A 261,958-nucleotide genomic window follows, 5' to 3' on the forward strand; every position below is an offset into this window, starting at 1 on the left:
ATATGTATATGTACATATATCCTTTCCTCTAGCATATAATAAGAAGGGTTCATAGGAAAGGAAAGAAGTTTTTGCAAGTTACTCTTACTTTGGAAGAGATTTGTGACCAGTGAGTTTATCTACATGTTGGCCTGCTTAAAATTTCAAGAGTTAAACTGTAAAAGAAAAGCAAATATTGACTGTTGATGAAAATGTTCCCATTTGCCCCAATCTGCTGGTTAAGCAAACTGAAATAGCAATTATTGATTTTAAAAAAATTATGTGGGCAATCCTATTATTAAATCCAGGCATGGTAGGTGTAGTCAGCAGATGGATATTTTATATAAAAATTTGAGAAACATAAGCAATCTTCCTTGCCCTTCTCTATGATGTTGGTTATCATGTTGAAGCAGAAAAGATTATGAGGCTTCAAGACATGAAAAAAATGTCCCAATAAAGGGAGAAGCAGAAAAAAAGGAGTTTGCTGTTCTTAATTCTGCAGAAAAGGAATAGAAGTAATGATATCCCCTGTGTAGTGCAGACCTGAATTTGGGAGCTTTAAGTCTCTAATCCATAATAACACATACCAGATGAAGCAATTGTCTACTTGAAATAAAAGTTTGACTGTTCTTTGTATCTATTAAGACAAAGAATGTAGATATAATCGTGCAGATAAGGAGTTTAAGATGGATTATTTGCATTGTTCAAAGGTTTTACCTCAGGAACAGGAAAAGTAACCAGCTTTTTACCACTCTTATCACCCTTAGTATATGCATTGGCACCTAGCTAGGGACATTTTGCAGTATTATCAAAAGTACTTGTGTCATATTTACTCACAATTTGAAAGTATAAGCACATAATTCAGAAGCAGGTGGCTATTTAAGGTTAAAAATTCCAGTCGCCAAAGAAACGCTCTTTTTTTGAGTGCATATATGACCAAAGTAAACCACCTCTACTCCATTTCAGGCACCAATACAAGAATGAGCCAGTATATAGTTATATACTGATGTAATTAATATAGTAATATAATTCATTTACTTGTATACCGGTCGCTTAGATTTTGCAATTTACAAACAAATTTGTTTCAGCAAATTTCAGCAAACAAGTCTTTCAGCATTTTTTTTTTCGCTGCTGAAGCAAGCTCTGCCTCAGAAACTCCGTAAGTAGGTGCAGCTTTCACGATGGCGAACCTGTAACTTTTTCTGTCACTGAATAACGCCTCCACCACCAACAGTTTTAGAAACCTGGGGCGTCTCAACAATGCGATTACAGCCGAAAATCCATTTGCAGCTCCATATTGGTGAATTTCCTTCCAATTTCAAATGAACCCGACAGCGCCGCCGGCCCCTGCCTCACACCGTGAGGAGTGGGCGGACCCTCTCCGCGCATAATTGACGTGCCTTTAGACCAATCAGACCTTGCGATGGCTGCTGGCCGCTGTTCTATTGGCCGAGGAGGTAGCGGGGGCGGGCGCAGGCGGGAGCGGAGCTGTATTGACGGTGCCTCCCGCTACCCGCGGCTGCTGCGGGCTGGACTCGGTGGCGGCGCAGGGTCCCCGCGGGCTGACAGCGTGACCGGGCCACGGTCTGAGCTCCCCGCTGCTGCTTCCTCCTCGCCAGGAGCGAACGCAGCCCCGCCAGCTCACCTCCGCGCCGCCCTTGCTGCCTCGGGGGTCGCCGGAGACCGCAAAATGGCCGACGGGCGGGACGACGCCGCGAACCAGCTGAAGCAGTGGAAGAACCAGCGGGGCTCGCAGGTACCCGCCGGGCACCGCCGCTCCCCGGTACTCCCGTTCCTCGCATCCCTCGAGCAGCCGCGGCGCCGGCGGGCGCACGGCCCCGCGGGTTGCGGCGCTCCGAGTGCCCGGGCGTCCCCGGGGCAGCGGCGGAGGGCGAGGCGCCCTCGCCCCGTCCCGGCCTCGTCCGCACGGCTTGGAGCCGTGCCCGGGAACAGCGAGGCGCGGAGGGGTGGAGGCTGCCGGCTGGCCCCGAGCGACAAGGGCGGTCAGCGCTGCCTGGCCCCGGCCGCTCCTTCCAGGCAGCGCCGGGGCCGCGCTGCGCCCCCGCCGGGGCCCGCGCGCAGGGATGGGGGCGATTTTTTTCTGTCTGAAGTCCGAGGTTTGCGTTTCGGTTTGCTGTCATGGCGGTAGAGGCCGGTGCAACTGTGACTAGGGAGTAATAAAAAGGATAAAGCACGTTCAGCAGTGTGTGCAGGGCCAGGAGTTGGACTTGGTGATCCTTGTGGCTCCCTTCCAGCTCAGCGTATTCTTTGTGACCAGACCGAAGTGAATTTTTTAGGAAGAAGTTCTTCCCTGTGAGAGTGGTGGGACCCTGGCACAGGTTTCCCAGAGGAACCGTGGCTGCCCCATCCATGGAAGTGATCAAGGCCAGGTTGGACGGGGCTTGGAGCAGCCTGGGATTGTGGAAGGTGTCCTGTGTCCCTGCCCGTGGCAGGGGATGGAATTCAATGACCTTGAAGATCCCTTCCAACCCAGACCATTCTCTGGTCCTATGAAGTGGACTGGGACAAATGGCTGACTGAAATCATAAGGGCATGTAATCAACAGCACTCAGTCATCTGAAGATGTAGAATAGACTGCACATATTTAGATTGAGGTGGAAATGTTGCAAGAGTTCACTTCTCTTCATCAAATCACTGTGACAGTTTCCACGTGTTGTTTCTGACAGAAATGTGTATTTGCTACTAAGTACACTTTGTGCTGGTTTTAACTGGCAATCTTGCAAGATGCAGGTGGATGTCTCAGTTCCCAGTGGAGCTGTTAAGTCGTCTTAATTTTATTTTTTCTCTCGGTTCTCAAAGGTACAGTGTGAAAACTACCTGATGACTTGTGACTCCATCATAACCTAGCATGTGTCATAATAGTTCCTTTTTTATCCGTGAGTAATTCTTTTTGTAGGGATGTTGGCTTTTCTGTAGCAAAGCAGCGTTTGAAAAGAGGCCAAGGTTAATTTGGAGATTGGGAGGCAACCCAAAGTCTGTGTTGCATAAGGAGTCATGAGACTTGAAGATAGAAAGTAGGGAGGACTTATTGGAATTTTAAAGTGAGTTGTATGAGGTGCAAAGTATCAGTAACGCCTGGAAGTGTGTACTTTGATGTGTGCTGTTTACCACAGCAGCGACTAAAATTCTCCTGGCTTTCCTTCCCTTCTTTTTGTCATGGCAGGTTAGTGCTGTAATGAAATACAGATTTGAAAGTTCTTACCTATCAAGGTTTGGGCTGTGTGCAGCTCTCTACCAGATGAAAACACAGGCATCAAACATACTCAGGTCCAAAAGTCGTACGAGAGTTCTTCTTTAAAAATATAGTGTGGTTTTTTTTCCTCTCTGGAATTTACTTTGTGTGCCCCACATAACGTTATCTTGAAGCTAAACTGAATATCTCCATCCACTAAGTAAATGAATATTCTTTACTTCTAATGTACACACTAGAAAGTCTGCCTACACAAAGGAGACTGTACAGCCACAAAGCTGCTAATTTTTTTTATAGCCTTAATGTCAACGAGTGGTGGTTTTAGCAATTACTTCTGGTGGCCTTAAATATTGGCATTCTAGCATAGTCTTGTCTGTAATAAATAAGCAGTGGAAAATATACTGAGAACAATTTCTACTCTTGCATATTTCCCATGAGAAGCTCTAGATAATCTTTTGATTTAAGCAGATGTTTGTTTCTTTGACTTGAAATACAAATTTGGCTTTATTTAACTTTCCTGTAAGTTTCTGAATGTCATGTTTATGTTTGTAACCAGTTACTTATTGTCTTTTAAAATGTTTGTGCAGAGTTCAGTGTAGGTGAGGGTTCCAGTCATCCCAGGGGAATTGGATTTATGCTTAAAGCTTTATGCTAATGCAGTGGTGAAGGAGGAATAAAGAAGGTGGATATTTTGGGAATTCAAGCCAGCTGGAGTAGTGTGTGTTGCACCTTAGTAGGAGCACAGTGGAAATGCACTTATCCTGTCAAATGTCTTTTATGTGGTTATTCATGGACCTGAGTGAAACAAGGGTGTCTGGAACTCCCTATGTTCTCTGTCTCATCCAGAGTTCTGGGTGTGGATGTGAATAATTGTTCTTTCCTTGCCTTTGTGGGTTGCCTTTTGGGGGGAATAAAGTCTTCTATCAGATGGAAATTTTGTCTGTTTGCAGTAATTAACCCCCTTAAAGCAGAACTTAGGGTATGAATTGGAACCCCATGCAGTCACTGTTAGAATCATGAATGGTTTTCTCATCATGAATTGCTTCTTCCTTCCCTCCACCATCCCTTTTCATTCATAGAACCTGAAAGGAGAACTAGTCAGGAAGGGCTGAAGGTGTTTATGCTGATGTGGTTCAGGTGTGTGGATGCTTCAGATAGGATGGTGTGGATAGAGAGCCCATATGGAATTATGTCAGTTTAGTGCAAGCTGTGATTTATTGTTAGCTGGAATTTGTCACTCTGTTTGAGCTTGCCACGCTGCAAATTGTGTTTATTTTCTTTATTTTTTCCTTTATCCTTATTTGTTTCTGTGTTCTTCTAAGTCCTTTACAAGGCTCCTAACAATAAATGTACTCCAGGAAAAACTGAGAACTGAGGCACATCAGCTCCAGAGACCTGATGGTCATTCTCACTACATTTTTCACAGCACCCAGTAAAACAGGAGTATTGCCATAGAGGAGCATACAACCCCACATGTGATGCAGATGAAGTCTTTTCTACTGGAAGCTTTTTATGAGAAAGTAGGAGTGCACTCAGTTCTAGTGCAGGTGTTTCTTGAAGTTGTAGGATATTTCCTGGCAGTAGAGCTTCGTAGGGCTTGTGTTAATCTTCATCCTTGCATGGTGCAGGAGTCTAAAATGATGATTCCTCGGGTGTTCCTACTTCTGTTATTTTCCATAACTCTTCCAGACAAGCGCTAATTAAGGAAACCCCATTTTAGTCTGGCTGTAGCTCTTTCCTTATGTCTCTACCCCTGTACTGACATTACCTTCTTCCTCTCCTTTCTCCCTTATTTTCCAACAGCTTCTCCTCTTTTAGTGTTTTTTCCCCATCACATATTTTTCTTGAAGCGAGATCAGTAGTCTTGAGAAGAAACATTTCTGAACCACAGAAAACATTTCTGGATTTTACATTACTTCAGCTCCCCTTCTTAAATTGTCCTAAAACATAGCTCTGTAATTTAGGTAAACATCTGTATGTTCTGTGACTTCCCCCAAAATCTGAAGTCATTTTGCCACTTATTGTTGATATGTTCTGTGACATGTAATGGTTGAGCAGTCATGCACGTTGTGTGGCTCAGATCCAGAGGGTTTTTAATTTCTGGTGTTGACTGTGACCTTCTCTTGCTTCCAGAAACCAGATGTCCTGACCACGGGTGCTGGGAACCCCATTGGGGATAAGCTGAATATCCTTACAGTGGGGCCCCGTGGACCTCTTCTTGTCCAAGATGTTGTTTTCACTGATGAGATGGCTCACTTTGACAGAGAGAGGATTCCTGAAAGAGTTGTGCATGCAAAAGGAGGAGGTATGTTTAAAATCACACATTTTCTCTGTGTAGAATTAAAGAGCTTTTGAGTAAACATGTAGATTGTGATGCATTGTTATTTATGATTTAGTGTTACTAGCTATAATAAATCTGTATAATCAACAGTGTTAAGTCCTGGTTTAAAAGAACTCAAAACTTGAAGCACTGAAAAATTGTTTACAAAAATGAGAGAAAATGTGGTTATAGCCCTTCAATTTTTACTGTATCTGCTGTTGTCTCTGCTTCTTCTGTCTGTTCCTCCCCATCTCTATTTAATGTTTTTTGCCTATTACTTAATAGAGTTTGGCTTTGTCTTCTAATGGATGTCTGCCAAAGCAAGCTGATAATCTAATTTTTAAATTAAAAAAGCCTAGACCTTTAAAAAATTATTATTGATCTTAGTAAGGTAGAATTAGTACCTTGAATTTTGTCATGCATTGCCCTAGAATGAGCAAATGTGGGGCTGTATTTAAAATGTGAATGTACATGGGAAAAGTTCCTCTGTGGGGGTGGAATGGGTTGTGTTGCTTCACCCGGCTTACAGGTGCACCAAAAGTTCTGCAACTCATAGCAGGATTAAAGAAATACCTGCTTTGCTCCCAGATGAATACACAGATCTTGGCAGAAGAGCATCTTCTGTGCTGCTGCTGGTGGGAGCTGCTAACAGTCAGTTAAGGAGGAGAGAATGAGCAAATAGTTTGTGTTTAATCAGTTTCGTTTGGTGAAAGTAAATGGAGTGTTTAGAGCGTGTTTTAAACTGGTGTACTTCCCTTGGACTTTAAGTTTTATGTTAACAACAGACAAGCTGGGAGTGGGAGGAAGGAACCTAGATCTGATATTTTGAACTTGCTGTTCTTCAGGAGCCTTTGGCTATTTTGAAGTCACTCATGATATCACCCAGTACTGTAAGGCAAAAGTGTTTGAGCACATTGGGAAAAGAACTCCGCTTGCCATCCGCTTCTCCACTGTTGGTAAGGCTCTAAATTCACTTTGTGTCTTCTGCATGTGTGCCCTGAGAGCACTGTTTGCTTTGTGGGGCACTTAAGGGTGTCTGCAGTGCTTGCTTCATCTTCTCTGAAATTCACTTATGTGGAAGACCTTAAGCAGCTTTTGCCCCTTTCTGGCAGAGCTCTCTGGAGACACTTTTCTGTCTGAAATGTGAGAGGGAGGGCAGCCCCAGCTGTTTTTTTCTGACAGAAAGCTTGCTTTGTTTCTGGTTGGATCACAAGCAACACTATGATCTCTTATGCTGCAGGGATGTTTTGGGGATGAATGATGTAAACTAAATACTGGGCAAATAAAAACAAATTATCTTCCATAAATAAGCTCTGATTTCTTAAAGACTGGAATGCACAAACTAGCAAAATCTTAAATCCTATTAGTAAAGCTGATTGTGATCAGTAGCTTGTCTGATAGAAAAATTATAATTCATGATGTGGATGTATTTAAAAGAAAAGAAATCCTAATGAGAATTCAATTCTGGAAGTATTAGAAAGAAAAAAGTAGTCCAGCAAGGCTCAGGGAGCTGCTGGCTTTGGCCCACTGGTTGTTTCCAGTCTTAAATCCCTTAGGATTTAAATTGTACTGAGTGTTGTACGGGGTAAGAACATGGGGTTGAGTTTGAAATGTGGACTGCTGCTGGAGCAGCTTGTTGCATCCTTCCCTTCCCTTTGCCTGCCCTGTTTGGACACGTTCCCTCCTTGCTCTTTTGGAATACACAAGGTTTTTAACGAGAGAATGAGTGTCCTACTGATTTCATCACAATTCAGCATTAGCTGTTCTGAGCACTTGTGCATCACTTCTGCTCAGGTGTTGTGCTAGGCACTTGTGCTCTGGGTAAATTCCCATTGAAAGTCCCATTCTGGGTGAAGCAGGAGGAATTAAAAGGATTACAGCTCTTCCATAGTGTTTTATTTGGAATGCTGGTTGGATTGCTACCTTTCAGATGAGAGCTTTCCCACTGGGATTTGGTGCACAGAAACAAATGTGGATTTAGATGATTCAGCCTTAAAATCTGATGATGTCTCTCTTAGCTATAATGCAAATTCCACTCTTAATTGGTTCAAGTGGATATACTGGCTTTTTTCCTTTTTTTGACTGTGGCCTGGGTGTTTGGCTGGCTTTACACTTTGAAAACTCGCAGTGCCTCAAGTATTGTTGAAAATATTCCTACAATTCCTTGGTGTAGAAAAGACTGCAATAAGCCTTGCTTTTTTAGGATTTTATCGCCTATTTTCAGGTCGTATTTATATGCATTTCCTATCCTGACACTTCTGTGTATTCATGTGTTTCTTCAAGCTGGAGAATCTGGCTCAGCTGACACAGTTCGTGACCCCCGAGGCTTTGCCATGAAGTTCTACACGGAGGACGGGAATTGGGATCTTGTGGGAAACAACACTCCCATCTTCTTTATTCGGGATGCAATGTTGGTGAGTAAGCACAAAAGGTGAGGGTACTTTGTGAGGAAGCCCAAAAGTTCATTCACATGTTGTTTTGGCTTCCCTCAGAAGCAAAAACTTGGTTGTTGGTCAGATTGTTGGAACGTTTTTTTTTACTTGGAAAGATGTCCTCAAACAAAAGTAAATAAAGAACTAAAGCTTGATAACTTCCGTGGTCTCATACTTTTCACTTGAACTTTTCACTTCAAAGGCTTCTTGCCAGTTCTTTTTATTAAATCTGGAGTTTTTGGTCTTTTGGCAGAAGTTTGACAGCAGCTAGCAGAGGGGCTTTCCTTGAGTGCAGGAGTTCTGCACAGATATTTCATAGTATCTCTGTATTAATTTATGAGTCACATAAACACAGGTATACAAATCTGAACAGTTTTATCTCTCACCTTATCAACCACAAAATGAAAGCATTCTTTATCTCTGTTTATTCTAATTGTGAATGCTTGACATTACCCTAATTTTACTGACTGGTCTGAATTAATGTGTTTGGCAGGAAGGGTATGGCAGTATAAGATTTTTTTTTTCAGTGATCTTACAGCTTTGTCTTTCTTTCTTTTTTTTTTTTTTTTTTTCTCCTCTCTTTTTCCTTTTCCACTTCTGGACAAATTAGTTTCCATCCTTCATCCATAGCCAAAAGAGGAATCCTCAGACTCACCTGAAGGATCCAGACATGGTGTGGGACTTCTGGAGTCTTCGCCCTGAGTCTTTGCATCAAGTAAGCTTCTCCCGTGACTTTATTTTGTATGATTATCATAATCATGTTATGATAGCAGGTTCTTAACTCTCTCTTTTCCATGTTTAATTTAGAAGTCTACATAGGTTTTTTTATATTTTATTTAAATATTATTTTCAATTATTCATACTTACCTATGCTTACAGGGGAGTCAGTTTTATTTCATTAACACTTAAAGTATAAATTCCTCAAGGAATTCCTGACAACATTAACATAGCTCCCAGTGATGCATATTAACACAATAAACAAACTTAGTCCAGTGTGGAGACTTTCTCCTTGATATGCTGAGCCCATTCATTGTGTTTGATCCCTCTCTTCAGGTGTCTTTCCTGTTCAGTGACCGTGGCATTCCCGATGGCTTTCGCCACATGAATGGATATGGATCACACACCTTCAAACTGGTTAATGCTGATGGAAGAGCAGTTTACTGCAAATTCCATGCCAAGGTATTGATTTTTTTTTTAAATTGGAACTGTACATAATATTGGATAAAAACCATAAAGATCTGTGACTTTTCAAGTTTAATTCAGGCTAAAAGGTGTGTGGAGTCCTTGCTGAGTATCAGTTTCATACCTTTAACCAGTAGGAGAGGTATCTCTCTTCTTCTATTCATTTACTAGACTGTAAGAAACTATTCTTTGGGCATCTGTCTCTTGTTAATGGAGCACTATCAGTAAACTGATTTTTATCTGGAAGGCAGCTGTTGAATGTACTATAAATCTAAATTCAAGTTACTGGAAGTTAGAACTTGGACAATCTCATTCTTGAATTATAAATCTTGTGAAAATCCATTCTTGATGAATCATCTCTGCAGTACTTTCTGCATGCTGTAACTGGTGCTTTCATTGCTTTTAGACTGACCAGGGAATCAAAAACCTTTCTGTGGAGGAAGCAGGAAGATTGGCTTCTACTGATCCTGACTATGCCATACGGGATCTTTACAATGCCATTGCCAAGGGGAACTATCCTTCATGGTCCTTCTACATTCAGGTTATGACCTTTGAAGAAGCAGAGAAGTTCCCATTTAATCCTTTTGATGTGACTAAGGTATGTCTGATAATTCTGGGAATACTTAAGTTTCAGGTAGTTTTTTAAGTGTATTCTTTGTTGTAGAGCCAGGAATTCTGGAGATGAAGCTGTAGTTGTGTTATATCTGATGTTACTCTTCCTCAGGGAAGTACAGGTAGGGCTTGATTCCAGGCCTGTAGATCCCATGGCACTTCAGAAGTGTGAACTCAGATCAGAGTCACACCCTGAGCCTTGCTGGTCTCATTTTGTCCCACTTCCAATAGCTGCTCCTAGAAGTGCCTCATTGAAAGATGCCGACATAAACTAGCGTTGCATTAACTCTTTTTTACCTCTAACACTGTTCTACCCAAGTGGCTAAAGACCTTTGAACTTAAAAGTGCAGCTCAGATGGCAAAGAAAAGGCAAGTTCAGCCAGTTAAACATTTTGAAGGAGCTGAAAACATTTGTGCCACCAGTTCCACCCATGCCCTGCTTCCCTAGGCAGCTTTACAAAGGCCTTCAGGTATTTCGTTCAAGTACTCAAGAGCTGAGATTATGCTGGGATGATGAAATAAGTTGCATTAATAATCTGCGTTAATTGCAAAAGGCTTCTTAAAATAAGACATTCCTCAATGTTTGTTAAGAGAAAAGAAACTCAGTAATGTGTTTTCTTAACCTAGACTGAAATGGGGTGAATTCTGCCCTGGCAGTTAAGCTGCATAATACTGTAATAATGTTAATTTTACTGGATGTGTGTTGTGTCTTACAGGTTTGGCCTCATGGTGACTACCCTCTCATCCCTGTGGGAAAGCTGGTCTTGAACAGGAATCCCATCAACTACTTTGCAGAGGTGGAACAGATGGCTTATGACCCTAGCAACATGCCTCCTGGAATTGAGCCCAGCCCTGACAAAATGCTGCAGGTAAACAGGAGGTGTGACCTGAGGAGCATTGGTTACTTTGCTGCTTATGAAAGCTTTGAGTTGACATGCCCCACTGTTTTACAACTGGTGGTTCATGTTTGTGCTCAATGTTTTAGGGACGTCTCTTCTCGTATCCTGACACCCACAGACACCGCCTGGGCCCCAACTATCTGCAGATCCCTGTCAACTGTCCCTTCAGAGCCAGGGTGGCCAACTACCAGAGGGATGGGCCAATGACTGTGTCTGACAACCAAGGTAGCCAGGAAAACAGCTTTCAATATAGTGATGCTTAGGCATGGGCTGCAGCGTTCTCTTCAGTTCACAGGGGGCTTAAGATCCATGTTTATTATCTTGTGTAGAATGCTTGTGTATCTTCTCTGTTAATCCAATAAAAGGAGACTTGGGATATTTGGATACAAGATGAGGAATTTGTTTAAAAGTATAAAAAGCAAGTGAAGCTTAGGATGTATTTAAAACTTAATAAAAAGGCCTTTAACAGGAAATCAGTTTGTGGGAGAATACCCGCAGTCAGGTTTTAGAGACTGACTTGGCTCAGTCCACTTCACTAAACTGCTTTGCTTTCAGATTACTGAGAGATTGTGAAAGACAAAAGTGAAAATGATGACAAGAGTAGAGCTGTCACTTCCCCTCTATTGAGCAGCTTCTGTTCTGTCAGGGTTTGCCCAATAGTGGCTTTTTTCCACCTGAGAGTAAACAAGGATGTACTTAAGCTGTGGCTCATGCCAAAATATGTGTTCCTCTGGGCTATGAATTCAGGCACTCACTGAGGGAGGAGAGGGAAATATTTGAAAAGCAGGAACTTGAGAACAGCTGCTCTAGTCCCAGAACAGATAATGAATTTATTTTTATGCAGTTCTCTTAGTTCATTAGGTGTTTAAAATACACCCCCTACACAGGGAAGCATTGTAGTATTTCAGATATGTAAATGACTGTATTTTTATGCTGCTTTAAACTTCAACCATGACTTTCTATTATTATTGAGAAATATTGTTGTGAGAGTGGCCAGGTTTTCTTATTTTTTGAATCTATCAATATTCCCTGAAAAAAGCGGTGGAAATGCTCTTTGTAGTAGGTGCTGTTAAGTACTGGCTTGAAGGTGTTGACAGAAAAATGCTGTCAGCTGTTTTTAATAAAACTAACTGAGTAATTGATTTAGATTCCTCCAAGCAAATTCCTCCTCTGCCTTCTGATTTACTTGAAAGTGCTGCCATCTGATTGATTTGGTTTGGGGATTATTTTTTCCCAGGTGGTGCCCCAAATTATTACCCAAACAGCTTCACTGGTCCTGAGGATCAGCCCCGGCTCAAGGAGAGCCGCACGTTTGCTTCAGGGGACGTGCAGCGCTTCAACAGTGCCAATGAGGACAACGTGACCCAGGTGGGGCTGTGGAAAGGCTTTGTGCTGCTTGGCACACAATGAGGAGTGTGTAGGGTGTGTGTTAGTGTGAGTTCTCACAGAATCTGAAATTCAGATTTTGGGCATTTTTAGGTAGAGGCTCTGACTTGTTTTCTTGCCATTAGTGTCTGGAGAAGGAGTTGTTGACAAGTTTGCCAAAGAAAAACCCTGACAGATTGGCTGCCTTTTAAATGTTTTAAGTGTTACTTGATTAGGAAGTGAAAGCTATTCTTAATCCACTTTTGGGACTATCAAAATAAACCTTTATTTCCAATGGCCAGGTGCGAGAATTCTACCTCAAAGTGCTGAATGAGGAAGAACGCCAGAGGCTGTGTAAAAACATTGCAGATCATCTGAAGGATGCCCAGCTCTTCATTCAGAAACGAGCTGTAAGTGCCTTCTTTAGGGTTTATTCCAGGCTTTCTACCAGCCTGGTAACATTGTCATAACGGTTTCTGTAAAGGAAGATCAGGAATTCTCCGAAAAGGCTGGATTTTTTTTCTTATTCAGGAATTCTCATACTTAAATATTTGCCTATTTACACAATATAACATCAATCTATAATATGTTAAAGTAACTTTCTCCTAGGGGGGAAGAATGGGATAGATGTTGAACATGTGTTTAGCTTGGTGTTCCAAAAGTCAGATGATTGCCAGAGTAAGGTTTTGCTCTAAACAGGGAGAAGGCAGTGAGAGCCAAGGAGGGATTGGATCCTTATCCTTATCAGGGCAACTTTGTTTAAAATTGGGAATGAGCTCTGTGTGGCATAATAGAAATTGTGTTTGAGGATGTTCATATCTTGTTTATAACTGATCAGAATTAAACTTTTCTTCCTTATGATACCTACTGCTTGTATCCCAGGAAGTGTGGTAAAGAACCCTCTTGAAATAGAGGAAAAAAATTCTTGTTGCCTTTTCTGTTTTGTCTTCCTGTGCAGGTGAAAAACTTCACTGATGTTCATCCTAATTATGGAGCCTGTATCCAGGCTTTGCTGGACAAATACAATGCTGAGGGTGGGAAAAAGGTACAGTAATGCTTTTGTAGCTGCATTTTGACTGGCTGTGAGTTATTTTGGCTTCTCTTGTAAATCCAATGACATGAGAAATTCGTCTTGATCCCCATTTGAGGTAAAGGCCAGAAGTCAATGCTTGTAGAATTGCAAAATAAGAAAACATCACTCTAATAACAATTAAATGTTTATTAACTGGTGATGTACAAAGACTTTGTTTCAGTTGAGGTTTGTGGGGTTTCTGGAAGGTCGCTGTACATGATAGAAAATGTGTTCAGGTTGGTTACCCATCCTTTGAGATGGTAATGAAACATTGCCATAAGCCTTTCCTGGGCTCAGTGCTTGCTCCAAAGAACAACTCAGTTGATTCAATTTTTTCCTGCAGTTCTTTACTTTAAATGGCTCTTGCACTGAGTTTTTCTGTTGCTTTATTTTCAGGATGTAATTAGAACATACACACAGTCTACAACTCGTATGTCTGTCAAGGAAAGATCCAACCTGTAAATCTGCAGAGATCTGCTCTGAATTTTGCATCCTTCCAGCTGCACAAGAACCTGTCCAACACTTTAATGAATGTAGCAGACTTGGGCCCAAGCACAGGAGTGTTTTACAGGTGTGATTTACTGAGAGCTCAATGCTGTCTGTACTGGAAACCAGGTAACACAAGCTCCAATCCTAGTGCCTTTCAACACTAGTGCTTTACTGCTTGATAACAACTTAGAGGATTTTTAAACAATTCACGGTTAAGAAATTGTCTTGATTTCTAGGTGCAAACAGAAATTTAATCAAAATACTGCTTCTTTTTTTTTTGTTGTTGTACAACTTTCTTGGCTAAATCACACAACAGAATTTCTATAAGGGCACTGTGATTGCCCTCATGGAGAAACTGCTTGAAAACTCGATGCTGTTCAGTATTTCTAATAAAATAACTGTCTGTATTTGTAAACACATCTTTGGAATTTCATTTTTGGCCTTCCAGAAGTAAAATGATGCCCAGTACCTTGAGTAAAATGTTGGTATGTCTCCTTCTTTATGATAGAGACAAAGCTAACTACAAAACTTAATCTAAATACAGTTCAATTTTGTTCCCAATATATATTTTAAGATAATCTTTGCTTACTAATGCTGTGTTGGGATATAACTGACATAAGGGAGATAGCAAAGATCTTTTCATATTCCATGCACTGTTCAACTGAATTGATTACACCTTACAGCCCTTTAGGAGAGTAAATTGTTCTTTCTAATCTGTAAGAATTTAAATAGAAAAATATTAACATGCCAAATGTTTGAGAAATAAACCACCTAATGCATTAATATTGAAATTCAAGATCAAGAACTTTCAAAACCATTTCCAGTGGTTGCTGAAATTCTTATTTTACTGCAATAATCTGCTGTTGCTATTTCTTGATCAAGCCAGGGCTAATTTTCAGGGTCTTCTTTTAATTAAGGCATCATGTTTGTATGAATGTAAATATCTAGCAAATATGTCTAAAACCTGAATTGAGGCATGCTGTAATATTAGCCAGCATCTGCAGTTTAGTTAAATTGTGCAAAAAAACTTGGGACCCCAGTTATGTGATAATTATTGTCCAAGCTAAATGCAAAGCATTTCAGAGCTCAGCTATTGCTCTTAACTCAGGCAAATGTAAAAAATTCAAATCATAGCAGTTTGGGGGTGATTTGTCAATAATCACTGCATTTCTGGGTCTGCCTTGAGTTGTATTTTGATTAGGATTACTTCCTGATTTAAGTGTGAATTCCCAGGAATGGTGGCAGGTAAAGAAGTGTAGATACTAAATGTTTTCTGTTAAATTATGGAGAATGTTACTTGCTCTGCAGTTCATTTATCTACCAACCTCTTGTGAAAAATCACCTGGGGTAGAGGTGCAGTAACATAATACGAACTGATAACCTACTGTATTCTAGGATTCCATTGGCTTTTTACCTGATCAAGCATCTGGGACTATCAGGCATGATGATTGGGTGGGAATATTTTGTGCTGGAGAGAATCCTGACTAGTTTTGGAAAAGAGTAAACAAGGCCTGATCTTCTAATTTTGGTTGTGTCTGCTAAGTGATTTATATTGTTGTCTTCTTTTATTTCTGAAATAAATAGAATGAAAAATCTCTTGGCAACATGTTTTCTGTGCAAATGTCTTTAAATAGTTTGTGTTAATCTAGGAAGTTCATACATCCCTTCATCTGTTTTTCTGGAGGTGGTGCAGAAGATGTAGGTTGGATGTACTTTTTGCAGCTTCCTTTGTTTTAAAAACTCACGTTTCAACTCCACAGTTGTGTTTAAATGACTTAAATGACCTGTGTTCTATGCTAAACTGGCTGTGACAAGTGTACAGAAAACTTAGCTTTTCCCAAAGCTGTGGAGAGCACTAGGCAACACTGGAAGAACAATAATGTTATTTCTCCAAAGAAATAAGACAATAAATCCATTTACAGCTCCTTATTTTGAGAGTAAAGAGACTGTTGACATGACAGAACAGCAGATTTGTTTTGTTTTTGTAATCAGTTAAAATCAAACATTCCTTTGCCAGGTTGTTGTGATATGATTTCAGCGATCTCTAAAGCAGAATTGCTCAACATTTTCTTCTTACTGTTTTATTTTAGATGCATATCTCAAGCAGTGGATTTGGGAATTTATTTGAAACTAATGTTTGGGAAATTACAGCTTCTCCAGCAGTACCTCTTCTTTTAATGGGCTTTCATTCCTAAGTTATTATTTTCCCTTCCCCAATATATTTGAACTTGAATATCCAAAAACCTTGAGCAAATTTCAGAATCACATTTGTTGTAATGAGCTGTGCCAGGAGATGAGGAAGTTCATGGGATTGCTAAATGTTATGTAGGGAGAAAAATGGTGAGATAGGTTTGGATCAGACTTTGCAGTGCTTCAGAGATGTTGGAAAAAGCCCTGATTTCTTTTCTGTAGTGCAGCTCATTGATGGGAATTGCCTGCTAAGCAGTGTTTGGGTATCCGTAATTTCAGCTTCCAGTGAACCAATCACTTTGTTTTGCCAAATATTCCATACCTGTTGCTTCTTGCAGAAGAAGGCTATTTGTTCTCTGTTTGTATATCTGATCTGTGAATTCTTGCAGGCAGGTGAGTCACCATTTTCTCACAAAATGTTTTATGAGGATGATGAGTACTTAGCTCAGGGCTCCAAGGGAGGTGATGGGTGCCACATCCCTGAAATTGTTCCAGGCCAGGTTGGACAGGGCTCTGAGCAGCCTGGGATGGTGGAAGCTGTCCTTGTTCCCTGTAGGGGGTTGTACTAGATGAGCCCTCTGTGACTGTCTCTACACTGAGTTCAAATTGCTGTGGGGTTTGGGGCTCCAGCCCAGCACTGCTGAAGTGAATCAATGCACTGACAGGTTGTGTGTTCTTATCTCCTGCTGATAACAAATTACACAGAGGTCTGCAGTGCAGGGTAAAGCCTGACCTTTGCCCTCCCCAGGTAATATTGCAGAGCTCACTCTGAGCTGATGTTTGGGGTCAAAGTTGTGTGGCCATGACACACGTCACGGCATGCAGAGGTGGACTTGAGCATAACTGCAAGTCTGACATTGGAGATTAAACCTCAGCAGAAGCCTAAGGTCATTTTGCACAGAGCTGGGAAAACAACTGAGGCTCTCTTTTGATTATTGTAAATGAATTTAAGGCAGTTTTGCCAGGTTTGTGACATTCAGGATGACTCTAGCTGGAATGGATCAGTAAGATGAAGAGGATTCCCCAAACCAGCCGTGTGTTTGCAAAAGGCTGTAAAGTTGGTGCATTGTTACACAGTCTGGGAAAGCAAATGAAGGCTGAACAAGGAGGCAGTGGTGTAAAAATAACAAGTGAAGTATTTGATAGATGACTGTTGATGGATGACACTTTTCCAGCCTGGAGTACGGAGCAGAGCTTGTGTGGTTTAATTGTCTGATGAAAGCTTGGACTTTGTCATGCTGGAATTCCACCTAAAGTCAAACTTCAACCCAGAGCAGCTGGAAATATCCTTGCACTGCAGGCCCTCAAGAGCTGGGCTGAAACTTATTCTCAGATCACAGACTGAAGCTTGATGAACTGATAGTTTTGCTTTTTTAAAGGAAAAAACCCACTAATTATTTTTACATCCTGCTACTCAGAGCAGTTCAAATACTGTAAATTTCTAATGGACCAAGTCAGAAGGAAAACTTCCTTTCCTGTTTCATAGCATGTGATGAACCACAGAAATCCCTTATATAGATTTGCTGTGTCTGTTAATTTCAGTATTTATTCTTTGCTTGTTTCTCTCAGGTTCCCTATTTTTAAACTTTGACCAGGATTGGGAACTTTTTTTAATTGTTTGGTAGGAGTTTTTTTCCAGTGCAACAAATCCTTGTCCCTGTGATTATTGATTCAGGATTGACACAGAAGTGGATACACTTTCCTACCCAAACTATTGTATGATTCTCTTTTCCACACTTGGCAATCTGTGACCTTGTGTTTACATGTTGTAAGATTTATTGAGGAAGGAGGGTGATGGCAGGTACTGGTTACAGACTCAGTTACAGTTGCAACACTCCCCAGACTGAATGAAAATACAGAATTTCTATGTAATCGTAGCTCCTGTGTTCTCTACAAGGTCTTAGCAACACTCTTGACTTCGTGGAGGGAAGCTGGAAAACCAGGAATGAAAAAATATTGGGTTGTTTTTGTTTTTGTTTTTTTACTTATTGTGTGTGTGCAGAGTCCAAGGTGCTTCAGCCACTCAGTACTTTTCGTAAGAGATTTTATTGGAAAACTACTTCACTTTGAATTTAAACTTTCACTGTTATTTCAAGTAGGAACTGTCTTCCCTGAACTTCTGATTCCAAGATACTAGTGTAAGAAAAGAATGAAATTTTGCCCTTCAGAGCTGCAGGGATCAAGGCTGTATTTTAGAGTAACCCAGTTAATATTTTGTATTGTTTTCATCATCGTTCACATTTAAATAAGATCCTATACTTATGATGCTGGATTTTTTTTTTGGGGGGGGGGAGGGGTGTGTGTTTGTTTATGCTTTTCTGTTGGGTTATATAACTAATTTGTATGTGTTTCCTTCTTTGGGCCTCTCAGTGATATCTTCTTTGTAAAATCTCCTCCAGCTATCCAGAATTTTCCTGAGGGAGTGCAGGCAGCCTTTCATCTGAGACTGATACTGCTAAGATAGCTCAGAGATAACCCAGGGAAGACTTGGCAACTGCTGTTTGCTCTGGCATTGATCCATGTATTGCTTAGGCTTTATTCCATATTTATCCACAGCCCGTCATCTCAGTCTTGCTCAATCCTCTTGCACACCTCTCCTCATTGGAGCACTGTTGGGTCCTCAAACAATGGAAACATTCACAGCTCTCTTTTTTAATTGCACTTTGACTTGCAGGGATCCTGAATTAGGAGCCCAATGATGTCAAAGGTCCAAAAAGCAAAGTATTATCTACCCAATAAATAATTTTCAAAGGCTGCTTAAGGTAATTTTAAAAGGCTTTTTAAAGTAGTAGAAATATGTTTGTGAGTAAATGATATTGCTGTGACTCCTGCTTTATTTCTTAATTTTCCCACAGAACTTTTGGGAATTGCTTCTTTTGCTCCCATGGGCCAGGCATTGTACTTTGTGCTGTTAACCTCTATACATAATTGCACTTTTTTCAAGGCAGGAAAAATGGTTTAAGAGCAAATCTTTCCCTTATTCTGGCTGACTGTGGGGTTAAAGGTTTTTGAGTAATTCAGCCAGTCATTGCACAAGTAGTACAAAGTCCATTTGTTACATCATCAGAGACTATTTTATATCTTTTTACCTCTCAAGCTTTTTATTTGTTAACCTTGAATTATTGAAAAAAAAGTGTGGTAACTGCTAATGTTTAAATGAATTTTGTTGTTCTCATAGTCTCCTTTCCAAAAGCTGGTCTTTTATTTCAGGGTCTGAGTATTTACTCACTGTAGTACTCACCTGAGACAAAGAACAGGCTTTCTTACTAATGAATTTCTCCTCTCAAGGGTGATTCAAAGTACCCGGACCAGCCTCTTTCACTGACTCACCTTCTGCCTGGCACAGCCAAAATCTGATCTAATCTTGGTTTAGCTGCAACAGCAACTTTTGGTTTTGACCAGATGTTTGTAGGTGATTTATTTTACTTTTGGCTTACCTTTCTGTAGTATAATCTTAGTCCTGTATAGGTGGGGAGTGTATGTGGAGTGTGCATGTGTCTCAGCCCAACACAAAGTACAAAAAACCCCCTCAAACCAGATAAATTTTGAAGAGAGCAGAGACCTTAAACTGGTTTTAACCCCATGTGTTTCTTGGCCTTGTGACAATGAGGATGCTCTAGAGAACAGTAATGAAAACACATTTATGTTTTTATTCACTGCATGTGCACTTGCTTCAGTCTAAGAGTTGTTTGTAGTTTATCCTGATTTATTGTAGTTTAAGCACATTGCTGAACACCATGTTAATCCAAAATCTTTTGCAATTTCTAATTCAAGTAAGCAAATTCTGTATCAAGCATTAAACCTTCCACATGAGGAAAACAAAAAAACCCAAAACCCATGATCAGAGGCCTCTGACATGAAGTTATGTGTGTGCAACTTCACCAGTCCATGATCTGACTTGAGCCCGTGCCCAGGCTCAGAAATGCTCAGACTCAGCAAAGAGCTCCTCCCTTTCCTAATAATTCACCTTCTGCTTGCCCTGCCCACTCTTAACATATCTGTACCATAATCCCAGAAAAATCCAGAAGAAAAATTCAGGCAGTCTCATCTCTATTGGATTTTTATCCCTCAGTCCTTACTCACTTTCTTCTGCCAGAGAGTCCCTTGTAGTCCCTGCCCCTCAGCTTGCTGGGAATGCAGCCGTGGCAGGCTGTGAATGGTAGCACCAAGCCTTGTCCTTTATTTGTGCAGGTAGGCATCGTGCCAGAGCTCTCCTGAGGCCTTCAGGGAACTGGGAGAGAGAGAAAGAGAGGACTCATCATAGGGCTTCTCAGGGGAGTGTTACTGGGGCAAGGGAATCAGGTTTTGTCTGTGCTCATTTCCCACAATCCCACAATAAGCTGAGCTGGGAGAGACCCACAAAAATTGTGCCCTCCACAGCACCATCCCCAAGAGTCACCATGTGCCCAAGAGGGTAAAAGCAGAGCAAAACAACTCTTGCTCTTAGGATTCCAGTCTCTCCTGCATCCGCCTGCAGTTTGGGGTTTGTTTTTACTCACTGCACGATGTCTGCAAAGGCCGTGAGCAGAGGCTTGCACTGGTACTCAAGGCCATGCTTGGCACACAGGGACTTCACCAGAGGGGCCACCTTGCAGTAGTTGTGCCGTGGCATGGAGGGGAACAGGCTGTGAACAGGAGACAGGCAAGCTTCACAGGAAATCCTAGTCATCAGTGCTTCCCAGGAGTCACCCAGCTCACAATGAGCAGGGTCTGTAGCTGCTCCCAGCTCTTCTTTCCCCCTGCTGTGCTTTTAGCACAAGGAACTCCTAGAAATTTCCTGCTTTCCCCTCTGTTCTTTTCCACAGTTTGTCTCCAAATTAAATTATATTTATGGAAGAAACTACTTTCCCCTCTCTCCCTTTTTCCAGAAGTAGCCCTTTCCATAGCACAGAGGAGATGAGCCCATCCTTCATCCTTGCATGTCTCACTCTATAGAGTAACAGCATAAAAAACCAGCAGAGGTGGCTTTAAGCTCCTGTGGCAGACTTAAACAGGTGCTTTAACCAGGACATTTCCACTGATCCTTAAAACTTACAACTTGGGATTGACTCTAGTGCTGTTCTTGCATTGATCCTGCCCCTGTGCCATTTTCTCTTGTCATCCTGTGGATCTGGTGAAAGTTTTGAATTACATAATTCTCTTTTAAGAGTTTCAAGTTTTAAACACAAATTCATTGCTGCCCCACAACTATTTGTAGAATTAAGAGCAAAAATGAATAAGGAAGGGAAAAAATAAAAGAGAGTAGGGAGAAAGAAATTTCCCTCTTGGGGTGAGTACTCACTGATGCTCAATCTGGAAGTTGAGGTGCCCGGTGAACCAGTCATTGAACAGCGACTGCTCCACGTTGCAGGTTGCCAGGAGCTAGAGGAGGGAAGAGGAAAGCAAAGTCAGAGATAAGTCAAGAGTATGTTTAGGAACCAGAGCTCGACCTGGATTTCATTTTGGATTGCCCATGAGTGTGTCATTGCTGAACTTCTTTACCTTTTCCATGGCTGAATCTATCAGCCTATTAACCTTCACTTCTCAGCCACCAACAGATTTCACCCTTAATGCAACAAGAAACTTGCTTATGGTTAAAATTTGTACCTGTATAGCCACAATCCTGAAGAAGGGAAAAATCTTTTACCTGAGTAGACACCCAGTCCAAATTCTTGTCGTAGTCGATATCCATTGGGATATGGTTCATCTGTGAGACCCAGACAAACCAGCTGCTCTCCAGCATCCTGTGCAATGAGATGAGAGAATTCAGTGCTGAGTGAGGATGTCAGCGAGTAGCCATTGAAATAATGGCAAAGCCAGACTTAAAGATGTGGCTGAACGTTAGCCTTGCTAAGCCAGCACCTGGAAGGACTTCCAAACTCTGGAAGTTTAATATTTCCTTATGCAACTCATTTATGATTATTTCATGTGGTTTTTTTTAACACTGACTGGTGTTCAGCTTGTTTTATCTTTAGCCAAGGCCCAAACTGATTAGAATCAGTGAAATGATCCAAGGGGAGAGCATGCTGTCCATTCAAGTCAGTGCTGCTGGATAATACCTGGGCATTTGCAAGCCTAGGCTAAGCTGTTTTGGTTAAATGTGCTCTTTAAGCAGCAGCAGACCCAACACCCAAAGCACTGAATGTTACATGAGGTAAATATTTCTCAATTTGGTCAGTGCTCAGTGAAATCTCTTTATTGCCCCAGCTAATGGGGCAACACAAAACTTGCACTGGAAATTGAACAAAAGAATTTATGAATTAAAAAGTAAGCAAAAAAAATAGGTGGTGAAGGAGAAAGGCAGGCAGGTACAGATGGAAAGAATGCATAGGGAAAAGGCTGAAGAACCTTCTAAAGACACATCACCTGAATATAAAATAATATGCCAGGAGACTCTTTGTTTCTAATAAAGATCCATAAGTATAAAAGAATCTGATGTAGAAGGTCAGCATCCAGGCCAAGTCCTACCAAAACCAGAGACAAGAAGAAAAGCAGATCTTCATAAATTACATTTGCTTATTTCTTTTTTTAAGCTTCATTTTATAGGTATAAGAGATCAATTTACTTTCAGCTTTGACAGTTTTTTTCTGAATGGAATAATCTAGAGCAATCCAACACAAGCTGATGATACTTTCTCACAGCTTGCTGTAAGAGGTGAATATGAGCATTCTTGCCGAGCAAGGAGCTGGCTCCATGCTCAGAAGGAAGGCTGAAGGTCCCCATCTGACCCCTTTTGGTCACACAAGTAGCAGTACTCACCGCCCAGTACTTCTTTGTGTAGGCAATGTAAAATGTGTGGCAGTGGAAGTAGGTGGGGAACAGGAGCGGAGGAAGAGCTGGAAAGAAAAATTCATCACTGGTGACATCATGGACTGAGTGACAACATCAGCCTGGAAGGGAAGGGTCCTGAATTCCTGCTCAATCTGGAGAACATTCCATGTTAGGATGTTGGTTTAGTGCCTTGAAAATTTTTAGGTCTGACAATTAATCTGAGAGTTCTTACAGATCTCAGATTTCATCTTGGGCTCTTGACTGAGGAACAGCCACAAATGATTATTTTGAGAAGTGGCTTCCACAGCCCAAAGCTTATCTGTCTCCTTATTCCTTGGTGCAAAGCAGGGAAACAACAGAAATGAATATGAAATCCCTTTTCTATCAGGGATTTGGGGTTGAAGAACTCAAACTCAGCCTTCCAAAAGGACATCTCACTTGCACTTAAAACCCCAAGAAACCAAAGCAAACCAAACAAAAAAAGCCCTGGAACACACAGACTTTGATACTACTGAAAGATGTGGTATGATATCATAACCCAGAGCCTATGTGGAGGATGTGGGAGATCTGGGATAAGATGGGGCAGGTTTCCAACTTTTTCAAAAATCGGGTTGTTATTATTTTGATTTTTTTATTGTGTTCTTTGACTCAGGCACCTTTGTTTTTCTCAAGTTCTCCAGGTCAAAAGTAGAATCTCCAAGCCTTTTTAATACCTCATAAGGAATTGCAGGAGGATAGAGATACTCACTGATAAAGAAGTATTTGTGTTGGTGGTTGTAGGGCATGTATTTTTTCTTTTTGATCCCAAGCTGTAAAAAAAAACCCCAAAAAAACAAACAAACAAACAAAAAAAAACCCAGAAAAAAAATATTAGTGGAGACCAAGCAATTTGCACAGGTCACTTGCTCTTTTCCATTGATTTTCCAGAGGGACTATTCTTGCATACTTCCCACAACCCTCATTCTTTGTTTCATGATTCATTTTGTGAAGAATTAGATATATCAAGGCTAAGTTATGTTAGTGGTCAGAAATATGTATTTTCTCTCAATTTCCCCCCTTATTTCTTCTCTGAATCTCTAAATGGCAGCTCCACAATGGCATGGAGAAAAATATTCTGTAGTGCTGTAGCTGCTGTGATGGTGTCGAGAACTGATGGGATCTACAGCAAAAGGGGTTCAGCACTCTTAGGTTGTCACTCCTGGCAGTATCCAAGCAGGACAAACTGGGAATATCCTACACAGTCTGACAAATTCTGCCCGATTGGAGCTCCAGGAACAGCCCTGGGTTTTTCAGTCCTGCTGTTCCTATCACAGCAAACTCTCTTGGAAGACATGGACACATCAAAGCCACCCTCTGACTGAGCCTCATACATTAATATTAAAATATTAATTCCAGGCTGACTGCTGCCATGCCTTACATTGATTGATGTTTACAAGTTATCTAATGATCATTAATTACTGAGTTGTTGTTCTAGGTCATTAGGTTTCTCCAACCATGAATGTGCTGGTGGATTTTCCACCCTATATACAATGCCCTTACATCATGTCTAATTTATTTACATCAACATATCAGCTGTTAGAGAGATTCTTAAAGGGACTTAGTGTGAACTGTGGAGAAATAAACCTCTTTACAGAAATTGCCATCACACCTTAGTTTTAGACTTCCCACACCCACTCACTGACCTCCACAGAGAATTTCTTCCCCAGAGTGAAGAGGAAAGGGTGCATATCAATGTCAGGGTCCTTGTGGAAGCAGTTGGGTTTGGCATGGTGCTGGGAGTGCAGGAGAGTCCACCACTTGGCAGAGGCACCCTGTTCAAGGGAAGAAGAAAGCATGAAAGGCACTTTCAGAGTCAGAATTCACTTTACTTCCTGACCCTAATCCTTCCCCCAGTGCTGCACATGCTCCACAGAGTCTTCAGAACACACGTTTTTACACGAAAACCCTCAGAAGTTTTCCAGGGACTCACAATCAAATGGCACATCACAAACTTGTGTAGCAAGTGGTTCCACTTGGTTTTCCTGAATACTGAGAGGTGTCCTAAATCATGCTGTAACCAGGAAGCCTGGACCTGGAGGAAGAGAAAGAAAATTTTAGGAGGGGAGAAAAAGAGGAATTGAGATGGGGATGGTGCCACACTCATCCTTTGCCTTGAAATATCAGACACTGCTCCCAAGTCACCAGCAAAAACGGACTGTGGAATCCTGACAGTGCCAAGGTTTCCCCAGAATATATCTTGCTGAAAGAATCCCAAACTAAATTTAGTGTGAGCTCCCCAGATGCAGAATTTCTTCTTGGTATCCAGATAGTGGCTGTGCTTTTATGACAAAGTGAGGAAGCAAAGGACAAGAAACTGCTCACGTGTGTGTGCGTCAGTAGATGCAAGTCCACACTGTGGAATTCATTGCTCACCTGGGAAATGGTCAGGAGCAGCAGGGAGAAAACGAAGGGCAGTAAGGATGTCCCAAAGTAGAAGAGGATGAGCCAGGCAGCTGTATCCAGGAGCAGGATGTGAGCCAGGAGCAGGAAGAAGAAGAGCTGGTTTGGCTCCAGGAGTCCCATTCTCTCGACTCTAGCACGTAATTCCCGGAAGTCTTTCACCAACATTTCCTGGGGGAAGCATCAGGGTTACAATTCTCTGGTTTTAGAGAGCACTACTGCAGCCTCATAACCCAAAACCTGCTCTAATGGGGGGCGAGAAAGAACAAAGGATCTGGCTAAAAGGGCAGGAGCTGGGTTTAATAAACATTATCATATCATTGCTCTGCTACAGCTTTTTGTTGAGGAGCCAGGAGCAGCCATCACAATGTCTGCGTCCAAATCCCTAAAACAAATCCTCCTCGGCGCTTCTTCCATCAAATCCTTGGCAGGCAGCAGAGGGCTCATCTGGAAGTTGTGTTTAGTGGAAGCTGTACTTTGTGTGCATGAACTTCCCACGCCACCTTGTGGTAGGTTTTTGCATGAAATCACTCCTTATATTTGTCTTCACTTTTCCCTTCCCAGAAATAACAGGGGAGGGTTAAATGCACCTACAGCTGAAGGAGAATAGTATTCTCCAAGACTATTCCTTTTCCTTTTGGTTAGCTCTTCCTCAAAGCAAGGGAGATAAGAGGTGATAACTGTGCTATTTAGGTAGAGTGGCTGTGATAAGAAAAATTCATCTTCAGGAATTTCATATTTACACATTGTTTTTAAGTAGTAGCCCAAAAAATGTGAGGAACCTGGTTCCCATTGCTCCAGGAACTATGCTGATAGAAAAGAACAAGGCATAATCTCAGAATATTTCCCTTTTGTCTCCTTTGATCTGTTTTGTAAGGGCAGACTTACATTTTTAGTGGGCTCAATGCTGGGTTGGTCTGGTGCCAGCTCCCCAATCTGCAGTGGCTTCAAGTACTTGCTCACCAGCACCTGATCAACGTGGAATGCCACAAAGGCATCCTGAAAAAGCACAGGAACAAAGGAAAAGAAATCCAGACTTTGTTTAAAAAAAAAAAAAAAAAAAATTGCCTTTTGAATCACTCCATTCCTGGAAGTGTCCAAGGCCAGGTTGAAGCGACCTCTTCTGGTAAATGGCATCCTTCCTTTTTTATCCTTTGTGAGAGAACACCACAACAAAAAGCAGCACCAAGAAGACTCCACAGTTTCAGTGTGCAGTGTCACCCCTTTTAAAATGTTGGAATTAATTATACTAATTTTTTAATTCCTCAGGTTTCTTGGCTTACTGGGAGCCTTTTAGGCTTCTCATCCTCTCCTTAGCTTCCACCTTTCATGGGTTTCTGCTTTTGGTTAAAATCTTCCAGTTCAATTCAGATAATTTCTTAATTTTTCATAATATATATCCAAAAATTAAGCAATGGACCTAATGCAAGATGGATAGACACAAAAGTGGCTCAGATCCTGGAGGGCTTAATGATTTGGACATGGAACCAACTACCTACCAACCTGGCTCAGATCCCAGAAACAAAATAACTTGTTCATCTATTGTCTGGCATTTTCATGCTAAAATGAAAGAAATCTGGCAGTAGTAACCCGAGAAATGAGTGCTGAAATTACAGAATGCAAAGTTCAACTAATACACAATTTGAAATTTAAACTTGATGGACTGAAAATTATTTTGATTTCCATGAGCCTTGAATATCCCTAATATATGGAAAAAATACTGCAGCTCACAGCAACAACACAAGCAAGACCAGGAGATAAGAGGAATCCTCAAGACTTAAGAATCACAGAATGGTTTGGGTTGGAAGGGACCTTTAAAGCTCCTCTAGTCCAGCCCCCCTGCAATGAGCAGGGACATCTTCAACTACATCAGATTGCTCCATCCAACCTGACCTTGAGTGTGTCCAGGGGTGGGGCATCTCTGGGTGACCTGTGTCAGTATTTCACCACACTCATCATCAAAACCTTCTTCCTTATATCCATTCTAAATTGACACTTTTTAAGTTTAAAGCTATTCTCCTTTGTCCTGTCCCTTGTCCAAAGTCCCTCCGGTTCTCTCGGAGCCCTTTAGGTACTGGAAGGGGCTCTGAGCTCTTCTTAGCGCCTTCTCTTCCCCAGGCTGAACAGTCCCAGCTAGCAGAGGTACTCCAGTCCTCTGAGCATCTCCATGTGCTCCTCTGATCTCGCTCCAGCTGTTGCTGATTTAGCTGGAGCAACACTTCCGATCCCGTTCCCGTGGGCTGCATCTCCTCATTTGCCCTTTCCCATGGCATGGGGATGGCGAGGCTCGCATGGAGCGGTCACAATTCGCTCCCCCGACTCTGTCCCATACCGTGATTCCCACTGAGGTCGTTCCCAAGCCCTCTCCGCACGACTTTTCCCGGGCGCCCTCCTCCGGCACATCCCGGCTCCCGCATCCCCGCTCCGCTCACCGTGGCGTCCTGCCCGGCGTGGCTGACGAGGAGCCGGGCCCCTCCCGGGTGTCTCCGGTAGAAGTGGCTGATGTCGTACACCTTCCTGTGGATCACCAGCCAGCGCTCCTGCGGCGCCGGCCCCCGCCCGTTCCGCTGCCCGATCTCCTCCCAGGTGAAGCGCCGCATCCCCGCTGCGGGAGCTCTGTCCCTGTCCCCATCCCTGTCCCCATCCCGCACCTGCCCGCCGCCCCCCGGCGGTGCCATCCTGCCTCCTGCCCTCCTCCCTCCCGTAGCTGCAGCCCCGCATCCCGCTCCGCCGTGGCATTTAAGGGAGGGAGACGCCCCGGCGCCGCTCCCCGCCTCCTCCAGCCGCTCCAGCTCCTCGGGGTTGGGTTTGCCCCCCAAAATTGCCCCTTTCCCACTCTGGTTCTGCATCCCCAGTGCCAAAAGCCCCGTGGTACCCTCAGGTGGGGGGTACCTGACTGCTTAGCAGAGGTCCTCAGCAAGTTCATTCCATTCCCAGGACGGGCTCAGACAGGGAAATCTTCCCTTCAAATACTCCTCCAATTAACCAGAATAAATATCGCTCTGTAGTTTCATTTTTGATGTTACAGTCCACAAACCCCTTGGATGAAAGAAGAATTAAGCATATTCTTATGTCTTACTAAAAAACCCAACAACCAAACCACACCAATCTCCAGAAGACTCAGTAAAACAGTTAGAACCTGATGAAACTCTGTATTTCAGTGCAGCTTTCCAACACACAGCAAGCAGGGAGCTCCCACAGACCCCCATGTCAGGAATAATCCTCGAAGCTCTGCCCTGGGTGCTTCTGTTCCCTGGGATAAACCTGGGATGGCACACATGGAATGTTGTACCAGGTTCTGATAGCAGGTTGTGAAACTGCTGTTTCTTCCCCTCCCACTGCCCCCTTCATGTTTGTAAAATTATTAATTAGACTTGGGGACTCCAGGAAATGAGCATTAATTGCAGAACAACACTTGGTGCCACTTTTCCTTTCCCTCTAAACAGTCACAGCATCCACACAATTTTCTCTTGTCAAAACAGACCCAGTCTTGAAAATTTAAATCTGCGATTGACTGAATGATTTCTTTATCCTGTAGAAAACCCCCTGTTAAAACCCACAACAGCAACAACCCAGATGGAGGAGCCCACAATGAGGACAGGCTTTTCAAAGTGCATGAATTCATTTATCTGAGATACCATCTTTTGATGATTAATTAATCTGAACTGATTTCTTTACATTTATAACATTTCTCATGCATCTACTTGCCCTTTTTATTTCTTTCTCAGTGCTTGTTTGCTCTTAAGTCTACTTGTGCTGGTAAAGCTCACACTTGATAATGATTCTGCAGTCTGGATTTCCAAAAGAGATGTTGATGCAAAAGAAGAAATCTCTTCTAGTTATCTCAATCAAACTGTTTACACAATATTTCCGGCTCTTCTCCTTTACAGGAAGGTGTGAAATTCTAAAGCTGATTTCTCAGCCCAGCTCCCAGAGACAGCCAGCACCATCAGGTGCCTTAAAAAGAAGTTTAACAGTTGTTATCATCAACCTATTTCTTTTCTTGTCACAGTAGGCACCATTTCCTCCTGATTCCTGGGCTTTGCCATCCCTTTAGGCTCACATTTGGTGCTTTTAGCAGAAAGTGTTTTTATAACATTTGAGGTAAACCACTTCCAGCACACCAGCACACACCTTCAGGAGTACAGCACAACTCCTTCCTCTTAGCTTCTCCTCTTACACTGAATACTCAATATTGAATATTCAGCAGAAAAGGAGGAAGAATCCACTCCCTTCTTGTCCCATGATCATACCTCCTTAGCTACTTTATGGAATTATTAAGGTGGAAAAAGACCTCCAAGATCATTGAGTCCAACCTTCACGATCATCAGCCCAACCTTTCTCTGATCCTAAAATCCTGCACAAGGTTAAATAGGCTAAATGGGTCAGTAAAACAAGCAGGCAAAAAGCTTCCTCCCCAAAGACTTTTTAGTGTATGGAGCACACAAAATAACCCCAAACACCACAACTTCTATGCACAATTCCAGTACCTAAAGGAGCTCCAAGAAAGCTGGAGATAGACTTTGGACAAGGGCCTGGAGTGACAGGACAAGGGGGAATGGCTTCAAACTGACAGAGGGCAAGGTTAGATGGGGAAGATATTGGGAAGAAATTCTTCCCTGTGAGGGTGGGGAGGCTCTGGCACAGGTTGCCCAGAAAAGCTGTGGCTGCCCCTGGATCCCTGGAAGTGTTACAGGCCAGGTTGGACAAGGCTTGAACCTGGGCATGTCAGGAAACATGCACGAGCTTAGCTGGTTTAGATTTTTTTAAACTGCCCTCAAGCACCCAAAAACCTAGCAAGGTTTTAAGACCTTACATGGATTTGTGTCAAGCCCTTGGATAACTGAAGCTTTCATTACCTCAGGATGAGCCAGGTAACCTGCTGAGAGAAGGAGCTGCCTGTCCCATGCAAGATACTCATGACATTATCACTGTGTCAGACACTGCTCTGATAGGAATGCTGATAACATTACAGCACACAGCAGGTCTTTCCAAGGGGGTCAATCCATTTGGGAACAAACCCTTCATTAATCTGCACCACAGACCATACATTACCAAGGTTCCAGCTCCTCAGTTTTCTACCCACATTAAGCAGCACTGATTGGTTTTGCAACCTGTCTTTTCACAACTAAGATGTCAACTGCTAAAAAGATAAACATCAAATTATTACTTGGTACCTATCTGATAACCATTGTTCCTTCACACATCCCACATCTTTATGCTCCTGTAATCCAGTCTTGCTTTCCTTGCACTGTACCAAAGCTGCATCATGGTCCTTTCTGGAACTTTTGTCTTAATACATATGTCATCAAGCCTGGAAAAAAAAAAAAAAAGAAAAAAACTGGGGCAAAGCTAAATGGACTTTTTGTGCAGATTAAAATCTGATTTTTTCCAAACTGAACTGTTGCACTTCCTAAGTGATGAATATATTTGCTGACTGCCAAAGTTAGCACTCCATTAGTTCCCTTTCTGCGTGTCGTGAACGTGGCAGATTCTGGAGAGAAACATTGATTAGAAGATTGACACCAAAGGCATGAGGAGGTCAAGCACCTTCATAAATGAACAAGCAGGAATCTCCTCTCTCTTAGAGACAGGAGAAAATAGAACAGAATGGAATTTAACAGAATATTTCAGTTGAGTTCGTTGCAAGGGACTATCATTTAATCACTTACATCATTTAAATCACTACAAATATCATGCCTGACCACTTCATGGCTGACCAAAAGTTAAAGCTTCTACCATTGCTCAAATGCTTCTTAAACACTGCCAGGCTTGGAGCATCACCCACCTCTTGAGGAAAAAGGGAAAAAAATAAAAGCAGCAGTAATTGAGCTGAATAACTCAGAGCAAAACATAAATAAAAATATAAATAAATAAAATACATTATTAAATATTAATAAATAAACCACTTAGTCATAGAAATGTAATTTATAGAAGAATGCAAGTTGTATCCATAAGGTATTATTTGCAGCCTGTAACCCCAGTTCCTTCTTTTTCTTATTTTCTTATTCTTTCATGTGGTGCAACTCCTTAGAGGAACGTTCTCTATTCATTGCTCATTATTCCTAGCAGGATCTGAGCAAGTCCTTGGTGTTTACTCCAAATTGAAAGGGACACCATGGCAGGGGCTTTTGAGGGTCCTGATGTTCTGCTCCTGAGGACTGGTAGAGCTGATTATGCTGTTTTGGTGATAATTTAGCCACAAAGGGGCAGGGCGGGGCTTTCCTCCTGCGCGAACAGGAGCGAGGTGAGGCAGTTCATGCAGGCAGGGTTGCAGGTTCCCGCCTGCTAGTGGGGCTTTTAGTTTGTTGTTTGTTGTGTTTCTGTTGGTTGGTTGGTTGGTTGGTTGGTTTGGGGGTTTTTTGTTAGTAATGGTTTTTACACGATCAAAAGCCACAGTTAGTACAAGTGTATGTAGCCAAATAGAACCCTCCAAATAGGATGAGTCTGTCCAGACCCTTCCTGTGCAGAGTGTTGGAGCTATCAGCGGTTCCAGGGGGCATTGCTGAGGAAGCCTGCCTGTGGTGTGAACAGGTGAATGATCTCCTTTCACTGGTGGCCAAGCTCAGGGAGGAAGTTGAAAGACTAAGGAATATCAGGGAAAGTGAAAGGGAAATAGATTGGTGGAGTTCAGCCCTTCCATCCTTGAGGGAGGTCCACCATGAGTCAGAGGACTCCCATGCCTTCCACTGTGAGGCTATAGAAGGACACCTGGTGGATGAAGGGGAGTGGAGATGGGTCCCTGCTTGGGGAGGTAAAACTTCCTCCTGACCCCCATCCCCTAGCCAGGTGCCACTTCAGAATAGGTATGAGCCCCTGGATCTGGAGAATCAGACAGATGATTTAGAAGAAAATTATCTGCCCAGTGAGCCTCCCAATTACACTTCATCTGTTAGACAGATCATTGCCTCTGACATTAGAAAGAAAAGAAGGGTAGTCCTTATGGGTGACCCCCTTCTGAGGAGAACAGAAGTCCCCATGACCCATTGACTGGACCCACCCCACAGAGAGGACTGCTGCCTCCCTGGGGCCCAGGTACAGGATATTTCCAAGATTCCCTGGGGCCCAGGTACAGGATATTTCCAAGATTCCCTGGGCTGATTCAGCCCTCTGATTATTATACACTGCTGATACCCCAGGCTGGCAGTGATGGGATTGAAAAGAGGAGCATCAGGATAATTAAAGGGCACTTTCAAGGCACTGGCTCGAGTGGTTGATCAGGCAGGAGCACAGGTAGTGTTCAGGAAGTCCCTTTGGTGGCAGAGAAAAATTATGAAAGGGGTAGGAGAGCTCACATTATCAACAAGTGGCTCAAGGGTTGGTGGCATCAGCAGAAGTTCTTTGGGGCAACATTTTTGGCACCTGGCCTGCTGGAACTGAATGGGCTCCACCTTTCTCTTAAGGGCAGAAGGATTTTAGATCACGAACTGGCAGAACTCATTTAGAGGGCTTTTAACTAGGTTTGAAGTGGGTAGGGGATGCAGCTGGGCTGTCTGGAAGCAGCCCAAGGGTGGTAAGCCTGAGATAGGAGTGAAATCAGTAGCCCAGCTGAGGTGCACGTATACTAATGCACACAGCATGGGTAACAAACAAGAAGAGCCGGAGGCCATGGTGCAACAGCAAAGCTATGATGTAATTGCCATCACAGAAACATGGTGGGACAGCTCACATAGCTGGAGCTCTGCACTGGATGGCTACAAGGTCACCAGAAGAGACAGGAAAGGGAGAAGAGGTGGAGGGGTGACCCTTTATACTGGGGAGGCTTTTGATGCCATGGGTGTTGAAACTAATGATGATGAATTTGAGTGCCTGTGGGTAAGAATTAAGGGGAAGGCCAACATGGCTGACATCCTACTGGGAGTCTGTTATCGACCACCCAACCAGGAAGAAGAGGTGGACAACTTATTCTATAAACAGCTAGAGAATGTTTCAGGTTCATCAGCCCTTGTTCTTGTAGGTGACCTTAACCTACCAGACATCTGCTGGGAACTTAATACAGCAGAAAAGAAGCAGTCCAGGAAGTTCTTAGAGCATGTGGAGGACAACTTGTTGTTGCAGCTGGGGGGTGAGCCCACCAGGGGAGGGACTAGAGCTGTTGTTTGCAAACAGAGGTGGGCTGGTGGGGGATGTGGTAGTTGGAAGCTGCTTGGGGCATAGTGATCATGAAATTAGACAGTTCTCAATATTTGGTGAAATGAGGAGGAACATCAATAACACTGGACTTCTGGAAGGCAGACTTTGGTCTATTTAGGAGACTTATTCAGAGAGTTCCTTGGGAAGCAGCCCTTAAAAACAAAGGAGTTCAGGAAAGGTGAGCGTGCTTCAAAACAGAGATCTTGAGGGCACAGGAACAGGCTGTCCCTGTGTGCTGAAGGAAGAGTCAACAAGGCAAACGTTCAGCCTGGATGGGCAAGGAGGTTTCAGGGGAGCTTAGGAACAAAAAGAGGATGCATCATCTTTGGAAGGAGGGTCAGGTCTCTGAGGAAGTTTTTAAGGGGGCTGCTAGGGCATGTAGGAAAAAAATTAGGGAGGCCAAACGTCAGTTCAAACTTAATTTGGCAACTTTTGTAAAGGATAATAAAAAATGCTTTTACAAATATATTAATGGCAAAAGAAAGGGTAAGATCAACCTTTATTCTATACTGGATGTGGGAGGGAACTCAGTAACTGCAGATGAGGAAGGAAGTGCTTAACACCTTCTTTGCCTCAGTCTTTAGTGGGAAGACAGCTCGTCCTGAGGACACCTGTCCTCCTGGGTTGGTAGATGGTGTCAGGGAGCGGAATGGTCCCCTTGTTATCCAGGAGGAGGCAGTCAGAGAACTGCTGAACCACTTAGGTGTTCATGAATCCATGGGAACAGATGGGATCCACCCCAGGGTGATGAGGGAGCTGGCAGATGAGCTTGCAAAACAGCTCTCCATCATTTACCAGCAATCCTGGCTCACTGGTGAGGTTCCAGAAGACTGGAAGCTGGCCAATGGGACACACAATCACAAAAAGGGTGGGAAGGAGGGTCCTTGTAATTTATAGACTAGTCAGCCTGACCTCAGTACTTGGTAAGGTGATGGAACAGCTTATATTGAGTGTCATCATACAGCACTTACAGGACAGCCAGGGTATCAGACCCAGCCAGCAGGGGTTTAGGAGGGCTAGGTGGTGTTTGACCAACCTGGTCTCCTTTTATGACCAGGTGTCTCACTTGGTGGATGCAGGAAAGACTGTGGATGTTGTGTACCTGGATTTCAGCAAGGCCTTTGACACTTGACTCCCACAGCACTCTCCTGGAAAAGCTGCAGCCCATGATTTGGACAGGAGCACTCTGTGCTGCGTTCAGAACTGGCTGGGTGGCTGAGCCCGGAGAGTGGTGGTGAACAGTGCTGCACCCAGCTGGCAGCCAGTCACCAGGGGTGTCCCTCAGGGCTCTGTGCTGGGGCCAGTTCTGTTTGATATCTTTATGGATGACATAGATGAGGGCATTGAGTCTTTCATTAGTAAACTTGCAGATGACACAAAGCTGGGATCATGTGTCAATCTGTTGGAGAGCAGGAACGCTCTGGAGACAGACCTGGAACAGTTGGATGGGTGGGCAGAGTCCAATAGGATGAAGTTTAATAAGTCCAAGTGCCCAGTCCTGCATTTTGACCACAATTACCCCCTGCAGCATTATAGGCTGGGGACAGTGTGGCTGGACAGTGCCCAGGTGGAAAGGGACCTGGAGGTACTGGTCCACAGCCGGCTGAACATGAGCCAGCAGTGTGTCCTGGTGGCTAAGAAGGCCATCCTGGCCTGGATCAGGAATGGTGTGGCCAACAGGAGCAGGGAGGTCATCCTTCCCCTGTATCCAGCACTGGTGAGGTCACACCTGGAGTGCTGTGTCCAGTTCTGGCCCCTCAGTTTGGGAAGGACGTTGAGATGCTGGAGCACATCCAGAGGAGGCAACGAGGCTGGAGAGGGGCTGGGAACACAAACCCTGTGAGGAACCACTGAGGGAGCTGGGGGTGCTCAGCCTGGATCAAAGGAGATTCAGAGGTGACCTTATCACTCTCTACAACTCCCTGAAAGGTGGCTGTTGTCAGCTGGGGTTGGTCTCTTTCTCCAAGCAACAACTGACAGAACCAGAGGACACAGTGTTAAGCTGCACCAAGGGAAGTTTAGGTTGGATATTAGGAAAAAGTTTTTATGGAAAGAGTGACAAAGTACTGGAATGGCCTGCCCCAGGAGGTGGTGGAGTCACTATCCCTGGATGTGTTTAGAAGAAGACTGGATGTAACACTCAGTGCCATGGTTCAGTAGAGGTGTCAGGACATGGGTTGGACTCAATGATCTTGAAGGTCTCTTCCAACCTGGTCATTCTGTGATCCTGTGTGATTCTGTGAACTGCACCCACAAGTCCCTTAACCTCTTGAAGAAATTCTGGAAACATGTGGAAGCCGCCTCCTACCAAATTTCTTTCACTTTTAACCACTTACACTCTAAGGAAAACCCTGCATTATTCCTATTTTCTTCATCCCAACTGGCTTTTCCAAGCACCAGATTACCATACTTCTACCCAAAACAAATCAGAACTTTCCAGTCCCAAATTCAGGGCTGATGAGATACTAAATATGTGGCTCTGCATGTCTGAACAAGGCAGGCAAGGATGTCAACACAGAGACGCTTCCATGGGAACTCAAAACATATTTGAGAGTTGTTTGAGCCAAGCTATGGTACAAAAATAGGAAAAAGAAGAACCCGAACAAAACCTACAAAGAATGTGGCTGCAGAATGTTAACATGGGATAACTTCTAGTGCTGTTAGTGGGATAAATGGGAAATAAGCTGAAGGAAATGCTGGGTACAGGAGTAATGGAGGTGGCACATGCTGAAGTTACTGCATAATACAAGGAATTTTGTAATCCCTGGGGAAGTGATTTCTCTCATCAGCCTTGTTTCTCACACCTCAGACTTCACAAAGACAGCAATTACCTACAAGAGAGGCCAGAATAAAGAAGGACAGACCAGCTCCACATAAAAATTACACATAAAACCAGTTGTATGATCATTCACTCCCACAGGAGGCACTACTCTCTTATTAGAGCAAGAAGTAATAAATAAAGCAACTGAAAGCTTTATCAGTCCACATGACTTTCCCTCATGTTATCCTGATTAATTTAGAGATTATTTGTCCTACCAGTCCTACCAACAGCAGAAAATCAATGAAAGTATTTCACAACTGCAATATTTCAAACACAGTATTTCAAACTTGGTCCTGAGAAATGAAAACAGAGTTAGGGTTATGCCCAATTCTATACATTATTTCCATAGATGTCCAAATCTACCAGTTCTTCATCTTCCTCCCTCTTCTCCTGCAAACACAGACACTTTATTTTAGAATAAGGGTCAGAGGGAGCCAGAAATCTTTCAGAAATCCTTGGCTCTTCCAAATAATCTTATATCACAGTATTGTTAAACTGACCTCTCACACTCCAGTGTACGTAGAATATTCTGAGCTGATTTCCACTTCACATTGCCGATATGTGGGGGAGAGAGGGATTAATGTTGCATAATTCCTAATTTCTTAGTCCTGTATATCAGAACCATAATAACTTCCTTTCCTAATCTCCAGAGGGTGATGTCCTGATGAAGTCAGTGTTTGGAAAAGGCCAAAGGAGCAGCCTAGCAACTCTAAATGCATTGGAATTATGAAGGAAAGGAAAGGAACAAAACCATCCACAATTACCTGGTATAGAAAGTGAAACATGGTTCTCACTCATGGTGGAAAGTCAGCAGAGAGATTTCATAAGGGTGGTGATTATGTTGCTCTCACACTACTGGCAAGGATGGGGAAATGCAGAAAAAAACTGGAACCATTTTGGTCAGAAAAGACCTTTTACAGTCATGTTCTTAAAGCAAATCTGAGAGAAACTTGTGACAGTGTCCACTGTAAATGCACATTTTCTCCTGGAAAGGAAGGCAGAGAAGGACAATCCTTTATGTTTGCGCCACTGCATTCCCTCCTTCTCTTATAAAAGAGAGGAATTGTGCATTTCAGGAGCTGAGGAAGCACAAGAAAGTGAAGAAGAGAAAGGAGCCAGCAAGGATTTGCTGCACATTACTGTATCCACATCCTACACAGACTCACAGATCCTGTTGGTAGGAAGCTTTGTCTGTTTTAGTGTTTGGGGAAAATTCCAAACTCATTCCAGCTCCTGAGCAAAGATCCACCCAGCCTCCCCGCCTGAGGTGTGTCAGCAGGTACAGGCAGGCCCCATCAGCCATCAGGGTGAAAACAAATTGCACAACCCTCCAAATTACCTTCCTGAGAAGCCTCTTCTGTAACATTTGGACTCAAATTGTGTGTCTTTCACTGTGCCTCCTGAGAAGCACTTCCTTTGCAGCTCTTTGCACTAACAGTCTCACTAAACCCAGCTGGAAATCACATTATTCTGCAAAATTTATACACAAAAATATAAATTGCAGTGGCTTTTCATTTGGAGAAGAACACTGCAAATATCACCTGAAAATGTGTTTGGTCCTTTCATACTTGTTTCTTTCTTTTTTCCCCCCTTTGTTGTTTGGAGGAAGTCTTCCAGGCCAGGCTGGAGCAATCTGCTCAAGGGGAAGGTGTTTCTGTCCATGGAATTGGATGGGCTTTAAGGTCTCTTCCAACACAAACCATTCCATGATTCCATGAAGAATATTATGTCCTTTAACAGTCTCACCCCCTTTTATCAACTACATGTTAAGAATCGTGCTCTGTGGTGGCACTGGTGCAGAAAGTGCTTCATGGTACCTCTCTGTCTCCAAACAGGATGATGTGAGCACCAGAATATTTCAAATACAGTAAATTAATTTAATCACTTAGCTTTAGCTGTCTTAAAATGCATAATGTAAATTATTTATGTGTTCTTGCTCTATAATCATGTAAGGAAATGGACAGCATAAATTAGATCCAGAGATAATTATCTCTCTCCATTGACAAGAAAACCCAGGCAGCAGCTTAGACAAGATGTTTGACTCCATAAAGATGGACAAGATGAATCTGATTTGAGGAGTCCTTCAGTGCTATTGTTGACAAGGTTCTTTTTCTAAAAATTCGTTGCTGCAGGCAGCACAAGTTTTAGATTTAAAGACAACTGGAGTGCTTGAGTTCTAACCAGCATTTCTTTGTATTCCCTCCCTTTGTTATGGACAGTGACCAAATTAGTTCATCTTCTCTTTCATAAGTGAAATAATGGAGTTCTTTAAGGAACTGTGCTTTCAGAAAAAGTCTGCAGGAGCAGTTGAAATAGAAAATCAAAGAATTAAAATACCCCTTTACAGAATTACACTCTTACAATTAGCTTTTACAACTTCCTCACCTTTCAGAACGAGCCTAAATGGTTCTCCTTTATTCTCCCCAGGGGAGACAGAACATTAAACCCCAGTCAAGTTATTCAGCCAGTCTCAAGCAAGAACTGGTGTTTTCCACACTTAGAATTGCCTTACAAAATCCCAGACACCCACTCACTCCATGAGGACAATCTTGTCAGTTTTTTTGGAGGGAAACGAGGGGGAGCGGAGCTGAGGGATATAATTCATCCTGTCACTCAGGAGCCATTATCAAGATCAGAAGGGAGGAACTGTATTTTGTAGCTGGACCAGTTCCTTGCTCAACCTGTGCCCAGCACCACCTGGCTTACCTAACTGCCTTGTTTCACCTGGAGTGGCTGGATCCAGATTTCATCACAACCCATCCTTTCTTTTGGGGTCTTCCCCCTCCTGCATCCTTGTGAAGGGCAAAGAAGCAGAAATGGAAAGTTTATGCCACCTAAACCTCATCATTCTTGTTTGTCAAACACAATTTATCTAACAACCTATAAAGTGTCTAGTTTATCTATATTTTTGCTTGCAGTTGCATTTGGAAACATAAATTGACACAGGTGACATAGGCACAGGACACACTAACTTCACATCCCCAGGTGCACAAGTGCAGCTCACTCTGGAAACCACAGGGATTTAGTAACTGCAACTTCAGTGTTGTAAAACAAAGGCTACGACTCAGACAATCAAAACCTGTACCTTTGCATATCTGTAATAATGATTTCTGTTGGAAACTTCTTGCCCATCGATTAGGAACCCTAAAAATAGTTAAATATTCCTTTCATAGTAGTGTCCAACATATAAAGAGCAGATAATATATCCAATCAATCAATAGAAGGGGTGTTAAGCACAGATAAGTGAGTGTTGCACTGCAGTGCCTCCTTTAGGAGGGTTTTAAATCATTAACATCTTAATACAGGGGAAATGTGTCATTGCTCCTGCACAGGGACAAAACCAGCAGTTCAGTTCAAAGTTTCCTTTATTCTCCTTACCTATAATCAAAATGTCTCATTTTTCAGGCAGAACCTTTAATTATCTTCTCCAAAAAACATTTAAAGAATCTATAAGGTTAAAATTGTTAAGGAACGCACATTTTAAAAAATTGACTGGTCTCAAACATTCAGTAGAATAGAAACATTCATTAAGTATAACAAATATTTAAATATTTCCTTGCACAATCCCTGCAGAGCTTGGATGGATCAGCAATGGTTTATCATTATCCTTTTCCAATGTCATCAGATAAGTTATCTCAAGAATCTAATTATTGGCTGTAGATAACCAATTGCTCAAGGTCTAAAAACCTGCCATCATTAATGATTATTAATGCTGACCAGATTATTTAATGCTCCCTTGGGATTTTTTTAGAGTATTATTTTATGCTCTTCAATCAAAACCAAAATTATTATTGAAAGAAATATTGTATTATTGAAAGAAATATTGGTAAAAATACAATTTAACTATTCCTGGCTGTTTTTTACTTAAGCTTTTTCTGATGAGTCAGTAAACAAAGAGCAATATAAACATACATTATAAATAAATGCACATAGGTGTTATCAGAGTATGTACCATTTAAAACTACCTAAGCAAAACAGAAGAGTAAAAGTTTTAGGGGGAAAAAGCATCTTTAAAATATAATGAAATTTTAGAACTGAGGCAGATAAAGCAGCTTCTGAGGGAAGCAAACTCAAAAAGTAACTGGGAAAATTATAATAGTAATAGAGAATAACATTTATTTATACATATATATATATATTAAAAAAATATATATAAAATAATATGGAGAATAAAAACCATGCAAACAGTATAGATTTAAGGTGAATTTTCATGTGCAGTCCATTTCCTCTCAGTTCTACATCCTTGAACAGCGGGATTCTAATTGAGACAAGTCCATTAAGGGACTAGATGTTTATTTGGATTCATGGATTACTGTTCCATAGGTTAACTGGTTGGAATGCTTTGTTCTTCTAGTATGGGATCTTCTTTAGGTGTTCAGTGAGCTGCCTGGAGGGTCATCCTTGGAAGGAAATTGCATTATAAATCCTTTTGCTCCAGCCAGCAAGATGGATATTAGTGGCTATTGTGCCAGTATTGCAATTGACTTCCCTTAATTGCTCCTAATCCTTAATGAGACAAACAGAGGCCTTGGGCTGTGCCTATGGGATACTTCCCAAGTACTAATTGGATAATCTTAGCCCTGAGCAGCTAAACCCATAAACTTTGTTCATGTCCTGATTGATCACAGGTTGCAAACCTGAGGAGGCACCAAAGCACTCCTCACACTCCAGGTCCTGTGCTTTGGGCATGGAACAGAAAGCTTGAGAGCAGCTGGGACTATCCCAGGGTGACATGGATCTGGAAATACAACCTTTACCACAGTGGGATCTCCCCTCTCCTGGGACGACAGTAGAGTAATTAATTCAAGGACAACAGGCTCAGTAATTAATTTCCACCTTCACTGATTAAATCAGGGACACAATGACATTAAATTTCCTGTTGGAAAAGGCATGGCAGGGTTTTGGGAGCTGCAGAGGGAAGCAAAGGAGTAAGTTTAACCATGCAAGGCTGAGTCAGGCCCAGCCACTGCTGGTCTCTCACACGGAGCAAGCAATGGAAACACCACATCCCCTTCTATTTTTTATAAGATGGATTGAAAGAAAAGGCTCTTTGTGAGCGGCCATGGAGCTATTCCTGAGCTCCTTCCCTTGGGGAAGAGGTTTGGGAGGAGAAGGGAACCCAAGAACTCTGACCTGTCATCCAAACTCTGAGGCTCTCCCCCTCAGAAAACGAGGCGCCAAAAAATGGGTAGCAAACCCTTCCTGAGGTAGAAAATCACCTCAGAGGTGCCATTGGTCCTCCTGGGCACTGGCACAGCCTGGCAGCACCCGAAGGAGTCCCCCAGAGCAGGAGCTGAGGCGCAGGCCTGCACACCGCGCTCGCTGCGGGCCCGCGGGCCGAACCCTCGGCACCGCCGCAGGCAGACCGGGCCTCTCCTTGGCGGATAAACCCTCACGGCTTGGGGGCAAACAAATCAGCCAGATTTCCACACTGTGAAAACTCATGTGGACAATGGTCCTTCTTGTTCAGGAGATGAAATGTCTTCTCTAAAATATACAGGTTTGGGATGAAATTTGTGAATTTTAAGTCCTGTGTAGTCCTAGCTTCTAAATCCACCATTATTTCAAAATATCCCACCCAAAAATATTAGAGTTTTCATCGCACTTTTTCCTCTCTTTTATGAGCTAATTAAAAGTTGGAATTCTTGTCCGGAGATAATTTGGGTTCTTTTACTCCCAGAGCAGAGCTTTGATTGAATAGCTCCACTGCAAAGCTGCTAGAAAGTGTTACAATTGCTCCACCTTTTCATTATCAAATACACCTAATGCAAATGTAACCCAGGAGAAAGATTTTTTTTTTTTTTTTTAATGCTGTCATTTGTTATAGTGATTTGGAGAACATTTCTGTGTTATTCACAGCACCTGTTCCAGGGAGGAATTCATCCAAACAAAAGGAAAAACTGGCTAATTTCCAGGTGTAACAGCGGGATTCTGCCACAGGGAGGCAAACTTGGATCATTTTTCCTCGTCCTTTCCCCTTTTTTTTTCCCCAATCGAACCCGTCCAGCTGATTCAATTCTCGAGGCTCTCTAACCTTCCTCTCCTTAGCTATCCAAACAGCAATCAACTAGAAACTCAGCTACCTCTCCCTAGGAAGTGAAGAAAATCACAGTGGTTTAGTTCAGATCCACATTCAGTCAAACACTCCTTTGAAACCATCTGGAAAATAAAATTTTTAGAAGTTTTAATTTGATTTCAAGTCATAAGGGGAACTGCTGACCCCAGAATTGATGGAGTCAAATAAAATACCCCCGGCAGCTGAGGATTACTCCAAAATCAGTGATTTCACATTTTGGGTTTAGAAAATGCAAAGTATAATCCTGACATGTATTCCATGGTCACCTGGATGCATTTAGCAGCGGGGGAGCACACAGCTGCAGCCAATATTCAGCTTTAGTAAGCACCAGTGCACCTGGAGCAGGCAAGGTTTACTCCCAGTTCCAGGTGGGAATGATGCTAAAAGTGTCAAGCAGCAACCCAGAGGCCAAGTTGAGCTCAGAGATGAGTTCTGGGCTTGCCAGGTTCCAGGTCTCCCAGTGGGAAACTTGTTAAAAGGTTTTCTTTGCAGAGACAAGAGGGATTATCTTGCTGTCAACAGATTCAGGCAAGAACACCAGGCACACCCTGGCTCATGCAACTGAAGAGTGACAGCAGACAATAAAACACTGCATGAAGGAGGCAGCGATGCCTCAAACTTGCTTTTAATATCTGAGGTCATATTTAAGAGCTTATTAGTCAAGAGAGAATTCCTTTTCCAGGAATCTTCTGTTCCACAGGGATTGCAGCCCTGAAGAAGCAGCACTAAAGCAAATTATAGTCCATAGATTTTTTTTTCCAAAGCCATGTTTTCATTAGGAGAAAAATGAAAGGTTTTTATTTCCTGGGATACAGGGGAATGGCTTCAAATTGCCAGAGGATGGGTTTGGATTGGATATTGTCAAGAAATTCTTCCCTGTGAGGGCAGAGAGGCCCTGGCTACATAAAAGAATTGCAGTTGGTGCTGATCAAGGCCTGAAAGGCACCATAATGCAAGGAATACAAGGACAGGGAATTGGGATCTTGTGCAGCTCCCCAGAAAAGCCAACTGCTTGGGGTTTTTTGGCATGATATTTGTTATCTTGGCACACTGTCAACAAATTTGCAGGACATTACCTGGGATCTCTCCTCCTCTACTCTGTAAGTCACTGGGCGTACTCATGATAAGAAAAACCAACAAATTTTATTGAGCCCAGCTGCCCAAATCCACATTTTACTCTGGACACCCCCCCGCCCCAAACCAGCTTTGTGGGGGAAGGAAGAGTGGCAGAATCCCAGGAGTAACAAAACTGGAGGGAGTAGCCCAGAGGTAAATCCCTTCCCAAGGTGTTACTAGGGAGACATGGAGGTGGCAAGATAACTCACACAGGCAGTGAAACTATCCAGGGATATTCAGATTTTGGACTGGGGAGTGTAGCAAGGATGCAAATTAGGAGTTTATACTGAAAAAAAGAGGATGCTGGTTAAAGATATAACACAGGGTCTTTCATCATCAACTATTTTTAAATATAAGAAGTCAAAATGAGGAACTCAGGGTCATGGTGCAGGGAATTAAAAGGATTAAAGGGACAAAAAGGAGTTGAGATTTTTCATTGGAGGGGACACATTTTAGAGAGGTGCTCAAACTGTAAATTACAGCCCCAAGAATACCTTATTTGAGTCAAGGAAAAGTTTCCTCAGTACTTTTTCTACCACATTCTTAGGCACTACTGGATTTCACCTCATTCCATAGACCACAGAATTCAGGACTGTTGGGTGGATGGTCACATTGGCAGAGTTTTCTGTCACCTCACTGGCTGTCAGCACGTCTCACCTTCTTACTCAAGGGATTTTTTCATTTAAGAGTTGGTAGGAGCAATAAAAAGGAGAGGTGGGTTAATAAAAGAGGGTTTAAAACTACCCTGAGAGCATCTCTTTCATTCTCACACACCCAAAGCCTGCAACTTCAATCCTAGAGTTAAAAATCTTACATCACCACCATTTATATTGAGCAAATTTTGTGTGCTGCAATATCATACTTTTAGCTCATGTCCCACAGCTGATATTTAAATAATTTTAATGAACATTTTGCTGGGTAGTCCCTGCCTGCTTTACTTTGCTCATTGCTGTGCACAGCTGACAGATTTCTGATTCAACAAACTGGAGCTTCACAATGGGGAGTTGAAACACAGCATCAGGAAATCCCAGCTGGAGTTTGTATCCCATCTGTTTCCCTGAAAAAAAGCCCAGGTAGAACATTGCAAGATTGTTTGGCTCCTCTCTCCCTGACATAACACAAAGAATATAGGGAATCTTAGTCTGAAGTTTCTTTTAGTTTGAGTTTGGTTTTTATGGCATAGATATTTTAATATGAAATTTTTATGTGGGGTTTGGGTTTGGTGTGGAGTTTTTTATTTGATTTTTTTTTTTTGTCATGGTGTGTGTAGATCTAACACCCACATCAACAAGAAAATAAAGACAAAAATAAGAAAGACAAATCCTCTTTCAGCTTCATGAGGAGCCAAAGCCTGGTAAATCCACTGTTGCAACAGTTCAAAGGGGTTTAGGCTATTTCATCATTCCAGAGGAACAGAAGAAGGTTAAATGAATATTTGGGACCTCTGGCATGAGGATGCAATTCCAAAGGTCCTAATAAATCAGTGGAAGTGGAATGAGTAATTCCTGAGAAGAGCCACCCTTTAAATCAGAGCTGCCCCTTCCCACATGGGATAAGTCCCTGTGGATTCAGCCCATGTAAGATAATAAAATAAACAGTAATTAATCCCTATTGAAGCTGGGTTTATTTCCTTCTTCAGGCCTCCACTTTTGGGCACTGGGCTAATGCTCTGATCTGGTGTGGTCTCTCTTTTGCCCTCTCCTGCCTGTTTGTTGTTCTGGATACCCCACAGACCATGAACCAAAGCTGATACTGATCCAACAAGTTGCAAAACGGCAGAAAAGCAAACCCCAGCCCTTCACTGACTGGGATCCAACTGGTGTGCACAGTTCTGCTCCCAAAAGTGGAATTATGAGTCAGAGCGAAAATGAAGGTCACACAGATCGCTGTGTGCAGCAATTCTTGCAGGCAGTATGGGCTTTATTTGCATAATTAGCTTGTTCTTGCTCAATAATCTCCTCACAGGACTGGATTCTGGATATTCTTGCTGGACTTTTCAGGTGTTATATGCTATTAAAACCCCCAAAAAGCAGGGGATAGTACTTTAAAAAAATGTGTTTGTTTTTATTTCATGAATACATTTAAACTGAATCTATTCTAATGCATCACAGATTGGAATAACAGCTCCAGTGGGCACCTTTGTGTCAACACCTTCAATCAATAAACTGGATTAATTGGCACAAAAAAAACCCATGGTGGCTGAGCATGGGGTTTTTTTAGAATGGAAAAAAAAACCCCACAAAATCAAAATCTCAAATATAAACATATTTACTCTTCTAAGTCTAACCACCCTGCAGATAAAATACATAGAGAGGGTAAATAAGACTTGAGTGGTAAATAATTGTAAGGATGGAACAGTCAGTAGGGAGAGTTCTAGACAATTTCCAGACATCAAACCATCCCTAAAAGGTGTATTTTTACATCTATTTTTATGTGTTTTCAGTTGTTACTTCCAAGAGAGAATATTGACCTTTTAGGGAATTTTTTTTTTCAGACTAGATCGAGTTCAGCAACCAGACAAATCAGTAAAAATTATTTCACTTGATTTTTCCCCATCAATCACCAAGGATAAGAGGATATAAGGAAGATACGTTTATATTTATCTGAGAAAATAGAAAAAATATCTTGGGAGGCCAAGAGTTTAAGTGAGGAACATCCTCACCATTCCCCAGTTAAGAAGACTTGAAGCAGAGTGAAAGAATTACTATTTTGATGCAAACCTGCCACAATCCATGGAGGAGGTGAGGAATTTCCTGAGGGACAAGTTGAACTGAAGGGCCACGGCCTGAGATGAAGCCTTAGGTACCACATTGCTCTTTTAAGTTTATTTACAAAGGATGCAAGATTGTTCCATTTTTGAGAGAAAACAGCCATAAATACCCTCTGGAAAGCACACTCCTGCCTTGAAGAGTGTGATCCAAGCATGCCCATTGGATGAGCTCCCTGAGGGGGATGGCAGCCAGGAAAACCAAGCACACCCCACCCTTGGGTAGGAGATATGAGGAAAATTGCTCAGAGGCAGCTCTGTACTTGCAGAGGAGCACAGCTCAGCACTTTGGGCTGAGGAGTAATAGCAGAACACACCTTCTGTGGGCAGCACCTAAGGAAAAGGCATTGTAGGTGGCAAGCTGGAATAAAGTCACCTGGTTTTTTTTGGAGTTCAGTGTAAATACAACTTCTGTTTCTGGCTGGCTCTCTCTTTATTGACACATAAACTGCAGTTTCCTTCAAGTCAGGCTATGTTGCCCTCCAAACAATCATTGAAGAGTTTTTAGGCAATAAAACTGAAGGAGTTTTTTTTTGCAGTGGTGGCTGGTAAGAGGAATCAGTGCCTAAGTGAATAACTTTACACTCAGGAAAAGAGGTGCTGGACTGAGATGCTGCCACACAGAGCAGGAGTTGTTCTCTCCATTTCTAAATCCTCTTCATCAGATTCCACCCAAAGCATTTTATCCAATTGCATCCCTAAATCTGGAACCTGAGGGAAGCACAAAAAGATACAAAATAACTTTTGCTCTACCTCATAAGGGAAACCACTTCCAGCAGCATCTCAGCACAAACTCCAGCAGCCAGGAGGATTCTGCAAAGCATCTCCCTAATTTCCTTGTCTCTTCCAGGTCTTTCAGATGGCAAATATTGTCTTTCAGGGAATATTAAAGTTCTCACCTGACCCCTTGGACTTTGTAAACCATGTTAGAATTTAACCAAGGCAAACCAGCTCCAAATAACCTTTATTAAAAAGATAAAGAAATTATTATTGACACAGAGCAGCCTGTTGAGACAAATAGAGACAGAAATGTTTTAATTAAAACCAGATTGAAAAAAGAATCAATAATAATAATAATAATTATGCTTATTCAAATAAGCAGATTTCTAATTAAACAGTACAAACTATCAGTTTAATTTATGAGACTGACACCACAAAGAACCCTTTTGATTCAGCTTTGTATTGATTTCATAGGATCAGCACAGCTTTCAAGTCTCACTGGTAAAAAAAGGAGGAATCCTTAATATTTATATTACCTTCAGCAGAACAGCAATTTTAAAATGTCTTTATGTAGTACCATGAAATCCCTGCATTCATCTTAGGACAGTATTATCCCTTAAATAATTATATAATGTTTCTGCTTTTGCAAATAATTATGGATATCACCATAATAACCAGCCCTGGATTAATTGCTGTAGGAACCAGTTAGCAGGGATTTCCAAACTACATTTTAAACACTTTTTAACAATGACTTTTTTTAAACAGAACCCCTTTCAAAGACATCTGTCAGATATATTCAGAACAGTGTTATTGGTACCTGCACCCACACACAAAAATATAAATAAAAAGAAGAAACTGAGATGTTCTGGAAAAAAAACAAAGGCAAAAAAACCTCCCTCCAAACTCTTTCTGCATTGTTTGTTGGGCTTGATCTTATTACCCAGAAGAGGGGTGTTGGTGTCTGCGAATTGCAACACAAGTGAGCTGCCTTTAAATCTCCCACATCTTCCTCCTGTGGGTGATTTATCCGCTGAAAGTTCTGGCTGTGAAGGCAGAGGAGAGGAACCATGTGACCTTTGCTTTTATGGGCAAATTATCTCTTTATTTGCCACTACAGGTTCTTGCCACAAAAACCTTTCTGGTTTTGGGTCAGTGAGGTGGGTACAGTACCACATGGTACTGCCAGTCCCATAATGGAATATATTTGCTCCAAGTGGCGTTAGGAAATGTCATTGAATCATAATTGCTTTTCAAAATCTGCAAGATAAATCAGAGCTCCTTCTAAAACAGGCTTTGACTTCAATCTAAAATTCATGACCAAGAACTCTATTCATAATTCTCTCGTAAAACTAATTGTACTAAACCACCAAGAGGTATACTTTTAGATAAAATGCAATATCTATATAAAAGCAGGAGTACCCTAAATACCCTTGAAATCAGGACCTACTCCTCAGTGCTTTGTCTTCTCAGCCTGATTCAAAGCTGCTCTGCACCAGAAATCCAATCTGACAGCACAGTCAGCACTCAGTTAGAACCCAGACATGTATTTATGCCTGCAGATACCACATGCCATACAAACTGTTCACACTGCTACTGCAGGTGTCAGCAGCCCCCAGCTGACCTGCCTGCCCATGTAATCCAGGAACAGAACCTGTTACAGCCCTTAATAGTCACAGCAAGTTGACCAGAAGCGGTGGGGACGTGCCCCAGAGGCTACTTTGTTCTTTGTACATTTGTTTGATCTGTTCAAGAAAATTAAAATTAAAAAAATCCCTCTGGCCTAATGTCTCCTGACTTTCTGCATTTTTCCTGCATTTTTTCACTGATCCACTGAGCCAAGAACACAAAGGAGACCTTAATACTGAAAGAGGCTTGTGAGAAAGATGGCGAGTTTTTATCAGGACTAGTAAGGACAACAGTTTTGAATTGACAGAGGGTGGGTGTAGATTGGATTTTAGGAAGAAATTCTTTATTGCGAGGCACTGCAGCAGGTTTCCCAGGGAAGCTGTGGATGTCCCATCCCTGGAACTGTTCAAGGCCAGGGACAGGGCTTGGAGCAACCAAGCTGGTCTGGTGGAAGGTGTCCCTGCCCATGGCAGGGGGTGGAGCAAGATGATCTTTAAGGTTCCTTCCAACCCAAACCATTCCAGGATTTTATGACTTGGAGAAGAATTTCCTTTCAAACCTCTTCCATAAGCAAAGAGCTGGCATTTCCAATAAAGTTAAACTGGTCAAGCTGATTCAAGAGTTACTTCTCCCCAGGCTTAAAAGCCCATCTCTGAATTCAGAGATTGAGACCAGGAAAAAACAGAGGTTCATGGTGGGGAACAAGGTAAAAATGTATCTTGAAGCCACTTTCCCATTTCATTCTTACTGAAATTAACTTTGCCCAGCTCCTGAGTTCCCATGCCTGAGGACATGCACAGGGATGTGTCCTGGCTTTTGACAGCAGTTGTGTGGTGAAGGGATTCCCTTGGAGAGTTGCCAGTTTCTATCCATGCAGATATGCTTCCAGCCAGTGCTCCCCAGAATCCTTCAGGGAACTGCAGGAGCAGAAGGGAAAAATCACTTAGGAGGAAACAGAGTTCAGCTTTGTGGGAGGACAACTGTAGTTATAGAAATAAAAGGAAAAAAATGGATTTTAAATTGTATGGACACCTCATAGCAAAGTCTGACTGCTGGCAATGAGCTGGGAGGATTTAAAGAAGAGAAAAACAAGCTTTGAAGCTTTAAAACTTTAGAGAAGTCTAAATAAACTGTAGGTTTGATCTCTCCGTGGACATTGATTTGAAATGGCTGCTTGGGTGTCTCTTACCTGCCACCACAGAGTAAAATAATCTTGTTAATTGATACTCACTGCAAAATATCTACAAAGGCTGTCAGCAAAGTCTTGCTTTTGTATTCAATGCCGTGCTTGTCACAGAGGCTCTTCACCAGGGGAGCCACTTTGCAGTAGTTGTGCCGAGGCATGGTGGGGAACAGGCTGCACAGTGGGATGAGGGAGAGTTATTGCAAGGCTTGGCTTTCTCTCTGTTCAAAACATCCCCCTGCCCCAGATGATTCCCATTATATTATTTCCCCCAGGATGATACTCACTGATGCTCGATTTGGAAGTTCAGGTGCCCAGTGAACCAGTCGTTGAACACAGACTGGTTCACGTTGCAGGTTGCGTGGAGCTGGGAGGCAAAAAACCCAAAACCCCCAGATGATTTAGATTTTATTTTCCTGCAAGTCCAACAATTGAACCCCCAGCAATCACTGCCCACCCTTACATAGCATAAAAATCAAGGCAAAGTCAGGGATTACAGCCATCATTGCCTTGAGGAATTCAACACAGTCTAGACTAGACAGGGTGAGTTTTTCATCCTTGATAAAACAGGAAACTGCTGCAAACCCACTATATGGGATTATACTGCTGGAGGCAGGATAGATGTGAGCAAAGCTCTATTTACATATTCTTTTTTATCAGGCAATTTTGACAGATTTATCTGTAGTAAACTTGCAGCCTGTAGGGTAAAACTAAAGGTATCCCACTTTGATTCCCTTTACTTGGCCTGAAAAGGAAATTGGCTGTTATACCACCAGTACTTTTCTATAACAGGGAGAGGAAAGGGTTATGAAAAATATGTCAAGGCCTTTCAGTGAAGAAACAGGATTTTTTAAATCTAGATTTCTTGTTTTCCTACTAAAATTTTAAATGGCTTGAATATCACAGAAATGTTTCTTTAATGAATGGAAGGACAAACCTCATTAACAGTAAATCTAAGAGAATAATAACACTGTCTTTGTTCTATAATTTAGACCAGTAGACCCAGTATTCCAGAAGAAAGGAGTTTCTCACCTGAGTAGACACCCAGTCTTCGTTCTTGTCATAATCAATGTCCATTGGGATGTGGTTCATCTGGGACACCCAAATAAACCAGCTACTCTCAAAGTACCTGGGCAGATAAATCCAGAAACTCTTGTCATATCTCTAATCCCATCCAAATTTAACACTAAAACACTTGGCTAAGTCTCTTCTTAAGTGAAAAAGCACTTTTGGAGTTTAGGAACTACTCAGGTTTTAGGTGCAGATGTCCCTGAGCAGCCATCACTCCCCCTGAAGTTAAACTGTTTCTTCTGGACTATTTAATTCTGAGAAAATCATAGTTTTAGTTTTCATTTATTTCTTTTGAAGCTCAGTATTGATGACAAATATTAATTATGGGGCTTTGAGTGTGCTCTGAGTTACCTGGACAGCCAGTAGTATATCATGAAGTTTTTAAAACCCATTAAAGGAACATACATGAGGCAGACTCGGATGTTGAAAGTCACAACCAATATCAGGTCCTGTAACAAAAACCAAACAAAGAACCCCCAAACAAACCAGGATGAAAATCAGCCTTTGTTGATGAAATGCCTCCACTCCATTCTCTCCCTTTTTCTTGAACTGCAGCTTAAAAAATGTTCTGATATGCAAATTTCTGATTTATCAGGAGTATGCTCCATTCTGCATAAGGTGGGTGTGTCCCTGAAATATTCCTACTTAACCATCCATAACTGCAGACAACAGCCCTCCCATCACACTCTGGCTCTGGGAATTTCCTGGGAACTTTTATTTATCTGCTAAAAGGCTAAAAAGCGTCTTCTAAACTATTTTCTCTTGCTGCAGCAAGCCTAGAATCAGCCTTCTCTATCCTTTATCTCTCTTACCCCCCAGCCACCTGACCAATAGGAGGTGAAGGTGGATACAGTGACATTTTTGGAGTTTTACAGACAGGGAAGCAGTGCTTACCAGCCACTTTTTCCTTTTGATTGCAAAGTAGATTGTTGACAGCTGGAAGAAGGGTACAAGGGCGAGTGGGGCCAGCACTGAAGGACAGAACAGAAAAAGAGAAATATTTGTAATTTCACCGTATCATAAAAATGATTCTTCTTTCCAGTGAAAGAAAAATTGCTGTCTTTCACTCATATTAACCTCCATGCACTCACATAATCTCTTCCCCTTTTCTTCTCATCACTTCTCCATTTCTTTCTCATCCCTGTATCTGTTTGATACATCCCCATCTACATCTCATAACCCAACAGAGACTTAAGGGGTAATTCCTCCTCATGGGACCTTCTTTAATGTGAAGGAAGCTTTCTGGAGCTCTCACTTCAATGGGAATATCTTTAAAAACCCTTATTTTGTGGGAGAGGAGATGCACTCATGGTTTTAGGGGATACTCACAGATGAAATACTTGTGCTGGTAATTGTAAGGCATGAACTTCTTCTTCTGCTTTCCAAGCTGAAAAATTAAAAGATATTGAAATATTCACAAAAAGCACAATTAACTTTATTTCTTCACCTTGTAATTTTTCACCAATTGCACAAAAAGTTTCTTAACATCATTCCAGACTTTTGTGAATATAATTCTTCAAAAGACAAAATAATAATGAGCTAAAGCAAACTACTTCCAGAGCTCTAGTCTGCGCTGGATCAACACTGAAGCAACAAATTAACTGGATAAACAAAACCCCTGAAAATCCACTTTGCCTATCCATAGTGTGCCCAACACTGATCCTGCTAAAAAGCAGGAAGACATGAGAACTGATTTCCTACATTTTCACTCCATCAAACCTGCTGGAGCACAGCCAGCCTGCTCTGGATGTTCATGCTCCTACAGGAGATATATTTCCCAAAAATCCCTGACAAAATCCAATGGTTTTCTATCAATAAGCATTTTGTATCTCCCATTGCAGGAATCTGTCTGGGACAGCAGAGCTGGAATTTTCCATGTGCCATGGACAGTTTCATTAGCAGGTAAAAGAGAGAGAGGCATTATTTTAAGAGGCTGGTGTATCTTGTAACGAGGCAGTTTCATCACTCTGTGAGTAAAAGGAATTATAAGGAAAAGGCAAACGAGCCCTTGCCTATCCTGATGCTGTCAGAAACCCTAATGGAAGCAGGGAGGATCTATTTATAGTTTCTCTTTTTATGAAAGCCGTAAAATTCAGGATTAGGAAATCCTTTGCTGTGTTTGCGTTTGGTGCGTGGCAGCTCCGCCAGCCCTGAAGGATTTGGGTGCCCAACAACTCCGGCAGCCAGGAGGATCCAGAGGGAACATCTGACTCACTACCACTCTCTAATGCAAGTGGGCTGACTCACCCCTAGAGCTGCCTTCAAGGTGCTTTCCCATCCTTAAGCACTGGTTTTAAGCCTTTGCTTCTCAGGAGCGGGTGCCTCAGCATTGCAATAACTTGAGACTCTCAGATCTTGGAACACTTTGGGAATTATCATAAAATCCTAGAATAGTCCAGGTTGGAAGGGACCTCAAAAACCACTTTGTTTCAAGGCACAATCTGGGTTGTTATTATTCTATATTAGATACATGTCACATTCTGGATTTCTGTCACTAAATCTGCTTTTGCTGACCTCCATGGAGAGGGTCTTTCCCAGGCTGAAGAGTAGAGGGTGCATGTTGAGGTCGGGGTCCTTGCGGAAGCAGTTGGGCTTGGCGTGGTGCTGGTTGTGCAGGTGGTTCCACCAGCTGGCAGGCAGCCCCTGTGTGGGGAAAAGGGCAGCACCAGGGATTCAAACTGGAGCAATATCAAGGATCCCATCTCTCTTTACTGCAATTCCCTCACAGGAGACCTTGCCTAGATTTAGGGACACTCCTATCCATTGCTTAGTCCCGATCAGCCCCAGAGAACATTCCCACCACTACCTTCAGCATGTTTATCACCACGATCTGCAGGAGATGATTCCACCTGGGCTTCCTGAAGACAGAGCAGTGCCCTAGATCGTGCTGGAACCAGCCCATCTGGATCTGGGAGACAAAAGGATCACTGAGGAAATAGAACTGCTTCATTGAAATAATTTCCCTTGTGAGTCTCTGTAACTTCATAGTGTGAGTTTCATCCTCCTTCTGATGTGTCAGGAGACACTTATAAGGCTGGGAACTTCCATCCAGGCCGCTGTCCACTAGAGCTGCTTAATTCCAGATATTAGTTTCATCTGCAATATTACAGGGAAAGCAGCGAAGCATCACTGCAATTAACTTCACTGTCACAGCATGGAATTCTGTTGCTACCATAATGAATAATTAATTTCCTAGTAACCAGCCACAGCAAGTCTGTGGCTTCACTGCACTCCATATTTCCATGGAAATACAAGAAGATGCTCTTTGAAGGATATCTGCCTTAGCAGATATTAGGCAATTAAAACAGATTAATTAAATAAATTAGCTCATTTGCACCTGCTCCAGGGGTGATGTGAGCAAACTTAAGCATTCAGTGCTAATAAGAAAATCTCCTGTTCCTCCCTCCGCCACACCCTTCAATTTCTCCTATCTAAGTGCCACAAATCCCTATTCCCTCCTTCCCTACACCCACACTGAAATGGATCCTTTGCTTATATGGCTGAATTTAGTAATTCAGCAGAAAACTATTCAGGGCTAGAGGGGACTCATAAAGAACCAAAAAATACCAGAGCCATCTGACAGAAGAAACAGAGAGCCAAATGTGCAGGTGAGAATGAAATATTGCTTCTTTTTGCTGGGGTAAGTGATTAAATCACCTCATCCCATCTTGTGAAAGAGCCAGTTCCACAAGAACCCCACCATCCCGAGGGAGCAGCCTGTCAGCAAAATGAGATCAGCTGCAGGCAACAAAAATTGTGACGTAGAACGTGCCTGTCATCTTCAGCCAGATAATGGGATCTAAGGAGAGGCAATGCCTGGGATGGGAGCATTCCATTAATCCTCTCCGCCTGGAGGAGCCAAGGGTGTCTGCAGCATTGAGCACCTGTCAGCAGTTTACCTGGGCAGTGGTGAAGAACACCATGCCAGCCAGGAAAGGCACCAGGGATATGCCAAAGTACCAGATCACGAGCCAGGATGCAGCATCCAGCACCAGGAGGTGAAGGAAAATCAGGAAGAAGAAGAAGTAATTGGGTCTCAGAAGTCCCATCTTCTCAATGGTGCTGCGCAGCTCACGAAAATCCTCCAAGAGGGATTTCTGTGGGTAAAGTGAATATTAATGCACTGTTTACTTTGAAAATGTCATAGAGCAGAGCCAGGAACCCCAAAACAGCCACAGAAGTTAGAGGAGATGTTCTGTCAGTAGGGGCTCTGTGCCAAAACAAGCATGAAGTCGACAGACGTCACTTTGATTCTGAGACATTCCAGTGAAGAGAATAGAGAAGGATTTGGGGTCTGGACCTCATTCCTTGCTCCCAGGGGTGGATTTAGTGATGCTGGGACAGTCATATTTCCATGCCTGCCCGTCACCACCCACAGCATCAGGCGGGCTCCCTCAGAGGCAATCCCTGCTACCTCTCATTTTCCTTCTCCTTCCATGCTGAACCCTGAGCCATTCCCACCACTGGAATCTAGGGCACTCACCTTTTTATTAGACTCAAAGCTGGGTTGATCAGGTGCCAGCTCCCCAATCAGCAGAGATTTCAGGTACTTTTTCACCAGGGACTTGTCGTTGTGGAATGCCACAAAGGCATCCTGAGGAACACAAAGGGAGGGAGTGAGAGAGGGCATGTGACCGAACGCCAGAGCTGAGCCTCTCATTCCCCAGGTCTGGATTATAATAGAAAATTCTGCTCCTCTTGTCCATTTTTGTCTCTCCTGTCACTCTTTCCTATCGACTGGAGCTTGGCCCAAGGAAGCTGGAGGAGTTTCAAGAGCCCAGATTTCATAAAAGCCCCTGGGCGAGGCTGGTAATAAACATGAAAGGGTTTGATTAAAAACCCTTTGCAGAAGGAAACCTGTTTCTTCATCTGCTTGTTTCAGCACAGTCTGTCCCTAGAAGGCTCCAGCCAGTAGCCCTGCCCTATGGATGGGACCCAGAAGCAGGGAATGAGGTGTGTCTCTGCCATGCTTGGGATGAGGCTTTGAAATCCTGTCTCTGCAGCACTAAGGCCATTCAATATAGATGCTGAAGCCTCACATTCAGCAGCACAAACTGGGTGTCTCTTACAGCTCCCTCCCAATTTCCAGAACAGGTGGATGTTTTGGGGACATGGGAACACTAATGACACAAAAGTTCCTGTCCAAGAACCATTTAAAATCACAGTTTCAAATCAAATATAAACAATGGAAAAAGGATGAGGTTCCAGGTAAATCAAAACTCTTCTTTAGCTCGTGTCCTCAGTGGATTTTCCAGAAGAAAGGTAAAGAGGCTGGCCATGCACTTTTTTCTTCCAGAAAGAGCAGATAGAACAAAATCCTCATTTTGAACAGTCTGGTTTTGCGGATTTTGGCTTTGAAAATCAGCAGGGATGAGCACAACCCAAATATTCTGCACAGGTCTGGTCAGGATCAAATCCCTGGAAGAGGACAGAGGACTTCCTTGGAGCCTCTTGGCTGGAGACACTCTCTCTCTGAGTACTGTAGTCTAGAAAAAGTCAGAACAGGGTGACTTTTTGGACATTTGAGCTTTTCTACAGACATCTAGTGACCCTTTGTCACAGTGACAAATGAACAACTCTGTCCAGACCAAGAGGACTGGGGAAATCTTTCCATTGTAATTTTGTGCCACTCATCCTCCAGATCTTTATACATTTTTATATCCCTCCATCTTGCCAGGAATTCTGATTTAATCCATAAGTATCTATACTGCAGTTTGGAAACAGGAACCAGAATCCTTTCAAGCAGAAACTCCTATCCATGACATCAGTATCACAGATTCTTATCACTGAAAGCCTCTCAGTCCTGCCCGTTTTTTCTCCACCCTGGTCTTAGGCCCTGATTAGCATCTTATTAACTTTAAGATTAAGTTTAGAGATTAACTTCAAGAACTATCACCTACAATGCACATAACTCACAACATTTGACATCAATTAAATGCTCTGCAAAGGTCTTGCCTTGTATTTTCAAAATAACCCCCAGAGAGGAAGAAAATTCTCACTACGTATACACTATTATGAGCTCTAGAGCAGTCAAGAGTTGTTGGAAAAAAAAAAATTCTGGATCCTGGTTTTAGGTAATGTCCTGCACCAGTAATTTTTGAGACACCTTCCAGTTCTGCTTTTCTATGTGGATTTCTTAGAATATATGGAGAAGCAGCCCTTTAAAAGCAAAAAGGATTAGCAAGAGCAAGACAGAAAGTGTTGTTAGGATGCAAAACAAATCCACATAGAACCCACAATTTGGGCTACTTGTTGCGGTCCTGTCTTCAAAGGGATATAGTACACCTAGAGGTTTAAAAATACCTTTAAGATCAAGTAAAATCAGATAGTAATTATTGCTACAATAAAAGCAAGTAAGATCAAAGGTCATTTTTTAAACCCATTCACTGCGGTTAAAGCCCCTGGGTGTCTACAAATACAATGATGTAAACTGCAGGTCCTTGCAGGAGCTGGGAGGACATAGCTTGGGGACAAATCATTCCGTGCATTCTGCATTCCTTGACTCCTTCTGTAGAAGTCCAGTGGCAGAAAGTGCAGGAGATAGCACCAGGATCTCTGGGCTGCCTATGCTCTGAAGGTCAGTGAACTTGGGAGAAACCAAACAAGACTCAAACCTCTCCTTTTGCTTCCTCTGAGATCACCAGGTATTTTTCTGCCCCAGTTTCAAGCAGGGTGCAAGGGATGAAATGTGAAAAGTGACTGATCTGGTCCATTTTGGGCCAGGAGTTAGAAGTGCTATCCCATTCCACACGCTCAAACATGAGGAATTAAGACAGGCTAAGCAACTTTCTTCAAGTCAGAAAGTCTTGTCGTGACAAGAATTAAATCTCCCACATCACAAGTTTATGCCCATGTTTCCAATGCTCAGATTTCTGCCTATTCAGAAATTCAGCATCTCCTTTCAGCATAGTCTGGGAGATCTTCTTAGAATTTATTATTCCTGCCAAAAAGCACCAAATGATTTTAGATAAATACTCTAGATCAAAGATTTTTGCAGGAATCCCTGGAAGATCTGCGTTCAGATATACTTGAGGGACTTTTGCTTATGTCCTGCAGCCCAAGGTCACAATGCTGCTTTCTCAGTCCTCTCTCTGACCAAGCACAGGGATGACCACCACCAGACAGGATTCCCCACCACGTCCTCCTTCCCTGCCACTGGAACCACCTTCCTCTGCTGCTTTCCCAGCTCTTACCGTGGCATCCTGCCCGGCATAGTGGCTGATAACCCGGCTGCCCCCGGGATGTCTCCTGGAAAACTGGCTGACATCATAAACCTTCCTGTCAACCACCAGCCACTGCTCCCGGCCTTGCCCGCGGCCGTTGTGGATCCTGATCTCTTCCCAAGTGAAAAACTGTGGAAAGGCTGGACTAGGTCCTGTCCCCTTCTCACTGGGGCCAGTCTGTGGAGCCATCCGTGCTGGGATTCTCCGGTGCCAGCTCCCTGTCCAGGCTGAGGGTGGCCCATCCTGGCCTGCCCGTTATACAGCCCCACTCCAAGCCACTCCCTGCGCTTCCAAGGGTTGGTTGGCTCTCCTCGCCCAAACACACCCATCCCAAGTTCCCTCCTCTTCCAGACACGCCCGTGAGGAAAAGCCCTGCTCCTTCTTGTCCTTTCTGAGCTGCCTTTGCAAGGTCTGACTGCTCCACTGAACACAAACAGGAAAAAAGAAATCTGGGACGACCACCTGTTACCTCTAAATGGCCTCATCACCACCCAAACCCTCCAGGTTGTTCTTTGTCTTTGAAATTTTCTTGACTCTGTCATACTAAATTATTTGCCTTTATTTACTAAATAGTTGATTAAAATACCACCAGATCAGAGTAAAGAAGGAATGCATTAAGAAAGCATTCTTTATTTCCAGTTAATTTGGCTTCTATATTGATAATACTTTGCATACAGTTGGTTTCAGAGTTTCCTGTATGTTCCTGAGGCCATGCAACCACCTAATTGTTCAAGTAGTTCATTCGTGAGTCTATAACATTAAAATATTTTGTAGTAATAGCAGTAGTAATAATAGTGATAAAAATAACAACAACAATAATAATAGCAATAACTGTTAATACCAATTTTGGCTATAAATTCAGAAGCCTATGCTTAAAGGCAATGTTGACATAACTAACTTTACTTAAACACTACTCCTGCAGAAACCAAGCCTAAGCATCTCTGATATTGTGAAGGTCTGCTGTGCAATAAAGAGGTAAAGAGTTCTCAGCTCTAATAAAATGCAGTGGAAAGGCAATTCCAAGTTTCCTATGAACTCACTTCAATTTTGCAGAAAAATTTAAGCAATATAAATCAAATATTGTCCTACTTGAGATCTAGCAGCGTCTTAATCCTGCTTGGGCTTTTTTAAATCCAAAATTCCAAGCCTTGGGTGCTTTTGAGGAAGGTACAAGCAGCAGGCAGACATGGTACAGCTTGGAGTGTACAGATGGGGTATTTCCATCATACCCCTCTGTAAGGCAATACTGAGCTAAATCCTGACTTTTCCCCTTGCCCCAAATGTTCTATTTATGTTTCTGAATTTCTTAGGCCTATAACCCCAGATGTGGCCTGCACTGATGCCCAGTCCCTGCCTGAAGCCAGGCAGCTGAAGGTCTTAACTATCTCCTGTGACAGTGAGCTTCCCAGACAATTCACACTCTGGGATTCCAAGAAAACTGCTTGTTGTGTGAGCTCCCAGTTCTGAGAAGGACTGAAAACACTCAGGTGAAGCTGCAGAGTTCAGGCAGGACAGAGATAAAGAAAGATAAAGGTAGATATAAAAGTCAAACTACTTTCTTGACCAAGGCACCTCAGCAGAGTGAGGCGTTTTCCCTGTCTCCCAAGCACAGAGTGGGCAGTTTTCTGGCTGACACAGAACTCCAAATTATGCAATTCTAATTCTTCAAATCATGTAGCATCTTGCAAATCAGTCAAGCCCCAAACTGCCATTTAAAACTGTCTGACATGTGGCAATTGGTGAACCACCCAAAGTAAAAGAGAAATGTGACTGCTGCTATTCATCAGAGGAGAGTGATTAAAGAATGGGAGGAATAATTTCTATCCTCCTGTCACATTACATTTTGTAACTCTTTATCTTGCTCTAAATAAAAGCTGAGAGTGTCCAACCTAATGATATGTTCATGATCTATGCACATGTGCAGAGTCTTACCTAAATCAATGTTCAGTACTTGAGGTGGTGGCAATAAAATATGCAACAGTTTGCGCAATTTCCTACAGATGTGGGGTTTTGTGCACATGTGAAAATATCAAGTTACTCCATAGCTGGCTGAAAGTACAAAAAACCTTCCCATGGCCTTATATTCAGACTTGTACATGTAGCAGCTACTTGAAAAGGAGGAGATAAAAATGTGGGGTTTGGTTTCAGTCTACAAGGAGATGCAGGATAAAGAGCCAGGAATGCATTGGAGTGAACAAATATGGGATGTCTCTGGCTATACCCACAGTCAGCAGCTGTGACTTTCACTGTTAACACTGTGGGTGCCAGCATCCACCAAACTGGTGGAATTAAGTTTGGGAACTCTAAGGTGATTGTCCTCTGTATTAACAGTGTGTATAAATATTTATTGTCCGAATTTATTTAGCATCAGATCCCATCCAGAGGGGCCTGTAACACCCACTGATAGTCTATTAAATTAAAATCCCTTCCCAATGTGAAAGCAGAAGCTGCCTCTGTCTATATTATCCGGGTTACCAAACTGATTCCAAAAGCTCAGACAGTGAAAGGCAGGGTCCTGCTCACCCAGAGCAACGATTGAGAAACCTGTTAAAGTGATTTACACCACACTTGGTGTTCTGCAACCACTGCCCACACACCTGCCAAAAAGCGTGTCCTACGTTCCCGGGAGCTGGTACACGTGCACAGGGCTGCTCCACAGCCCTGCTCCCATGACTCAGAGCCTCCTTGCACAGGCTCCTGACACAGCTTCCCAGATTTCCAGAAGGACACTACGTGACTGCTCAGCTGGCAGTTGCTGCCTCAGCCCTTTTATTGTCTGTCACCTAAATGTTTGCAGCTTACACTTAATCCACTGGAGATAAATAAATAAATAAATCTGAAAATAAATCTGGTACTGAGATACCCCAGAACATTTGGAAGTGGTTGACAATCTTAGAGGCTTTTCCAGCATTAATGATTCTTGTTTCTAAGAAAATCTTCTTTTCCAGAGAGGATCTTTAGGTTCTGAATAATATTGTCTTACTTTTTTACAGGGTTTTCATGGAGCCTTGCAATTGGGAACGCCTCCCAAGTGGGGCTCCCAGGCAGAACTGGGTGCAGAATTTCTACTTTATGAAGTCTAGAGCCTCACCATACTTGTTAGATAGAAGACAGACAATTCTGGGTTAAACACGTCTCCAGAATTAGGTGTCAACAGTGGAGAAAGTTGGAAAAGTGTGACCTTGGATGAGCATCTACAAGTACACCTGCACTTCCTTCTGGAAACAGAGCTGAGTCTCTCTGCCCTGTCCTGGCCGCCCTGGAGCCATGGAACAGCATCTTTGATCAAAGCAGAGATGATCTGAAATGCCTCTGCATCAGGAGACAGGTAATTTATATAGTCTAATTTATATAACATGATTTATATAACATTTATACCTAAAACAATACCACCTAATTTATATAACATAACTATACTTAGAAGAGTTTGTCCTCAAGGGACCTGGGAATGGAGCTCACAGGATACTTTGTGGAGAGTTCAGAAATGCTCTGCCCTACAGTGGCTCCAAGGAAATTATCTGCATCCATCCACAGTCAGCACACACATTCCTGTGCACAGAGTCTGTTTTTCTTCCTGGATTTCATGGACTCTCCTTCAAGGCTCCCTCTTCTGTGACTATGATGTGCCTCTTCCCAAACACAGCCAGGAAATAGAAATAATTAAAATTATTTTATGTCCAGCACAAAACTTAATGGGGAATCCATAATTCAGGAAAAGGCTGCATTCAGAAAGATCTTTGCAATCTTTTCAAGTGATAAAAAACTTTCACAGTTGGCAAAATTTTATTTTGGAAAGGAAAAAGAATCTAGTAATTTACTGCTTTTGGATAAAAACATTATAAGGCATCATGTCAGTCTGGAGGAGAAAAGGATCAGGTTTTCCCTTTTTTCGTATATTCTGGGTTGGTGAAATACCACCCTGCATCTCAGATGGAGCTACTTACCAGGAATACCATGTCCCATGAAATGGAAAGAGAAATCTAAAGCAAAATCAAAGGGATTTTTATAGACAGAGTCAAGTTTGCAATGGAGACCCTGCCTTGAGGGATTTAATTTGCTCAGATATTTAAAATTTTTATTAATTTTGTTTCATTCCTTAGTCCAGATATCAATAGTAAATTAACACAGGATTTTTTTCCCTGTGAAAACCATCTTCACACCCTTTGCAAAAGAGGAAAAAAAACCACCTGAAAAAGCCACACCTTCCTCTCTTTTGGTTGCATTTTATGAGTAAACAATAAAACCCTGAGATGCTAATTAGAATGAGGGCTAAAATTAGGCTCTGTAATAAGCCCTGTGAACCTTCTCATCTAAATCTCCCCACAGAACAATAAATTGCATTAAAACACATATGATATAAATTTTTTTGCAATTCCTATGAAATAAACCCTTTGCACCCTTCAGCTTCATGAAAGTCAGAATCCCAGGGGCTCTTTTGTGGCTTTAAGATCTAAATTAAGCTGATCTAAAGTTATAAATTCTGTAATTCTATTCTCCCAAGTGCTCTATATTGTTACAAAGAATAAGATATAAAATGATCCAGTCAAAATTGTTAAATGCCTGTAACAAACACATTTTGTTTTCTCACTCTTGCATATTTGGGGTTGGCTTTTTTTCAGACCAGGCAGCATTTTTGTTGCATTTTCTGTGCCCAGTGCAGGGCACCCTCTGCTTACGAACTTCTGAATGCTCTGGCTGCCTGAAACTGGGCATCCAGAGAAGAGAAACTCCACAAAAGGTGCCCATGCTCGAAAGTTTAATACTTGGTTTGTGCAACCTTAATTGGGAACAAAGTGGCCTAAGCCAGGATTAAAACACCCACAGTGGTTCCATGGCTCACGGTCAGAGCACCTTCCCCTGTCTGGCCCCTGTGGGCCTTGGGCTGCCTTCCAGCCCCTGCAGTAAACATGGCACAGCCAATATTTGGCCATAATTCCTTCCCTGGCCTTCACCATCTGACTCTGTCCTTCCTCAGCCACATATTTTGGGGTATATTCTTAGGGCAATGTAAATATTTTGCCTCAGAGATGTCCCTCATCCTTTAACTTCCACATCCTACCCTGCCTGCAAGGGCACCACTCATAGTTTGCATATTTTCCTACTTCTTTAGCAAAATTTAATTTTCCTTTGACACTTTAGCAACTCCTACTTGTAGTTCCATGACCTTTTCACTACTCTTTCTATTCCCAATCAGCATCACAGGTTGTCCTTCATCCCTCAAAATGCTCTCCTGAGTTTGTTTCTCTCCTCTTCGCCAGGGATCTAAGCCCTATAATTTTATACTTCTTTATTTTGGCAACTTTGGAATATTTGCTGAAGACAGAAATACCTGTGGCTTTCTAGTCTCACATGTTTCTCATCTTCCTATATGGATGAGGGGAGAAGAGGGAACAAAACAAAGAAAATGTCAAAACCTGAGCTCATTGCAGATCTCCACTCACCTTTTATTTTACTTGGGCAACACCCAGCATTTCTTACCTCACCTTGTTTCTTTTTCCTAACCGACTGGGAGATGATCCTGAAAAGGAATTCAGGCTCACTTGCTAGAACATTGGCACCCCTTCTTGCCAGAAGAAGTTATCATTCTATCTTGGTCTGCAGCTAAATGATGGGTTAGTGCTCATCTGAAAAGGTCTATTATGCAGGAGGTGACCTAATTAGGATAATACTGCCCACAGGCCTGCCCTGATCTCTTCCTGAGTCAAAGCAAACATTATACAAGGAATTATCACTCATAAAATTTAGTTATTCTTGAAATTTTATATTACCCTTAGAGGACAATCTAGCACTGCTCCTGCTAATTGGACTAATTAACCTTGGTACTAAGAAATTGCACTTACACTGTTATCTTGAACTGGTATTGAGCCACACTTCAGCTGCTGAGTATTTCTTTATTACTAACAGATTGAAGTATTTTCTGCTCTAAAACTTCTCATTTTATGATCAGGTCACTGCCTCTTCTTTTATTTGGCTCAGGGAACGCCGACAGTTTTATTCTCTCACAAAAAAATCACCAGACTGGCAAGAGCCTAAATGATGAGCTGCAAAAATCAGAAAGCCAGGCTAGTTCTTAGGCACAAAGCCAAGGGAGATTACTATGGATCAATCAGACCTTTGGAAATTTTGCCTAAGGGGCACCATCATAACCAGCATTTCATATAAGCTGTCATGGATGTATCATTACCTGTTGCTGTTTCAAAACTATACTTGGTGGAAATTCCTCCCCATTTTCTGAACATTTAATACCAGTCCCTGCAGGAGATGCAAATCCCAGCGAAATCTCTCCCAGTGTAATCCTCTTCCTTTCCCATGAGCAGTGTTGCATTACTGCACTTGTCCTCTACACCTGACCTGTTAAGAAATCTCTTTATATTCCTTGTAAAGGAACCTTGGGAAGCAGCAAATCCTCCCATTTATGAGCGACTCAGCTGTGTTCATCATCCATTAAGTGGGATCTACAAGCAGCTTGATTTCCCCTGCTTTTATAAAGGTGGGAAAAATTCCATAAAGAAAACCATTCCCCTCTTCAGGAATTTGGGATAATGGATGCAAACACATCCACAAGTTGGGCAAGGACTGCAAATCCACACCATTAACAAGTCCAAATGGGTGGGTGCTGGCAAGGGGAAAACTACAGCATTTTCGTGTTTCAGTTTCCCCCTCACTCTTAACTGTATGAACATCACCCTGACATTTTTCTAATTCCACTTGCTCCATTGCTGAAGGTGTTCCTCCCTGATTTGGAAAAAGCAATTTATTCCAGGTTGGAGCCACCTCTTTTTCTGATGATATTCCACTTAACTGGATAATCTTCAAAGCCTTATGAACCTCTGACATTTTCAGGAACAATATCCTCTTCTCCCTGCCATGAGCACGGACACCTTCTCAGGTTGCTCCAAGCACAGTCCAACCGAGCCTTGGACACTTCCAGGGATCCAGGGACAGCCACAGCTTCTCTTGGCAACCTGTACTGGGGCCTCACCACCCTCACAGGGAAGAATTCCTTCCCACTACCCCATCTAAACTTCTCTTCTTTCAGTTTGAAGCCATTCCCCCTTGTCCTGTCACTCTATGCCCTTGCCAAGTCTCCTTCATCATCTGATCCTTCCCTTCTGATCCTCTGAGATGTCCTCCTCCCCTTCTGATGTCGGACTGCCACCCTGTGTCTATTCCGCAATGTTCAGGTTCCATTTGTAAGGCCAAAAGGTTTCCACTAGATGGCAAAGTTGGGGCTGGTGTTCTTCCAAGATCCTGTAATTCAGTGTATTTCTTGAGCCTGGAAAACTCTGGAGAACTCTTCTCGAGCCTGGAAAACTTCCAGGAAATTCAGGACATTCATACCTGGTTATGCCGAGTCAGGTCCCCTTTCACTCTTACGCTTCAGGACTGTGAACCTGCTCATCTGTGTTATTTTTCCTGGTTATCCAGGCATTTGGTTTATTGTATGGTGGGTGTTCCCTCTTTATTGTGGCAGGGAAAACACAGGAGAAGCACCTTCTAGAGAAAGAGGTTTATGACAGTTCTCTCTCTGTAGCTGTGGACAGCCATTTGTTCCACCTTTTACAGAGTGAAGACTCTTGCACAGATGTATTTTACTCTGATGACAGCACAAATTGGTAAGATAAGGAATTTTATTAATAGACTTTCCTCCATCCACAGCTGTAATACGAGGGAAAGAAATGGAGCAGGAAAAAACCAAGGTAAAAGAATAACTAAGGCCCACTTCCTTTATGATCTTATTCAACAGGTATTTGTATGATGTATTGTTATTATATAACAATATATTATTATATTACAACAGTAACAGTATTATATATATTATACAGGTATGATAGTATTATTACTCCCATTACAATTCTATCCTGTGCTTAACAACACTCTTGGCCTGAGAAAATCTATTTCTTCCATTCTGTCAACACCTCATCCTCATTTTGGATGTTGATTGGGAAAAATTCCCTCAAAATCAACCCATCCCTCCTGGATTCTAATCCAGCAGTCCCTGGGGGACCAGGGTGATAGAGCATCTTCCTCAGTGATGTGGCAGGTGCTACATCCTGGTTTGGCATCTGTAACCTTGGGGCAGTAAATTAAAAGGCCCCAGGAAAGGCAGAGAGACTATTCAGTAAATCCCATAGGATTGGAAGGCACATCATCCAAGGGAGGGAGAGCAGCAATGTTTTGGCTGAGGTGTGCCTGTGGATATGCAGCTGAATGAAAAGGTTAACACTTTTAAACAGTGTCTGACCCCACCACATTTCTAACTTCCTTAGATTTGTCTGCTGCTCAGGCAGGAATGCCTCTCTCCATGAGCCAGGAATTTTTTCCTTTTATCAAATCACCCAGAGGTCCAAAAAAGCCCAAAGCTTCAGGCAATCACAGAGTGTTTATTCCCTTCACACAGAATCATTGTAGAACAGTTTGGGCTGGAAGGGACTTTAAAGCTCAGCTCATTCCACCCCTTGCCATGGTTTATTGTATTCCACTAAACCAGGCTGCTCCAAGCCTTGAGCAGCCTGGTCTGGAATGCTTTTGCTTCTTGGGTCACTCTTGTAGGGATCCTGGGTATGGATGGGACAGGTTTCTCTCTCTTCTGACTCAGTAATGGCTTCACAACACTCCAAAGTCTGGCACGGAGGAAACCCCTTGCAGATCCTCCCGGAATGTCACCAAATAACCCAGAGTGGCCAAATAACCCAGAGGCTTCCAGAGATGTGGAGGGCAGCATTCCCAAAGAATATGGCCCATGGAAAAACTTCCACTTTCCTGTCTCCCTACCTCAATTAGGGCTCTAACTAGATCCTATTCCTAGAGAACTGCTACCTGCATCTCCCCACCCCACCCACATATGTACAAATCGGTCTGGGAGTTCCCTATTACAAACAGGGATTTGAAAATACTGAACCTACCCCATTCCCTAGAGCTTCCACATTTCCCTAATTCCCACATTCCTTGATTTCATGCTGTCCCAACTTTCTTACTACACTCATAGTGAGAGCCACCCCAAAAAGCCTATGTTAGATAAGAAGCTTCCCTCCTATATACTCAGCAAATGAAGGAGCACTAGATGGAAAGGAATTTGTTCCCAGTCCCAAAGCTGCACCCAGCTCGGTGGGACACAACTTCCTCCAACCAGCCTTCTCCCCAGAACTCAGCACCAGAGAAGAGGAATGAAAGAAGCACAAGAAAAAATTAAGAGCACATATTACAAAAAAAAAAAAAAACAAAACAAAACAAAAAAAAAACAACACCAAAAAAAAAATACCACCAAAAAAAACAACCAAAAAAGGAAAAATCATATTAATTACATTCATCCACGGAATTAAGCAGCACCACCTCCCCAAATCTGGCTTAGCCAGCTCTTCTCAGTGCAGGATCTTCAGGGTGACCATTACAGGAGGCAGCAAGGCTGGGGAATTCCTCTGCAGGGATCCACTGCTGCTTACTTATGTAGATAAGCATCGAGCCAGAGCTCCCCTGAATCTTTCAAAGAGCTGCCAAGAGAGAAACAAGGGAATGAACCCCACATTCCATCCAGAGCCTCCTGGGGAGAATTGTACAGATGAAGCAAAGGAGATCATGAAGTGATTTGGGTCTGAAGGGACCTGTAGAGGCTGCCCCTCCCAGTCTGTTCCCTCCCCTTTTGAGCCCACAGCACTGACAGCCCCTGACGTGGGAACGCGGCAGGTCAATACTCACTGCACGATGTCTGCAAAGGCTGTGAGCAGAGGCTTGCACTGGTACTCAATGCCATGCTTGGCACACAGGGACTTCACCAGAGGGGCCACCTTCCAGTAGTTGTGCCGTGGCATTGTAGGGAAAAGGCTGTGGGAAAAGGAGGTGCTGATTCAATGGCATCCCTCATCACCACATGGAATCCTGGCCCCGCTGCTGAGCCTAATTCTGGAAGTGCCCCAAGCTCCCCTTGTGCCAAAGCCAGGGGTGCTCTGCAATGGTCCCTCTTGTGTCCCTTCAGTGCCTGTGCTGGGAATTCTCCCCTCTATGCCATGAAGTTTAGATCTGAAGTGGTGCTGCTGCTCCCTCGTGATCCTCCAGAAATTTTCTTTTTGGAGTTCCTGTTCAACCCCCACACAAAGAGCACACAATGAACCCATAATATCTTTTATTCCTGTCTCAGCTGACAGAGGGACCTTGGAGGCTCTTCAGCCCTGGTGTATCTAGCACTCCTTGGAACTATTCCCAACCCCTGTTTCCACTCACTGGTGCTCAATCTGGAAGTTCAGGTGGCCACTGAACCAGTCATTGAACAAGGACTGATGAACGTTGCAGGTTGCCTGGAGCTGAAAGAAAAAAAAGAAGTCCTGTTTTAAGTATTATTTTAGCAATGCCCGTCTCAAACACAGGTTTCTCATCCCCACAGGAATTCTGGCTGGACACAACAGCTCCAGGAGTTATTTCCAGCCAACACAAGGTGGCCAGGCTGAGATAGATGGATTTTACACACCCAGAACTGTCACAGATCTCCATAAATAATGTCTCACCTGGGTAGAGAACCAGTCCACATTCTTATCATAATCAATGTGCATGGGGATGTGATTCATTTGTGTCACCCAGACAAACCAGTTGCTTTCTATAAACCTGTGCAAAAACAAAAAACCATCACAGATCACACACCCATGATGTGACAAGTCAGTACAAAACACTTGTGCACACACCAGCTGGTTGTTGCCTGACACCAGAAACACAAACAGATCAGACCTACATACACCTTCCACCTCCTGCAGCCTGACAGGAAACCACCCCTGTCCCACTGAAAGAATCAGGAGAGAGAACAGGGAGTGATGAGAAAACTAACCAGGGGGCTGGAGAAAAGCTGACACAAAGGATTGATACAAACTGGGCAGAGAAAATGCTGGAGTTGTAAGCTGGATGATACCTGACTAAAAGGTGGAGCCCCAGGGTACCCTTCACACCCAGGAAGGGCAAGTAGGTGAGGAAGAATCGGATGTAGAAGGACAGCATCCAGGCCAGGTCCTGCAGTATAGGGGACAGGGAAAACTTCATTAGAAGGGAGAATTTCTGACTTCTAAATTTACCATCACTCCCTTTAAAATCTCTCATAACATCTTCTACTGATAAATTTTTCCTCCCCAGCCCCATCACAAAGTAACTTGACACCAGCCATTGCCTGTGCTCAGGAATTATCCTGGCTCCATGAGCCCAGCAGAGGGCCAACACCAGACAGGACAAGCTCTAAAGCACCGCGTTTTCCCCTGGATCTAAAGAGGAACCAAGCAGTGAGAAACCCAAAACCCAGAACACCAGAGAACACCTTTTGTTCCCCAGAGGATCTTTCACAAAGAAAGGCTGTGGAAGATCCCCCTTAGGCAAACACCATTCCCAAATCTATACCCACATCCTTTGCTGCAGATACACACAACTCCCAGTAAATCTGGCACTGGAATTCATCCCTAAACCCAGGAGAAGCCCCCTGGCCCCCGTGGAGCTGACTCACCACCCACTGCTTCCGCTGCACGGCGAAGTAGAAGATATACCACTGGAAATAAAGGGGCACCAGTGCTGGGGGACCGACTGCAGGGACAAACAGAGCCATGAATTATCCCAGCAGGATGGGATGGAATGGGAAAACAAGGGGCAGAGTGACTGCTGGCCATGGAACTGCACAGGGGGAGGTTACTCACTGATGAAGAAGTACTTGTGCTGGTGGTTGTAAGGCATGAATTTCTTCTTTTGCACACCAAGCTGTTAAAATACACAAATTACTCAGGCCATGAAGACACCTGTGCACACACTCCTAAACTTCCAGGAGATGTTCTATCCAACCAAGCCAGCAACCATCATCCCCTGGGACCTCGGCCTGGATGAGTTTTCACCCTGCAGAAGGGGCTGGGCAGCGCCTTGCACACACACAGCGACCTGCACAGGAAGCTCTGTCCCTACAGAGGGCACAAGCTGCCTAAAAATGCTGAAACAGAAACCCACACAAAGAGTTTGCTGACAAAGCAGAGCTTCAGAATTAAAAAACCCCAAGCTATGGTATTGTTATGATACTGTTAATGAAGATGGCAGTGTGTGAACTCCCATCTCCTTGCAATTAGTCTGGAAAACAGAGAAGTGAGCATCTAGGCATGAAACTGTGTCCACAAGAATGAGAGTGAATATTTTATCTTCCCTCTGAGGCTGCTCATTTTTCAATGTTTGCTGTACAAACATAACAGATCAAGCCACTGGCTTCCTTAAGGAATGCCCTGTACATGTTCAAATTAATTCCCAATAGCCCATCCCTTAATTTCAATACAAATCAAAGCATTTTAAGTGACACTATGAATTTACAGATCTTTTTTTTTAAAGGACAGCAAATGGTTAAGCCACTCATTTAACTGCAGAGCTGTACCAGAAACAGAGCTGGACTCCAGATGGGAACCACTGTGACACCCACTGCCAGGCTGAGACCACTGAAATAGCTTCTTTGATCAGGAATTGTAAAAGTTCCAGACAGCCATGGCTTGTCATCTGCTGCTTCCATCCCCAGATCACTACAATTAGTCACACTGATCTTGGCAAAAGAGTACAACTTGCAATTCTGATCTTCATAAAACTGAAATTCTCTCATCAAGGGAAATAGGAACTGGTAATCGTGGCAAATATTTCATTCTTATCTTCCAACACTGCAAAAATAACTTTGAGTGAAGTTTTAAGAATACAAAGGTCTCAGAATTGCTGGAATATTACTGAAGAATTAGGGACTAGTGGAAGGCAATGTAGCACCATATAAAATCTAATTAGTGTCCAAGCTCTCTGCAGCTTCCCAAATTTGAATCCTATTACTGTCACTTCCCAGCTTCTCTCAGGTCTCACCTCCACAGAGAGGGTTTTCCCCAAAGCAAAGAACAAGGGGTGCATGTTGACATCGGGATCCTTCCGGAAGCAGTTGGGTTTGGCGTGGTGCTGGAAGTGGAGGTGATTCCACCAGCTGGCTGGGGCTCCCTGTGGGAAAAGATGAGAAGAAAGTGCCCTAAAGAAGGTGGATCTTCTGCCCTCAGTTCTCTCCTTACCCTGGGATTAGCTCTGGCTGCAGAGCAGGGCTCTGGCAGCCCCTGCCCACACCCAGCGCTCACCTTGAGGTGGCCGATGACGAACTTGTGCACCCAGTGGTTCCACCTGGACTTGCTGAAGACTGACAGGTGTCCAAAATCATGCTGGAGCCAGCCAGCCTGGGCCTGGAATTAAGAATACAACAGTGCTGCTGGGGAAGAAGAACTGTCAAGAGGGACTGTGTCTGAAAAGGGCTTTCTTCTCCCACTCCCACACTCCTCACAACGTATCCCTGGATAGCAAAAGCACTTCCACTGCCAGGGCCCAATCCCAACTCTCCTTTTTCACTATACACCAGTGCACTCCAGACTCTGCCTAATGACTTTTAGTCCTGGACAGTTGTTTCCATGAGGAAGGGAAAAAAAGTCCTGGGAAAAAAACAGCCACAGAGCTGAGAACCAGCATTTATTCCCTCACAAAACTGCTCTGAAATCGGCAACAAAGTCTCCTTTAAGGAGCAGCTTGCTGCTGCCTCCTCCAAGTACTTGTAATTCCAAGGGGCTCACTGGCCACAGGAGGAATAGCTGGGGCTTTGAGAGCTGCTCTGCCCTCTCCTCTAACTCCCTGCAAGTTCCCATGGGAACACAGTGGCTTGGCCCCTGCACACTGCCTCGGAGTTCTGGCACGGTGGAGCTCAGGAGCGGGGCACGGCTTTCATCGTGTGGGGAAGGCTGGAATAAAGAAGGCTTTGATGGAATACGGGGAGGAAACAGCAAGGCAAAGTCTGCTCTACCACAGCAGCATGTGTAGTTTTGCCTTTTGGTGGAATCCAGAGATAAGCAGGATTTGGGGAAGTCCATGATGATAAGATCCGTCCCCTGCTTATGGCAACAAGCCCCCAAGTTCCAAATTTGGTTTTTTGGGGCTTATTTTGTGGAGTTGCTCACCTGGACAGTGCCCAGAAGCACGGCAGAGAAGAGGAAAGGCACCAAGGATGCTCCAAAATACCAGATGATGAGCCAGGCTGCAACATCCAGCATCAAGATGTGGCAGAGACAGAGAATGAAAAAGGCGTGGTTGGGCTGGAGAAGCCCCATCCTCTCCACGGTGGCACGGAGCTCACGGAAATCCTCCACCAGCTTTTTCTGTGGGGAGACCCAAAAGCATCCACTGGTCAGAAAACACCTCGGGAACATCAGCAGAAGCATAGTTTTCCCTCTCAGGGATGAAAAGGGGGAAAGCCGAGGGTCACCTGGAGACAAATCTTTGCTAAAACTACAAATAAGGATGTGAAATGAAGCTTCAGCCAACAGTGATTCCAAGAGATCCTATGATCTTATGTACAGGGAGTTCTGCCTGCCAGTCAGAAAAGTTAAACAGTACAATTTCAATCCCAAAACCAAGGTTTTATGACACTCACGTTCTTGCTGGGCTCAAAGCTGGGCTGATCTGGTGCCAGTTCCCCGATCAGGAGAGGGTTCATGTACTTCCTTACCAGTGCCTTGTCAAGATGAAAAGCAATGAAAGGATCCTGAAATGCAGACAGAGGAACAGGATGAAGAAAAACCATCATTCAGGTGGCAGCAAAAGAAATCTATTCCATGATATGCTGGACCATTCAAAAGATTCCTGTTGGGGAACCAGTTACTTTTATTATTTAAATGTGGTGTCAATCTCCATGGCAACCAGGTGAAAAAACCCATTAGTGGCTGCTATCACCTCAGATTCTGTCCCTATATTTAAATTACAAATCCTGTAGGCACACATGGCACTTTGGCATCTAATTCCTGATCTCCCATTTACCTCCTTTCTGACATTTCTCTGATGGCCAATTTAGCATATTTTTACAATCTCCCTCAACCTAAGGACCTGGGGTTTTTAATTTTCTGGGACAATATTGCTTGCTGGGCATCACTTTGTAAGATTCCTGCACCACGCATTGTTTATCACTATAATTACTAGGCCATCATTGTGTGCTTTTAAAATAAAATGTGCTTTTAAAAGATCTCTGATCAGGAAAGGGGTTAAAAATCTGGCTGGTGTTGCCAGCTCTAGGTCAGCTGTAGCATCCTCCCTGCTCAGGGTCACTGAATAAAGGAGGGAAAAAGAGGGGAACTCTCTTTTTGAGAGAGACATTTGCATTTTCTCATTAGAAAAGGGGGGAAAAATGGGGAGGAGTATGTGGGCAGAGCAGGGGAGGATGGTACCACACATTTAGACCAATCCTTTCCATTTAGGCTGCAAAACCTGGAGCGCAATCCCAGCTGGGGGTTAGGGGACAGCTGACTGCACCTTCTAGAAATCAGAACAGCAAACCAGAGGAGTTCTTCCTTTACTTCCCACTTTTCCTGGTTTTGTGGAGCCTCGTTCTTTTGATCCCCAGGGTCAAAACCATGGGGAAATAAAACTTGGCAGGGGTTTCTGAGCAGTCAGCAGTTCAACTGCAGCCGGCAGTGGCATTGATATCATCACCATCACCTAAAGAATGCAGCTGGCTGCAATCCCACCATGCTGCCCTGCTCACTCCATGGGCTGACCCTTTTCTGCTCACAGAAACTCAGAATGTTCAGGTGAGAAAGGCTCTTCAGAGCTCATCTGGTTCCCCCCTGCCACGGACACCTTGCAGGTTGCTCCGAGCTCCACCCAGCCCAGGCTGGAACACTTCCAGGGATGGGGCTCCACCACTTCTCTGGGCAACCTGTGCCAGTGGCAGGGCTTTGAAAATGCACATGTGCACCCTGCCCTCACGAAATGTTGCAAATTAAATTGTTATTTTTGGCTCTAAATTATATTCCTACCACGGGATCTTCACGTGAAGATCTCAAGCTCCAGCCTGGCCGAAACACAGTCCATCAACACCATCCCAGAAGTGGATTCCCACCCCATATCCACCCTTGGGTCCAAACATGTGCATTGGGAGAGATTCATGGAAAAGGCACAAGCAGACAAAGGAAGGAAACACCACTGGCAAAGCCACCCTACTCCAGCAGCATTTACTCCACTCTGCAACAGCCGCTGGCACTCAGACACGAGTGATTAATTCCTTTTTCGTGACTGAAATACGACTTGCAGTGATATTCTGCTCTAGTGCCGTCTCTCGGGTTCGGGAAGTTGGAGGAGGGCGAAGGCACCCGCGCTGCAAACAACAACTCTGTCACCGCGTGCGCCACACGGGTGGCAGCACCCGACACTCCTCTGCGTGCAAAAATTACTGGGGGGATTTGGGTTGCTTTTCATTCCCGGCTGCGGCTTTTTAGTCATTCCTTCAGCAGCGCTTCCTTGCAACAACAATTCCAAACGATTCCCGGCGGAGCGTGCGCGCTGCGTGTTCCCTTGCACACCGCTCCCAGCGTACGCGTGTGTGGCACAGCCGAGTGTGCAGGCGTGCGACACAGGCGCCGTGCCTGCTCCCAGCCCCAGGGATCCTGCTCCCAGGGATCGTGCTCCCAGCCCCAGGGATCCTGCTCCGCGCTCATCCCTCCTCCAGCCCTCCTTGCCGTGCTGCCGGGGCCGCAGCCGGCCGCTCACCGTGGCGTCCTGCCCGGCGTAGTGGCTGATGACCCGGGAGCCCCCCGGGTGTCTCCGGCAGAAGCGGCTGATGTCGTACACCTTCCTGTCGATCACCAGCCAGCGCTCCTGCGGCGCCGGCCCCCGCCCGTTCCGCTGCCCGATCTCCTCCCAGGTGAAGCGCCGCATCTCCCCCCGGACGGGCTCCGAACCCTCCATGGCCGGGATCGGCTCGCCCTGGCTCGGCTCAGCTCAGCTCGGCTCGGCCCAGCCCGGCTCGGCCCGGCTCCGCCTCCCCGGAGCCCCCCCCGCCCACTGGGCTGCGTCCGCCGTGCGCCCGCCCCCGGGGCCCGAGAGGGGCGGCTGCGATGCCGGGGCGCTCGGGGCTGGCGCACGGACGGAAGGGAATCCGGGCTGGCCGGGCTGGGATGGCTGCCGGAGTCATTTCGCTGAGAGCAGCGTGTCCCCCAGCACTGCCCAGCCCATCAGTCACAGAACCACGGGAGTGTTCGGGTTGGAAGGGAGCTCTGGAGATCGTTCAGTTCAACCTGACCCTGCCAAGGCAGAGTCACCTGGAGCAGATGGCACAGGATCCAGGTGGATGTGGAGACTCCAGAGAGGGGCACTCCACATCCTTCCTGAGGTCCCTGAGCAGCCTGTCCCTGTCCTTTGCCATCCTCAATGTAAAGAAGTTCTTCCTCACGTTGAGGTGAAACTTCTGGAGTTTTAGTTTATAGCCTTTGCTTCTCGTCCTGCTGCTGGGCATCTCAGAAACACGTTTCCAAAGGCTACATACACGCGGATTTTAAATCCCCCCAGCTGATTCCACCACTGCCCCGACAGTCTGTTCCAGGGCTTGTCAATCCTTGACAACAATTCTCCCTCATATCCAACTTAAACCTCCCTTGGCACACCTTAAGGCTGTTTCCTCTTGTCCTGTCACTTGTTACCTGGGGGAGCCACCGATCCCCACCTGACTCCACTGTCCTTCCAGGTGATGCCTAGAGAGGCTACCTGGAACAGAGGCTAGACAGAGTTAAAGGAATAAAGTAGGTTTTTATCAAAAGGCCTTCAAACTATACACCTTGGGCACAACAAGAGCCTGGCCATGTCTCTACCCAAGATGGACCCAAGCTGGACCTAAGATGAAGGACTAGTCATGAGTTTTCACACTTTTATAAGTTTTGGTCCATTTATATATTGGGGTTAATGGTCCAATTACAGCTTCAGGTTATCAAGTCCCATCCTCCCAGTTTGCTCTCCTCAATTCACTGTTTACACTGGACTCAAGCTGCAATGGTGTCCTTGTTTCTGGGGCTGGAAAAGGATTGTTTTGTCTAACTAAACTGTGAAGACAACTTGCTAACACTTTATGTGAAGTTCAGAGTTATATACTAATGCAGTGCAGAATCTGGAAAATATGAAAGCTAAAGGCATCACAGGGAGTTTCCCTTCCTCACACTCAAGTTCCTTCTTTTGAACCACTTTTACAACCTGTTTCTCCTTATTTCTATGCTGACTGTGACATATCTTCCCTACCCTTGATTTGCTTCCCCTTTCCAGAAAATCCTTCCCTCTCTTCCTTCTGTCCTCCCTTCCAGCTGCCTCAGCCTTTCCTGTTCCTGAGGTTCCTTTTGGCTGCTCATGCCTGGATATGCAGCCAGAGGGAGGGAAGGTGTTGCCACAGGTAAATCACATCAAAACCCTGCAGATGATTCTTCAGACAGCAGAATAATGCTGGAAGAGTGAATGATGCTAAAACAGACCAATCCCTCTGTGTGGCACTTCATCCATAAGAGTTACAAATTAAAATTCCTCTCCCCACACTCATCTCCCTTTCCATAGCAGCACCAGCCTTCTCCCTGAACTCTGTTATTGATCCCAGATTTCTTTGTTTCCATTCACACCTTGCAATCTGACCTAGTTACAGCAATTCCAGTTGAAGGTAACCATAGAAACAAAGAGCCACCAGGCTGCATCACCTGATGGCTACATCACATCTTGGAATTCTGTGCCTGCAAAACACTGGATGGAATGTTTTTATTTCCATCCCTTCAGCAATTCATATTAATAAACACTAATGGATGTTTAGTATCTTTAAAAACATAATTATATTCAGAACAGTGCAGTAATTATTTCAAATTCTCTTTTCCCCCATCATCAATTGCACAACAGAATATTTATCCTAAATTTAGTTGATATTTCTGGTCTTATATCATGAATACAGGTGACATGCAGAGATCAGTTTTCTTTTTCCTATATTTGTTAAAAGCAAATAAATTCCATCTTCCTGCACGAGTTAAACCTTTGGATACTTGCTTTGAGGGATCTTAACAGGCAAAAAGCTCCACTACACTTGATAAAATCCACTCTTGTTCCCTTCATGTGCTTCCTCTGGTTTCAGCAGCTATAAGGGCTCTTAATGTCTTATTAACAGAAGTTATACAATAGCCCTTGGAATTTTCTTCCAAGCTCTTTCTGACATGAAATCCCTGATTGTGATTGTTTTCCTCTCAGCAGATGATTCAAGACAAGCCAGGGAAGCTCCTGGAATCACCAGCTCTAAGCAGTGAAGGTTTCTGTGTCCTGCCAGTTGCCAGCAGTGCTTGTTTGCCCTGCCCTTGCCCCACTCAGGATCTCAATGGATGTCACAGTGACAAGAACAGGACCTTTGTCATGAAAAGGGACAGGAAAAAAACAGCTGCTGTTATAGACTCCCCAGCACCCTGCATCCAGCTGGGATTCCTGGCATCAATCCCTGCTGGAACACAATTAACCAGGTAAAATGAGTCCTTCAGTGCCCTGACTCCTTGTTTTACCTTCACTGCTTCCACCTCTGTATCTGCTGTCACCATCATGCTGTGACCCAGCTCCCCAGAAACCACCCAGAAACTACCATGAACCACCAAAAATCCAAGGGGAGGGAAAAGATGGTCTTTGGTTCACTCCTCTGATCAACCTGCAAATCTGGTGACTGGAGATCACCAGAATTTGGAGAAAATATATTAAAATTCCTTAATTCACTACCATGATTAGGCTGGAACTTGCTTTAAAATACCCAAGTGACCTGATGGTGAGGGATCACTAAATATTCACTAAATATTTGGGCATCTGGTGACCAAACCAGTAATCAGGGAAAGAAGGAGATGGGTTGAAAGGATTGCAGCCTTTCTTTTCTCCTTTTAGAGAAAATGAGTTACAAAGATGGATGGTGAGGTCTGAAACCACAGGGGGAAAAAAAAAAAAAAAGGAAAACAACAAATGCTGAAAAAACAGTTGAAAAGGGCAGAGCCTAAAAGAAGACTCAGTTCTTGGCTTTGATTCAGCCTAAGAAAAGCTGAAGATTCCAGGCACAGGGGAATTGTGGTGGCATGATTTACAGGCTTCTGTCATCAGTGCAATTAAAACAGCCACGCTGATGAAGCAAATGCAGCCGGAAACCACTAATTTAGTCATTATGTTACTACCAGGGAAGAGCCTGACAGATCCCTGTAACACCATTCCTACACCAGGCTTAGGATCTACTGCAAGCATCTGTGAAACACCAGCAGAAGAGGGAGAACTGGAAATATTGCCTTTATTCTTGTTGTCTTATTGGGAATGAGCTGGAATACTGGAATAAGTTGGCCTAAATGAGTTAGTGTTGTACCCAGAACTCTTTGTTAGGGTTGCTAACACTTCATACAATAAAGTCTTGATTTTTCATACAAACAGTGTAACTTCATGGAGTATTTGCTCAGCGCTCTGCTCTAATAACTCAACTGACTGATAAATGCAAAAGTGACTGTTTAGATGCAAAATAGACTGAGATTGTGAGGAGTTTGCATCTTGGCAGGAAAAGCACCCAGGAGTTACTCTGTGTAAGGGAGGAGATAAAAATAAGGTTATTTTTTGACCTTCAGAAGTCATAAATTCAGATTAGCAAATGAGGAGTGAGGTGGTGATTGTTTAGAGTTCTACACTTTTCAAAGCAAAACCTGAGTAAGGAAAAAAAGGAAAGGATCTGATGATAACATGGGGATATCAGCAGGACTTTCACTAGAAGTCATTACAAAGCAGCATCAGAACAGAGCATTTCTCTCCTTATTCCTGCCCTGCTGCAGTGTCTGCTGCTTTCTGAGTGTGATTCCCTGCTCCCCTGGCAGTTTGTGCCCTGACCCTGATAAACCCACGGGCAGCCCAAGATCCACTGCAGAATGTGGAATCCCTGCCAGCCATGGCCACACAATGGGGATTTCTGTTCCTTTGTTGGTTGTTTCCCTCTCAAAGTACCTCAGCTCTCAGCCGCTCTCCCAGGACTAGAGAAAAAGTGGAATATGTCAGAGTAAAAAATTTCATGGAAATATTTGATAGCAGTTTGTTTTAAATGCATGGACCGCTACAGCATTCCCACCTAAATCACTGAGTTCCCTTGCCTCAGGCTCCAGCCCCCCATTCCCTGCCCAGCTGTTTCCCACTGTGTTTGAAGTTATTATTCATTTTTATGTTCAGAGCTCCTCAGCCTTTCCCTCTTGTGAAAGACAGGGAAAATCTGGGGTCTTTTCTCCTTATTTTTATTTGGCAGAAAGGAAAAAGGTATCAAAAAGACTATTAAAAGTATCAAAAAGTTTAAAGGTACAGCTAAATCTGATTTTCACTCTGTTTCTCCCCCCCAAATCCTCAGTTCCTGCCTTCTTCCCCTTCAGAAAGCTGCTCTGTGTCTTTCCCCTGTTCACTGCTCTTTCCTGCTGCCTTCTTTTCCCACCACATGCCTTGGAGCCATCTGGCCTTACCAGGTGGTGGATCTCATACTATAAATTGGGTGAATCTCATACTATAAATTGGGTGAAAAGGAGGATTTTCCCTGCATCCATGAGGATTGCAGCACAGCTACGGGGCATTTCCATGTACTGGTGCCAGTCTGCTTGCTGCTGTCAAAGTCTAGTCCTTTCTAAAAACCAAATTAAAAGAAACTTATCAGACTTTGGAAAAAAACTTATCAGACCTTGCCTCCTACATAAAACTCCACAATGGGATGAGACAACAAACACAGAAAATGTTGTGGTTTTGCTACTTTTTAAAGCGCTTTCCTCAGGGAAAAGGAACTTTTTTTACATTAAACCAATGCATGAGACAGTGTAAAGATACCTGAGCTACCAATTTTCCCTGCTTTTTCACCATTCCAGTCTACTCCAGTAAGAAATCCTTCACTGACCCATTAGCTGAAGAGCAGACATGCCACTTCTATGTGTGCTCCCTGCAAAAACTCTTCCACTTTTACATCCCCCCTTCCCATACTTTGTTCCATTTCACAATCCTCACCTTTTCTGCCCACATCTCGTGACTCTTTGGTTAAACTCAGGGCTTTTATGTCCCTCACACAAGCTCTTTGTGCTGCTAAAGCTACACCGGGCAGCGACCGCAGCCTTTCACCCACTTGGCCATAGAGCAGAGCCTGTTCTCATCTCTTTGCTGGGGCTGGTTTGAGTCCCAGGAGCCAAAGAAAACTCGGAACAAGCCCTGCCTGAAGCCTGACAGCCTGGCTGGCTGTGCTGCAGGAGGCTGAGAGCAGCAGGGATTATTTCAGAAGCATCTTTCAATGGCTTGTCATTAAGTTACGGTGCAATTTTCCATGGGAGATATCCAGGTGGGGAATTCTGGGAGCTGATTTTGGTTCTTTGTCCATCTACAGGTAAATTCCAAAATGAACCAACCTCCTTTTCAGCTTATTTCATAGACTCAACATAGAATCCTGGAATGCTTTGGGTTGGGAGGGACCTTAAAGCTCATTCCATTCCAACCCCCTGCCAGGTTGGATGGGGCTTGAAGCACCTTCCACTATCCCAGGTTGATCCAAACCCCTCCAGCCTGGCCTTGGATACTTCCAGGGATAGGGAAGCCATAGCTTCCCTTGGAAACCTGTGACAGGTCCTCTCCACCCTCACAGGGAAGGATTTCTTCCTAAGTTGTACATATCCAGGCCCATCTACAGGACTAAAATCCCCAAATTCAAAGAACTCAGTGAACTTTTCCCTCACCACAAGCAACAAGTTTCAGGTCCACCTTAATGTGGTGTCTGGCCGTAATTTAGTCTGATCCTTGTCACAGGGCTATTTTGAACTAAACTAAATAAAACTTGCATGTCTTAGCAAAACATTCCTGTCATTTCTGACTTTCCTCACCCCACATCACAGGCAAAGATTGTCTAACAGGCTGAAGCCATCCTGCAGCATTAACACCAGGCAGAAACAGAGGAAAGCTCTGGCATGGCTTGGCACAAAGCTAAAGAGGAAAGATTTGGGTTGGAAGAAATCCTTCCCTGTGAGGGTGCTGAGGCCCTGGCACAGATTTCTCAGAGAAGCTGTGGTTGCCTCATCCCTGGAAGTGTTCCAGGCCAGGTTGGATAGGGCTTGGAGCAGCCGGGGACAGTGGAAGATTTCCCTGTCCATAGCAAGGGATTGGAACTGGATGTTCTTTAAGGTCCTTTCCCACCCAAATCCTTCTGTGATTCTATGGTTAACCCTGTGGGTTCCTTCCCCTGCTTAGGCCCTGCTCTGCCACTACAGAAAGGATTAATAATCCTCCCACTTATTCATGCAAAATAATCAAAGGAAAAGTTTCCTATTGCCAGGAAAGCTGGGGATCACACCTGCCTGGCCCTGGAAATTGGCCACAGGTCCTGTCAGAGTAAACAAAGCCGCAGGGAAAGAGGTCTGTGTTGTTTTTGTCCTTGCCACACCACACCTTGCGTAACCTAACACAGGAATTGTGTACAATAAAGTGCCCCATGGCAAGGAAAAGATGGCAAAGACGGCATTATCCCACCTGTTAATAAAAGTATGGCCTGGGGCAGCGGAGTTCAACCAGCTCTGCCTGTGCCACAGCAAAGCTGTGAAATCTGGCAGCCACCAGTGGCAGCCTGGCAAAAACAGAGCAAAACAATGCAGATTTCAGGCAGAACAGCAATAGCTCCTTTCTGAGCTCAGCAGTGAATAATGGGGTGGGAAGTCTGGGGGGAAAATGGCAGGAAAAGGAGGAAAAAGCAGGGAAAAAAGTATGAAAAAGAGGGGGAAAAGAAAAAAGGTAAAAAAGAGTAAAAACAGTTTAAAAAGAGTAAAAATGGTAAAAAATCGTTAAAGGAGAGGGGAAGGAGGAGAAAAGGGTGGAAAGACAGGAAGCAGGAAGAGGGGTGAAGTGAAAAAGGAGGGAAAAGGAGTGGAAGGGGAAAAGGCAGGAAGGAGAGAAGGAGAGAAGAAGAGAAGGGAGGGGAAAGGGGGCAAGAGGGAAGAAAAGGGGAAAGAAATGACGAAAGGGGGGAAGAGGGAAGAAAGGGAAACGGGAGAAAGGGGGAAAGGTAGAAAAAGTGGGAAAGAGGAGAAGGAAGAAAGGGGAGATAAAAGGAGGAAAAAGAGGTGAAAGGAGGGGAGTGGGAAAGGTGGGGAAGGGAGGGGGAGAAAAGGGAGGAAGAAGGAGAGAGCAGAGAAGGAAATGAAGAAAAAAAAAAGAAAACAGGGAAAAGGGGGGGGGGGGGAAGAAGGGGAAGGGCAAGAAAAATAACGCGGGAAAAGGGAAAAAACCCAGCGGGGGCAGCTCTTTACATCAGGAGCCAAAAAATCTCGAGGACACGAAGCTCGGAGTGGGAGGTGGAGGAGGTGGAGGAGGAGGAGGCGAGGGGCTCCCGTCCCCCGGCGGTCCCGGCCCGCAGCCGCTTCGAAAGATCGGGCCGGGCCAATGGGCGGGAGCGGGAGGGCGGCGGGACAGCCGGGATTGGCGCTGGGGCTCGGCTGATCCCGGCGGGAGAGCCCCGGCACCGGGCGGAGCGGAGCCGGGGGGATGCCGGGGAGAGGGGGGCGGCGAGCCGGGCAGGGGGAGATGGCCGCGGGGAGGAGGATGCTGAGTTTGGGGAGGGGGGTGATGCCGGGGGGGAGGAGAATGTCTGGGAGAAAGGATGATGCCGGGAGAGGGAGGGGATGCCGAGGGAGGATAATGCCCGGGGAGGGATGCCCGAGAGGGGGGTGCGAGGGGGCGTGTGGGTGGAAGGGGCCGAGCTTCCCTCAAAACACAGGGCTATGTGCGAGGATAAAGTGCATCAGTGCGGGGACAGCCAGCCTAGGGGGCACTTCCGAGCAGGCGGAGAGAAGCGAGAAACAAAGAGAAGGGAGGACATGAGCGAAGGCGAAGGGAGGGAGCAGGGGATCAGCTGAGTTCAGTCCCGCCAGGAAAGCTCTTCCCCTCCGGCACATCCCCGAGAGGCGCAGGGACAGGTTCTCCCCCCTCCTCTCCCGCTCCGGTCAAGAAGACAAAGAATCGAGCGGCCCCATGGGGAAAGGGGGTGAGCAAGGGGGGGACTCGGGGGAGCCGGCGGCGCAGATCCGCTTCTACACCTGGGAGGAGATCCAGAAGCACAACCTGAGGACGGACAAGTGGCTGGTGATAGAGCGAAAGGTTTATAATGTCACCAAGTGGGCAAAGAGGCACCCGGGGGGCCAGCGAGTCATCAGCCACTGCGCCGGCGAAGATGCCACGGTAAGGACCGACCCCCGCGGCTCTCCCGGCTCCAGCAGCATCCTCTGACAGCTCCTTCCCTCCCCGAGGGGAGCCAGCTGCCTGCTGCCCCCTGTCCCCATCTCCCCAACACCTGCTGGACACCCGGCTCAGCCCTTTCGCTGCTCCCAGCTCGGTTCAAGCGGATGCAGGTCCCCCGCGATGGGTTGGTAGGGATTGCTCTGCTTAAGTCCTGCTGGTTTGCCTTTGTCTCCTGCTTGTGCCGTGCCTCGAGCCCTGAATTCAGAAGCAAAGTGTCCCAAATGTCCCCTTTTCCAGGGGGCAGTTTTTGACATGCAGAGTCACACAGCCAAGCACAAGGAGGGTTAAACAGAGGCCAGGCTGTGTCTCAAAGTTGCTTCTGTGAGGAGGCTTTAAAACAAGGAGCTTTTTAGCATTTTTTTCCCCAGGAGAAAATTCTCTGGAGAATTTGGTTACAGGTTGCTACAGAAAAGAGGAAAAAAAAACCAAAAAAAAAAAAAAAAAAAAAAAACAAACAGCAAACCATTTGCTGCTGCTCCAGCTGCTCCTTCGCTGGGTTCAGCCACCTCTCAGGTTTCAGTCAAAGATAAGAAACCAAACAACAACAAAAAAAACCCCAACCTTGAAACAGGAACAAATTAGAAATAAATTGTTTGTTGTCTGGGGTTCCCCTCAAAACCACCTTCCTCAGAAGTGCATCCAGGCAGCATGTTGTCCCTTCAGGGCATGTTAAAGAAATCCAAGCAGCCTCAGAGCTCTTCTCAAAACGTGCAGAGACCAAGTAGGAACAGGAACTGCTGGTCTCCCACGGCTCCTGACACCTTAGCAAGGAGGAGGCTCCATGTGCTACAAAATTTTTTGGCAGAACCTTCCCTTTCCATCAGCCCCCATTTCCCTGTATCCTGTGGGTATTTTCCATTCTTTTCCTTGAAGCACTGAGCTGCATTTTGGCCCTTCTGTCCCTTTGCAGTAAATCCTCTGAATGAATAGCTTTCTCCCTCAGAAAGATGGGCCAGGTTTTGCTTTCAACTGCTTAAACACAGAGCTGCTGAAATAGGAGGAGTTTGACTTCTATCCCCAAGAATTTAACTCCAGTGTCTCCATTAGCAACCAAAAAGCATCTGTTACTGCAGAATCCTTGAAAGGGAGACTGAAACACAGGTTGGTGGCTCCAGGATTGCTGGTTCTCCTCCCACCTCCCCAGGCTACATTGCATCCACACTCCATGAAGGCATGGCCTTAAAAATGCTCTGAAATTGTTAAATCACCGCTCCGAGCACTAACCCAGGATTGGAATCAGTTTTGCAGCTTTCCTGTGGTGAACAACCATTTAAAGCCAGAAAACCTCTCATTCAGGAGGAGAACCTCTGTGGTTTTAGATTGGATTTTAGGAGGAAATCCTTCCCTGTGAGGATGCTGAGGCCCTGGCACAGGTTGTCCAAAGAAGCTGCGGCTGCCCCATCCCTGCAAGTGTCCAAGACCAGGCTGGATGGAGTTTGGAGTAACCTGGTCCATGGAAGGTGTCCTTGCCCATGGCAGGGGAGTGGAATGGGATGATTTTTGAAGTCCTTTTCAACCCAAACCATTCCATGGGTCTCTGGTTTTTTTGAACGCAACATCTGAGTCTGGGCCAACCTGCTCTGGTGTCATGTCATGCACAGAACACCAAGGCAGGGACACTATGCAGTGTCTCTGTCCCAGAAGTGTTCAGGGATGTAAAAGAAAATCCATGTGCTGACCTCTGTAAGCACTCCCAATGCTCAAGTACAGCTCATGTCTCAATGATACAAAGCTTTTTTTCTCACCAAAAGCAGCTGGAATAATTCCCATATCCCATAAAACACTTCGGCTTATTTGGTCAGTAGATCACAAAGTTGGGAGGTCAAGTGCCAATATCACACAGCATTTCCCAGGGATTATCTTTTCCCTTAAGCTTTTTATCTCCTGCAGTACAGAACTGAGAACAATTCCAAAATTCAGGTACTCTCTTATATTTGGGACCTATTAGTACAGGAGCTTAATCAGATAAACATAACAAAAATCCAATCCTTCCATCATTTGCAGGATCTCCAGGCAGTAAGCACCCAATCAGACCTCCAAAGACTTCTTTATTCCCAGCAGTTAAGAAGCATTAAAAAATGTTGATTCAGTATTATTTTATGTGTCACCCTCTCTCTTGCCCTTTCTTCCCCTTTTTTTTGTTTTCAACCAAAACTGCAGAGCCTTGCAGGAGACACAGTCAGATATTCACTTCCCCCCTCATTCTGCTTTTCCTTCCCCTTTCACATCTTCTACAAATTGTTCCAGAGAGGGAAACAAGGAACCAGAGTCAACATTTCAGTGACCCATTTCTGGGTCCAAGTTTTGATTGATTTTGGAGGACTTTGGGCCCGAGGTTGTTGCCTGGCATTTTTGAACTCCAGATGGAGGGCAGCTCCCAGAAGGGTCAGCTGGACTCAGGGAGCACTTTCCAGTCTGCCCTTTAGAGCCAGGAGGGAAATATTAGTTGGTCTCTACAATTGTTAGGCAATGGGACAAAGGTGGAAAGGCGGGAGCACTGTTCCCCTCACTCCTGTTTTTAACAATTTTTTTTCCCATACTCTCTCAGCACTTCATGGAACCAATCTTTCCTGCTCTCCTAGGTGAATTCCAAGAGCTGACTCCAGTTCTGTGCATTGAGGAAAGGGCAAGGACAGAGTAAGGGTTTCTGATCTGGGTCAGCTTTCTGTCTCTGCTGCTGTCCTTGGGGTTAAAATTCTGGCTGTGCCATGTGAAAGGATCTGGCCAAGCATCAGGCACCTGTGGGATACAGGTGGACAGAAATATGTGGAAAGGGGAAAGCACAGAGAAAAAGAAGAGCCAGATAAACTTGTGAATGCCAGGATAAAAATGACTCCACAAAAAAGGCATTATTCTTCTGAAAAGTCACCACTTCTTCCTCAGCTGTTTTACAGCTGGCATCTCCAGGCCTGGCCAAAACACCCAGGAATATTTTTTGTGTTTGCAGTCACATCCAGCTTCAGTCACCAGTCAGCCCCTCTCCTGACTTGCCTCCAGGAGCAGACTTTCCAAGGGTATTTATATCTTAGGAGAGATTTGCACAAATTCCCCTCTGCCTACCTTCTAAGGGAATTAACAGGATTTAAGTATTTAGTTGCTTAGAAAGAATTTCTCGAGGTGCCTTTCACCATATGGCTGGATGCCATCCTGGGTCTCACCGTTCCCAGCACAGCAAATTCATCAGTGGAATTAATGTCCCAAAAAGTGATCCCAGAGCTGGAGGTCACCTGGCCCATTTTCCACGGGTTCCACAACTGCTGGAGGTGGGTGGGAATGACACAGTGAATAGGAAGCACATCTTACTCCTGGATCTCACACAGTTCCTCCTGTTTCCACTCCAGGATGCATTCCAGGCCTTCCACATCAATCCCACCTTGGTGCAGAAGTTTCTCAAGCCGCTGCTTATTGGAGAACTCGCTCCAGGGGAGCCCAGCCAAGACCGAGACAAAAATGTGAGTATTTATTCCTCAGCTGGGGTTCAGGCTGGCTATTCCCACCATTCTTACCCTCTTGGGATGCTCTCCAGAGAGGGAGAGGAGTTCTCAGTGACTGAACATCTCCATGTAGAGTATTTTCATCCTATCATGGATTCAAAAATGTGTGGAAAGGGGGTGACACTTTTGGCTGTACAAATATTCTCTTTCCCACAGAGCTACCAACAGCCAATTTCTGGCAGCCTATTCCCGGCACCCAGGCTGGACTGAGCCCATCCCAAAGGGAAATGGGAACTGAGACATGTGGAATGGGAAATGTGCACCAGCCCTGGTGACTGTGGTCCCTTCTTGCTGCTTCTTTGCTGGCGACCAAGCTCCAAAACATAAGTCCCCAGATGTCCCATTTTGGTGGCCTTGCTAAGGAGCAGCAGCCACTGCCCATCCTCAGGGCAGCTCTGTATCCCTGCTCATCCATTATTCAGGCCCAGAGCATGGCACAACTGGCTCTGGCCAGGAAACTCAATCCTGCCCCATTGTTTGTGGCTGGCCATGATTGTGATATATCTGTGTCACTCACAATAGAGGGGACAACGCTGGCTCCCAGTGACCCAGGAATGCCCCTCATGGATGGCTGCACAGGAGCTGGCCCACGGATTGAATGGATGACGGGTGATAGTGGGTGCTCATTATCAGAGCTCTGGAATTAGGCACAATAGCACTGAATTCCCTCTTGCTCCAGCTTCTCCTTAGTGCTTAGGAAGCTCATTCAGACAAGAGCCATCAGGTGATGTGATGCTCAACAGAGCTTGGATTACTCTCCTGGCTCCAGGTCCAAAAGGTCAGGATGTGGGCTCAGACCAGCCAGGATGTTTATTCATAGGAATACAGGGCAAAAACCTGGAATATAGAGCCAGGGTCCTTGGCATGGAGCTCATCCTTCCTCCATCCATCCCAAAACTCAGGCTCACTTCCAAGCCTCACCCTGCTCTTGCCTGTCCTGTTGCAGTCCCAGCTGGTGGAGGATTTCCGGACCCTGCGGAAGACAGCGGAGGACATGAACCTGTTCCAAGCCAGCCCCTTGTTCTTCTCCTGTTACCTGGGCCACATCATTGTCATGGAAGTTTTGGCTTGGCTCATGATTTCCTACTTTGGGACCGGCTGGATCACAACCCTCATCCTTGCCTGCATCCTTACAACTTCCCAGGTGACTGAGATCTTCCTCACATTGCCCTCCATCTCCATTTCTTTCCTGCTTCCTCTGATTCCCAATAACTTAACTATTTGATTTCTCCCTATCCCAGGCCCAGGCAGGGTGGCTGCAACATGATTTTGGACACCTCTCTGTCTTCAAGAAGTCTTCCTGGAACCACATCGTCCACAAGTTTGTCATTGGGCACCTGAAGGTAAAGGGAATTATGGAGCCAGGGAATTCTGGGAATGTATCACTTTGGCTGTGGCAGAGTAGGAAAGGGAGGCTCTAAACCTTCCCAGAGTGAGCAGAGGCACTAAAAAAGTTGGTAACCATTGCCCATGGAGCAACCTGGGCTAGAGGAAGGTGTCCCTGCTCATGGCAGGGAGTTGGGACTGGATGAGCTTTAAAGTCCCTTCCAACTCAAACCATTTCAGGATTTTCTGGGAAGAGACAGTGACCTGTAACTCGCTCAGAGTGTGTTTATTCTGTGTTCTTTCAATACGGATGATCCTTAGGGATCCCTCTGCAAGCAGCAGTCTCATAGCAACCAGCAACTCCACCACTCCCTGCTCGCTATTCTTTCCAAAGCAAATCCCACTTTAGCCACAATTTGACTCACACCACTCTAGTTCCTATAAATGATTGGGTATCCCCAACTTGGGAGCCGCTCTCCATGGATGAAATCTCCTTGTTCTCCTTGCCCAGGGTGCCTCTGCAAACTGGTGGAACCACCGCCACTTCCAGCACCACGCCAAGCCCAACATCTTCCACAAGGACCCAGATGTGAACATGCTGCACATTTTTGTCCTGGGAGACACACAGCCCGTTGAGGTAAGGAAAAGTGGGGAAAACATGGAAAATTACTGTCCGAGAGGGCCCTGGAGAGTGGTTGCGCAAATCCAGGAGCTGGCTCCCACTGTTAGACATGACTTACACAGGAAGGACTTCCAGGAATGCTAGAAAGGAAATGCTTAATCCAGGGATTTCGTCTGGCTACGTGGTCTGACAGCAGTCTGGAGCCAACCCTAGGGCTGAGGAGCAGCACTGAATACTAATTCCCAATCCATTTCCTGTGCTGACCACAGGAGAAAGTGTCTTGGGTTACCTTGGGAAAAATAATGCAGATGGGACTGGAGAGAAAGCAAAAAACCACTAAAGGCTGCTTCATGCTGCTGGCTTGAAGTACCAACATGAGGGGGGGATACAGTGTTCCTCAGTATTCCAGAAGGAGCATTTCAAAACTGAACCTTCCATTTCCATAGCAAATATCTTCCAGCATCAAGTGATTTTAATTTTAGTTCTGTCCACCCCCCCAGAGCCAAAATATTTACTGCCTGTTTACAAAAACCTGCTCAAAGCACTTAAATCATGGTGCTTTTCATAGTGGAACAAGGATTTCTAGCTTTAAAATCAAAACCCCAAGAAAATGGACAAGCAAAGACAACACAGGGAAATACAACATTAAAAATGGTTTCTCAGACAGATTTTGTATTATTGAGAAAGCAGACCATGGTTCTGTTACTTAAAGAAAAACCTAAACATTTGTGATAACAAGGAAAAACTGGATTTCTGCCTCAAAATATCTGATATTAGGCCAGAATCAGTCTATCCCAGTATTATCACATTGGTATAAAAATCCTTTTCCAAATGATGCCAAGCACACAGCCTTGCAGAGCTCAGCCCAGAGGGAATAATGTGCCTGATTTGCTGGTGTTACAAGCCTTCCCTTCCAAAAAATCAGACTTTATGCCTGTCACATTCATATTAGTATGCTGGCAGCTCTTCTCAGAGACACAGGGATGGCAGAAGGTGAAGTGCATCAAAATTCCATCAAGTAAATAGAAACTATCTTTAAAAATTGAGTTTACACCTAACACAATGACAAAGTTAGGACATTTAATCACTCCGAATCTCTTCTTACCCGTTCATGGGAATTCAGTCAAAACTCCCTGGTCAATAAATTAAGAATTTCTGCAGAGAATCTCTTTCTACCTGGGAATGTCCCAGTCCCAGGCTGAGCTGTCTCTTTGTGTCCTGCAGTATGGCAAGAAGAAGCTGAAGTACCTGCCTTACAACCACCAGCACGAGTACTTCTTCCTCAGTGAGTATCCACCCTCCTCTCTTCCCTTTTCCTGGAATGCCACTTGTCCTTTCCAGCCCTCACTGTGTAAGCAGAGCAACTCCTCAAATCCCAACTCATCCCACTCTTCCTCAGGACCCTGTGCAGGTCCCAAAATCAGCTCAGGGATATCCAAGCACCTGGAACATTGCCCCCATTGTAGAGCAAAGGAGTGTAAAACAGCTGAGGCTGGGAATAATCTCCATGTGAGAGGCTCCATGGAAAAACTGCATGTTTTTGCATTGCTTCCAGTTCCATGGAAGCAATCCCTCATGTCACACGCCTTCCCACCCCTCTGATGGCCAAACCATTTCCCTTTGCCTTGCAGTCTTCCCACCTCTGCTCATCCCTGTGTATTTCCAAATCCAAATCATCTCGACAATGATCAAGCGCAGGTTCTGGGCGGTGAGTGAAACATTCCCTCCATCCTTACGGGGTCTGGCTGGAAACTGGAGCAGAGAGGGAGGCCAGGGGGCAGGCAGGAATTACCCAGTGTTCCAAACATCACCAGCAAGGACACATTATCCAAGATGGGCAAAGTATGCCTGGTGTTTTCTCTGCCCCCCAGGACCTGGCCTGGGCCATCAGCTACTACCTGCGCTACTTCATCACCTACATCCCGTTCTACGGAGTCCTGGGATCCCTGTGTCTCCTCACGTTTGTCAGGTAGGGCATCCAGGGCATCCCTGCTGCTCTCCCATCCCTCCAGTGCTGTTTGAGCCTGGCCTCAGCTCTGCTGTGTCCCACTGCTTCTCTTCCCTGTCAGCATCTCTGAGTTTCAGCTCCTCTGGCACTCTCCCTGCACCTTCCCCTGCCCCGTGATGGTCCTGCCAGGATCCCCCTGCCTTTCCTCATTCCCTCTTCTCACACACTGCTGACCTCACTTTGGCCATGGCTGGACCCTCCTAGAGTGCCTCATCCCACCCTCTTCCCAGCAGACTGTGGAGGTAATTCTGTGAATGCTCCAACTCTGAAATCAAGCTGGAAAACTTATCACAAGCAGCCCATTATTCCCAAAATATTTGAAGAAACTCAAAGTGCAAGGAAAAAAAAAGTGAAATTGCAAATTGGATCATCTGCTTTTGCAGAAAACAAGCCTGGAACAAAGATGATTCCAGGCAATTCCTTGTCAACATCTATTCAAGTCTCTGCTGCTCCCTGCAAACCCCACTCTACTTACCTGATGTCCCCATGTCTGGTAGAAATTCTCATGATTTTTCCTGGTTTTTCAGGTTTCTGGAGAGTCACTGGTTCGTGTGGGTCACCCAGATGAATCACATTCCAATGGAAATTGATTCTGAGAAGCACAGAGACTGGCTGAGCTCCCAGGTAACTTGGAGGGGGGAAACCACCTCTAACTCACCCCAAAATGGGATTTTCTCAAAGACAGTGAGACTTACCACCACCCCCAGTGTTACCACCACCCCTTACTAGGATGGAGTGTCTTGTCCATCACTTCTCCCATAAAGATGTTCTCCCCAGAGCCAGCAGGGCTGGGGAAAGACATGGAATTCCAAAGTTCTGCAATTACTCTGACAATCAAAAGGTTACCTGCTCCTGGGGTGAGTGAAGCTGGATGTGACTGCAAATCCAAAAAACATTCCTGCATGTTTTGGCCAGGCCTGTAGATCCCAGCAATAAAACAGCTGAGGAAATAATGTTGACTCTTCATTTTGGAGCCTGCCTTTGTCCCTTTGGTCTGGAAGATGTGTGATTGAGTCCTCCCTTTCCTCTTCTTTATTCTAGAGCCATATTCTTGATATTTTGGCAGTTTTATCTCCCTGTACATCCAAGTAAAATGTGTGAGGGAGGAACCCTATCAAAAATTTGGTTGAATTTTAAGAATATTAAGAAAAAATATCTAATTTTATGATCATTAATGGCAAAAATACCTAAGAAATATTCTCAGAATATCACACTTAAGGCAAACTGAGCAATAACTACACGGGGATGGGGAAGCTTTGTGTCCACGTTCCTCCTGTTTTCCACCTTGGTACTGCTGTCAACCCTCTGATCTCCAATGGGAGAGGCTGAGATTTACAAATCTGGGCTTGGGCTGCTACATCACTTCACCACCAGCGAGAGTTTGATTACCTGAGGTCCTGAGGAAGGATTAAAACTCCCCTTGCTGCACCTGGCCACAGCAGGCTCTGCACTCCCAGAGCTCAGGGAAGAGGAATTTCACCCTGACTTTGGGATGAGCCATCCCTAACCCTCACAGCTCTCTCTCTCCCTGGCAGATGGCAGCAACCTGCAACATTGAGCAGTCCTTTTTCAACGACTGGTTCACTGGGCACCTGAACTTCCAGATTGAGCACCAGTGAGTACAGAGCTGGGATGGCACTGCCAGCTTGTCCCAGCCCAGGGGAGGGAATTAGGAGCTGGGGAAGGACTGTATGCCCAGGAAACAGAGTTCCAGACTACACAGGCATGGAAGATGTAGCTGCTCCATCCCTGGAAGTGCTCAACCCCATGCTGGATGAGGCTTGGAGCAACCTGCATTAGTGGAAGGTGACCCTGCCCATGGTGGGGTGGGAACTGAATGAGCTTAAAGATCCCTTCCCACCTAAACCATTCCATGATAGTGTGCTTCTCTTACAGCCATGACATTTTTCTCTCTTGCTTCAAAGCTTTCACTCTCACAGCCTTAATTTAGGGTTTAATTAGGAGTTTTCATTATGCATCTACCAGTTGCAAAGGCTGTGGGCTCAAATCCCAAGCAGCCACCTCAGAAAACTCCCCTCCCCTAAAGCATTCCAGTGTTTTATAGAGTGTGGGACTGTGTAGGATGCTGGGTACCAGATTCCAGAAAAAATATGGAAAACAGGGCCATATGGACAGTCTGTTGCCAATGGCAACAGCAAATGTAAAAAAAATAGCTTTTAGGGTGAGGCTGGCAGGTCTGGGAGCCAGCTTGGGAAATCTCCATGGACAAGCATAGGGCAAGGTGCCCCCAAAATCCTTCTTTACCCACTTCCACAGGTGGAAAAGTGGGTCACTGGGAATTCAGTTCAGCAAGAAACAATTATTCCCAGAGGAATGGTCAGCCATCTCTGAGGCTGTTCTCTCACTCCCACTGCCCTCTCATTGTGCTTGTGTCCCTTCTTGCACAAATTGGCTTTCAGTGTGCCCTGAGCATGGCTTTGCTTTGAGGCAGGACAGGAAAATCAGTTTTCACCACCTCCTTGAGACAGAGGAGTGTAAAGCAGGGGTGTCTCTGTGCCTCCCTTCCTTTGTTTGTGTAGTTTGAGGAGGAGGCACCAACAATGAGCCCCTGAGGATGCAAATCCTAATGCCCATCCCTTGTCGCTTGTCTCGAGAGTTTTCTCAGCTTTGTTTTCGCTCTCTCCTCTCCAGCCTGTTTCCAACAATGCCACGGCACAACTTCTGGAAGGTGAAGCCTTTGGTGAAGTCATTATGTGCCAAGTATGGGGTCCACTATGAGGAGAAGCCTCTCGGGAAAGCGTTCGTAGACATCGTTGGGTAAGGCCCTCCTGAGCTCCTGCAGCTCATTTTTCCAGGGACACCTGATATTTTCCAGCACAGAGGATCCAGGACATGGCAGACCCTTCAGAAATTTGTGTGTTGCTGTCAAAATACCAAACACTTGACCTTTAGACAGATACAAACCTGATCGTGGCATTTGGGGGCACGGGGGCTCAGCAGTGCTGGGGTCTATCTTAGAGGGCTTTTCCAACCCTAATGATTCTGATTTTTATAGCACCCTGTTCTGACAGCTGGTGGCTCCTGCTGCTGGGAGTTGCCAGCAGATCTCCTGCTGCAAAGTGAGATGAATCAAAGGGAAACGGGTCAGGTTACAGCCCCTGCCATGTCCCCTGAGAGCTCTGCCAGCAGCAACAGGTAATTCCCTACAGGCAGAGCTGGAGAGGATCTAACAGTCCTTGTCAGCAGCCTCGGTGTTGCTGTTGCTGTCTCAGTTCCTCCGAGGGGAATAATTCATGGCAGGGAACATGAGAAAGCTCTGCAGTCCAGGCACCTCCTGCACAAAGCACTCTGAGCATGGGCAGGTTGAAGTGGGGTGGCCACAGTGGGCAGGAGAGCTGGTTCCAAACCTGCTTTTGTCCCCAGATCCAGTTAGGACAGGGCCACACAGCACCAAGGCACAGTGGAGTGAAGCCTGGAGGCTCCCAGGAGAACTTACAGCCCCTTCCAGTGCCTAAAAGGGCTCCAAAGGAGTCAGAGAGGGACTTTGGACACGGGTCTGAGGTGACCTGTGGGAATGACCCGGGGGAATGGCTTCACACTGACAGAGGGTGGGTTCTGTGAGTGTGATCCTGTGATTGATATCAAATTCAGTAACAGCCTTCATTGCAGGAAAAACACGACAGAAACAAGATTCCCAAACTTCTCCTTTTCTTCCCACAGGTCCCTCAAGAAATCTGGAGATCTCTGGCTGGATGCTTATCTCCATAAGTGATCGTGAATCTTTCTGGGGAGGTGTGAGTGACCGGGAGGGATGGGGGGGACGTGGGGGGGATTCACACTTGTGTCTTTTACTCTCAGATCTCAGTCTAAATCCAGGGTTGGAGGGGAGTTTCCTGTCTTGCCAGCTGCTTCTGGTGCAGGCCCTGTTCAATCCATACAGATTTAAAATGTGCTCCAGAGGGTGGAAAGCAAGGCCAGCAGTGCAAATGTTTAAAAAAGGGACATTAATATCTGACCTTGACCTTCTTTTCACAAGATTTGTTCTCATTCTGCCTAAACCACACAAACCCTGATTCACACCTAAGGGGTTTCAGGCCTCAGTGAGTGTTTGCAATCCAAGGACACCCCAGTCAGCTCATGCCTCTTTCCCATGTTGGTGTGGAAGAGGAATCACATGCCACGGGACTGGCAGCTGCTGGACTGTGCTTCCAGCCCTGTCCAGAGCCCAGCTCCCTCCTTTCCCTGCCTCCTGCCCTTCTCTAACCATAGCATCCCTTTAGTGCAAGCTGTGACCCTGGCCCTGCACAGCTAACCCCTAACCACAGCAGGGTTAACATAGCCGTGTTTTTAAGATCAGCCCCTCCTACCAGGGGTCTGTAGAAGATTTCTGGGTTTAAACAGCAAAAGGTCTCCTTTAGGAGAGGGTCTGTTTTCTCTTTAATGAGCAGCAGGTCTGGCACAGCGAATCGTCAGTAAATCACACAAAAGACCAAAACAATCAAACAAGCAAAACGTGCTAATTGCTCCTCAGTGCTCCGGGGGAACCACAAACGGCCTTTTCACCATCCTGCCCTGCAGAAACCCAGAGTTTGCCTGTCTGCACATGCCTGGCAGGCACCGAGCCTCTTCCTGCCTGCCTGAGGCCAGGAGCCATGGCACTGTTAACCCTTTCCTTGGGAACAATCGCAGGAGAAAAGGAGTTCCTGCAAAAGGAGGAGCTGCTCAAATCCCAGCTGGAATCAGCCCTGCCCAGGCTGTGCTGCTGATCAGAGACCTTTGGAGAACCCTCTTACAAGCTGTCTAAAATTCTATTTCCTGCTCAGCACCTAATTACCAAAATTCACTAATAGCTTATCAGGAGATACAGCTGGACAGCTTCCATGTGCTTCTGGAACAGGTGACCTGACCTGAAATAAATCCAGGGGTTCAGGTTCAGCTGCAACACAGCAGAAGAGATATTTGGTTTAGGACAAAGGGCCATGGTTCCAAAAGCAGCCTCCAGCTCCAGCATCTGCCTCAGTGCTCCCTGGAAACACCAGGAGGGAGACTGGTTACTTTGCACGCCCCATTACTTCCCTCGGCTCTGAAACTGGATCCTCTCTGTCAAATCCTTGAATCCTAGCAGCATCCCACAGAATCAGCAAGGTGCTTCATCATGAATAGAGATGACTCTGGGACTGTGGCCAGCATTGCAAAAAAAGAAAATAAAATAATGTATTCCCTCCCCACCCTCTTTGGAGAATAAAATGAGATTTTATCTTTGCTTACATTGGGGAATTCAGCATCTTGCAACTTCAGCAAGCAATGTTTATGGTTTGTAAAGGGCTTGTTCTGGGGCTCTTGCTCACCCAAGTACCACCAGGAATGTTTAGGGTGAAAAGCTACCTAAGTAACATCCTTCTGGATGCTGTGATTTCCCAGGCAGGTAGTAAGGAGCTCTCCTGGAATTTTGCTAACCTCATCAGGACTGCCTTAATTTGTGCATCCCTTCCTTGAATGTACCTCACTGTGCTCCAGCAAGGATGACCACGAGCACAGTGGCATCAGCAGTGCAAGCTTTTAAATATCCAGCTTCTTCTTCTGACAGCCCTTGGGGGTTTTTTGTCCTATTTCCAGAGCAAATATTTTCCTCCTTAGCCCTGCCCCCTTCTTCTCTTCTCACTTTTCTTCTGGGGAAGCTGTTTGGGTTGATCTTGGGGAAATATCAGCTGTTAGGCAAATGGGCATTTTTTTTTCCCCAAAAAACCTTATTATTCTTTCAGGCAAAGCCTCTCTGGCTCATATGGCTTTTTCCTCTCCTTCCAAAAAATCCCAGTTTTCCCTCTTGGAATTTGAGCTGTTTTTTATGTGCCTTGATTCCTTGTTGACACCCCATCCCTGCAAGTGTTACAGGCCAGGCTGGATGAGGTTTGGAGCAGTCTGGTCAAGGGAAGGTGTCCCTGTCCATGGCAGAAGGGTGGAATTGGATGATCTTTATTTCCCCTTCCAACCCAAACCATTCCAGGATTCTACAAGCTCTCCCCTCTTTAACTGGAGCAGGTCAAAGAGATCCCTGACAAAGAGCCCTGGAAGTCTGGATCAATCTGCTTTGTTATCATTGTTCTCCAAGTGAAATTAGGTTTATCTGGAGATATTCCAGAAGTTTCAGTAAGACTGGAAATACAGATGGATATAAATGCTCATGAGCTTTGTCTCCAACAAGGCAGCAATGAGTGAGACACGAGCAGGTTAAAATCTGCCATCAAAATGACTGAAACAGAATTTTCAGCACAGCTTTGCCCAGCTTTCTGAGGACTAACCAGCTGACTAACTAGTTTCTCTGAAAATAATGAGGTGAAATCTTGTCCACGTTCTCTCTTGATAAAGGTCATTCATTTGCACTGTTATGAGACACAAACATGACAAAAACCCCAACTCCTAAGCCAGTAAGAGGTGCTGGGAGCCTGCCAGGGTTTCTTGAACCCAGCTACACACATGGCAATGGGGAGCTGGAAACACAGAGCTGGTTTCAGGGCAGAGAATCAAACAACAGCCAGGGAAGGGCTGGATTTGTTCTCCCCACTCACTGTGGGGGACTGGAGTAGGAGCTGGAGGACCAGGATGATTGAGGATGCCAGAGAAAAGCAGAAACTGCAGCAAAGAGAAGCCTCTGGGTGTGTTTTGGGAAGAGAATGAGAGATGGGAGAAGTTTGGGAAGGTCAGGATTCGGGGAGGGATGCATGAGAGTTGGAGAAAAATTACTGTGAGATGAAGGAGGAGAAATTTGGGATCAGGTGTCCCATGATCTCCCAGCATGGCTGGAATCAGCCTGAAGGGCTGTGCTGGAGACACAGGGCAGGACAGGGCAGAGCTGGGGCTCAAAGGTGGGGCAGGGACTGGTGACATCCACAGGCACCTCAGAGTGAGCTGGATCTCACACTGAGCCCCCCTCCCACAGCCCTGGGAGCAAGGACTCACTGCCCCCAGCTTCCAGGGAGAGGCACAGTGGGAATTAAGGGAATTCCTTGGAGTTTTCCCTCCAAGCATGGATTTGAGGAGTCTAGCTCCCAGCTGCTCACTGAAATAGTGCTTGGGAGGCTTGTCAGGACCTATGTCCAGGCACCATCACTCCCTGCTGCAGGGCTGAGCTCTCTGGCTGGATTTGAGGTATTCATTAGGGCAAAGACATCCTTTTCCTCAGTAGATGCTTTCCCAAGAAAGCCTTCCTAACAAAGCCCTAACATTTCCAATGTTAAAACAACAAACCCACATTCCTTATAGGACAGCTCCTGGTTATTCTTAATTCTTTGGAAAAAAAATCCAGTAACTCAAAAAGAACAATTTTTGTTTCTTGTGTATTCTACCACTCAATAAAATCATAACTATTTGTTGACCATACAGATGCTTTATGTGCTTTTTTTTCCAGAGCCACTGGTGCTCAGGGAATTTGTTTCCTCTTGGAGTGCCTTCTGCCATACAAACCCACAAGCAGGTGGCATGGAGATGCCAACTAAGCAAGTCAGGACATTTCTAGTGTGGGAATGTCACCATCCAGGTTTTGCTCTGAGATCAAAAACATGTTCAAATTCAGAATTGTAAAGAGTCAGAGTAGGATTTGATATAAAGGGTGATGGCATAAAGGGTGATTCAAGCTCCAATTTCAGATTTAGCCTTGTAACTATTTTTTTTTTTTTTAGCAGTTCAAAATCAGATCTCAAGCCAATAAGACTGTGGAAGCAAACTAAAAAAGGACCTGGGATCAGTCTTGCTTATTATGGCTTCCCTTGGTTTTCCTGGGGCTTTTTATGGAGGAGCTGTTAGCCAGTGAGAGTGGAAAGTCCTTTTTGTGGAAAGTCAGTGGTGAAATTAGTGGAATTACTTTGATACAATTGACTTTAATAGCACAGATGGATTTCTTTATTAACCTTCACAATCTCAGGATCAATGCTGCTGCTTCTCCTCATCCTGGGAACAAACACTAAAGGAAAGGAGATTTTCCTGTCAAAGATTTGCCTGGCCACTCAAACTTGGCCTCCAGACTGTCTGAGGAAGCAGCTGAGAACAAAATTGTTGTGAAAACTTCATAGAAGCATATTACAATTTTCTTAAAGTCCATTTTGTGCCCATTCATGGCTCATCCTGGGCTGTAGTGAGCACCTTGCAGCAGCTTTTCCAACCCACAGCTCTATCCGATGCTCTGGTGGGTTTTGGGTTGACATCAGCAGTGGATTTTAGGTCAAAACTGTCTTGAGGTCAGCCCAGAGGCTTTAACAGAGCTGGTTCTGCCACTGAAACCTGTCCCATTAGGTGAAGGGGCAGACAAAAGGGACTCACAGGGTCAGGAGAAAAGTGATGGCCAGATTATCCTTATCTGCCCCCTAAAACCAACACTGGAGCTTGTCAGAGTCCAAAGGAATTGCTCCATAGGCAAACTAATCCTGCCAAAGGCAGGTGCCATGAGGTGTCACAGGTCTCCAAGCAGAAAATGACCCCGTTTTTAGGGCTTTCATTTCATCCCAGAACAAACAGGTTCCCCTAATGCAAACACAGGTGGCTGTTACACAAAAATAAACTATTACAAATCAATAGCTTCATCCATGAACAGTATTGCTTTTAAAAAAAATCATGTTTTACTTACTCTGCAGGGGCCCAGTTCTAGAGGTTTCAGGAAACTTCTTCACAACATAATTTGTGTGTGGCATCAGCATGGGGAGAAACAGCTTGGTACAATTTTTATCCCCTCCAAGCTGGCCTTGGACACTTCCAGGGATGGGGGAGTCACATTTGTGAGATTCCTTCTTGCAACGGGTTTTTAAAACTCTGTTACAAAAACCAACAAAACCCAAAAACACAACAGCAAGCTCAGCCTCTGAAAAACCCTCAATTTTTTTCCCCAGTGTTTGCGCTGGGTTATATCACGTTATCATGTATATTTAATTGAAAAATTAGCCTAAATTCATCAAATATCACATAGAAACACTTCCATACGAAGTCCTCCCAACACCATCCCTCTGTCCTCGGGTTTCTACAGAACAGGGCATTGTTGGAGCTGCTGTAAGGTGAATATTCTGTTCACATTTCCAGCCACACACTTATCCGTTTGGAAACCACAATGTAAAAAGTGTAAAGGGAATAATCCAGAATTCCAGAGTGAGCCAGGAGGTGAATAATTCCCCCAAAGCAGAACATAAAATAAGTATAAATTATATAAATAAATAATTATATAAAATAAAGATAAAGATGTTATCTACCCTCCCCAGAGGTTAGAGAGTACAAATGCAAGTTTCACTGGAGTGAATGATGATGTGTTCTAAAATATCCTGTGTCAGAGCTTTTCTACCTTCGAGGTTTGAAGGTCAAGCCCAGGCTGCTCAGGTCAAGGGAGGCTCAGCAGAAATTCGAGAAAGGAGTGGGAAAAGGCCAAGCAGAGGATCCTCACCTGGAAGCACCACCTTTGCCTGCAGCATCCTCCTGAGCACAGTTAGGTAACTCCCCAACTTCTTGGCCAGGTGCTGGCTGTGGGGATGACAATGAGAGGATTAATCACAGTAATTGCCTGTGATGGCACCCATGCTCCTCAGAATGGGTGTGGCTGGTTCACTTGCCTGATTAAATTAATTGGCCTCAATTTGCCTGGCCTTCATTAAGCAGCAGTTGGTTTTTCTAGAAAATATAGGAGCTGTGTTGCTCTTTCTCTGTGTTTTGTTCCCTTATTGCTGATAGATGCCTAATAAAACCTGGAAGTTTGGGTTCTGAGCTGAAGATGCTGCTGGTTTCTCAGCTGGGGCCAGTTCCTGGTCCAGCATCTCCAGGTAAATCACTCAGCTGAAATTATCACCCTTTGCATGTCCACAAACCTTTCGGGCACGCTCACAACCCCAAATGGAGCAAAGCAGCACAGCCTGTGCTTCACCATCACCCTGGAGAGGGGGAAATAAAGTGTGACCAGAAATCAAAGCACTGCTGCCAACTCCAATTCCATGCCTTGCTCATTCTTGTCTCCCCATCATGCTGGAGCTCACTGAGTCTAAAACTGAACACCTGATTAGGTGAAGGTATGCGAGTGAAACGGAATCCAACAGCACTAGAGGGCAAGGAATGGTGAAGCCACAGTGTTCCAGCAGCATTCCAGCACCATGACTCCTCCACATCCCTGCAGAAAATCAACAGCTCCACGGTTAACAGGATGTCTGGGCTTGAATGGTGCAGCAGAAGCTTCTGGGCAAGTCAGGAACTGGATGATCTTTAGAGATCCCTTCAAGCCCAAACCATTCCCTGGGAATGGTTTTGTCTACATAAACTAAAGAATTAAAAGCAAAAAGACGTTGAGCCTGCTCTGCCCTATGATGCACAAATGAATCAACCACAAAACAGCAGAGATTAAGAAGCAATTTCCTTTCTGCAATGTCTCTCTAAACAGAGAGGAACAGTTTTAAAGGTCTCTACTGAAATATTTAGTAAATGGTTTTAGAGAAGCTCTCCTGGATGCGGTGGTGCTGGCACAGGGATGAGTCCCACGTGCTGCAGTGAGAGAGGGTTTAACTCATTTGTGTATTTTGAATGTGTAAAGCCAGGCTTTTAAAACCAGCACAGTGAGGAGAAAGCAGCAATGCCCAACTGCTGACAATAGAAAAATGGTTTTTTGGGTTTTCCCAACTCAGTTGGTTCAGGCACTACTCAAACACAGCCCATGAGGTCTTCTGCACATACACATCATTCCAGTGTGAAATTAATCAGATTTGGAACCCAATTTCCCTCTCCTATTAAGGACTAATGTCTGCCAGAGCTGCCAAGATTTTGGGGTGGTTGCAAAACTTCCCTTGTCTGAAAGCACCGTGGGACCATCAGACACTGCTCCAGCTCTCTTGAGACATTATTTATCACTGCCCCCAGTTTGATGGAAAGTTGGATTGATGCTTCCCTCCTTCCTCCTGGTTTTGCCAGATAGCATAGGTGGCCTGACAAAGGGGAAGGTCACCAAAGGCAAGGGACAAGTCACCTCTGTCCAGGTGCTGGTGCAGAAAGAGCAAAGGTGTCACTAAGCTGTGACCCACATAAGTGTCCTTTGGCATGAAGCACCTTAAATTGAGTCTAAGGTGATTAACAGAGCAGAATTAGCACAGTGAGCCAGAGGAATTAAGGGCAGGGAGCTGTCCTTGAGCCAATCCCATGGCTACATCTGCCAGAAGGAAGCCTGCAGCCCCAGAACCAGAGAGGGAGCAGAAGCCAGAAGCATTAGCAGAGTTAATTAGCAGGATGTTCTCTGTGCCCACACTGATATCCCTGGAAGCTCTGTGAGCAGCACAGGACTGAGTGCTGGGGTTTCCACTACAACACTTCCTGGGGATCACCTCCACCTTCAGTTTCCTTCTCTCAGCTCCCCTCTGGCACAGTCCCATGGAGAATTGTTTTGGGATTCTACTCCTGCACAAATGGCTTTTCCATCACTGGAGTCACTTGTAAATAACCAGATTTGTGTCAGTGACTCAGCTTTTCCTGTGCAGCTATGTTTTCTCCTACAAGGGGAATCATTTCAAGATTAAGCCAAACAAAAGCTATGGAGTGCCTCTTCTTTCCTAAACCTTCCCTGCTGTCCCTCTGCTCCATCGCTCCAGCCAGTGCTATTCCATCTCCTGAGCTAGGACACCACTGGCAGCTCAGATTTATCACAGAATCCCAGAATGGTTTGGGTTGGAAAGGATCTCAAAGCCCATCTCATTCCAAACCCCTGCCAGGAGCACGGACACCTTCCACTGTCCCAGGCTGCTCCAAGCCCCATCCAACCTGGCCTTGGACACTTCCAGGGATCCAGGGACAGCCACAGCTTCTCTGGGCAACCTGTGCCAGGGCCTCCTCACCTTTACAGGGAAGGATTTCTTCCTATATCTCATCCAAATCTACCCTCCTTCATCTTAAGGCCATTCCAAAGCCATTTTCCCCTCTTCCCCTCACATCCAGCCCACAACTAGGCTGAGTCTCATTTTCTCTACATTCCCTTTCCATCCTAATCCACTCCCAAAGGAGGTGAAACATTCTCTGGAAGTTATATAAACCAGCATGAAGTCCAGCTGCCTTCTCAGCCTAGCTAAAGTCGACCTTCCAGCTCAGCCCAGTGAGCCTTGCACAAACATGGGAATATTGACATGACAAACAGCAATCTGACCCTTTGGCTTCCAGCACTGGTGGCACCACAGGGATTTGCTCCTATTAGGAACAGGTTGCCTTGGCAGAGCTGGCCAGCCCCCAGCTGTGGGTGCCACGTGCACACTGAGAGTTGTGCCAGGACTTCTGACTTTTTTTCTGGCAGGGCCACACTCCCTGAATGTCCAAAATGACTGGAATTTCCCCATGGCTAGCCCAGTGCTGCCTGTTCTGCACGGAATCCTCTCTACTTTGATGGATTCATCCTACAGGAAGCTCAGGAAAGCATGGAAAGTCCTGACTTTTCCAAGGCCAGCTGCTTATCTTCTTTATTCTTTGATTGCACCTGGAGCAAATAATAAAAAAAATTAAAATATTTCATTTGTTGCTCCTGGGAACAGGAACCATCCATCTCTGTGTGTGGGCGTGTGGGGACAGCCTGACCAGCTGCACAAAGACAGCCTGATTTACAGCCCTGAGCAAAGCTGGAGTAATTCCACAGGCAGGGAAAGGACACAGCCAGCAGACACAGGGAACTGCCAGGAGCAACCAAATCTCTCTGGTCTAAATCCCAGTTTCTCAAATAGTAATATCCAAATGCTTAGAAGCACCTCATCATGCACAACACTAACCTCCACCCTCATCCAAATATCCCTTTTCTCTCCCAAACTTGAGGGAAACAGGGATGAAAATAAAATCAAGTCAAACACATCTATAAAAGAAGATTCTTTGAACTCCCATCCTTTTGAAGCCCTTTATTTCAGCCCAGGACAGGCTGGCAGACCCTTTGTGGGGGCAAATAGGTGCAAGGAAGATTGCAGGAGGACCCAGAGACTCTGCTCAAACCCTGGTTTATTTATGAGGGGAAAAAGAGCAGGAAAGTTCTGGTGGAAAAGGCTGGGAATAGGGACATGATGTCTTCTCATACCTTAGAAGCTTAGGAGCCAGTGTCACAGGGAAGTTTCTGACAGCAATCCCTGCTAACATTCCACCGAAAGACCCAGACTCAGGAAAGCATTCCCAGTGTCTCATCTCACCTGACCATCCATCCCTTACAGAAATCCAAATCCTTTCTTTCCTTTCCACTCTCCAGCTGCCCAATTCCCTTTCCCAGCAGTGCAGGGAAGCTGCAGGAATGTTTTCTTGTCAAGAGGCTGCAGGAGATGCTCCATTCTCCCAGGGAGGGAATGAGGGAGGGAGGACAGTCCCTGCCTGGGCTGCCTGTGCCCTCTCGTGGCTGCCTGACTGTGCTGCACAACCAGATTCTTGCAAGGCTTTTTAACTGAAAATGAAATTAAATCCCTTTCTGCACACAGCTCTCCCACTGTGATCTCCCAGAGGGGATGAGATCTTCCATGTTAACGTGCAGAGCCGAGCAGGGAGGACAGCAAAAGGTTTTAGTGAAACCACAACGACCCAAAACCTCTGCCTGCCGAGAGGAGAAGGGGGAGACTGATCAGGAAAGAGGAAGGAAGAAGATCCTCCAATTACCCAGCACCCGTCCAGTGCTTCAAGCCAGCAAATTAAAGGAGACAAAACCGAGCAGGAGAAGCCTCATCTTCCCTCAGGAAGAACAGGTACCTGCTCTGATGAATAAAAGCACCCCCAGACCCCATCCTGTAGAATTTTCTCTTGAACCCCAAGCACCCCAACCCTCCAACTCCAACCAGGCTTTTAGAGGTTAATAGCAAATGTTTATTTTCCTATATGAAAGAGCAGGGTGCAACCATCCCACTGCTAGCGGAGTGACTTCATTTTCCTTCACAAATTGTTCTCTGCTTTGAAATGCAAGACAACCTCAGACAAGGCATTGCTCCAGTTCCTTCTGTCTCAAAGTGCTTTTCAATGTGACACCAAGGGGGAAAAAATAACCCACAAACCAAAACATCTCCTAGTCAGAGAGATCATCTCATTCCCAGTGCCGCAATGTTTGTGCAGTGTAGCAGCTCACGGCACAGAAAGACATGGAGATACAGAAAGGATGGGGGAAGGGATGCAGGGAGAAATTCCAGGGGTGGAATTCACCTGAGCTGAAATCCACAGCTAGGAAAACCAAAGCTGTGTTATTTCTCTCTCCCTTAGACAAAATCCAGCAGCTCAGTGGAAGAAAATCAAGTTCCTACTGTAATATCCTTCAGGAGAGGATGGAATTATGGAGCTGAGGATGGGCACCAGCTTGCTGAGGGTAGCAGAGGGACAGGGTGACAACCCTGTCAGAAGTGGAAACCCCAGAGTGAGTGATGGCTGAGCTGATTCCAGAGTCACTGAAAAAAAGGCTAATTAGCTACAAAATACTGTCATGGCTTTAATAAACCTGGGTCTGGGCTCAGGATGTGTTAGGCCTGGGCACTCCTACAGCTCCAGTGACATCCCTCCCTCCCAGCACATTTTGGGGCAGGCAGGAACCTTAGCCACATTCCTCATGGGCACACAAAGAGGTCTCAGATTCCCTCACCAGGGAATGGCAGCCCACGAAAAGTCATGATTCCCAGTGGACAGGCTCTGATGTAACACTGGGAAGGAATCTCTGGGCTTTGGGACTGCCCAGCCTGGGCATGCCCCCTCTGCAGACAAAAAGAACCCAACTTGGGGCAAGGGTTCTGCATGAAGAGAGGGAACAGGACTGCCCAAAGCTCCCCCAAGAGCAGGAACAGCTCCAAGACTTGTTTGTGGGTAAGGTTTATGTTTAGAAGCATCATGGGGGACTTCACACCAGGGACTGTCACAGGGTCCTGCATCTGCCTCTGACAACTCGAGTAGATTCCCTAGTCCAGGGGAAAAAATTCTGCAGCCTGCTGGGAGTCAGGGAATTTCCCTGTTCCCTTTCTTCTGCTGGAGGCCCCAGGTGCACAGTTCCAGCCATTCCCCAGCCTGAATAACCCAGTGCCAAACATCCAGCAAAAACAGGAACAAATCCCTCTTTGTGACTCCGCTGGCAACAAGCTTCTCTTGCAGGCTCCTTGAAAAGGAACAAGGAAGTACTTGGAAACAAACTGTTCAAGATTATTGTGTTCTGCTGGCATTTTCAGGGCTGCTGTGGTCAGCAGGACCTCAGGGACAGCACCCCCTCCATCCCAAAAAACAAGTGGAACAGACAGCCAGCATGTGTCCTGACAGACTGGCTCACAAGGAAGATCCAGAATTCCCACCCTGTATAGGCCTAGCCTCGGGTTATGCCAAAGCAGGCTGCATATAAAAACAAAAGGTTTTAAAAAAATGGATAGACACTGCATATAGGAGACTCCAGAGTCCATGGATGGTCATCCTGGAGCAGCCAGGGCCAGCCCAGCTCCAGGGGCAGCGTGGCAGCTGCATTGCAGTCACACTTGGAGGAGTGGGACAGCTGAAGGTGGAACTTGTGCCTCTTGCTCCTTGCTCCAGGCCAAGGGAAAGTGGAAGGGAGCAGGACAGGCACTGCACTCCAAGCCCTTCCTCCAGGAGCAGTTTCCTCCAGGTTCAGGGCTCTGCTCACATCTCACTGGGATAAAATCCAAGTTTGGCCAGAGACATCTCCCTCCGGAGCCGCATGACCTCCCAGTACATCAGCTCCACTGCAAAGCACAAAGGGGGCAGAGAAGGGGAAAAAAAACACCAAAAAATCAGTAAGGAGGGCACAGCTGCCACCAGCTCCTGCTCTGCTGTGCTCCCAGCATTCCCTGAGTGGAGGGAAGCAGGACAGGCCCACCAGGTTACCCCTTACCAGCTCCACCCTTGAGCAAAGCTCCCAGGAAGCTGATAAGGAAGGAAGAGATGCTCCCCTCATGCCTCTCTTTTGTCATTTATCTGCTTCTCAAAGACACCCCCAGCCAACCCCACTCCTGTCACTCTAAACAGCTCCTCCCATTTCCTCCCAGTTACCTCCACAGAAAGCATCCCCCTGGAGCCAGCTCTTACCATCCTGCCTCACCAGGCCTTGCTGGATATAGCGGATGTAGGTGAAGAAGTTGCACACTGCTGTGATCTGGGTGACAGAGAGAAAGAGGGGAAGAAAAAAAAAAAGGAGCAAAGATTTGAGACATTACTTTGGTGTAAGTGATGAAAATGAGTCAAACTCGTGCACAAAAACCAACTCTTGGGATCAGCTCTTCAAAAATGCAGCTCGGGAAAGAATTAACTTCTAAAATCCTCCTCTGAACAAGAGCCCCAAGAGCAACAATAACAAATGATCCACCTTCTCCCTCCCCTCCACAGAAAGGACAGTTTGTTCCCACAGCCAGGCACGGATCTGACTGGAACAGCAACAGCCTCCAAAGAGCAGAAAATCATTGTGCTTTACAAAGGGGAATTAAATAATAACAATAGAGGCAAACAATCAAAGCTCTGTACTGAATGAAATCATGGCAAGTGAACACACTGAAGGTTATCTGAAAGCAGAAGGAAGAGCTGGATCTGCCCCCTAATCACCAACTAAGAGCTACCTCAACCTCAGGAGCGACCTCAAATCCCACAGTTTTTCCTCAATTCCAGGGCTGACCCTCAGAAACTTGCCCACTGCAGGGCATGGAATGATGGTGGAGGGTCAAGGCACCCTGAGGAGGTGAAGGACTCACCCTGGCCCTGCAGGAAGGGGAAATGTAGTAGTAATTCCCAGAATCCCCCAGCATGATCCGGTGCTTGCAGGTCCTGGGGAGGCCGCTCAGAGCACATTTCCTGCAGGAAAAGGGAAAAGCACTTCAGCAATCCAGTGGCACGCACAGATCCAGCAATTCAGCCACCTGGAGAGATGGAAGTGAGAGATCAGAAGCCACCCCCAGGTCAGGCACCGTGAAGAAGGAAAAATAACTCCTTGGCTGATATTTTTTAGCTCCTGGAAATATTCCATAAGCGTCAAGTTTAGGAGATTTTAGATGAAAGCACCTTTTCCCCTTTTCCCTGACACACAGCCCCAGAGGAAACCACAAGAAATATTAAAGAAGTGAGGCTGGAGCAGAGCTTCAATGTCCCCTGGTCTCTGCACATGTCCCCCACATTCCAGGGCAGGCTCAAGTGTATCAGCTTTCCTAGTGAGATGTAAACATACTGGCTGGGCACCAAAGCTGGCCTCAAAACAGGTAAATCCAGCATTTGAGCAGGATTTGCACACACCAAGAACTCAAAACAAGCCAACCCCTCCTCAGGCAGACAGGAAAGGAGCTTGACTTCCCAGTTTTGAGATTTCAGAGGGTAAAAACAGCCTTTTCCACACAATCATCAGCAAGGGGTGCAGCATTCCTTAATTTTCTTCCCTTTTCTTCTGCTATTTGCAAGGCAGATGATTCCCATCAGCACTTAAAGCAATAAAGCAGAATTTACTAGTGCACAGTTATCACCACGTTTCTCAGGGACTCAGGAAGAAGAACATCACTCCCAAACTGCAAGAAGCCTTCTCTGGGGAGCCACAGGAGGTGACAGCAGAGGGAAGCAAATGTTTCCGAGAGCTCTTGAGCTTGTCCCTGGGCTTGTTTTTCACTGGTCTCAAGGCAAACATTAGCCAAGAGTGGAAGCACAGGTTCCAAGTGTCCAGATGCAAGGAGAAGTAATCATTTACCAAATATTAACACAGCCTAAGGAGACTGAATCCCCAAGAGGTGCAGGATGACCAAAAACCTTGTAAACAAGATACCTGTAAGGAGCCACATATTTGAGCATTGCAACATCCTGGAAAAGAGTGACTCTTGCTTGATTAGGACCACTTGGTGTAAAACCACAGCAATCACAATCAAACAAACCAAATAGCCATAAAAATCAGTGTTTTGCATCTGGGAAAAAAGGGAACAAATTCCTTTTGGGTCTTTTATTGCCGATGGGCTCCTTCCCTTCCTGCCTGGGTGGAATTCAGAGTTAAAGAGTTAGGTCAGCTCAGCAAAAACCTCCAAGCTGCCACATGGTGCTGAGTTAGTGAGTTAGTGACTTGTTAATGCTCCAGAGACCTTTGATCACTGGCTGAACAATAAATATTTCACTTACGTTACGATTTGTGACCGGAAGCCACTGTGAAGACAAAAAAAAAATTTAAAAAATCAAAAGGAAACTGATAAACACAGGATGGGTTGTTTGGGGAATAATTTGTAGGAAAGTGGTAGGAAACCTGCATATCCCTTCTGTCACAGGGACACCTCAGAAGGTAAGAAAGGACTTAAATTTAATATCTGAATAAAATCCCTCCTCTTTCTTTTGAATATCACATCACTCCTGCTAGGGGGAGGAGGCCCTAAGCAGCCTGTCACACCACTCCATAGCAGGGGACAAACCAGCAGCAAGGAGGGGACAAGGCAGGGGGACAGGGTCCTTACTTGGGGCCACCACAGTCTTCTGCTGCCCCCTTCCCCACAGGGACAGTCTGGGAAGCCACTGGCTCAATGGTGAGGGTGTTCTGCTCCACTGCCACTCTCACCAGCTCCGACAGCTGCAGCAAAACAAGGGAGAGCAGGAATGAATTCCAGGAAGGTAACACTCCAGAGGTGTCAGCTGCTCCTGCTTCTCCAGCACTCACCTCCTGCTTGCTGAAGTCCAGACAAGGTCCTACATCTTCTCGGTAAATTCTGTCCAGGAAGGAGCAGGATTTGTCCAAAGTTGGAGATTCCTTCCAGGCCTGGAACTCAGCAAATAAAATGGAGTCGACCTGCAGCAAGTGTTCAAGAGGAGCAGGAAGAGGGAGAAATACCTTGTCAGAAAGCACCAGACATTATGCAGGAAAGCCATGAAACATTGCTCTGCAGCTGGAGAGGCTCAGACATCACAGAAGCATCTGAGGGAGGCTGCCTGGCTCCAAGGATCTCTTGTGTCCCACCCAACAGCAGTTCTGTGCCAGAGTGCCACAGCCACCCTGGGCTGTGTGTGCCAGAAGCCTGCAGGCACCTCTCTATCCCATTTTCCTCCAGGTGGCTTTTCCTCCTTCCTGTGGCTGCAGGAAAGCCACCACACAACCACTGAATAGACAAACAGCATGCTCAACCCGTGGCAGGAATGATGAGGGGCAAGAGGAGACTCTGTGGGATCTGGCATTTAAATCTCAGATGGAGCACTGGGCAAAGCACCAGCCTGACTGACACAGAGCAGCGCCTACAAGCAGAACAAAGCTTCTGAAAGGAAAAAATAAAACTAAGCTGAGCAACACAAAGAACATGAGTGAACACAGCTGGAAAGGTCCCGATTCCAGCACATCCTCTGTGCCATGGAGACTGCTCACCTGGGACTAGCAACAGCTTCTGAGCCACAGGATGTAAAAAACAAAGTGGAGGAAAACAAAATGAAAGGAAAAAAAATGGAGATTAGCATAAAAGGAAGCTGGAACTGAAAGGCTGGAAGCGTGAGAGGCAGGTGGGTCCCACCCATTCCCAAAGGTTGGTTACCTGCCGTGAGGAAGAGGAGAAGGAGGAAGCATCTGCTCCCAAGGCCTGCCAGCCTGGCTCATAGGTGATGTGGATAGCCTTCCCAGGGAGGATGCAAAGGAGCAGGGAGAGGAGAGCAGGGAAACCAGACTTGGAGGGCAGTGGGAGAGACAGACAGTGAAGGAAGAGGTTTAGAGAGACAGGCAAAGAGGAAGGTAAAAACATGAGACACAGAGAAAGGCTCAAGTACTCCCCTGCAGGAATGGAGCATAGTTCTCAAGACACCACAGGGCCACAAGCCACATCTTTAGACTTCAGCTTGAGGTGCAGAAAGGGAACAGAAATTACCATTTTTAGGCCCAATTTAAGATCTTTCCCATAGAATACCAACTCTCTGAATGCCACGTTCCCTTTTATCACTTCTCCCATAAGTATTCTGAGGGACAAAAAACCATCCCATCCTTGATACATAACATTGGGCACTCTGGAGGCTGAGCCCTGAGATTTGAAACCATAGGAGATCTCCACCCTGTGGAAGTTGCTTCCATGAAGAAATGACAGATCCAAACCTTTACCAAGCCTTTGTGTTCCCTCAACAACTCTTCATGACACAGGCTGCAGCTCCCAAAAAATCACTAGTGAGACATATTCCTGCAGCACATTCTTCTTCAGTTTCATTTTTCCTGACCAAGTGTCTCCTATTTGCTTCCCAGGACAGCTGTGTCCACATCTGGCTAGTGGAACTGGCTTCTGCTCAGCAGCTCTCCACATCCGCTCACAGCACTGGCACCCCCAGGATCTGCCCCTCAGTGATCCCTTGACTGCTTCCTGTCCCGACAAAGAGGAAACCCCCACAAAAGGAAGCCCTCCAGTGCCTGCCTCAGCACAAATTTAGGGAACAGGGCAAAAACAGCTGCTCAGTGAGACCACAGAGCTCTGTGGGAAGCCCAGAGCTCCCAGAGGGGCTCCGAGGCCAACACAGCCAATGTCCCCGACCCACCTCTCTGCAGTCCCGGCTGGATGTCCCCGACCCACCTCTCTGCACTCCCGGCTGACAGGCTCTGGAGCCACATTCTGGCTGGCAGCTGACACCATGGCACTGCTGGTGCTCTTGTTCCGCCCGTGGCCCTTCCTGAAGCCAGCTTTGGAAGGGCTCTGCAGCTGGGGGTGCAGCTCCCGGTTCGGGGAGGACGGCGTAGATGTGATCACCAGTGTCTTCAGGGCTGTCACCTCTGCCTGCAGCATGTCAATCTGGGGACACAAGCAAGAGTCACCCTCAGCACCTGCTGGGCTCCAGTTTGCTGCATCCCATCAAACATTGAAACCACAGGGAAGCAGCTACAAGCCCAACCACAAAGCCTCTCCCCATACTCCCAGTGCCACCATCATCCAGAATTTTAAACAGCAGCTGTTTGGGAATCTACCCCTTTTGTCCCAGGCTCTTTTCAGAGCTAATCACTCCAAAGAAATTTCTCTCTCCTCAAGATGGAGCCATTTGAGCAGCCCTGTGGTGCAGCCATGTCAGGAAATTCCAACTCCCCAGGTTCCTGCTCTATCCTTCCATCCCAGAGCTGTAACAACTGAACTCGTTATTTCTCTGTGGATCCACTTCCCTAGTGAGAGCTGGATCAGCAGGAGACTGCAATGCAAGGATGTCTGTGAGGCCTTTTCCCCTCTCACTCAAGTGTCTGCTAGAAAGGTACCACAGCATCTCAGAGAGATGAAGCTGCACTTCACTCTGCTCAGCCAAAAAACAGCCCCGTGGCCAGGCTAGGCAGAGATGCCACCACATCAACCCCAAAAATGAAGTCACAGAGAGTCACTCACCTTGCCCCGGGCCTCCCTGAGCTGTTTCTCGGCTGCAGCCTGTTTGGTGTTGGCTTCCCTCACCATCTTGTGGGCTTCCTGCACCAGAGAGAGTTTTAATCCACCTGCTGCACCCCAGCTCACACAGCCAACAAGGCAGGTCCCAGGTCTGTCGCATCACATGTTCCAGGCAAGGGGACAGACATCCCTGCCCCATCCAGGGAGTTTGTTCCTTCAGCTGTGCAGAGCCTTCCCTCAGAATTTCCCAGAGAAGGCTCCCAGTGCCAGAGCCTGGAGTGCATCCCCTTTCCAGGAGTGTAGCTGGCTAAGTTAAGGAGTTTAGCCGGCCAAGGTCATCTCTCACTGATAGGGGCTGCTGAGAAGCATGCCAGAAGCAAGGACCTGCCTTTCCTTGCCCTTGGGAATTGCTTTGACATTAGAACCCACCCATTCCACACCACAGCTGTGCATGCCCCTATTCCAACAGCTGTGACTCCAGCCTCACCTCAGCCTGGTTCCTGCAGTCACTGCAGCCTCGCTGGTGACCCTGCACTGGCTCCTGACCCTGACTGCTGCCTGTGGCTCTGATCCTGATCCACACTCATTGCTCAGTCATGGTAAGGGCACTGCTCCTGCCTGCCTTGTTATTGCACTTTGCTCCCGCTCCCCTTTTGGAGCAGCAGGTCCCACTGCCCCAGGCATGGCTGTGACACAGCAGGAGCTGTGGGGGCCAAATGGAGGAAACTGGCTTAGAAGCTTCTCCTATAGGAAGAGGGGAGCGGGATGCAGCCCAGCTGGGGCCTCCCTGCAGTCTGGAAACAGCATCTAGCCAAGGCTACCAAAGGAAGAGGACAGCCCTTGGCTACATGATCTCCAAGATCACCCTGTGCTCAGGCAGCCAAAATTGGGAGGGAGTGCTTCCTTGGCTCTCACAGCCCTGCATTTCAAAGGTATAGATGGGCTCTGGCTTTCCTCATTATCCAGACAGATCCAGACATTAGAGCTGCTGGTGAATAGGATTTTGCCAGGATACAGCTTGGCAAGAATCCCATTACAACAAAAAACTACCAAAACAAAACCCACAACTAACAAGCCTTCTGGACACTCACTGGAGCAGAATGGATGAGGACATCCAGCATGTTCCCACCCCCACCAAGGGCTGGGATGAGCCAAGGAATCTTCTCTATGACAGAGCAGCTGCCCAGACTGCAAAGCAGGCATGGAGAGGGACTGGGAGCTATGCTTGGCTCCAGCTCCAGGCATTCCCACATTTTGGGACCATAACTACGGTGCTCTTTATGCAACACCACAGCTCCTAGAAGGAGAAGGAAATCCAGGTAAAGGCTGCACCTGCACCACTGGTCAGCTCTGCTTCTCCAAGTGGGAAAGAACAACAAGGGAGAGGAGGAAATTGTGGGAGGAGAGCTGGAAGTCCAGGGAAAGCCTGTCTTAAAGGAGCTGGATGTAGGCTTAGCTTAAGACATGATGGGAAAGGAAGGGGGTGTACCTCAAACAGGCTGGCTGTTAACTCCTCCAGTTCCTGCTCCAGCTGTTCCCTGACTTTTGACAATCTCTCACATTCTTTGTCCTTGAGCTTCAGCTCCTGTTGAGGAAATGGAGAGGGATAGGAATGCTGATGCCCTGCTCCAGCCTGTCAATTACAGCCCTTCCTCCCAAGCCTAGCACCTGATCCATGACCCAAGATTCCTGTCACCACCTCCAGGAAAGGCTCCTCTGCTCCAACTGTGCCAACCTCCCCAGGAGTTCCCTAAAACCCTGGGGCTCACCTTCTGTGCCTTGTGCAGTTCATCTCTCAGGAACTCTGAGCCCTTTTCGCGGATCTCCACCGAGGAACTGCGCAGCCGGGACACGTTGAGCTGCTCCGTGGACTGGGGTTCATGCACACCTCCAGCATCCTGGCATCCACCCTCTGGCTCCTCCTTGTCACCTTTGGATGGCATCAGGGGCTTCCAGTGTCCCACAGAGGGTGGATTCTGGCTCTCTTCCTCCAAACTGACCTGGCTGGGGGTAACAGCACAGGGAAAATGAGCATGGGGATGATCCAGAGCCTTCTTCCAACACTCATAACACATCCAGCCCCAGACACAGGCAGTGGGAATGAGGCAGGGAGAGTGATGGGGAAGAATATGGGCAGCAACAGCTGCACCTGTTCCTCTGCCCTGCAACCCTATGAAAGCACTTTACCCTTTTGGCAGGGTGTCCTTATTAACCCAGGATAACCAGAATAAAGGACAGCTCCTCCAGGGATCCCATTCTCACCTGCTGTCCAAGAGAAACACCCTGCAGATAGATTTTTAGGATTCCAGGATACACCCAGTAGACCTAAGGTCCGACTTTCCCACTGAAGTAACAAAAAAAAAAGGAATGCAGCTTTCCCATTCTTTATATAAAGAACCCATTCCTCTCTGCTGCCAACCCAGCCTTCCTCTACCCGCTGCATCTGCTTCAGAAGGAAAAGATCTATTTTTAACCGATTTTTAACCTATTTTCCCACCTATTTCCCACCAAAATCCCCCACAGAGCTGTCTAAACCAGTGTATTTTCCCCAAGCTGAGTGGAAGCCCTGTTTTTCAGTTTCAGTGGCCAGCAAGCAGAGACGTCCTAGAAAGAAGAAAGCAGAAGAGTGACCCAGGACACTGCACTCCAGTGCTCAGTAGGGCTCTGTCAACTCCCAAATTAACAGAGGCTGGAGAAGTTTTAGGAATGGAAAACATCATTTGAGTGCCTGCATGCAGGGCACTGCTGTCACTGGGGTGTTTGTATTTCTCCTCTTCCTTACTGAACTCTCCCCATGGAATCTCCCTCCATTTGAAGGCAGGGACAGTGTGTCCAAGGCTTCCCCACATGGAAGTTTTCTACCCTGCCCAGACACAGACACTGCCCTGCAGATTAACCTGCTGCTGCTTATCTCTGGCTCACAAGCTCTAGCTGAGCTCTGGTGCCCTTCTCTTCATGCACCTCCTCCCACACTCCTGGACACTGCTCCTCACCCACCACCTTCTCCTGCAGAGCAGCCATCATCTCTTTTTGCTCAGGCTCACTTTTTCCTCTTCCCTCTGCCCCATCTCTGTGTTTTCCTCTTCTGCATTCCAGCCAGGCCATACTCTTTCCCCTTGCTCTGACTCCATACAGCCTGGACTTATCTCCTCAGTCCCAGAGTGTTCTATCACCTTTTCCACTCTAATTTCTCCCTTTCTGTGCCCCCAAGCTGTCCAAGACCAACAGCTGTCCACAGCCACCTTCCAAAGAGGGAACAAAGCTGCAGCTCCCAGCTAAATCAGCTCAGGTATCATAGGAAAGCATGTGGAAAAGCACACATGGAGAACTCTCTGAACACTGGGAAGAATTCACACCAGAAAGGAGCAAGGAAAACAGAGCATGGAGGATAAAAATAATAAATAAAAGAAGCAGCAAGGAAAAGAGACATTTCACCAGTCTACTGATACAAATATACTTAATCTAACCCACAGGAAGGAAAAACAATGTTGGTCCTTTATGACTCTCTAATTCTCAGCTGAAAGTTGCCTTGGGAGACAGATATTTCCATGTATTTCCATGCACTACGTAAGAAAACTGGAGGATATGGAGGAATTAAACAGTCCCACCCACACTCTCTAATGCCAAAAACATATCCTGGAAAATCATCTACAATGGAATAGCTCATTCTTTCTCCACACCATGCAAACAGAATCCCTATAGAAGCCTTGGCTGTGCTTGATTCTGCTCAGTGTCCAGGTGGGGCTCTGAAATCCTATCCCAGAGTCCAAAGCACCACCAGAAACACTCCCTCTCTTGCTGACTGGTAGCTGTCTTTCCAGGAAAAATGGATCATATCCTAAGACTCATGCACTGACACAAGAAATGCAAACCTACACACACACAAAAAAAGAAAAAAAAATTCCCCAACACCCCACAACCTTCTAAAGTTGGTTTCTGTAGAAAAAGCAAAAAAATGTGCAGGATCTGCACTTTTTCCAGCGGGCCCCACATGTTTCCTGCAGCACTGATCCGACGGGGTTGTTTCCTGTGCAAGCAGCCTCCAGCTCTCTCCAGGTTAAACTCTTACCCTCAGGTTTGGGAGCAGGGCCTGACTTTTCCATCCCCACTGGGATGGACGCCTGACCTGCACCACCATGGACCAGTATCAGTCCAGAGTGGCTCATCATCCCATGTGTGTGCAGAATCATCCCTCAAATGTTTGGCAGAGCATCTGACAGTGGTTTATTATATTTTTATGTTATTATATTATAGCAGCACACACATTGGTGTTCCTTGTCTTTGCCTCAGCAATGAAATGTCAAGTCCTGTATCTGGCGATGCTGCTGCCTCCGTATTCCATCTCTTTACTTGGCTTCCACACAACTCCCCTGTGAGGGTGATGGAATGGATTTCCCAGAGAAGCCGTGGCTGCCCCATTCCTGGAAGTGTCCCCGCCAGGTTGGACGAGGCTTGGAGCAACCCGGTCTAGTGAACGGTGTCCCTGCCCGTGGCAGGAGAAGATGAACTTTAAGACCCCTTCCAACACAAACTCTACGGAGACACAGAGCCCCGGCACACGGACGCCACCCCTTCCCCGTCCAGACCCGCACCTACCCCCGCAACATCGCTGGGTCCCGCTGCTGCCGATGCTGCTCACGGCGGAGGCGCGCCCGCCAGAGCGCCCATGGCCGGGGCAGCCCTACCGGGAGCCCGGGAGAGAAGCCGGAGCGAGAAGCGGAGACGCGCCCGGAGAAGCCGCAGCCGGAGCGGGAGTAGTGCCCGGAGGAGCCGGAGTAGGAGTTGTGCCCGAAGGGATCCGAACCGGAGCCGCCGCCGGATGCGTGCCCGAGGGGCCGCAGCCGAGCCAGGAGGGATCAGAACCGGAGGTTCCGCGCCCGGAGGAGCCAGAACGGGATCGGTTCCCGCAGGCTCCGGAGCCGATCCCGAGCAGCCGCGGCCGCGCCGCCCACGTGATGCCGGCGCGGCTGCGCCCTGAGCGCCGCCGGCCCGAGGGGTCCCTGCGGACACGGGCGGGACGGGCTGAGCTGGCAGCTAGCGGGGTTTGTCACCCATCAACTCACCGCGGGGCAGTGAGGACGTGCAAGGAAACGTCCGACAACTCCGCTCCGCCCTTCGTCCCCGGCTCGGAATCGCTCCTGGCTTCCTCCGCCTCTTTCCCGACAGCGGGATGGGGAATGGGGGCTGCTGTCTCTGCTGCTCCTTCTTCCTCAGGAGGAGGATGCTTTACACTCCGCCCCTGCTCCTGCGTGGGATTCCTCCCACGGGAGAAGTCCTCCTTCTCCAAGGAGCTCTTCGTGCACTGCCCCAGCGTGGGTCCGTTCCACAGGGTCAGTAATAGGCAGCTCCAGCGCGGGCTCCTCTCTCCCCATGTCCTGCCAGGTCCCTGCACAGGCTCCCTGTGGGGCCTCAGCCTCCTTCGGGCATGTCTCTGCTCCAGCCTGGGCCCCTCCATGGGCTGCCGGTGGACCTCTGCTTCCCTGTAGCCCCCCGCTACCAAAACAGTGCCACACAAAGCCAATACAGAGGAGAAACATGAGATGTAAACGCAGGAAGGTGGAAGGATGGGGGAAATCTGGCTGGGGGGAAAACGGCTGCTGGTCGTCCAGGGTTTTTATACTTCAAGGGGAGCACTGGGCACGGAACCCAACAGGCAAACCACTTCTGCTGTCACCTGGTCCCACAGTGGATCCCATTGCCACCTGTGGATTGACAGCACTGGAATTTTGAACCAAAACCTGCTGCTGCCCTCAGAGGACATTTCCCATCACATCCTACCTTGCCATTGCCCTGGGCTTCCCTCCAGGCAGCCATACTCCTTTGTCACACGCAGCAACAGCTCCCTCCCTGCTCTCAGCTTGTCCATCCTCTGCCTCTGGGACAGACCCAATGCCGGAGGCAGGAGAGTCAGACATGGTGATCCTGATGTCCACTGCAGGATTTTGCTGTGGATACCACACAGGGAGCAATTCTCTGTCCCAGCATCTCCTGGGTGTTTGTGTCATCTCCAGCCCAGCCCTGCCTCATGGCTGGGATCCACGGGGACAGCACAGGCCAAGCCCATGCTCTGAAGTCTGGGAACGGAGTGTCCGGGATGTTTGTGTCTCTGGCTGCAACCTTTGCTATCTTCAGAGAACTTTTGGGAGGAGGGGAAAGATCTTCAGCTCTGCAAAGCACACCAGATGTAATTAGTCTTTGTAATTATTAACTCCCAAGGCTTGGCCAGCAGCAACAGAGGGTCCTCAGATTAGAAAGGTAGAAGTGCTTTCAGGAGCCAACAAAGGCAGGAAGGATGAGAACTGATAGTGCTGACAGGAAGCTTTGAGAGAGATGTGCCGAATCCCAGCCACTTGAAAAAGTAACTTGTCATAAGGGGGAGAGCAGCATGTGCTCCCCTCTTCTTCCCAGAAGAGAAGCAGGAAAGGAAAGGAAAAAGGGGAAAGTGGAAATAAAAGGAAGGGAAATTATGGGGAAGGAAAGGGGAAGAAGAAAAAGAAAGCCAGACAGAGGCTGGGAAGGGAAGGAAGAACAGGCATTATCTCTGAGTTTGGAAAGCAGAATCTGACTTGCTGACACCCCTTACCCAGCAAACTCAAACCAGATGGTATTGCCATGGAAAGGAGAACAAACGGCCTGAAACTCCAGGCTCCATCCAGTCCCTCTGGCTGACTCCTTGGCTGTGCCACGTTTGCTCAGCTGGCTGCACGGGCTGCAGCAAGGCTCCTGTGGGGTCTCTGATTTCCAGCACCAGCACGTTTGATCCTCCCTTTGGCACCTAATCCCCACCTAAGGCAAAAGACGAGGGTCCTCACTAAGGACCCTTCCTTCATTTTCATGCTATATCCACTGAACTATGCAACATCAGAGGCAAAGTGAGAGGTTTGTCACCATCCAAGCCCCTAAAAGCAAAATGCAAAGGATCAGATGGAGCTTGGCACAGGGACAGGCACCCCAGCTCCCAGGGCAGCAAGAATTAGTGAGGAATTCTGCAGCATGAGGGGAACAAGCCTGGGGGTCCTCACAAAAGCACTGCAGGGTCACTGCATCCTCTTCAAACATTTCTGGCCAGTTCAAACCTCTGAGTAAATCCTGTCCATAAAAAACAGCATCTCCCCAGACACTTCCCAGTTCAATTTTTTAAAAATTACATCAGATTTCAAGGAAGAATGTAGTTTGCAGAGACACCTCTGATGCCAGCTGCCTCTGTGTCTATCCCAGCACTGAAACTGGAGAAGGGAAAGGGATTTCACCAAGCTTTGGGACCCGCTGTCCCTAAAAGCACTTACTGTTCTCTGGGAGAGAGTAAGGAGGGCACTGTGCCTTTCCCAGCCAGCTGCTGCTAACTCAGCATTGAGAGCAGCCCTTTGGCATTCCCAAAGCAGGGATTCAACTCTCAGCACAGCAATTCAATCTCTACATCTTTAGTATGGAGAAAATGAGGATGATTCCAGGGCTCTGAGGATGGGTGTCAGCACCTCTTTGCTTCCTGCTCTGCTGAACAAGGCAGGCTTTCAAACCATCCTTCTCCTCAGGGTCTGAGGCCATAGGAGATGTGGAAAGAGATCCAAGCAGCTCTGCCACGCTGGTAGCCCCTCAGTTATTTACTTTAATATTCAATTCCACACATATTTCCTACTGTCCCAAGGGCAGCTGTGGAGCACACAAGCTGCCAGCAGAGCTGCTCTCAGAGGAGGGCAGCAGAGGCCCCCAGATGCCAGCATGTCCCTCCACAAACAGCAGGACACTCAGGGGGTTGTTGTTCCACGTCCATAGGAGCAGCCAAACTGCTCCCTACAGCTACAGCAAATGTCTCACCTGTCTCTCCCTGCTGTGTGTGGGGATGAGGGTTCAGGCACTAAGACCCTCAAGATCTCACCCTACCTGCTCAGCAATTCCAGCCCTGGAAGTGGACCACATTCCCTTCAGAGAGGGTCCCTCTGCTCTCATGTCCCTTCACAGAGCACTGATCCCACATTTTAAACCATGCTCTCCCTGCCACTGGTAGCAATTCCCAGGACTGCACCAGAAATCCCACATCAGGCAATGCCAGGCAAAAGCTGCTCCAGAGGAGCAGTGAAACAGCCCACTCCCCTTGTCAAGGATCAGTCACAGGAAAGAGAAAACTACAGCTGGGACAAACTGATCCAAACTACTGATGTTAAGTAAGTGTCAAAGACAAAGCACAGGAGAATAGCACAGGTTATTACAGGAGCATACAGAATAACACTGGTTATTACAGGAGCCTGGGTCTCCAGCTGCTCTTACCTGCAAGGATCAGACCTGTACTCCCTCTCTACAGTGTCCCACAGCTGCCTAAAAAATGGAAGACCAGTTCATTAAAGATTTTGATTCAGAGCCTTATGGAAGGGGTATGTCCTTAAGACCTGAGCAGAAAGCACTGAGGAGGTGGTAGAAGGGCAGTCACAATTGGGAAGGAGAAGAAAAGGGACTAAGAACCCTGAGAAGACAGAGGGAAGGAGTTCCCTGGCTTGGTGGAAGTTTGAGGGCAAGGCAAGGACCAATGTTTCCCAGGATGTCATGCAAGCAAGCACAGTGACAGCTCTCAAGCACTACTGGAAAAGCAAGAGCAAAAGAAAGTGAACACATGGAAAGAGTCTCAGAGAACCAGTGGCAGAGTGGAAATTTTCAGCATCCAAACCACAGCCAGAAGAGGTAGCAAACTCATCCAGGGACAGTGAGGGATGACAGCGAAACATCCTGTGAGAGCCAGGCAGAGCATGGACCAGGTGTTTCACTGACCTAGGGAAGAGAGGGCAGCCCCCAAGCCACCATGTTTTACAGCCTTGGTGGAAAATTCCAGCCCTGCATAATCTCCTGGGGTTCCTGTAAGATTGTGACACGGAGAGAGGGACCAAACAGGAAAGAATTAGAGGAAAAATGCCTCTCTTCTGGCAGCCACCATGGCTGTGCCAGGAGTTAGCAGCAGCAGAGCAGCCAGCCCTGCCTCCCCCTCCTCCGGCCGCCTCTATAAACACGCAGGGCTTACTCAGAAGATTAGGAGGGAACGGGGCAAAAGACAACAGAGTCTCTTTTGTAATGAGGAGGGATTACAGCATCAAGTGACCGGCTGCAGCTCCCAAGTGGGTCTCAGGCTCCTTAGCACACCGTGTGGGGCAGGTCCAATCCCCCTATGAGCCAAGGGGGCACGAGGATGCGGGCGGTGGCCCAGGCCACAAAGGACCCAGCAGGGACACGTGCAGGACCAAACCTCCCCAGCCTCCAGCACGGCTCAGGAGCCCATGACTGTGAGTATCTGGTCCTCCTAACAGCAGCAGGAGGATCACTCTTTCCTGCAGAGATCCATCTTCCTGCCTATCCGTGACCTCCTCTGGCTCCATCCCTCTGCTCTGTCTGCTCATTGTCTGTCTTTGCGATACCTGCTAGGGTCTGTTTGTGGTGGGTGATGCACCTGATGTCTCAGAATCTTGCTTGCTGTGGGCTCCCACAACTGAATTCCAGGTCAGTCGACTTCCAGGTATGTTGGTTAGTCCAGAGGGATGAGCAGGGGCTGCAGGCAGTGGCAGGTACCAGCTCCCTGGGTGGGCTCTTCCAGCCCATCCTGACTCCAGTGTGCCAGTGAGCCACCTCCCACCACGGACCTCAGCCACTAATGGAATGTGCCAGCTGCCCAGTGACATCCCAGGGCAGCCCAGCACAGGCTGGCAGGTGGGCAGGGAGGTGCCTTACCCATTTAGGGCTGGAGGGAAAAGCACTGGGAAAAGCCCCATAAACCACACAGGAGCAGAACAGAGTAGAGGTGGGCGACATCCATTATTTACATGGCCAAGAGCTGGAGTTTTCCTTCTTTGGTAAAAAAGGGAATCTGTATTTGAGTTACGCAATGAAGAATCTCCCTGAATGCTTTCAAGCCCTAATCTCCAGAGAAGAGATGCAGCTTTGTGTAAGGGGCCCCAAAAATGTAGGGGGTTTTGGGCATGCTTTTCTCTTCTGGGCAGCCTGTGGGTTCAACCTCTGGGGCAGTTAAAACCTACTTTTCCAAGTTCTGTACCAGAAATCCATATGGAATAGACATGAGGATTTACTGAAATGGTCATTTGTGCAGCTGGGGACAGGGACAGCTCTGCTCCTCTATACCACCCTTAAAAAGGGACTCAGGGACCTAAGTTTTGACAGGGACACCCAAAGGAGGAGCAGCACCAAAAAGCCAAACCCAGGACAAAGATGTTGCTTGGTTGAAATAGCCAAAAATCCAGACTTTGCTGGTTTTCTTCACAGCAGCAGCTCACTGGGACCTGAGTTGTCCTCACCTAAATGTAAATCTTTCACTGGGATACTTAAATGAGAAACAAATGAGGAATGTGGCCCCAAACTTACCTGCCTTCAGCTGCTTCAGGGTGTGACCTGTCCCTTGAAGTGCTTCTTCATCACCATCATTCAGGGAAGAGCCCAAGGCCCCATAATCATTAACATTATTAGCTCTGTTAAATAGCAATGCCTGGTGACATGTTAGGATTCAGAAATACCAGTAGTTCACGCTGGATAATTATTTCTAACCCAAGAAATCATTCACCAATCTGCCTGGCATAGCTAACACTGGTGTCTTGTTGTTGGGGTGTTTTTAAAATAAATTCAGGTTTATGCAACTATGAGTCTGATTATTAATTGATTATAAAGAATTATTTATGCAAGTTAGACAAGAAGTGAAATGGGGATGCTGCATGTCTGGGGAGGATTTCAGGAGCCTGAATGCCTATTTTTCAGCCACAGTGATTTATTGTGCAACATATGGTTGAAGGAGAGGGGAGGTAGAGCTGCTGGAATTTGGGCCCTGAGAGCTTGGCCAAACTCCATCCCACAGATCTCCAACAGGGAAGGCTGCTCTGCCTACATGACTAGGACCAGTGGAGGGCAGATAGCTATCCTTGCTAGGATGCCTTCATCTGGATCAGTCCCAAGAAATCTTTCTGGGGTTTTTCCTTTCCTCTGGGTTGGGGTTTTTTTCCCAGCAGTATTTCAGGAAGATGGTTCCCAGCAAGTAGGTTTACAGAAACCTATTTGGAACAAAAACTATATTAAGAAAATTACTGGGCTAAGCATAAACTTTGCAGTTTGTGACCCTGAGATTAATCTTACCACAAGTGTTCTGTGGAAGGGGCTTTGTCCTCTTCAGTCAACCAGCCCCACTTGAATGCTGACAAAAATCAAACACTAAAATCAAAGAGATCCACCAGAAAATGCATCCTTGGTCACTATAACCAGCTCAAGGACAGAGAAAAGATGGCAAACCCATCAAATTAATTTCCTACTGTCAATTTTCATCCTGGTTTTCTGTGTTGCTGCCTACATCTTACCCAGCTTTTGATCTCAGCTCATTCTGTTTTCTCCTTCCTTTCCATCTTGCTCAGTGGAACACTTGGGATGTCCCTGTGTCTCCTCCTGATCAAGCTCCAAGCCCTGCTTGTCATGTGCCTGCACAGGAGCTGTGATGACAGTGACCTACACCAACCGCGTGGCTGATGCCCGCCTGGGCACCTTCTCCCAGCTCCTGCTCCAATGGAAGGGCAGCATCTACAAACTGCTCTACTCTGAGTTCCTGATCTTCATCTCTCTCTACTTCACCATCAGCCTTGTCTACAGGTGAGCAACTTCACACCCACAGCCTGGCCTGGGGCAGGACACAGGAGAAACACAGGACAGGGGCAGGGATCCTGCTGGGCAGGCACTTGCCAGACTGTTCACAGGAGGGAAGGGGAGGGGAGAAAGGAGAGGGAGAACTGCTTCTGTTTGTCCCTTTTAGGCTGATCCTGAGTGAGAGCCAAAGGCTGATGTTCGAGAAGCTGGCACTGTACTGCAACAGCTACGCCGAGCTAATCCCCGTGTCCTTCGTGCTGGGTAAGGAGCTGTCTGGAATCCAGCAGGGAGAGGAATGGGACAGCATTTCTTCTCCTTGGTTCAGCAGAGCTCTGCTGGCAGAGCAGGTCTCTCCCTCCACCTCTGTAAAACTCCTCAAGTGGGAGGAACATCCCACAGCTGTGTCACCCAGCACAGGAGGACAAGCTCCAAGTGGCACTAGATATGCCCCGGGAATCTGTGGCTGCCTCACCCCTGGAAGTTTTCAAGGCTAAACTGGGTGGAGCTCTGAGCAACCTAGCCTAGTGGAAGATGTCCCTGTCCAGAGCAGGAGTTTGGAATGAGATCATCTTTAAGGTTGCTTCATAGAATCAGAACGGTTTAGGTTGGAAGGGAAGTATGAAATCCAGCCTCCTAAATGGAGGACTGAATTCCCCTCCAGACATTGCTGCACCCATCCCTGTGTGAGCAGAAGAGATCAGACAGAGTGGGAGGAAGAAGCTCTTTTCAGACACCTGACTCTCTCAGCTCCCCTCTAGGTTTCTATGTGGCCCTGGTGGTGTCCCGCTGGTGGGCCCAGTACGAGAGCATCCCATGGCCAGACCGGATCATGAACCTGGTGTCCTGCAATGTGGATGGGGAGGATGAGTACGGGAGGCTCCTGCGCCGCACCCTGATGCGCTACAGCAACCTGGTCAGCGTGCTGATCCTGCGCTCCGTCAGCACCGCTGTCTACAAGCGCTTCCCCAGCATGGAGCACGTCGTGAGGGCAGGTCAGCACTGCTCCTTGCTGCTCCTCTAGAGGCAGGGGGCCCTGGGAAAGGTTCTTTATAAATGGGGTGGTGCTGATCCCTCAGGGCAGATGGGAATTCAAGCCCCAAGTCTCCAAGCTTAACTGCTGGGCACACGCCATCTTTTTGGGAAATGCTCCTCAAGGTGCAGCAGAGTTCCCAGTCTGCCCACATTGTCTGGGTTCCCTCAGCAATCCACAGAGATGTGATATTGTTAGCTTCCTAAAAAGAAAGGGCACTTCAGGGACACAAATTATCCCATTCTCAACAAATATCTATGGACACCAGGCAGCTGCACCCTCAGCAGTGCTTTATCTCCCTGATGGTTCTTATCTGATGTGCTGCAGACATCCAAAGTGAAATCCCATTATCCCACCTCCATGACTCAAAGTTTTACCAAGGAGACTCGTCCTTCTGCATGTCTCCCCAAATTCTGAGTCTTTACCGGGATTTTTAGGGAGAGCCAAGGCATCCACCTGAGATTCAGATGTTTTCATTCCAGACCAGATCAGTTCCTTCTGCCCTCTATGTCCATCCCTCTCCCAGTGGCTCTCTCCCATCCAGGCCTCATGACACCAGAAGAGCACAAGAAGTTTGAGAGCTTGAATTCCCCCCACAACAAGTTTTGGATCCCGTGCGTGTGGTTCTCCAACCTGGCTGTGAAGGCGAGGAATGATGGGAGGATCCGGGACAGTGTGCTGCTCCAAGGCATCCTGAATGTGAGTGACAGAGGGGACAGGCAGGGCTTTGAGATCCTGGGGAACGGGAGGCACCTGTGAAGCAGGTCCTTGACACATTCCAGAACAGCCAATGCCAATGGAGGATCCTAGGGTCCAGATGGAAAGCCACGAGGAAGAATATATCTAGTCTAGGGGAGGTCAAAAACATCCTCAACAACTGAGGTCCTGTGGAAAACATTGCTGTTAAAAACTCTTAGATAGTTTTGGGCAACAGGCCATGCTCCGCAGGCAAGACCTGGCAACAGTCCCTGCCCAACTGCACAGAAAAAGGCTCTGGAGCAGCTCATCCTTCTTGGTATTCATGTGCAGAGAAAGTCACGTGGTTTCTGTTGCCTGGAGCAGGATTCATCTCCCCCGAGAGAGAGAAATCTCCCTGTGGGATATTTATCTATAGACAGGAGAGAGAAATGGATACTCCTGAGGGCGTTCTTGGCCTCACCTGTTGGCTGCTCATTTTGGGAGGAGAAACTCTGCTGTGAAGTGAGCTAACAAGGGATCTTGGGCTCAGGGGGAGACAGCCAGGCAGCAGGGAATTCCTCCAAGGCTGAGACTGAGCCCCCCTTCCAGAGAAGGTATAAGCAGAAGGGAAAGGGCTGGAACAGTGGAGGACAGTGGTGCTTGAGAGGCTCTGCAAGGAGATGGGAAGTTATCCTGACATCCCCTTTTTCCTGCTGCAGGAGCTGAACACCTTGCGCAGTCAGTGTGGGAAACTCTATGGATACGACTGGATCAGCATCCCCCTGGTCTACACCCAGGTGAGAAGGGACTCTCCACACCCATTGCTTCACCACTGCCCATGCACATCCCCACTTACACCCACACCTGGAATTGTTTGGGTTGGAAGGGACCATAAAGCTCATCCAGGGACACCTTCCACTATCCCAGGTTGCTCCAAGCCCTGTCCAACCCGGCCTTGGGTGCTTCCAGGACTGGGGCAGCCACAGCTTCTCTGGAAAACCTATGCCAGGGACTCACCCCTTCCTAGTAAAGAATTTCTTCCTTGTATCTAATCTAAACCTGCCCTCTATCAGTTTAAAACCATTGTTCTGTGTGCTGTCACTTTTTATACAGGCACTATCTGCCTATATAAAAAGTCCCTCACCTTCCTTTCCATAAGTTCCTTTAAAGGTACTGGAAGGCCACAGCCTCCCCAAAACCTCATCTCCTGGCTGATAGGCCAGCTCTCTCAGCCTACCTTTGTAGAAGTGCTTCATACCTGACCCACCCATGAAAGATGCAGGTTACTCTTGAAACTCTCACCCCCACCTGCACACATCATCACTCTTCCATTGGTACCTCAGCACACACCCAGCCCAGCCTCCTTTGCCCAACTCAGATACATCCACCTCTCCAGAAATAACCTCTGTCCAGGGGTAACAAATCCCCATAGATCCATGGAAAGCACAGGAACACACAGACACAGTCCTGCACCACCCTGCAGGGATCACATCCTGAGCAAGATCCCCGGAAGGTTGTGCCAGGCATGTACTCAGCTGTTTATCAGCCCAGGCAGACACTTTGGCACCACCTTGCTCCTTTGTCTCTTACAATCCAGCTGCTCAGATAACAGGGATGCCCTTCACCATGAAACAGGAGTGTTGCTGCTGCTCTGGCAGTGCCAGAGGTTAATGGGGAACATGTAAAGTGTATTCCTATTTTGAACCCCCTTGTTTATATCAAGGGACCACGTGAGAGTCTTGCTTACTTTTAACTTGAAAAGAGGAACTTTCCAGTCCTGTGGTGACAGGGAAAAGCACAAAGCTCAGCATAGCCTGAAATCTAGGCAGGCAAATATTAATAAAAGCTCAGCTTGAAAAGGAAGGAAGGAGCAAATAGCAATGCCAGGGTTCCCTTCCTGGACTTGGAAGCAGCCTGCCAGCATGGACTGAGACCTGAGACAGCTCCCAGCCCACTCAGGATGTCATGTGCTTGCTTGCTGCCACTGGCCTGTGACAACCTCACAGATTTCATTCCAGGGACAGCACACAGTGTAGGGAAAAGCTGCAGGGAAAAGGGAATATCTGTAGCTTTCCGTAGGGAAAGGCATTCTCCTGCAAAAAGCCTGTCAGAACTGAATCCAAGGCTTCTCAGAGGCTACAGAGCTTGGCTTTGGAGCTGTGTGGGGTGAAACTGAAGGGAGATGCTGGGAACTCATGCTGCCCTGGTGTGTCCCTTGGCATCCTTCCCAGGTGGTGACCGTGGCTGTTTACAGCTTCTTCCTGGCCTGTCTGATCGGGAGGCAATTCCTGGATCCAGAGAAAGCATATCCTGGCCATGAGCTGGATCTCTTTGTGCCCGTATTTACGTTTTTGCAATTCTTCTTCTATGCTGGCTGGTTAAAGGTAAGTCCCAGAAAACACGGCTGGAGCTGGAATCTGACCCAGCCAAGGGTTTTTCCCAGTGTGAGCTCACCAGGAACCCTGCTGTGTTCTTTGATCTATGGGCAATAACAGGAAGCCAAGAGGGGCTGAGGAAGTGCCAGGACTTTCTCATTTTCCAACTGTCTCATTCTGGACACCAGCTGCACTTTTCCTAGGCTTTGGTCCTTACTAGAGGGGAAAAAAAGAGATCCTAAAGTTGCAGGAGGGTTGTGTGAACAGGGGGGAGTTATTACAAATTCTAATGTCTTCCAACCCCTGGGATGCTTCCACTTTTAACCCACCCCCTTTTGGGAAGAAAAACATGGCTTGGAATTCAAAGGATATCACACCTGACTTCTCCCTGCAGGGAAAGGGTCAGGGATGACAAAGGTGACCTTTTGCTGTGTGCTCTCCACATACAGGTGGCTGAGCAGCTCATCAACCCTTTTGGGGAGGACGATGATGACTTTGAAGCTAACTGGCTCATTGACAGGAACCTGCAGGTAAAGGGGAGGAAGATTTGCCATTTGAGCCTCACCTGAAGAGGAACACCAAGGCAGGACAGTGACCAAGTTCTCCTGAAACACCTCTGCCTCTACCTCCCTGCCTGCAATGGGAGAGATCCTCCCAATCCACAGCAGGGAATTTGGGGCTTCTGGCATGTCTTTGTAAACAGGGGCTGCCTGCAGCTTCAGTCCATGCTCTGGCACATGGGATAGCTCAAGGCTGCTTGTTTCAGGCCTCAGCTGCCTTTGAATGACACATCATTCCTGCCCCCCCTTGCTTTCTTACCCTGTGTCCATCTAAAACTACCTCCTCTGCTTTCTGCCGTGCAATAACTCCACTCCTCCCACCCTTCTGTCCTAGTGAGTCTATTGCTTTCCCATCTCCTTCAGCACCATTTTCCTTCCAATTAATCAAATCTCAGTGTGAGAAACAGCCCAAATGACAGGAAACCACAGCAACCCCAGCCACTTGCCTGGTTTCCGTGCTGCACCACTTCCTCCAGCTCTGTGTTCCTTTGTCCCTCGATAACAGGCACACAAAATGCTCCTCTCCCCCCATGTGACATTCCTGATGTCCCCTGTAGGTCTCCCTCATGGCAGTGGATGAGATGCACCAGGATTTACCCATTCTGGAGAAGGACCTGTACTGGAACGAGCCCGATCCCCAGCCACCCTACACTGCGGCCACCGCTGAGTACAAGCGCCCGTCATTCCTGGGCTCCACTTTTGACATCAGGTGAGTGCAGGGACAAAGTGTCGCAACACCTGGATCAGGTCTTACATAGGACATTACACCTGAGGAGCTTTAGGCTCATCCACAACAGCCAACATTCTTCATGGAAAAGGACAAATCTAACCTCTTCTCCTCACTCACCTGTATGATGAGCATCCCTATTTTGGGGGGCTAATGGCAATACAGGGAGAGGCTTGCCACTGGCAGCAGCCTCTCGAGGAGATTGCCTGCCCCCCCCCCCCCCCCCCCGTGTCTGTGTAACTGTCCACTTTGCCTTTCCCAGCATGCAAAAGGAGGAGATGGAGTTCCAGCCCCTGGAGCAGATTAAAGAGAATGAGGAGGCCAACCACTCAACTCCCTTGCTGGGACACCTGGGCCGCCTCCTGGGTGTCCAGTCCCCGAACTTCTCCAGGTCCTCTTCCCGGATGAACCTGCTGCGCCGGCGAGGAGATCCCACATCGCCCTTCTCCCATTACACCTACCAGGACATGGGAAAGGCTGGAAGCCCTTGTGGCATCAATCAGCCAAGGGGAGACTCCCAGGAGCAGTGGGACAGCGAAGAGGGAAAACTACGGGAGTTTGATGCTTTCATGTCCACCCCCTTTTACGAGAGGCCTGGGTTCTACAGCGCTCCACAGACACCCATCAGCTCCATCCCCATGATTTTCCCTTCCCGGCGCCAAGGGCGCAAGAAGCCACCAGCACTCTCCAGCATCGCTGCGTGCTCCACTTCCCTTCGGGATGTCATTGTCAACGCTTCCCCTTCCAGGGCCAGTGATGTGGACAAGAGTCAGAGCTCCCTGGGCTCCGCAGCAAAGGAAACCTTTGTTTGGCCAACAGAGCGGAGTAAAGGTCCTGACTCTGTGGCTGTGACAGCCGAAGAAGGAAAGAGCAGTTCCAGGGAAGCTGCCACCACAGGAAGTCCAGGAGTGCAGTCCACAGCATCCAACAGCCCCAAATTCCCCTTCCTGCCAGAGCCCTCTGAGCATGAGAAGCATAGCAGCTTCAAAAGCCTGAAGAACTCCAAAGCATCACGCCCACCCTGGCTAAACCTGGAGAGCACGGCCTCAGCCACTCCCAATTCAGAGCATTCCAGTGCCTTTCACACCCCCAGCAACAAAACCCCCGCAGGCAGCGCCTCCCTCTGCTTCTCCTTCACTCCCGTCACCTCTCCAGCGCTGGAAAGGTCCCACAAGGGCAGCCTGGGCCCTGACACTCGCAGCCTGAGTTTGGAAGATGCAGCCAGTGCTCCAGACCCACACCCAGAGGTTTCCAGGAACATGAGAGACACTGGGAATGGAAACACCAACCCTCCAGCTCCCAAAGAGCCCAGGAGAGCAGAGAGTCCATCCCCCAATGACTCTGGAATCTCCCTAGCAGAGGGAGACTATTTGGGGCTAATGGAGGTGATCCTGGAAGCCAGTGAAAGCCCAGGGGAGGAACAGATGGACCAGTACAGCTAAAGGGGAATCCATGGAATACCTGGCTTATCCTGGCACTCACCCAAACAGAGGTGCTGGACATGCAGCTGGAGCTCAGCCTGGGCTGAAAATAGCACTAAGGACACACTGCTCCTGGCCTCAGCTACAGCAGCAAGCACAACTTGTATTGCAACAAGAGCAAAAGCACCAAAAAACCCAACCTGCAGCAAAAGAACAAGATTTTGACTGTTAAATATTGCAGATACCAGTCTGACCAGCCAGGCCTTCCCCAGAACAGGAGCACAGGTAATGTGCATACTTCTCTCCTCCCCACAGCAAGAATGAGAACTTGAGTCCTTTCTCAGGCAGGACTTGCACTCCTAACAAGACAGTCCAGGGAAAGTAAGGGCCTGAATAAAAGTCCCATCACTTCTGATGCAGACCCACAGTGCTTCTTCCAGTTGTGGCTGGCTGGTGCTTTCCAGTACTGGGATAAGGTGAGGTAGGCACTTGCCAGCACAGGCAGCTGCAGCATCTGCCCAGCACATTGCTTCCTTCTGAAGTTCCACATCTCCCACCAGGAATTTGACAGTGCTCAGAGAAAGCTGTATGGCAGCAGACATCACTCAGCTGATTTTTACCGCCCACTCTCAGAAAATAAAAAGCAAGGCTCAAGCCCAGGACCACGGTTTTGTTTCCTCATTTTAGTTCCCTGCAAGGAATTAAAAGAAACCACAGAGATTTTCCTACTTCTGCCTTCAGCAGCAGCTGCAAATCCCCCCTGTCACACACAAATTTACCTCCCACTGCCTTCCCTACAGCTGCCTACTCTCACTCCAAACAAACAGGAAAAGCCAGCTGGAACCAAGTCACTTTATTGGCTGAAGGGCAGTACATAAAACACAAACAGAACAGGGGATATTTGGTACAGAGTATGGAACTGTTTAGCTAGGTAGCTGAAGCTGCATGCATGGCTGGACAGTAAGTAGGAGTCCCACTGAAACTCACAGCATGGCTCTTGAAAAGGCTTCAGCTGTGACACTCCCCGAGGGTGTGCTTGTCGAAGAGATACTCTGCCATGCCGTATTTGGGGGCCCCCATCTTCCGCAGGTTGGTCACGTGGTCACCCAGCTCCTTGATGGCTTTCACCTGCTCATCCAGGTAATGGGTCTCAATGAAGTCACACAACTGAAAGGGAGACCAGAGGTTTAAACTCAGGCCTGAAACCCTACTGAGGCTAAGGAGAGGATGCAGAATTTTCAAGCTGAGAGGAAGCAGCCTCTAGTTTTGTTGCAGAACAAGATCAAAGCGAGCCAGGCTTAGGTAGGCTCACTTGCTCCAGAACCCTGCAGAGCCAGGCAGCTCAGGAAGCCTCTCCTCTTCCTCATGGCAGGAAGCATTAGCCAAGCTCCTGAACAGATCTGAGACACCCCCACTGCAGTGAGGATCTACACCACTGGTTTTGTTTCAAACAGTCCCTTTAACTTAGGCAGGACACTCCCAAGACTGCTTGGATTCTCACATGTATTAATCTCCTCCTGCTATTAAGCAACCTCAATCCAGCCTTGCAAAAAATTCCCATCTGAGAAGAATTCCGTGTTTTCAGACACTGTTCTCAAACACCAGGGCTTTTAATATTCCAAAGCAACTCTGGAATTTTGTGGCAAGAAAACCCTAGTGACAAAAAGCCTTAAAAAGATGGAACTCAACCCCCTCAGAAATGGTCTCCATAGAGACTGTTCACAGACACTACAGAGAGAATAAAACAAGTCCCTGCCACTTTAAAAATGCTGCTGGAAGGACAGCAATAACATCACCAAAGGACTTTGGAAGGGCTGCACCCCTGATTCACACCTTTTTTCACCTTTAACACCACCAGGGACACACAGCTCAGCCCCAAAGCCACACAATTAGAAAGCACATCCTTGGATAGCCACAGTGGTCCTCAGCATGCACTTACGTGGGGGTCGTTCTTTTCGGTGGCCAATTTGTGCAGCTCCAGCAGTGATTGGTTCACGTTTTTCTCCAGGTGCAGGGCACACTCCATGGCAGTCAGGCCATTCTCCCAGTCATCACGGTCTGGCTTCTGAAAAGGGAAAGCACAGCACGCATTTTCTGTAAGAATCCACAGACCAGCAGGGTGGAGAACCTTTAGTTCACGCTCTGTTTAGACCAAGTTTAGGCATTTATGCAAAGTCAAAAGTTTGAACTGCACCCTCAGGAAAGAACTGAGCAAACCATTAAGTTCCCACTTCTCAAAACAGTGCACAAAGCACATCTGCCTTGTGTTAAGTTGAATGATGGTGACAAACCTTCTGGCTCTGCCCTCACCCCACAGCAAACAACCTGTGCCTCAGCACCCTCTCCTTACACAAGAAGTACTTTTATATTAGTCAGTCGCAAATAATCAAATTGCTCCACATCTCAAATTACTGTGCCTCTCCAGTGTCAGCTGCTGCTCCTTCTGAGGAGGACCTAGAGGAAAATTCATCCCCTTGCAGCTGGGGGCAGCCCCCAGCTCACCTTGATGTCCTGCAGGAAGATGCGCCCGCCCCTCTGGTTCTGCAGCTTCATCAGCTTCTCAGCATGCTCCCGCTCCTCGTGGGACTGATGCAGGAAGTACTTGGCAAAGTTTTTCAGGGCCACATCATCCCGGTCAAAATAGTAGGACTGAAAAATAAAGTTCACAGGCTCTAAACCTCTGCTTCAGGATGGCTGCAGTCCAAGCCCAGGCCAGAAAGAATTGTTCCACACTGCCTTTCCTTAGTATCACTCAATTTTTCCAGCTAAGATTAAATTTTAACCTGTACCCCTACCAAGGACACAAATAAATGGTGCTTGTGTCCTTGGCTCAGTTCTAAAAACACAAAACCAAAAAAACCTGAAACCCACAGATATCTGTTCTGAGCACCATTAAACTGCAGCCTTGAAAGGCCTTTTCCAAGAATAAATCTTCCCTTTGTTTGCCTGAGCTTGTTTACAATGACCACACTGCAGGTCAGGGTCATGACTTGCAACATCAGGTAAGGGTGAGCCAAGAACTTTAAGGTATTCTTGCAAAAAAGCTCTCTTGCTTCACTAGGCTTTCCAGGGATTAGACTAGGAATACACTTTCTTCTTTTATTGCAGGGGAAAAAAGTGACATTTAAAATAGAAGAGATAAATTGAACTACAATATGAATTTAACAGCAACTAAAATATGAATTAAGCTACTTTCTGAAAGTAAAAAAAAAACAAGCCCTGTAACAGCAGTTAAAAGCCGTGACACACCTTGTTTATTCCTTGGTCAGAGCCATTACCAGGATTCAATGGAAAGTTCTGTAGAACTGCCAATTATTTACTAATCTACTACAGAACTCTGCTCTTAGACCAGTGGCCTGGAGGTTCAAGGCAAAGCACTTGGGCTTGTGTACCACTATCACCCACGAAGAGAAGCTCAGAACAGGGCTCAGAACCAAATCAACACAGAAAAAAAGCTACAAAATACACAACACGGCACAGTGTCCCTAGGAAGTCTCAATGTCCCAGCACGACCAAAGCACCGGGATTGCTGCACAGAGATCAGGGAACAGCTATAATGGGCGCCTCAGGCCAAAGGAGACATGTAAACACTAGGCCCGAGGAAACCATGGATTCTCACCGATTCCTGGAGGAAAACCCGAACCCGGGAGGCGAGCACGCCTCCGGGAAAGGTGCCAGGAGCCTCCTTAGGCACCTCCCGCTACTCAGCCCGGCCCCAAGGGCAGAGGCGCTGAGCGCGGCTGATAACGGAGCCGCCAAGGGCAACGACAGCGGGGCCGCGGAGCAGGCGAGATAAAAGGGCCTCACCTACACCCAGGGGACGGCCCAGACGGGTCTGAACGCAGCGGGGGGGAGGAGGAGTTGGAGAAAAAGGAGGAGGAGGAGCTGGGCGCGCAGGCACCGCCCGGCACCCAGGGACCCCCCGCCAAGCACAGCCCTCGTGCAGCCCCTTTATCCCTCGTAGGACCCTTCCCTCAGCCCGCCGCGCCCGCGCCCTCACCATGCTGAGGTACACGTAGGACGCGTAGAGCTCCAGGTTGATCTGGCGGTTGACGGCGGCCTCGCAGTCCTGGTGGTAGTTCTGGCGCACCTGAGAGGGGGGCGCTGCCATGGCTGCTCCGGTGGGTGCTGCGGTGACTGTGTAGACGGTGGTGTTAGGGGGGTGGCGGCGGGCCCGAGCGCGGCCGGTTCCGTCCAAGCACTGTTGACGCAGGAACCCGCTTCGCTCCGCCGCCGACGCGCTGTGAGGGCAGCCCGCCCGCCGGCGCGCCTTTTATACCACTGAGCGCTAGGCCACGCCCCCACGAAGGCGCGGGGCGTCCCGGCGCCCTTCTGCTGGCCCGGCGTGACTCAGCACCCGCCCTGGCCACGCCCACAGCGGGGCGGGGCCTCCCCCCGCGCTCCGCCGTTTCCCGCCGCGCGCGCGCCGTCCATCCCGGAATGGCCCGCGTTGGGAAACCCCCCTAAAAATCACTGAGTTCGGCCATTTCCCCTCGAGCACGCTGCCGAACCTGCTGCCAAGCCGTGTCCCACATCCCACATCGCTCCGGACACCGGGGCTCCGCCGCTGCCCCGGGCGGTTGGTGCCAATGCCTGAGCCCCCTCTCTGTGAGAAGAAAAAGTTCCTAAAATCCAAGTTAAACCCAGAAACTGAAGGCCAGATGTCAAAAGCTGAACCTATTGGTAATGAGATGAGTATTTCAGCTGCTTTTAGTGCTATCCCAGTCACTCGATGTGTGCCATCATTTATTTTCAATAAATTCTTCAGTCATTCAGTCATTAATTTACAGTAAGCACTGGAGTATTTTAGTATCTGCTTTCTTAAATTTTAACCAGATTACAAAGGAATAGAAAATGCTTAAACTGAGATCATCCCATAGCACTGAATGCCCCAATCTTGGATCTTCCTAAGCCAACATTCAACCCTGGTTTTTCCCAAGCTAATGTTCCTGCTGAAATCCACCAGAAATAAAATTTACTGAGCCTGTAAACTCAGAATAAATAATTTTTCCTCTACGTACTGCGTCTGCAAACTCAGATTAAATATTTTTTCCTGTATGTACACAGACCATAAACTCAGATTAAATAATTGTTTTCTTGTCACTAGTTCTTTCTACACATTTTTATCTGGTCTTTGACCCTTCCTGGCATTGTGGGATGTCCCACGCCGTGACTGCACCAGTGCCTGTGTGTGGGTAAAGGGCAGCACCAGAGCATTTTCCAGACACTCCAAATGCCCTGGAGGGAACAGGGAGCCTCGGCCTCCCTTTGTTTCAGGGTTTTCTGCTGCTCCTGTCGGTTAACCATCACAAGTAATTAAGATCTATAAGATAACGTGGGTCATACCTATGCTTCGGCAGGCTGCCAGGTACATTTCAAATCTCCTGTTCTCCTCCCATATAAATGCTTATGTAAAAAAAAAGAAAAAAAAAAAGAAGTAGCTGCTGGGCAGACTCTTTCAAAATTTTTTTTTTCTTTATTTCTGTGTTCACAGTGGAGAGTCTTCACAACAGGAACATCAAACAAACTCCATAATTGCAAAGTTTGTAACGGGAATATTTCCTCTGCAGTTCGGACAGTCTGTGCCACTCGTGATCACACGTCAGTAGCATTAGGGAAGTCCCAAATTCTGCTTTCTGGAGTTGCACAATGCACATTGTGTTTGATGACAGCAGATTTACATGGTCAGGAGAGGAAACACAGGGTTGCACAGCCATGGGGGTCACGTCTTGGTAACCAAGGTGAAGAATTCACCACTCTGCTCTCATACATGATTCAGCCATTCCCAGATCTTTCCTGTCCCAAATTACTGTTTTAATTTCTACTCTACTGCATATTGTTTCCTCATGGCTCGGTTCAGGCCTCCTTTTATCTTGTGCTGCTCTTTGTGAAAATGCATTTATAATGAAATCCCTGAATGATTTAGGTTGGAAGAGACCTTAAACATCATCTTGTTCCACCCCTTCCACTGTCCCAGGTTGCTCCAAGCCCTGGCCAGCCTGGCCTTGGACATTTCCAGGGATCCAGAGCAGCCAGAGCCTCTCTGGGAAATCTGTACCAGGGCCTCTCCATCTTTGCAGGGAAGAATTCCCTCCTAAATGTGAAAGTCACTTGTGGAAACCAAGGACACCAGGAATATTTCTCTGTCTGCACTGGGGTGTCCTGACCCCCAGGGGAGCACTGACTTTGACCCTCATTAATGGAGAAAGTTTCCTAGACTTCAAGATAGACTAGAATCCACAAAAGTGTGAAATAGATTATAGAGAGTAGTGTAGGTATATCACTTGGTGAGAAATTGAGGTTTTGAGATTTTTAGTATGTTGTGGATGGAAGCAAGATGGAGGGCACAGGGTGTTGTCCTGGGTTTCTTCTTCATGCTTCTTCTTCCTTCTTCTTCTTGGTTTGGGTGGCATTTTGTAATTGGGCAGAAAAGTCCACATTGGGGGCTCTGTGGGATCAGTTATTGGGTTAAAAGGGAAAATAATGTAAGTGTCGGTTCTTAATAGGATAGTTTAGTCTTAAAAGACCTTGTAACAAAAAATTGTTAGCCATTTTGTGCCTTCTAATGAAAAGCTGCTGAACTCACAGTAATGAAACTGTTTTACTAATAAGAAATAATAAACACTTAATTACTATCTCAAGTGCCTTCAATCCAGACCCAAACAAACCGACAGCTGGTACCCCCACAGTTACTTGATGGAAAGCTCAGCCTGAGTAAGGTGATGATTTTAGCAGGCTTCTTCCCAAGAATGCCTGTAAAGTTCTTTAGGAAAAAAAATCTTTACTGCTTAGGAAGAAATTCTTCCCTTATTTTAGTACTTTTTTTACCCCTCAGCATTCCCAGCTGCCCAGGGCCTCGGTTTGAATTCATGTCCCTCTCGGATGGGCTGCCCCATCCTCTCGGTTTGAATTCATGTCCCTCTCAGCTGCTTTCTTGGGCTGAAATAGAGGCATGTTCATGCTGCCCACAGGCAAAAACAATGTATTGTCTGCCTACACGAGCTTCAAATTGTTGAAGACAACCCCTGTTTTCCCTTGGATGACATCCCATCAGGAACAATGGAGCAAGCTCTCTTGTTTACAGCTTAGCTACTGTACACATGGCACAGACCCCAAAATCCACCCATTTAGGCACATTTAGTAAAGCTGGGTTTTAAGCATGCAAAAATAATCAGAGCTTCTTTGGTGAGTGTCTGCACATGATACAGAAGGTTATTAGGTCAGAGATCAAGATATACCCAAAAGGAAAGTTTCCATGCCTCCTACCTCCACTTTAATATCATTTATCCTGACTCTACCTGTGCTCTTCTCGTGCATGACCTTTCCAAAGGGGCAGAAAACAGGACTCTTAAACAAATACTGGACAGTATTTGCCCACAGTAAATTCTGAGACAGATTTTTGCTGATACAGTCCTTGAGCAAAAACCTTGGCATGTGGCTTAGGCATCCTCTTAGACCTTCAGGGAGAGGGCTGCCTTGGTGTGAGCAGAGAGCCAGATTGCCCAGGATTGCATAAATTTCATTTCTCACCTGTGGAAATGGTTCACCTCTACTTTAAAACACTTGATTTTGCCATGCTGGTTTAATGGCCAGAATAATAACAAATCCCAGTTAAAAATCAACAACTGTTCAAATTCCAGTGAGCAAGAAAATGCTGAATACGCCTCAAATGTAACAAAAATACAGTAACTTTTTTTTTTTTTTAAATTTTCCCCAAAGCTCAAAGTCCTGTAAATAAGAGAAATTGCATCCAGTCAAATATTTGTTATGGAGAACCTCCACTCCATCCACAAACTCCAGTGTCATTCAGCTTCCAGGCTTTATGTAAACACAAAAGCAACTCTAAACTTGGCTCCAAGGTTGATCATGCGTCTGGAAATTTGACACTGGTCTCAACTGTGGGTTTTGAAAGCTGTTTACTAAAAACATCTGGGCTCCACTTGCTCTGGGAGTTTAACTGAAAACTCCTTCTTGTTGCTGCTTGGGCAAAACACTCGGTGAAAATTTTTCAGTTTGTTTCTTTTAGGTGCCGGAATTTTTCCAAGTGGGAAACCCAGGATTTAGGCAACAAGTTTTCACTGGGTACTTACAGCACAGAATGCCAATGGCTGGCGTACACAGAGCTGCTGGCTCCTGGAAACACTCTCCAAAGGGAGACAGACAAAGGATGTTTGAAGTTCTGCCGGGAAATTTTGCTTTGGAGACCGAAAATGAAGCTGTTTTTATGCAGGAAAAATGTCCAAACACAGAATAATCTGTAGCTTTATACTACAAGATTTCATAGACAAGGAATATAAAACCCTCTTTAGACAGACAAACTTCTAAGTTGTGACACAGGATTTTTTTCTCTTTGGAGTATTTTTATACACAGTCTACACAAAATGCTGTAGGGGATTGCAATTCTCTAATTTGCCCAGAACAACCTTTCATTTATTTTTATTTCTTTTACAAGCCTTGTAAAAATACACTTAGAGCCAAGAGAGTGAGGAAGAACAACAATAATAATACAGCAATTCTGTCAGCACAGCCAGAAGCAGGATCTGGTGAATTTACTTGGATGTCTCAGCCCTTTTTAAACTAATTTCCAGACTGACTCCACTATCTGTGAGGGAAAAGCTCCATCCCTGATTCCAAAGGCAGCCTATGCCCAGGTGCACGTACAGGAGCTTTCACAACACGGATTTGCCCAGCTGCATAAGCCACAATAAGTTTGATGTTGAAATTCCACCACAGGCCACCATCCACAACATTTGCTCTACTGTCATGATCCTCCCATGGTGCCATCCACCTTTTTTTCCCCCCCTCTCTCAGATTTACAGTGTTAAAAACAAAGGGATGGGGATCATTCCTGTCCCCTGTTTCTGTTTTATTGAACTTTTTCTTCAAATACTGTATAAAAATTGCAAATAGACCACCCACCTAAAGTCAACAAATATGGGGAAATTTCTCAATACACCACAAAAATCCCCTCCTTCTGAGCATGAATTTTCCTGGAAAACACTAGTGAGTGTTGAAGCCCTCATGATCACCAAGCAGCTTTGATTCTAGATACACGGGTGAAATGTTCTTTTTATAAAATAAGTTTTACTTGGGAATCAAAGAGACAAACAGGTTTGTCACCCCTGAGGCCATCAGGTAATTTTGTGAGGATGCACAAAGGTGTTCCTTGGATTTAGTGCAGCACTGAGTTTGAGCAGACACTAAATCTCTCAGAGGAGGCTGCTTTTATACTCAGCACCCAAAAAAGGATCAGCAGCAAATGCTTTCAAGCATGAGGAGAAGGAACAAGCTTTTACAAGGAGCTGGCAGTTAAAGGACATGCAGCAGCCTGATAAAACACCACAAAAACAAGCAGTGGCCCATGGCTGATCTCTGTTGGGCAGGATGGGTGGGGGGCACCCCCAAACTGCTGAGCAGGTCTCTCCAGGAACTCGTTCCATGGCTCATTCAGAAGAAGTGAAGGGATTCAATCCATGTAGAGGGATGTTCTCAGCAGAGGGGAGGCACAGGGAGGGTTTTCTCTGGGCAAAGCTGGTTCCTGCTGTGCTGTGCTGGGAGGGGACACTGAAAACACTGCCATGGCTCATGCAGAGGTGCAGCCACAACTCCACAGGTTCCACACCCACATCCACCTTTCCTCCTGGGTGCAGCTTCCTCCTAAGCCACGTTCAGGCCCTTGGCATCAAAGTAAAAATACTGAAAAGCAGCTCAAGGGGTTCAAGTTGGGCCTAAAGCAGCGGTGCTGCTTGTGGAGCAGTGAGGCAGCGCTGAAGTCTGGAGTGCTGTCCTGGACACAGCTCCTTCCTCAAGGTGGGGGAGAGATCCAGCAGTGCTGTCTCTGCACACTGAATCAACTGAGGGGAAAAAACAAGGAAATTGCACAGAGAGAGAGAAATAAACCAGGGGGAAATCATCTCTGTTGGGGTGAGAAATGGCTGTGACACTTGAAATGGGGCTGGCCTTCAGGACCGTGTTGAAGCTGTGGTGCTCAGCTCAGCAGATGTTGGGCCGTGCCCACAGATATCAGCAGGCCATAAAGCAGGGACAGAGAGGCCACCCACTCGGTGGGACAGGGAGATAAGGGGTCAGGACAGCCCCAGGAGCCCCTCAATCCCACAGGGCTCTTTCAGACACTGCTGGGCTGGGCAGAACCCTGAACCTGGGCAGAGCACCCTGGCCTTCGTGGTCAGATTGCTGGGAAGATGCTGCCATAAAAGCTGTGCAGGCAAAGCCCTCAGAGTCCCTGAGCCAGAGGAATGCTCTGCCTGGCCTGAGGAATCTTCCACCCACTTGCTTGCTCAGTCATGTGTGGCCACAAACCTGTCTAAATAGGCAGCGATGACCAAGACTGAAACTCAAATCAGGAACTTTCCAGTCTGACAAGTAAAAACAAACAAAAAAGATTTCTGCTCCACACGTCCTTAGCACAGGCCAGGCCCTTTCTCGCCTGATCTTTGGTGCTCTTGGCTCCTTCTAAAAGTCTCTGAGAAGGGACACAACCCACAGCAGGCTCAGAGAGAAGAAGATGAAACACTCCCACAGCCAAAAAGGCTCCATTCGTCACACAAACACCCCCACACCTCGTGTGTTTCTCTTCCCTGGCTCCAGCCACCCTGCTGACCCCTTAGAGTGTCTCTGCAGGCCCTGAACTTAGCAGAAAACAGCATTTTGGACCAGTTTCTTTTGGCCACTGGATGGGCCTGAAAGCTCCAGAGTTAGAGACACAGGGAGGAGCTCAGTGACTCGAGGGCAAAGGGAATCACAAAGAATTTCCCCAAAATGCCAAATCTCCGAGGGGCAGGGAGGATGTTCACTCAGGCCCAGAAGGAAAAGTTCTCTGACAAAGCATTTCTCCAGTCAGGAGGTGCAGGTTGAGCAATGGGCTGACACCAGCCTGGGAGGGAGCAGAGGGATACAAAACCACAAGGATATCTCTGAGGTCACCACGGAAAACAGTCTCTGACTAAGAAGAAGAAAGAAGCCAGAATTGCAGCATTGTTGCTTCATCCAGGGAACTTTGTTCAATCAAGACCAGCAGGCTCAGCATGACCACACAAAAAAAGCTACCAGGCATTTTTTGGAGTTCCTGCCTGTATCCCTGCCTCAGGCAGGTTTAACTAGCAGTGGACTCTGCCTGGAAAAGGCAATTCCCACTTTATTCCTTGCCTGTGTTTACTCTGATCTACTCTGGAGTCACCAGGCCCTACTTGCCTCCCCATAATAGAAGTATTTCAAGAGGACCAGGGAGGTTGTCAGCCTTGGACAGGAGAACACATCCACTTCCAAAGTTTTCTGCTGGAAGCCCTTCTCCTTCAAATCACCAGCCTTGCTGTGGTGAAAAATGCTGTCACCACAAAATTCCTCAGCTGGGAAGGGTTCAATCCCTTCTTGCTGGATTCCAGAGGCCAAGAAAGCAGCTCAATCCAGAGAAAGGAGCATTTCCTGAACTTATTTCAGGAAATATTTATTCATAATTATATTATATATAATATATATAATATTCATAATTAGTAATTATTAATTAATATTCAGTTATTTCAACCTAAACTGTTACACAGCCACTTCACAGGCCTACAGTCCTACAGTGACAAGGATGGGAACACAGCTGGGAATTGCAGAGATTGGAAAACAAGGAGGAAGGGGACTGAGAATCTGTGTTTTTACAGCCACATCAGCGTGAGAAGCCCCAGGGCAGAGAGGCTGAGGAATAGGAAGAGAGAGTGACACCACCTTTACTTTACATCAGCTGGAAACTTTCTTTTCTTCTTCCAGGTCCTTCAGAAGTGGCTTTTTCCAGAAGTAATTGGGAGAAGACAGTTCTACCCCTTTTCCCATATCACCCTCCACAAAAGCAGGCAGATCTCTCTGTTTCAGGCAGTTCCTGCTTTCCTGTCAGGTGGGAGGATGAGGATTGAGCAACATCATCTCCAAAAGCAACGAAACCTCCAGGGTGAGGAATTGGGGAGTGGGTGGGATCTCTTCCCAACCATCACATTACTTTTATTCATCCTCCTCCTTGGGAATGAGGTAACATTCCATTTTCAGACAACATGCATTGCCTGGTATCTGCAAGAACCAAACTAAGAATGTCACGTTCATTTAAAAAGCATCTTTATTTTACCTGAAAAAACTTGTGTTATACCATAAATCAGGGAATGAATGAAAGGTTGATCAGCTGTAATTTCAGTTCAGTTGCTCTGTGAGGGATGCTGTCCTTTACAGAAAGGAACTTTGTTAACATTGCCATCGTGTTCCAGCACTAAGATTACAGTCAACAAACAGAGCACTGTTGGAAGTTGGTCACTGAAGAATCTCCCAGCCCCCTTCCAAGCGACACTTCCACCTCACCTGCCTGCCAGAGGCTGCCTGAGAAGGGAGAAATCTCCCTGCTGTGTCCCAGAGCTCCTCCTGCTCACCGTGATCTGGGAGGGGAAGGGGAAGGAAAGGGAGAAGGGAGGGAAGCGACCGAGAGAAATAGGGATACGAGGGAAAATCCTGGGCCCAGGGTGTCAGGAGACAGGCAGAGAGCTGGAAAAGGGATGGAGGGAGAAAGGAAAGGCATCTGGAGCCATCTGCCTTTTCTGGGAAGGGAACATCAGAACAGGGGAAGGGAGGGGAGGGGAGGGGAGGGAAGGGAAGGGGAAGGGGAAGGGGAAGGGGAAGGGGAAGGGGAAGGGGAAGGGGAAGGGGAAGGGGAAGGGGAAGGGGAAGGGGAAGGGGAAGGGGAAGGGGAAGGGGAAGGGGAAGGGGAAGGGGAAGGGGAAGGGGAAGGGGAAGGGGAAGGGAAGGGAAGGATCGCAGCACCTGGCCTCGTTCCCAGCCACCAGATTCAGCACGGGGTCCCTTCTGGCAGCCCGGGCGAGGCCCGTGGCACGGGAGCGGGGCACAGCCGAGTTGTTTCGGTTTGTCCCGGGTTATCTCGGGGGTCCCGGCCCGGCCGAACCGCCACGGCGGGGCGCCCGCGCTGCCCTGCCCCCCCCCCGCGGGCCAATCAGCGCCCTCCGTGCGCCGCTGCCCCGGGGCACGCCGGGAGTTGTAGTCCCAGCGGCTTCTGCGCGGTTCGGCGGGGCGGCTCCACTTCTGTTGTCTCCTCACGGACACTCGGGGACCTGCAGGGTGCTTTCTGCCATCCCGCAGCGCTGCCGGGGTGCAGCATCGGTGTCGCGTGGGAATGACGCCAGCGGGAGGCCCGGGCGGGTGTCATGGCCGTGGGGGAGCTGTTCCCTTACAAAGGCCCTCAGGCGGGGGAGTGAGGGAGGGCCGTGCCCGGGGTTGTGTAAGCAGGAACGCGCATTGAGATAATCCCAGTGGAACTGTGCCAAACATAAAATGCTGCAACAGAAGAGTCAAATTGCATCCTAAGTTTTATGAGGAACAGGCATACCCACAACGTTTGGTTGCTCTGAGAAATCACCATTTCCAGTGTTTATAAAAGTCCTGATTATCACAGAGTCACAGACTGCTTTGGGTTGGGAGGGACCTTGTGAAAAACGCCAGTCACTTGTTTTCTAAAAAGTTTAATAGTAATAAAATGGTTATAAAAATAGTTACACAATTAGAGTAAAAAAAATTTGGACAATTAGTATTTAGGACAATACGAGACAATAAAAACAAAGAGTTACGGATGGTCTGGGTACCTTTTACTGGGAAAAATAAGCCCGAAAAAGGACACCCGTTAACAGAGGATTAACCAGTAAAAGCAAGAGCCTGTTGCATATTTATATATCTCACACATGATGCAAAACTTCCATTCAAACAAAGGATTCTTTCTGGTTAGTGTCAACTTCTTCCTCTGAATCCTGACGGCGTCTTCAGAGCTCAGCAAGGTGGGAAGAAGCTCGTTTCTTCTGATAAGGGAGCAATAAATTCTTTTTCTCTGAAAGATTTCAGTGTGCTGTGGCTGCTATCTGGTGCAAGTACCTCATTCCTCTCTTTAATATATATCCCAAATACATAATTTCTATTTTAACTTTATGTTATAACCTAAAACTATATTTAACACACTACTTAAGAAAATTAATACAGCATAACTTTCTAAGACAACACACATAATACTCATTTTATTATTTGCAAAATGCCAGTCATAAAATACACATTTTTCGCAACTTTAAAAACCATCACATTCCTGGACAGAGACACTTTCCACTATCCAAGGTTGCTCCAAGTCCCATCCAGCCTGGCCTTGGATACTGCCAGAGGTGGGGTAGCCACAGCTTCCCATGGAAATCCTTTCCAGGGCCTCACCACCCACACAGGGAAGAGTTTTCCCTGAATATTCCACCTAAACCCACCTCCTGTCCGTTTGAAGCCATTCCCACTTGTCCTGTCACTCCCTGTCCAAAGTCCCTGTCCAGCACTCCCTGAGCCCTTTTTGTCACTGGAAGGCTCCAAGGTCTCTCTGGAACCTTACCTTCTTCAGGCTGGACATTCCCATAACCACCAACAAGCATTTTGTAACACAATTAAGCAGAAATAGAAATCCAGTTATGTTGTGGGAGGGGAAACCAGGGCTTATGGTCTATGTGCAAAAAGAGAAAATGGAAAAATATGTGAAAGTGGTGAAATTGTCAAGAAAGCAAGATGAGAACAGGCATGAAAGATGTTTGGTGACAACAGAGCAGGCCATAAAAATATGATAAAATATATAAAAATTTTATTCCTTTCTCTATAGAGGGTATGGCAGAGCTGGCAAACAAAGCAGGTATTTTTCCTGTAAAAAAGCTTTTAGTTTTCCAAGTTTAAAATTAAATGTTGCATCTGATTCTGAGATTTCTCACAAATATTTGGTGTGTTTACTTTCCTGAGGCTGATTAATTTTTAAGTAATTAATGGAAAGCAAGCCATGAGCATTGTTTTTAAACATTCAAACCCAAATATCTTTAGATTTTCCAAGCAATTCCCCTCATACTTCTTTTTTACCTGAAACTTGAATTTGAATTGGATTCAGTCTGCTAAGAAAGGAATTCTGGGTACTATTTTAACTTTACAAGAAAAAGCACATAATTTAACCCTAACTTTGCAAAAGTTAATACACATTTCTGCTGATTCCAGGATAAATTCTAGGCAGGACAGAGAAAGGAAGACTGGATGAGCAGTATAAATTCCAAAATTTTAGGTGGTGACCCTTGAGTGAGATAACACAAAGCTCTCTAAAATGGGATTAATAAACAACCAGATTTTTACCACCCCCACAGGGATAAATTTCTCCCCAATATCCAATCTAATCCTTCACTCCTTCATCTTAAATCCATTTAAAACCAAGTATTTAAAGGGTGGCCACAGAGAGGACAAAGTCTCTTCACAAGGAGCCTTGAATCTATTAATCCATTTTTTGTATAAGAATTTAAAAACAGGGAGGAAAGGGAGGTGAAAATAGCACTGACACACCAAATGCAACCTTTTTTGATTCCCAAAGTCCTGGGAATTGTAAAGCCAGAACTGTAGCCCAACCTGAATTTCACAAGTGGGTGCTATTTTTAGAGGAGAAAAATAAATCATTCACATCCTCTTTTATGTTGCATATTTTCATATCAGGCAGCACCATGCAAAAAAAAAAAAAATAGAGGAGAAAATCTGCTCTGATTTCATTGCAAGTAATAAAATCCACACATAAATAATATAGTTGGACTTTGCTTAAGGAAAAAGAAAGGTTTGGGGGTTTTTGCTTGTTTTTTTTTTTTTCTTCTGACGGCACATCAAGAATTTCAGGAATTCTTTATCTTTAGGAATAGATAAATTAAAATGGTCTCTCACTGGTTATGTGAGATTAGCAAATAATAGGTGAAATCTGATTTTCAGTGGCAAAAGCAAAGTGTCAGTGCACAGAGGATCACTTATATGGGAATTTCATTGACAGAGTATTTTTCCTCGATTTACTTGGTGCTGTCTGTACTCCCACCCCTGTTCCAACAGGGCACCTCCACTTCTAGGAATGTAAGAGGATCTCTGTGCTCGTGAGTCAGTCCAGGGGTGTTGATTTCCAAGGGCAGCCAAAAAGAGACATTCAAGGAAAAGAGGAGGAGAAACAGGGTGAGTGTATTATGGTGTATTATTACAATTCCCTGCTAAATTTTTCCAGTGGTGCCAAAGAAAATGACAGCTGTCTCCTTCCAGTGTCAGAGGTTACTGGGCACAAGGAAAATGAAAGAGGATGTCTTGGTTTTGAGGAATATTTAGGGATTAGTGCCTCAATGAAGGGGTGATACAGCTGATGATAAAGAGTGAACCTCTAATGGACACTTCCCACCAGACTAGGTTGCTTCAAGGCCCATCCAGCCTGGCCTGGAACACTTCCAGGGATGAGGCAGCCACAGCTCCTCTGGGAAGAAAGAGAAAAGGAGGAGCATATTCCTTGCCAAGTTACCTAAAGACTAGATCCCAGCTTTTGGTGTGAGCCTTGTTTGGTCCACTGGCAGCAAGCAGCTCCTTACAGTGGGTCTTTTTGGGAGCACATGGCTGGGATGGGTGGAGAGGGAGGGAACTGTAGCAGAATTAGACTTGATAATCCAACCTTTCCACCTTCACAAGCCAGGAGAGGCATCAAAATCTCCCATCTGGACACACATTGGAAATCAGGCTCTAGTTTGGTACCTTGGAATTCTAATGCCTCTTTTAAAAGGCATCCAGGGTTTGGAATTGCACACAGGCTGATGTCCATCCTTAGGCATCTCTCTAGACAGCTACAGTTAGATTCCATCACCTCTGGAAAGAGGAGCATTTTCCAGTCATGCAGGGAACAGCCACCCAAGGCCCTTCATCTTAACAAGCCCTTTTGGGCATCCTGAAGAAGACTCTAATGATCTTAAAACCTTCTTAGGAAGCTCCTGGTGGACCTCCCTCATCCTTCTAACAAGTCCCCAGGGACAATTTCACAGGCACTGAGGGGGAGGAAACTTTCCTCCTTTTTAAAGAAAATGAAAACTTCCAAAGCAGTTCAGTTTGTCCCAACTTCTCCACACCTTGGTTGAAGAATTCATGGCTTGGCCAACACCTCTCCAGTCCTCCACTTGGTTGGTGCAGAAGTTATGGCAGGAATTTGAAGGATAATTGATCCTTCATCATTATCCTTTACCAGCTGCACCAGCAGCTTCCCATGGCCAACAACTTGTGGTTGGCAGAAGTCCCTCAGAACCTTGTGGAAGTGCTTGGGACATCCCAAGGGGGCTATCAACAGCCTGGAACAGATTCCAGGTTCCAGGGGTTCTAGTCAGGAGTAAAGTTGTGAATAAAGACAAATCCAACTCCTGTGCCCTGTTTGTGCTACCATTCAGCCATTCCTTGTGAGCTGGAACAAGGATTTTTTTTCCTTCATAAATATCCTGCTCACAGTTGTAATCTCGTTCACACTGATGAATTTTCTTGCATTTCAGACACTTTAAGGCTAAAATTAATAAAAAGTCTCATCACAGAGTGAAAGTATTTAAAAATTCAGAGGCACTTGTTGCTAAATAAAAGAGATTTTATTAAACCTATTTCAGCATAAACTTTGGGGGTCAATCAAGTGAGAGTAATCTCAGCATTTTTAGAGATTATTTATTAACTCTCTACAAAGAAGAGAGGTGGTGAAGAGAGGGATGAGCTGCAGGAAGCAGCATGACCTCTCTTTCCATTAGGATTTGATGCAGCAAGGAGAAAAAAATGGGTAAAAGGAAAAATGGAGTGGCAAACATGGCTCCAGAGATGTAACTCTGGCAATTCCAGCAAATAACAGACACCCAACAAGGAGAGAGGGAGACAGAGAGAGAGAGAGAGAGAGAGAGAGAGAGAGAGGAGAGCATTTCAGAGCTGATCCATAAAACATAATTTAATATATTTGGAGTTTAATTTTGAAAGAGATATAAACTGCTTTCATACAGTGTATCTAAGTGTTCCTGAGTACCAATTCCCAGAATTCCTGCCCTAAAATATGCATCCAACACCTGCCTGTTCTCACCTCAGCTTTCTCAGTGCTCAGTGGAGAACAGCATTCCCAGCTGGACTTTTCTCCTGTGAAAATGACCTGAAGCTGTGCCATACAATTCTGGAAATGCACAGCTCTCCCTTCTAACTGCAGAGGGAGCCAAAAGAAGGAGTTTTCAGCCCAGAGGAGGAGTTTTCAGCCCAGAAAATGAATTTGGATTCCAACAATTAATTTTTAGATGTCAGAAAGTTAGAGAGGTTCAGTCACAAACTGTGGTTTCTTCCCAGCTGATGGCGGAGACTGAGCGAGGTTTTCTTGTCTTGTTAAAGCCCTTCTCACCTGGCTGATCACTCTTTTTAGGGCACATTTTACCTCTTTGTTCCTGAGGCTGTAGATGATGGGATTTAGGAGCGGGGTGAGCATTCCATAGAGCATGGATACAACCCTATCCCAGTGCAGGGAATAGGTGAAGGAAGGGTGGACGTAGGTGAAGATGGTGGTCCCATAAAAAAGGCAAACTATGGCCAGGTGACAACCACAGGTGGAGAAAGCCTTGTGCCAGATCCCAGAGGACCTCCTGGCCAGGATTTCCAGGAGGATACAGATGTAAGAGACCACAGTGACCACGCAGGCGCTGCTCCCCAGCACCCCGGCCACCACCAGGATCACCAACTCCCTGCTGTGGGTGGACGAGCAGGAGAGGGCCAGCATGGGAGGAAGGTCACAGTAATACTGCTGGATTTTCTTAGGACCACAGAAAGAGAGTGTGAAAACCAGAGAGGTGTGCAGCAGGGAGTTCAGAAGCCCTGTTGCCCAGGTGCCCAGGGCCAGCTGAGCACACAGCTTCGTGCTCATGATGCTCGGGTACCTCAGGGGGTGGCACACAGCCATGTAGCGGTCGTAGGCCATCACAGCCAGGAGGAAAATCTCTGTGCCCACCACAGCAATCAGTGAAAAGTGCTGGAACAGGCAGCCAGAGAAAGAAATCTCTTTGTGCTCCAACAGCAAGGTCCCCAGCATCTTGGGCATGGTGATGGTGGGACATAAGAGATCCAGCAGGGATAAGTTGCCAAGGAAGAAGTACATGGGGCTGTGCAGGTGGGAGTCAGTGCTGAGGGCAATGAGGAGAGTGATGTTGCCTGCCATGGTGGCCAAATAAATGAGCAGAAACAGCACAAAGAGAAGCAAACGGATTTCTGGAGCATCAGAGAGGCCCACGAAAACAAACTCGGATACTGCTGAGAGGTTGACCCTCTGCATCTTATCTCTCATTGTGGGAACGAGGCAGAGGTTTCCCTGGAATAAAGAAGGTGTAACCTAATCACAATTTCATCCCCGTTTTAAAGATTGTGAGGGGTTTTTTTTTGTCCATTTTGAAGTTCAAAACCGTTTCCAAGCATTGCTGCACTCAAAATCTAAATTTTACCCACACATTCCTAATGCAAAAGGCAAAATACAGGTATTAAACTTCACAGTGATTAAAGCAAAATGTTGGGTTTTGCAAGTTGCCACCTCAGACTGAAGAGCTGGAAGTTGAAGTTACCTTCCCTGTGGCATCCAGCTTGGACACCGCCCCAGGCAGCACAATGGGGCTTTCAGGGTTCTCTGAGCAAGGGGAGAGTGGTATAGATCCCTAAAATTCCTTTCAACATAAAATACCTGGTGTTAATAATACCACTAAAAGGGTCTAGATTAGTAACAGAAGCTGAAACCTTTCAAGGGAGTAATGCTGTCAGAAAAGAATTAAATCTCTCATAATCAGCAGATGGATGCATGTTGGGTTTTTTTTTTCAGCTTTTGGATGGGGCTTGGAGCAACCTGGTCTAGTGGAAGGTGTCCTTGCCCATTGCAGGGGGTTGGAATCAGCATTAAGGAGATTTCCAACCCAAACCATTCTATGACTCTATCATAAAAATAAGTTACAAGTAATAATACAAAAATAAGTTTGGCATCCCATTAAAGACCCAGTTTTCTATAATTTTTTTCCTACAATAAATTTTCTACTATAAATTTTACCCTACAGACTTCCATAATACTATTAGTACTTCTAGCATCTATCTGGACTTTCCCCCATCCCATTTCCCCAGTTCAAAGAAGTCTAAATGTGGCATTAAAGGATCTTCCCATTTACCCTACACTGCTCCATAGAATGTAGCTCAGTATTTACAGTAAGGATTTACATACCAGCCCTAGAGGGAGGGAAAGCAAAGTTCAGTCCAAATGCCTCAATTTTGGGAGACTTTGGGATTGATTTTGAGATGGTGGGAATATTGTACCACATTCTCCTTTGTAAGATATGCAGAGATAAATAGATTGATGAAATATTTCATCTGGCCAGGCTCCTCTGTGGTCTCATGATCTCCCAGAAGCTTGAGAGGGAGCAAAGTCAGGGCTTAAACTACATAAGAAATAGTTAACTCAGCAGAAATAAAAGGGACATCACTTGTTCATGAAATGGGGAGCTCATTCAGGTGAAATAGCACAGAAATAACACAGAAATACTCACTGCTGCACGGAATTATTTACAGGTGATTTATAGCTGTCTGTATCTCCAGGAAACAAAACAATCCTTTTTCTTCTTTCTACACGTGACATAAAAATTATTTCACTCATAAGGAAGAGATGAATCCTGACAAAGCAGCATTGGAATATTCACACACCTGCCAGCGCTGGCACAAGGGCTGGCTTGGCTGCAGGAGTAGGCACCTCTCTTCTTTAATGAGGTATTATAAATATGAGGGAGTGTTGGGGGACAAGTGTGTCTGACAGTTTTTTTGGGTGTTCCCTTAATTGCATGTATGGGTTTTTCAGAACATTGCCAAAAGCAGCTGGAAAGCAAAGAAACCAAAATTACAAAGATTCCCCTCTGGTCCCATTAAGCATCCGTGTGTGATTTATGGGAGTGCCACTTCCCATGTGATGTCCAGGATTGGGAGCAGGCCTGCTCCTATTCCAGCAATACCTGACCATAAATTCTGCACTGTTCACATGAAGGACTCTTGCTGTCCATCATTCTTCCAGCCTGTTTGCTGTATTTGCTGTGTTTGCAAACTCCTGGAAAATGAAAGATTCTGCATCTTACATGGGCAAACAGTGATAGGACAAGAGGGAATGGTTTTAAACTAAAAGATGAGGAATTTAGTATGGATATTAGGAAGAAATTCTTCCCTGTGAGGGTGGTGAGGTCCTGGCACAGAATGCCCAGGGAAGCTGTGGATGCCCCTGGATCCTGTGTCCAAGGCCAGGTTGGATGGGGTTTGGAGCAGCCTGGGACAGTGGAAGGTGTCCCTGCCCATGGCAGGGGGTGGAACAACATGAACTTTAAGGTCCATTTCAACCCAAACCATTCCAGGACTGTATAAACTGGAATTCCCCAGGGCTCACACAGCACAGGCCTGTCCTGCCATGAGAGTGCAGACCTGAGGCTGGAATAAATCCCCATGGCCCAGCCCTTTCCCTGTGTGCTGCAGTCAGCCCAAGGACCATCAGGCATCAGACTTCCCATGGAGTTTTGCAATAAAGAATTTTGTAATAAATCCAGATGGAGAAAGAGATACAGCAAAGAGATCCATCCCTCACCTCTCTTTTCCAAGCCAAATCATTCTGTGATTCTGTTCCCCTCATAAATCTTAAATGTTTCTTTTGGGGTGGGATGCATTGGCCTCATCAAGGTGCCAGTCTCCCAGGCTCTCAACTCCACATCTCCCTTGCTTATTTTCAGGGATAATCTTAGCTGGGTTATTTAGAAGTAGAAACACAGCGTAGTTTTTGAGATAAGTGTTCTGCCTCAGGGTAAATACATAAAAATTGTATTGCATTATATTTTATTTAAAAAATTCATTAAAAAAACCCCCTTAAAACAAACAACAACAAAAATATCTCTATTTGCAGAATCCAGATGCACACTAATTGATGACAGGCTGGATTAGACTCCTCTTGCCCACTCCTCCCTGACATCCCCACTGTAACACAACCAAAGTGATTTGATTTTTGTCCACTTCTGGGACTACCCAGCTTTGTCATTGTTTGAGATTTCCATCTAGGAATGTTTATGCTGAGCCCAGACTGATTAGAGTCTGTTGAAAATGCTCCCTTTTGTCTGATGTCCATTTGTGTTTCAGTCTCATAGTCTTTAAATATAACCAATTAGCCTGGGATCTCTTCAGGCTTCTTGGGATTTAACAAAAGCATTGTAGAGATCCTGCCAGTTCTCAAAGGATTTTTTTTCCCCCTTTGAGGCCTTTTTTCACTGTCCTCTAGGTGAAGGCAGTAAATCTGAGGATGAGCTCATAGAGCTGATAATTTCCAGGAGAGAAAGAACTTGAGATTTTAATGGTGCGCAGTGGAGCCAATTTACATACAGGGACAAACTCAGCTGCCAAAGCTGCACCTTTACAATTTGTCAGGCACCAACTTTTTAACAGCATCTTCTGAGGCCTTGTTAAAGTTATCCCAAGATGTTTCCAGGGGAGAAAAAAATCAATTATATTAAATTGTTTGTCTTCATAGAATGGTTTGGTTTGGAAGGGACTTTCAAGCTCATCCCATTCCAATCCCCTGCAATGGGCAGGGACATATTCCACTGGATCAGGTTGCTCCAAGCCCCTTATATTGAAATCCCAGGTCCCAAAAATATGTAATTTTTATTTATTTTATCAAAGTTGGAGCAGTTCTTTCAAATCAGTTCACTGTTGATGCCCCCAGTTTATACCTGGTGAACAAATTGACACCATCAAAATAACTGGACCACAGCTCCAATTTGCCTTGCATTGATTTATAAACAAATTATTTATAAAAGCTTTATGGGAATGTGAAAAAAATTATCACAGTGATACATTTTTTTTCTCAATTAAAATTTACCCTAATTGACCTAAAGAACATTTTTATTTCTAAACATTTTTTTCTAATACTAAAAAAAAAAGCTCCCTTCCAGCCCAAGCCATTCTGTGATGATTCTGAGTAGAAATTCACTACTAAAAAGAAATCTCATTTCCACAAGGATGGGAGATGTTTGGAAATCTCTTTTAACCAGGAGGATCAATGACTCTCTGATCCTCCTCTTCCTACAGGTGTGGGAGTGAGGCTAATTTAAGACAGTGAGGAGAGACAGGGAAAGTGGAAATCCTTTCACTTCCTGTGCAGCAATTTAGATTGGATGTTAGGAAAAATTCCTTCATGGGAAGGGTTTTCCAGCCCTGGAACAGGCTGCCCACGGCAGTGGTAGAGTGGCTAATCCTGAAGGGATTTAAAAGCTATGTGGATATGGCATCTGGGGACATGGGTTAGTGGTGACCTGAGCAGCCCTGCAGAATGGTTGGGCTTGATGATCTTACTGGGCTTTTCCCACTTCAGTGATTCCATGATTTTATTTAGGTGGGATGAATCCAATCCTAAGTCATTCTAACACAAAGAAGTTTATGGTGTTCCTCTCCTTAGAACCACTGAATTTCTATCCGTGATGGATTTGGTGCTGTAACTGCTGCTCTCATAGAGTCAGTTTGGATTGGAAGGGACCTTATAGACAATCCCATTCCACCCACCTGACATGAGTAGGGACATCTTCCACAATCCTGATATCCTACATTGCTCCAAGCCCCATCCAAGCTGGACTGGAACACTTCTAGGAACAGGGCAGCCATGGGAAACCCATGCCAAACCACCACATGGAAGAATGTCTTCCCAATATCCCATCTAAACCCACCCTGTGTCAGTGTCAAGCCATTCCCTCTTGTCCTGCCTCTATGCAGGACACTCCTTGTCTGTGGAGTCTGTCTCCACTCCTCCTCCTTCTTCTATACATTGGGCCTTGTATGATTTAAATAATTCACTTCTGTGAGAGAATTATGACTAAACATATTCCTATGTGTCTAAAGGAAGCCCTGCAAGCAGAATCTGCACCGTCTCTGTCTTCCAGTGTCGCTGGGTGAATTTGGGGACACGTAGTGCATGTGCCTCTGCCATCTGCTGTCACAGCACAGGAAAAGCACATCAGACAGGGAGACAAGCCTCACCCTGGGTTCATTCATTTATTTCAAAAATTATGATCCCACGTGAGTGGAAGGGTTTAGGAAGTTTGAGTTTTTCAGCATGGATTTTTAATATGAACAGTTATATGTGTATAGAAATGTATTTGTACATAATTTGAAGTCTGTGGGCTTTAGCCACTGAGTCATTATTGTGTAGGAGTAGAGTAGGAACGTGACTTCAGGTGTAACTCTGGGTGTACCTCCAGGGTTCTGCCAACCCAGCCTGTCTCAGAAGGTTCTGCAGCGCTTCCTGAGTCTCCACATGGATTCCTTCACCTCGCTGCTCCTCAGGGTGTAGATGAGGGGGTTCATCATGGGTGACAGGATGGTGTAGATGGCACAGACGTACTTGCTGGTGGGCAAGGTCCCAGCGGGCCGCAGGTAGGTGAAGATGCAGGGCATGAAGAACAGGGTGACGGCCATCACGTGTGAGGCACAGGTGGACAGGGCCTTCCAGTTCCCCTGGGAGACGCGGGCCTGGACCTTGGCCAGGATGAGGGCGTATGAGGCCACCAGCACCAGGAAGCAGCCCAGGGATATGAGGCCGCTGTTGGAGGCCATGAGCCACTCAGTGAGGGCGGTGTCGGCGCAGGCCAGGCGGATGACGGGCGGCACATCACAGAAGTAGCTGTTGATGGTGTTGGGGCCACAGAAGGGCAGCTGCAGCATGAGCACGGTCTGGACAGCAGAGTGGATAAAGCCCCCAGCCCAGCAGGCAGCGACCAGCGCCCAGCAGGCCCCACGGGCCATGATGGCCGTGTAGTGCAGGGGCCTGCAGATGGCCATGTAGCGGTCGAACGCCATCACCGTCAGGAGGAACATCTCTGAGGAACCCACAAAGTGCAGGAAAAACAGCTGGGCCATGCAGCCCTCAAAGGCAATGGCCTTGTGTCCTGAGAGCAGGGACACCAGCACCCTGGGGGCTGTGACAGAGGTGTAGCAGATATCGAGGAAGGACAGATTGCAGAGGAGGAAGTACATGGGCGAGGAGAGCTTGGGGTCCGTCCTGACTGTCACAATGATGAGGAGGTTGCCCAGCAGGACCATGGTGTAGGCCAGAAGGATGAGGGTGAAAAAGAGGAGTTGCAGCCCCTGGGTGTCGGAGAGCCCTAGGAGGATGAATTCAGTCACCCGCGAGGAGTTGTCCTGTGCCATCGCTGCAGCTCAGGCTGCCATGGCACGGCTCGGGGGGTGACCAGGAAGGGAAGGGAATGTGCTACAGCTCCAAGGCTCATGGATGGTGTGAGCAGTTTTTGCATTTGCTTCTGCAAAAAGCACAGTGTCATGTCACAAATGACAGAAAGCAGAGTTTGCACTCACCCCCTATTCTGTCCCTATTCAGATCTCTGTCCTGCCCTTCCACACTGACCTTCTCCCCTGAACTCAATCTGACCACTATTTTCCTGCATCATGGTTGGTGGGCTCCCATTTCTCTGTCAGGGAGAAATCACCTAATTAGGGAAATGTAAGTGTTGGAAAAGACTCTATTGAGTCCAGTTCTCCCCCCAGCACTCCCAAGACCTCCACTAAACCACGTCCCCAAGTACTGCATCCATACTGCTTTTAAATCCCTTCAGGAATGGTGATTCCAGCTCATCCTGATCTCAGATAACAAGAGCCATGAATGCTGGAAAAATGCTGTGCTCTCCTTTTACCTGCTGGAAAATTGAAGTGACTACAAGCAAATGCTGCCATTCTCAGGCATAAGCTGTTCCATGTTCTGATCCTAATGACCCTCCTCTAAACTGAGGAAAGGGCTCTCCAGTTAACTTATTCACTCTGAAACTGGGAATACATGCACAGAAACCAGGTCTGGGAAGTTCCTCACTGGAGAAATTGGGAGTTCTAACACAGCAGAAGCTGCAAAACCCTGCATGGTTGCTCGACCTTTATATTTTTAAAAGGAAATTTTAAAGGTTTTCAATAGACAAGTACAGTCACTGTCCTGTGGAGGTAAAAGTGGGACCAGCAGAGGAATGCACTTGTCCATTTAAAATCCCTCCAGGAAATTCCTTTGCTGCTCATTCCTGACAAGGAGTTTATAAGTCAGCAAGCAGGAGGCTACAAGTAAGAAACCAGACGTCTATGATGCTTACAGCATTGAATAAAAGCTGCCTTAAAAGATCCAAAAGGCCAAATCATTAGACAGGGGACATTAACAGGACACACACATTGTCCTCTGGTATGTTGAATATCCTCTGTATTTCTTCTGCTGTCTTTTTGGAACAATTTCAGTTTAAAGCCAATGCTTTCCTGAAGGAGTGACAGTGAAATCCAAGCCAGAATATGTCACTGACATGTACTAACATAAGCTCTGCTTATTCAGCTGAGGAGGGTGGCAGAAATAATATCCAGGTCCTGGCTGTGGTATGAAACACCCCATAAATACACCTGTAGTGACACTTGGCTAGTGAATGAGATGTTTCTGCTTTACTGAAAAACACCCACAGATCCATCCTTACAGCATTCCCATGCAGAACCCCAGGATCACTAGTGGGTGTGATATTCCTGAAAGTGCTCAAGACGAAGCTGGACAGGGCTTGGGCTTGGAGCAACCTGACCAATCCCCCATGGCAGGGGATCATAACAAGACGAGCTTCAAGGTGCCTTCCAGCCCACACCATTCTAGGATTCTAAAGCTGTAACTGATTTTTAATTTTTTTTTTTTTCTAAGTCATAAAATAGACCTCCCAAAAGTCACTCACCAGCAATGCTGCTTTGCAAAGGCAGGATTTCAGTGGGGCCTGAGCAAAACAAAGGAACAATCCCAGAGCACTTCCACAGAGCTCACTTGCTGTCGCTCTTCTGACGACCTCCCCAAACCACTTCAGGGGGTTCCATCGGAACCTCTTGGTTCCATCAGAAACTCTCTGCAAGGTGCTGCTCAGAAGTTATGAAAGCAGCTCTGTATCTCTGCCAAGTCTAAGCCCTGAAAAGAACAGCCCAACCTTCTGTAGTTCCCACTACACAAAAAAAAAAAAAAAAAACAAAAAACAAAACAAAAACTAACCTTCTGGAGCATCTTCAATTATTTTTGTAGCAGAAATAGTTCAAGTAAATCACACCACAAAGCACAAGGCTGTTAGGAGTAATGAGATCCCAGAGGCAAAGCGAGTTTTGTCAGAAATTACCAGTGGGCAAGGAACTAAAATTGTTCCTTGGGTAGTTATTGCTTTAATCCCTGCAGAGAGACATCAGAGTAAAGATGTCTCTTACATAGGACATTTATATAAATTCTTATAAATGGATACAAATTTTTCTTTCTGTCATAAGCCCGTATTTTACATCTACAATCTTATTTCTTACTAACTTACATGTTGAGAGCAGAAAGCAACATATCACTGATGTTATCCCTTAGACACCTTACTTACAGCTTTAAAACAAGAAGTAACTCAGGAAATCATGTCAAAAAATGCACAAAGATTTGTGGTGAGCCTTCCTTGCTTAGCAGGTATTTTTACTGACACAGTGAAGCACAGAAGCAACTTTTGAGCTCAAGTATGAAATTCTTGTAAGAATTCTTTGCAAAGTGTAGAGGAGCCTAACACTGTTTCCAGTGACACTTTCCATAAGCTATAAGTGAATATTTGCTCAGAAGCACCCAGATGTGAGACCTCTAAAAAACCCCACTGGTGCTCACCTCCAAAGCATTTAAAACTACATTTATTTTATTTACTGCTGTCTTAGGCAGAGATAGGTGAAGTAGGTTGAATTATAGGAGAATTATGGAATTGCAGAATTGCTGTTTGGATTGAAAGGTACCTCATAGACCATCTCATTCTAACCCCTGCCATGGGCACGGACACCTTTCCCCAGACTAGGTTGCTCCAGGCCCCATCCAGCCTGACCTGGAACAGGGCAGAAAAGATTTGCTGAAGTTGGGGAGGATGTAGAGAAGTTTCCCCTCCTGTTCCTTCATTAACAAAGCACCTACCTAGCTCTTAATATCAGGGGTTTTTTTATTTTTTGTTTCTTATGGGGTGCTCCACCTGGACAATATTTTCAATATTTTCAACTGTATTTAAGCAGTGATGTCGCAGCTGCTCAGGAGACCTTGGTGTGGGCCTGTGCTCATTGACAGGGAATAGGAAGGGAATGCCAGAGTTCCCAATGTCTTTTCCATCATAAAAAGAACTTTTAGTGCCTTCCTAATTACAGCAGGATTAGGCCAACTGGCAGCGTTCTTTGAAAGGCCCTTTGGAGCATTGTCACCGAATAAATTACAGCAAAATGTGCTTGATTTTCTCTGATCGTTTGGGAACATGACCACAGCTCTTGCCCTTCCTGTTTCCACTTCCCACTTTCCTCCTGCACTGTTTCCTCATGGCTCCCTTCACCTCCCCATTCCAGAGGGTGTAGATCAGGGGCTTGAGCATGGGTGTGATGAGCATGTAGAACATGGCCATGCCTCTGTCCTCAGAGGCTGCTGGACGGGTGGATGTAAACAACTGTGCTGGGCCCAAGGCACAGGATCACCTCAGTGATGTGGGACCTGCATGTGGACAGGGCCTTGTGCCGCCTTGTCTTGGTTTGGATAAGACAGGTGCCTGCTAAAGAAGGCAGGAGCTTCCCCTGAAATGGAGAATGCAAACCCTCCCCACCCCTCCAAATTGCTATGAATTTTAAATTAAGGGGCTCTCAGGCAAAAAAAAAATATGGGAGCAGGAAATAACAGTTCTTTAATAGGGAAGGGGGGAAAAAAACCATAAAATGATAAAATAAAAACAATGCAGTACACTAAAATGACAGAGTCAGAACTCAACCTGACACCCTGTTGGTCAGGGTGCTGGCAGCAGTCCAATTGGAAAAGTGGCTGCAGTCTTCCTGAGGTGTCAGGTGTGGTTCTGTTGGAGCAGGGGGTCCTGTAGAAAAAGGGTGATTCTTCCTCCGCTGATCCGTGGAAGTAGAAGCAGCTGCTGTTCCTCTGGTGAATCCAGTGGAGAAGCTGTGCTGGTGTGTCAGAATCTCCTGATTATATCTGGATAGCAATGCTCGGCTCCTCCCTCTGGGCGGAGCATCTCACAATGGGATGTTACAGTTCTTATCAGCCATGCAGTGACATTCAATAGCCTCTTATCACGGGATGCCCCCTGCTGAGGGAGGAGTGATTGTGATCTCTCAGGGAGAGAGATAAGGGGAAATTGCCCACTTAACACCAAGACAACTGCCATACAGATGGTAATAGAATACATCCTGCCTTGCCATCCAGAACACACCTCACCAGCCTTTGGCCCCTCAGGGGAGCTAGCATGCTGACTGAGGAAGCAGCTCAGGGATATGACCCCGCTGTTCACCGCGGCCAGGGCCTCGGTGCGCGTGTCTGCACAGGCCAGGGGGAGCAGGGGGTGGACATCACAGAAGTAGTGGGTGACTTTATTGGGGCCATATCAAGGGAGCAGGGAAGGGTGGGAAAGGTCTGGAGGGTGGAATGCAGGAAGCCCCCTGTCCAGGAGACCCCCACCATGCGGCCGCAGAGGCGCTGGGGCGTGAGCGCGGGGTAGTGCAGGGTCTGGCAGATGGCCATGCAGCGGTTGTAAGCTATGGCTGTCAGGATGAAAACCTCTGTGCAGCCAAAAACATGAAGCCCAAAGAGCTGATCTATGTAACCTGCAAAGGAGATGGTGTTATTTTCCACCAGGAAGCCAGAAATCATTTGGGGAGCTGTGACAGAGTAACAAACATCTACAAAGGAAAGGTGGCAGAGGAAGAAGTACATGGCGGAGTTCAGGGGCCGGCTGCTCGTCACAGTGAGAACTGTAAGATTTCCTGTCACTGTGAGCATGTAGAAAAGCAGGAACACCACAAAATACATTTTCTGCACCCCTTGGTTCTCTGAGAGGCCAAGGAGGATGAATTCCTTCATGCTGCTGGAGTTTTCCCTGCCAATCTAGTGGGCAATGTGCTGTGCAGAGCCTGGGAATATGGGAAGATAATGACAAAATTATTCATCAGTTTTTTCATTCTTAAAAATAAATTCTTTATCAGAAGTGCATTCTCTCTAAGAAATACATAGGATTAGAATTAAGTTTATCAAGTGCTTTTTAAATTTGTTTTGGTTTTTCTTTGGTTTTTTGTTGTTCTTCCCCCTCTACATATTTAATTTGCCTTATATGAGACACAGCCATAGAATCATAGACTCCTGGAATTGTTTGGATTGGAAGGGACCTTAGAGACCATCTAGTTCCAACCCTACTTCTATGGGCAGGGATGCTACCACTGGATCCCTTTGGGATTGGATCCATCTGATCCAGGCTCCTATTTTATGATTTTAAAATAGAGCAAAATCAGAAACTCTTGTAGAGGCAAAAAGCTGATGAAGCACCCACAGGAAATGCTGAAATGTAGAAAAACCAAAATTGCTCTCCAACTTGAAAAAGTGAAGCCTGAAGAGGAAGTTGGGAAAGTTTGTGACTTCTCCTGTGCTTGTAGTTTTATTGACAGGAGGCAACACATACTCAAGAAAAGGATAAAAGGGAGCTCTTACCTCTAAAATAATCTTTTCAGTCACTGACTAGAGGTACATGATATAGTGCAATCAACTGGAATATGAAATAAATACAATGTGTTATAATAATAAAAAAAAAGGATAAGGAATTGCAGCATCCTGTTATTGCAAGGGTTTCCCCCTAAAATCTGAGGTGGTTAATTGAAGAAGAATTCAATAACCTGATTTGGGACTGCAGACCAGTTCTGCACATGGTTACAGCCAAAAAGAACCAGAGATGGTTGACAATTTCAGGGGAAATTTCTTTTTCTATTTTCACCTTTCAAGAGTGAAAATAGAAAAGTCAAGAGGAAGGGCAGGGGGGAAAAAGAGGAAAGGAAATCAGGAAAAGGAAAGAAAAGAGGAAAGAGAAAATATCCTGGAAAACTTACCTTCTCTGTGTTTGGAGATCTAATTTTTGCATAAGAGCTGTAAGATTTTATGTCCCCAAAATCTCCCTTTCCTGGTAGAGGCTTTAAAGAACATAGAACAGCTTCTGAAAAGCTTCCAACACTTGCTCAGGAGGTGCCTTTTTTAATCCCACCTCATTTAATTCCTTGCTTTCCTTTATCACCAAGTGTATCCTGGCTTTTCCTGCTCATGTTAGAGCTGCTTGGAGGGAGCATGGGCACTGAAGGGTGCACACACAGACCAGCAAGCAAAGAGAAAAAAACTGTTTAAGTAACTTTCCTCAAACCTCTCCAAGGAAATCTCCCTCCTCCAGGGCTTAATTCCCTCTTTACACAGACATACTCCACCCTCTCCAAGGAAATCTCCCAGCTCAAGGGCTCTTGGGGCTGGAGGAGGGAGGTGTGAATGCTCAGGGGTGGGAAGGAGAAGAAATTAATCCTGTCCTGCCAGGGGAAGTTTAGACTGGATTTTAGGAAAAATTACTTCACTCACAGGGTGGTGCAGCCCTGGCACAGTTTTCCAAGAGCAGTCGTGCAGTCACCATCAGTCTGAAGGGATTTAAAACCTGTGGATGTGGCACCTGGGCACACACATTAGTGGTGGCACTGCTGGGGAATGGTTGGACTCGATGACCTTGGAGCGCTTCTCCAACCTTAACAATTCCATGATTCTTGGAAATAACAGCCAACAGATTAGCTGAACATTAAACTGGGAAAGCATGTGTTGTGCCTGGTCAAGTTAACATTCCCAGACTGACATTAATCCATGCTTTGTGTGTTTCCCAAACCTTAGACCACAGCTTAGGCTTTATGGCACTGTTAGTAATTATAAAATTGTGAGGATTTTTAAATCATTGTGTATCCCAAAAAAACTTCACAAGCCCTCATGAAAAAAAAAATAAATAACCTGTAAGGTTTCTAGTAGCAAGCAGAAGAGAGACAGAGGGTGGCTTGGGTCACCTGTTGGTGACCCTCCAAGTCCCTATTTTCCATGAAATGTCATCACTGGTAGCCCAGGGAATAAGGCCTTTTGCAAGAACTTGCAATGTTTCAGCAAAGGTCAGTGAAACAGAGTAAGTAAAAAAAAAATAATTAAAAATCCTCATTTTACAAATTGGAAACTAAAGCAGGGGAGGAAGTCAGCTCTTGTATATCTGTGGAAGTCAGCTGAGTTGAGCCTTTGCCACTCCAGGCTTTCCTCTGGAAAGAAATGGATCTAGTCACTTAATCAGTAAGGGGAAATGGCTTTAAATGACAGAAGGTGGGTTTAGATGGGATATTGGGAATAAATTCTTCTCTGGGAGAGTACTGAGGCCCTAGCACAGGTTGCCCAGAGAAGCTGTGGCTGCCCCATCCCTGGAAGTGTTCCAGGACAGTTTGGAGCAACCTGGGATAGTGGAAGGGCTCCCTGCCCATGGCTGAAGGTGGAACTGAATGAACTTTAAAGTTCTTCCAACCCAAACCATACCAGAATTCGATTAATTTGTGTATTACTGCAACTCCAATTAATCACTGCTCTGAAGTGTACTGTGTATTTTCAGTTTGAGATTTAGGTGCATCAATAAATAGTTTCATGCACTGCCCATCCCTCTGTTTTGCTGACATTTACTGAAGTTCAGAATGGCCCAATAATAACAAAGGCATTTTGAATGTCTCCCAACATGGAATGCCAGCAATCCATGCAGAGAAAATGGAAACCCTCAAATCAGTGAGGAATTAATTAAATAGTGCTCTGGATAGAAAAATAGTCTTTTAATTTTGATATCATTTTACGCCATAGCCTGGAGTCCTGGCCAGGTTAATGAGGGTTGCCGGTAACCACTATAGGAAATAGGATTGGGTAAGAAAGTAAAAACAGTCTTACAGTCTTTGGGAAAGGAAGAGGAAGAACAGATGACAACAGAAACTGAAGATGTACAAATGCATTTCTGACCTGCTAAGCAAATTTGGGCTGGATCTGCCCATTCCTGTGCCCATTGACACACATGACAGTGATTTGGGTGGCATCACACTCCTGTCCCTTTACTTCCCTGGTCCAAGGGACTAAGGGACAAAATATTTCCCTGTGAGGATGTCAGGAAAGGAGAAAGGTGTTTTCTCTGTTTCCACACCCTTTGGATCGGGGTGGCTCAGGGACATGGAGTGTGCATGGACAGGACTGGGATGTTGTGGGTGGGTGGTGGTGGGTTCTGTCTGTTTAGGAGACACAAGGTGAGGAAGAACCTGAAGCTCTGTTCAGGGGCAAGTTGTGAAACTGGAAGTGAAAGGCATGGGGCTGGAGGGATTTTGTGAAATCTGAAGTGGCTGAGGTGTTGAAGGACTGTGCTGAAATCCTCTGAGGTGTGAAGGTGCACCGAAAGAGCTCCTGAACCCAGAGCTCCATGCTGAGGGCAGCACAAGCAGGGTTTGGGCATCTGGAACTCCTGAGGTGGAAAGTTTGTGTGAAAAGTTGGATGAAGAAGTAGAGATCCCATAAGGTGCTGAACTGTGCTGGGAGAGGCTGTGGGTCAGAGGAGGACCCACTGTGGTGATGGGTGTGTGACACTAGGCAGGGACAGGAGGGAATGAGAAGTGCTGAGGGAGGTTGTGAAACCACCAGCAAATATGTTATGGGAGAGAATTTACATTTCTCTACCTGAGCAGCACTAAAACCTCATCTTCAGGGGCTGTGAAACCAGAGCATCTCAGGGCCTCAAGCAGGACACAATACCAGTGCAAAGTCCGTATGGACAGTTCTTGCAAGAATGGCTGAAGAAGGGAGAAGTAGTAAAAAAATAATGTTTCCATGACACTGCAAAGAGGGGAGGGGGAAGTGGTTCAAATCTGAGTGATCATACCCACAAAGGGGAGGTATTTCCCCCATGAGTGATTGGCTGCCTGGAGGGTCACGCTGAAAACACCATGGCTTTTTAAACAGTGGCTGCCCAGCCCAGCACTGCAGGATGACACAAGGACTCGAGCTGCACCCCATGTCACAACATCCACGGGACAACATTGCCGGGCACAGGCGCTGAAATTCCCAGGAACGCAAAAAAGGTGCGAAATTCTGAGGTGGGTCTTTGACATGGCACTCTGATGGTTTGTCAGGCTTTGGGGAAGGGAGGAGAAACAAAAACAATGAAGGAAAAAAGATCAAAAATTTACTTCCTTTGCTGGACAGAAATTTGCTGTAGGTCGAGAATTGATGATAACATTTTCAATATAAGGAAAGCTTCATTCCAGGGACTACAAGTGCTCTTGAACTGCTCTAAATGCACCTCTGTAATATAAAAAGTCATTACTCAGAGACCTGTCATTACAACAGCAAAACTTTCTGTCCACTGTCTGAGACACTTTTGTGGGGTCAGGGTAGTTCTGCCTCAGAACTACAGGCAGGATTTGCAGGCAAATCACATGGAGGATGTTTAATCTCAAGGGAGAAAAAGATCACCTGGACTCAGGCTGCTGCTGTTTGAGGAGAATTTTCACTTATTAGTTACATAAGGAAGTGGAATCATGTCTTGAAAGTGTGTTGGAAACAGGAATTCAGTCTTTCCAAGGGACTATGATAAATAAATGAGAATAATGAGTGACTTTTGCAGTGTTCTTCTCCATGGTCTACAGAAGTAAGAGAAGGATTTCATCACTTCTATTATAGCAGAAGGCAAAACTGTCGATGTTTTGTCATTTACCCGTTGCAGCCATTTCTGTTCCTGGCAGTCTTTATGCACATACAGCACCTTCCAGTGCCTACAGGTGCTCCAAGACAGCTGGAGAGGGACTTTGGAGAAGAGCCTGGAGTGACAGGACAAGGGGGAGTTGTTTTAAACTGGAAGACAGTGGATTTGAATTAGATCTTGGGAGGAATTTCTTCTCTGTGAGGGTGGCGAGGCACAGGCTGCCCAGAGAAGCTGTGGCTGCCTTATTCCTGCCACAAGTGTCCAAGGCCAGGTGGGCAGGGATTTGGAGCAACCTGGTCTGTGGAAGGTGTCCCTGGCTGTGGCAGGAGGTTGGAACAAGATGAGCTTTAAGATCCCTCCCAACCCAAACCATTCCATGATTCTATGACATGATCAATGGCACAAAGCCATTTAACATTGGGAATTATCACCTGTCGTTCCTTGAATCCCCAGTGGAGAAAGATGCACCTGTGGAGGCTGCAGTGGGCTGAGACAGAACTTAGGTGACACTCAAATGTTCACACTCTCTTCAGATCAAGTGGAAATTTGGTTGCACAGAAGCCAGGAAACCACTTAACCACTGGGCCTTCCTCTGTTCTCGCAGCAGAAAAGCTGCACAGAACTTGAGGCTGTTTCTGCTAATTTCTGCAAAAATGTGATCATTTGTGGCCACCCCTGGAGCAAGCTGTGAGGGAGGAACAGGGCTGCTCTCCACACTGTTCATGTTAGAAGTGTTCAAGGTGCTACAAGAGCTGAGGATGGGATCATCCAGCTCTGCAGTGCCAGAAGTTCCCTGGTTTCAATCAACCCTAAAGCAAATCATAGAATCCTCAAATAATTTGAGTTGAAAGGGACCTTAAAGCCCATCCAGTCCCACCCTCTGCCATGGGCAGGGACACCTACCACTAGCCCAGGTTGCTCCAAGCCTCATCCAGCCTGGCCTTGAAATTCCCTGCACCACACCCTTCTTTTCCATCTGTCCATGGGGTCAGCGTGCCTGGGGTGCTGGGATGGAACAGCAGTGATTCAGTCTGTCACGTTCTGGCTGCTTTTGGAAGTCTGTCTCCATGTGTGGTGCTGCACCACAAAGACAGAACAGAGGATTCTTGCTGGCTACATGGTTCAGTGATTCACATCTTCCCACTAAACCCTATTTTTTGTTCCTATCCTCTTTTTAACTTCTCTGCCTTCCCTGTCCAAATTGGTTGGGAGACAGCAGAAGAACCATTGTATTTGTTCTCATCAGACCATAAGAAAGGTGTTAAACCCATTTTTTTCACCCCCAAGATTCTCAATCAGATCACAGTACCTTGGGGAAGGAATCAGTGACTTAACTCATGGAGTAGTGTGGAAGGGTTATGAGAGCCACAACTCCCATGTCCTGTGAGGACGAGATAATCTGTGGTTTCTTACATGTGGTTCGTGCAGTTTCTGAGGGAGAAGATGAGGGCTTTGCCAGATCAAAATGTTTATTTGTTATTGTACACAAGAACCAGAAAAACCACATCAAATGGCACTTTATTAAAACAGAAATCACTCATCAATATAAAAAACTACCAATTGTTCTCATGGACTCACAGAATTCCAGCGTGGTTTGGGCTGGAAGGGACCTTAAAGATCATACAGTTCCAACCCCCTGCAATGGGCAGGGACACCTTCCACTATCCCAGTTTGCTCCAGCCTGGCTTGGACACCTCCACAGATGGAGCAGCCACAGTTTCTCTGGGCAACCTGTGCCAGAGCTTCACCACCCTCCCAGAGAAGAATTTATTCCCAATATCCTATCTAAATCCACGCTCTGTCAGTGTGAAGCCTTCACCCTTTGTCCTGTTACTCCAGGCTCTTGGCCCCCTCCAAACCAATTTATTTTGAGAATCCATGAAGTCAAGTTCTAGCTACAAAGCCATGGAACAAACCAAGGATCCCCTCTAGAAAAGTCACCCTGGAGTTACCACCTCTCCCCTCTCTGCTCCCAGGTCCGAATCACCCATTATGAGGCCCTCAACCACACCAATCGTCCTTCCAACCACAGCCATCCATGTTCCTGGGACCAACCAGAGTGGGGCTGTGGGACAATCCGAGCCATCCTACACTGTCCTCAAGTTCATGGAGAGCTTCTGCCTGCTGAGTGCTGCCTGTGGGATGGTGGGGAACGGCCTGGTCCTGTGGTACCTGGGCTTCCGCATCCGCAGGAACCACTTCACTGTCTACATCCTGAACCTGGCGGCCGCCGACTTTGGGTACCTGCTGTGCATCGCCGTGGAGACCGTGCAGTACCTGATGCAGTTCAACGTGGGGGTGCAGTTCGGGATATTCCTTTTCCTGGATCTCTTCATGTACGGCACGGGCCTGTACCTGCTGACGGCCATCAGCATTGAGCGCTGCCTGTCCGTGCTGTCCCCCATCTGGTGCCGGACACACCGCCCGAAGCACCTGTCTGCCGTGGTGTCCGGCCTGCTCTGGGCCCTGTCCCTGCTCCTGAACACTCTGGGATATGTTCTGTGCACTGTTCGTCCCTCTCCCAGGGCCTGCCAGCGCCTGCTCATCGCCATCGGAGCCTTGGATTTCCTCGTCTGCGCGCCCCTCATGCTGCTCTTCAGCCTCACCCTCTTCCTGCGGGTCAAGTGCAGCTCCCAGCCCTTCCAAACAGGCCGGCTCTTCACCGTCATCATGCTCACCATCCTCCTCTTCCTCATTTTTGCCGTGCCCCTCAGTGTCCTCATCCTCCTGGACTTCCTGGGCCTCAAGTTCCTGTATTCCCCAGAGATTGGCTTTGTGCTGTCCTGCATCAACAGCACCCTCAACCCCGTCATTTACTTCCTGGTGGGAAGCTACAGGGATCGGAAATTCAGGCTCACCCTCAGGCTGGCATTCCAGAGGGCCTTCCAAGACTCAGCGGATGACAGAGACGAGCGGGAAACGCGGGACACAATAACCATGTCCTCCTAAAATCCTGCCTGGAATGTCTTGGCAGAACTGAAGAACTCTGAGGTACTAGGGAAGGTTCATCTCACCTGACCCTCAGTACCCTCTCTGTAGATATTTTAGGTCATTATTTTAAGTCCCTGTTATTTTAAGACCCCCTTTGGGTTATTATTTTAAGTGCCCCATATGGCACACAAGCTCCTGGACCACAGAATTTACCTGACCTGTATTTAGGACACATTAAAATTTCCTGTTTCTTTCCAGTGACTTTTAAATAATATTCATTTGATAAGGCTGAAATGTCTTAGTGTCTGAATTTCATCAAAGAAATCCTGCTCAGGATCAATCATTGTCATTCATAAACTCATAACTTCTGTGTTGCTTTTCACTCACATCTCTGAAAATTAGATCAGTACCAACAATCCTCCTGTTGGAAGCAGACATAAGATTCCTGGAAGGAGAATCCATCTATCCCTCTTAACTTAGAATTCCCATCCCATGTCAGAGCACACACACAGCCTTTTGTGGCTCACAGAGGAATGCTCACATTAGGAAGCCCAGAGCCATTCTGGGCTTCCTAATGTGAGCATTTCAAGGACTGAAAAGATTCACATCCACCAAGTCCATTTTTCTCTGAACCAGGGATGTTTCCATACCACAGGTCAGAAGAGGGCTCCAACTCCTTCCAACTTGCTTTAAAAATTTATTCACTGAGTTTCATCCTCGCTTGTCCTGCATTTCAAAGAAATATGTGACTGGAGATTAGTATTTTATATTATTATATTGTTGCATGTTATTTTGATTTCCTCCAGCCCTTGGCAGAGTCTCTGAATTTATCTACAGCATGCATTGGGTTGTAATTTCTTCCTTTCAAAGGACACATCAGAAACCATGGCTTTTAATCTCCTTCACCAATAGAAATAAATCAAAGGATAGTGGGAAAAATACAGGAAACAGAACAAGGTAAATAAATACCATGATTTTCAACAAATTATTCTCTAAACCAAATCCTTTGAGGGGCAAGCTGGGATTATTTGTGCTATCAGACTACCTAACATTTATTCTTTTAAACAAAATTATTAGTAAAAGTCAGTGTGGGTAATTTTCTTTGAAAAACCTCACAAATTCATGTTCAAAATGTTATCTTTTTGATATCTTAAATGTTTTTATCATTGGGACAAACAAAACATTTTTGTATTGATAAAAAGACCAGAATTCTCTTTTTTGTTGTTTTTTTTCCCCCTAAAGGGATAAAAATTGTATTTAAAGTTGTTGTTGTTGTTGTTGCTATCTGATTTATCAGCTGATAAAAACATGCAGAATGTAAACTCAGATAAATATTTATTTTTAATTTAAGGCACAGGAAGAATCTTCCAGTCAGTGCCTACTGAAAAAGGAGAGAAAAGCCAAGTTTATTTTATAGCAGGTAATTCCAGATGGTCTTTGGTATAACACTGGTGTGCTTAGGTGAATAAAATTTCCTGCAATGACTCCAGAATGAGCAGGAACAGCCCCTGTGTGACTGACCCAAATATTTATGGGGATTTAGCACACCAAGGATATCCTTCTTCATCTGTCATGTCCAAGCATATCTTTTGTCATTCTCAATCTTTATTTTTATTTTCTCCCCGACTTTCTTATTTTTTCTGTTTCTCTCCCATTCATTCTCTTGCTTAGTTTTTTTTCTTTGTTGTATTTTTAATTTTTTCCTTTTTTTTCTCTCTCTCTCCATTTGTACCTTTCCCCTTTCTTTCCCTTTCTCTCTTTTTCCTCTCCATTTTCCCCAAATTGTAATTTTCACCCATCTCTTACCCCCCTAAACCCCAAATTCCACCATCACCAAGCCAACACCCCTTGTCCCGCCGATTTTTGCAGGTTTTGCTTCATCAGCAGAGTTTATTCCATGTAGATGGGTCAGCAAGGGCAGTTCCATGCTGAATAAACACAGCTGGGGAAATGGACAAAGCCTGGCTAGGCTGCTTGGAGTCTCCTTGTCCCCTCAGGCTCTCTGGGGTGCCCCATGTCCAGAAGTGCCTCACAGAGCTGTCACCTCCACCACAGTGTCCCCAGGGCCGTGGCTCCGCTCGTCACTCCCGGCTTTCTCCTCAAACACTGTCCGCAGAGCGACTCCGACGGAGCGCTGGAAGCGGCGCCGCCGGCAGCTCCCCACCAGCACGTAAATCACCGGGTTGAGGGAGCAGTTCAGCAGTGCCAGGAACAAAGAGGGGTCTTCTGGGAATAAACCACCGGAATCAGGGAGATTGAGGAAAACCTCCACGCAGAAAGGGATGCCAAAGGCAAAGAACAGCAGGACGTTGAGCAGGATGGCCACAAAGAGCTTCCCTGGCTGCCGCCTCCGGGAGCCACAGCGCAGCTTGAGGAACAGGAACAGGTTGGAAACCAACATCATGAGGGAAAAAACCATGGAAATGGCGAGGGCTACACCTGCAAGGACGGTCTCAGAGTCCTCAGTGTAGGTGGAGGTGAGGTAGAGGGAGGAAACAAAAACCCCGGCAAGGGCCCAGAGGGCCCCGCTGACGACGGCCGAGAGGTGCCGGGGGCGGTGGCAGCGGTACCAGATGGGGCAGAGGACGGAGACGCAGCGCTCCACGCTGAGGGCTGCCAGCAGCCCCAGGCTGCTCAGGTCAAACACGTGGCACGGGAACCCAAGGGCAAACACAAAATGCTGATAGTGATGAATAAAAGGAAGCAAGGATGTGCAAAATGCTGCTACGGACAGAAAAGCCAACAGAAGCAGGAGAAACAGGAGGAGCAGGGAGAAGTCAGCAACAGCCAGATTTAGGATGTAGACAGTAAAAGGGCTCTGCTTTGTGTGGAAGCCCAGGAACCACAAGACCACCCCATTCCCCGCCAGCCCACAGAGGGAAATCCCCAGGCACACCCCTGCAAAGGCAATCAGGCTGTAGGGAATGCTGGAGCATTGATCTGGGACATATTCCTCCCAATCCAGAGATCCATAAAATGTATTGTTCAGGGTGAGGTTTGTTGTGCTGTTCTCCTCCATGAGAAGGAGGTGAATGATGGTGAATGATCCTGCTTCCAGCAGCTGCCTTCTCCCTTTCCCACCACCTCCTAGGGAGAGATGGGGAACCAGAGGGAAATAAGGGACATCAGCACTCCCAGCATTTCCCATCTATCCACACAGCCCCACGCCAGCCCCAGGAAGAACCCCCACCCCTGTAGTGCCCAGGACAGGCTCCCAGCCCTCCAGCCCTGACCCTAGACAGGAATCTCCCACCAGGCCATCCCTGGACTCCTACCTCCAGCAGGAACAGCACTGACACAGCAGCACCAGGAGAAAGGATTTGGGGATGGCTGCTGGAACCACTGGCTGTGCTTCAACCTTGTGCCTCGTGCCTGGGTGCAGCCCTTGGCCCAGAGATCACATCCCATGGTCAGAGCTCCCCTCACAATCTCCCCACATCAGTGACAGCTTCCCCTCACATGTCCCAGGGACACAGATCTTATCAGGACGTCACCCCTTCCTCTGCCACTCTCCAGTGTCATCCCACCATGCTAGGGGCTTCTGGCTTTCACTGTGGTCCATCCATCAATGCAGAAGGGGATATAAATCATTCCCAGGGATGTGGGATGGCAGAGAGGTGAGAGAGATGAGCCAGAGACCTTCACGAGTGAGAAATCACTGGTGTGCAGACATGCAACAGGACAAGTTGCTCAGCATCTCTAGTGACATGTAACTCGTGCTCGGAGACTTCTTCCAACTTCCTTCTGGGAGAAACTTCCAGGAGTTGCACCTTCTTCCATCTCCCTCTCACGGATGCTGAGCCAAAGTTCTCTCCTTGTTTCAAGTCTTCCTCTAGCTCCAAATCCTGAAGCTCCAGGCTGGACCCCCTGGAGAGCACATGGACCTTGTGCATTAACACATCCATCAGTTCTGGGGATGACAAGCACAGGATACAACTCCAAAGGAGATGGAAAACACATGAAAGAGGGGCAGAAAATAAGCAATAAAATGCCAGTCCCCGTGCTGTGAAGGGCTGAGGTTGCATGGCAGGAACCACTTGGAGATAAGAGTGCTTTGGCAGCACCATGTACCCCACAAACCTAATCTCTTAGGAGACACATGCCCAGCAGGGGTGATGAGGCTGATGACTGGGATTAGACAGGATGGGATTAGAGGCTGTGGGCAAAGCCCTCGGGCAGTCCTGTGTCTGGGCACTGGTGATTTCCCACAGCAGCTGGACACGAGGATAGTGCTCATCCCCATGGCTCCTGCTCAGGAGCTCTGTTGGCACCTAATGAGGTCTGGAATTTCTGAGGGATCCAGAAAACCCAGTAATAGCTGAACAGATCATAGTGGAGTACCCCTTCCATGGACAGGATCTGCCCTCACCAGAGGAGGATTTTCACCCAGGATACACAGCATGTGAAGGGACATAATATTATCTGTGCTGTCCTCTCATTCTCATTGTTTTAAATCCAGTAAATGATTAAAATTCAAGACAGAATGCCTGCATTAATGGGATCATAACAGATCAGCAGCTGCTCATGCAGAACTGGGGGGAGGAGAGGAAGGCAGTGACATGGCCACCTCGTCCTGATAAGATCTGTGTCCCTGGGACATGTGAGGGGAAGCTGTCACTGATGTGGGGAGATTGTGAGGGGAGCTCTGACCATGGGATGTGATCTCTGGGCCAAGGGCTGCACCCAGGCACGAGGCACAAGGTTGAAGCACAGCCAGTGGTTCCAGCAGCCATCCCCAAATCCTTTCTCCTGGTGCTGCTGTGTCAGTGCTGTTCCTGCTGGAGGTAGGAGTCCAGGGATGGCCTGGTGGGAGATTCCTGTCTAGGGTCAGGGCTGGAGGGCTGGGAGCCTGTCCTGGGCACTACAGGGGTGGGGGTTCTTCCTGGGGCTGGCGTGGGGCTGTGTGGATAGATGGGAAATGCTGGGAGTGCTGATGTCCCTTATTTCCCTCTGGTTCCCCATCTCTCCCTAGGAGGTGGTGGGAAAGGGAGAAGGCAGCTGCTGGAAGCAGGATCATTCACCATGGAGGAGAACAGCACAACAAACCTCACGCTGAACAATACATTTTATGGATCTCTGGATTGGGAGGAATATGTCCCAGATCAATGCTCCAGCATTCCCTACAGCCTGATTGCCTTTGCAGGGGTGTGCCTGGGGATTTCCCTCTGTGGGCTGGCGGGGAATGGGGTGGTCTTGTGGTTCCTGGGCTTCCACACAAAGCAGAGCCCTTTTACTGTCTACATCCTAAATCTGGCTGTTGCTGACTTCTCCCTGCTCCTCCTGTTTCTCCTGCTTCTGTTGGCTTTTCTGTCCGTAGCAGCATTTTGCACATCCTTGCTTCCTTTTATTCATCACTATCAGCATTTTGTGTTTGCCCTTGGGTTCCCGTGCCACGTGTTTGACCTGAGCAGCCTGGGGCTGCTGGCAGCCCTCAGCGTGGAGCGCTGCGTCTCCGTCCTCTGCCCCATCTGGTACCGCTGCCACCGCCCCCGGCACCTCTCGGCCGTCGTCAGCGGGGCCCTCTGGGCCCTTGCCGGGGTTTTTGTTTCCTCCCTCTACCTCACCTCCACCTACACTGAGGACTCTGAGACCGTCCTTGCAGGTGTAGCCCTCGCCATTTCCATGGTTTTTTCCCTCATGATGTTGGTTTCCAACCTGTTCCTGTTCCTCAAGCTGCGCTGTGGCTCCCGGAGGCGGCAGCCAGGGAAGCTCTTTGTGGCCATCCTGCTCAACGTCCTGCTGTTCTTTGCCTTTGGCATCCCTTTCTGCGTGGAGGTTTTCCTCAATCTCCCTGATTCCGGTGGTTTATTCCCAGAAGACCCCTCTTTGTTCCTGGCACTGCTGAACTGCTCCCTCAACCCGGTGATTTATGTGCTGGTGGGGAGCTGCCGGCGGCGCCGCTTCCAGCGCTCCGTCGGAGTCGCTCTGCGGACGGTGTTTGAGGAGAAAGCCGGGAGTGACGAGCGGAGCCACGGCCCTGGGGACACTGTGGTGGAGGTGACAGCTCTGTGAGGCACTTCTGGACATGTGGCACTGGGAGATGTGGCACCGCAGAGACAGCCAGATGTATGAGCTCAGTCCTGTTCCTGTATTCCCCATGGAATAAACCCTCATTGTCTTGACCCCAAGGAATAAACTCTAATGTACTGATTTTGTAAATTTTGTTGCTACCCCAAAATCAGATTTGGAATTTTTCTTTTTGTTTCTTTTCAATATGGAAACTCATGCCCCAGATTTTCTTGAATAAACAACATCAGGGATTTGTTGCAGAGCTTGTCCGTGGGAAAGAGCGTTAGAAACTGGCTCGTTTCCTTAGCTTTTTCCATTCTAAAGCCTCTGGATCGTCTGTGAGGAGGGTAGGTACCTGTCACACACCAGAGCTCTTCCAAAGGCTGGTGCCTGCAATGTCTGGAATGAGCCATCTGTTGACAGTTCCAAGAACTCCTCTTTCCTTCTAGGAAAAGCAGTTTGTGTCAGGTTCCTCTTAGCAACCCTAATCCTGAAATCTTGTCTTTGAACAAGATCAAATCACTACCTCGCATTGCACAGATGGATTTTTAGGACTCTGCAAGACAAAACCTATGATTTCTGTTTCAAATTTAATTTTCCCACTAGTCTACCCCTATTTCAGTGGCACTGGACATTCACCACACAGTTTGTAAGAGGATTCTTGCAATAATCAATTCTGTGGCTCAGCTGGAGCCCTGGCACACAGCAGAGGGCTGATTTGGGATTTCAGCAATGTCATTTCTTCTGAGAAGAGGCAAATCCATGCTGCTCTCTTGGCTTTAATCCTTAGAAAGTTGCAGGTTTCCTTTGAGTCATCCTCTACACTCCCTCAGGAGTCAGACAGCAGCCTACAGTGAATTCCAAGGAATTCCTAGAAACGTGAGATGAAATGATTCCTACCCAGGCTGACATGTGCCTCAGGGATCTGGGATGCTCCTGCTGGAAACTGCTGGCCCTGGGACCAGAACTGTCACCTCCCTTCCTGCTGACACCGTGTCTGTGTCCCCAGCTATGCAATCTCTCATCCCCTCACCAGCCCAATCCTTTCAAGGGCAAACACTTCATGATCCAGGAGCTGATGGGGCACCAGGAGATTTGGAGAGGGACTTTGGACAAGGGCATGGAGTGACAGGACAAGGGGGAATGGCTTCCCCCTGACAGAGGGTGGGGTCAGGTTAGATATTAGGGAAGAAATCCTTCCTTGTGAGGATGGAGAGGCCCTGGCACAGGTTGCCCAGAGGGGGGGGGTCAGGTAAAAACAAACACAAGGGCTCCCATGTCTGAGGAGGAGAAGGATGAGCCCTAATCAAGGGCTGGAAAGGGGATCACAGCATCCCAAAACTTGGTCCCTAATAGCTTTTTCTGCATCATGAAGGGGATTGGCAGTAATTAGTGTGGATTTTAAGTGCTGATGACCTGGCTGCAAGCAACTGAGTGCTGTCCTTCCCTTGGGCTCTGTAAGCCTGCAGTAGAATGACAAAAATGGGAATTCTTGTCTCAGCTGTAGCGTTTTAGGCCCAGATTTTGGCAAAGATGTCAGAACTTTTCCCAGAATGGGAACTGTTTCTGAGAAGCAGACAGATGCTTCAACAGCACTGCCAGTACTGCCAGCAATGACAGCATTCCAGTGCAACCAGTTCCACCTGTATCCCTCTCCAGCTGGAGGGACATTGACCCATCAGTGAAGAGAAATAAGGAGTTGTAGAAACCTGCTGAGAGAGGGAAACAGTTTGAGAATGGGACACTCTGCAGGGAAGGAGTGTTTCTAATGAGGAGGAAATGAGGAGCCATTTGCAAAATATTTCATTGGGAGCTTTTCACAAAAGCCAAATCCTTTGTGTCAAAAAAAAAAAAAAAATTCAAGATAAATAACTCTAAGGGAGTGGAGCTCTGACATAGGCAAAGGAGCAAACAACTCCCAACTGCCCTATGACCCCACCAAGCCTTGCAAGCAGCATTGCAATAGGGAACAGAGATCAGCTGGTGAGAGAAGAGGGGGAGCTCCTGGTGACCTGGGCACTTTCTCCTTCATGTCCCTGACCTGCCAGGAGCCGCTTTAGGACATGGATCCCAAAGGAGCAAGAGGTACCAGGAAGCGCCGCTGATCTGCACAGACCCCTTTGCCTGCTGCTGCCCCACAGGGAACAGGTCAGTGGAATGTTTTCCTTCCTCCCTACCCCACCTTCCTCTCCTCCAGCAGCTGCTCTGTTCCTGCCACCCACTCCCGGTGACTGCAGTGCCTCACCCAGGTCCCCCTCCTCTGTCCTGTTCTTCCCCTCTGCATCTCATGCTCAACATCCCAATCCTTCCATTTCCTTCTCCCACCCCAAAATTTCCACCTCCCTCCTCCTCTACACTTCTCCCCACTGAATCCTTCCCACTGCAGGGAGCTGCTGAGGAGCCACATGGTCCACCCCTGGATTCTCCAAGCACTGAATCCCCATCCACTCTGACCACAGCCTGGGGCTACATCCCACTGCCTGCCCAGCGTCCATCCATGGAGGTGACCACTTTGTTCCCCCCTGCCACCTCACCCACTGAGGGAGACGATCTCTGTGAGACAGATGTCACCGATGTGTCCATACACAGTGTGACACTGCTCATCTGCCTCTGTGGGCTGGCTGGGAACGGGGCTGTCATCAGCCTCCTCAACCTGAAAAGTGGCAACTATGGCATCTTTGACCTGGCTCTTGCCGACTTCCTCTTCCTTCTCCTCACAGTCCCCTCTGCCCTCCTCTTCCTGGTGGAGGACATGTCCTGCTCTCCTGTCATGCCCCTGCTGTACCTGAGTTTCCTTTTCCAGCTCTCAGTGGTCTCCCACTACTGGGGGCTGTTCCGGCTGACAGCCCACAGCTTAGGAAAGGATGTGGCCTCACTCTGCAAGCTCTGCTGCTGCTGCCAACTTCCCAAGCGCCTGATGTGGGTGGTGTGGAGAGCCAAATACTGGGTCTTTTTTGCTCTCTTCACTGTCATTCCTGCAGCGACATTCTTGTGCCCGTCACACGAGCAGAAGCACTGCCGGGCAGCTCTCATCTCCATGTACACCATCATCCTGCTCCTCTTTGTTGCACCCGTGGTCATTTCCCGCACAATCCTCCTCATTAATGCCAAGTGGGGCTCCCAGCAGCAGCAACCCAAGAGGCGTGACATCGTTATCATCCTCATTGTGCTCCTTACTCTCCTTCTCATCCTCTGCAATTTCCTGCAGCAGCTTGGTTACATCACTGTGTCCTCCCAGGTTGTTTTCCTGCTCACCTGCATCCACAGCACCATCAAACCCTTCATCTACTTCTTGGCAGGGCAGTGCTGGAGGCCCTGCTCCATGCGGTCCCTCCGGCTCACCCTCAACAGTGTCTTTGAGGAGCAGAAAGAAAAAACTGCCTGCAGAAATTATGTCCCCAGCCTGCTGACCCCTTCCTGCTCTGCTGAAGGACCCCAGGAGAGTGGCTGAAGGTTTCCTTGACTCACCTGATGAATAAATATCCATGGGATCACCCTCTCTGTGGTGGTAAATTCCTGCAGGACAAGTGAGCACAGGCATTGCCTTGGGTGATTTTTGTGGGATGCACTGCAGGGAGCACTCCCATGGAGCATGGCTTTCCTCCCCCTTCTGGATCCACATGGCTCCAAGCAGCGCAGCTGGGCTCAGTGCTGTTCCCCAGCTCTATTCCCCATGGAATGACCCTCATGGCCTCAGCCCCAGGGAATGAACTCCATCTCCTTGGGCTCAGCAGATGAGTTTCATGGTCTTTTCAAGGAGCTCTTGCCTGCAAAGAATGGGCCACTTTAATCCCTGGGGACACACCCAGCACGGGGTGGCAGTGATTTCCCAAATCCCTGTGGGGCTGGTGCCTCTGGATGGCAGGAGAGGGGTTGGGATCACAGGGAGCATCCTTCCCCTTCTGTCTTTTCTTTAAATTTTTTTTTAAGCTTTGGAGTTTTTCTAATACAAGTACTCTGTTCATGCTGAAAGTTGTAACGCTGATCTCTGACCATTGTGGGCAGTCACAACCCGAAGCGTTGCACAAGCTCCGGGAAGGCAGGACGGAGGCGGAGCTGTGTTGGAAAAGCGGAATGTGTCTGAATGTGGGGGATGGATTACCGGGGTGTGGCTGACCAAGAGGGTACAAATCCTGATACTATTTTGCGCGGTGTGCCTCTGGCCGCGAGTGGGCACCGAGCACTGTTCCTTTTACCTTGTTCCTTGTTGTAGTTTAATAAATTTCTAAAAATTTTAAGAAGTGAGGCGTTGTTTCTCACAACAAAGCTTGATTCGTATGGAAAACAAAAAAAATCGAGATCAACAACACCGAGGCTGTGGAACTCTATGGACGCCAAAGATGTAAAACCATTTCTGACTGCCCTGTGATTGCACCGAGCCCTGGGGAGCAACACCAGAACAGGACACAGAGAAGAACCAGCAGGACGGGAATGGGGAGCTCCTGCTGACCTGGGCACTTTCTCCTTCATGTCACTGACCTGGCAGCAGCTGCTTTAGGACATGGATCCCAAAGGAGCAAGAGGTACCAGGAAGCGCCGCTGATCTGCACAGACCCCTTTGCCTGCTGCTGCCCCACAGGGAACAGGTCAGTGGAATGTTTTCCTTCCTCCTTACCCCACCTTCCTCTCCTCCAGCAGCTGCTCTGTTCCTGCCACCCTCTCCCGGTGACTGCAGTGCCCTCCCCAGCTCCCCCCTCCTCTGCCCTGTGTATCCCGTCTGTAATTTGACACTGAATCGGCTGAAATAAACTTTCTAACACAATGGGAAGCATTTGGAAGCAGGAATTCCTTACCTGCACAAAAGGATCTCTCTCTGATCTCTGTGTGGTGAGACTTTTACAACAGGGGTTTTATCCATCATAACCACACAGTCATTAAAGTGTGTTTATTATGTAATACATAAGAATCACTTCCCTAGGACCCATTTCCATGCATTCACCTCCTTCTTGAAGTCATCTCCTGATCCTGGAGGATCATTCAGAGGGGTCTTGTAGCATCCTGCACTGCTACTAGAAAAGTCCAGGGTAAAGAAGCAAAAAGGGTCTTTGCATGGTATGCCCAGATGTTTAACTCTGCTGCTTGGTGAGATGTTCAGAGTTCCCCCACCCACACACATGGAAGGTCCAGGTTTTACTCTCTTGGGGCCTGGGGGGCTGACTCTGGTCTCGGGGCAGTACAAAGATCAGGGCAAATCAGGGAAAAAGGAGGGACTGGCTCAGGGACCTAGGAGCAGACACAGGAACAGGGGAAGGAGCCAATGGGGTGTAACAGCTTTGAAGGAAGCCTCTTGTGTATCTCTAACTTAGGGGATGCTCCCCGGGGTCCTCACAACTCCCTATTTTGATATTATTAAGAAAGCTTCTCTGAAGGATTAACTGCATTAACACAAAATGACGAAAACAATCAAAAGCACACATAAGACAATTTTCAAAATGCAAACAGTTCTGAGTTCTCAATGTCCTAACAGATTTCCTGGAGTGTCTTAGAGCTGGCAGGAGGGATGTGGGGTTTTCTTAGTATGGTCTATCAGGAAACTGAGTCAGGAGAATGTTCCTTCAGCAGGGACTGGTTCTCTGCTATGTGTGGTAGTGTTGCTGGCTGTAATTGGCTCTGTACGAGGTAGGGTAGGTGCTGGTGTGCCTGCTGGAAACTCCAACTAGAAGTCATTAACTTTTAAGAAAAAGATGGTTACTTTAGGGGAACTTTCCTTTCTTTCCCTCCCAGTTACCCTCCCTCTGGTATTGCAAAGGAACTCTGGGGCAAGGGATTAGTGAAGGGAGGCCATGAAAAGGGGGAAAAGGTGGTAGGAATTTGTGGGAACATAAAAAAGGGGTAATAGGACAATGGAAAGGAAAAGCGGAAAGTGGGAGGGGGGCAGGGAGGCCACTGGACTTTACTAGCAGGGAGGAATTGGGGAAGGGTATTAGAAGAAGTGGGACTTACTGGACTGGAAGGTTCTTTCATTATTGATGTGGGCTTTTGGATGCAGGACACCTCATTGGTGTTCTGTGTTCTTCTTGCTTTTAGGCTGTTGCTGGGGCTTGATGGTTGTTGGTTTTGGGTTCTATTTCCTTGGTAGGTATGTGGAGGAGTTCTACAACATGGATAATATTTCCCAGGTTTGCAGTCTGGTGCGTGTTTACTACCTTGCACTGGAACTCCACCAGGTCCTGTCACATCGGCTGTTTGGGGGCCTTTTCTTCCTTGTATTATATTAAATTCCACAATTTCTCCATCTCCTGGACTGTGGAGGTATTTCCTGGAGTTATTCTTCTTTATAGTAGTCTGATGAACAAACACATCTTCTTTGTATCACTCCAGGTGATGAAACCGTATTTTTATTATCCATTGAAGCATTTCACTGTCCTCAAAATGTTCATGGCAAGGGCTTTTGTACCTTTGCCAGTGGGTTTGTGTTGGTGTTGCTGGTGCTGGCCGTGGTGCTGGTGCTGGTGTGCTGCTGTGTGGAGTTCGTGCCGCTCCCGGTGCTGGCGGCCGTGCTGGAGTTCGGCCCCCTCCCGGGCTCTGTCTCAGCTGGTGCCCACGGGAGCTTTCAGAGCAGCCACAGTGGGCAGGGGGCAGTGGTTTGGCTGAGCCACTCCCTCCTTTTTCCCTGATTTGCCCTGATCTTTGTACTGCTCTGAGACCAGGGTCAGCCTCCCGGGCCCCAAGAGAGTAAAACCTGGACCCTCCATGTGTGTGTGGAGGGGGAATTCTGAACATCTCATTGAGCAGCAGAATTAAACATCTGTGGATGCTATGCAAAGGCTCTTTTTGCTTCTCTACCCTGGACTTTACTAGTAGCAGTGCAGGATGCTGCAAATGGTGCCCCACATTGGGTGCCAGCTGATGCCAGCTTCTGGAGTCTTTAGCTTGCTCTTTCAGGAAAACCGCAGCCCGCCAAGGTGTGTGGAACAGCTCCAGGATGAATTCACAAGGAGCTGAACCTCAGAGCTGCAGCTCTACAGTGGGATTAACTTTGCCAGCATCGGAGAAAAGTAAAAGAGTTGATGGATGCTCTCTGCCTGGTATCCCAATACTCCTTTAATCCAGAGGTTTGGAAGTGAAAGGGAGAGAGCAGCCCTCTAGGGTTTTATAGCAGGCCAAAACCAGTGAGTGGGTACAAACAGCCAACAATGGGATAAGCTTAGGGGAGGAGTAAGGGTAATGGTTTACATCAGGGGTGGATACAATTTAGGGGGAAACTGATTTGGAACATAGGGAGGGATTTGGAAGCAACCATTATCAGAGAACCCGGATTACGAAAGTGAAGGCTGGGGTAACCTCTGGTGGTTGTGTTCACTGAGTGCTGAGATATTACAGGTGACCTTGCCTTGAACTTTTCCTTTGGCCATGTGCTCTTCCTTCTTGTTACAACACTTTCCCTAAAACCACTGCAGGCCTCCAAATCTGTTTCTGCACTGGCTCCAGCCACGATTACCATCCTGTGTTCTCCTGAGGAGCACATTGGGGCTGGGCTTTCCTCCTCCCTCCTGGATCCTGGAACCCTATGGCCAGGAAAAGCAGGGACACTGCTGAGGTCCCAGGTGGAGCTGGGGAAAAGTGGGGCTGTCAGAGGAAAAAAAAAAGCCCTGGGTGGGTTCTGGGATGTCAGAGCAGGCTGGAGGGGTCAGGAGAGGGTCAGAGGGGGCTGGAGGGGGTCTGAATCCTGGCCGTCCTATAGGAGAGCAGAGCCTGACAGGCCACGCTCAGAGTGGGGTAGCGGCTCCATATGGGAAAGCTGTGGGATGTGATAGGATGGGGTGAGAATGGAGAGTGGGTGGGAATGGGGTGCAAAGATGGGGAGGGGAGGGGAGAGGAGGGGAGGGGAGGACAGGACAGGACAGGACAGGACAGGACAGGACAGGACAGGACAGGAGAGGGACCAGCTCAGCTCTGCTTCCTCAGGCCATAGGAAGGCTTTGGCAATGATCCCAGAGCACTTCCCTAAATAGGAGTTACTTCCCAGAAGCACCCAGCTGACTCATCAGCACTGCCAGCACTTCCAGCACTGTCAGCATTCCAGTGCCACCAGCACCACCATCATCCCTCTGCTGCTGCAGGGACAAGGACCCCTCAGGGAAGAGAAACAAGGAATGGTAGAAACCTGTCAGGAGAGGGAAGGTAGTTGGAGAATGGGACATTCTGCAGGGAATAAATGTTTCTAATCAGGAGGAGATGAGGAGCCATTTGCAAAATATTTCATTTCGAGCTTTTGCAAGAGTCACTTCCTCTGTAGCAAAAAAACCTGAAGGTGAATATCTTGGAGGAAGTGAGGTTCTGATGTAGCCAAAGCTGCAATTTCCAACTCTGCTGTGACTCCACCGAGCCCTAGGGAGCAACACCAGGACAGGACACGCAGAGAGGAGGGAGAGGGATGGGAATGGGGAGCTCCTGGTGATCTGGGCACTTTCTCCTTCATGTCACTGACCTGGCAGCAGCCGCTTTAGGACATGGATCCCAAAGAGGCAAGAGGTACCAGGAAGTGCAGCTGATCTGCACAGATCCCTTTGCCTGCTGCTGCCCCCAGGGAACAGGTCAGTGGAATGTTTTCCTTCCTCCCTACCCCACCTTCCTCTCCTCCAGCAGCTGATCTGTTCCTGCCACCCTCTCCCAGTGACTGCAGTGCCCTCACCGGATCCCCCTTCCTCTGACCTGAACTTTCCTTCCACATCCCCTACCCAACAGCCCAACCCTACCACCTCCCTCTCCCACTCCACAGTTTCCACTGCCCTTCTCCCCTGCACATCTCACTCCTCCCAACTGAACCGTTCACACTGCAGGGAGCTGCTGAGGAGCCACATGGTCCATCCCTGGATTCTCCAAGCCCTGACTCCCCATCCACTCTGACCACAGCCAGGGGACACATCCCACTGCCTGCCCAGCATCCATCCATGGAGGTGACCACCGTGTCCCCATCTCCTGCCTCTCCCCCTGAAGGAGATGATCTCTGTGAAACAGATGTCACCAGAGTGGCCACACACAGTGTGACACTGCTTATCTGCCTCTGTGGGGTGGCTGGGAACGGGGCTGTCATCGGCCTCCTCAACCTGAAAATCCCAAGCTATGGCATCTTTGACCTGGCTGTTGCCGATTTCCTCTTCCTCCTCTTTGCGGTTCCCTCCACTCTCCTCTTCCTGGTGGAGGACATGTCCTGCTCTCCTATTGTGCCCCTGCTGTACCTCAGTTTCCTTTTCCAGCTCTCAGTGGACTCCTACTTCTGGGGGCTGTTCAGAGTGATGCTCAACAGCAATGTGCAGTATGTGTACAAGCTCTGGAAGCTCTACTGGCACTACGACCTTCCTGAGCGACTGGTTTGGGTGGTGGACAGTGTCCAATACTGGGCCTTCTTTGCTCTCTTTGCTGTCATTCCCACAGTGACATTCCTGTGCCCGTCACAGGAGCAGAAGCACTGCCGTCTGCCTCTCATCTCCATGTACACCATCATCCTGCTCCTCTTTGTTGCACCCATGGTCATTTGCAGCATAATCGACCTCATTAATGCCAAGCCTGGCTCCCAGCAGCAGCAACCCAAGAGGCGCAACACCGTTATCGTCATCACTGTGCTCCTCACTCTCCTTCTCAGCCTCTGCAATTTCCTGCAGCAGCTTGGTTACATCGTTGTGCCCTCCCAGCTTGCTTTCCTGCTCACCTGCATCCACAGCAGCGTCAAACCCTTCATCTACTTCTGGGCAGGGAGGTGCAGGAGGCCCTTATCCGTAAAGTCCCTCCAGCTCTCCCTCCAGAGGGTCTTTGAGGAGCCAAAAGTAAAAACTGACGACAGCGATGATAGCACAAGAGACACAGCAGTCTGAGCCTGCTGATCTCTTCCACTGCTCTGCTGAAGGACCTCAGCAGAGAGGCTGAGGGTTTCCTTGAGTCACCTGATGAATAATTGTCCATGGGATCACCCTCCCTGTGGCGGTGCATTCCTGTAGGAGAAAGGAGCAGGGGCATGGCCTTGGCTGATTTTTGTGGGATGCTCTGCAGGGAGCACACTGGAGCATGGCTTTCCTCCTCCCTCCTGCATCCCCATGGCTCCAAGCAGCGCAGCTGGGCTCAGTGCTGTTCCCCAGCTCTATTCCCCATGGAATGACCCTCATGGCCTCAGCCCCAGGGAATGAACTCCATCTCCTTTGGCTCAGCAGATGAGTTTCATGGTCTTTTCAGGGAGCTCTTGCCTGCAAAGAATGGGACACCTTAATCCCTGGGGACACACCCAGCACGGGGTGGCAGTGATTTCCCAAATCCCTGTGGGGCTGGTGCCTCTGGATGGCAGGAGAGGGGTTGGGATCACAGGGAGCATCCTTCCCTTTCTGTCCAGCCGAGCCTGCCCTGCATTCCCAGCTGATGGGAAGGGACACCAGGTGGGGCTGCAGAGGTGGGGAGGGACAGCAACATTCCCTTATCCTTTCAGTGGGAATTTTTCACATTCTTGAATTCCAAAATTAAACCCTTCTGAATATCAAAGTGCAGGGTGGATCGTGGACTCCACTGATCTTCTGTGCCTGTACCAGAAAGTACATGGAATATGGAAATTCCCATCACCAGATGCTTGGAACATTTAGTTGCACAGAGATCAGAGGGTTGTGCTGCTCTTCTGCAGAATTGGGCCCCTCCATCCTCTGGTTCCCCAGCATCAGTGCCCAAGGAAGCCCTTGACCACCTCCATCCTGAACCTGGCCACCCTCAGGAGGAGCTGCACAGCCACTCTGCACAGCAGCTTCAGCCACAGCCCTGATTTTTGTCATTCTGTAACCAGCCTTAATGACATTTGGATTCATGGTTTTGGTTTCTTTCCACTGTGGTGGTTCCAGCCTCTGAATTGGTTGAATAAACAACATCCAGGCTTCACTGCAGAGCCTGTCCCTGTTGAACAGTGTCCAAAATGGCTCATTTCCTTCTTTTATCCCAGTACAAAGCCTCTGGCTGGTCTGTGAGCAGGCCAGGTACCTGTCTCATACCAGAGCCCTTCCTAAGGCACGTGCCTGCAAAGCTTGGGATGATGTTGGCAGGGCCAAGAGCTCCTCATTCCTCCTGGGAGAGACCTGGGCAGCAGCCACATCTCTTGCTCAGGGGAAAGTTGTCCCTCCTTTTCCCACTGCCTTAAATCCAGGGGAAAGCAACGTGCCACTGCTTCTGGAAAGGGAAGTGCGAGTGAAAGCCGTGGATGCTGAGTCAGGCTTTGGAGACACATGTGAGGTTAAACACCTAAGGAGCATTTATTCACAGAGTTCTAATAATTAACAGAAGAGACTTTGATGTCTGAGGGGGTTTCTCTTCCTGTCTCCTGTTTTCCTGTCCATTGGAAAGCAGAATCGTTGCATAGTGCAACCTCTTGTCCAGGGAAGAACAGCTAAGCACAGTGGTTCCTCCCAAGGGAAGTGCAGGAGGATCATGATCCTTCAATGAACTTTTTCTGCTTCCCAGCCCCTTCTTATCTCCAGTGCCACCCAGGCCACTCCCCACCTGAGCTTCCTTTCAAAAAAAGAAAGATTTCAAACCAAACATTTTCCTGGGTGTCCTTCCCCATAGCAGAAGGAGAGATAGAATGAGATGATCTCTAAGTTTCTTTCAAACCCAAACAATTCCATGAGGATTCCTCACCTCATTCAGAATCCACCCCAGGCAGGAGATCCCCTGCTGCACACAGCACCAGCCTGTCAGAGCTCAAGGAGCATTTGCACAATGCTCTCAGGCACAGGCTGGGATTGTTGGGATGTCCTGTGCAGGGCCAGGAGCTGAATTCCATGATGCTTGTGGTCCCCTTCTAACTCTGGATTAGAGTGGTTTTTTTTTATGATGGTTCTCTTCCATGATGATTATACTTTATGATGATTCCACTGCATTGTCCTTATTCCCTGGCTCTGGAACATCCTCAAAAGCCCTCTGGAAGGCAACACTAACAGAGGGGTGAATTCCTTTGCACAGCTCCCAGCCAGGAAGTAGATCAGTGGGAGGGCACTGCTGTTGGCTGAGGAGCCAGAGCACAGCCCCATTCCCACCATCCCACACAGGCACAGCAGCAGCAGCAGCAGCGTGACAGGCACTTTGCTCCACTGCCTCCAGGCACACTGGCTCCAGTTGTCGTGGCTCTCCTCATTCCAGCTCCCCTTGGATGCCTTCCCACAAGGCTGGCTCCAGCAGGCAGGGCAGGCTCCCTCCGTGGCAGGGGACAAAGTGCTCATGGTGACACCTCTGCTGCTTCTCCTCCCCTCACACAGCTGGAGGGGTGATAAACAGAGACACCAGAGCAACGCTGCTGTCCCCCAAACATGGCTTTCCCATCTTTTCCTACCCACAGCTTCCATGTGCAGCAGCACAGGGAGGGGTGAGGGTCTGGGAAGATGGCAAGGAGGATGTGGGAGCCTGGTCTGGTGTGCCTGGCACAAAAGCCAGGGAGATACCTCCTGCCTGGATGTGGGCAGGACAGAGCTGGAGCAGGAAAACAATTGAAGAGGGAAGGAATTGCCCATGGAGATATCAGAGAACAAATGGCTTTGGGATGGATCTGAGCTGGACTCTCAGGTGTCAGTTGATATCACTGAGCTGCTGGATTCCTTCAGCAGGACACTCGGTTCAATATTCCCTCCCTTTTCCCACAGTGTTTATAGGTTTTAATAACCTACAGACCTCAATTCTGGCCCAAAATCAATAACCAGGTTCCACCCTGTAATGCTTGTGGTTTTTTAATTTGAGATTTCACTGATTTTGAGATTTTTTTGCTAAAGTACTCATAAGTGTGCTGGGTTTAGTGTTGGCTAATCACTGGTGTATTCCCTTCTTGCTGTGAGGGAAGATTGGGAGAAAGATAAAATAGGTTTAAAATTTTAAAAGTGTATAAAGAAAAATATATTAACTGTAATTTACAGAAAGAGTAATAGGAATCAGAATTAAACTTTTAGAACACTTCTCCATACCACTTTTCCTTTCTTACTTACAATGTTAAGAAATAAAACTTACCATTTTTGTCATTTTACTGCATCTAGAATAGTCTTTCTTTAGTTCACATGTGGAGAGAAATCTCTGTTGCTAATGTTATGGAGGCTTTTCTACAAGAAAAATAGTTCTCTCACAGTTCTTAATTTTTTATGAATAATATTTGTTTTGGGAAATCTGGAATTGTGAATTTTCTCTTATTTTCTACAAGTTTTTTTCACAGTTGTGTTTATGGTTATGTTAACTTTTGGGGTACTGTTTTAAAGATGAGTTGTTTAAAGGTAAAAGTACTCATTATCTATCTTTAAAATCTTCTTAATTATAAAATCCATGTACTTTGCAATGCAACACTTAACCTATAGGAAAACAGATTTTTTTAAATTTTTTCCTGGGGGTACAGAACTACTTTTCTCTCTCTGTTAAAACGTGTTCATGTCGAAAGTTGTAACGCTGATCTCTGACCATTGTGGGCAGTCACAGCCCGAAGCGCTGCACAGCCTCCGGGAAGGCGGGACGGAGGCGGAGCTGTGTTGGAAAAGGAGAATGTGTCTGAATGTGGGAGGTGGATTACCGTGGGGACTGGTTTACCAAGAGGGGACAAAGCCTGATACTATTTTGGGCAGTGTGCCTCTGGACCTTATTTTCTCCCGTGTTGTAGTTTATTGAACTTTTTAAAATTTTAACAAGTGAGGCGTCGTTTCCGACAAAAAAAGAAAAAGACCACTTGATTTGTAGGGGGAAAAGAAATAAAGATCAGCAACACCGAGGCTGTGGAGCAATGACGGAGCAAAATTTGTAAAACCATTTCTGACTGCCCAATGACTGCACTGAGCCGTGGGAAACAACACCAGGACAGGGCACACGGAGAGAGCCAGCAGGATGGGAATGGGGAGCTCCTGGTGATCTGGGCACTTTCTCCTTCGTGTCACTGACCAGCCAGGAGCCGCTTTAGGACATGGATCCCAAAAGAGCAAGAGGTACCAGGAAGCGCCACTGATCTGCACAGACCCCTTTGCCTGCTGCTGCCCCACAGGGAACAGGTCAGTGGAATGTTTTCCTTCCTCCCTACCCCACCTTCCTCTCCTCCAGCAGCTGCTCTGTTCCTGCCACCCTCTCCCAGTGACCACAGTGCCCTCCCCAGCTCCTCCCTCCTCTGCCCTGTGGTAGAACAGCCCAACCCTCGCACCTCCCTCTCACAGTTGACAATTCCCACTGCCCTCCTCCCCTGGACATCTCACTTCTCTCCACAGAACCCATCCCACTGCAGGGTGCTGCTGAGGAGCCACATGGTCCATCCCTGGATTCTCCAAGCACTGACTGCCCATCCACTCTGACCACAGCCAGGGGACACATCCCACTGCCTGCCCAGCGTCCATCCATGGAGGTGACCACCATGTCCTCACGTCCTGACTCACACAATGAAGGAGACGATCTCTGTGAGACAGATGTCACCAGCGTGGCCACACACAGTGTGACACTGCTCATCTGCCTCTGTGGGGTGGCTGGGAACGGGGCTGTCATCGGCCTCCTCAGCCTGAAAACCTATAATTCTGGCATATTCAAGCTGGCTGTTGCCGACTTCCTCTTCCTTCTCCTCACAGTCCTCTCCGCCCTCCTCTTCCTGGTGGAGGATGTGTCCTGCTCTCCTGTCATGCCCATGCTGTACCTGCGTTTCCTTTTCCAGCTCTCACTGGTCTCCTACTACTGGGGGCTGTTCTGGCTCAGGCCTGCTGGCACTGTGCTCTATATGCACAAGATCTTCCAGCGCTGCCGCTGGGACCTTACTGAGCGAATGTGGTTGCTGGTGGGAAGTGTCCAGTCCTGGGCTTTCTTTGCTCTCTTCACTGTCATTCCCTCGGTGATATTCCTGTGCCATTCCCAAGAGCAGGAGTGCTGCCGTGTGCCTCTCATCTCCATGTACACCATTATCCTGCTCCTCTTGGCTGCTCCCGTGGTCATTTCTGGCACAATTGATTTCATTAATGCCAAGAGGGGCTCCCAGGAGCAGCAGCCCAAGAGGCGTGACATGGTTATCCACCTGGCTACGCTGTTAACTCTCCTCCTCAGCCTCTGCCATTTCCTGCAGCAGCTCGGCTACATCGATGTGCCCTCCCAGGCTGTTTTCCTGCTCCCCTGTACCAACAGCAGCATCAAACCTTTCATCTACTTCTTGGCAGGGAGCTCCTGGAAGGCCTTTTTCACATTTAGGTACTGGAGGCACTCTACAGTGGGATCCCTCCGGCTCTCCCTCCAGAGGATCTTTGAGTAGCAGAAAGAAAAAACAGCCCACAGAAATGCGTCCCCCAGGGACACAGGGATGTAAGCCTATGGATGCCTTCCACTGCTCTGCTGAAGGTCCTCGGCCAGAGGCTGAGGGTTTCCCTTGATATTAATCAGGAATTCCTGATTGATAAATATCCACGGGATCCCCTCCCTGCGGTGATGCAATCCTACAAGAGAAGGGAGCACGGGCATTACCTTGGCTGATTTTTGTGGGATGCACTGCAGTGAGCACACTGGAGCATGGCTTTCCTCCTCCCTCCTGCATCCCCATGACTCCAAGCAGTGCAGCTGGGCTCAGTGCTGTTCCCCAGCTCTATTCCCCATGGAATGACCCTCATGGCCTCAGCCCCAGGGAATGAACTCCATCTCCTTGGGCTCAGCAGATGAGTTTCATGGTGTTATCAGGGAGCTCTGGCCTGCAAAGAATGGGACACCTTAATCCCTGGGGACACACCCAGCACGGGGTGGCAGTGATTTCCCAAATCCCTGTGGGGCTGGTGCCTCTGGATGGCAGGAGAGGGGTTGGGATCACACGGAGCATCCTTCCCTTTCTGTCCAGCAGAGCCAGCCCTGCATTCCCAGCTGATGGGAAGGGACACCAGGTAGGGCTGCAGAGGTGGGGAGGGACAGCAACATTCCCTTATCCTTTCAGTGGGAATTTGTCACAGGATTTAATTCCAAAATTAAATCCTTCTCAACATCAAAGTGCAGGGTGGATAGTGGACTCCACTGATCTTCTGTGCCTGTACCAGAAAGTACATGGAATATGGAAATTCCCATCACCAGATGCTTGGACCATTTAGTTGCCCAGAGATTAGGGGGTTGTGCTGCTCTTCTGCAGAATTGGGCCCCTCCATCCTCTGGTTCCCCAGCATCAATGCCCAAGGAAGCCCTTGACCACCTCCATCCTGAACCTGGCCACCCTCAGGAGGAGCTGCACAGCCACTCTGCACAGCAGCTTCAGCCACAGCCCAGCCTGTCCTGATCTTTGTCATTCTGTAACCACCCCTCAACCAGATTTGGATTCATGGTTTTGGTTTCTTTTCACTGTGGTGGTTCCAGCCTCTGAATTTGTTGAATAAACAATATCCAGGCTTCACTGTAGAGCCTGTCCCTGTTGAACAGTGTCCAAAATGGCTCATTTCCTTCTTTTATCCCAGTACAAAGCCTCTGGCTGGTCTGTGAGCAGGCCAGGTACCTGTCTCATACCAGAGCCCTTCCTAAGGCACGTGCCTGCAAAGCTTGGGATGATGTTGGCAGGGCCAAGAGCTCCTCATTCCTCCTGGGAGAGACCTGGGCAGCAGCCACATCTCTTGCTCAGGGGAAAGTTGTCCCTCCTTTTCCCACTGCCTTAAATCCAGGGGAAAGCAACGTGCCACTGCTTCTGGAAAGGGAAGTGCGACTGAAAGCCGTGGATGCTGAGTCAGGCTTTGGAGATAAACATGAGGTTAAACACCTAAGGAGCATTTATTCACAGAGTTGTTAATAATTAACAGAAGAGACAGACTTTGACATCTGAGAAGGTTTTTCTCTGTGTGTCTTCTGTTTTCCTGCCCATTGGACAGCAGGAACTTTCCAAGGTAGAACCTCTTGTCCAGGGAAGAATAACTTAGCCAGGGCATCCCTCCCAAGGCAAGTACAGAAGGACCATTTTTTTTCCATGAGCTTTTTGTGCTTCCCAGCACCTTCCTTGTCTCCACTGTCACCCAGGACAATCCCTACCTGAGCTTCTCTTCAAAAGAGCAAGACTTCAAAGCAAAAGGTTTCCTGGCTGTCCCTGCCATGGAGGAAGGAGAGATGGAATCAGATGATCTCTACTGTTCCTTCCAACCTGTCCTGGCTGACTTTATGATGCTGAATTGTTTCCCCATTTGTCTGTTTAGCCCAGAAATAGGTTTTGCTCATTTTAGACTGGTTCTTGAGCAAAGAGGGGGAGAGAAGATGCAGCAGTTTGTTTGCAGAAGCTGCGCTCACTCCTCCACAGTCCTGCTCCCAGACCGTGCTGTCTGCAGCACAGACATGACACAGAGAGCTCTCCTTTGCTTTTAGGTTTTTTAGCCAGCTGAGGCAGAGAAGTTCCCTGCACTGGGGTTTTCTTTTTTTTTTTTGAGCTATTCAAACCTGCTCTGGACTGAAAACCCAGAAGAGCACCAGGAGCTCACACCTGTGGCCCACCAAGGCCTGGGACACGGCATTTTCCAGCACCAGAGGGACTGATCAGAGACTGAGTGAGCCCAACTACACTCCACAACAAGGACTTTCTGAATCTGCCAACTCTTCCGAACAGCAAGAGATTTTAATGTCTAGTATTGTTTTCATTTTTTATGCTTGTGTATACTTTCCTTGTTAAATGAACAGCTTTTTCCACTGTTCTGTAAAGAAATCTTTCCCTGTACCAGCTGTGGGGGCAGCTGCCTGAATTTCTTTTCTAGAGGAAGCCCGTTGAGAGTCTTCCTCCCAGATTTTCCCTAAAGTAGGACAAAACCCAAACCATTCAATGATGATTCCACGTGTCACCCACTACCGCCCTAGGCAGGAGTTCCCCTGCTGCACACAGCACCAGCCTGACAGAGCTCAAGGAGCATTTTGAAAATGCTCCTCTCAGGCACAGGCTGGCATTGTTGGGATGGCCTGTGCAGGGCCCAGAGCTCAACTCCCTGATCCTTGTAGATCACTTCCAACACTGGATATTTTATTGTTCTATATTGTGATGAGTCTGTTTCATGATTATTCCACCTGATGATGGTTCCACTGTGTTGTCCCTATTCTGTTGCTCTGAAGACATCCTCAAAAGCCCTCTGGAATGCAACACTAACAGAAGGGGTAAATTTCATAGCACAGCTCCCAGCCAGGAAGTAAATCAGAGGGTGGGCACTGCTCTTGGCACAGGCAAGCAGGAGAGAGGTGCTGGGGGCAAAGACAGAGAAGTCAAATGCCCTCAGCAAGAGCCAGTACCCAAAATCAGCAGTGAAGAAGGGGAAGGAGATGACAGGAGCAGCAGGAGCAGGGCACAGAGCTTCCCTGGGAGCTGTTCCCATGAGCAGCACAGGAGCCTGGCCAGCAGGGCCAGAGCAGAACAGGCCAGGGTGAGCACTGAGAAGGGGCAGCTCAGGACCAAGGCCATGGGCACCAAAGGGTAGAAATGGAGGGTGACAGTGAGCAGGAAGGAGAGCAGCCAGAGCAGGGCACACAGGAGCACCGGGAAGCACTGGGAGCAGTGGCAGGGCCAGCAGGACATGGGCAGGATAAACAGAGCTGTGACAGCACTGAGGGCTGTCAGAGAGGAGACAGTGGCAGTGAAAGCCAAGAGGATGGGGACCTTCAGCTCAGCTGTCACACCCCACGAGCCCAGCTGGTGGCAGAAGCTCTTTGGGACAGAAAATATCCCCAGGGCGATGGTGATGGAGAGCAGGAAGTTGAAGCCAGACATGGCCAGGCTGAGCACACAGGGGCAGATGGGGTTCCTGTGGATGCAGAAGCTGAGGAGCCAGAGCACAGCCCCATTCCCACCATCCCACACAGGCACAGCAGCAGCAGCAGCGTGACAGGCACTTTGCTCCACTGCCTGCTGGCACACTGGCTCCAGTTGTCGTGGCTCTCCTCATTCCAGCTTCCCTTGGATGCCGTCCCACAAGGCTGGCTCCAGCAGGCAGGGCAGGCTCCCTCCGTGGCAGGGGACAAAGTGCCCATGGTGACACCTCTGCTGCTTCTCCTCCCCTCACAGAGCTGCAGGGGTGACAAACAGAGACACCAGAGCAACGCTGCTGTCCCCCAAACGTGGCTTTCCCATCTTTTCCTACCCACAGCTTCCATGTGGAGCAGCACAGGGAGGGGTGAGGGTCTGGGAAGATGGCAAGTAGGATGTGGGAGCCTGGTCTGGTGTGCCTGGCACAAAAGCCAGGGAGATACCTCCTTCCTGGCTGTGGACAGGACAGAGCTGGAGCAGGAAAACAATTGGAGAAGGAGAGGATTGCCCATGAAGGTATCAGAGAACAATTGGCTTTGGGATGGATCTGAGCTGGACTCTCAGGTGTCAGTTGATATCACTGAGCTGCTGGATTCCTTCAGCAGGACACCCGTTTCAATATTCCCTCCCTTTTCCCACAGTATTTCCAGCTTTTAATTCCCTACAGACCTCAATTCTGCCCCCAAAATCCATAATCAGGTTCCACACAATGAGGGGGCCCTGATTCTGGTGGAAGAGAAGAGTCTGACCTTGTTTCCTCTTGCAGCCTGGAGAACTTCCCTGCACTGCACTCACCTCACCTCCCACCCTCCAGCTGCTGTCCCTGGGCAGGGATCTTCAGGAGGTTCCCTGGAATGGTCCCTTGGGAAAGGGGAGCGCAGCCTGTGGGGTGAGCCCGAGCAGCGTCCGGCGCGGGCTCTGTCCCAGCTCCTGCCACAGCCCCTGTTCTCCTGCTGCCTCGTGTTCTCCAGGGCTCTCACACACAGGCAGCTGCTTCAGAGCCTGGCACGGGATCAGGGCTCTGCTCCTCCTCTGCTCTTCACTCTGCCCAGCAAATGAGCAACAGGAGAGAGCCTCAGCAACCAGACCTACGGCCAAAGCACTTTGTCTCCATCTCAGCTTCTCTTCCATTTTTAAAGGAACTCCAATCCCAAAGTCTTGTCTTTTGAACTGCCTGAACTTGCCCCCTCTCTTTCCTGGGCTGGATCCTTAGGACTCTGCACTACAAATGTGCTGTGAAGCCTTCCTTTCTGATTCAAATCTAGTTTTCCCACTTGTATACCACAGTTTCAGTGGTACTTCACCTTCACCACACAGTTTCCAAGAGGATTTATGCAATAATCAATTCTATGGCTCAGCTGGAGCCCTGGCACACAGCAGAGGAATGATTTGGAATTTCAGCAATGTCATTTCTTCTGAGAAGAGGTAAAATCAATGCTGCTCTCTTGGCTTTTATCCTTAGAAAGTTGCAGGTTTCATCACAGTAATCTTCCACACTCCCTTGGCATTCAGACAGCAGCCCACAGTGAATTCCAAGGAATTCCCAGAAAGCTGGGGTGAGATGATTCCTACCCAGGCTGACATGTGCCTCAGGGATCTGGGATGCTCCTCCTGGAAACTGCTGGCCCTGGGACCAGAACTGTCACCTCCCTTCCTGCTGACACCGTGTCTGTGTCCCCAGCTATGCAATCTCTCATCCCCTCACCAGCCCAATCCTTTCAAGGGCAAACACTTCATGATCCAGGAGCTGATGGGGCGCCAGGAGAGTTGGAGAGGGATTTTGGACAAGGGCATGGAGTGACAGGACAAGGGGGAATGGCTTCCCCCTGACAGAGAATGGGATCACATTGGATATTAGGGAAAAATCCTTCCCTGTAAGGGTGGTGAGGCCCTGGCACAGTTGCCCAGAGGGGGGGGGGTCAGGTAAAAACAAACACAAGGTCTCCAAAATCCGAGAAGGAGGAGGATGGGTCCAAATGAAGGGCTGGAAAGGGGATCACAACGCCCAAAAACTTGGTCCCTAATAGCTTTTATTGCATCTTTAAGGGGATTGGCAGTAATTAGGGTGGGCTCCAAGTGCTGACCTGACTGCTAAGATGACCTGGCTGCAAGCAACTGAGTGCTGTCCTTCCTTTGGGCTGTGTGAGCCTGCATTGGAATGACAGAAATGGGAATTCTCAACTCAAGTTGCTTTCTTAGGGCCAGGGGAGGTTTTGGCAATGATCCTGAAACTCAACCCAGAATGGGAGTTATTTCTGAGAAGCACTCAGATGCTTCCCTAGTGCTGTGAACTCTTCCAGCACTGCCAGCAGCATTCCAGCCCCACCAGCAGCTCTCTGCTGCTGGAGGGACAATGACCCCTCAGGGCAGATAAATGAGGAATGGTAGAAACCTACTGAGAGAGGGAAAGTATTTGGGGAATGTCCCTTTTGGAAGAGAGTTTATAATCAGGAGGGAATGAGGAACCATTCAAAGAAATCTGAACATTGAGCTACTTCCTCTATGGTAGAAAAAAAAGGTCAAGACAAATAACTCCAAGGAGGTGAAATTCTGATGTAGCCAAAGATACAATTTCTGACTGGCCCACCAAGCCTTGGGAAACAACAGCAGGACAGGGCAAAGAGAGGGGACAGCAGGACGGGAACGGGGAGCTCCTGTTGATCTGGGCACTTTCTCCTTCATGTCCCTGACCTGCCAGGAGCTGCTTTAGGACATGGATATTAGGGTATTAATCCATTATAACCACATGTACGCATTGAAAAGTTTTTCTTATCTAATACATAAACTCCATTTTCCTAGAACTCATTTCCATGCAACCACCTCCTCCTGCATTCCTTCTATGATCCTGGACGTTTATTAAGAGGGGTCGCTCTGGTGGTCATATTCAATGAATGCTGCCATATTAAATGTGCCCTTGCCTTGAACTTTTCATCTGGCCATGCACTGTTGCTTCTTGTTCCAGAATTTGCCCCAAAATCACTGCAGGCCTCCTTATCTGTTTCTGCACAGGTTCCTGCCATGTTTGTCATCCTGTGTGCCAGCCTTTACATCCTGTGAGAAACAACCACCCACTTTTTAATATTTTTAAAGGTTTATTAAACCTTAACAAAAAATACAACAAAAGGACTCAATAAGGAGAAGCAGGCCTGGGAGCTTCCCTCATGGCTGCCTACCACGTGGCTGCATCATCTTCAAGATGAATGCTTCACCTTTGATACCCCAGGGGTTGCATCAGCTAAACCTGGCCCCTCCCAAAGTCTGTCTGTCAGCCCTTCTTTGTGTTTATTGGTGGAGCCTGCCTTCTTGCAACTTGGCTGGAGGGTCAGGTGTTGTCATGCTGCACCTCTTCCCCCCGCAGCAACAAGCTTTTGTACACCCCTTCTTTCTCCCTGTCCTAGATGACTCAGGCACTCTGATGGCAACAACAGAGAGGGGGGAGAAGGGGACTATGGGGAGAACATGCGACATCTAAACATCAGACTACAATAACATAATTATACATCAATAAAGCTTCTGTTAATATTGACACAGTATTCATCCCTTGTGAGAGCAAATCATCTCATTACCCATCTATAACACATCCTTTAAAATTTTGGCCATTTTGCTTTTGAACAACTTCAGAAGAACTGAAAATGTTTATTCTTTATGTTATTTATCAGCCTCCTGCTAACCAGCCCGATACTCCCACCTCCCTCTCCTACACCACAGTTTCCACAGCCCTCCTCCCCTGCACATCTCACTCCTCCCCAGTCCTCCTCCTCCCATATCCTTCCTACTGCAGGGAGCTGCTGAGGAGCCACATGGTCCATCCCTGGATTCTCCAAGCACTGACTGCCCATCCACTCTGACCACAGCCAGGGGACACATCCCACTGCCTGCCCAGCATCCATCCATGGAGGTGAGCACCATGACCCCCCCCCCGCCAACTCATCCAGTGAAGGGGATAATCTGGGTGTGATTGATGTCACCAGCGTGGCCATACACAGCATGACACTGCACATTTGCCTCTGTGGGCTGGCTGGGAATGGGGCTGTGCTCTGGATCCTCGGGTTCCGCATCCACAGGGACACCGTGAAACCCATCACTGCCAACATCCTTGACCTGACCATCATCAACTTCCTCTTCCTCATCCTTATGGCCCCCTCCACTCTGCTCTTCCTGCTGGAGGATTTCTCCTGCTCTGCCATCATGCCCCCACCATCCATACATTTCCTTTTCCTCCTCTTTGTGATGTTCCACACCGTAGGGCTGTACCAGCTGACAGCCATCAGCATTGAGAGGTGCAGGTCCCTCCTCTGCCCACCTGGGCTCTTCTGCCACCTTTCCCAGGATCTCTCATGGGTGGTGGTGAGTGCCATGCTCTGAGCCCTTTCCATCACTGCCATCGCTGCCATTTCTGTGGTGACTTCCCTGTGCCAATCACAGGAACACAAGCTCTGCTGGGGGGCTCTCATCTCCCTGTACATCCTCAACTTCCTCGTCTTTGCTCCATCCATGGTCATCGCCAGCACAATCCTCTTCATTCATTTCTAGGGTAGCTCCCAGCAGCAGCAATCCAGGAAGCTTGACATCATTGTCTTCCTCACTGTGCTCCTCACTCTCCCCCTCAGTCTCTGGAATTTCCTGCAGCAGCTTGGCTTCCTCACTGTGTCCCCCCAGGTTGTTCTCCTGTTTGCCTGCATGCACAGAGCATCAACCCCTTCATCCACATCTCAGTAACAAAGTGCTGGAGGCGCTGCTCCATGGAGTCCCTCAGGGAGTGCCTCCAGAAGGTCTTTGAGGAGCCAGGAGGGAGCAGTGCCCCCAGTAATGATGCCACCAGGCACACAGGGGTCTGAGCCTGTTAAACCCTTCAAGTGCCCCAGTGCAGGACCATGGGGCAGTGGCTGAGGGTTTCCTTGAGCCATCAGATTACTAAATATCCATGGTGTTACTCTCCTGCTCTGTATTCCTGCAGGAGAAAGAGCAGGGGCAGTGACAAGGACCATGTGGGAAGAATTGTTTGAATGGAGCACATTGGAGCATGGCTTTGATCTTCCCTCACGGGTCCTAGAGCACTTTACCCCCAAAAGGAATCATTCCCAACATGGCTGCAATCCTGAAATTCCCCCTGGCACCTGGTTCCTGCATCTTACTGAGGTCTGATATCAATAAACCACACCGTGAACCCTGAGCTGCCTTTGCCCCACCTGCACTTCCCGGCTTCCTCTGGCTCCTGCTGCCAGCCTGGAATGTGGCTGGAGGGATGGGACACAGCCATGGCTTGTGCTCCCTGGAGCAGCCATGATCCCCAGTGCCCAGAGCTGGGCTGGCACGGACAGGATGGCCCAGGGGCTCAGCATTCCCCACCCCAAGTGCTCTGTGAGTGTCACAGCAGAGATGTCCCTGCTCCCGGGTGGAGCCGGGCTGGCGGCGGGGTTGAAGTGGCCCTGGGAGGTCTGTGCATGTCAGAGGGTGCAGGAGGCTCCAGGAAGGATCTGGATGCTGCTGATCCCAAATGTCCTGATTGGAGACCAGCAGAGCCTGACGGGCAGAGCTTCAACCCGGGCAGCGGCCATGGCACAGCACAGCACAGTGTGGAATGCGGGGTACGGATGGGGCTGGGAAGTAATACCACAAGGGGCTGAAATAAACTTTCAAACATGATGGAAAGAATTACAAAACAGCACACACAGAAGATCTCCCCTTGTTCTGTGTGTGGCAAGATATTACAACAGGGGTTTTATCCATCATAACCACACATAGACATTAACGTGTGTTTCTTATCTAATACACAAATATCACCTTCCTAGAATTAATTTCCATCTGTCCTCCTCCTACTGGGAGTCCATTCCTGGCCCTGGAGGGTCATTCATAGGTGCCTCTTCTGGTTGCATTCACCGAGTGCTGAGATAGTAAAGGTGACCTTGCCTTGAAGTTTTCCTTTGGCCATGCAGTGTTGTTTCTTGTTATAGAACCTGCGCCAAGACCCCTGCAGGCCTCCAAATCTGTTTCTGCACTGGTTCCATCCACGTTCATCATCCTGTGTTCTCTTGAGGAGCACATGGGAGCTGGGCTTTCCCCCTCCCTCCCGGATCCTAGAACCCTATAGCCAGGAGGAACAGGGACACTGCCGGGGGCCCTGGTGGAGCAGAGGAGGAGGGGGGCTGTCAGGGGAAAAAAAAAAATGTCCTGGCTGTGTTCTGGGGTGCCAGAGTAGGCTGGAGGGATCAGGAGAGGGTCAGAGGGGGCTGGAGGGGGTCTGGATGCTGGCAAAGCCAGAGGAGAGCAGAGCCTGACAGGCCACACTCAGAGTGTGGGAGCAGCTCCATCTGGAAAAGCTGTGGGATGTGATAGGAAGGGTTGAGGATGGAGAGTGGGGTGGGACTGGGGTGCAGAGATGGGGATGGGATAGGATAAGGGACCAGCTCAGCTCTGCTTCCTTGGGCCCAGGGGAGGCTTTGGCAATGGAGCTCTTCCCGGAACTGGAGTTACTTCTGACAAGCACCCAGCTGACTCACCAGCACTTCCAGCACTGCCAGCATTCCAGTGCCACCAGGACCATCATCATCCCTCTGCTGCTGGAGGGAAAGTGACCCCTTAGGGAAAAGAAACAAGGAATGGTAGAAGCCTGTCAGGAGAGGGAAGGCAGGCAGAGAATAGGACACTCAGCAGGGAAGGAATGTTTCTCATGAGGAGGACATGAAGAGCCATTTGGAAAATATTTCATTTGGAGCTTTTCACCAAAGCCACATCCTCTCCAGCAAAAAAAAAAAAAAAAAAAAAAACAAAAACAAAAACAAAAACAAAAAAAACCAAAAAAAAAAACCCCAAGATGAAAAACTCTGACATTCTCACATAGCCAAAGACTTCCAACTCCCCTTTGACTCCACTGAGCCTTAGGGAGCAACACCAGGACAGGACACACAGAGAGGAGCCAGCAGGACGGGAATGGGGAGCTCCTGGTTATCTGGGCACTTTCTCCTTCATGTCACTGACCTGGCAGCAGCCGCTTTAGGACATGGATCCCAAAGGAGCAAGAGGTACCAGGGAACGCCGCTGATCTGCACAGACCCCTTTGCCTGCTGCTGCCCCACAGGGAACAAGTCAGGGGAATGTTTTCCTTCCTCCTTACCCCACCTTCCTCTCCTCCAGCAGCTGCTCTGCTCCTGCCACCTTCTCCCAGTGACTACAGTGCCCTCCACATGTTGTCCTCTGCTCTGCACCCTTCCCTTCTGCATCTCCTGCTGAACACTTCAGCCACGCTGCCACCCTCTCCCACTCCACAGTTTCCACTGCCCTCCTCCCCTGCACATCTCACTCCTGCCCACTGAATCGTTCCCACTGCAGGGAGCTGCTGAGGAGCCACATGGTCCATCCCTGGATTCTCCAAGCCCTGACTGCCCATCCCCTCTGACCACCGCCACGGCCACATCCCACTGCCTGCCCAGCATCCATCCACGGACGTGAGCACCATGTTCCCATCTCCTGCCTCACCCACTGAAGGAGACGATCTGTGTGAGACAGATGTCACCAGCATGTCCATACACAGTGTGACACTGCTCATCTGCCTCTGTGGGCTGGCTGGGAACGGGGCTGTGCTCTGGCTCCTTGGCTCCTGCTGTTTGTACAGGAACAGCACCATCCTTTACATCCACATCCGGACTTTTTTTGACTTCCTCTTCCTCCTCCTTCTGTTGCCCTCCACTCTGCTCTTCCTGCTGGAGAATGTGTCCTGCTCTATCATCATGCCCTTGGGGTATGTGGGATTCCTTTTCAGGGCGTCACTGCTGTCATACAGCTTTTGGCTGTACACGCTGACATTCATCAGCATCAAGCGGTGCAGGTCCATCCACTGCCCGCTCTGGCTCTGCTGCCACCGTCCCCAGCAGCTGTTGAAGGAGATGCATGCCCTGCTCGGGGCCTTCTTCAACACTCTTGTCATTGCCACAATAATTTCTCTGTGCATGACCCAGCTATCTGAGCACTGCTGGGTGTCTCTCATCTCCATATGCCCCTTCAACCTCCGCCTCTGTGCTCCCTTCATGCTCATTTCCAGGACAATCCTCTTCACTCATTTCAAGCCTGGCTCCCGTCAGCAGCAACCCAAGAGACTCGACATTGTTATCTGCCTCATTGTGCTCTTCACTCTGCCCTGCAGCCTCTGGAACATACTGCAGCAGCTCAGTTACACCATTGTGCCCTCCCTGGTGGCTTTCTTGCTCGCCTGCATCCACAGCAATATCAACGCCATCATCTACTTCTTGGTGGGGAGATGCAGGAGACCCTACTCTGTGGAGCCCCTCTGGCACTCCCTCCAGAGGGTCTTTGAGGAGCCAGAAAGAAACACTGCCCACAGCTGCTATCTTAGATAGCATGAGTTCTAATGTCATTATAGTGTAAGGATTTGATATTGACAGAGCTTCTTACCTCTGTGATGTTTCTCACAAGCAGCTCCTTTAAGCATTGCCTGTTCCTGGTCCTTGCAACAGTAACCCAACACATCTGGCTCCAGATCCCACCAACCCACTCTTTTATACCTCTTGTTCTTATTGGCTGCAGGTGTGGCCTGTTAAGATCAGGCCTGCTTCTAATCTTTAGTAATTGGTCTAGCCCCAACTCATTGGGGGATAAGATTACCTTCTATACCACCTCAATTTACCCATACTGTATCCCCCTACACACAGCCATGATCCCACCATGGACAGAGAAGCCTGAGGCTGTTGGTCTCTTCCACTGCACTGCTGAGGAACCCTGGAACAGTGGCTGAGAGATTCCTTGAGTGTCCTGATCAATAAATCCCCACAGGGTCACCCTCCCTGTGCTGGTGCATCCCCAGCCCCTTTCCAGCCCGCTCTGGGCTCTGATCCGTGCTTGGGAGGCCTCAGCCTTGAGGAGCAGCCCCTGGGCTCAGCTCCTGTGGCGCTGATCAGAAACACCCTCTGCTCCCAGGAGCTGCTGCTGTCCAACCACCTCCTGGGGTTTTATCCACAGCCTTGGAAATTACTGTGCTCCCCTGAATGCCACAGCATCCCTGCTCTCCCACTGTCACAGGAGCTGCCGGCCCCAAGTGTGGCCAGGGTGAAACATGGCTGAGAGTGACGCCCATCCCTTGGGGCCCTGGGAGCAGCGGCCCAAAAGGAGACCCTTGGAGCTCTCCTGGCCCAGCAGCGCTGAGCAGAAGCTCCCTGGCACTGGGGCCTCTCCGGGCTGGGATCTCTCCGTCTGCTGCCCTCGGCTGATCCCCGAACGCCGACGGCTCCTGGGCCCATCCCCCCAGGGCTCGAGGCCCAGCCCCTGGCACAGGGAGGAGATGCCAAGGGATCCACAGGGAGCATTGCACTGCCTGCCAGGGGAATTTCTCACAGGCACCTTGCACTGACTCTGTCTGTCTGTCTGTGTGCACACACGTCTGCATCTGCCATGGCAAATGTGGCAGAGATGCTCAGGTGTGTTAGTACCTGAGACATCTGACTGGGTCAGGCCTGGAAGGAACTATGAGCCATAAATAAGGTTAAATTCAGTGGGGTCTCTGGTGGTTGTATTCCCTGAGTGCTGTGATATTAAAGGCGACCTTGCCTTGAAGTTTTTCGTTGGCCATGTGGTCTTCCTTCTTGTTTCAGAACTTGCCCCAAAAATGCTGTGGGCCTTCTTATCACTGTCCCCAGTGCTTCCAGCCACATTTATCATCCTGGGTCCACATTTTTACATTCTTTTATCTTCCTTCCCACATAGTCTTTAAGCAACTTCAGGGGAATTGAAAACATTTATTCTCTGTTATTTATCAATCCCCAGCAAACCAACCCAACCCTCCCACCTCCCTTTCCCTCCCCACCATTTCCGCTGCCACCTCCCCTGCACATCTCACTTCTCTCCACTGAATCCTTCCCACTGCAGGGAGCTGCTGAGGAGCCACATGGTCCATCCCTGGATTCTCCAAGCCCTGACTGCCCATCCACTCTGACCACAGCCACGGGCCACATCCCACTGCCTGCCCAGCATCCATCCATGGAGGTGACCACCGTGTCCCCATCTCCTGCCTCACCCACTGAAGGAGACAATCTGTGTGAGACAGATGTCACCAGCATGTCCATACACAGTGTGACACTGCTCATCTGCCTCTGTGGGCTGGCTGGGAACGGGGCTGTGCTCTGGCTCCTTGGCTCCTGCTGTTTGTACAGGAACAGCACCATCCTTTACATCCACATCCGGACTTTTTTTGACTTCCTCTTCCTCCTCCTTCTGTTGCCCTCCACTCTGCTCTTCCTGCTGGAGAATGTGTCCTGCTCTATCATCATGCCCTTGGGGTATGTGGGATTCCTTTTCAGGGCGTCACTGCTGTCATACAGCTTTTGGCTGTACACGCTGACATTCATCAGCATCAAGCGGTGCAGGTCCATCCACTGCCCGCTCTGGCTCTGCTGCCACCGTCCCCAGCAGCTGTCATGGGTGGTCTTTACCCTGCTCGGGGCCTTCTTCATCACTCTCATCACTATCTTTGCCGTGATGCTTTCTCTGTGCATGTTCCAGCTATCTGAGCACTGCTGGGTGTCTCTCACCTCCATGTACACCTTCAACCTCCTCCTCTGTGCTCCCTTCATGCTCGTTTCCAGCATAATCCTCTTCATTAAGGTCAAGCCTGGCTCCCATCAGCAGCAGCCCAAGAGATTTGACATTGTTATCTGCCTCATTGTGCTCTTCACTCTGCCCCGCAGTCTCTGCAATTTCCTGCAGGAGCTCGGCTACACCGTTGTGCCCTCCCAGGCTGTTTTCCTGCTCGCCTGCATCAGCAGCACCATCAACCCCTTCATCTACTTCTTGGTGGGGAGGTGCAGGAGGCCCTGCTCCATGGGGTCCCTACGGCTCTCCCTCAGGAGGATCTTTGAGGAGCCAGAAAAAAACATTGCCCACAGGGATGATCCCGCCTTGGAGGCAGTGCTCTGAGCCTGTTGATCCCTTCCACTGCACTGCTGAAGGACCCTGGGACAGTGGCTGAGAGATTCCTTGAGTCTCCTGATCAATAAATCCCCACAGGGTCACCCTCCCTGTGCTGGTGCATCCCCAGCCCCTTTCCAGCCCGCTCTGGGCTCTGATCCATGCTTGGGAGGCCTCAGCCTTGAGGAGCAGCCCCTGGGCTCAGCTCCTGTGGCGCTGATCAGAAACACCCTCTGCTCCCAGGAGCTGCTGCTGTCCAACCACCTCCTGGGGTTTTATCCACAGCCTTGGAAAGTACTGTGCTCCCCTGAATGCCACAGCATCCCTGCTCTCCCACTGTCGCAGCCACGGGATGGGATGGGATGGGATGGGATGGGACGGGACGGGACGGGACGGGACGGGACGGGACGGGATGGGATGGGATGGGATGGGATGGGATGGGGAGAAGTGTGGAGATTAGAACTGGGAGTGATACCAAAATCAGCTGCAATAAACTTTCCAACACAATGGGAAGCGTTAGGAGGCAGGAATTCTTTACCTCCAAAAGACACACAGAAGGATCTCTCCATATTTCTGTTTGGGTGAGACTTTAGGACTTTACAAGGTTTTTTTCCATCATAACCACACAGAGACATTAAAGTGTCTTTCTTATCTAATACATAAACATCACTTTCCTCGGACTCATTTCCAGGCATCCACCTCCTTCTCCAAGTCCTTTCCTGGCCCTGGAGGATCATTCAGAGGAGTCTCTGGTGGTTGCATTCACTGAGTGCTGTGATATTAAAGGTGACCTTGCCTTGAACTTTTCCTTTGGCCATGTGCTCTTGCTTCCTGTTACACAACTTGCCCCAAAACCACTGCAGGCCTATTAATCTGTTTCTGCACTCACTCCAGCCACTTTTGTCATCCCATGTTCTCCTGAGGAGCACATTGGAGCTGGGCTTTCCCCCTCCCTCCTGGGTCCTAGAATCCTCTGGCCAGGAGGAGCAGGGACACTGCCAGGGTCCTGTATGGATCAGAGCAGGATCTGGGCTGTTGGGTGGAAAAGGGGGCCCCAGGGATGGTCTGGGGTGTTTGAGGCAGTTTCGGAGGGGTCAGGAGAGGGTCGGAGGTGCTGGAAGGGTCTGGATGCTGGCAATCCCAAATCTCCCCACTGGAGGACAGCAGAGCCTGACTGATCACCCAGCTCTGTCTGGGAAACCTGTGGGATGTGATAGGATGGGGTGAGGATGGAGAGTGGGGTGGGGGTGGGGGTGGGGATGGGGATCGGAGGAGGAAGCAGCTCAACTGTGCTTCCTCAGCCCAGAACATGTTTTGGCAATGATCTCAGAGCCCTTCCCAGAACAGGACTTGTTTCTGAGAAGCAGCCAGCTCACTCACCAAGACTGCCAGCACTGGCAGCATTCCAGTGCCACCAGCACCACCAGCATCCCTCTGCTGCTGGAGGGACAGTGACTCCTCAGGGTAGATAAAGGAGGAATGGTAGAAACCTATCTAGAGAGGAAAGGCAGTTGCAGAGTGGGACACTCTGCAAGGCAGGAGTGTTTCTCATCAGGAGAGAAAGAAGAGCCAGTCACAAAAATCTTCATTTAGAGCTTCTGACAAAAGCCACTTCCGGTATTTGGGAAAAAAAAAAAACAAACCAAACCAACCAACCAAACAAACAAAAACCAAAACCAAAACCAAAACAACAACAACAACAAAAAAAACCAAACAACCCACACCCAAGATAAATAACTCAGAGGAACTGAATTTCTGAACTAGGCAAAGCTGCAATTTTTGATTCTCCCACTCCCCCCATGACACCACAGAGCCCTGGGATGCAACACCAGGACAGGGCACAGAGAGCAGTCAGCAGGAAAGGACTGAGGAGCTCCTGGTGATCTGGGCACCTCCTCCTTCATGTCACTGACCTGGCAGGAGCCGTTTTAGGACATGGATCCCAAAGGAGCAAGAGGTACCAGGAAGCGCCGCTGTTCCTGCCACGCCCTCCCAGTGACCGCAGTGCCCTCCCCAGCTCCTCCCTCCTCTGCCCTGCACTTTCCTTCCACATCCCCTGCCAAACAGCCCTATCCTCCCACTTCCCCCTCCCACCCCACCATTCACACTGCCCTCCTTACCTGCATATCTCCCTTCTCTCCACCGAATCCTTCCCACTGCAGGGAGCTGCTGAGGAGCCACATGGTCCATCCCTGGATTCTCCAAGCACTGACTCTCCATCCACTCTGACCACAGCCAGGGGACACATCCCACTGCCTGCCCAGCGTCCATCCATGGAGGTGACCACTGTGTTCTCACATCCCGTGTCACCCCCTGAAGGAGACGATCTGTGTGCAATAGATGTCACCGATGTGGCCACACACAGTGTGACACTGCCCATCTGCCTCTGTGGGCTGGCTGGGAATGGGGCTGTGCTCTGGCTCTTTCATCTGAAAAGTGGCAACCATGGCATCTTTGATCTGGCTGTTGCCTCCTCCCTCTTCCTTCTCCTCACAATCCCCTCCACCCCCCCTTCCTGATGGAGGACATGTCCTGCTCTCCTGTCATGCCCCTGCTGTACCTGAGTTTCCTTTTCCAGCTCTCAGTGGTCTCCCACTACTGGGGGCTGTTCCGGCTGACAGCCCACAGCTTACGAAAGGACGTGGCCTCACTCTGCAAGCTCTGCTGCTGCTGCTGCCAACTTTCCGAGCGCCTGATGTGGGTGGTGTGGAGAGCCAAATACTGGGTCTTTTCCCCTCTTTTCACTGTCATTCCTGCTCTGACATTCCTGTGCCCGTCAAACGAGCAGGAGCACTGCCGGGCAGCTCTCATCTCCATGTACACCATCATCCTGCTCCTCTTTGTTGCACCCGTGGTCGTTTCCTGCAGAGTTGATTTCATTAATGCCAAGCAGGGCTCCCAGCAGCAGCAACCCAACAGGCGTGACATGGTTATCGTCCTCATTGTGCCCTTCTCTTTCCTCCTCACCATCTGCAATTTCCTGCAGCAGCTTGGTTACATCACTGTGTCCTCCCAGGTTGTTTTCCTGCTCTCCTGCATCCACAGCAGCATCAAACCCTTCATCTACTTCTTGGTGGGGAGGTGCAGGAGGCCCTGCACCATGAGGTCCCTCCATTGCTCCCTCCAGAGGGTCTTTGAGGAGCCAAAAGAGAACACTGCTGACGGTGATGATCCTGCCATTGACAGGGGGGTCTGGGCCTCTTGATCCCTTCCACTGCTCTGGTGAATGACCCCAGGAAACTGGCCGAAGTTTTTTTGAGCCTCCTGATGAATCAATATCCACAGGATCACCTTCCCTGTGGTGGTGTATTCCTACGAGAAAGGGGAGCAGGAGCATTGCCTTGGCTGATTTTTGTGGGATGCACTGCAGGGAGCACACTGGAGCATGGCTTTTCTCTTCCCTCCTGCATCCCCATGGCTCCAAGCAGTGCAGCTGGGCTCAGTGCTGTTCCCCAGCTCTATTCCCCATGGAATGACCCTCATGGCCTCAGCCCCAGGGAATCAACTCCATCTCCTTGGGCTCAGCAGATGAGTTTCATGGTGTTTTCAGGGAGCTCTTGCCTGCAAAGAATGGGACACCTTAATCCCTGAGGACACACCCAGCACGGGGTGGCAGTGATTTCCCAAATCCCTGTGGGGCTGGTGCCTCTGGATGGCAGGAGAGGGGTTGGGATCACAGGGAACATCCTTCCCCTTTTGCACAGCAGAGCCAGTCCTGCATTCCCAGCTGATGGGAAGGGACACCAGGTAGGGCTGCAGAGGTGGGGAGGGACAGCAACATTCCCTTATCCTTTCAGTGGGAATTTGTCACAGGATTTAATTCCAAAATTAAATCCTTCTCAACATCAAAGTGCAGGGTCAATAGTGATCTCCACTGATCCTCTGTTCCTGTACCAGAAAGTACATGGAATATGGAAATTCCCATCACCAGATGCTTGGAACATTTAGTTGCACAGAGATCAGGGGATTGTGCTGCTCTTCTGCAGAATTGGGCCCCTCCATCCTCTGGTTCCCCAGCATCAGTGCCCAAGGAAGCCCTTGACCACCTCCATCCTGAACCTGGCCACCCTCAGGAGGAGCTGCACAGCCACTCTGCACAGCAGCTTCAGCCACAGCCCAGCCACAGCCCTGATTTTTGTCATTCTGTAACCACCCCACAACCAGATTTGGATTCATGGTTTTGGTTTCTTTCCACTGTGGTGGTTCCAGCCTCTGAATTTGTTGAATGAACAACATCCAAGCTTCACTGCAGAGCCTGTCCCTGTTGAACAGTGTCCAAAATGGCTCATTTCCTTCTTTTATCCCAGTACAAAGCCTCTGGCTGGTCTGTGAGCAGGCCAGGTACCTGTCTCATACCAGAGCCCTTCCTAAGGCACGTGCCTGCAAAGCTTGGGATGATGTTGGCAGGGCCAAGAGCTCCTCATTCCTCCTGGGAGAGACCTGGGCAGCAGCCACATCTCTTGCTCAGGGGAAAGTTGTCCCTCCTTTTCCCACTGCCTTAAAACCAGGGGAAAGCAACGTGCCACTGTTTCTGGAAAGGGAAGTGAGCATGAAAGCCGTGGGTGCTGAGTCAGGCTTTGGAGATAAACATGAGGTTAAACACCTAAGGAGCATTTATTCACAGAGTTGTTAATAATCAACAGACAAGAGAGACTTTGACATCTGATAGGGTTTTTCTCTTCCTGTCTCCTGTTTTCCTACCCTTTGGAAAGCAGAATCGTTCCATGGTGCAACCTTGTGTCCAGAAAAGAACAACTCAGCCAAAGGGTTTCTCCCAAGGGAAGTGCAGGAGGATCATGATCCTTCAATGAACTTTTTCTACTTCCCAGCACCTTCTTGTCTCCACTGTCATCCAGGCCACTCCCTACCTGAGCTTTATTTCAAAAAAAGGAAGATTACAAGGCAAATTTTTCCTGGGTGGCCCTGCACATGGCAGAAGGAGAGATGGTATGAGATGATCTCTAAGTTTCTTTCCAACCCAAACAATTCCATGAGGATTCCTCACCTCATTCAGAATCCACCCCAGGCAGGAGATCCCCTGCTGCACACAGCACCAGCCTGTCAGAGCTCAAGGAGCATTTGCACAATGCTCTCAGGCACAGGCTGGGATTGTTGGGATGTCCTGTGCAGGGCCAGGAGCTGAATTCCATGATGCTTGTGGTCCCCTTCTAACTCTGGATTAGAGTGGGTTTTTTTAATGATGGTTCTCTTCCATGATGATTATACTTTATGATGATTCCACTGCATTGTCCTTATTCCCTGGCTCTGGAACATACTCAAAAGCCCTCTGGAAGGCAACACTAACAGAGGGGTGAATTCCCTTGCACAGCTCCCAGCCAGGAAGTAAATCAGAGGGTGGGCACTGCTGTTGGCTGAGGAGCCAGAGCACAGCCCCATTCCCACCATCCCACACAGGCACAGCAGCAGCAGCAGCGTGACAGGCACTTTGCTCCACTGCCTGCTGGCACACTGGCTCCAGTTGTCGTGGCTCTCCTCATTCCAGCTCCCCTTGGATGCCTTCCCACAAGGCTGGCTCCAGCAGGCAGGGCTGGCTCCCTCCGTGGCAGGGGACAAAGTGCTCATGGTGACACCTCTGCTGCTTCTCCTCCCCTCACAGAGCTGCAGGGGTGACAAACAGAGACACCAGAGCAACGCTGCTGTCCCCCAAACGTGGCTTTCCCATCTTTTCCTACCCACAGCTTCCATGTGGAGCAGCACTGGGAGGGGTGAGGGTCTGGGAAGATGGCAAGGAGGATGTGGGAGCCTGGTCTGGTGTGCCTGGCACAAAAGCCAGGGAGATACCTCCTGCCTGGATGTGGACAGGACAGAGCTGGAGCAGGAAAACAATTGGAGAAGGAGAGGATTGCCCATGGAGATATCAGAGAACAATTGGCTTTGGGATGGATCTGAGCTGGACTCTCAGGTGTCAGTTGATATCACTGAGCTGCTGGATTCCTTCAGCAGGACACTCGGTTCAATATTCCCTCCCCTTTCCCACAGGATTTATACCTTTTAGTTCCCTACAGACCTCAATTCTGTCTCAAAATCAATAACCAGGTTCCACCCCATAATGGTTGTGGTTTGGTAATTTGAGATTTCACTGATTTTGAGATTTTTTTGCTAATGTACTCATGAGTGTGCTGGGTTTAGTGTTGGTTAATCACTGGTGTATTCACTTTGTGCTGTGAGGAAGGATTGGAAGAAAGGTAAAGTAGGTTTAAAACTTTAAAAGGGTATAAAGAAATGTATTAACCGTAATTAAGTGTAATGGGAATCAGAATAAACTTTTAGAACACTTCTCCTTACCACTTTTTCTTTCTAACTGACAATTTAAAGAAACAAAACTTACCATTTTAATCAGTTTAGTACATCTAGAATAGTCTTTAGTTCACATAGGGTGAGAAGTCTCTCATTGTTATGGAGACTTCTCTACAAGAAAAATAGTTCTCTTGTGGTTCTTAATTTTTTATGAAAGGTATTTGTTTTGGGAAATCTGTAAGTGTGAATTCTCTCTTATTTTCTACAAGTTTTTTTCACAGTTGTGTTTACAGGTTATGTTAACTTTTGGGGTACTGTTTTAAAGATGAGTTGTTTAAAGGTAAAATGCTCATTATCTATCTTTAAAATCAACTTCATCTCTATGAACAGATTTTTTTTTTTTTTTTCCTGGGGGTACAGAACTACTTTTCTCTCTCTGTTCAAACGTGTTCATGTCGAAAGTTGTAACGCTGATCTCTGACCATTGCGGGCAGTCACAGCCCGAAGCGCTGCACAGCCTCCGGGAAGGCGGGACGGAGGCGGAGCTGTGTTGGGAAAGCGGAATGTGTCTGAATGTGGGGGAAGGATTACCGGGGGTGGCTGAGCAAGAGGGTACAAAGCTGTTACTAATGTGGGCAGTGTGCCTCTGGCCGCGCCTCTGGCTGCAAGCGGGCGCCGAGCGCTTCTCCTTTTACCTTGTCCCTTGCTGTGGTATAATAAATTTCTAAAAGTTTTAAGAAGTGAGGTGTCGTTTCTCACAACAAAAGACCATTTGATTCGTAGGGAAATTAAAAAAAACAAGATCAATAACTCAGAGGCTGTGGAACTCTGTGGAAGCCAAAGATGTTAAGCCACTTCCAACTGCCCTGTGGTTGCACCGAACCTTGGGAAACAACACCAGGACAGGGCACAGAGAGAGCCAGCAGGACGGGAATGGGGAGCTCCTGGTGACCTGGGCACTTTCTCCTTCATGTCCCTAACCTGGCAGCAGCCGCTTTAGGACATGGATCCCAAAGGAGCAAGAGGTACCAGGAAGCGCCGCTGATCTGCACAGACCCCTTTGCCTGCTGCTGCCCCACAGGGAACAGGTCAGTGGAATGTTTTCCTTCCTCCCTGCCCCACCTTCCTCTCCTCCAGCAGCTGCTCTGTTCCTGCCACCCTCTCCCGGTGACCACAGTGCCCTCCCCAGCTCCCCCCTCCTCTGCCCTGTGCATCCCGTCTGTATCCTGACACTGAAATCGGCTGAAATAAACTTTTTAACGCAATGGGAAGCATTAGGAAGCAGGAATTCTTTACCAGCACAGAGAAGGATCAGAAGAAGGATCACACACAGAAGGATCTCTCTTTGATCTGTGTGTGGTGACAGGGGTTATAACAGGGGTTTTACCCATCATAAGCACAGTCATTAACGTGTGTTTCTTATAAAATACATAAATATCACTTTCATAGGACTCATTTCCATGCATTCATCTCCTTTTGGAAGTCCTTTACTGATCATGGAGGTTCTTTGAGGGGGTCTCTGGTAGTCGCATTCACTTACTGCTCTGATATTAAAGGCGTCCTTGCCTTCAGCTTTTCCTTTGGCCATGTGCTCTTGCTTCTTGTAGCAAAAATGGCCCTAGAACCGCTGCAGGTCTCCTTATCTGTTTCTGCACTGGCTCCAGCCACATTTATCGTTCTGCATTCTCCTGAGGAGCACCTTGGAGGCAAGCTTTCCTTCTCCCTCCTGGATCTTAGAACCCTATGGCTAGGAGGAGCAGGGACACTGCCCACGCTCTCAGGAGAAAAAAAAATCAGACCTGGGTGCGTCCTGGGGTGTCAGAGCAGGCTGGAGGGGTCAGGAGAGGATAAGAGGAGGTTGGAGGGGGTCTGGATCCCGTCAGTCCCAGAGGAGAACAGAACCTGACAGGCCACACTCAGAGTGGGGGAGCAGCTGCTGTCTGGGAAAGCTGTGGGATGTGATAGGATGGGGTGAGCCTGAAGAGCGGGGCGGGAATGGAGTGCAGACATTCGGGCAGGAAACGGATAGGATAGGATAGGATAGGATAGGATAGGATAGGACAGGACAGGACAGGACAGGACAGGACAGGACAGGACAGGACAGGACAGGACAGGACAGGACAGGACAGGACAGGATAGGATAGGATAGGATAGGATAGGATAGGATGGATAGGATAGGATAGGATAGGATAGGATAGGATAGGATAGGATAGGATAGGATAGGATAGGATAGGATAGGATACGATAGGATACGATAGGATACGATACGATAGGATACGATACGATAGGATACGATAGGATAGGATAAGGACGATAGGATAGGATAAGGACCAGCTTAGCTCTGCTTCCTTGGGCCCAGGGGAGGTTTGTCAATGATCCCAGAGCTCTTCCCGGAACTGGAGTTACTTCTGACCAGCACCCAGCTGACTCACCAGCACTTCCAGCACTGCCAGCATTCCAGTGCCACCTTCACCACTAGCATCCCTCTGCTGCTGGAGGGACAATGACCTTTTAGGGAAGGGAAACAAGGAATGGTAGAAACCTGTAGGGAAAGGTAAGGCAGTCAGAGATTGGGACATTCTGCAGGGGTGGAATGTTTCTCATCAGGAGGAAATGAGGAGCCATTTGGAAAATATTTCATTTGGAGCTTTTGACAAAAGTCACTTCCTCTGCAGCAAAAAAAACCCCTAAGATGAATGACTCAGAGGAAGTGAGGTTCTGATGTAGCCAAAGCTGCAATTTCCCCCTGTGACTGCATCCAGCTCTGGGGAGCAACACCAGGACAGGGCACGGAGAGAGCCAGCAGGACGGGAATGGGGAGCTCCTGGTGATCTGGGCACTTTCTCCTTCATGTCACTGACCAGCCAGGAGCCGCTTTAGGACATGGATCCCAAAGGAGCAAGAGGTACCAGGGAGCGCCACTGATCTGCACAGACCCCTTTGCCTGCTGCTGCCCCACAGGGAACAGGTCAGTGGAATGTTTTCCTTCCTCCCTGCCCCACCTTCCTCTCCTGCAGCAGATGCTCTGTTCCTGCCACCCTCTCCCAGTGACCACAGTGCCCTCCCCAGCTCCCCCCTCCTCTGCCCTGTTCTGGAACAGACCAGCCCTCGCACCTCCCTCTCCCAGTCGACAATTCCCACTGCCTTCCTCCCTTGGACATCTCACTCTTCCTCACTGAACCCTTCACACTGCAGGGAGCTGCTGAGGAGCCACATGGTCCATCCCTGGATTCTCCAAGCACTGACTCTACATCCACTCTGACCACAGCCAGGGGACACATCCCACTGCCTGCCCAGCGTCCATCTATGGAGGTGGGCACCGTGTCCCCACCTGCCACCTCACCCCCTGAAGGAGGTGATCTCTGTGAGACAGATGTCACCACCGTGGCCATACACAGTGTGACACTGCTCATCGGCCTCTGTGGGCTGGCCGGGAACGGGGCTGTCATCGGCCTCCTCAGCCGGGAAAATTATAACTCTGGCATCTTTAAGCTGGCTGTCATTGACTTCCTCTTCCTTCTCCTCACAGTCCCCACTGCCTTCCTCTTCCTGGTGGAGGACATGTCCTGCTCTCCTATCTTGCCCCTGCTGTACCTGAGTTTCCTTTTCCATCTCTCAGTGGTCTCCTACTCCTGGCTGCTGTTCCGGCTGATGCCCAGCAGCCCTCTGCTGTATATGTACAAGATCTGCTTCCACAGGGACCTAAGTCTGCGCCTGAGGTGGGTGGTGGACAGTGTCCAATACTGGGCCTTCTTTGCTCTCTTCGCTGTCATTCCTGCCGTGACACTGCTATGCCCATCAAACGAGCAGGAGCACTGCCGGGCAGCTCTCATCTCCATGTACACCATCATTCTGCTCCTCTTTGCTGCACCCCTGCTCATTTCCAGCGCAATCAATTTCATTAAGGCCAAGTGGGGCTCCCAGCAGCAGCAACCCAAGAGGCGTGACATCGTTATCGTCCTCATTGTGCTCTTTGCTCTCCTGCTCACCATCTGCCATTTCCTGCAGCAGCTCGGTTCCATCACTGTGTCCTCACAGGCTTTTTTTCTGCTCACCTGCACCCACAGCACCATCAAACCCTTAATGTACATCTTGGTGGGGAGCTGGAGGACAGACTGCTTCATGGCGATCTCCTGGGAGCACTGTACAGGGTCTCTAAGGGAATCTCTCCAGAGGGTCTTTGATGAGTAGAAAGAACAAACTGCCTGCAGAAATTATGCCCATACTGACACAGGAGCTCTGAGCCGCTCGATCCCTTCCACTGCTCTGCTGAAGGATCTTGGCATAAAGCCTGAAGGTTTCCTTGAGTGAACTGATAAATCAATATCCACAGGATCACCCTCCCCGGCGTGCTGTATTTCTGCAGGAGAAGGGACCAGAGGCATTGCCTTGGGTGATTTTTCTGAGATGCTCTGCAGGGAGCAAATTAGGGCATGGCTTTCTTCCCCTCTCCTGGATCCACATAGCTCCAAGCAGCGCAGCTGGGCTCAGTGCTGTTCCCCAGCTCTATTCCCCACGGAATGACCCTCATGGCCTCGACCCCAGGACATGAACTCCATCTCCTTGGGCTCCGCAGATGAGTTTCATGGTGTTTTCAGGGAGCTCTTCCCTGCACTGTAACACATTTAATCCCTGGGGACACACCCAGCACTGGGTGGCAGTGATTTCCCAAATCCCTGTGGGGCTGATGCCTCTGGATGGCAGGAGAGGGGTTGGGATCACATGGAGCATCCTTCCCCTTCTGTCTTGTTTTTTTTTTTTCAATTATTTTTTAAGCTATGGAGTTTTTCTAATATGAGTAGTGTGTTCACCTTGAGAGTTATAATGCTGATCTCTGACCACTGTGGGCAGTTCAAGCCCGAAGCGCTGCACAAGCTCCAGGAAGGCGGGACGGAGGTGAAGCTATGTTGGAAAAGTGGAATGTGTCTGAAAGCGGGGATGGATTACAAAGAGGGTAGAAAGCCGGTTTCTGTTTTGGGTGGTGTGCCTCTGGCCGTGCCTCTGGCTGCGAGTAAGCACCGAGCACTGTTCCTTTTACCTTATTTTGTCCTTTACTGTAGTTCAATAAACTTCTAAAAATTTTAAGTGAGGCGTCATTTCTCACAACAAAGAAAAAGACCACTTGATTCATATGGAAAATGAAAAAAATCAAGATCAATATCTCAGAGGCTGTGGAACTCTGAGCAAGACAAAGCTGTAAAACCACTGTGACCCAGGCACCGAGCCTTACGAAACAACAGCAGGTCATGGCATAGAGAGTAGCAAGAGGGATCGGAGTGAGGAGCTCCTGGTGACCTGGGCACTTTCTCCTTCATGTCCCTGACCTGCCAGGAGCCGCTTTAGGACATGGATCCCAAAGGAGCAAGAGGTACCAGGAAGCGCCACTGATCTGCAAAGACCCCTTTGCCTGCTGCTGCCCCACAGGGAACAGGTCAGTGGAATGTTTTCCTTCCTCCCTCCCCCACCTTCCTCTCCTGTAGCTGCTGCTCTGTTCCTGCCACCCTCTCCCGGTGACTGCAGTGCCCTCCCCAGCTCCCCCATCCTCTGCCCTGTGCATCCCGTCTGTATCTTGACATTGACGAGGCTGAAATAAACATTCAAAAACAATGGGAAGTATTAGGAAGCAGGAATTCTTTACCTGCATAGAAGGGTCTCTCCCTGATCTGTGTGTGGTGAGACTTTACAACAGGGGTTTTATCCATCATAACCACACAGAGACATTAAAGTGTCTTTCTTATCTAATACATTAACATCACTTTCCTAGGACCCATTCCCAGGCATCCACCTCCTTCTCCAAGTCCTTTCCTGGCCTTAGAGGTTCATTCAGAGGGGTCTCTGATGTTCTATTCACTGAGTGCTGAGATATTAAAGGTGACCTTGCTTTGAACTTTTCCTTTGGCTGTGTGCTCTTGCTTCTTGTAACAGAATTTGCTACAAACCTCTCCAGGCCTCCAGATCTGTTTCTGCACTGGCTCCAGCCACGTTTATCATCCTGTGCTCTCCTGAGGAGCACATTGGAGCTCGGCTTTCCTCCTCCATCCTGGGTCCTGGAACCCTATGGCCAGGAGGAGCAGGGACACTGTTGGGGTCCCAGGTGGAGCAGGGGAAGATCCTGACTGTTCAGGGGTGGCACTGGGGTCCCCAGGGATCGTCTGGGCTGTTGCAGGCAGTTTTGAAGGGGTCAGGAGAGGGTTGGAGAGGGTCTGGAGGCCGGCAATCCCAAATCTCCCCACTGGAGGACACCAGAGCCTGACTGGTCATGCTCAGAGTGGAGGAACAGCTCCGTCTGGGAAAGATGTGGGCTGTGATAGGATGGGGTGAGGATGGAGAGCGGGGTGGGATACGGATGGGGATGGGGATGGGGAGCAGGGATGAGGATAGCATCGGGATAGGAGAGAGGAAACAGCTCAACTGGGCTTCCTCAGCCCAGAGCATGTATTGGCAAAGATCTCAGAGCCCTTCCCGGAACAGGAGTTGTTTCAGAGAAGCATGCAGGTGCCTCAATAGCACTGCCAGCAATGGCAGTATTCCAGTGCCACCAGCACCACCAGCATCCCTCTGCTGCTGGAAGGACAATGACCCCTCAGGGAAGATGAAGGGGGAATGGTAGAAACCTGTCTAGAGAGGGAAGGCAATTGGAGAATGGGACACTCTACAGAGAAGGAGTGTTTCTCATGAGGAGAGAAAGACGAGCAAATCACAAAAAAATTCAGTTAGAGCTTCTGAGAAAAGCCACTTCCTCTACAGGAAAAAAAAAAAAAAAGAAACAAGAAAACAACATCCAAGATAAATAACTCAGAGGAACTGAATTTCTGAAGCAGGTAAAATTACAATTTTTGACTTCCCCACTCCCCTTTGTCTCCACTGAGCCTTGGGGAGCAACATCAAGACAGAGCATGGATAGGAGCCAGAGGGATTGCAGTGGGGAGCTCCTGGTGACCTGGGCACTTTCTCCTTCATGTCACTGACCAGCCAGGAGCTGCTTTAGGACATGGATCCCAAAGGAGCAAGAGGTACCAGGAAGCGCCGCTGATCTGCACAGACCCCTTTGCCTGCTGCTGCCCCACAGGGAACAGATCAGTGGAATGTTTTCCTTCCTCCCTACCCCACCTTCCTCTCCTCCAGCAGTTGCTCTGTTCCTGCCACCCTCTCCCGGTGACTGCAGTGCCCTCCCCAGCTCCCCCCTCCTCTGCCCTGTGCTTTCCTTTCACATTCCCGGTAGAACTGCCCAACCCTCCTACCTCTATCTCCCATCCCACAATTCTCACTGCCCTCCTCCCCTGCACATCTCACTCCTCCCCACTGAATCCTTCCCACTGCAGGGAGCTGCTGAGGAGCCGCATGGTCCATCCCTGGATTCTCCAAGCACTGACTCCCCATCCACTCTGACCACAGCCAGGGGCCACATCCCACTGCCTGCCCAGCATCCATCCAATGTGGTGACCACTGTGTCCACTTCTCCTTCCTCACCTGTAAATTAATGAAGCCACAGGGGCTAGCTTCTTAGCTGGACAGCTGGTTCCCCATAGGGTCAGAGTGCCCCAGGCAAGTAGTCTTATGGCCGGATACCTCAGCCCTTCGGAGGCTGAGTCCCCTAGCCCAGACTACCACACAGCCGTGGCCTCTTAGCAAGCTCACTGATTGTCAGCTCTTAGTGATATCAGCTCTTTCATGATTTCAGCTCTTTAGCTTGCTAGAGGCTCTGGCTGGCCATGGCTTCTAGGAAAGCAGACAAGAGAGAGGAGAAGGCAGCTTCAGAGTGTTCCACGATGGTTTATTCTGAGGGTTTTGCGAAGGGTCCGAATGCAGCTCTTCTAACAAAATGGGCCAAGACAGCCCCTTTTATAGGGTTAGGGGGGCTTGCAAACTGACCAGTTGTAAGGGTTAGGGAAACTAGCCTATGGGGTCACAGAAAGATAAGCAGGCCTGGAGGACCAGAGTGAGGACTTCTGGTTCAATTTCTATGACTCAGCAAATACCTATCTCTAAACATTCCTCCACGGAGCCGTAGCCGGCCCTGTGCCTGCTACAACTCCACTTTCTGTTTTCATAAAAAAGACATTCCCTATGGTTCTTTTAAAACAGTGAACAAGGCATGAGAACATAGCTAATACAATAACAACTACAAGGAGAATCCACAACATTCCCTTAACCAAGGATGCAATCCATCCAGTTAATCCCCACTGACCAAAAAGGTCATTAACCCAGTCTGGGGTTTTTTCTACTTTGAAGTCCTTCACGAGATCTTTCAGTTTCTGGATGTTCGCGTGGATGGATTCTGAGCGTGAAGAGAGATTGAAGTAGCACATCCCTTCAAAACCTTCACAACCGAGTCCGTGGGCAAGCAGCAGGAAGCTTGTCTTGTGGTTTCTTCTTCCTTTAAGAGATCGCTCAGGGCAGCAGAGGTAGCATTAGCTTGTTTACTAAGCCAGCAACCAAGGTGATTTATTTCACCAAGGACTTTAGCTGCAGCAACCCAAGGTAGAAATAGGGAGACAGCAATCTTTTTGGGTTTGTTCCAATCGTATAATTTGGGATCGCAATTTTCATCAAATTCAGTGTAGGACCTTTTGTGGCGTTTTAATTCACTATCTTTTCTCCAATTATGTAACAGTGTGATGTTTGGAGTAAGAGTAGAAAGTTTTCCAAGTGTACAGGGACCTCCCTGGAGTCGGGAGGGGATCCCAGCCCAAACTCTGTCACCACAGATGAGAAATGTACCCTTGGGTAATACTTTAGGGTGGAGAGAGGACACAGATATCACACGAGCAGTGTAATTACACCAGTCGGGATAGTTATAGGCTTTATTAATGAGTGATATGTCTTTTCGATATGTGTTTTTTGTCTGATCAATTTCTGGCCAATTGTTTTTCGGGCATCTAAAGTAAAATTTGACACAGTATGCGGCCTTGGAAGACCCCAACAGATCCAATTCTTGGGGTTCATCTGGAGCATTAGGCAGCATTTTTGTCCACTCATCCCAAGTATCTGCCAAATTGGGTCTCTTACCTGTGGTGCGGAGGAGCTCTGAGTTATAGACAGGCCAATCATCTGCTACAGAGGGAATCCCTACTAGACATGGAAAGTGGGTTATCAATGCTTCCCATGGATAAACACAGATTATCCTGTTTTAATGTCTTTGCTAAGGTTACCCAAACATTATGGCTAGGCTGTGGACCAATCCAGCCGAAGGCTGTACGGTGAAGCACATCCAGGCAGCAGTGAGGACAGCACCAACAGAGATATTTTTCATCTTTGGACAGGAATAGGGCTTCTGATAGGGAATATAAGCAAAATTTGTTATCTTAATAGTGGGAGGGGAGGGCTAACTCCTTTGCTCTTTTCTCTATTCCTTTCCCTCCTTCCCCCTTTTTTATTTTTTCTAAGCTAAAGAAGAGGGATAAAGTTAAGGAGTATTGAAAAAGTCAGGAAAAGGGGATAATAGGGTTTTTGAGGTATATAAGAGGTAACAACATATAGTTCAGAGTACACTTTTGTGTTCAGGCTATCTACAGTTTCAAACAGCAGAATGTTATTCAGCTTTCTTTTTTGTCTGCTCTCTCGTGATGGGATGGTCTGTTCTTCTGTTTGTGGGTATTCAGTGACGTCTTCATCTCCAGGCAGAACTGGTTTGGTTTTTTGGAGGATCTGTGTTTGTCTCAGGAGAATTCTTGTCATCTTTCGTCATGCTTTCAGTGCCTAGGTACAGTTTTATATTTTTTCCTGGGTACCATTTTGGACCAGAGGGTAGTTGCACACACACATATTCTCGGCCCCAGGTAATTAGCTGGAAAGGTCCAGAGATTTGGTGTGTTTCAGGGTCTTTCACGAGCACAGGTGGTTTCTCAGTAAGCTTTGCTTGCATGGAATTAGCAAAATGGCGAAATACTGGTGGGTCAGGCTCTGATGCTGTACAGTTCAGGAAATTGATAACATAGAGAGCCTTGCAAAGTCTTTCCACTGGAGATTTGATACTCGTGTCTAAGTTCTGTTGATTGAGGACCCTTTTTACGGTTTGATGTGTCCTTTCCCCGATGGATTGTCCTGTGGGGTTTACAGGTATGCCTGTCTTGTGTGCTATGCCCCAATCACTGAAAAAGTCCTTTAACTTGCGAGAAGTATAGGCAGGACCATTATCTGTTTTGATCTCCTTTGGTACCCCTAGGGTGGCAAAGGCAAGGAGAAAATGTTTTATTGTGTGCTGTGCAGTTTCTCCTAGATGCAATGATGCAAATACTGCTCCTGAAAACGTGTCGATCGATACATGCACGTATTTTGACCTTCCAAAAGGTGTGAAATGAGTCACATCTGTCTGCCACAACTGGCAGCTGTTCAGACCTCGGGGATTGACTCTCATCCCCATGGATGGTATCTGATAGCTTTGACAGTTCGGACATGTAGCAACAATAGCTTTTGCTTGATCTTTTGAAAATTTGAACATTCTGACAAGGACAGGTACATTTTGATGAAAAAACACATGTGACAACTTTGCCTGGGCAAAGATGTTAGGAACATTAGCAGTTTGTACTGCCATGGCTAATGCATCTGCTCTCCTGTTCCCATCTGCAATAAAACCTGGGAGGTCAGTGTGTGACCTCACATGCATTATATGGTAAGGTTGCTTTCTGTGGGAAATTAGGTATATTAATTTAGACATCAATTGGTACAACGTTGGATTGGAAACCTCTTTGAGAAGAGCATGTTCTGCTCTCATAGCTATACCTGCAACAGAGGCTGAATCTGTAACCAGATTAAAAGGTTCATCTTTGAATCTTTCAAAGGTTCTAACAACAGCTGCTAACTCCACAATTTGTGGAGATCCCTCCACTATTTGTATGTCCGATTCCCATTTTTGTGATTGAGGGTCCATCCATGTCATAACAGACTTGTGGGATGACCCTGAACCATCTGTAAAGATGGTTAGAGCTTTGAGAGGTTCCCTACTTTGAACTGATTTTGGGGTCAGATGAAAAGATTCATTAAAAAGTTTGTGGTTTAGGAACTGAACTGAAATTTGGCCTGTATAACTGTCTAGGGCAAAGTGGAGACTTTCATTGGTTTGGAGCAAATCCTCCAGGTCCTCAATGGTTATTGGCAAGTAAATGCAGTTGAAGTCACACCCTGCAAGTGAGCGGAGGTGAGTTCTAGCCTTTTTTATTAAATGTGCCATGATTTCCTGGTAGGTGGTAATTGTCTTTGTAGGTTGGTTGCTAGTAAAAATCCATTCCAGGATCAGCAAAGGGTCTCGAAGCTGAGAGTCCCATTGGAAAATCAGTCCATGGAATCGAGGTGCTTTTCCTAGGACGACGAACTGGAAAGGCAGGCTGGGCTCAAAGCGATGAGCCTTGCATGAGGATAGGGCTTCCTGGACCTTGATGATGGAACCTTGGGCTTCTGTTGTGAGAGTGCATGGAGAGTCCAGGTCTTTGCTGCCGCGCAGAAGGTTGAACAGAGGAGCAAGATCTTCTGTAGTTAAACCCAGAAAAGGACGAACCCAGCTGATAGATCCACATAAACTATGTAAGTCTCCCAGAGCTTTTGGGTCGTCTCATATGGTGAGCTGCTGGGGTACGATTGTCCTTTCCTGGATCTGGACTCCAAAGTAGGTCCATGGGTTGGTGTACTGTATTTTGTCCTCACGAATCTCAAATCCTGCCTTTACTATGGTTTTGATGGTCGTTTTGATCGCTTCCTCTAAGTAACCCTTATTGGATGCACAAACTAAAATATCGTCCATATAGTGGTAGATGATAGCACATGGAAATAGTTCCTGAACTGGTGACAGGATGTGAGCAACATACCAGTGGCATATAGTCTGAGAGACTTTTAGACCTTGAGGAAGAAAACACCAATGATATCGACATCTTTTGAGTGGGGCCTCTTTATTAAGAGAGGGTACAGAAAATGCAAATTTTTCAGCACCGTCTGGATGTAGCGGAATGCTGAAGAAACAGTCCTTAATATCTATGATAGCGAGTGACCAGTCTCTGGGCAGCATCAATGGGGAGGGCAGGCCAGGCTGGAGAGAACCCATGTCCTCAATGACCTCGTTGATCTTGTGAAGGTCTTGGAGCAGCCTCTACCTGCCCATTCCAGGTTTAGGTAGTACGAAGACTGGAGAGTTCCAAGGGCTGGTAGACTCTGCAATGTGGCCTTTGTCGAGCTGTTCCTTTACCAGTTCTTGTAATGCACGCAGCTTTACAAGAGAGGGGCCACTGAGGGGGTCCAGATCGGTTTATGGCATTTCCACGTTAGACGAGGAGTCTCTGGCAGTGCACGTGCCTCAGTGGCCCCAATTAAAAATCCTGAGTGGGAATGTGAAGGGAAGCACCCCATTGGGATAGAACATCTCTGCCCCAAAGGGTGACTGGAGCCCTTACCACAAATGGGCGGATGGTTGCCAGCTTGCCTTCAGGTCCTTCAATGAGGATGTCGTTCTTGCTTCGCACAGATACAGTAGTACCACTAATTCCCAAAATCATGCCTGCAACGGGTTGTAGGTCTCAGTGTGATGGCCAGTCTGAGCAAGCGATGATGGTCACGTCAGCACTGGTGTCCAGCATCCCCGGTAGGTAGATCCTCTCCCTCTGTAGTTAAGGCCGCACTCGATGGTAGGCTTGCTTGGACCCACAACTTGTGCCTACATTGCTGTAGGGTTGAGAGGAACCTGTTCCCTGTGATTTTTTGGGAGTAGAAAGGCTTGTGCAATTGGAGTTCCCTTTGAAAGAAAAAATGGTAAGTCCATGCAGCACACCTGGACAAGAATTTCTTGTCCTGGGAGCACTGTTTTCACTTCTGGAACAACAAAAATTTCCTTTGGGCTATTGAGAGAATCACCTATAATTAAGATGTCAGAAGGACTACCTTTAGGTCCATATTTACCTGTGGGAACATGATAAACCTTCTCATTTTTAAAGTCAGTAGACAAAGCAGTTACCAGTTGGCGACGGGCTCCCATCTGGATCGCGTCGTGTGTTGGAACCTCCTCCTGTGGTCCTGGATCTCCTGGGATGGAGAGTGGTTGGATCTGGGTGGCCTTTGATTTGTTGTCATAGCCCGGGGCTCCACCGGGCTGTGCAAGGCGTTTCCCGGATGTGGCTGGTAGCGATGCTGATATTGGGGTCTTTGATAGGTGTAATGAGGATATCGAGGAGGTGTCCTTTCTGGACAGTCCTTTATATAATGACCTATGTTACCACAGTGAAAGCATCGAGCCTGTTCTTTAGAGGCTATTACTGCATATGCACCAGAGACACCTTCAGCAATGCCCTTAGCAACAGCTTGGGCCACTGTATTATCAGTGGACAGGTGACGTGTACAACATTCCAGCACTTGCTCTATGGTAGGGTCTGTATCTATAGGTAGAGACCTCAGGATTGTTTTACATTTTTCATTCGAGTTACTCATGGCAAGCTTATATAAGAGTTCCTTTCTTGCCTCTGGGCTCTCTATCTGTTTTTCCAAAGCATCTTTAAGTCTGTCCACAAATTTGATAAAGCTTTCATCTACTCCTTGCTTAATAGTAGAAAAATCCAAGGTAGGCATAGATTCATCGTTTATAAACAGTAAAGAGGTTTTTGCTGCAAGTGCCACATCTTGGAGAGCATCCTTATTCAATGTTTCAAGCTGGTCAGCTGGTTTCTGTAACTCGCCTTCACCAGCCAGCTGTTCTACTGTAAAATTTATCAGCATCTGCTGAATAAGAATCTGATAATGTTTCTAATTGTTTATTCCAATGTCTTTCCCATAACATGTATTCAGCTGGCGAGAGCAGGCAATGCAATATGTTTTTAATATCATGTGGAAGCAAAACATGTGCTAAGAAAATAGCTTCTGAAAAATTTCTAAAACTATGTGAGCCTCTGCCATGTTATTTAGCTATATTTCTTAATTGTACAAGTTCCTTATTTGAGTTCGGCTTCCACGTCTTAATAGCAGACTCTTCTCCATTCCTCCCCTGTCTATACTCTACAGGGAAGGCGTTTATTTTCTCTGCCATCTGCCAATCGCCTGCCTTGGTCGCCTCTATCTTAATTAAAGCCCAAGGATCAATTTGCAACGAATCAGAGTCCGAGTCACTGGCACTGCTGTTATCCTCCAATGACGAGTTAGGGCGGGCAGACCGTGACCTGTGCTTTTTGCAGCTTTTACAAGCGGGTTTATTCAAAAGCTTTGTGGACTGTGATGATGCATTAGGCAAGGTTTTGTCAGAGGGAGCCACTGTTGAAAGTGCAGCGGCACCACAGCAAACACAAACATGGTGGGGGGGGATGGGTAACACTGTGGGGGGTCCCTGAGATACCACAGGGGCTGCATTGAGAGTGGGAGGATTGGGTAACATGAGGGTGGGGACAAGGGGTAGGCGGGGGCAGGGGGCAGCCAGATCGGTATGCGACCGCTCGAAGGCAATTGCTGGGCTTGGGGTATGGCTGTACCCCGAGAGCTCTCCTGCGGGCAGGCTGGAAGAAGAGGGGAACTTGCGTTTCCGGAAGAGGGAACGGTTGAAGCCGAACCTTGAATTGGTAACGCGACGACCGAGGGGCAAGGAAGGGGGCAGGGCTGGGGATGGGGGAAACAGGAAGAGGGGCAGGAGGAGGGGGGGGAGGTGGAGGAGGGGACTGAACGGAAGGGGATGCCGAAGCTAGCACGAGGGAAGGAGGAGCGGATATCTGGGAAGCTGAGATAAGGACAGGAGGGGAAACAGGGGTCCCCACGACAGCAAGCTGAGCCCTGATTGAGGAGGCGAGAGATGCAGCCTCTCTCTCAGTTGGAGAGCTGTTTTTTTCCGCGATCAAGGGAACATGCGGAGAGGGAGAGGCCAACATGGATCCCATAGACGGAAGAGAGAGAGGAAATTTCGGAGCAGACTGCAGAAAAATTTCGATGGTTATCAGACTCATTAGCATGTAAAAGAACATCTGTCTCTATTACGCAATCAAGGCTCCTTTTGTTAGATTATTTGACCGCTTTGGTTATAACATGAAAAAGAGGCATGTATACAGTTACAGAAAAATCCTGGATAGTCTGTAAATTATATATTGTTTTCCCAATCATATCCCAAAAGGAATCTTTTGTAATTGTTTCTGTGTTAGTATCAGGAAACTGAGAAAGTATCCATTTTATAAATTTCTTTAGGTTAGTCTTAGAAAGTTTACCATTTGATAAAGAAAGGTTATTAGCAGATAAGATTTCTAGAATTAGTAAATATAAATCTCTCTCAATATGGGATAACCTTAAAGTCGAAACTTTTTTCCCATATTATCTATTCCCTTCCAGCAGCTAAAATGAGGAAAAAAAAAGAAAAAAAAAAAAACAAGAACAAAAAAAATCCCTGAGAAATTTCCAGCGCGCTTAGAGGCTGGTATAAACTTACATATTGCTTCAGCCGTGGGTCAAAGGAGCTGCTGGAAGGTGTCTGCTAGGGCCGTCTCCTCAGGACTTTGTCCAGATGTTTTAAGTGAGGTCCGAGTCGACCCCCTGCTAAGAAGTCCTGCTAAAACGTAGGAACACCTTCGTGGGAAGATGCAAAAGAACGGCAGTGACAGTTTCTTGAAAAGAAATGCTGCTACATCAGTGAAGAACTTTTCTTGTTCACCTGTTCGATGCATCAGTTGTAAACTAATGAAGCCACAGGGGCTAGCATCTTAGCTGGACAGCTGGTTCCCCGTAGGGTCAGAGCACCCCAGGCAAGTAGTCTTAAGGCCGGATACCTCAGCCCTTCAGGGGATGAGTGCCCTAGCCCAGACTACCACAGAGCATTCCCCAAACCGAGTGCTCTGTGAATGGTACAGCAAAGATCTCCTCAGAGATATTTAATTTTTAATTTTGTGAGCCAGGTGCAAAGGTCTCTCTGCCTTCAGAAACCCTTCCTCTCCACTGCCTTCAGCTGCTCCCTCAGCAGGCTCAGGTGGTGGGGCAGCAAGGAGAGGAGGAGGCCGTGGTCTTCAGCACAGCCACCCCCTTCCAGGAGCAGGGTGACACCTGTGTTTGTCTCCATGGGCTCCACAGGGCATCACCTCCCTGCCTGAGGCTTCCCTGAGGTCACCATCCCCACCCCATCCCACACCTTCTCTCCAGCCTCATCACCTCCCACACATTCCCACCACATCTTCCCAGCAGCTCCATCATGTCCCACCCCTCCCACACCACCCTCCCATCCCACTCCCCATGCAACCCACCCTCCTCCCATCCTTCCCATCCCTCCCAGCCCCGGGCCTGAGGCTCCAGTCCCTCCCCACGGGCTGCTCACCCCACGCTGCCCCGTAAGGCTTTGGGGCACTGCTTCTCTTGGAGATTCCCCTCCCCAGCTCCATCCCTGCTATCCAGCCCCCAAACCTCCTTTGGACAGAAACAAGAGGCCACAGAGGGATGGCTCCACTGGTGTTCATTGGGCTGGAGAAGCATGGAATTGCCAGGAGGAGCAGAAACACTGCTGTGGGTCCTGAGTGGGGCAGGAGAGGAGCGGGGATGTCTGGAGGGGAAGGCAGCCTGGGGGACATTTCTAGAGGATGTCAGAGGGGGACATGTTGCCTTAGGATTTTAGCCTTGCTATTTTTCATATCCTGTACTGCATTAGTGCATAACTCTAAACTCCATGGAAAGTGTTAGTTAACTGTCCTCACATTTTGGTCAGACAAAACAATCCATCTAGGCCTGCAATTCAAGGACACCCTACTGCCTCAGGCCCAGAAAAGTACAGACAGAAGTGAATTGGGGGAGGGCAAACTGGGGCTAAATGACTGCATTACCTGAAGCTGTAATTGGAGGATTAGCCCCTGATTTGTAAATGGACCTAACTTACATCTGACTGAAAAACTCATGACCATTGTCCATTTTGGGTGTAGCCCCTCTTGGAGGCTTTGAGTGCCCAGGGTGAACCTTTTGAAGGCCTTTCATCAATGCCTCCTTTTATTCTCTTCACCTTGTCTGGCCTCTGTTCTAGGGAGCCAGCCCAAGGCACCAGGCAGACAGGGGCTGGAGGGGGCAGGAGGGCTCTGGGTGCCACCAATCCCAAATCTCCCACTGCACTGCAGCAGAGCCCAACAGGGCACACCTGCAGCCAGGGAGTGGCCAGGGACTGGGAAACCATCGGGATGGCATGGCATGGCATGGCATGGCATGGCATGGCATGGCATGGCATGGCATGGCATGGCATGGCATGGCATGGCATGGCATGGCATGGCATGGCATGGGATGGCATGGATGAGGAGTGATCCCAAAATCAGACAGAATAAAGTTCCCAACAGCAACTAAGGGTGTTATCAAGGGAAGTATTAGGCAGCAGGACTCGCAGAAGGATCCCTCCTTATTGTTCTGTGTGTTGTGAGACTTTACAACAGTATTATTCTGTTTACAACAGTAGAATACAACATTATAACCATACATTAAAAAGTTTTTCTTCTTTAGTACATAAACACCATTTTCCTAGAACCCATTTCCATGCATCCACTTCCTACTGGGAATCGTTTGATGGCCCTGGAGTTTCATTCAAAGGGGCTTCTGATTGTTGTATTCACTGAGTTCTATGATATTAAAGGTGACCTTGCCTTGAACTTTTCCTTTGGCCATGTGCTCTTGCTTCTTGTCACAGAACTTGACACAAAAATACTGCGGACCTCCAAATCTGTGTCTGCACTGGTTCCTGCCATGTTTATCACCCTGGGTCAACATCTTTACATCCTTTTATCCATTTGCCCTTTAAGTCTTTAAGCAACTTCAAGAGTTTAAAATCTGTTATTTTTCAATCCTCTGCACACCAGCCCAGCCCTCCCACCTCCCTGTTCCACCATTCCCACTGCCCTCCTCCCCTGCACATCTCACTTCTCCCCACTGAATCCTTCCCACTGCAGGGAGCTGCTGAGGAGCCACATGGTCCATCCCTGGATTCTCCAAGCACTGACTGCCCATCCACTCTGACCACAGCCAGGGGCCACATCCCACTGCCATCCCAGCGTCCATCCATGGAGGTGACCACCGTGTCCCCACCTGCCACCTCACCCACTGAAGGAGACGATCTGTGTGACATAGATGTTACCACCATGGCCATACACAGTGTGACACTGCTCATCTGCCTCTCTGGGCTGGCTGGGAATGGGGCTGTCATCGGCCTCCTCAGCCTGAAAAGGAGGAACGCTGCCATCTTTGCCCTGGCTGTCATTGACTTCCTGTTCCTCCTCTTTGCAGGGCTCTCCACCCTCCTTATCCTGGTGGAGGACATATCCTGCTCTCCTATCGTGCCCCTGCTGTACCTGAATTTCCTTTTCCAGCTGTCAGTGGTGTCCTTCTACTGGGTGTTGTTCCAGCTGATGCACAGCAGCCCTGTGCAGTATATGTACAAGCTCTGGAAGCTCTGCTGCCGCTGGGACCTTCCGAAGCGCCTGTTGTGGGTGGTGGGCACTGTCCAATACTGGGCCTTCTTGGCTATCTTCACTGTCATTCCCACAGTGACATTCCTGTGCCCAGAACAGGAGCAGGAGCACTGCCGGGCTGCTTTCATCCCCATGTTCGCTCTCATCCTGCTCCTCTTTGCTGCACCCATGGTCATTTCTCACACAATTGATTTCATTAATGCCAAGTGGGGCTCCCAGCAGCAGCAACCCAAGAGGCGCGACATCGTTATCGTCCTCATTGTGCTCTTCACTTTCATCCTCAACATCTGGAATTTCCTGCAGCAGCTTGGTTACATCACTGTGTCCTCAGAGGTTGTTTTCCTGCTCACCTGCATCCACAGCACCATCAAACCCTTCATCTACTTCTTGGCAGGGCAGTGCTGGAGGCCCTGCGCCATGGGGTCCCTCCGGCTCTCCCTCCAGAGGGTCTTTGAGGAGCCAAAAAAAAAAAAAGCTCATGGAAATGATCCTGCCATGGACACAGGGGTGTGAGACTGCTAATCCCTTCCACTGCTCTGCTGAAGGACCCCAGGAAACTGGCTGAGGGTTTCCTTTGTCACTTGATTAATCAATATCCAAAGGATCACACTCCACATGTGTAGTATTGTCCACAAGGGTCCCAGGATGAGGGAAGAGACGAGAAAGTTGACTCCATGTAACAGAAAGCTTGATTTATTATTTTATGATAGATAATATATTAAAACTATACTAAAAGAATAGAAGAGGGGATTTCATCAGAAGGCTAAGCTAAGAAGAGAAAAGGAATGAATAACAAAGGCTTGTCTCTGACCGAGACAGTCTGGACAGGTCATCTGTGATTGGCCATTAATTAGAAACAACTAGATGAAACCAATCACAGATTCCCCTTGTTGCATTCCACAGCAGCAGATAAGAATTGTTTACAGTCTGTTCTTGAGGCCTCTCAGCTTCTCAAGAGGGAAAAATCCTAAAGAAAGGATTTTTCATAAAACATGTCGGTGACACACATGGAGGTGTATTCCTGCAGGAGAAGGGATCAGGGGCATTGCCTAGGGTGATTTTTGTGGGATGCTCTGGAGCATGGGAGCACATTGGAGCATGGCTTTCCTCGCCGCTCCTGGATCCACATGACTCCAAGCAGTGCAGCTGGGCTCAGTGCTGTTCCCCAGCTCTATTCCCCATGGAATGACCCTCATGGCCTCAGCCCCAGGGAATCAACTCCATCTCCTTGGGCTCAGCAGATGAGTTTCATGGTGTTATCAGGAAGCTCTTGCCTGCAAAGAATGGGACACCTTAATCCCTGGGGACACACCCAGCACTGGGTGGCAGTGATTTCCCAAATCCCTGTGGGGCTGGTGCCTCTGGATGGCAGGAGAGGGGTTGGGATCACACGGAGCATCCTTCCCTTTATGTCCAGCAGAGCCAGCCCTGCATTCTCAGCTGATGGGAAGGGACACCAGGTGGGGCTGCAGAGGTGGGGAGGGACAGCAACATTCCCTTATCCTCTCAGTGGGAATTTGTCACATTCTTGAATTTCAGAATTAAATCCTCTGAGTAAAGTGCAGGGTGGATAGTGGACTCCACTGATCTTCTGTGCCTGTACCAGAAAGTACATGGAATATGGAAATTCCCATCACCAGATGCTTGGAACATTTAGTTGCACAGAGATCAGGGGGTTGTGCTGCTCTTCTGCAGAATTGGGCCCCTCCATCCTCTGGTTCCCCAGCATCAGTGCCCAAGGAAGCCCTTGACCACCTCCATCCTGAACCTGGCCACCCTCAGGAGGAGCTGCACAGCCACTCTGCACAGCAGCTTCAGCCACAGCCCAGCCTGTCCTGATCTTTGTCATTCTGTAACCACCCCTCAACCAGATTTGGATTCATGGTTTTGGTTTCTTTCCACTGTGGTGGTTCCAGCCTCTGAATTTGTTGAATAAACAATATCCAGGCTTCACTGCAGAGCCTGTCTCTGTTAAACAGTGTCCAAAATGGCTCATTTCCTTATTTTGTCCCAGTACAAAGCCTCTGGCTGGTCTGTGAGCAGGGCAGGTACCTGTCTCATACCAGAGCCCTTCCTAAGGCACGTGTCTGTAATGCTTGGGATGATGTTGGCAGGGCCAAGAGCTCTTCATTCCTCCTGGGAGAGACCTGGGCAGCAGCCACATCTCTTGCTCAGGGGAAAGTTGTCCCTCCTTTTCCCACTGCCTTAAATCCAGGGGAAAGCAACGTGCCACTGTTTCTGGAAAGGGAAGTGCGAGTGAAAGCTGTGGGTGCTGAGTCAGGCTGTGGAGACACAGATGAGGTTAAACACCTAGAGAGCATTTATTCACAGAGTTGTTAATACTTAACAGAAGAGGCTTTGACATCTGAGAGCGTTTTTCTCTCCCTGACTTCCATTTTCCTGTCCTTTGGAAAAACAAGACTTTCCAACGTACAACCTCATGTCCAGGGAAGAATAACTCAGCCAGGGCGTCCCTCCCAAGGCAAGTGCAGAAGGACCATTTTTTTTCCATGAGCTTTTTCTGCTTCCCTGCCCCTTCCTTGTCTCCACTGTCACCCAGGACAATCCCTACCTGAGCTTCCCTTCAAAAGAGCAAGACTTCAAAGCAAAAGGTTTCCTGGCTGTCCCTGCCCATGGAGGAAGGAGAGATGGAATCAGATGATCTCTACTGTTCCTTCCAACCAGTCCTGGCTGACTTTATGATGCTGAATTGTTTCCCCATTCATCTGTTTAGCCCAGAAATAGGTTTTGCTCATTTAAGACAGGTTCTTGAGTGTAGGCGAGACGGGGGTTGCACGGTCGGGATGGACGGAGACGAGAGATCTCTGAAGCCAGGTCATGGAACTTGGGGTTTATTGCAAAGGGCATGGGTACAGGGCCCTGCTGGGAGCTGCCAGCTGCAGCTCGGAGCAGGCCCGAGAGAAGAGAGGGGTAAAGAGGATGAGAGGGTAATAATGTAAAAGGCAGGAGCAAAGAGCATAGAAAAGTAAGTAAGAGTAAGAGAGCAAGAGTAAGGGTAAGAGTGCGAAGTTCCCATTACAATACAATATATCATCTTCTGTGTTGAATATTCTGATTCTCATTAACCAATCTAGTACCACACAAAAATCCTATAGCATTTACATCCAGCCTAGAAGAATCACTACATTACCATACTGTGCTACATTTTAAACCCTAAAAACTACTCTTCAGACCCCTTCTACCAAGCTGTCAGGGTCTGCTCGGACCCTTGGACCTGCCGGCTTGCAGAGGGTCTTGTATCATCAAAAGGGGATTACCTTCAGCCAGCCACACCATTGTTCTCCCAATGTTCAGTAACTAAGGAATCTCAAAGCTTGCTTTCATTTCAATCTCGCTTTTAGTTTCTATATTCACAAAATCTTTTGCCAGGCAATCATATTTGTAAGGCTTTCCTGTTCCACCTTCCCCAACACTTGAGCAAAGAGGGGGAGAGAAGATGCAGCAGTTTGTTTGCAGAAGCTGCGCTCACTCCTCCACAGTCCTGCTCCCAGACCGTGCTGTCTGCAGCACAGACATGACACAGAGAGCTCTCCTTTGCTTTTAGGTTTTTTAGCCAGCTGAGGCAGAGAAATTCCCTGCACTGGGGTTTTCTTTTTCTTGGAACTATTCAAACCTGCTCTGGACTGAAAACCCAGAAGAGCACCAGGAGCTCACACATGTGGCCCACCAAGGCCTGGGACACAGCATTTTCCAGCACCAGAGGGACTGATCAGAGACTGAGTGAGCCAAACTAAACTCCACAACAAGGACTTTCTGAATTTCTGTTTTCTTCTGACGTTCTGTTTTCTTCAGAACAGCAAGAGATTTTATTGATTAATATTGTTTCCATTTCTTATGCCTAGGAATACTTTCCTTTTTAAATCAACAGTTTTTTCCACTTTTCTCTAAGGAAATCTTTTCCTGAACCAGCTGGAGGAGGGGCTGCTTGAATTCGCTTTCTAGAGGGATCCCATTTGGAGGTTTCCTCCCAAATTTACCCTAAACCAAGACACAACCATTCCATGATGATTCCTCATGACATCCAGCATCCACCCCAGGCAGGAGTTCCCCTGCTGCACACAGCACCAGCCTGACAGAGCTCAAGGAGCATTTGCACAATGATCACAGGCACAGGCTGGGATTGTTGGGATGGCCTGTGCAGGGCCAGGAGCTCAGCTCCATGATTTTTGTAGGTCCCTTCCAACTCTGGATATTTTATGGCTCTATTTTATGATGCCTCTGTTTCATGATGATTCCACCTGATGATGGTTCCACTGTGTTGTCCCTATTCCCAGGCTCTGGCACATCCTCAAAAGCCCTCTGCAAGGCAACACCAACAGAAGGGGTGAATTCTTTTGCACAGCTCCCAGCCAGGAAGTAAATCAGAGGGTGGGCACTGCTCTTGGCACAGGCGAGCAGGAGAGAGGTGCTGGGGGCAAAGACAGAGAAGTCAAACGCCCTCAGCAAGAGCCAGTACCCAAAATGAGCAGTGAAGAAGGGGAAGGAGATGACAGGAGCAGCAGGAGCAGGGCACAGAGCTTCCCTGGGAGCTGTTCCCATGAGCAGCACAGGAGCCTGGCCAGCAGTGCCAGAGCAGAACAGGCCAGGGTGAGCACTGAGAAAGCCAGGGAGATACATCCAGCCTGGATGTGGACAGGACAGAGCTGGAGCAGGAAAACAATTGGAGAAGGAGAGGATTGCCCATGGAGATATCAGAGAACAATTGGCTTTGGGATGGATCTGAGCTGGACTTTAAGGTGTCAGTTGATATCACTGAGCTGCTGGATTCCTTCAGCAGGACACCCGTTTCAATATTCCCTCCCTTTTCCCACAATATTTCCAGCTTTTAATTCCCTACAGACCTCAATTCTGCCCCCAAAATCCATAACCAGGTTCCACACAATGAGGGAGCCCTGATTCTGGTGGAAGAGAAGAGTCTGACCTTGTTTCCTCTCGCAGCCTGGAGAGCTTCCCTGCACTGCACTCACCTCACCACCCACCCTCCAGCTGCTGTCCCTGGGCCAGGATCTTCAGGACATTCCCTGGAATGGTCCCTTGGGAAAGGGGAGCGCATCCTGTGGGGTGAGCCCGAGCAGCGTCCGGCGCGGGCTCTGTCCCAGCTCCTGCCACAGCCCCTGTTCTCCTGCTGCCTCGTGTTCTCCAGGGCTCTCACACACAGGCAGCTGCTTCAGAGCCTGGCACGGGATCAGGGCTCTGCTCCTCCTCTGCTCTTCACTCTGCCCAGCAAATGAGCAACAGGAGAGAGCCTCAGCAACCAGACCTATGGCCAAAGCACTTTGTCTCCATCTCAGCTTCTCTTCCATTTAAAAATAACTCCAATCCCAAAATCTTGTGTTTTGAACGGCCTGACCTTGAACCCTCTCACTTCTGGGCTGGATCCTTAGGCCCCTGCACTACAAATGTCCCATTAAACCTTGATGTCTGTTTCAAATCTAGTTTTCTCCCTTGAATACTGCAATTTCAGTGGTACTTCACCTTCACCACACAGTTTCCAAGAGGATTCATGCAATAATCAATTCTGTGGCTCAGCTGGAGCCCTGGCACACAGCAGAGGGCTGATTTGGGATTTCAGCAATGTCATTTCTTCTGAGAAGAGGCAAATCCATGCTGCTCTCTTGGCTTTAATCCTTAGAAAGTGGCAGGTTTCCTTTGAGTCATTCTCTACACTCCCTCAGGAGTCAGACAGCAGCCTACAGTGAATTCCAAGGAATTCCTAGAAACGTGAGGTGAAATGATTCCTACCCAGGCTGACATGTGCCTCAGGGATCTGGGATGCTCCTGCTGGAAACTGCTGGCCCTGGGACCAGAACTGTCACCTCCCTTCCTGCTGACACCGTGTCTGTGTCCCCAGCTATGCAATCTCACATCCCCTCACCAGCCCAATCCTTTCAAGGGCAAACACTTCATGATCCAGGAGCTGATGGGGCACCAGGAGATTTGGAGAGGGACTTTGGACAAGGGCATGGAGTGACAGGACAAGGGGCAATGGCTTCCCCCTGACAGAGGGTGGGGTCAGGTTGGATCTTAGGGAAAAATCCTTCCTTGTGAGGATGGAGAGGCCCTGGCACACATTGCCCAGAGGGGTGGGGTCAGGTAAAAACAAACACAAGGGCTCCCATGTCTGAGGAGGAGGAGGGTGAGCCCTTATCAAGGGCTGGAAAGGGGATCACAGCATCCCAAAACCTGCTCCCTAATAGCTTTCATTGCATCATCAAGGGCATTGGCAGTAATTAGGGTGAGCTCTAAGTGCTGATGACCTGGCTGCAAGCAACTGAGTGCTGACCTTCCCTTGGGCTGTGTGAGCCTGCATTGGAATGACAGAAATGGGAATTCTCAGCTCAGGTTGCTCTCTTGGGGCCGGGGAGGGTTTTGGCAATGATCCCAGACCTCTTCCCAGAATGGGAGTTGATTCTGAGAAGCACTCAGATGTATGCACAGTGCTGAGAGCACTTCCAGCACTGCCAGCAGTTCTCTGCTGCTGGAGGGACAGTGACCCCTCCGGGCAGAGAAATGAGGAATGTAGAAACTTGCTGAGAGAGGGAAAGCATTTGGAGAATGTCCCATCTGGAAGAGTTTCTAATCAGGAGGAAATGAGGAGCTCTTCAAAGAAATCTGCACATTGAGCTACTTCCTCTATGGCAGAAAAAAAGTCAAACAGAGGAAGGGAAATTCTGACGCAACCCAAGATTAAATTTCTGACTTTCCCGCCAAGCCTTGCGAAACAACAGCAGGACAGGGCACAGAGAAGAACCAGCAGGACGGGAACGGGGAGTTCCTGGTGACCTGGGCACTTTCTCCTTCATGTCCCTGACCTGGCAGCAGCCGCTTTAGGACATGGATCCCAAAGGAGCAAGAGGTACCAGGGAGCGCCGCTGATCTGCACAGACCCCTTTGCCTGCTGCTGCCCCACAGGGAACAGGTCAGTGGAATGTTTTCCTTCCTCCCTGCCCCACCTTCCTCTCCTTCAGCAGCTCCTCTCTTCCTCCCACCCTCTCCCAGTGACTGCAGTGCCCTCCCGCCTCCTCTCTCTCCTCCTGTGCATCCCATCTGTATCCTAATACTGAAAAGGGCCAGAACAAACTTTCTAACACAATGCAAAACATGAGGAAGCAGGAATTCTTTATCTGCACAGGACACAGAAGGATCTCGTCTTGTATTTTTTGTATGGTGAGACTTTACAACAGGATATTAATCCATTATAACCACATGTAGGTATTGGAAACTTTTTCTTACCTAGTACACAAACACCATTTTCCTAGAACTCATTTAATCCACCTCCTCCTGCAATCCTTCTATGATCCTCCAGTTTTATTAAGAGGGGTCACTCTGATGGTCATATTCAATGAATTCTGCCACATTAAATGTGCCCTTGCCTTGAACTGTTCCTCTGGCCATGCACTGTTGCTTCTTGTTCCAGAATTTGCCCCAAAATCACTGCAGGCCTCCTTATCTGTTCCTGCACAGGTTCCTGCCATGTTTGTCATCCTGTGTGCCAGCCTTTACATCCTGTGAGAAACAACCGCCCACTTTTTTAAATTTTTAAAGGTTTAATAAACCTTAACAAAAACTGCAACAAAAGGACTCAATAAGGAGAAGCAGGCCTGGGAGCTTCCCTCATGGCTGCCTACCACGTGGCTTCCTCATCTTCAAGATGGATGCTTCACCTTTGATACCCTGGGGGTTGCATCAGCTAAACCTGGCCCCTCCCAAAGTCTGTCTGTCAGCCTTTCTTTGTGTTTATTGGTGGAGCCTGCCTTCTTGCAACTTGGCTGGAGGGTCAGGTGTTGTCATGCTGCACCTCCCCCTCCCCAGCAACAAGCTTTTGTACACCCTTTCTTTCTCCCTGTCCTAGATGACTCAGGCTCTCTGATGGGAACAACAGAGAGGGGGGAGAAGGGGACTATCGGCAGAACATGGGACATCTAAACAACAGAGTTCAAGAACATAATTATACATATTAAATCTTCTATTAATATTCATATATTATTCATCCCTTAGCTGTGAGTGCCAATCATCTCATTATCCATATATAACACATCCCTTTCAAATTTGGCCATTTTGCTTTTGAACAACTTCAGAAGAACTGAAAATGTTTAATCTCTATTTTATTTATCAGCCTCCTGCCAAACAGCCCAACCTTCCCACCTCCCTTTCCTACCCCACAATTTCCACTGCCCTCCTCCCCTGCACATCTCACTCCTCCCCACTGAATCCTTCCCACTGCAGGGAGCTGCTGAGAACCTGCATGGTCCATCCCTGGATTCTCCAAGCACTGACTCCCCATCCACTCTGACCACAGCCAGGGGCCACATCCCACTGCCTGCCCAGCATCCATTCATGGAGGTGAGCACCATGACCCCTCTTTTCACCTCACCAGCTGACCGACCTGGTCAGTGTGAGATCACTGTCTCCAGCATGGCCATGCACTTTGTGACACTGCTCGTCGGTCTCTGTGGGCTGGCTGGGAACGGGGCTTTCCTCTGGCTCCTCCAAATTAATGCCATCACTGACTTTGTGGCATTCAACCAGGCCACCATTGACTTCCTCTTCCTCATTTTCATAGTCCCCTCCACCCTGCTCTTCCTTGTGGAGGAAGTGTCCTGCTCTGCTATAATGCCCCCAATGTATTTGAGCTTGCTTTCCCAGCTATCACTGTTCACCTATACCATGGGGCTGTTCCAGCTGATGTTCATCAGCATCGAGAGGTGCAGGTCCATCCTCTGCCTCTTCTTCTGCATTGGACAACTTTCCGAGCACCTCTTGTGGGTGTTGATGAGTGCCCTGTTCTGGGCCTTGTTCTTTGTTGGCATCGCTGTCAATCCCACAGTGACTTCCCTGTGCCAGTCACACGAGCAGGAGCAATGCCAGGTGGCTCTCACCTCCATGTACGCCCTCAACCTCTTCCTATTTGCTGTACCCATGGTCATTTCCAGCACAATCCTCTTCATTCATCTCAAGCCTGGCTCCCAGCAGCAGCACAAGAGGCTTGACATTGTTATAGTCCTCGCTGCACTCTTCAGTCTGCCCCTCAGTCTCTGGTCTCTCCTGCAGCAGCTCGGTTACACGGCTGTGCCCTCCCAGGTGGTTTTCCTGCTCACCTGCATCACCAGCAGCATCAAACCCTTCATCTACTTCTTGGTGGGGAGCTGGAAGAGAGACTGCTCCATGGGGAGCTGCTGGAGACAGTGCTCCATGGAGAGCTGCAGGAAGCACTCCTCCATGCAGTCCCTAAGGAAGGCGATCCACGGGGTGTTTGAGGAGCCAGAAGAGAACAGAGCCCACAGAAATGTTCCCTCTGTGGACACGGGGGTCTGAGCCTGCTGATCCCTTCCACTGCACTGCTGAGGAACCCTGGAACAGTGGCTGAGAGATTCCTTGAGTCTCCTGATCAATTAATCCCCACAGGGTCACCCTCCCTGTGCTGGTGCATCCCCAGCCCCTTTCCAGCCCGCTCTGGGCTCTGATCCGTGCTTGGGAGGCCTCAGCCTTGAGGAGCAGCCCCTGGGCTCAGCTCCTGTGGCGCTGATCAGAAACACCCTCTGCTCCCAGGAGCTGCTGCTGTCCAACCACCTCCTGGGGTTTTATCCACAGCCTTGGAAAGTACTGTGCTCCCCTGAATGCCACAGCATCCCTGCTCTCCCACTGTCACGGGAGCTGCCGGCCCCAAGTGTGGCCAGGGTGAAACATGGCTGAGAGTGACGCCCATCCCTTGGGGCCCTGGGAGCAGCGGCCCAAAAGGAGACCCTTGGAGCTCTCCTGGCCCAGCAGCGCTGAGCAGAAGCTCCCTGGCTCTGGGGCCTCTCCGGGCTGGGATCTCTCCGTCTGCTGCCCTCGGCTGATCCCCGAACCCCGACGGCTCCTGGGCCCATCCCCCCAGGGCTCGAGGCCCAGCCCTTGGCACAGGGAGGAGATGCCAAGGGATCCACAGGGAGCATTGCACTGCCTGCCAGGGGAATTTCTCACAGGCACCTTGCACTGACTCTGTCTGTCTGTCTGTCTGTCTGTGTGCACACACGTCTGCATCTGCCATGGCAAATGTGGCAGAGATGCTCAGGTGTGATAGTACCTGAGACATCTGACTGGGTCAGGCCTGGAAGGAACTATGAGCCATAAATAAGGTTAAATTCAGAGGGGTCTCTGGTGGTTGTATTCCCTGAGTGCTGTGATATTAAAGGCGACCTTGCCTTGAAGTTTTTCGTTGGCCATGTGGTCTTCCTTCTTGTTTCAGAACTTGCCCCAAAAATGCTGTGGGCCTTCTTATCACTGTCCCCAGTGCTTCCAGCCACATTTATCATCCTGGGTCCACATTTTTACATGCTTTTATCTTTCTTCCCACATAGTCTTTAAGCAACTACAGGGGAATTGAAAACATTTATTCTCTGTTATTTATCAATCCCCAGCAAACCAACCCAACCCTCCCACCTCCCTTTCCCTCCCCACCATTTCCACTGCCTCCTCCCCTGCACATCTCACTTCTCTCCACTGAATCTTTCCCACTGCAGGGAGCTGCTGAGGAGCCACATGGTCCATCCCTGGATTCTCCAAGCACTGACTGCCCATCCACTCTGACCACAGCCAGGGGACACATCCCACTGCCTGCCCAGCATCCATCCATGGAGGTAAGCACCATGACCCCCCCCCGCCAACTCATCTAGTGAAGGGGATAATCTGGGTGTGATTGATGTCACCAGCGTGGCCATACACAGTGTGACACTGCTCGTTTGCCTCTGTGGGCTGGCTGGGAACGGGGCTGTGCTCTGGATCCTCGGGTTCCGCATCTACAGGGACACCGTGAAACCCATCACTGCCTACATCCTTGACCTGACCATCATCAACTTCCTCTTCCTCATCCTTATGGCCCCCTCCACTCTGCTCTTCCTGCTGGAGGATGTCTCCTGCTCTGCCATCATGCCCCCACCATCCATACGCTGCCTTTTCCTCCTCTTTGTGATGTTCCACACCGTAGGGCTGTACCAGCTGACAGCCATCAGCATTGAGAGGTGCAGGTCCCTCCTCTGCCCACCTGGGCTCTTCTGCCACCTTTCCCAGGATCTCTCATGGGTGGTGGTGAGTGCCATGCTCTGGGCCCTTTCCATCACTGCCATCGCTGCCGTTTCTGTGGTGACTTCCCTGTGCCAATCACAGGAACACAAGCTCTGCTGGGGGGGCTCTCATCTCCCTGTACATCCTCAACTTCCTCGTCTTTGCTCCATCCATGGTCATCTCCAGCAGAATCCTCTTCATTCATTTCTAGGGTAGCTCCCAGCAGCAGCAATCCAAGGGGCTCTACATCATTGTCTTCCCCACTGTGCTCCTCACTCTCCCCCTCAGTCTCTGGAATTTCCTGCAGCAGCTTGGCTACACCACTGTGTCCCCCCAGGTTGTTCTCCTGTTTGCCTGCATGCACAGAGCATCAACCCCTTCATCCACATCTCAGTAACAAAGTGCTGGAGGCGCTGCTCCATGGAGTCCCTCAGGGAGTGCCTCCAGAAGGTCTTTGAGGAGCCAGGAGGGAGCAGTGCCCCCAGTAATGATGCCACCAGGGACACAGGGGTCTGAGCCTGTTAAACCCTTCAAGTGCACCAGTGCAGAACCATGGGCAGTGACTTAGGATCACCTTCCCACCTTTATTCCTGCAGGAGCAGGGAGCAGGGGCAGTGACAAGGGCCATGTGGGAGGGATGCTCTGCACAGAGCACATTGGAGGATGATTGGAGCTTTGCTCTTCCCTCAGAGGTCCTGGAGAACTTTACCCCCAAAAGAATCCTTCCCAACACGGCTGTGGCCCCAGAATTCCCCTGGCACCTGGTTCCTGCATCCCACTGAGGTCTGATATCAATAAACAGCACCGTGAACCCTGAGCTGCGTTTGCCCCCTCTCTGCCAGTGTATCCCGGCTTCCTCTGGCTCCTGCTGCCAGCCAGGAATGTGGCTGGAGAGAGGGGACAGAGAGGTAGTTAGCCAGGAATTTTGTGACTGTTTATAAATTTCATAATGAACTATGTTTAATTAGTTAAGGCATATTTGACTGTGGATTTTAGCTGGTTTTGATTTAGATCTGTATTGCCTGAGTGTCATTAGAAATCTCTGTTGACCCATAGCCCATAGAGGACTTACTCAATAGTTGGAGAACAAAATTCAAGAGTGTAATTTTTAATGGTTATCATATAACTCGAAATTAATTGGACGTCATAGAATAAAAATGGTATATTTAGAGAATTAGGAATTCAGAGGCCTGTACACACCAAAAGGCTTGATAATAAAATGGAAGAGATAAATTATAATGGCAAAAAGGAAGCCATTTCCTAGGTTTGTGTACCTAAGAAAACTTAAGAAAAGGGAATTGTCTAACCAGGACATCAGATTTGATAAAATATTGTTTTGCAGGAACAAACCTGAGTTATGCATTAATCTAAGAGAGACGGTATATTCTGTTAGTAATTAAAAGAAACAAGGAAACTATAACATGGTGTAAAAAATTGGGAGCATTTTGGGAGTATCTCTAAAAAATCTTGGATTTTATAGTGTATAAAAATGCCTGGAAATTGTTGTTTCGTTGAACACGCCTATGGCAAATATATTTGCACTATGTTCACAATTTTGACTCAAAATTGTTACTAGACTAACATGCTTTTGCTGTTAGACTTAAACATCTTGATGTCAGAGGGGACACAGCCATGGCTTGTGCTCCCTGGAGCAGCCATGATCCCCAGTGCCCAGAGCTGGGCTGGCACAGACAGGATGGCCCAGGGGCTCAGCATTCCCCACCCCGAGTGCTCTGTGAGTGTCACAGCAAAGATCTGCCCAGAGACCTTTAATTTTTAATTTTGTGAGCCAGGTGCAAAGGTCTCTCTGCCTTCAGAAACCCTTCCTCTCCACTGCCTTCAGCTGCTCCCTCAGCAGGCTCAGGTGGTGTGGCAGCAAGGAGAGGAGGAGGCCGTGGTCTTCAGCACAGCCACCCCCTTCCAGGAGCAGGGTGACACCTGTGTTTGTCTCCATGGGCTCCACTGGGCATCACCTCCCTGCCTGAGGCTTCCCTGAGGTCACCATCCCCACCCCATCCCACACCTTCTCTCCAGCCCCATCACATCCCACACATTCCCACCACGTCTTCCCAGCAGCTCCATCATGTCCCACCCCTCCCACACCACCCTCCCATCCCACTCCCCATGCAGCCCACCCTCCTCCCGTCCTTCCCATCCCTCCCAGCCATGGGCCTGAGGCTCCAGTCCCTCCCCACGGGCTGCTCACCCCACGCTGCCCCGTAAGGCTTTCGGGCACTGCTTCTCATGGAGATGCCCCTTCCCAGCTCCATCCCTGCTGTCCAGCCCCCAAACCTCCTTTGGACAGAAACAAGAGGCCACAGAGGGATGGCTCCACTGGTGTTCATTGGGCTGGAGAAGCATGGAATTGCCAGGAGGAGCAGAAACACTGCTGTGGGTCCTGAGTGGGGCAGGAGAGGAGCAGGGATGTCTGGAGGGGAAGGCAGCCTGGGGGACGTTTCTAGAGAATGTCAGAGGGGAACATGTTGCCTTAGGATTTTAGCCTTGCTATTTTTCATATCCTGTACTGCATTAGTGCATAACTCTAAACTCCATGGAAAGTGTTAGTTAACTGTCCTCACATTTTGGTCAGACAATACAATCCCTCTAGGCCTGCAATTCAAGGACACCCTACTGCCTCAGGCCCAGAAAAGTACAGACAGAAGTGAATTGGGGGAGGGCAAATTGGGGCTAAATGACTGCATTACCTGAAGCTGTAAGTGGAGGATTAACCCCTGATTTGTAAATGGACCTAACTTTGTCTGAAAAACTCATGACCATTGTCCATTTTGGGTGTAGCCCCTCTTGGAGGCTTTGAGTGGCCAGGGTGAACCTTTTGAAGGCCTTTCATCAATGCCTCCTTTTATTCTCTTCACCTTGTCTGGCCTCTGTTCTAGGGAGCCAGCCCAAGGCATCAGGCAGACAGGGGCTGGAGGGGGCAGGAGGGCTCTGGGTGCCACCAATCCCAAATCTCCCACTGCACTGCAGCAGAGCCCAACAGGGCACACCTGCAGCCAGGGAGTGGCCAGGGACTGGGAAACATTGAGATGCGATGGCATGGCATGGCATGGCATGGCATGGCATGGCATGGCATGGCATGGCATGGCATGGCATGGCATGGCATGGCATGGCATGGCATGGCATGGCATGGCATGGATGAGGAGTGATACCAAAATCAGACAGAATAAAGTTCCTAACACCCTCTAATGATGTTACCAAGGGAAGTATTAGGCAGCAGGACAAGCAGAAGGATGTCTCCGTATTTCTGTGCTTGTTGCGAGACTTTACAACAGTGTTTTTATCCACTATAACCATACATAGGCCTTAAAATTTTTTTCTTACCTAGTACATAAATACCATTTTCCTAGAACTCATTTCCATGCATCCACTTCCTACTGGGCATCATCTGATGTTCCTGAAGGATCATTCAAAGGGGTCTCCGATGTTCGTATTCACTGAGTGCTGTGGTATTAAAGGTTATATTGCTTTGAGCTTGCTTTTGCTTTGGCCATGTAGTGTTGCTTATTTTTACAGAACCTGCCCCAAAACCACTGCAGGCCTCCTAATCTGTTACTCTACATGCTCCAGCCACATTTATCATCCTGTGTGCTCCTGAGGGGCCCATTGGAGCTGGGCTTTCCTACTCCCTCCTGGATCCTAGGATCCTCTGGCCCGGAGGAGCAGGGACACTACTGGAGTCCTGGGTGAAGCAGAGAAGGAGTGGGGCTGTCAGGAGGAAAAAATCTGCCCTGGGTGGGTTCTGGGGTGTCAGAGCAGTCTGGAGGGGTCAGGAGAGGGTCAGAGGAGGTTGAAGGGGGTCTGGATCCCAGCAGTCCCAGAGGAAAGCAGAGCCTGACAGGCCACGCTTAGCGTGGGGGAGCAGCTCCATCTGGGAAAGCTGTGGGATGTGATAGGGTGGGGTGAGGATGGAGAGCGCGGTGGGAATGGGGTGCAGAGATGGGGATAGGATAGGATAGGATAGGATAGAACAGGACAGGACAGGACAGGACAGGATAGGATAGGATAGGATAGGATAGGATAGGATAGGATAGGGACCAGCTCAGCTCTGCTTCCTTGGGCCCAGGGGAGGTTTTGTCAATGATACCAGAGCTGCTCCCGGAACTGGAGTTATTTCTGAGGAACACCCAGCTGAATCATCAGCACTGCCAGCACTGCCAGCATTCCAGCACCACCAGCATCCCTCTGCTGCTGGAGGGACAATGATCCCTCAGGGAAGAGAAACAAGGAATGGTAGAAACCTGTCAGGAGACGGAAGGCAGTTGGAGAAAGGGACATTCTGTAGGGAAGGAATTTTTCTCATCAGGGGGAATTGAGGAGCCATTTGCAAAATATTTCATTTGACAAAAGCCAATTCCTCTCTGGCAAAAAAAATTCCCTTGGTAAAGAACTCTGAGGAAGTGAAATTCTGACGTAGCCAAAGATGCAATTTCCAACTCACACCATCACTCCATGGAGCCCTGGGGAGCAACACCAGGACAGGGCACGGAGAGAGCCAGTGGAACAGGACTGGGGAGCTCCTGGTGACCTGGGCACTTTCTCCTTCGTGTCCCTAACCTGGCAGGAGCCGCTTTAGGACATGGATCCCAAAGGAGCAAGAGGTACCAGGAAGCGCCGCTGATCTGCACAGACCCCTTTGCCTGCTGCTGCCCCACAGGGAACAGGTCAGTGGAATGTTTTCCTTCCTCCCTACCCCACCTTCCTCTCCTCCAGCAGCTGATCTGTTCCTGCCACCCTCTCCCGGTGACTGCAGTGCCTTCCCCAGCTCCCCCATCCTCTGCCCTGAACTTTGCTTCTGCATCCCTTGCCAGGACAGACCAACCCTACCACCTCCCTCTCCACCCCACCATTTCCACTGCCTTCATCCCCTGCACATCTCACTCCTCCCAACTGAATCCTTCCCACTGCAGGGAGCTGCTGAGGAGCCACATGGTCCATCCCTGGATTCTCCAAGCACTGACTCCCCATCCACTCTGACCACAGCCAGGGGACACATCCCACTGCCTGCCCAGCATCCATCCATGGAGGTGACCACCGTGTCCCCATCTCCTGCCTCACCCACTGAAGGAGACAATCTGTGTGAGACAGATGTCACCAGCATGTCCATACACAGTGTGTCCCTGCTCATCTGCCTCTGTGGGCTGGCTGGGAACGGGGCTGTGCTCTGGCTCCTTGGCTCCTGCTGTTTGTACAGGAACAGCACCATCCTTTACATCCTCGGGCCGACTCTTTTAGACTTCCTCTTCCTTCTCTTTCTGTTGCCCTCCACTCTGCTCTTCCTGCTGGAGAATGTGTCCTGCTCTGTCATCATGCCCTTGGGCTATGTGTGGTTGCTTTTCAGGGTGTCACTGCTGTCATACAGCTTGTGGCTGTACACGCTGACATTCATCAGCATCAAGAGGTGCACGTCCATCCACTGCCCGCTCTGGCTCTGCTGCCACCGTCCCCAGCACCTGTCATGGGTGGTCTTTGCCCTGCTCGGGGCCTTCTTCATCATTCTCATCACTATCTTTGCCGTGATGCTTTCTCTGTGCATGTTCCAGCTATCTGAGCACTGCTGGGTGTCTCTCACCTCCATGTACACCTTCAACCTCCTCCTCTGTGCTCCCTTCATGCTCGTTTCCAGCATAATCCTCTTCATTAAGGTCAAGCCTGGCTCCCATCAGCAGCAGCCCAAGAGATTTGACATTGTTATCTGCCTCATTGTGCTCTTCACTCTGCCCCGCAGTCTCTGCAATTTCCTGCAGGAGCTCGGCTACACCGTTGTGCCCTCCCAGGCTGTTTTCCTGCTCGCCTGCATCAGCAGCACCATCAACCCCTTCATCTACTTCTTGGTGGGGAGGTGCAGGAGGCCCTGCTCCATGGGGTCCCTACGGCTCTCCCTCAGGAGGATCTTTGAGGAGCCAGAAAAAAACATTGCCCACAGGGATGATCCCTCTGTGGACACAGTGCTCTGAGCCTGTTGATCCCTTCCACTGCACTGCTGAAGGACCCTGGGACAGTGGCTGAGAGATTCCTTGAGTCTCCTGATCAATAAATCCCCACAGGGTCACCCTCCCTGTGCTGGTGCATCCCCAGCCCCTTTCCAGCCCGCTCTGGGCTCTGATCCGTGCTTGGGAGGCCTCAGCCTTGAGGAGCAGCCCCTGGGCTCAGCTCCTGTGGCGCTGATCAGAAACACCCTCTGCTCCCAGGAGCTGCTGCTGTCCAACCACCTCCTGGGGTTTTATCCACAGCCTTGGAAAGTACTGTGCTCCCCTGAATGCCACAGCATCCCTGCTCTCCCACTGTCGCAGCCACGGGATGGGATGGGATGGGATGGGATGGGATGGGATGGGATGGGATGGGATGGGATGGGATGGGATGGGATGGGATGGGATGGGATGGGATGGGATGGGATGGGATGGGATGGGATGGGATGGGATGGGATGGGATGGGATGGGATGGGGAGAAGTGTGGAGATTAGAACTGGGAGTGATACCAAAATCAGCTGCAATAAACTTTCCAACACAATGGGAAGCATTAGGAGGCAGGAATTCTTTACCTCCAAAAGACACACAGAAGGATCTCTCCATATTTCTGTTTGGGTGAGACTTTAGGACTTTACAAGGTTTTTTTCCATCATAACCACACAGAGACATTAAAGTGTCTTTCTTATCTAATACATAAACATCACTTTCCTCGGACTCATTTCCAGGCATCCACCTCCTTCTCCAAGTCCTTTCCTGGCCCTGGAGGATCATTCAGAGGAGTCTCTGGTGGTTGCATTCACTGAGTGCTGTGATATTAAAGGTGACCTTGCCTTGAACTTTTCCTTTGGCCATGTGCTCTTGCTTCCTGTTACACAACTTGCCCCAAAACCACTGCAGGCCTATTAATCTGTTTCTGCACTCACTCCAGCCACTTTTGTCATCCCATGTTCTCCTGAGGAGCACATTGGAGCTGGGCTTTCCCCCTCCCTCCTGGGTCCTAGAATCCTCTGGCCAGGAGGAGCAGGGACACTGCCAGGGTCCTGTATGGATCAGAGCAGGATCTGGGCTGTTGGGTGGAAAAGGGGGCCCCAGGGATGGTCTGGGATGTTTGAGGCAGTTTCGGAGGGGTCAGGAGAGGGTCGGAGGTGCTGGAAGGGTCTGGATGCTGGCAATCCCAAATCTCCCCACTGGAGGACAGCAGAGCCTGACTGATCACCCAGCTCTGTCTGGGAAACCTGTGGGATGTGATAGGATGGGGTGAGGATGGAGAGTGGGGTGGGGGTGGGGGTGGGGATGGGGATCGGAGGAGGAAGCAGCTCAACTGTGCTTCCTCAGCCCAGAACATGTTTTGGCAATGATCTCAGAGCCCTTCCCAGAACAGGACTTGTTTCTGAGAAGCAGCCAGCTCACTCACCAAGACTGCCAGCACTGGCAGCATTCCAGTGCCACCAGCACCACCAGCATCCCTCTGCTGCTGGAGGGACAGTGACCCCTCAGGGTAGATAAAGGAGGAATGGTAGAAACCTATCTAGAGAGGAAAGGCAGTTGCAGAGTGGGACACTCTGCAAGGCAGGAGTGTTTCTCATCAGGAGAGAAAGAAGAGCCAGTCACAAAAATCTTCATTTAGAGCTTCTGACAAAAGCCACTTCCGGTATTTGGGGAAAAAAAACCAAACCAAACCAACCAACCAAACAAACAAAAACCAAAACCAAAACCAAAACAACAACAACAACAACAACAAAAACAAACAACCCACACCCAAGATAAATAACTCAGAGGAACTGAATTTCTGAACTAGGCAAAGCTGCAATTTTTGATTCTCCCACTCCCCCCATGACACCACAGAGCCCTGGGATGCAACACCAGGACAGGGCAAAGAGAGCAGTCAGCAGGAAAGGACTGAGGAGCTCCTGGTGATCTGGGCACCTCCTCCTTCATGTCACTGACCTGGCAGGAGCCGTTTTAGGACATGGATCCCAAAGGAGCAAGAGGTACCAGGAAGCGCCGCTGTTCCTGCCACCCTCTCCCAGTGACCGCAGTGCCCTCCCCAGCTCCTCCCTCCTCTGCCCTGCACTTTCCTTCCACATCCCCTGCCAAACAGCCCTATCCTCCCACTTCCCCCTCCCACCCCACCATTCACACTGCCCTCCTTACCTGCATATCTCCCTTCTCTCCACTGAATCCTTCCCACTGCAGGGAGCTGCTGAGGAGCCACATGGTCCATCCCTGGATTCTCCAAGCACTGACTCTCCATCCACTCTGACCACAGCCAGGGGCCACATCCCACTGCCATCCCAGCATCCATCCATGGAGGTGACCACTGTGTTCTCACATCCCGTGTCACCCACTGAAGGAGACGATCTGTGTGCAATAGATGTCACCGATGTGGCCATACACAGTGTGACACTGCCCATCTGCCTCTGTGGGCTGGCTGGGAACGGGGCTGTGCTCTGGCTCTTTCATCTGAAAAGTGGCAACCATGGCATCTTTGATCTGGCTGTTGCCTCCTCCCTCTTCCTTCTCCTCACAATCCCCTCCACCCCCCCTTCCTGATGGAGGACATGTCCTGCTCTCCTGTCATGCCCCTGCTGTACCTGAGTTTCCTTTTCCAGCTCTCAGTGGTCTCCCACTACTGGGGGCTGTTCCGGCTGACAGCCCACAGCTTACGAAAGGACGTGGCCTCACTCTGCAAGCTCTGCTGCTGCTGCCAACTTCCCGAGCGCCTGATGTGGGTGGTGTGGAGAGCCAAATACTGGGTCTTTTCCCCTCTTTTCACTGTCATTCCTGCTCTGACATTCCTGTGCCCGTCAAACGAGCAGGAGCACTGCCGGGCAGCTCTCATCTCCATGTACACCATCATCCTGCTCCTCTTTGTTGCACCCGTGGTCGTTTCCTGCAGAGTTGATTTCATTAATGCCAAGCAGGGCTCCCAGCAGCAGCAACCCAAGAGGCGTGACATGATTATCGTCCTTATTGTGCCCTTCTCTTTCCTCTTCACCATCTGCAATTTCCTGCAGCAGCTTGGTTACATCACTGTGTCCTCCCAGGTTGTTTTCCTGCTCTCCTGCATCCACAGCAGCATCAAACCCTTCATCTACTTCTTGGTGGGGAGGTGCAGGAGGCCCTGCACCATGAGGTCCCTCCATTGCTCCCTCCAGAGGGTCTTTGAGGAGCCAAAAGAGAACACTGCTGACGGTGATGATCCTGCCATTGACAGGGGGGTCTGGGCCTCTTGATCCCTTCCACTGCTCTGGTGAATGACCCCAGGAAACTGGCCGAAGTTTTTTTGAGCCTCCTGATGAATCAATATCCACAGGATCACCTTCCCTGTGGTGGTGTATTCCTACGAGAAAGGGGAGCAGGAGCATTGCCTTGGCTGATTTTTGTGGGATGCACTGCAGGGAGCACACTGGAGCATGGCTTTTCTCTTCCCTCCTGCATCCACATAGCTCCAAGCAGTGCAGCTGGGCTCAGTGCTGTTCCCCAGCTCTATTCCCCATGGAATGACCCTCATGGCCTCAGCCCAAGGGAATGAACTCCATCTCCTTGGGCTCAGCAGATGAGTTTCATGGTGTTTTCAGGGAGCTCTTGCCTGCAAAGAATGGGACACCTTAATCCCTGAGGACACACCCAGCACGGGGTGGCAGTGATTTCCCAAATCCCTGTGGGGCTGGTGCCTCTGGATGGCAGGAGAGGGGTTGGGATCACAGGGAACATCCTTCCCCTTTTGCACAGCAGAGCCAGCCCTGCATTCCCAGCTGATGGGAAGGGACACCAGGTACGGCTGCAGAGGTGGGGAGGGACAGCAACATTCCCTTATCCTTTCAGTGGGAATTTGTCACAGGATTTAATTCCAAAATTAAATCCTTCTCAACATCAAAGTGCAGGGTCAATAGTGATCTCCACTGATCCTCTGTTCCTGTACCAGAAAGTACATGGAATATGGAAATTCCCATCACCAGATGCTTGGACCATTTAGTTGCACAGAGATCAGGGGGTTGTGCTGCTCTTCTGCAGAATTGGGCCCCTCCATCCTCTGGTTCCCCAGCATCAGTGCCCAAGGAAGCCCTTGACCACCTCCATCCTGAACCTGGCCACCCTCAGGAGGAGCTGCACAGCCACTCTGCACAGCAGCTTCAGCCACAGCCCAGCCACAGCCCTGATTTTTGTCATTCTGTAACCACCCCACAACCAGATTTGGATTCATGGTTTTGGTTTCTTTCCACTGTGGTGGTTCCAGCCTCTGAATTTGTTGAATGAACAACATCCAAGCTTCACTGCAGAGCCTGTCTCTTTTAAACAATGTCCAAAATGGCTCATTTCCTTCTTTTATCCCAGTACAAAGCCTCTGGCTGGTCTGTGAGCAGGCCAGGTACCTGTCTCATACCAGAGCCCTTCCTAAGGCACGTGCCTGCAAAGCTTGGGATGATGTTGGCAGGGCCAAGAGCTCCTCATTCCTCCTGGGAGAGACCTGGGCAGCAGCCACATCTCTTGCTCAGGGGAAAGTTGTCCCTCCTTTTCCCACTGCCTTAAATCCAGGGGAAAGCAACGTGCCACTGCTTCTGGAAAGGGAAGTGCGAGTGAAAGCCGTGGGTGCTGAGTCAGGCTTTGGAGATAAACATGAGGTTAAACACCTAAGGAGCATTTATTCACAGAGTTGTTAATAATCAACAGACAAGAGAGACTTTGACATCTGATAGGGTTTTTCTCTTCCTGTCTCCTGTTTTCCTACCCTTTGGAAAGCAGAATCGTTCCATGGTGCAACCTTGTGTCCAGAAAAGAACAACTCAGCCAAAGGGTTTCTCCCAAGGGAAGTGCAGGAGGATCATGATCCTTCAATGAACTTTTTCTACTTCCCAGCACCTTCTTGTCTCCACTGTCATCCAGGCCACTCCCTACCTGAGCTTTATTTCAAAAAAAGGAAGATTACAAGGCAAATTTTTCCTGGGTGGCCCTGCACATGGCAGAAGGAGAGATGGTATGAGATGATCTCTAAGTTTCTTTCCAACCCAAACAATTCCATGAGGATTCCTCACCTCATTCAGAATCCACCCCAGGCAGGAGATCCCCTGCTGCACACAGCACCAGCCTGTCAGAGCTCAAGGAGCATTTGCACAATGCTCTCAGGCACAGGCTGGGATTGTTGGGATGTCCTGTGCAGGGCCAGGAGCTGAATTCCATGATGCTTGTGGTCCCCTTCTAACTCTGGATTAGAGTGGGTTTTTTTAATGATGGTTCTCTTCCATGATGATTATACTTTATGATGATTCCACTGTATGTCCTTATTCCCTGGCTCTGGAACATACTCAAAAGCCCTCTGGAAGGCAACACTAACAGAGGGGTGAATTCCCTTGCACAGCTCCCAGCCAGGAAGTAAATCAGAGGGTGGGCACTGCTGTTGGCTGAGGAGACAGAGCACAGCCCCATTCCCACCATCCCACACAGGCACAGCAGCAGCAGCAGCGTGACAGGCACTTTGCTCCACTGCCTGCTGGCACACTGGCTCCAGTTGTCGTGGCTCTCCTCATTCCAGCTCCCCTTGGATGCCTTCCCACAAGGCTGGCTCCAGCAGGCAGGGCAGGCTCCCTCCGTGGAAGGGGACAAAGTGCTCATGGTGACACCTCTGCTGCTTCTCCCCCCCTCACACAGCTGGAGGGGTGACAAACAGAGACACCAGAGCAACGCTGCTGTCCCCCAAACGTGGCTTTCCCATCTTTTCCTACCCACAGCTTCCATGTGGAGCAGCACAGGGAGGGGTGAGGGACAGGGCAGATGGCAAGGAGGATGTGGGAGCCTGGTCTGGTGTGCCTGGCACAAAAGCCAGGGAGATACCTCCTGCCTGGCTGTGGACAGGACAGAGCTGGAGCAGGAAAACAATTGGAGAAGGAGAGGATTGCCCATGGAGATATCAGAGAACAATTGGCTTTGGGATGGATCTGAGCTGGACTCTCAGGTGTCAGTTGATATCACTGAGCTGCTGGATTCCTTCAGCAGGACACTCGGTTCAATATTCCCTCCCCTTTCCCACAGGATTTATACCTTTTAGTTCCCTACAGACCTCAATTCTGTCTCAAAATCAATAACCAGGTTCCACCCCATAATGGTTGTGGTTTGGTAATTTGAGATTTCACTGATTTTGAGATTTTTTTGCTAAAGTACTCATGAGTGTGCTGGGTTTAGTGTTGGTTAATCACTGGTGTATTCACTTTGTGCTGTGAGGAAGGATTGGAAGAAAGGTAAAGTAGGTTTAAAACTTTAAAAGGGTATAAAGAAATTTATTAACCGTAATTAAGAGTAATGGGAATCAGAATAAACTTTTAGAACACTTCTCCTTACCACTTTTTCTTTCTAACTGACAATTTAAAGAAACAAAACTTACCATTTTAATCAGTTTAGTACATCTAGAATAGTCTTTAGTTCACATAGGGTGAGAAGTCTCTCATTGTTATGGAGACTTCTCTACAAGAAAAATAGTTCTCTTGTGGTTCTTAATTTTTTATGAAAGGTATTTGTTTTGGGAAATCTGTAAGTGTGAATTCTCTCTTATTTTCTACAAGTTTTTTTCACAGTTGTGTTTACAGGTTATGTTAACTTTTGGGGTACTGTTTTAAAGATGAGTTGTTTAAAGGTAAAATGCTCATTATCTATCTTTAAAATCAACTTCATCTCTATGAACAGATTTTTTTTTTTTTTTCCTGGGGGTACAGAACTACTTTTCTCTCTCTGTTAAAACGTGTTCATGCTGAAAGTTGTAACGCTGATCTCTGACCATTGCGGGCAGTCACAGCCCGAAGCGCTGCACAGCCTCCGGGAAGGCGGGACGGAGGCGGAGCTGTGTTGGGAAAGCGGAATGTGTCTGAATGTGGGGGATGGATTACCGGGGGTGCCTGACCAAGAGGGTACAAAGCTGTTACTACTTTGGGCAGTGTGCCTCTGGCCGCGCCTCTGGCTGCAAGCGGGCACCGAGCGCTTCTCCTTTTACCTTGTCTCTTGCTGTGGTATAATAAATTTCTAAAAGTTTTAAGGAGTGAGGTGTCGTTTCTCACAACAAAAGACCATTTGATTCGTAGGGAAATTAAAAAAAACAAGATCAATAACTCAGAGGCTGTGGAACTCTGTGGAAGCCAAAGATGTTAAGCCACTTCCAACTGCCCTGTGGTTGCACCGAACCTTGGGAAACAACACCAGGACAGGGCACAGAGAGAGCCAGCAGGACGGGAATGGGGAGCTCCTGGTGACCTGGGCACTTTCTCCTTCATGTCACTGACCAGCCAGGAGCCGCTTTAGGTCATGGATCCCAAAGGAGCAAGAGGTACCAGGAAGCGCCACTGATCTGCACAGACCCCTTTGCCTGCTGCTGCCCCACAGGGAACAGGTCAGTGGAATGTTTTCCTTCCTCCCTGCCCCACCTTCCTCTCCTCCAGCAGCTGCTCTGTTCCTGCCACCCTCTCCCGGTGACCACAGTGCCCTCCCCAGCTCCCCCCTCCTCTGCCCTGTGCATCCCGTCTGTATCCTGACACTGAAATCGGCTGAAATAAACTTTTTAACACAATGGGAAGCATTAGGAAGCAGGAATTCTTTACCAGCACAGAGAAGGATCAGAAGAAGGATCACACACAGAAGGATCTCTCTTTGATCTGTGTGTGGTGACAGGGGTTATAACAGGGGTTTTACCCATCATAAGCACAGTCATTAACGTGTGTTTCTTATAAAATAAATAAATATCACTTTCATAGGACTCATTTCCATGCATTCATCTCCTTTTGGAAGTCCTTTACTGATCATGGAGGTTCTTTGAGGGGGTCTCTGGTAGTCGCATTCACTTACTGCTCTGATATTAAAGGCGTCCTTGCCTTCAGCTTTTCCTTTGGCCATGTGCTCTTGCTTCTTGTAGCAAAAATGGCCCTAGAACCGCTGCAGGTCTCCTTATCTGTTTCTGCACTGGCTCCAGCCACATTTATCGTTCTGCATTCTCCTGAGGAGCACCTTGGAGGCAAGCTTTCCTTCTCCCTCCTGGATCTTAGAACCCTATGGCTAGGAGGAGCATGGACACTGCCCAGGCTGTCAGGAGAAAAAAAAATCAGACCTGGGTGCGTCCTGGGGTGTCAGAGCAGGCTGGAGGGGTCAGGAGAGGATAAGAGGAGGTTGGAGGGGGTCTGGATCCCGTCAGTCCCAGAGGAGAACAGAACCTGACAGGCCACACTCAGAGTGGGGGAGCAGCTGCTGTCTGGGAAAGCTGTGGGATGTGATAGGATGGGGTGAGCCTGAAGAGCGGGGCGGGAATGGAGTGCAGACATTCGGGCAGGAAACGGATAGGAAACGGATAGGAAAGGATAGGATAGGATAGGATAGGATAGGATAGGATAGGATAGGATAGGATAGGATAGGATAGGATAGGATAGGATAGGATAGGATAGGATAGGATAGGATAGGATAGGATGGATAGGATAGGATAGGATAGGATAGGATAGGATAGGATAGGATAGGATAGGATAGGATAGGATAGGATAGGATAGGATAGGATAGGATAGGATAGGATAGGATAGGATAGGATAGGATAGGATAGGATAGGATAGGATAGGATAGGATGGATAGGATAGGATAGGATAGGATAGGATAGGATAGGATAGGATAGGATAGGATAGGATAGGATAGGATAGGATAGGATAGGATAGGATAGGATAGGATAGGATAGGATAGGATAAGGACGATAGGATAGGATAAGGACCAGCTTAGCTCTGCTTCCTTGGGCCCAGGGGAGGTTTGTCAATGATCCCAGAGCTCTTCCCGGAACTGGAGTTACTTCTGACCAGCACCCAGCTGACTCACCAGCACTTCCAGCACTGCCAGCATTCCAGTGCCACCTTCACCACTAGCATCCCTCTGCTGCTGGAGGGACAATTACCTTTTAGGGAAGGGAAACAAGGAATGGTAGAAACCTGTAGGGAAAGGTAAGGCAGTCAGAGATTGGGACATTCTGCAGGGATGGAATGTTTCTCATCAGGAGGAAATGATGAGCCATTTGGAAAATATTTCATTTGGAGCTTTTGACAAAAGTCACTTCCTCTGCAGCAAAAAAAACCCCTAAGATGAATGACTCAGAGGAAGTGAGGTTCTGATGTAGCCAAAGCTGCAATTTCCCCCTGTGACTGCATTCAGCTCTGGGGAGCAACACCAGGACAGGGCACGGAGAGAGCCAGCAGGACGGGAATGGGGAGCTCCTGGTGATCTGGTCACTTTCTCCTTCATGTCACTGACCAGCCAGGAGCCGCTTTAGGACATGGATCCCAAAGGAGCAAGAGGTACCAGGGAGCGCCGCTGATCTGCACAGACCCCTTTGCCTGCTGCTGCCCCACAGGGAACAGGTCAGTGGAATGTTTTCCTTCCTCCCTACCCCACCTTCCTCTCCTCCAGCAGCTGCTCTGTTCCTGCCACCCTCTCCCGGTGACTGCAGTGCCTCACCCAGGTCCCCCCTCCTCTGCCCTGTTCTGGAACAGACCAACCCTCGCACCTCCCTCTCCCAGTCGACAATTCCCACTGCCTTCCTCCCTTGGACATCTCACTCTTCCTCACTGAATCCTTCCCACTGCAGGGAGCTGCTGAGGAGCCACATGGTCCATCCCTGGATTCTCCAAGCACTGACTCTACATCCACTCTGACCACAGCCAGGGGACACATCCCACTGCCTGCCCAGCGTCCATCCATGGAGGTGACCACCGTGTCCCCACCTCCCACCTCACCCTCTGAAGGAGGTGATCTCTGTGAGACAGATGTCACCACCGTGGCCATACACAGTGTGACACTGCTCATCGGCCTCTGTGGGCTGGCCGGGAACGGGGCTGTCATCGGCCTCCTCAGCCGGGAAAATTATAACTCTGGCATCTTTAAGCTGGCTGTCATTGACTTCCTCTTCCTTCTCCTCACAGTCCCCACTGCCTTCCTCTTCCTGGTGGAGGACATGTCCTGCTCTCCTATCTTGCCCCTGCTGTACCTGAGTTTCCTTTTCCATCTCTCAGTGGTCTCCTACTCCTGGCTGCTGTTCCGGCTGATGCCCGGCAGCCCTCTGCTGTATATGTACAAGATCTGCTTCCACAGGGACCTAAGTCTGCGCCTGAGGTGGGTGGTGGACAGTGTCCAATACTGGGCCTTCTTTGCTCTCTTCACTGTCATTCCTGCCGTGACACTGCTATGCCCATCAAACGAGCAGGAGCACTGCCGGGCAGCTCTCATCTCCATGTACACCATCATTCTGCTCCTCTTTGCTGCACCCCTGCTCATTTCCAGTGCAATCAATTTCATTAAGGCCAAGTGGGGCTCCCAGCAGCAGCAACCCAAGAGGCGCGACATCGTTATCGTCCTCATTGTGCTCTTTGCTCTCCTGCTCACCATCTGCCATTTCCTGCAGCAGCTCGGTTCCATCACTGTGTCCTCACAGGCTTTTTTTCTGCTCACCTGCACCCACAGCACCATCAAACCCTTAATGTACATCTTGGTGGGGAGCTGGAGGACAGACTGCTTCATGGCGATCTCCTGGGAGCACTGTACAGGGTCTCTAAGGGAATCTCTCCAGAGGGTCTTTGATGAGTAGAAAGAACAAACTGCCTGCAGAAATTATGCCCATACTGACACAGGAGCTCTGAGCCGCTCGATCCCTTCCACTGCTCTGCTGAAGGATCTTGGCATAAAGCCTGAAGGTTTCCTTGAGTGAACTGATAAATCAATATCCACAGGATCACCCTCCCCGGCGTGCTGTATTTCTGCAGGAGAAGGGACCAGAGGCATTGCCTTGGGTGATTTTTCTGAGATGCTCTGCAGGGAGCAAATTAGGGCATGGCTTTCTTCCCCTCTCCTGGATCCACATAGCTCCAAGCAGTGCGGCTGGGCTCAGTGCTGTTCCCCAGCTCTATTCCCCACGGAATGACCCTCATGGCCTCGACCCCAGGACATGAACTCCATCTCCTTGGGCTCAGCAGATGAGTTTCATGGTGTTTTCAGGGAGCTCTTGCCTGCACTGTAACACATTTAATCCCTGGGGACACACCCAGCACTGGGTGGCAGTGATTTCCCAAATCCCTGTGGGGCTGATGCCTCTGGATGGCAGGAGAGGGGTTGGGATCACATGGAGCATCCTTCCCCTTCTGTCTTGTTTTTTTTTTTCAATTATTTTTTAAGCTATGGAGTTTTTCTAATATGAGTAGTGTGTTCACCTTGAGAGTTATAATGCTGATCTCTGACCACTGTGGGCAGTTCAAGCCCGAAGCGCTGCACAAGCTCCGGGAAGGCGGGACGGAGGTGAAGCTATGTTGGAAAAGTGGAATGTGTCTGAAAGCGGGGATGGATTACAAAGAGGGTAGAAAGCCGGTTTCTGTTTTGGGTGGTGTGCCTCTGGCTGTGCCTCTGGCTGCGAGTAAGCACCGAGCACTGTTCCTTTTACCTTATTTTGTCCTTTACTGTAGTTCAATAAACTTCTAAAAATTTTAAGTGAGGCGTCATTTCTCACAACAAAGAAAAAGACCACTTGATTCATATGGAAAATGAAAAAAATCAAGATCAATATCTCAGAGGCTGTGGAACTCTGAGCAAGACAAAGCTGTAAAACCACTGTGACCCAGGCACCGAGCCTTACGAAACAACAGCAGGTCATGGCATAGAGAGTAGCGAGAGGGATCGGAGTGAGGAGCTCCTGGTGACCTGGGCACTTTCTCCTTCATGTCCCTAACCTGGCAGGAGCCGCTTTAGGACATGGATCCCAAAGGAGCAAGAGGTACCAGGAAGCGCCGCTGATCTGCACAGACCCCTTTGCCTGCTGCTGCCCCACAGGGAACAGGTCAGTGGAATGTTTTCCTTCCTCCCTCCCCCACCTTCCTCTCCTGTAGCTGCTGCTCTGTTCCTGCCACCCTCTCCCAGTGACTGCAGTGCCCTCCCCAGCTCCCCCCTCCTCTGCCCTGTGCATCCCGTCTGTATCTTGACATTGACGAGGCTGAAATAAACATTCTAAAACAATGGGAAGTATTAGGAAGCAGGAATTCTTTACCTGCATAGAAGGGTCTCTCCCTGATCTGTGTGTGGTGAGACTTTACAACAGGGGTTTTATCCATCATAACCACACAGAGACATTAAAGTGTCTTTCTTATCTAATACATTAACATCACTTTCCTAGGACCCATTCCCAGGCATCCACCTCCTTCTCCAAGTCCTTTCCTGGCCCTAGAGGTTCATTCAGAGGGGTCTCTGATGTTCTATTCACTGAGTGCTGAGATATTAAAGGTGACCTTGCTTTGAACTTTTCCTTTGGCTGTGTGCTCTTGCTTCTTGTAACAGAATTTGCTACAAACCTCTCCAGGCCTCCAGATCTGTTTCTGCACTGGCTCCAGCCACGTTTATCATCCTGTGCTCTCCTGAGGAGCACATTGGAGCTCGGCTTTCCTCCTCCATCCTGGGTCCTGGAACCCTATGGCCAGGAGGAGCAGGGACACTGTTGGGGTCCCAGGTGGAGCAGGGGAAGATCCTGACTGTTCAGGGGTGGCACTGGGGTCCCCAGGGATCGTCTGGGCTGTTGCAGGCAGTTTTGAAGGGGTCAGGAGAGGGTTGGAGAGGGTCTGGAAGCCGGCAATCCCAAATCTCCCCACTGGAGGACACCAGAGCCTGACTGGTCATGCTCAGAGTGGAGGAACAGCTCCGTCTGGGAAAGATGTGGGCTGTGATAGGATGGGGTGAGGATGGAGAGCGGGGTGGGATACGGATGGGGTTGGGGATGGGGAGCAGGGATGAGGATAGCATCGGGATAGGAGAGAGGAAACAGCTCAACTGGGCTTCCTCAGCCCAGAGCATGTATTGGCAAAGATCTCAGAGCCCTTCCCGGAACAGGAGTTGTTTCAGAGAAGCATGCAGGTGCCTCAATAGCACTGCCAGCAATGGCAGTATTCCAGTGCCACCAGCACCACCAGCATCCCTCTGCTGCTGGAAGGACAATGACCCCTCAGGGAAGATGAAGGGGGAATGGTAGAAACCTGTCTAGAGAGGGAAGGCAATTGGAGAATGGGACACTCTACAGAGAAGGAGTGTTTCTCATGAGGAGAGAAAGACGAGCAAATCACAAAAAAATTCAGTTAGAGCTTCTGAGAAAAGCCACTTCCTCTACAGGAAAAAAAAAAAAAAGAAACAAGAAAACAACATCCAAGATAAATAACTCAGAGGAACTGAATTTCTGAAGCAGGTAAAATTACAATTTTTGACTTCCCCACTCCCCTTTGTCTCCACTGAGCCTTGGGGAGCAACATCAAGACAGAGCATGGATAGGAGCCAGAGGGATTGCAGTGGGGAGCTCCTGGTGACCTGGGCACTTTCTCCTTCATGTCACTGACCTGGCAGGAGCTGCTTTAGGACATGGATCCCAAAGGAGCAAGAGGTACCAGGAAGCGCCGCTGATCTGCAAAGACCCCTTTGCCTGCTGCTGCCCCACAGGGAACAGATCAGTGGAATGTTTTCCTTCCTCCCTACCCCACCTTCCTCTCCTCCAGCAGTTGCTCTGTTCCTGCCACCCTCTCCCAGTGACCGCAGTGCCCTCCCCAGCTCCCCCCTCCTCTGCCCTGTGCTTTCCTTTCACATTCCCGGTAGAACTGCCCAACCCTCCTACCTCTATCTCCCATCCCACAATTCTCACTGCCCTCCTCCCCTGCACATCTCACTCCTCCCCACTGAATCCTTCACACTGCAGGGAGCTGCTGAGGAGCCGCATGGTCCATCCCTGGATTCTCCAAGCACTGACTCCCCATCCACTCTGACCACAGCCAGGGGCCACATCCCACTGCCTGCCCAGCATCCATCCAATGTGGTGACCACTGTGTCCACTTCTCCTTCCTCACCACAGGGAATGAAGCCACAGGGGCTAGCTTCTTAGTTGGACAGCTGGTTCCCCGTAGGGTCAGAGTGCCCCAGGAAAGTAGTCTTAAGGCCGGATACCTCAGCCCTTCGGGGGCTGAGTGCCCTAGCCCAGACTACCACACAGCCGTGGCCTCTTAGCAAGCTCACTGATTGTCAGCTCTTAGTGATATCAGCTCTTTCATGATTTCAGCTCTTTAGCTTGCTAGAGGCTCTGGCTGGCCATGGCTTCTAGGAAAGCAGACAAGAGAGAGGAGAAGGCAGCTTCAGAGTGTTCCACGATGGTTTATTCTGAGAGTTTTGCGAAGGGTCCGAATGCAGCTCTTCTAACAAAATGGGCCAAGACAGCCCCTTTTATAGGGTTAGGGGGGCTTGAAAACTGACCAATTGTAAGGGTTAGGGAGACTAGCCTATGGGGTCACAGAAAGATAAGCAGGCCTGGAGGACCAGAGTGAGGACTTCTGGTTCAATTCCTATGACTCAGCAAATACCTATCTCTAAACATTCCTCCACGGAGCCGTAGCTGGCCCTGTGCCTGCTACAACTCCACTTTCTGTTTTTAGAAAAAATACATTCCCTATGGTTCTTTTAAAACAGTGAACAAGGCATGAGAACATAGCTAATACAATAACAACTACAAGGAGAATCCACAACATTCCCTTAACCAAGGATGCAATCCATCCTGTTAATCCCCACTGACCAAAAAGGTCATTAACCCAGTCTGGGGTTTTTTCTACTTTGAAGTCCTTCACGAGATCTTTCAGTTTCTGGATGTTCGCGTGGATGGATTCCGAGCGTGAAGAGAGATTGAAGCAGCACATCCCTTCAAAATCTTCACAACCGAGTCTGTGGGCAAGCAGCAGGAAGTTTGTCTTGTGGTTTCTTCTTCCTTTAAGAGATCGCTCAGGGCAGCAGATGTAGCATTAGCTTGTTTACTAAGCCAGCACCCAAGGTGATTTATTTCACCAAGGACTTTAGCTGCAGCAACCCAAGGTAGAAATAGGGAGACAGCAATCTTTTTGGGTTTGTTCCAATCGTATAATTTGGGATCGCAATTTTCATCAAATTCAGTGTAGGACCTTTTGTGGCGTTTTAATTCACTATCTTTTCTCCAATTATGTAACAGTGTGATGTTTGGAGTAAGAGTAGAAAGTCTTCCAAGTGTACAGGGACCTCCCTGGAGTCGGGAGGGGATCCCAGCCCAAACTCTGTCACCACAGATGAGAAATGTATCCTTGGGTAATACTTTAGGGTGGAGAGAGGACACAGATATCACACGAGCAGTGTAATTACACCAGTCGGGATAGTTATAGGCTTTATTAATGAGTGATATGTCTTTTCGATATGTGTTTTTTGTCTGATCAATTTCTGGCCAATTGTTTTTCAGGCATCTAAAGTAAAATTTGACACAGTATCGGCCTTGGAAGACCCCAACAGATCCAATGCTTGGGGTTCATCTAGAGCATTAGGCAGCATTTTTGTCCGCTCGTCCCAAGTATCTGCCAAATTGGGTCTCTTACCTGTGGTGCGGAGGAGCTCTGAGTTATAGACAGGCCAATCATCTGCTACAGAGGGAATCCCTACTAGACATGTGGAAAGTGGGTTATCAATGCTTCCCAAGGATAAACACAGATTATCCTGTTTTAATGTCTTTGCTAAGGTTACCCAAACATTATGGCTAGGCTGTGGACCAATCCGGCCGAAGGCACGCGGTACGGTGAAGCACATCCAGGCAGCAGTGAGGACAGCACCAAAAGAGATATTTTTCATCTTTGGACAGGAATAGGGCTTCTGATAGGGAATATAAGCAAAATTTGTTATCTTAATAGTGGGAGGGGAGGGCTAGCTCCTTTGCTCTTTTCTCTATTCCTTTCCCTCCTTCCCCCTTTTTTATTTTTTCTAAGCTAAAGAAGAGGGATAAGGTTAAGGAGTATTGAAAAAGTCAGGAAAAGGGGATAATAGGGTTTTTGAGGTATATAAGAGGTAACAACATATAGTTCAGAGTACACTTTTGTGTTCAGGCTATCTACAGTTTCAAACAGCAGAATGTTATTCAGCTTTCTTTTTTGTCTGCTCTCTCGTGATGGGATGGTCTGTTCTTCTGTTTGTGGGTATTCAGTGACGTCTTCATCTCCAGGCAGAACTGGTTTGGTTTTTTGGAGGATCTGTGTTTGTCTCAGGAGAATTCTTGTCATCTTTCGTTGTGCTTTCAGTGCCTAGGTACAGTTTTATATTTTTTCCTGGGTACCATCTTGGACCAGAGGGTAGTTGCACACACACATATCCTCGGCCCCAGGTAATTAGCTGGAAAGGTCCAGAGATTTGGTGTGTTTCAGGGTCTTTCACGAGCACAGGTGGTTTCTCAGTAAGCTTTGCTTGCATGGAATTAGCAAAATGGCGAAATACTGGCGGGTCAGGCTCTGATGCTGTACAGTTCAGGAAATTGATAACATAGAGAGCCTTGCAAAGTCTTTCCACTGGAGATTTGATACTCGTGTCTAAGTTCTGTTGATTGAGGACCCTTTTTACGGTGTGATGTGTCCTTTCCACGATGGATTGTCCTGTGGGGTTTACAGGTATGCCTGTCTTGTGTGCTATGCCCCAATCACTGAAAAAGTCCTTTAACTTGCGAGAAGTATAGGCAGGACCATTATCTGTTTTGATCTCCTTTGGTACCCCTAGGGTGGCAAAGGCAAGGAGAAAATGTTTTATTGTGTGCTGTGCAGTTTCTCCTAGATGCAATGATGCAAATACTGCTCCTGAAAACGTGTCGATCGATACATGCACGTATTTTGACCTTCCAAAAGGTGTGAAATGAGTCACATCTGTCTGCCACAACTGGCAGCTGTTCAGACCTCGGGGATTGACTCTCATCCCCATGGATGGTATCTGATAGCTTTGACAGTTCGGACATGTAGCAACAATAGCTTTTGCTTGATCTTTTGAAAATTTGAACATTCTGACAAGGACAGGTACATTTTGATGAAAAAACACATGTGACAACTTTGCCTGGGCAAAGATGTTAGGAACATTAGCAGTTTGTACTGCCATGGCTAATGCATCTGCTCTCCTGTTCCCATCTGCAATGAAACCTGGGAGGTCAGTGTGTGACCTCACATGCATTATATGGTAAGGTTGCTTTCTGTGGGAAATTAGGTATATTAATTTAGACATCAATTGGTACAACGTTGGATTGGAAACCTCTTTGAGAAGAGCATGTTCTGCTCTCATAGCTATACCTGCAACAGAGGCTGAATCTGTAACCAGATTAAAAGGTTCATCTTTGAATCTTTCAAAGGTTCTAACAACAGCTGCTAACTCCACAATTTGTGGAGATCCCTCCACTATTTGTATGTCCGATTCCCATTTTTGTGATTGAGGGTCCATCCATGTCATAACAGACTTGTGGGATGACCCTGAACCATCTGTAAAGATGGTTAGAGCTTTGAGAGGTTCCCTACTTTGAACTGATTTTGGGGTCAGATGAAAAGATTCATTAAAAAGTTTGTGGTTTAGGAACTGAACTGAAATTTGGCCTGTATAACTGTCTAG

At 47.8% G+C, this 261,958-nt stretch overlaps 26 protein-coding genes and 2 pseudogenes across 29 annotated transcripts; 18 read left to right on the forward strand and 10 right to left on the reverse strand.

Annotated features, from left to right (window-relative positions):
- Positions 1-1,460: 1,460 nt before the first annotated feature.
- On the forward strand, positions 1,461-15,156 carry CAT (catalase). Its single transcript, XM_059848459.1, has 13 exons — positions 1,461-1,735; positions 5,324-5,495; positions 6,356-6,466; positions 7,794-7,924; positions 8,553-8,657; positions 8,996-9,121; positions 9,531-9,722; positions 10,453-10,605; positions 10,722-10,860; positions 11,873-12,003; positions 12,303-12,410; positions 12,959-13,045; positions 13,469-15,156. Exons 1-13 carry the CDS (start codon positions 1,670-1,672, stop codon positions 13,532-13,534), a joined length of 1,587 nt encoding a protein of 528 aa, XP_059704442.1. The 5' UTR covers positions 1,461-1,669; the 3' UTR covers positions 13,535-15,156.
- Positions 15,157-19,381: 4,225 nt separating this feature from the next.
- On the reverse strand, positions 19,382-27,665 carry LOC132328540 (acyl-CoA (8-3)-desaturase-like). Its single transcript, XM_059848460.1, has 12 exons — positions 27,373-27,665; positions 25,829-25,939; positions 24,914-25,111; positions 24,471-24,572; positions 24,184-24,312; positions 23,250-23,310; positions 22,490-22,566; positions 22,097-22,194; positions 21,378-21,474; positions 21,033-21,112; positions 20,251-20,376; positions 19,382-19,982 (listed from the first exon to the last, which is right to left on the reverse strand). The coding sequence occupies exons 1-12, from the start codon at positions 27,616-27,618 to the stop codon at positions 19,931-19,933; spliced, it is 1,377 nt and encodes a 458-aa protein (XP_059704443.1). The 5' UTR covers positions 27,619-27,665; the 3' UTR covers positions 19,382-19,930.
- A 19,135-nt stretch (positions 27,666-46,800) lies between these two features.
- LOC132328541 (acyl-CoA (8-3)-desaturase-like) lies at positions 46,801-57,865 on the reverse strand. Its single transcript, XM_059848461.1, has 12 exons — positions 57,647-57,865; positions 54,937-55,047; positions 54,353-54,550; positions 53,260-53,361; positions 52,968-53,096; positions 51,783-51,840; positions 51,348-51,424; positions 50,805-50,902; positions 50,415-50,511; positions 49,670-49,749; positions 49,431-49,556; positions 46,801-49,116 (listed from the first exon to the last, which is right to left on the reverse strand). Exons 1-12 carry the CDS (start codon positions 57,863-57,865, stop codon positions 49,065-49,067), a joined length of 1,347 nt encoding a protein of 448 aa, XP_059704444.1. The 3' UTR covers positions 46,801-49,064.
- Positions 57,866-65,289: 7,424 nt separating this feature from the next.
- On the reverse strand, positions 65,290-74,482 carry LOC132328544 (acyl-CoA (8-3)-desaturase-like). The gene is made up of 12 exons (XM_059848466.1): positions 74,219-74,482; positions 72,111-72,221; positions 71,638-71,835; positions 70,774-70,875; positions 70,514-70,642; positions 69,337-69,397; positions 69,150-69,226; positions 68,571-68,668; positions 68,176-68,272; positions 67,895-67,974; positions 67,373-67,498; positions 65,290-67,167 (listed from the first exon to the last, which is right to left on the reverse strand). Exons 1-12 carry the CDS (start codon positions 74,414-74,416, stop codon positions 67,116-67,118), a joined length of 1,329 nt encoding a protein of 442 aa, XP_059704449.1. The 5' UTR covers positions 74,417-74,482; the 3' UTR covers positions 65,290-67,115.
- Positions 74,483-82,245: 7,763 nt separating this feature from the next.
- LOC132328543 (acyl-CoA 6-desaturase-like) lies at positions 82,246-97,550 on the forward strand. Its single transcript, XM_059848465.1, has 12 exons — positions 82,246-82,702; positions 86,104-86,214; positions 87,203-87,400; positions 87,498-87,599; positions 88,094-88,219; positions 89,429-89,489; positions 89,836-89,912; positions 90,076-90,173; positions 90,740-90,836; positions 91,748-91,827; positions 92,865-92,990; positions 93,894-97,550. The coding sequence occupies exons 1-12, from the start codon at positions 82,496-82,498 to the stop codon at positions 93,943-93,945; spliced, it is 1,335 nt and encodes a 444-aa protein (XP_059704448.1). The 5' UTR covers positions 82,246-82,495; the 3' UTR covers positions 93,946-97,550.
- A 6,415-nt stretch (positions 97,551-103,965) lies between these two features.
- On the reverse strand, positions 103,966-116,897 carry RAB3IL1 (RAB3A interacting protein like 1). 3 transcript variants are annotated; one of them, XM_059848462.1, is made up of 11 exons: positions 116,491-116,897; positions 113,197-113,431; positions 112,917-113,012; positions 111,431-111,508; positions 110,639-110,854; positions 108,766-108,894; positions 108,566-108,678; positions 108,240-108,263; positions 106,844-106,943; positions 106,188-106,254; positions 103,966-105,844 (listed from the first exon to the last, which is right to left on the reverse strand). In XM_059848462.1, the coding sequence occupies exons 1-11, from the start codon at positions 116,880-116,882 to the stop codon at positions 105,762-105,764; spliced, it is 1,533 nt and encodes a 510-aa protein (XP_059704445.1). In that variant the 5' UTR covers positions 116,883-116,897; the 3' UTR covers positions 103,966-105,761. The 3 variants fall into 3 exon arrangements, with proteins under 3 accessions (XP_059704445.1, XP_059704447.1, XP_059704446.1); XM_059848464.1 differs by lacking the exon at positions 116,491-116,897 and adding an exon at positions 116,024-116,395; XM_059848463.1 differs by lacking the exon at positions 108,240-108,263.
- Positions 116,898-122,894: 5,997 nt separating this feature from the next.
- BEST1 (bestrophin 1) lies at positions 122,895-130,454 on the forward strand. Its single transcript, XM_059848468.1, has 9 exons — positions 122,895-123,046; positions 123,207-123,301; positions 123,799-124,032; positions 124,615-124,769; positions 125,468-125,545; positions 126,980-127,132; positions 127,573-127,653; positions 128,241-128,392; positions 128,673-130,454. Exons 1-9 carry the CDS (start codon positions 122,895-122,897, stop codon positions 129,850-129,852), a joined length of 2,280 nt encoding a protein of 759 aa, XP_059704451.1. The 3' UTR covers positions 129,853-130,454.
- A 215-nt stretch (positions 130,455-130,669) lies between these two features.
- Positions 130,670-134,090, reverse strand: FTH1 (ferritin heavy chain 1). The gene is made up of 4 exons (XM_059848467.1): positions 133,832-134,090; positions 132,334-132,480; positions 131,771-131,896; positions 130,670-130,998 (listed from the first exon to the last, which is right to left on the reverse strand). The coding sequence occupies exons 1-4, from the start codon at positions 133,940-133,942 to the stop codon at positions 130,840-130,842; spliced, it is 543 nt and encodes a 180-aa protein (XP_059704450.1). The 5' UTR covers positions 133,943-134,090; the 3' UTR covers positions 130,670-130,839.
- Positions 134,091-147,979: 13,889 nt separating this feature from the next.
- On the reverse strand, positions 147,980-148,990 carry LOC132328287 (olfactory receptor 5V1-like). The gene has a single exon (XM_059848130.1). It carries the CDS (start codon positions 148,988-148,990, stop codon positions 147,980-147,982), a length of 1,011 nt encoding a protein of 336 aa, XP_059704113.1.
- A 4,994-nt stretch (positions 148,991-153,984) lies between these two features.
- LOC132328324 (olfactory receptor 4Q2-like) lies at positions 153,985-154,932 on the reverse strand. The gene has a single exon (XM_059848162.1). The coding sequence runs from the start codon at positions 154,909-154,911 to the stop codon at positions 153,985-153,987; it is 927 nt and encodes a 308-aa protein (XP_059704145.1). The 5' UTR covers positions 154,912-154,932.
- A 3,044-nt stretch (positions 154,933-157,976) lies between these two features.
- LOC132328288 (olfactory receptor 4S1-like) lies at positions 157,977-159,619 on the reverse strand. The gene is given in 4 exon segments (XM_059848131.1): positions 157,977-158,175; positions 158,177-158,280; positions 158,973-159,155; positions 159,158-159,619. Coding segments are annotated over 4 exon segments (948 nt in total).
- A 3,897-nt stretch (positions 159,620-163,516) lies between these two features.
- On the forward strand, positions 163,517-168,742 carry LOC132328549 (proto-oncogene Mas-like). 2 transcript variants are annotated; one of them, XM_059848471.1, is made up of 2 exons: positions 163,517-163,701; positions 166,286-168,742. In XM_059848471.1, the coding sequence occupies exon 2, from the start codon at positions 166,302-166,304 to the stop codon at positions 167,256-167,258; it is 957 nt and encodes a 318-aa protein (XP_059704454.1). In that variant the 5' UTR covers positions 163,517-163,701; positions 166,286-166,301; the 3' UTR covers positions 167,259-168,742. The 2 variants fall into 2 exon arrangements, with proteins under 2 accessions (XP_059704454.1, XP_059704455.1); XM_059848472.1 differs by having other exon boundaries at positions 163,517-163,686.
- Positions 168,743-168,947: 205 nt separating this feature from the next.
- On the reverse strand, positions 168,948-170,314 carry LOC132328548 (mas-related G-protein coupled receptor member H-like). The gene has a single exon (XM_059848469.1). It carries the CDS (start codon positions 170,257-170,259, stop codon positions 169,270-169,272), a length of 990 nt encoding a protein of 329 aa, XP_059704452.1. The 5' UTR covers positions 170,260-170,314; the 3' UTR covers positions 168,948-169,269.
- A 1,909-nt stretch (positions 170,315-172,223) lies between these two features.
- On the forward strand, positions 172,224-184,126 carry LOC132328289 (uncharacterized). Its single transcript, XM_059848132.1, has 6 exons — positions 172,224-173,248; positions 175,391-175,397; positions 175,636-176,601; positions 177,702-177,835; positions 181,688-181,786; positions 181,972-184,126. The coding sequence occupies exons 1-6, from the start codon at positions 172,263-172,265 to the stop codon at positions 183,062-183,064; spliced, it is 3,285 nt and encodes a 1,094-aa protein (XP_059704115.1). The 5' UTR covers positions 172,224-172,262; the 3' UTR covers positions 183,065-184,126.
- LOC132328552 (mas-related G-protein coupled receptor member H-like) lies at positions 174,665-177,492 on the forward strand. The gene has a single exon (XM_059848475.1). It carries the CDS (start codon positions 175,537-175,539, stop codon positions 176,698-176,700), a length of 1,164 nt encoding a protein of 387 aa, XP_059704458.1. The 5' UTR covers positions 174,665-175,536; the 3' UTR covers positions 176,701-177,492.
- Positions 184,127-186,554: 2,428 nt separating the features above from the next.
- Positions 186,555-189,593, forward strand: LOC132328567 (mas-related G-protein coupled receptor member H-like). Its single transcript, XM_059848493.1, has 2 exons — positions 186,555-187,228; positions 187,439-189,593. The coding sequence occupies exon 2, from the start codon at positions 187,567-187,569 to the stop codon at positions 188,455-188,457; it is 891 nt and encodes a 296-aa protein (XP_059704476.1). The 5' UTR covers positions 186,555-187,228; positions 187,439-187,566; the 3' UTR covers positions 188,458-189,593.
- Positions 189,594-191,233: 1,640 nt separating this feature from the next.
- On the reverse strand, positions 191,234-192,449 carry LOC132328551 (mas-related G-protein coupled receptor member D-like). Its single transcript, XM_059848474.1, is given in 3 exon segments — positions 191,234-191,461; positions 191,464-191,981; positions 191,984-192,449. Coding segments are annotated over 3 exon segments (1,212 nt in total).
- Positions 192,450-195,829: 3,380 nt separating this feature from the next.
- On the forward strand, positions 195,830-197,110 carry LOC132328560 (mas-related G-protein coupled receptor member H-like; annotated as a pseudogene).
- Positions 197,111-199,054: 1,944 nt separating this feature from the next.
- LOC132328566 (mas-related G-protein coupled receptor member H-like) lies at positions 199,055-201,391 on the forward strand. The gene has a single exon (XM_059848491.1). It carries the CDS (start codon positions 199,392-199,394, stop codon positions 200,289-200,291), a length of 900 nt encoding a protein of 299 aa, XP_059704474.1. The 5' UTR covers positions 199,055-199,391; the 3' UTR covers positions 200,292-201,391.
- Positions 201,392-201,802: 411 nt separating this feature from the next.
- On the forward strand, positions 201,803-202,980 carry LOC132328561 (mas-related G-protein coupled receptor member H-like). Its single transcript, XM_059848485.1, has one exon. The coding sequence runs from the start codon at positions 201,925-201,927 to the stop codon at positions 202,858-202,860; it is 936 nt and encodes a 311-aa protein (XP_059704468.1). The 5' UTR covers positions 201,803-201,924; the 3' UTR covers positions 202,861-202,980.
- A 2,156-nt stretch (positions 202,981-205,136) lies between these two features.
- LOC132328570 (mas-related G-protein coupled receptor member H-like) lies at positions 205,137-209,849 on the forward strand. Its single transcript, XM_059848496.1, has one exon. The coding sequence runs from the start codon at positions 205,370-205,372 to the stop codon at positions 206,054-206,056; it is 687 nt and encodes a 228-aa protein (XP_059704479.1). The 5' UTR covers positions 205,137-205,369; the 3' UTR covers positions 206,057-209,849.
- Positions 209,850-211,292: 1,443 nt separating this feature from the next.
- On the forward strand, positions 211,293-214,194 carry LOC132328568 (mas-related G-protein coupled receptor member H-like). The gene is made up of 2 exons (XM_059848494.1): positions 211,293-212,077; positions 212,305-214,194. The coding sequence occupies exon 2, from the start codon at positions 212,416-212,418 to the stop codon at positions 213,298-213,300; it is 885 nt and encodes a 294-aa protein (XP_059704477.1). The 5' UTR covers positions 211,293-212,077; positions 212,305-212,415; the 3' UTR covers positions 213,301-214,194.
- A 12,887-nt stretch (positions 214,195-227,081) lies between these two features.
- Positions 227,082-229,453, forward strand: LOC132328569 (mas-related G-protein coupled receptor member H-like). Its single transcript, XM_059848495.1, has one exon. It carries the CDS (start codon positions 227,148-227,150, stop codon positions 227,988-227,990), a length of 843 nt encoding a protein of 280 aa, XP_059704478.1. The 5' UTR covers positions 227,082-227,147; the 3' UTR covers positions 227,991-229,453.
- Positions 229,454-233,661: 4,208 nt separating this feature from the next.
- LOC132328557 (mas-related G-protein coupled receptor member D-like) lies at positions 233,662-237,566 on the forward strand. Its single transcript, XM_059848481.1, has 2 exons — positions 233,662-234,417; positions 235,725-237,566. The coding sequence occupies exon 2, from the start codon at positions 235,836-235,838 to the stop codon at positions 236,811-236,813; it is 978 nt and encodes a 325-aa protein (XP_059704464.1). The 5' UTR covers positions 233,662-234,417; positions 235,725-235,835; the 3' UTR covers positions 236,814-237,566.
- Positions 237,567-238,136: 570 nt separating this feature from the next.
- On the forward strand, positions 238,137-240,094 carry LOC132328573 (mas-related G-protein coupled receptor member H-like; annotated as a pseudogene).
- Positions 240,095-243,229: 3,135 nt separating this feature from the next.
- LOC132328550 (mas-related G-protein coupled receptor member H-like) lies at positions 243,230-244,633 on the forward strand. Its single transcript, XM_059848473.1, has one exon. The coding sequence runs from the start codon at positions 243,230-243,232 to the stop codon at positions 244,511-244,513; it is 1,284 nt and encodes a 427-aa protein (XP_059704456.1). The 3' UTR covers positions 244,514-244,633.
- Positions 244,634-246,916: 2,283 nt separating this feature from the next.
- On the forward strand, positions 246,917-251,594 carry LOC132328571 (mas-related G-protein coupled receptor member H-like). The gene has a single exon (XM_059848498.1). The coding sequence runs from the start codon at positions 247,078-247,080 to the stop codon at positions 247,759-247,761; it is 684 nt and encodes a 227-aa protein (XP_059704481.1). The 5' UTR covers positions 246,917-247,077; the 3' UTR covers positions 247,762-251,594.
- A 2,634-nt stretch (positions 251,595-254,228) lies between these two features.
- Positions 254,229-256,006, forward strand: LOC132328290 (mas-related G-protein coupled receptor member H-like). The gene has a single exon (XM_059848133.1). It carries the CDS (start codon positions 254,229-254,231, stop codon positions 255,111-255,113), a length of 885 nt encoding a protein of 294 aa, XP_059704116.1. The 3' UTR covers positions 255,114-256,006.
- The last annotated feature ends 5,952 nt before the right edge of the window (positions 256,007-261,958 follow it).

Source organism: Haemorhous mexicanus, chromosome 6, assembly GCF_027477595.1.
Source record: "Haemorhous mexicanus isolate bHaeMex1 chromosome 6, bHaeMex1.pri, whole genome shotgun sequence".
Classification (NCBI taxonomy): Eukaryota; Metazoa; Chordata; class Aves; order Passeriformes; family Fringillidae; genus Haemorhous; species Haemorhous mexicanus.

Excerpts from the sequence above, each read along its gene's own strand:
- LOC132328570 (XM_059848496.1), top strand. The coding sequence starts at position 205,370 with ATGGAGGACATGTCCTGCTCTCCTGTCATGCCCCTGCTGTACCTGAGT.
- LOC132328544 (XM_059848466.1), bottom strand. The coding sequence starts at position 74,416 with ATGGAGGGTTCGGAGCCCGTCCGGGGGGAGATGCGGCGCTTCACCTGG. Across the intron at positions 70,643-70,773 it reads TCGTCATCGGCCACCTCAAG|GGAGCCCCAGCCAGCTGGTG; the intron begins GTGAGCGCTGGG and ends CTTTTCCCACAG. Across the intron at positions 67,168-67,372 it reads GCCTTTGCAGACATCGTGCA|CTCTTTGAAAGATTCAGGGG; the intron begins GTGAGTATTGAC and ends CTCTCTTGGCAG.
- LOC132328543 (XM_059848465.1), top strand. The coding sequence starts at position 82,496 with ATGGGGAAAGGGGGTGAGCAAGGGGGGGACTCGGGGGAGCCGGCGGCG. Across the intron at positions 82,703-86,103 it reads GCGCCGGCGAAGATGCCACG|GATGCATTCCAGGCCTTCCA; the intron begins GTAAGGACCGAC and ends TTTCCACTCCAG. Across the intron at positions 92,991-93,893 it reads GCGTTCGTAGACATCGTTGG|GTCCCTCAAGAAATCTGGAG; the intron begins GTAAGGCCCTCC and ends TTCTTCCCACAG.
- LOC132328540 (XM_059848460.1), bottom strand. The coding sequence starts at position 27,618 with ATGGCACCGCCGGGGGGCGGCGGGCAGGTGCGGGATGGGGACAGGGAT. Across the intron at positions 24,573-24,913 it reads TGCTCCTGACCATTTCCCAG|GTCCAGGCTTCCTGGTTACA; the intron begins GTGAGCAATGAA and ends CTCTTCCTCCAG. Across the intron at positions 20,377-21,032 it reads AACTTCCAGATTGAGCATCA|CCTGTTCCCCTCCATGCCAC; the intron begins GTGAGTACTCAC and ends TCCTGTTCACAG.
- LOC132328550 (XM_059848473.1), top strand. The coding sequence starts at position 243,230 with ATGTTTTCCTTCCTCCCTACCCCACCTTCCTCTCCTCCAGCAGCTGAT.
- LOC132328552 (XM_059848475.1), top strand. The coding sequence starts at position 175,537 with ATGCTCAACATCCCAATCCTTCCATTTCCTTCTCCCACCCCAAAATTT.
- LOC132328566 (XM_059848491.1), top strand. The coding sequence starts at position 199,392 with ATGTTCCCATCTCCTGCCTCACCCACTGAAGGAGACGATCTGTGTGAG.
- BEST1 (XM_059848468.1), top strand. The coding sequence starts at position 122,895 with ATGACAGTGACCTACACCAACCGCGTGGCTGATGCCCGCCTGGGCACC. Across the intron at positions 123,302-123,798 it reads CCCCGTGTCCTTCGTGCTGG|GTTTCTATGTGGCCCTGGTG; the intron begins GTAAGGAGCTGT and ends GCTCCCCTCTAG. Across the intron at positions 127,654-128,240 it reads TCATTGACAGGAACCTGCAG|GTCTCCCTCATGGCAGTGGA; the intron begins GTAAAGGGGAGG and ends TGTCCCCTGTAG.
- LOC132328569 (XM_059848495.1), top strand. The coding sequence starts at position 227,148 with ATGGCCATACACAGTGTGACACTGCTCATCTGCCTCTCTGGGCTGGCT.
- RAB3IL1 (XM_059848462.1), bottom strand. The coding sequence starts at position 116,882 with ATGGAGGGGCCCAGGCTGGAGCAGAGACATGCCCGAAGGAGGCTGAGG. Across the intron at positions 113,013-113,196 it reads AACTGCACAAGGCACAGAAG|GAGCTGAAGCTCAAGGACAA; the intron begins GTGAGCCCCAGG and ends TTTCCTCAACAG. Across the intron at positions 108,895-110,638 it reads TCAGCCGGGAGTGCAGAGAG|GTCGACTCCATTTTATTTGC; the intron begins GTGGGTCGGGGA and ends CACTTGCTGCAG.
- LOC132328561 (XM_059848485.1), top strand. The coding sequence starts at position 201,925 with ATGGAGGTGACCACCGTGTCCCCATCTCCTGCCTCACCCACTGAAGGA.
- LOC132328571 (XM_059848498.1), top strand. The coding sequence starts at position 247,078 with ATGGAGGACATGTCCTGCTCTCCTGTCATGCCCCTGCTGTACCTGAGT.
- LOC132328289 (XM_059848132.1), top strand. The coding sequence starts at position 172,263 with ATGGAGGAGAACAGCACAACAAACCTCACGCTGAACAATACATTTTAT. Across the intron at positions 176,602-177,701 it reads TCCGGCTCACCCTCAACAGT|GGGCACTTTCTCCTTCATGT; the intron begins GTCTTTGAGGAG and ends TCCTGCTGACCT. Across the intron at positions 181,787-181,971 it reads CTGCTGCCCCCAGGGAACAG|TTTCCACTGCCCTTCTCCCC; the intron begins GTCAGTGGAATG and ends CCCACTCCACAG.
- LOC132328567 (XM_059848493.1), top strand. The coding sequence starts at position 187,567 with ATGGAGGTGACCACCATGTCCTCACGTCCTGACTCACACAATGAAGGA.
- LOC132328290 (XM_059848133.1), top strand. The coding sequence starts at position 254,229 with ATGGAGGTGACCACCGTGTCCCCACCTCCCACCTCACCCTCTGAAGGA.
- CAT (XM_059848459.1), top strand. The coding sequence starts at position 1,670 with ATGGCCGACGGGCGGGACGACGCCGCGAACCAGCTGAAGCAGTGGAAG. Across the intron at positions 5,496-6,355 it reads TGTGCATGCAAAAGGAGGAG|GAGCCTTTGGCTATTTTGAA; the intron begins GTATGTTTAAAA and ends GCTGTTCTTCAG. Across the intron at positions 10,861-11,872 it reads GACTGTGTCTGACAACCAAG|GTGGTGCCCCAAATTATTAC; the intron begins GTAGCCAGGAAA and ends ATTTTTTCCCAG.
- LOC132328568 (XM_059848494.1), top strand. The coding sequence starts at position 212,416 with ATGGAGGTGGGCACCGTGTCCCCACCTGCCACCTCACCCCCTGAAGGA.
- LOC132328324 (XM_059848162.1), bottom strand. The coding sequence starts at position 154,911 with ATGGCACAGGACAACTCCTCGCGGGTGACTGAATTCATCCTCCTAGGG.
- LOC132328549 (XM_059848471.1), top strand. The coding sequence starts at position 166,302 with ATGAGGCCCTCAACCACACCAATCGTCCTTCCAACCACAGCCATCCAT.
- LOC132328287 (XM_059848130.1), bottom strand. The coding sequence starts at position 148,990 with ATGCAGAGGGTCAACCTCTCAGCAGTATCCGAGTTTGTTTTCGTGGGC.
- LOC132328557 (XM_059848481.1), top strand. The coding sequence starts at position 235,836 with ATGGAGGTGAGCACCATGACCCCTCTTTTCACCTCACCAGCTGACCGA.
- FTH1 (XM_059848467.1), bottom strand. The coding sequence starts at position 133,942 with ATGGCAGCGCCCCCCTCTCAGGTGCGCCAGAACTACCACCAGGACTGC. Across the intron at positions 132,481-133,831 it reads CCTACGTGTACCTCAGCATG|TCCTACTATTTTGACCGGGA; the intron begins GTGAGGGCGCGG and ends TTTATTTTTCAG. Across the intron at positions 131,897-132,333 it reads TCTTCCTGCAGGACATCAAG|AAGCCAGACCGTGATGACTG; the intron begins GTGAGCTGGGGG and ends TTCCCTTTTCAG.
- LOC132328541 (XM_059848461.1), bottom strand. The coding sequence starts at position 57,865 with ATGGCTCCACAGACTGGCCCCAGTGAGAAGGGGACAGGACCTAGTCCA. Across the intron at positions 53,097-53,259 it reads TGGTGATAAACATGCTGAAG|GGGCTGCCTGCCAGCTGGTG; the intron begins GTAGTGGTGGGA and ends TTCCCCACACAG. Across the intron at positions 49,557-49,669 it reads AACTTCCAAATCGAGCATCA|CCTGTTCCCCACCATGCCTC; the intron begins GTGAGTATCATC and ends CCCACTGTGCAG.
- LOC132328548 (XM_059848469.1), bottom strand. The coding sequence starts at position 170,259 with ATGGAGGAGAACAGCACAACAAACCTCACCCTGAACAATACATTTTAT.